This window comes from Emys orbicularis, chromosome 7, assembly GCF_028017835.1.
Source record: "Emys orbicularis isolate rEmyOrb1 chromosome 7, rEmyOrb1.hap1, whole genome shotgun sequence".
Lineage (NCBI taxonomy): Eukaryota > Metazoa > Chordata > Testudines > Emydidae > Emys > Emys orbicularis.
Genome location: NC_088689.1, coordinates 126,519,409 through 126,807,766, shown reverse-complemented (window position 1 = coordinate 126,807,766; position 288,358 = coordinate 126,519,409). Strand labels below are relative to the sequence as shown.

Genomic DNA, 288,358 nt, shown 5'->3' with positions numbered 1-288,358 from the left:
GGTGGGCAAACTACAGCCCGCGGGCCACATCCGGCCCACGGGACCGTCCTGCCGGGCCCCCGAGCTCCTGGCCCAGGAGGCTAGCCCCCGGCCCCTCCCCCCCTGTCCCCTTCCCCCGCAGCCTCAGCTCGCTCCGCCGCTGGCGCAGTGCTCTGGGCGGCGGGGCTGTGAGCTCCTGGGGCAGCGCAGCTGCAGAGCCCGGCCTGACCTGGTCTCTGTGCTGCGCGGTGGAGTTGGCATCATTGTGGCCCGGCTCCAGCTGGGTGGCGTGGCTGCCTGTCCTGGTGCTCTGGGCGGCGCGGCTGTAGCACCACCAGCCACTCCAGGCAGCGCAGTAAGGGGGGCAGGGAGCAGGGGGGCTGGATAGATGGTAGGGGAGTTCGGGGTGGTGGTCAGGGGGCAGGAGTGTGGATAGGGGTCAGGGCGGTCGGGGAGAACAGGGGGTTGAATGGGGGCATCCTGGGGGGAGGCAGATAGGAGGTGGGGACCGGGCCACGACCCCCTCCCCTAACCAGCCCTCCATACAATTTACAAAACCCGATGCAGCCCTCAGGCCAAAAAGTTTGCCCACCCTGGGATTAAGGGCATCTCTACACTGCCCCACAGTTCAGGGAGGGGGGGTAAATAGCAGTGCACATCAATGTGCTGCACTGTAACTCCCCCGTGTGGATGCTGCGGATGCAAACAAAAAGGTCCTTAGAGCATGCCGGCAACATCCACGAGGCGGCGGGGGGGGGGGGGGGGCAGAAAAGCGACTGGGTGAGCACTACTTTTCACACTCCGGTAGTCTGAACTGCAGGGCAGTGTTGACGTGCCCTAAGGCACAGAGACACATAGCAGCTAGGGTGACCAGATGTCCCGATTTTATAGGGACAGTCCCGATATTTCGGGCTTTGTCTTATATAGGTGCCTATTACCCCCCACCCCCGTCCTGATTTTTCACACTTGCTGTCTGGTCACCCTACTAGCAGCTGGTATCAGTATCTTGGAAGAAGCAGCAGCAGTCAATGAAAAGAAGTCTCGCTGGAAATTAGACAGTGCTGTTTTGCTGGAGTGCTAAAAGCGTGGCCACCGCTTTAAGTTGTAAGCTTCAGCCTGCTTTTAATCAGAAATAGCCTCGGTCGCATGTGCATATAACCCGCAACAAATTACACTAGAAATGCTGCCTCCATGGTTGGATCCACTCATTTCTTTCCCATCAAGGAAATGATACATTCCAGTGCACAGATCCTCAATTACAACCATGAAGGACATTTTGCAGCGCAGTGGCTTTGAATCATCAGTAGCCTGGTGGTCCTGTGGCATAACCTAGAGCAGCCCACAGGTTTCAGCATCAATGACTAATTGACACTTTGGCTAAAGGTTAACCTTTGTTAAAGACCCAAGGGCAGGGTGCTTCCTGGTTCTATACTAGCGTGACAGAAATGGAGCTGATCTGTAATAACATTATGAATACTGAGGTGTAACGATTTTATGAATGCTTTATATGACTAGCCAGTGAGGGAAAGTTACTGGATATTGGGTTATAAGATTTCCTGTGTGACCGTATTGATCTAACTTATTTTGTAGGCTGTGGGAAAACCCAACAAGGAAGCAACACAATGGCTTTCTGTGATGGGAGGTACCTGGCTCTTCGTGGCCCCCTGCTGGAGGCCTTACTACACCTCACCCCAGAAAGGAGCAGCGAAGGTGGTTCCTCCAGACTTGCCTAGAGAGGCCTCATTGAAGCAGCCAATCAGAGCTCAGCAGGCTCATGTAAAAGGAGTAGCAGGGCCTGAGCAGGTCAGTCCCTGGCTGGGACCAGAATAGTGGGGCACTTCACTCCACAACTGGCTGCATTTAGTGGACCTGGGGGAGAAAGGACCTCAGAACTGTAACCCTAAAGTAATGGGTGGAGGTAAAGAGACCAGGTGGGAAGAGGCCCAGGGAAGCAGCAACAACTAATTAAAGGAAATGCACATGACTGCTGTCAATAAGGTCCCTGGGTTGGGACCCGGAGTAGTGGACGGGCCCAGGTTCCCCCACTGATGAAGTAGCCAAAGCCCTGAGAAGGGGAAAAGGCTTGTTTGTAAGTCCAAGAAAAGGGCTGGATTTAAAGGGCTTGAAGACAGGGCTGAAGACCCTGGTGAGGGCAGTTTGTTGAACTCTTTGCTACCCCGGAAGGGGTCCATTTTTGACTGTGACTTGGCCAAAGGGCTGAGCCACTGAAGACCCACCTAACGAAGTTTGAAACCTACAGGGGGCACCAGGAGCAGGAAAGAGAATGCCCCCTGGCAGCTGGGTGTGGGAGTGCAATCAAGTGGTGAATGTCCCCAGTTACATTTCCCAGAAGAGAACACCCAAACACACGTTTGAAAGACAACAAGCAAAACAATCCACTTCAAGGACCTCTCTTCCTGTCTCCAAGGAAGATGCAAATTTGTTCTGTGAGGCTGGAAACATGGAGCTCAAAGGATACTAAACAGTCAAAAGCCCTCTGAGAAGAAGAGGGAGGTGTCACTTGTCACACACTGTCTAGGGACACAGGCTGATGCAGAGAGTGAGGTTTAGAGCAGGGAGTCTAAAGTAATTGGGCCCTCCCAGGTCCAGGGACTGGAAAGCCTTAGGGAAGAGCTAGCTACGTGTGCAGTCTCTTTGATTGTTTTTAGACATGTTTTTTCTGAAATGCTTTTGGTCTAAATAAATGACCAAATGGCCTCCTAAAAGCAAAATATTATTCATTACCACGGCAGGAACAGAACTGGCCCTAAGTCAGACCTGTTGAGGTAAATCTCGGTTAGTACCAAGGGCCTACAAGCCAAGGCCCTGTCTGAGAGTGGGAGAATCATGAGGTTTCACCCTGAGGGACAAGAGAGAGCAAGAGGCCTGAGACTTAAAGGGGGTGCACTTGGAGAGACCAGAAGGGGCCAGAGGTTCAGTTCACCTGGCGACTGTGACAGTTAGAATCATGTTGTTGTTGTTTTAAATATATTTACTTATGATCTGGAAAAGAAGGTGAGCAGTGATGTGGCAAGATTTGCACAGGGTGAAATTATTTGTCAGTGAAACCCAGAGAAGACTGGCCAATTGCAGAGGGCCCTCACCAGGCTAGGGGGAATGGGCATGACTGATGGCAGATTGAGTATAATCTTGATAAATGCATAGTTATGCACCCTGGAGGGAAAAATTTGAATTACTCTGACAATTTACAGAGTTCTAGATTAACAGTGTCCATTTAGGAAAAGGACCTGGGCAGCACCAGTGATGGCTCAATTAAGACCTCTGCTCAGTGAGCAGCTGTGCTTAAAGAAAGCAAACAAGAGATTAGGATAGCTAAAGAATGGGGTGGAGAACACAGGAAGTATTACAATGCTATCATATAGCTCTATAATTCACTCTGATCTGAAATACTGTGTGCACTGGTCACCTCATCTCAAGAAGACTATTGCAGAATCAGAAGGGGTTCAGAGAAGGGTGAAAAGAATGTGTAGGAGGCCTGGGCGGGGGCGGGGGGGAAATCACAAATGAAGAGAGACTGGGATTGCTCACTTTAGAAAGATGAATGTGAGGCAATGTGGTGAACTCGACAAAGTAATTAATGGTCCAGAGAATGGAGGTCAGGACTCTTCTCCATGTCTTGTAACAAACCAGTGACACATTCAATGAACTGGAAGGTGGCAAGGTTTGAAGAGGGATTGGACTATTTTATAGGTAACTTTTAATTCTGGATAATCTGGCTAATGTAGACATAGTTTTAGAATAGATACAAACCCTCATGCTTCAGGAATGACACCAACTGTACCAATTAGGGATTAGGATGAGCCTTGCATAGAGGGGAGGTTATCTTACACCTGTCTACTGTGGGACTTCTAGCAACTTCCATTGAAACATCTGGTGCTGGCCAGTGTCAGCTGAACAATGAACCTGATTGAGTTTGACAATTCCTATGTATGTCTCCAGTTAAGGTGATAGAGTTCATAGTCAACATCAGGGACCGCCCAGAGATCCTCCAGCAAAGTCAGGGTAGACTTGTCTTGATATTCCTAATGAAAGAAACAAGCCGAAAAAAATTGTGTGGCCAAAAAAAAAAAAAAAAAAAAAATCTACCCAGGCCTTCTTTATCCATCAAAAAAGAAGGGCACAAAGCCATTAAAAAAATCTTTGCAGGTCACCTTTAATTAATTAATTATTTTAATGAGTACAGAGTGTGTTTTAGAAACACTAAGGGGAACCTTTCCAAACCTTAAAAAGTATATCCTGCTTATTGTTTAATTTGTCGTGAAGGAGACAGGAAGTTCTCCTTTAGCTAATTCAGCCTTTTCCAGCAGTCATTACAGGGCTCAGCTAGGATTCGGCGCCACCTGCTGTATTCGGTTATCTGTAACACTGCTAATATTGGATTTCACATCTTGCAAATGAGTGTAAGACATTCATTAGCACATGCATTGCCATCAAGGCGGATGCAGTTGTAGGGATTCTAAGCCTTTTCGATGTAACTCACTCATTTTCACCTCCTACATTTCATAATGCTGCTATACACATTGCAGACCACTTCTGCTTCCTCACTGATTGCTTGAGAGTGGAACTCTGAGCAGCCATGAGGAAAGGAAACTGCCTTTTTAAAAAATGACAATAAAGCAGAATTCTTCAAATACTGTTTGACAAGCAGGGTCCAACCACCCCAAGGGAAGAACAGGGGCCTCGAACCCCAAAGAATAAACATGTATCAAAGGGGTAGCCGTGTTAGTCTGGATCTGTAAAAGCAGCAGAGTCCTGTGGCACCTTATAGACTAACAGACGTATTGGAGCATGAGCTTTCATGGATGAATACCCACTTCGACGTCTGTTAGTCTATAAGGTGCCACAGGACTCTTTGCTGCTTTTAAAGAATAAACAGTTTGAGTTAACTAACTGTGTACAATGTTTTGCTCTGAAATCTTGAGTAAGGTCTTTTATGAATGTTTGTAATGTTCTACATTTAATAAGCATTATGAGCTATGTGTACAGACTGTGGTTATGAATCCGTGTCTTTGTGTATATAGAAAACTGTGCTCAAACTTCTGCTCCACCTCACAGCAAGACAGCGAGCGATCAGACATGGAGAGGCACCTCCGGAGCCAAGTGTTTCCACAAAACCAGACTGAAGTAAGGCTCCCTTGTACAACTCAGGAAAAGACAAGGATGGGCCATTAAAGTTAATGGAAAGCCACTGATGGGCAACCCTGATTACATTGGCCTCATTACCACTACAAACGTGATTTTTCCTCCCTTGGTATTCTACTGTTGAGAATAGCCCACTTCCACTTTAATTGAATTGTCTCGTTAGCACTGACCCCCCCCCCACTTGGTAAGGCAACTCCCATCTTTTCATGTACTGTGTATATATACCTGCTACTGTATTTTTCACTCCATGCATCTGATGAAGTGGGTTTTTGCCCATGAAAGCTTATGCCCAAATAAATTTGTTAGTCTCTAAGGTGCCACAAGGACTCCTCGTTGTTTTTGCTGAGACTACTGGGGATTTCCCCACTTTCAATGCAAGCCCTGTTAAAATGGAAAGGGTTTGGATGAAAGGCAGGGGGAAACTGAGGGACAGCGTCTAGGCAGGAAGCTGTCCCTGAAACGCTGGATCCCCCTCTACAGCTAGGGATCATGATGGGTAGGGTTACCATACGTCCGGTTTTTCCCGGACATGTCCGGCTTTTTGGTAATCAAACCCCCGTCTGGGGGGAATTGCCAAAAAGCCGAACATGTCCAGGAAAAATACTGGCCGGGCACTTCCCCTCCCGGGCTCCAACTGCTCTGCTCCTCCCCTGACTCTTCAGCTCTGTTTAAGAGCCGAACTGCCCGAGCGCTACCGGCTTCGGGCAGCCCCCTTGCCTCCGGAACCCGAGCCACCGGCCGGGCACTTCCCCTCCCGGGCTCCGGGGGCGCAGGGTCCGGAGGCAAGGGGGCTGCCCGAAGCCGGTAGCGCTTGGGCATCTTGGCTCTTAAACAGAGCTGAAGAGTCAGGGGAGGAGCACAGCAGCCGGAGCCCGGGAGGGGAAGTGCCCGGCCGGGGGCGCAGGGTCCGGAGGCATGGGGGCTGCCCGAAGCCCGAGCGCTACCGGCTTCACGGTTTGCCGGGCAGCCTCCAGACCCTGCGCCCCCGGCTGGGCGCTTCCCCTCCCGGGCTCCAGCTGCGCTGGGGAAGCGCCGGCCGGGGGCGCAGGGTCTGGAGGCTGCCCCGCAAACCGTGAAGCCGGTAGCACTCGGGCAGCCCTTTTCGCGTGGCTGGGAGGGAGGAGGGAGAGTTAGGGCGGGGACTTTGGGGAAGGGGCGGAGTTGGGGCGGGGCTGGAGGTGGGAAAGGGGCGGGGCCAGGGCCCCGTGGAGTGTCCTCTTTTTTTATTTTTTAAATATGGTAACCCTAATGATGGGAAACGGTCCAAAGGCAATAGGTAACTTGTATTAAAAATGGGATTTTATGTAATATGGAAGTGTGAATCTGAGGTTGTCTCTCTGTTGGTTTTCTGTGTAACCTGTAAATGTTTGTTCCCTTACTATTTAATCATGGCATCTGTGCTTTTTCTATTAAATAAACCTTGTTTATTTTTACCCAAGCAGGTCTCTGCTGTGCAAACTGTATGGAGTGTGCATGCCAAAGCGAACTGATAACTGGGGGCTGGTTTCATGCCTTCAGAGATGACAGACCAGAGGGGAACAGTCCGAGTGTCTGGCAGTTGAGACTTTGTGGAGGATGGATTTGGGGAAACTTGGGACTGGAAGGGCTGTTGGTGTCACCCTGTTAGCAGGAACTAGGCTGGTGGAAGCCAGGGTGAGGACATTGCACTCGTGGGCTGGCTACCGGTATCAGGGATCTGGAACCATAGCAGCACAACATAAAGGCACCCCAAGATTACAGGGCAGGCCGTGACAGAACCCCTTACTGGTCTGTGTGAACCCCAGAATGTCACAGCTTGCTACCCCTGAAACATTTCTAAAAATTCAGTAGAAGCTTCTGTTCACACCAGCAGCAAACTGTGCCATCCAAAATAGCTTCAGGGAATAACAACAAGTGCAAAATACAACAACATTCCTAAAAATACATTATTATTGTTTTCTAATGGAAGAACTGCTCCACTGGGAGACTTAGCAACACATCTCAAAAAAATCCAAACTAAACTTGAAATGCTTTCCACAATGCACTGCCTCTCAAGTCAGGCTTACCCACATTCAGCTTCTAAGGAGTGACAGTCAGCCTCCTCTGACAAACACTTGAAAAGATATAACTACCATTTTCATATCAGCTTCATCTGGGATGATACAGAACTGTGAATACCAGGCTTGCTTTATGCAATATTTATTGCAGGTATCATCGCGTATCAATTGCCTCCGCTGTGGTATTGTGGAATTTGCATAGCTGTCGCCTACCTCTTTGGTTATAGAATTTTCACATCTAAAATTGGATAGTGTCTAATGAAAACAAATAGATTGAGGAGGCCTCTGACTAAGGATATAGGGAATGACTCACGAGAACTCTTGAGGTCCCACAATCCATGGGTAGATGAGAATTTTGGGGCAAATTCTGCCTTCCTTACTTGTATAAGCAGTGTACAGATGAGAAAGGATTTGACTTCATAGAAGGTGTAGATGTTATTAGCTTCATATAGGAACTAGTCAGTGAAATTCTATGGTTTATGCAGGAGATTAGACTAGATGATCATAATGGTCTCTTCTGTCTTTATAATCTATTAAAATAATCTGTGAAAATCTCTCCCTCTCTTCCTCATGAACTGTGTGAAGCTTGAAAGTTGTCCCTTCCACCAACAGCAGTTGGGCCAATAATAGATATTACCTCACTCTCCCACCTTGTCTCTCTCATATCCTGGGACCGACACAGCTACAACAATACTACAAGCAAAATATTAAATGAGTGGTCCTGTAAGAGTAATATTTAAACTTATAGATAAAATATAGCAACGTCTTGTCTGTAGAGCATACAGAAAAGACCCCCTCTACTGGAATGTGAAATATAGCTTCAGCTAATGGATAAGCTCTGAGTTTAGTAACAATCCCAATTTCTTGAGATACAGCAAATAGTCTAAAATATCTGGGACAGTTATTTACACTGGTGATAAATTCCTCTGTGCAGCCCATGCAGAAAATGTTTTATATTTCTCAACATAGGACTTCCTATTAAAATGCTTCTGGTTATGTCCTGCACCTCCTGAGAGAAGATCTGGTTTCTGATTATGGATGTATGAGGCACCAGTATCTTATGTTTATACAGTTTCTTTCATCTTTTACCCACATAACTTTGCAAAGAGGGAGGAGAACCAAAAAGGGGTTACCTCAGTGAAGAAGATGCTCTTTCCCTCAGCAAAGTTGGATGGGGCTTAGAGACAGACTCCATCTTGGCTAGTACTCTGGGGACTGAACAGAGACTGAAAGTGAGAGTCTCTACAGCTTGAACTACAGAACCAGGGTCTGCAACTGGGCTTGGAACAGACTTGCATCCTCTGTGGACTGGGGACAGCACACACTGACCACTGGGTTACAACGTTGATTGGTGCATAGGCCCTTTATTACCAGGGATTAAGGGGCAAATCAAGCTTGACTTTGGGATTCAAGGCTGAATTTACTGGGCTTGCAGCCTCAGGGTTTTTTTTGGGGGGGGGGGGAAGGGGGGAGAAGCATATCTTTACTTGTAAGTGAGAAAATTGGATATGGAAATTGAGACACAAGAAACATGGAACCCCACAATGCTATTATTTGTAGTCACTTTTCAGAACAGATGTTCATTTTAGGGGTGCTACTTTGGATATACTGATCAATTCTTTTGGAATGAATTGCTGTATTCTATAGCACTATATCTGTTTGATTATGAAAGTTACTTTATCTGCTCACGTCTCATTTGCTTTATATGTTTCTGTAACTGCCCTGACTCAGGTTTTATCAGAATCCCCATACAATTGTTAAAACAGAACAGACTTTCAGTGAATCCTTTTTATTCTTTCGTTCTTTGCTGAACCGCAGTGACTTCATCTTGTTCCACTGATGGCTCAGTACTGTTCCCAGAAACATGCAGCCATCTTCACTCAATTCAGAATTCATATTCACATAATTGAAAAGATGATTAAACTCCTCAGTCACCAGTGTCCTTTTACAAGAATCCTTTAGCTGCCTACCTTTCCTGCCCACTCTTCCTGTTAGGCAAAGTTGTTATCCTTCCTGAGCACTTTGTACCATTTATTTTAGCATGAATCAAAGTTAGCTCAGTTCAGATTGTCTCTATGACACTGTAGCTCTCAGTGTATTTCAATAGCCACCCAGGCAACTCTTTGGACACTAGACTCCTACCTTCCAGATACTAGTGTGCATGCATCCTCTTTCCAAACCTCTATTCTGTGCTCTATAAGGCCTTATCCTGCACTTATCACCATAGTTTCTGAGTGCCTTCCAGTCTTGTGTTAAGCAGTGTGACTAATGTCTGTCATGCGGTATTTGTTCTCTCTCTCTTCCCAAGGGGGAGAAATGTGTGTGGTAGAGTGTTGTGATTTGGATTTTTTTTTAAATATACGTATTACACATAAGTTGCTATAAGTTTCTGTTAGAGAAGGCAGGTCAAAGAAGTGTACCTGGTCCTGGTATTTGAGTGGAAGGTTTGTGATAGTTCCTGGGAGAGTTCATTCCACAGTCTCAAACTGGCCCCAGAGAAAGCTGTCTCCTGCACAGATGAGCTTTCATCTTATTGTAGAAAGTTTCATTATGACTGGGTGAAATTGTTGACCAGAATCTTCATCCTAGAGCCTTAGGTGATCATTAAAAATACCCTGGATCCAGGTCATGGAGCAACCTTGCAGATAAGGACTGAGACCTTGAACTGGGTAGGGAGCAGAGGACAGGTTTGATGTTCCTCTGTAGCCTGTGGTGTTGAGGAGATGTGCTGCAGTGTTCTGCACTAGTTGGAGTTTAAGTGCTGGAGACTTCATGACTGGGTATATTGTGTTGCTGTAGTCCAGCTGCGAGGTGACAAAGACATGAATAACTGAGGCCAGGTGGTCATTTGTCAAGATGGAACAGCATCCTCCACCCAGCCAGAGAAAGCAGAAAGTGTTTCTCTTGGAGGCTGCTATGTGATTTGCTTAGCGTCTGTGAGGAACTGAGGAGCACTTCTAAATTATGGACTGAATTGATTAATTCACAAGTCTTGGCTCAAGACTCCCTCAGGGTGTCCAGAACGTCTTGATGAATGAACTCTGAACTTTGGGAATGCAGATGGGCTTGATCCAGGTTGTTTGGGAAGCCTTCATGAATGTACTTGGTTCTGAAGCAGGCTGGAGGCACTCAGGAGCCATGAAGCGGTTTACCACTCTGGATTGCTCCTTAGGGATGGATGTTGGCTGCTGCAGTGCAGGCTGAAAGGAAGGCTCTCATGGCCTGTAATGCAGCCTTAGCATAGGCTTGGCAAAATTCATTATGTTTCATCCTGTATGTATCAGCCTTTGTTCTCTTCCATCAGCTCCGGGGTTTCCACCACCCCACGCTTCCTCCTGTTCCTCTGCTGCAAGATGTCACAAAACAAGATCTGTGTAGAGCAATGGGGAAGGAGGGCTGATTTGGGCGCCAGTTTGTTGATGGTCAAAGCTAGCGTAGAATGATAACGATTCACCAGGTCCTTGACTCTTACCCTGCGGATGGAGAGCTGCAGCTCGTTAGCATGCCTTGGAATTTGGTGGAATCCATGAGTCCTCGTGGTCAGATCAGGATTATGGAAGTCTCTTGCTACTGGGAGCTGTACATTTCCTTTAAAGGCCTGGCCTTCAGGACTCTGGTTTCTTTTACATCTTTGCTTTTATTTCATTTTATACCTGCTCTTAATCTCTAGGTTCTTCATCTTCTAAGTGCTCCCTTAGTCTTCTTCACACACTCCCAGCTTTCTTATCCCACACCAGAGTTATCCTTGGACCATCCTCCCAGTTTCCATTAGCCACCAGGCCCCTTTTTTACTATCCTTCTCAAACACATTTCTTTCTGATGTGCTTCGCCTTAGCAGGAAACACACCCACTGTTTGTGTCTGAACTGTCCTCCCCTTCATTTGGTCGATGTGAATTGAGCTTTTAAAGACAGGAACCTTTTAAAATGTGTTGTGAAGCAGAACATACTAAAATTATGTAATGAGTAACAAACTATTCTTTGTCATCATCATGCCTGTGTTCTACTTCCTGCTTTCTTCATTGCTCCAATATCATTTATCTGCACTCATTTCATTAGACTCTTTTCCCTGAGTGTCCCCAGCAAGGCCCCTTCCCATTTCACACATGATGCTGCCAATCTCTATGTAACAGTAAATACAATCATGCAGTGAGGAGGAAGGCACAAGTGCAAGCTACCTGCCAATCTTTCCCTCGGCTGTATGTTTCCACATTGGCTATAGCTCCACTCTTACTCCACTTGGATTCGTTCCCTAGATGATAAACTGGTAACTGTGCAGAAACTCAATTTATCTGGGCAACAAATCTTGCCATTGACTAGCATGCTTAATTGCTGACTGCTGTAGGCATTCTTCTGGCTGTATCCTCTCTTTTTCACCTTTCAGGATATTTATCACTTTCTTGGACATTCACTCTACCACTCTGGCCACCCTCTTTCCATCCCTAGTATCTTTGTTTTTGAATTTTCTCCTTTGGTTTTCTCATTGTCTTTCAATACATCTTCCTAAGTTTCTTCCTCTAAATAGTCTCCTCTTGCTGTCATGTCTTGCACGGCTGGTGCCGATTGTGTTTCATGTGTAATTCTCTACTCATTTCTCTTCCTGAATCCCTGTATTTCCTCCTGCTACGCTCACTCACCGTTACTCCTAAGATTTCTTGTTCTCATTAATCTCGGACTGCACGTGCAAAGTTTTCTTCATGCAGAATTTGTGTTGTTGAAAACTACACCGATTGGGTGGTACAATAGCTCTTTAAAAGGTCACCAGTCATTGCCCCTTTAATTCAGGCCGCAAAGAGGAGGGGGGAAAATTCTAGTGTCAGCTAGAAAGAAACTGAAGCATCATGGGGCAGGTCCAAATAAACAAAACCAATACAGGGTGTCATGCTATCTGGAGTGGCTCATGATCATGAGTCCCAACCTCAGGGCAGACTGTTAAGAAGCTGGGCACAAGCCCCGAATTGGTTGTGAGTTCTACACTTAGATTTCGCCAACCAATTATCAAGTGCTCCTCAAGCACTACAACAGCCTTACCATGGAGTCACAGACAGTCCACTCGGGTGCTCCAGTCTATCTTGCCACCCAGACAAGCTTGCCATTGTGACAGATGGTCCCTTACACCAAACATCACAACAATATTCAGGTCATTCCCAGTCCCAGAAGACCAGTCACTTACCCCAGTCAGTTGCACCTCAGATCTCACACCAAAGACAGGGCTTGTAGCCAATTGTATTGTAGTGCCCCCTCTCCACCTGGTTACCTTCTTTAATGCCAATCTGCTTACAGGTTTTGATGGACAGGTCTGGGTTCTTCTGGATCCCGCCACCCACTCAGCAGGGTGTATCTTGCCTCCCACCCCCCTCGCTCCTTCCTGGTAGGGTCACCAGGGCAGCTTGGGAGGAAAAGTTTAACCACAGGGTAACCCCCACTTACTTGCCAGAGAGTTGGAGACTCCCAAAAAATAACACAAACGCATACAATATATTCAACACAGTAATTATATTAAACAGGAGACAAATATAACATAACGAGGTAAAATACTATTTTTAGGGTCACCGGTGCCCACTCTGATAATACCCATGACTTTCCCCAGTTACGTGACCTGATGTAGCAAATGTAAAATCAGTGTCCCATCGGTACGCGTACTTTGTTGGGGCCCTTGATGACCTATGACCACGATCTCTTCTCTGCAGTGGTTTAGCAGTGTGGCTGACTGGGCTCAGTACAGCCCAAAGGACTCACAAGTGGGAGGAGGTGGTAAGTCCCTCCACAGGTTTAATACACAGCCGGTTATAAAATCCTCAAACCCTCACTCCCTGGCTTGAGGACACAGTTCAGGGAGTAGGGGGTCCCCAAAACAAGTTCCCTGACTGACTAACTAAAAGATGGTGCACTCAAACTCCATGAATGATCCTCAGGTTCAGAGCTGACTCTGGACTCCTCGGTCACTGCAGAGGGGCTGAGCTCTGCTGGCCGGGATCCTCCTCAGGCAGGAGTCAGGCTGCGTCGGTCCCAGGATTTCCCCTCATCACAAAGGGGTGCAGGGCTCAAGGTGCAGGTTACACAACTACACTAAAATCCAAACTAATCTTCTACCCCAGCGTCCACACACACACACAGCAGGCAGCAGCCCTGGACTAGCAGCCAGAGCAGAGCTGACCCTGTGAGGACTGGTCTCACCTAGGGAGCTGGAGGGCGAACTCAGCCTGGCTGGGGAAGTTTCCCAGCAAAACTCTACAAACTGGGAGTCATCAGTGGAGAAGGAAAAGCCCAGCTGAGGGATCTTGCTGTCAGGTCCCTAGAGGCCAGTTCTCAGGGGGAACCCTGCATGCAGGCCTGGGACTCACCAGCTCCCCACACACCCAGTCCTGCCCTTGCCCTGGCTGGCTCCAGACTGACTCAAAAAATGGCTTCTCCCCTTTCCTGAGCACCCTGGGAAGAGCATCTCACTCCCTATTGGTTGCCGGGCAGACTCGGAGTCTGCCTTGGCTCCCCCTCCCTACCAGGGACATTGCCTCCCCCTGAGCTGCCAGCAGACAGAGCCCCAGGAATCTAGGTCATCTCCTCGGGGGTTACGCTATAATAAACTGACTAAAGATTTATTAACTAGGAAAAAGAAATGTTATTTACAAGATTAAAGCAGGTAAACATACACTCACAAATGAGTTATGGTCTTAGGTTGCCAAAAGTAATAGAAGCTGCTAATGTGCAAGCTCTGTATGTCCTTTAGGGCTAACCCAAGCGAAACAGCTGGGCATCCCTTGCTTATGCTTACAAGTGTTGCCCTCTCCCTGAAGTCCAAGTAGCACAGGGATAACAATTTCTTCTCGACACGGATTATTATTCCCTTCCCCCCAAGCTCAACCGGCTGGGACAAGTGTTTGTGCAGGTCTCCTCTAGCATTTCCCACTTGGTAATGCTTCTCCCCTGGCTGATCTCAAACTGTAACACCCCCTTTCCCCCTCCCCCCAAAAAAACCCCAACACATTTTTATTGTTACAGAGCAATCACTTAATATTAACCGTATAGTATGGGACACAGGTATTATAAGTGAGATTGATGCAACTCACAAGCATTTCATAAAGTCGAAACACTTTTATAACTCTAATGCCTATAGAACAAAAATGCGAACATACAGATGAGCCAGACTGGTTTCCAGCTCTGCAATTTGTCAGTGTTCAGTGAGGCCGAGGGGCCTTGGCATGAGCTGACACCTGGTCTGCCAGCATCACACAGGCCAGTTTACTTCCACCTAGTCTAGGAGTCTACAAAATGGAAGGCTCCGCTTCCTTCAGCCAAGAGTCTAGCTGGAGCACACAAGCAAAATTGTGGTCACGGTCCCTAGGCCTCCTCAGTGCAAGCCAGGGGAATTACTCTCCAATTCTGCCTTTCCCCTAACTAGGATCTGGCTTGGGAGTCTCCTGTTTCGGCTACGACACCCATGTTTCTTTTTATGGCTTCCCACTATTAGGAGACATCTGTCAGTAGCTTAACAAGCCACAACAGCTGACGTTTACCTCCAGGCCTGTTAACTCAGGTAATCTTTAAAGGCTAGCTTCCTCCTTCAGTGACCAAAATGGAGCTCCACTGAAGGAAGGGGTCACAACAGGATCGGGGCCTTAGTTTGCAAGATCGTCAGGGCAGGGATTGTCTTTCTTTGTGTCTGTACAGCGCCTGGCATAATGGGGTCTGGAGTCTATGGTGCGCTATTTGTATTATAAACATTAAATAATTCAGTGAAGAAAAAAAAAATCTATAAATAAAGGAGAATACATTTCAAACCTGAATGGGTACAGGAGTTTATTACGCAGTTTTACAACTGTTCAGTATGTTCCTGTCTCTCTCTCTCTTCCCCTCTCCCCCCCCCCTCTTTCTGTTGAAGTGATCTGCAATTAAAATGACCTTGGAGCATGTTGTTCTCACTCTAGAGCATCAACCCTGCATACAGATAAACAAGCAGCCCTGAGCAGGAGACTCCATTATTCCTTGAAATGGAGCAGAACCCACTGAAGACTCTGTCAGTGGAAGACTCTGGCCAGTGGAGTTTGAGATACTGCTTTGACAGCACAAGGCTTATCACAGGGATGATAGCTTAGCTAGCTCATTCCATTGATCTGTCTATGGGAGGCGGGGGCAAGTTATTTCCAGGATGCGCACTACAGGAAAGACAATGACTACACTGACGTATTTATGGGTAACCACCATCTTAAAGAAATATATGGGCAAAGCTGACTGTGGAGATTTTGTCTGTGTGGGGATTATGGGACTGGCCCACCGTATTAGCCTCTTCTGAAAGGCTGCGGCCAATTAATGGGACCGTGGCTACTCTGAAAATTTGTCCTTTCATTCTTCTGTTGTGCCAGCCTCCTGGATCTCAGGTGACCCATGCTCTGTACACCAGTTACAGCCAGGTTGTCTTGTTATTTAGGTGATCAGCAGATGGTGGTATATCACATGCTCAATGCACAAAAACAGCTCTGGCAGGTCACACATTCCCCTCCTTTGGGCTGACTTGGGCTGAGATGCGAGGAAGTTTTAAGATTTCAGTTCCCATTCAAATCCAGCGTGGAGTGGGAGTGACAGCATCCAAGTGTCAGTGTGCAGAACCTGAAGGCTTTCTTTTTCCGCTGCTTGCCACCTTACGACCCCAAAAGGCACTAATTCACTGTTTGTTTTTCCTTCCAGCCAGTCAGTTGCTGGAACTGTGTTGCTTTGCTAGTCGGCTTCAATCAATTCCCTAGCAAGTAGCACTCAGTTTATTCAGTCCCCACTCAGATCCTCGTTTTCATGTGAAAAATCAGTAAAATTCCTTTGGCATTTTAAGATTTCAGCACAAGCCCACCTGGAATTTACCTAAATGTCTTCCTGCTCTCCATCGATTTTCTTCTGTAATGTGTGCCTGAGGCTAAGAGCCCATAAGTTGATTGCCTGTGTTATATGAGAGTGCTAATTCTTCCCTGGAGAGGGGTTTTTAATTGGGATTCATCTTGGTGACCCCTGTAACCTTGCAGTTTTAAGCCATAAAACCATCCACTTCTCAAAGGCAACCTTCTGAACAAGAAATGATTCCTTTCATTTCAGAAATTAGAAATCTGTTAAATCTCAAGTTATTTTGGGATTAGAGGAGAGGGTGTACAGTGGTGACAGTGATATGGTATTCAGAGGTCTGATGGTGAAAATAAAAAAACAAATCTAATGGCTGAACTAAACATTCTGACTGTATTCTAGTCCAAGTTACACATCACGTTAAACAGTACCAGTGTTTCAATGGAGATCAAATAGTTAGTGCTACTTAAAGTGGACCTCAAATGTATAAAACTAGATCAGAGGAAATCCATAGAAAATCGGAATTTCTCAAGATGTCGTCTATGGTGTTCCATTGCTTTGGTATTTTTGAAATAGTTGAGTGTGTGTGTGTTTTAGCAAAGAGTTCCGTCAAAAATCTCAGGTTATAGTACTTGGGCTGGTGGGATTTGAATTAGCCAAAGGGAATTTGGAGACAGAAAGCTAAATTTCTAGTAGGCTTCTAAAAACGCATGCACGATTAGAGATGGATGAAGATTTTTGGATGAATAGTTTATCCACTGAAAAACGCAGTTTTGGGTCGACCAAAACTATTCACAAACTCAGGTCAAATTTGGCAAATCATTTCAGAAAAAAAAAATTAAGGTTGAAACAAAACATTGTAACTTTGCATTTCAAAATGACATTTCATTTTGAAATTTAGCTAGTTGATTTTTTTTTTTTAAAGAACTAAATGAAATGACCCCTTCCCCCTTCAAAAATCCATTTTGGGTTCAATGAAACATTTCATATGACCCAAAACAAAAACTTTTAGAGAAAACCCCAAAACAGAATGTTTGGGGTGACCCAAAATAACAAATATATATATAATTATTTTTCCGGTTAGGGCCTGTGACGGGGTTGGAAGGGGTTAAAATGGCCAGGCAGGCCAATTAACTCCCCAGGCTACACCTGGAGGAGGAGCCAGCAGGGCTGGCTCTAGGCACCAGCAAAACAAGCTGGTGCTTGGGGCGGCACATTTTTAGGGGCGGCATGGCCGGCGCCAGAATGCCGCCCCTAAAAATGTGCCCCGGCCGCCCTAGCTCACCTCCGCTGCTGCTGCCGCTCATGCGCCGCTACTCGCCTCCCTCCCAGGCTCTCAAACCTGGGAGGGAGGGGGAGATTCCGAGCGGCCGCGGCGCGCGAAACAGCTGTTTCGCGCGCCGCTGCTCCCCCTCCCTCCCAGGCTTGAGAGCCTGGGGGGAGGAGGCAGGGCTGGGGATTTGGGGAAGGGGCGGAGTTGAGGCGGGGCCGGGGGTGGGGTAATTAAAAAACGGGGGGGGGTGGCCAAAATTGTTTTTGCCTTGGGCGGCAAAAATCCTAGAGCCGGCCCTGGGAGCCAGGAAGCTGGGTACAGACAGGAGGCTTCAGGAAGACAGGGAAGTAGGCTGCAGCCACTCCCAGAAAGGGGGGAAGCCAAATAGGTAGGAAGAAGCCCAAGGAAACAGCAGCAAGGGGTAGGATGGCACAGAGACCTTGGCTGTTTGTTATAGGGTCACTGGGCTGGAACCCAGTGTAGAGGGTGGGCCTGGGTTCCCCCATCAGCCACTGGGTAGTGGCACAGGGCATTGGAGACGCCAGCCAGACAGCGGGTCTGGAAAGACTTAGAATTCCCCGGAATGGGAGGACCTTAGTGACCTGGCTGAAGGGCCAAGCCACAAAGAGGAGACTGCAGTCCCTGGAGTGAGAGGGGTTGCAGGGTGAGACAGCATGGGGGAAGACACCATCGGAGGGGTAGCACAATGCCTGGCAGAGCTAATCCCCAGGATGGCCAGCGGGAGGTGCTGCTAGCAGTGAGTGTACCCAGTGACTTGCCTCTGGGCTGAAAAAAAAAAAAATCAGGTTTTCGCTCAGTTCTACGCACAGTATTGGCAGCTGCTTCTGCCCGAGCACCTCACAAGCCTGTATGTGTGTGCAGAAACCTGGTAAATGTCCCCATGGATGGCTAGCCCAGCGTGCTAGTGCCTTGTGTGCTCAAATGGATGTGCTGGCTGGCAGAGAAGTCGACTGCTCTAGCTGGGCAACAGGAGAAAAGTCCTGAGGTCGTAGGGTGATTCCCCCTCAAGGTGCAACATTCCATGTGGGATAAGCACTTCCTGGGGCTGAAGGTGGTTTAGAGGAATGTGCTCCACAGAATTGCAGCTGAGCAGTGAGAAAACAGGTTGCATTTTGATATGCCTCTAGCAGTACTATGTGGGCCACTGCCCTGATTCAGAAAAGCACTTAAGTATCTGCCTAACTTTAAGCACATATGTGACGTTGTGCAGTCTATATGGTTTTATAAAAACATGACAATAAGTGAATATAATGCAACTGGGGTATGCTTTGTGCAAAAGGTCTCTTGTAAGGTATCATTACAAAGCTCATAATCTACTGAGTGTGATCATCCGATTTGTATAAATGTACCACTCTTGTATCTAAAACTAGAAATATAAAACATAACTCTGAGGGCCTATTGTAATTATGTAAAGTGTGGGCCATTAATGATGGTTTGGAATCTTGATGACTCCCATTAACAAGGACCATTGTCTGCAGATGACTGGGTTTACCTGTGAGTCTTCCTGTATATGTGTGTGCTGGCAAGTGAGTAATGAAGTCTTGCAGTGACATGTGATCATGTCACCTGAACTGGAATCCATCTTTAACCTGGTGCTTTTCCAGTGAGGGGGGGGTGGAAACCCAGACGGACGAAGGGTTCCCGCCTTATGCAAAAGATATATAAAGGGGTGGAACAGAAGAGAGAGGGAGAGGAGCAATCATGAAGAAGCCCCTAGCTATCACCTGAGCTGGAACAAGAGCTGTACCAGGGGAAAGAATTGTGCCCAGGCCTGGAAGGTGTCCAGTCTGAGAAAAACTTACTGAAGCATCTCTGAGGGTGAGATTATCTGTATTCAGTTTGGTTAGACATAGATTTGCGCATTTTATTTTATTTTGCTTGGTGACTTACTTTGTTCTGTCTGTTACTACTTGGAACCACTTAAATCCTACTGTCTGTATTTAATAAAATCACTTTTTATTTAATAATTTACTCAGAGTATGTATTAATACCTGGGGGAGCAAACAACTGTGCATATCTCTCTATCAGTGTTATAGAGGGCGAACAATTTATGAGTTTGCCCTGCATAAGCTTTATGCAGGGTAAAACGGATTTATCTGGGTTTAGACCCCATTGGGAGTTGGGCATCTGAGTGCTAAAGACAAGCACACTACTGTGAGCTGTTTTCAGGTAAACTTGCAGCTTTGGGACAAGTGATTCAGACCCTGGGTCTGTGTCTGGAGCCAGACGGGAGTGTCTGATTCAGCAAGACAGGGTGCTGGAGTCCTGAGCTGGCAGGGAAAACAGAAGCAGGGGTAGTCTTGGCACATCGGGTGGCAGCTCCCAAGGGGGTTTCTGTGATCCAACCCGTCGCAACATACTTAAGTCCTAGTGACTTCAGTGGGTCTTAAGCAAGTGCTTTGCTGACTTGGAGGCCTAAATGCCATTGTCAATCCTTGGGGTGAAATCTATCCCTCAGGCCTCCGTTCAGCAAGTACTTACGCACCTGCGTAACCCCATTAACTTCAATGGGACTAATTCACATGCTTAAAGTTAGGCAGTTCTCCAGTGGCTCACTTTGCCAACCCCTGTCTCAGAAACTGTTCCTTCAGAGCCACACTATATAAAAAATCTGTGTCAATAATTCAGAGCCTTTTATTTAACCCACAGAAATGATGGTGGGTTCACACTATGATATTTTTCATGGCTTCCAGTCCTGCAGATCTCAGTCATTCTAACATGAGTGAGGGCTGGGATTTTTAAGGACATCCCTGCCAGTCACCTCATTCACTTATAACGTCCACGGAAAGCTCCCACAAAGGGAGCATGAACGCAATCAGAGCAAATTCATTTACATTTCTTGGGTATTTCGGCAGCGTTCACCCAGCTCCCAATGAATTCTGCCTCACAACACGTCCATCAAGGAGGTAAGTGGAGAAAAATGCAGGCACCTTGACAAAGGGAAAATTATCTGTTCAGTGCCCAGAGTGAGTAACCTGGCTGGCCACTGGTGGTTGTTCACTGCTCAATAACCTGTCCAAGGCCCGAGGGGGCCCATGGCAGAGCTAAGCTTAGAATCCACAGCTGCTGATTACCAGTCCAATGCGTTCACCATCCATTACGTTCCAAGTGGGATTTCAGGGCCTGACCCAAAGCCAATTGAAGGTAATGCAAAGACACTTATTGATTTCCCTGGGTTTTGGACCAGACCTTGAATGCAGCGAATGAGATTTTTCAAAAGCACTCAATGCTGGCATAAATCTTCTCCCACTGATTTTCAATGGGAGCTTTGCCATGGCTTTCAATGGGAGCAGACTTCAGCCCATGCTGACCATTTTTTAAAATCCCACCCAGTTCCTTTTAAAATGTAAGGCTGATCCTTCATCTGCTAGGCTACAAAGGCTTTGCTACTGGAGTCTTAAGCCTGGACTGTTGATACACTATATGAATACCCGAATCAACTGTATTGCTCATACACTGGTTACTGCAAATACTTTGTCAGATGCAGATATTTTAATGGAATAACTAATACAGAATCAGTGGAAGCATGGATATAATAAAGTTATAATATAAAGTATGGGCCAAGTCTTCTCCCATTGAGTCAGTGGGAAAACAACATTGTAAACAACAGAAAACTTCTAAAATACACAACAGCTATCCTTATCATGATAAACATGTCTTAAAAGACATTCATCATTATACAAATCATTAGCACAGGGACAGCCCAAGAAGATCCCATTATCAAGCTGACAGTTATTCAGTAATTGGCACCAGGCTTACGCTGCTGTTCTGCAAAGGTTTGGCACGATGCCTTTCCCATCGTTTGGCACAGGCAAATGTGTGTCCCAGTGACTTTGATCACAATTATTTTCTCCTTGACAGTGGCACCAACTCTGTGCAGGCTGAGTTACACATCTTGCGAGTCATTTTGAGGGTTTGCTTTCCCATGCTGCCATTTTCTTCACCTGGGGGGGAGCTGAACAAAATGGTGCCTGGTTCATATGTGTAAGATGGGTTTTTTTTCCCCTTTGTAGAACACTGAAGTTTAGGGGTAAGAAGAACAGAGAAGGTCTGAGTGCCTCACATTAATCACGGTCCTTTGGATCATCAGCAGATTTGTGGGTGCTACTCTCCTTTTATTTGACTGCACTGCTGCCAAGCAGTTTTCCTCTAACATTTCATTTCTCGAAATTTCTCAGCTGATCAGTCTTTCTCCAAGTACTCATATGGGGGAATAGCAATATATGATGCATCTTATTACACTATGAAAAAAAAAAAAAAAAAAAAAAACTTGGCTCAGAAGATAAGTATCAATTGTATACCCATTGTAAGTAAGTTAACAGAAAAATCCATATGTTTGGGGTCATTATGTTGCAAGCTGGCCCTATATGGAGCAATATTTTATAAATATGAAAAAAACTGCTGCAAAGCATGCATGGACAATCCGGAGATTCCTGCAAATGTGGTCACTTTTTTCTGCCATAACATGAAGGAGGCTTGATGTGATGGCAGGTGTTCTCTCTTCAGATGATGATCTAATACAACTGACTTGCTGTCTGGGTGAAGTTTGCAGCTTGGTCGGTATTTTACTTGAAAGTAGAACAATTATAACAGGGAGAAAAATTGTGTGGCAAATTTGGTGGTGCTTTATTCTGTCCCCATATGCTAGCGTTGTTTGTTGTGTACGGTAAAGCGATGCCTTGGTTTTTGTAACTGGACTTTAAGTGAAAGAATAGACTGCTTTCTGAGTGTCAGATACTCGGGGCTTTACATTATGCAGACCTGTAAACCAGCTGCGCACTAGGCCAACTGACAATGAGCTAGGTGCTGGGCCGGCTCTAACTTTTTTGCCGCCCCAAGCAAAAAAAAAAAAAAAAGCAGCGCCGCTCCGCCGAAACAAACCTCCCCCCCACGAGCGCTGCCCTGCCCCGCTAAAACAAACAACCCCGAGCGCCGCCCCGCCACCCAAAGATTGGCCACCCCTTACAAGGTGCCGCCCCAAGCACATGCTTGGTCGGCTGGTGCCTGGAGCCGGCCCTGGCTAGGTTTGTTCGGTTTCAGGGAGTTAGAGATCTGTACATGGACGCGAGTTGGGCAGCTGCTTAGCGAGGAGCTGGGGGCGGCGAAAAACAGGCCCAAAGGGACTAACGGGCAAATCTTGAACACATTTGGGGCATGTAAACGGCCCCTTTGATTCTTCCTGCCCCCAAACAATTTTTCTGGTCCCCTCTCCCATCCACTGATGCTGCAGTAACCTTCAGGCAGAAAAAAAGGACCAGGAATGCTGAGGAACAGAGCAAGTCGCCATACCTGCAAACACTTATGAATGTGGCCAGTCCCACTAACTTCAATGGGGCTACTCATGCTGAAAGTTAAGCACATGCATAAGTGTTTGCCGGATCAGGGCCGTAACCCACTAAAAAGCAGTAATGGCTCGCTAGTGAGGTTGTTTTTTGTCATTAAGGCTCAGGCCTGATAGTCATGGAACGCTGAGCTATACTTCCGGTTCTATCACAGACTTCCTGCGTGACCTTGTTATTTATTGTTTGTGTTACTGGAGCAGCCACAAGCTAGGGCCCTGTTGTGCTGGGTGCAAAGAACCTGCAAGCTAAGCATGAGTGTGTAGACAACAGGTGGATGCTGCAGACAGAGCACAAGGGAACAATGAGACAGTACAGGTCAGCACAATAAACAGTGTTCTCAACACACCAACTGCCTAACCACTGTCAAGATATACGTAGGCATTAAGGCAGAGGAGGGTTTGAAGGAGGACATGAGGTGGTTTCGCAGGTGCCTACGGGCAGCTCCTCCCATGCATGTGGCAGACCCTGGGAGAAAGCACAAAGTTGCTTGTTGGAAAACTGAAACATTTCTGTGCTTCCATGTGCACCTGATTAAAACAGGGATAATAACCTGCCTCTCTCACAAATGCTTGTGAAGCACTTTGGGATCTCCCGATGGATTTTATTATTAAAGCCTCCCTAGCGGGCATAGCTTTCAGCAGGGCCGGCTCTAGGATTTTTGCCGCCCAAGGCAAAACCAATTTTGGCCGCCTCCCCCCCCCCCCCCCATTTTTTAAATTACCCCACCCCTGGCCCCGCCTCAACTCCGCCCCTTCCCTGCCTCCTCCCCCCAGGCTCTCAAGCCTAGGAGGGAGGGGGAGAAGCAGCGCCCACGCCGCGGCCACTCGAAGTCTCCCCCTCCCTCCCAGGCTCTCAAGCCTGGGAGGGAGGGCGAGTAGCGGCGCGTGAGTGGCAGCAGCAGCGGAGGTGAGCTAGGGCGGCCGGGGCACATTTTTAGGGGCAGCATTCTGGCGCCAGCCATGCTGCCCCTAAAAATGTGCCGCCCCAAGCACCAGCTTGTTTTGCTGGTGCCTATTGCTGGCCCTGGCTTTCAGTCTGGATGCACACTCCCCAAATCATTATGAACCCCTTTGGGATCTGTGACATGTTCAGTCACTCCTCATGCATCAGCCACTTCCCAGAATAACGTTGCCAGGAACATTTACTCCTCTGATTAGCTTCATTCGTCATCCCCGGCTAGAAAATAAGAAAGCTGGGGGAGAGGGAAGGGAGAGATTCCCTTGTTTCTGAAATTTCTTAAGGACGAGAAAAGAGGGAAATGATTGTCGCTTTCTTCAAAGAGGAGCCCTTTGTTAGCTCTCCTGACACTCAGCAAATCAAAGTGATTTGGAATGAAATTAATATGGATGGATGGGGCTGCCGGGTGCTGATAAGAGCATCTTCAGCTCTCATGGCAGAACAGTTCACCCTCACGTTGTGGCTCTCCTCGCCCCAGCTGCTCACAGAACCCTCTTCTATCAGATAAGAGGCAGCCACAACTGTGCGAGAAGTGATAGGGAGGGAAGAAGCTCAGCAGAATCTGAAGGGTCTTGCTTTCCGATCCTTGAATGTGCTGTACCCGCTGCTTTTAAGATACAGAATGCTAGGGCCCTGCCAAATTCACATCTGTGAAAAACGTGTCACGGACCGTGAAATCAGATCTTCCCCATGAAATCTAGCTATCCTAAAGGGGGAGGGATGGGAAGGGCTGCAGTGCCCCAGCGGGAGCTCCTACTGTGCGCCAGGCTCCAGCTGCTAGTCCCGGTGGGGCAGGGGAGGGACAGGACTTCCTCTTTCCATGCATGGCCACTCTTGGGGAGAGATCAGACCCACCTCCGGGTACCTCTCCCAGCAGCAGGAAGCTCCGCGGCTGCTGCTTTCCAAGCCCAGCTCTGAAGGCAATGCAGAAGTGAGGGTGGCAATTCCACGACCCCCTTACAACAGTTTTGCGACCCCACATGACCCCCTTTTGGGTTGGGACCCCCACGATTACACCACCGGGAAATTTCAGATGTAAACATCTGAAACCACGAAATTGACAATTTTAAAAATCCTATGACCGTGAAATTGACCAAAATGGACCGTGAATTTGGCAGGGCCCTAGAGAAGGCAATACCCAAAGACTGAGAGCAGCATATTGCATCTGTGCTTAACCACTGCATCTAGAAGTTATTATTTTCAGCCTTGTGATTGGAAGGGACCTCTCTTTCCCTTGCAGGTGTAGGGCTGGGCAAATGTCCCTGGCATCTCCCGATCCCCTGTTCTGGTCTTTCTAAAGCAGGCTGCATTTCCAGCCCCAAGACAAAGGCACACATTTCCACGTCCGGAGCTTATACTGCAGATCTCCCCTTACTGACCCTGACAGTTAAACAGCCAAACCCTGCGCTCCTTTGTATGAACTCTGCCACTTCTTATTTATGCCAATTCTCTTAATTTTTCTCCTTAGCTTTGGCAATCTGCAGGAAAGATCGCGTTTGACTTTTAAGCTACACAGCTATTCTCTAACCTGAACATCTCATCTCCTAACCTTGGAGGCTAATGTTATTTGCTCCACCATGGAAAACCACAGGAGGCTCCTCCTCAACACCCCAGACAGTTCTGTTTGTTTAATCTTCTGTGTTGCTCGTCTTTGCCATTGGCAATCTGCTCCCGAGCCCACGTTAGAGCTATCCCTTATTCTGTTTAACCCATGTACATAAAGTCCAGTTATAATAAAGCCCCACTACTACCTTCATTGTTTTAGTCAATTCGTATTGCTCTCTTATCACATCATTCACATACAGAGCCCCGAATTTCTTTCCCCATCAGCACTGCGATTGAATATGAATGTGGGGTGCATGTCTAGAGTTTGCTTATTGCTATCCTTTCTCCTCCTGTTCTGAAATCTCGATGAAATTCCTTGTTGACTGCTGCAAGGTAATGAGTATGGGAGGAAATAATTGGAAGTGTCATGTTGTAGATGACCTGTTACCACATGGGGAAAAAGATTTAGGTGGATCCATTTGCAGAACTGGTGCCAAAGAATGCAAGCAGGGCAAAAGCAAGTTCATTTCTAAATGGGAGTGAGAGTCATAAATAATTTTGGCTGGTACTGGCTCAGTTTTAATGATCTCTCAAGTACCCGTAGGGTTGTGCATCACCCTTTGTCATAGAATATCAGGGTTGGAAGGGACCTTAGGAGGTCATCTAGTCCAACCCCCTGCTCAAAGCAGGACCAACACCAACTAAATCATCCCAGCCAGGGCCTTGTCAAGCCTGACCTTAAAAACCTCCAAGGAAGGAGATTCCACCATCTCCCTAGGTAACCCATTCCAGTGCTTCACCACCCTCCTACTGAAAAAGTTTTTCCTAATATCCAACCTAAACCTCCCCCACTGCAACTTGAGACCATTACTCCTTGTCCTGTCTATTGAGGGCAGAACTGTCACTTAGTGTATGTTGACACTGCAGTCAGAGCTGTGATGTGATTGCTGCTTGGGCAGGCAAACCAACTAACTTTAATCTGGCTACCTAAAAGCAGGACCACAGCGCTACACAAGCCATCTGGAAACCTGGGTCTGTATTTGTGCTGCTAGCTTGCACCACTGTCTGTGCCATGCCACCATGTCTTCACTGCTGTTGGTAGCCATGTGAGCTAAATTAACGCTAGTACGAGTATGCCAGCCGGAGCTGCATAGACACTCAGTGTCTGTATAGTGCTTAGTACATGGGGCCTCAATCTTGGCTGGCACTTATAGACAACCTTTAATTCAAGTCATAAACAACAACAACTAAAAACATTGTAGGGAATTCCACTCCAAGCTCAGAGGTGATGCTCTTTGACGAGAAATGCCTGCCTGAATTTGCAGCTTTCTTCATAGCTTTTAAGGCCAGTAGGGTCCATCAGATCATCTCGTATGACTTCCTGCATAACCCAGGCTATAGAATTTCATCCAGATACTCATGTATTGAACCCGATAACCAAAACACGCCTTCCGACAGCCAGCCAGATTTCAAGGGCTGGAGAATGCACCACTTCCCATGGTAGTTGGAAGAGAATGCCCATTGTCTCACACAGATTGGGCTCGATTTGAACCTGCGTCGGGGCCACTGCTGTACTGAGACCCAGTGTAGTGCGTCGGAGTGGCCTCACTCCAGTGCAGAGGGGGTTAACTCCCCCTGGTGGGTGCAGCTAAGCCCACCCCACCCCCTGGCTGGAATGCAAGGGTGGGACAGGAAGTAGAAGAGTACAGCTCCATTGTGGCCAGACCAGGGAAGGAGGCAGACGTCCCTCCCAGAGAGCTGAGCCCTGAGCAGGGTCCAGGACTGGCCTCGGAGAAGACCGGCAACCCACTGCCCCAGGAGATGGACGACAGTGGGAGGGATCAGAGGAAGGGCCACTCTGTTGGTATATATAATCCATATATCCATGTAAGACGTTATAGGCCATTTGAGGCCTAGTGTGGATGAAGTGTGCTTGACATGAGTTGTGTGTTAACAAAGAAAGCGAAAAATTTTAAGCAATAAAGAGTATTTTATACCAACACTGTCTGGTATTTGCCTGCTCCCCTATCCCATACGGAGACTCCTGTTGCACGTCTAACACTTGGTGGAGCATTGCGGGGGGGAGTGGAGAGACCTAATGCCAGGAAAAAACAAATGGCCGCAGTATAGCTGTTGTGGCAGGCAGTAAAAAGGGCAATTTTATAAAAGGGGGAAATATATGCTGGCTTACAGATGTTAAAAGAGAACTCTAAAACTTGCCAGGAAAATTTGGAGCAGGAAGTGAGGCAGGCACAGATAACACAAACCCAGCTAGAACAAATGGGGAACTGGAAAAGAAAATGATAGATTGGGAAAAGATTAAGGCAGATAAGGATAAATTAGAAAATCAAGTGGTAGCAATGAAGGAGTTAATTTGAGAACTGACTGTGTGCCAAGGGACAATGGAGACTGGGATTTCAGTGAAAAGTGGAATGGAGACATTTGGTATGGAGAGGATCCAGACGATCTTGACCCATGGGGGGGGGGGGTGTCAAAAGGAAAAGCCTCTAGAGGGGTTTTTTACTAAATTGAGGGAAGAAATAAGAAACTGGCCAGGAGAGAATAAGCCAGAAAAGTCTGTAGCAGTGATAGAAAGGAGATCAACCGTTAGGGATGCAGCGGGGGAGATACAGTCAGAATAGACACAAATAATTCCTGCCAGACTTACAGATGATGGCAAAGTCATTAGGCCCAGTGAATACGAAAAATCTAGCTACATGGCTAGTACAGTGGGCAGAGTTAGGAGGAACAGAGAATTTAAATATGAGTGAATCAGAGCACTGATTCTACCACTGGAGAGTTTAGACAGGCAGTAGATCGAGTGAAAAATGCTTTGGGCAGGCAGCCAGAAGTACACTGGCTGATACTGCGGTTTATTATGTTGTTAGGGAAAGAGAGAGGTCAAAGACCCATAAAGGTGCTATCCAGTGCAGATTACATAAAGCCTGGGATTACCTGTTATGGAGAATAACGTTGGGGTTATTGGCTGGAGAAATACAACCGGTGACTAACCTCAGGGTGGAGGTCACCAGACATATTATAACTGATTCTTTGATGGCAGGTGATTTGAATCAGAGGGAATTTTGGAATGATGTTTTTAAAGGATGGTCTCCCAGTGTTACACCTCTTCTAAAGCTAATGCTACATCCTATCGTTATATTATTCATATTAATGATTTTGCCTGGAACGGTTTGTAAACATCTTGGGCTATGGCAATTTGCCCAGAACTGTCTCTTTGAAATTGTGGGTGAAGGGCCCAAACAGCGGATGACGTGACAGAGTGGATTATTAAAAGGTGTTCGATACACTTGCAGTTTGGAGTCATTCGTGGATCCAGAGCCGTTTGAATCAAGATGTGGTAATGCTGGCTCCCTGAACCTTGACTGGCCATCGGGACTTCATTCCGACCTTTGGACTCTGGTATCATATGCTTGGAGCATGAATGTGGAGTGAGTGAGGTTTATAAATACTCTCTATTGTAAGCAACAAAGAGTATTTAGAGTATTATATACCAACACTGTGTCCGGTATCTGCCTTCTCCCCTATCCCATAGGGAGACTCCTGCTGCGGGTCTAACAGCCTGACCACGAGCCTGCGAGCCAGGGCCCGGTGATGATGGAGCAGCAACAAGCACATGTAGGAAGTAGTCTAGGGAAACCCAACATTGGTCCAGTCGTGCTATTGGGACATGAGGCAGTGACCTTACATTTCCCTGCTGACTCTGTGGCGGGATCACTCACCACTGCTAGGGCCTTGGGCTAGGACCCATTGGAGCAGGGTGGGCCCGGGTGCTCTGCCACCGGCCCCCTACACATGGGGCTGGCTGCATGTTCACCTTAGGCTAGAAGGCCTGAACCATAGACTATTGTTGTGTGCCCCAGTCAGAAGGCTGAGGGCTAAAGACTGTCTAATTGGTCCACCCACACAGAGGGCTGGAATCCGAAACTGTTGTTGCTTGTCCCAGCCAAGAGGCTGAAGGCTATAGATTGCCTAGCTGCTCCGACCTACCGAGAGGGCCGGAAGCAAAAGGCTTTTGCTGTTCACCGCAGCCAGAAGGCCGGGCTACCATCTCACTGGTGGTGTGCTGAGCACTCCCCCTGGAAACCTGAACTGCTATTTGGGCAAATATGCGGCCGCAAGTCATATTGGCAATGAGCTTCCGGTGGGCATATCAACTTCCTGACACTGCCAGAAGGGGGCGACCTGGCCCCAAGCGTGAAGAACACTACACCAGGCTATATAGCAAAGAGTCACAATTCAGGACAAATGACCGTGCTGAAATCATCTTGTGCAAAATGAATCCCCTTTAACCACAACTCCCACAGTATCATGTTTGCCTTTCCAAATGCATTTCTCGAGCCCCTGCAGTAGCTACCCATTCATTAATGTATCATATAACTTTTGTACACTTGCTAGTTCAACCAAGGAGACTGTAGGTTAGAACACTACCTAATGAAGTATTAGCTTTTTATTGAGTACCTTTGAGGCTCAGAGAGCTCTTCACACGATCAAACAGAATTATTTCCAAATGCTGTTACTTTTTCCTCGAGCCCCTGTTTGTCTCCTTCAGCAGAAAACAAAGGACTGAAAGTATTCAAGCTGTTTCTGAATTGGGGGAGGGAGAACTACTCAGACCTTCCTGACAGCAGCACTTCAGAGCCTATAATGGAATGCCCTGCTGAGATTGGCAGCTACATAAACATGCTAATGAGTGAGAGCATTTGAGTGACTGAGTTTTACTGGCATGAATGTTCATGGGAAGCACATTTCAAAGTCACAAGTACAAATACGAATTTTACAATCAGGGTTGAGAAATGCTTGAGAACGTGATTTTTCTAATTATCATTTCTCAGCACGAGTTCTACTTGTGGTCAATCCAGAGAGAGAAAAAGAATAATGGAATAATGTGGAACAATGAACACAATCAGGGAAATTGTGACATCCTTGTACATGATACATGAAATGTAGAGAAATGTTGTCTAGATGCAATTACTTATAAGGCGGGTAAGTGACTGGAAGACCATATTCAGAGAACAGTTATCAATGGTTCACTCTCATACTTGGATGGCTAGTCAACATTTTCATTAATGATTTGGATAACAATGGCGAGTATGCTTATAAAAAATCGGCAGAGGATACCAAGCTGGGAGGGGTTGCAGGCACTTTGCAGGGTAGGATTAGAATTAAAAATGACCTTGACAAATTGGAGAATTGGCCTGAAATCAACAAGATGAAATTCAATGAAGACAAGTGCGAAGTACTACATTTAGGAAGAAAAAGAAGAAAAAAAAAAATCAAATGCACAGCTACAAAATGGGGAATAACTGGCGAGGCGGTAGTGCTGCTGAAACTAGTCTGAGGGTTATAGTAGATCACAAACTGCATAGGAGATAATATGATGCAGTTGAAAAAAGGCTACAATCATTCTGGGATGTGTTAACAAGACTAGGGTATGTAAGACGCAGGAGCTAATTGTCTCACTCTACTTGGCAGTGGTGAGGCCTCAACTCAAGAGCTGTGTCCAGTTCTAGGAAAGATGTGGACAAACTGGAGAGTCCAGAGGAGAACAACAACAATGATCAAAGGTTTAGAAAACCTGACCTGTGAGGAAAGGTGAAAAAAACTGGGCATGTTCAGTCTTGAGAAAAGAAGACTGAGGGGGAACCGGATAATCTTCAAATACACCTCTACCTCGATATAATGCTGTCCTTGGGAGCCAAAAAATTGTACCGCGTTATAGGTGAAACCGTGTTATATTGAACTTGCTTTGATCCACCGGAGTGCGCAGCCCCACCCCCCCAGAGCACTGCTTTACCGCGTTATGTCCAAATTCGTGTTCTATCGGGTGGCGTTATATCGAGGTAGCGGTGTATGTTATAATGAGCATGGAGAACAATTGTTCTCTATGTCCATTGAAGGTAGGGCAAGAAGTAATCATCTTAGTCTGCAGCAAGAGAGGTGTAGGTTAGATATTAGGAAAAACTCTCTCGTTATAAGAGTAGTTAAGCACCGGCACAGGTTTCCAAGGGAGGCTGTGGAATCCCTGTCACTGGATGTTTTTAAAAACAGGTTGGACCAAAAACCTGTCAAGGATGACATAGGTTTCCTTGGGACTCCCTTAACAAGGGGGGCTGGCCTAGAGGAGCTCTTGAGCTCCTTCCAGCCCTACTTTTCTGTGATTCTAGCAGCAGAAATGGGGGCAAAATTCATTGACTAAATTATGTGTCTAACAATTTACTCAGCTCGGCTATATCTGGCCCAAATCAGCAGGCTGTCTCTATGTATCAGAGTATTTAAACTGCTCTCAATTTGCTAAATTGGGGCCTATGGAAAGCAAATTCCCATACATTGCTTAAGGGAGGGGGAATGTGTATTTTTGCATTCTCTGTGAGGTAACAGCCCTTTGGCCATCAAAACAGTGTTTCAGATTAGCTCAGACAGGGTCATCATAGTCCAGATTCCAACGTAATGTGTGGGATTGTCATGATGTAGGAAGAAGATAAAAACGAAAGAGGATGGGTCCAGAATTATATACCCAGAATAGAGTAAAATATTCAGTATGGACAGATTTTTTTGGCTAACAAACGAACTAATCTTTACCTTTCCTCCAAACCTTTCCAGCCAAAGCTGAACCTTCCTGCGGGACTCAAACAAGTTTAGACACCTTTGTTTAAAGCCTATTTTCCTTCTCCTTTGCTCCTCCTGATTTGTTGGGAATTGGAACTGAAATGCCAAACTACAGCGATTGATCTTGGACCATTATTATGATGGAATATTTATATTCTGGTACTGACACAAGGCCCCAGTCAGGAATGAGGCCCTATTGTGCCGGGTACTGTACAAACACAGAAGTGATCCCTGCTTTGAAGAGCTTACAATCTAAAGAAATCAGCTCCTCAGCTGGTGCTCCACTGATTTACCCCAACTGGGATCTAGCCCAGAATTGTTCTTGTGTTAATTCAGACAAAACACGGCCTGTTTTCATGTGATTCCTAGAGCAATATTACTCCTTCAAAGGGTTCAGACAAACACCCATGTCTCATTTCTTCTCCAACCCAAACCTGGGGAAGTTCAGCCATTGCTAATACTGGTGACAAATGACGCCCGGAACTTTAAAAACAATAGCACTTATTGGGGCTGATAGGCCTATGGGCCACTCAGTTTCCACGGATTCATTTTGCTTTTTAGGGAAAGATGAAATATGAGATGAAAAGTTTCCTTTCCAGAGATTCATAGAGTTGGAGGCCAGAAGGGAACATTACATCATCTAGTCTAGTCTGACCTCCAGTATGTCACAGACCATTACATTTCACCCAGCTGCCCCAGACTGAGGGTAATGTTTCCTGCAATACCCAGACACAGGAGAACTTGTGAAGGATGGGGTCAAGAGCTGGGCTGAGGGAATCTGTGACCCTAGGCACAGCATGACATGGCCCCCCTGCAGCTCTACTTCTGGGTCACCTGGAGCGATGGTGGCAGGGGGCCCCCTCCCTCAAAAGAGCAGCATGAGAGCCTCTTTTTCCCACCCAGAAGAGGCAGGAGGGACACTGACAGGGTGTCTACTCCACACATGGCCTGAAGCGGTGAGTTAGGCCAATTAACCTATAGGCTGTACCTGGAGGAAAGTCAAGGGGTGCTAAGGTCTAATTTGCCTATGAAGTCCAGCTTGGGAGGAGCTGGGCTGGGCTTATAAAGCCAGGAAGCTGGCTACAAGGTTCAGTATTGTGCAGTTACTCCCTGCGAGGAGGGAGTTGGAGCTGGTACACCTGGGGGGGGGGGGGAGGGGGAGGAGGAACCAGAAGCCATAGGAAGGAGTCCAGGGCAACCTTGGACTGGACTGGACCTCAGAATAGTGGGCAGGCCCGGGTTCCCCTACTGGCCACTGGGGAAGTGACACCATCAGGACCGGGCCAGAGAAGACTGCCTGAGACCAGTCATGTGGAAGGACTTTGGCACTCCAGAAGGGGGGTATGTGCTGAGTGACCTGGGCGGAGGGCTGGGTCACAAAGAGGAGGCAGCAGCTCCTGGAGCAAGACGGGCCACAGACAGTGAAAGAGACAGAGCGTGGCAGAGTGCAACCGCGGAAAGGGGCTTCGGTCGCACATAGCTAATCCCCATACTGGCCAGGAGGGGGCGCCACCTGCCGTGAGTCGAGTGCCCCGTCACAGACCCCCTCTCTCACTGGAGACAGCCCAGGTACCCTCTTGCCCCAGAAAGGCAGGGAATGGCAGTGGGGTACGTAGCCAGTTTGTAGCCCAGGAGTGTGTGTATCTGCTTGTGGGGGCCGAGCCCACTGATTTTTCCTCTCCCGCCACACACAGAGCAGTGAGTTTCACTTGCAGCCATTTCCCTCCTCCCCCAGACCTGTGTCCAGGCTCTGTGCAGACTAAGCGTCTTCACTGGGTCTTCACTGCAGAGTAAGTTTGAGTTATCGATACTCACATTAACTCCTCTCAAATCAGCCTCGCTCAGGTGAGAGCAGCCACCCTGCAGAACACCCCAGCAGCACAGAGACTGGATTAGCAACAGAGAGTAGCTGTGTCCCCACTATATCACTAGCTCCAGCACCAGGAGCTGTGGGGCTTCCCCATCTCTCCGACCCACTGGGCCAGCTGACTTGAGTTCAAAGCACCACCTGACTCAAGCTAGAGATTTTTGGGTGTGGACAGGAGTTGGGTTAGGGTCACCGTTCAGGTTCTACCACGAGCTAACACTGCAGTGAAGATAGGTTCTCAGGGACAGAGACTGTCTTTTTGACCTGACTTTGTACAGCGCCTAACACAATGGGGTCTCGGTCTGTGACTAAGTCTCCCAGGTGCTTGGTGTAGGAATATGGGTGAACTAGGATTTTAAACTGAATTTGAAGATGAGTGAGAGGCCTGAAGCATGTGACCAAAAAGAATGAGATCATGAGAAAGAGGAATTGTCTGTGTTAAACTTAGAGTGACCCTGGAAATACCAGTGTTATCTTATTTAAGTTTCAGGCTAAGCAACACCAATAAAGAAAACATGGTTAATTGGGCACCAGGTGCAGTAAATAAATGCTTAGTCCGGTAGTTGGGATATGAAGAAAACCTTGGAGAGCAGAGTGCAGCCCTACACTGCTTCAGATGGCTTTAGCACTGCTCCAATAACCAAGAACATCACTTGGTTATTAGTGTCTAAAAAGTGAAGCTTTCTATGGATCATGGTGAAATTATTTCCAACATGAGGGTAACACAATAATTAATATCACTGCATTAATGTGACCTACTTGGGTCACATTTCCAAGCTCTACTTCACAACTTCCAGGGCTAGAGTCTTCCTTAATTTTAACTTTAAATAAAACCTTGACTTCCAAATGTGATCACATGACTCAGAGAGCTGAGGCCCTAGGCATGGGCCCATAGCGCCTGCCTTCATCTGGCCTTACATGGGGTTTCACTTTAAACAGCTCTTAGGTATAAATTAGGCCATTTGTATTATTTTAACTGTGTTCCTTGTGCATGAATGCAGAATGAGTATATGTTGCAGGGAGTGTAGTTCTTTGAATTTGAGGATCCCTAAACTCATTTGTTTTCAAAATCCCCTGTAGGACAATCTGATTTCTCTTCTATCAGATTCTGCAAGGCAGCACGTGAAATAACATACATCTAAAAGGTACATTTCCTTCATTGAGCGTCACATTAACTTTCTCTCTCACAAAAGGAGAGTAGGACACTCGGCCCCATCAAGTGGTAGTTGAGTAAATTGCAAGGGAAGAGACAATCGGATTAGCAGTGATCTTACATTGAAAGAGACAAGAGGGATATTTAAATCATGTATTTAAGTTCCTTATATTACACACAGCACTTTAACAACTGGAGGATTGCCTTTGGCTTTCAAAAAATGCCTTTGAATGTTACACTGGGCATTTGACCAATTTAAGTTTTACACATAATATCTCTAAAACAAAAAGGTCTGACTTGGGAAGTGGTCACTTTTCACATAGTGAAACTGAGTCAGCAGGAATCAAAGAGGTGTAAGTATAAGTTTGCTGCTCTGTGTACCATTGTTTATAGGTGGTGGGCTGTTTAACATTAGAAGATTAAATATTTTTCTTGTCCAGGGCTTCGTTTCACACATACATTATTTATATGATGATGATGCCTAGAACCAACCAAGGTCAGGACACCGCTGTGCTGGCACTGCACAAACACACAGCCTGAGATTGCCCCTGCCCTGAATAGTGAACGAGCGGAAAGAGACAAGACAAAGGGGATGTGACTAGCCCATAGTTAGACAGCTGGACAGTTGCACAGCCTGCACTGGTGCCCAGGTCTGTTACCTCCCAGTCCAGGGCTCTGGCCTCTCAACCACACCAGCCCCTTACACACGGTTTGGAACGGTACCTAGCAGGGAGGATTCCATTCACAATCAAAGCAAGCAAAAGGCATGTTAAGACAGGAGCACGCCAGGTGAAATGCACCCCCATGCAGAGGTGAACATGCCAGCACAATGCCTATGAACCGCTTCACTCTTCCTTAGCCCCATTGTGAGAGCTTACGTGGTGCCTGGGTGACCCTGTATAAAACTCCTGGGGAAGAGGCTGACACTGGTTTATAAGTTCAGTCCACTCTACTAAACGGCCCAAGATCTGCTGGTTCTCTCCTCCTAGGGGCTCAGCCTCTCCCCCCAATGCAAGGTTTCAACCCCTCTCTGTGGAAGGAAGGATGCAGGGGAAATGTGAGAGGATTTGAAGTGGAGTTTCCCTTTTCTGTGGATTTTTCTGAGGGAAGGAAATATGGCTCTGACACAATGTAACTTAACACATCATGGCTCAAGCAATCCTGGGGGCTGTATTTAGACTGAACCAATGTGAATCTATTTATGATTAACAATATGATCAAAACCTTACTCTCAGTTAGGGATTTTCCCTGGCAAGTAGCTTTCAAAAGGTTGCTTCAGAGGCAACTCTGTCTAGCTGATTGAATCAGGTAATTATTTTCTCTCCTCTGCACCTTCTGTTACATTCCATTTCAGTCTAAAAATTACCTCTCCCATGCAAATGAATGCAGCAGCCCAAAGAAAAGAAGATCAGCTGACACGCAGCTGATTTGCTTCTGCCTTGGCATGAGACAGCCCAGAGGGAAAATCAGTTCTGCCGCAGAAAGTCAAGTCTTCCGTTTCTCAAATCCAGACTATGGGGGCCTCTTTAGTCTCTCCAGCTCTACCTGGTGACTTGTCCCGAGCCCCACGCTGGGGAACACACTGAACAGGGCAATCACAGAAATTGCCCACCTGTAAATGTGGCCCCATGTCACACACTGTCGGCAATGCTCACCACCTGGCATGCCAACCAGAGGTCACAAAACAAAAGGCAGCTCTACAATTGATGGGGGGACCACTAGCCCCTATAGGAAAGTCAGTTCACCTCCCATGAGGTGCTAGGGGCTCACTGAGTGAGGAGTGTAACAGCATCTCAACTCACCACCGCTGGTGCCTCCTGCTGGTTGCTCCAGGAATTAGCTCGTCAGCTGTGGATCGCCCTCTGCACGTGGTGTCTCACCTGTTGTCTGCTCTGCTGATTTAGGAACCACGTTGCTCCCCGCTTAGCGGTGTCCACTTCAGGACACGGCCCTCCGGCAGCGCCTACTACTCCTTTCTCACCCCCTTCCGAGGGGGGGGGGGGTAATGACAGTCCTTCGGCTTGCACCTGCCTCAGTGGCCAACCACAACCCCGAAGTCTAGCCCCTCACCTCAGGGGCAAGTTGCAGTCAGTCTCGGGCACACTCCTATGTGGCCAGTGCAGTGCAGGCGGGGGGGGGGGGGGGACACCCAGGCCCACCCGCTACTCTGGGTCCCAACCCAGGGACCCTCTAGAGGCAGCCTCTCTCTGCCCTCCTTCTCTCCCCTCTTGTCCACCTATCTTCCCTGGGCCACCTCCTCAACCCTTTTTAGCAGGGGCCGCAGCCTGCAGGTAACTGGGCTGGAGCTCTCCTCTGCTCCCCCGAGCCTGCCCAGCACTGCTCTGTCCAAGGTGCTACCTCCTTCCCTTAGGAGCCAGTCCTCCTCCCTTACTAGTCAGGGAGAGACTGCCCTCTCCTTTGCTAGGCAGCCTTTATATAGGGCCCAGCCCAGCCCTGATTGGCTGCCTCTTTCTTTGCCCTGATTGGCTCTCCACTGGCCTTTGATGATTGGCTGCTGGTCTGCGCAGCCTCTCTGGCCTGTTCCAGCCCTTTTTCTCATGGAGTGGGGCAGCTGCCCCACTACAAGGAGTAAAGTCAGTGTACAGTGGAGAGCAAGCCGAGGATACCTTTATTGGCGACGAGTTTGCATGCTCCAACAATTAACTTACCAAGTGAGGCCCTTTTCCCTGAAAGACAAACCTCAGGCTAGGAGCTCAGGCACTATCACTATTTTTAGTTCATTTTTGATATATAGAAGTTTTTGTTCCCCTGGGGCCACCCAGCTGGATGTTGGAAAGTGGAAATGAATGGCCACATCAGTCTAACATCAGAAGGATCATTCCAAGACATTGCCGATCTGTGTATTCATGTTCACTGGCTTTGGGGCAAATCACTCCTTTTTTAAAAATGTAAAGAATTACATATTTTTTCTTTTTTGCCCCATCATCCAGTGCAGGGCTCCAGCCCAAAGCCAATAGCACCACTTACATCCTATTTTGAGGCCCATAGTGGGACTTAAGTCAGAGTTAAACAGTGCATAGGCCTTGGGTGGACCACCCTCTACAAGGATGAATTTCAGCCTGTGGGATCTGTCCAGCAGAAAATTGCATCTTCAGGTATATAGCCCAGGAAGGCTCTGTTTCCATAGACCTCTCCCTCCTGCAAACAGTTCTCTCTCTTAGGAAGCAGCTGCCCAACGCTGCTATGTGATTACCTTCTACTGCTCCTTCTCCAGAGATGGAAGCACATGCTCTGCCCCACCCAATTGCAAACATTGAAAGGTGCCGGGGAAGCAGTGTTTTTTAGGGGTCTGTCTACACTCCAGTTGGCGGGGGGTGACGGCAGCACCTGCTTCAGTCACACCTCCAGAGTGGAGTGTGGACACCCCCAAAGTTGTACTACTTTAAGGGTATGTCTACACTACAGGATTAATCCGAATTTATATAATTCGAATTTAGGAAACCGATTTTATAAATTCGAATGTATTCGGCCACACTAGGCACCATTAATTCGGTGGTGTGCGTCCAAGCTACCGTAGTAGCATCGATTTCCAGAGCGTTGCATTGTGGGTAGCCAATAACATCTAATTGCCAATAACATCGAATTGCGGCCACACTAACCTTAATTCGGATTAACAATACCGATTTTGACGCTACTCCTCTCATCGAGGAGGAGTACAGAAATTGAATTAAAGGGCTCTTTAATTCGAATTAAATGGCTTCGTTGTGTGGACGGGTCAAGCGTTAATTCGAATTAAAGCAGCTAAATCCGAATTAAAGTCGTAGTGTAGACCAGGCCAAAGTATGTAGCAGCAGTTGTCCATCGCTGGCGATGACGATATTGTCGCAATTCTCATCTCTGGCTGCGCATAGGACTCCGAAGTCCGATCCCTGATGCACAGAGTTGGCCACACTGAGGCCATGGGAAGTCCGTATCCATGATGTTTGACAATGCCGCTCTGTGGCACCTTTCACGGGCAGCCTGGAGACGATTTTGTCAGTCCTGCTCGAACCTGTTGCATGGTGATCTTGTCAGAGAGCAACACTAAGTCCTGGGTTGAGCCGTTTGCCTGAGATTGATGCCAGCCCATTGGAGACTGATCTTCAGATTATTTTTGAGGCGCTTATGCGGACGACCCATCTTCCTTTTGCCCTGCCTCAGCTCCCCATACAGGATCTGGTAATGGGCAACACCAGCTGACACTGCTGGAGAACCAGCCCTCCATTTCATTTGCTGTGTAGCAGGTGACCTCTGCTCCTAAAACGCTAGTCACAACACAGGTAAAACATACACATTTTTCATGATCAGATGCTGAACCAATAAACCAATTTCAGTCTAAAAGGAGCATACTATGTGTGCTTAACATTTAGACAAGGGAAAACATGCAATTGCTTCTCTGCTTTAATATGTTCACTGCTATTCTTCATATTCCTAAGGATCTCAGGCAAGACTTCTGATCCACCACAATAAGCAGAGCATGAAAATTAGGTTTGGGCTTGAATTTTATCCATGACATTAACTCTGCCTCCTTCCTTCTCTTCTCCTGCAGGGTAAAATCCTAGTGATAAAGGAAAAGTCACTGCTAATACTTTGGATGTGGATTTTTTCTCCTTCCACTCAAACCTGTGCAAGGTGCATTTCAGAAATAGAAGAGATTTATAGTCCAGAGCTCCGATGCAATACTGCTTAACCCCATCAGTTCCCTTGCAACATTTAGGGCTAGATGGTCACTTTGCATTCTATCCTGAGTCACAATTCTCTTCTCTGGTTCCTGCCTCACTTGAGGGGAAAGTTATCTGCTACCAGCACTGTTCGTGGTTGTAGATAAAGCTAAAATATAGGATATGGCGCTTTCCCTAGTCAGTCTCTGTTTGACTGATTGTCCTACATTTGCCAGAATACCACATGGTATAAACAGATGCCGAGCAGCCAGCAAAACAAGTGTTGGGTAAGGAAAAAAAAAAAGAGTTGAACCTTTTTGTATACAGAGACTGGATTATGAGAAACATGACTTGAGTTTTTTTACTAGAATATTTTACTCCTGACCCCATTTGATAATAAGATGAAGAGTGGGATTTAATATCATTGACCTAAATTCAGTTTGTTTTTCTTTTTAACTAGATGAGTTCTAGTGGGGTTCAGTTTCTTATGATTTAATAATTAAAAATGATTTATTTATTTTTAAAAAGTCTAAGTCTGGAGACAGGGGCCCCAGAATTCCCTCCAAAGTCTTCTGTTGGAGGTGGCCTCTCCTCTCTCTCTCTCTCTCTCTCTCTCTCTCACACACACACACACACACACACACACACACACACACACACACACACACACACACACACACACACACACACACAGTGTTCAGCCCGCAAATCTCATAGGGTCACATGGAAATCATGTGCTTCCACACCAAGTCCAAGACTTCCTGAGGCTATCCCCCACTCCCTGGCAGCCAGTCTCCACTGGACTTAACTCAGAGGGCTGGGTCTTCTCTGCCAGCTGTCCACAAAACAATTTTAAAGGGTCAACATGTGTGAAATTGAAGTCTCTCAGCAAACAGCTCTGTTACTGGGAGTTTGCCCTCCCAATTCCCCCAAACCAAGAGCTGCAAGGGAGAATGGAACCTCTTCCCCAGTTAGAGGAACTGCACTTTCTACAACAATGAAGGCATCTCTGGGTCATCGCTGTCAGGAACCACTCCCTAGCACCCCTCTCCAGAGACAGCCTCCTTTGCTTCCGCACCACCACACGGGGTTTAAAAAAAACAGAGAAAATGGACTGTCTGGGACCTGCCTACCTCCCCTATGCACGAGGATAACCCCAGCCCTCAGGCAGGATCAGCTCCCACCCCAGGACAGGGAGATGACTGAGGACAGAGGGTTGCAAAGCACAGGAGTCCGGGAGCCTGATCACCTTTAAGAAATTCTGCAAAACCTTTCACTGTGATGAATCTCTTCCACCATAACCAGAATGACATTCACACCATCAGCCCTTTCTCCCCCACCCCTCACACCCCAAAGGAGACCCTAGTCCAAGCAGTGCTTTCCACAAACCAATGAGGGAGAAGAAACAAAGACTCCCTGAAGCTCAGAAGGGAATTTGCTGTTGCCAATCTATTTTCTGTGGAAACTGCCCAGGTGCTAGGTACAAAGCCCTTTGCTAGACTGGTTATTTACACAGCCTCTCAAGCAGCTCCACCATTCTCTACCATGCAGGCTGATTGGTTTTGTTGTTGTTCTTTTCATTTGGGGGGGGTGTTACAGAGTGGGTTGACTTGGTTTCTACACAGGCTGGATGGCTGTGTGGCTAACACCCGTTGCCCGTATGTCTCAGAATGACACGGGACAGAACGTAGGCGTTGGTGTCCACCTGGAGATCTTTTACTTTCTGAGCTTTCTGTAAGTGTCATCACAACACCCACAACCGTCATGCATTCTTGTTTTGCATTTTATCCCCAAGTCAGGGGAGGTGATTTTCCATATAATTGTCCAAAGCCCTAAGAACAGTTTCCTCCACTTTCCACCCCTCAGTCCTGGACGGTTATTCACACACTTACCACTGAGCTGGCTGAGGCCAGTACGCCTTGCAGAGACTGCTGATGCTTCTCCTTCATTCCTGCTGAGACACACAAAATCTTGCGATCTGAGCACGCCCATCGCCAATGACCTTCGCCCACTCAATGTGCAAGAGTCCCGCAATCTGACCTGATCTAATAAGATTCAGGATGCTGCCTCTGAGACATCAGGCTTGCCCTGTATTGCCTCTAGAGTCATTAAAAATGCCTTTAATAACGTTTTTCATTAAATAAAGAGATAATCGCTAAACAATTCCGCTTGAGCAGACACCTCCTTTGAAAGATAAGCTCTCGTAACCGCAAGAGCCCCATGACTGACTATATCAAATGGATGCCAAATGCTGCCAAGCCTTCCGCACCCCAGGCAGCTAATTAATTTCCCACATCAGCCCAGCAGGAGGCCATGCATGGCGCACTGGGCATGGAACATTTTGGATTTGGACACATGTGCGTGCAGCTCACACTGCCAATGATGGGAACTGAACCATGGCTACAAAGGAGAAACTTGGCACTCTACCATGAGCCATCTGACCTATTCAGCAGCTCAGATAATAGCTTCTTGTTCTTCCGTCATTTAACACCTCCTCCGAACAATATTTCGGAGTCTGCTTATATTGCTTTGTGGTTTTTACAATGTATCAAATGTAAGAAGTGCATGAGCTACAATAGTTACAATATGCAGACGAGTCTACATTTAATCTTTGCAGCAGCTAATTGCAAAATGTAGGGTCAGAAGAGCTCAGCTCCCATTGGCTTCCCCACTGATTTCAGTTGCACTTGTGGCTGCTAAAGCTACCCACCTTGGATAGCTTGTCTGCAGAAATAGAACCCAGGACCTCCAGAGCTAAAGGAATAGCTCGGGGGAGGACCAGAGTCATAAATCTCTTCCGTGATTTGATCACTAGAGGGGGACAAAACCCCAGCATGGTAGCATGAGATACATCAATTGTTAGTGGGAGCTACTGAGTGTTGAGGACATTAGACAATCAGGCCATTAACACGGTGGGGTCAGGGTTTCAGAATGGCTGGGCACCCACAACTAAGTGAAATCAGCAGGACCTTCAGGTGTTCAGCACCTCTGAAAACTCAGGCCTTTGGTGCCTTCTGAAATTAACAGTGACTCGGGATTGTGGGGATGGATGTGGCTTTTGGGGGAAGCAGATTATTCAGAGACCATATCAAACCAAAGCATATCAGGTATTCATGGGTGAAGCTTAAATCATACAGTGGTCGCTTCCGAAACATCAACCGTGGCAAGCAGTTACCACGTAATGGCTGTGTCTCAGATTTCCCATGGGTGGAGAACAGTGAATGATTAGGGACCCAATTGCCCCTTCCTGTGGGAAAATCCATAGGAGGGGGCCAAGAGGGAGGAAATCTCTGAAACATCCCCCCACGCATTGTATTAGTGTGTGCGTGGTTTGCCCCTCCCTGCCCAGAAGACTGTGGGACGTGCCCACACCCCACCCCAGGTCTGACAACCATAGAGATCAGCAGGGGGACATGGATGGATTATCCACACAGAGGCTCTGTGCCTCCACAGCAGTTGTGACCGTACTCCTTGGCAGCATGGACTCTCCTGATTTGTACCTGCCCCTGGAGTCCCACTACTGTAAGAGGAGGGTACAGAAAAGTGATTCAGCCTATTGCCTGGCCACTCCTCCCTGGACCCACCCCGTCCCCTCATCCTGATTACTTGATTGGCAGAACAGCTTCCACAGGAGAACTGATCCCCTTCCACAAGGGAACAGGAGACCAATGCAGTGTGCTCAGTATATGAATCTGAGGGGCGTGATTGGGCCTTGTAGTTTCTACCACTGACTGGGGGCTGGTAAATGTGGCTTGTTAATGTAATTCACCACGCAAACCATATGGGAAACAGCTCGCGCGGTTATGAGAGGAGTTGCTGAGACAAAGAGACACAATTTCTTTAAGCACTTCTACCATGAGCCAATGTACAAAACCAGAGATGATCGCAGCCCGATGGCATTTCAAAATCTATTGCTGTGTATACCAGACTAGCCATCTATTGTCTCCTAATCCAGGAGATGCGAATTAAAAATGCTAGTTAACATCAACTTTAAACAGCAGCAAAATATTGTCATCTATTAAATAGTGGTCAATTAACTGTGCATGAATAATAAAATACGTCCTGGCTTACGAGGAACATAAATGACTCAGACTTTTGGATAACTTCTTTTCAGAACTACACATGTAGCTGCTCCTTTTGCAATCAAAATAATTAAATTTCTTAGGCTTACAATGACATTTTCCTAACAATTAGTTTACAGCAGACTTGGTTCTCCTGATGAGCACATTACAACAGCGCCATAAACATCTATAAAAAGTCCCTAAATATGAATGTCTCCACTAGCCAGACCATATTGTCCCAGGAAAACATTTTGATTTTCTGTTTCCGTTTGCACATAGATTTACACACTCATCTGAGCCATTAGTATTATTTAGTTCAATAATACAGGGCCTGATTCTGGTCGCACCTTCATTGGTGTAAATCAGGAGTACCTACACGGATGTCAATGGAGTTAATCTGGTATGAAACGGAGGCAGGAGAATTGGGTGTTTTTAAGACTCTCTTGTTGTGTTGGATAGCCCAGATGCTTGACTGGAGCTCAGCAAGGGATTCCCAAAGATGGCTTTCAGGCACTTTTGAGCTCCTTTGGATCTTGGGCAGGGTGTGTGCCAGTCAAGTCCCATGACATAACTTAGAGAAACTTTAAGGCTGCTCTAACTTGCAACAGCAAACCACAGCCTCAAGGAGCCAATATAGCAGCCAACAACCCAAGATATAGGGCAGCTCTGACCACACCCTCTTTTCCCCCAGCTGTGCTCCACAAACACCTGCTTCTGAGGGGCTCAATCCTTTTTCTGTAACATTTGTGCTTCCTTGTCCCTGCCGTTTCTTAGTGTATGTGATATCCTCATGTGCCTGTCAAGTGCAGCGTGATGGTGGGCAGAGAAGTCAAATTCCCCTAAATCCCTGGGAAATTCTTCCAGAAGACACCAGGTGCTAGAGCCAGTTCCAAATTGCTTTGCCATGTGGAGGGGCCAGGCAGAATGCTGAGGTCTAGGTCATGGTCCTTACCCAGAAAGAAAGGCTTACATCAGAGCTTGATGCAGAGCGAAGAAGTCACTGCAAGATGTCTGAGTGAGTGGTGGAGATGTAGACAGTGACCACCCCGTGAGCCAGAGAAATCTTGGCACAACAATTAAAGTATTCTGAGCTTGCCTTTTATTTGGAGTACGAGGGTCTGGCAAGATCATCAGTGCAGTACGGCCTACCCCATGTTTTCAAAAATTGTGAGTCACACCTCCAAAAATCATGACATTTAAAAAAAACCTCACGATTTTTAAGCCAAAGAATAAATGTTGGGGTCCTTTTGATTTGCATTCTGATGTTTGAGCCCTTAGTGGGCCAGGCTATCAAGGTGGCACCACACCATCTTGTCTCAAATGACAAGTGCTTTCCCAGTCTATCTTCTTTTAGCTCTGAATGTCTTTAATGATGTGAATCATTTTGCCTTTCTTTTATTTTTCATCCTTTCAAACTGCGTGTGTGGCAAAACACTGCATCATGCACATGACCACTCACCACAACAGCTTACAACGAGACATTGATCATAAAGCACCTATTCCCAGCGAAGAGCGGTTACCCAGCCGAGAAAGAATAACGTCACTGCAGCAGGGCTTTGGAGCTGACTGGGAAAGGTGGTGGACATTGAAGCAGATGTTGGTGTGAAAGCATCCTCACTGAACACAAAGGAGTTAGCAAGGTGTAACATGCAAGCAGCAGTGATAAAGACACAACGATCTTCCTTGGGAATGAACGAGCGGCTCATGGAAATTGATGATCCAAGCCACAGTCAGCTGTTGATGAGGTCCAAGGAAATGTCATTTACCAAATTGGTGATGCGGGGGGAGGGGAATCTTTAAAGAAACCCACCCCTCCTGAGAGTTTCTAATTGTTTGCTTTTGTGCATGTGATTTCTAGAGAATCCTACCCAGTGCATTGGCAAGGGATGTCACACCTTCTTCTAGCAGGCTTCCGGTCAGGTCGCACTCGTATGCTGACCTGGCCAGGAGCTGGTACAGCTCTGCACCGTATCAATGGGGCTGTGCCATCGGTGGCAGGATCCGCTCTGAGCTCCCTAGCACGCAGGGCTGGGTGCTGCTTTCTACTGCCTGTATGTCCGGCCCCACCTCCTTTTGGTGACTCACAACATTCGGCCATCACAGCGCAGCTGCTGCACGGAGAGCTGAGGGGTAGGAGCTTCTTGTGACCTTCCCCTCGACTTTTATTTCCACTCCTGGAATAGCCAGGCACAATCGGGTCCCCTTTCTTGAATGATGCAATCCTGCAAAATCCACGCTGCATCAGCCACCTGGTGAGCCACTCAGCTACCTTACGGGAATGATGGCTAGGGAGCCGGTTCAATCCCAGGCCTCCATCACTAGAATAATGGCAAACCTAGGCTCCAATCCAGCCACCACTCCAGTAGCTCGTCTCCCATGACTCAGTCGGACTACTCAGGGGAGTCTGTGTTTGTAGCCTCAAGGCCTTAATCTGATTCAGTGGCACACCTGGTGCTGCGTGCAAGCCTGGTGCAGTGACTATAGTGGTGTGAACTGACGTTGGCAACCGTGACTGGGGCTCCGAGACGCTACGGTAATACAAAGAATTAATACTAAGTTTGCCTTTTGCTAGCTGCAAACTGGGTTGTGCACATTGCTGGTGGTGAACAAGTCATACACAATGGGTACGTCTTCACTTACATCCGGGTCCGGATGTAAGCAATCGATTTTCTGAGTTCGATTTATCGCGTCTGGTTAAGACGCGATAAATCGATCCCGGATCGATCCCGGAAGTGCCCCGGATCGATCCCGGAAGTGCTCGCCTTCGACGCTGGTACTCCAGCTCGGCGAGCGGAGTACGCAGCATCGACGGGGGAGCCTTCCTGCCGCGTCTGGACCGCGGTAACTTCGGACTAAGGTACTTCGAATTCAGCTACGTTATTAACGTAGCTGAATTTGCGTACCTTAGTCCGAAGTGGGGGGGTTAGTGTAGACCAGCCCAATAATACTTGGCTGTTAAATGACTGTGTTGCTTAAGTGATTGTCTAGAATGTTTTCCTGTTGTGTACTACGTTTATTTCCAGAGAAATTCAGGAAGTAAAGGCATCTTTTTACTAAATGAATTCGTGAGGATATAGTTAATGGGTGAGCTAGTGACGTTACAAGATCTAATGTAAAGGAAAGGAAGATACCCATAAAGTTACCGTTCTAGCTCATCTGCCAACTTCAGAGGGCTGTATTCAGATTCTCCGGAGGCCCCTTCCTTCCCAAGAGAGTCCATGAGTGGATTGTGAGTGTTGTAGAGTACACTGATTTGCTGCAGCAAGAGAGGACTTCCCACAGGTTCTCCCTACAAGGCAGAGAGAGATCTTTTAATGCCAAAGGCAGAAACACTCCCCTCTGTTGTTCTTAAATGTTGGGAGTTTTTTTCTGTTTAGCTTCTCATTCAAGATTGACCTGACCAGTAAACGTACAGCTTGAGTGTGAACCGCATCAGCATCCATCTTTCATGCAACGCATCCTTTCATTGTGATTAAAGCGCTATTCTGTAAAACATGCACTTCACTTATGGCTACACCATGTATTTGGGTTCGAGAATACAGATGCAGTCCTGTTCCAACTGCTATGCCTCGGAGCCAGCGACAGAATATAAAAATAGCTTTTGCTGTCAGCATGGCTTTTTCTTATTTGTATTCCAAGTATCATCACTTTGGCGGGCACAGGAAGCTCTTCTTGTTTGCATTTTATTTTGCCTGCAGAAAATTTATAGTTCAAATGACTTCTGTATGCTTCATCAGGCTAATTGGATGACAAATTGCTTGAACTACATAGCAGAGACCTCAGACAAACAGAAAATTGTAACAGAAGAAAAAAAAATTACATGTATGATTTTGGTCGGAGTGAAAGATTTTTGTTCGGTAGCTACCTTTAATTAATTATTTTGCCGGGCTTTGATGCAAAGAGTTGTGAAATGGAAATCAAGTTATTTATTCTGGTTACTGGGATCTATAGACTCAGAGGATGTGTCTCCTTCAGTGAGACAAAGCCTTAAAAATGTCACCCATCCTTAACCACGGGAAAACAACTACATGTTCTATTTTGAACTGCAACGTCCTACTTCCACTGTAGCCTCAGAAAGCACCAACGAAGAGCTTTATATCATGTTATCTTATTGATAGGGTTTGATGAAAACTGGGAGTTTAATAAACACTGCAAGAGTTGTCTGTATTTTTGGATGGAAGATAGCAGCAGTAGTTTTCGTCTTTCTTGTCGTGCTGGCTGACCTTGCCTGAAGCGATATAGAGCAAAGGCAATAATGATACATTGCCCCAGTTTGGAATGAGCCTTCCCACTGACTAAATGTTAGCATTTGGGCTTTCAGCTGCCTTTGGAAACACGTTTACTCTTAATTTCTATTTAATATGAATTTTCTGATATTTTCTACAACAAAGATTCCTTTTTTTGGTCTGCTATTTATGTTACAGACAGAATTGTGGCACCATCTTCTGGATGAGTCTTTAGACAATTAAAAAGAAAATCCCAACAAAAGATCTTTCTGTCTCATTCCTAACAATGAGAAGGGCTTGAATAGTCATTAAATGCACTCTCCTGATTACAGTAGACTTCAGATAATTTAATTATGCAGTCCATTCTGGAAACAGTGCTAAGAGCTATAGTCAAAACACTTGATTACCGAATGTTATCCCAAGGGAACAAAAGTGTTTTGCTTGTGAAAAGCTACTTTGAAACCTTTCACAACGCGGCTCATAGGAAGAACTTCTTAAATATTAAACAATGAGCCATTTTCTTCCTGGGATAATGTGATAGTGGCTCAGTAAAACATGTACTATCTTATCATGATACCAAAATGAATATTTGTATTGCTTTTTGGCTGACTATAGTTAACTCAAAAGTTTTTTTATTGTGGTGGACAAAACTTTAGCCACTAATAAAGACAGTACACCGAAGGCATCTGCATACATTGAAGTCAACAGAGTTACATCCAATTAGAACAGGGATAACAGATTCTTCTGTAAAATAACAGGAGTACTTGTGGCACCTTAGAGACTAACAAATTTATTGAAGTCAGTGGAGCTATGTTATCTAACACTAGTTGAAGCTACTTCCCTGTATTTGTCTGGTTAATAAGACAAGGCTGTATATGGACTGTCAGCTTTTGACTGAGGAGCGTGGTAGTAAGCGGTGTAAATAGCTAACTGATTGAATTAATAAACTGTGTGGATTGTTTGATATTTTGTACATAGGCTCAGTAGGACTGGTAAAAAAAAGTTAAAAAAAAATTCAATATTTTTTCCCCACAATATTGTGCTTGTTTTTTTAGTTTGGAAAAATTTCCTTTTTTTTTTTTTTTTTTTTTTTGTAAATCCAAAAAATTGCCACCAGAGCTATAGCTGCTTGAAAAAAATATTAAAAATTTCACCCCCAAATGTGACATTTGTAATTTCTTTGGAATTTTAAAATTTCAAAACATTTTGATGATTTCTTTTTTTTGAAAAATCAAAAAAATCACAAGCAATTTGGTTCCCAGAGGCCAAGGTGGTGGTGTTTATATATCCCATCAGAGATGCAAAAAATATAGAAATATAAATCAACTCATTCATATGTTTTAAAATGGCAATGGTTTCTGCCCTCTAAGATGCACACAGGCATCCTTCCTAAAGTAGGGGTTTGAATAGGCAGAATGTTGTGGTTTTGTTCATCTTTATGGTTTATATTAAAGCTCACAACATTACATAATGTAGCTACAAATAAACCTTCTTCGGAAATACAGAATCACATCTGTCCGAGGTACTTATCTGGCCCCTCATTAGCATAGTACCTGAGCACCTCAGAATCTTTAATGTATTTAAATTCATGACACCCCTGTGAGGTAGGGCAGTGCTATTACCCCATCATACACATGGGGAATTGAGGGACTAAGTGACTTGTCCAAGTTTGTACAGGAAGACTGTGGCAGAGCAAGAGGATTAAACCCAGGTCTCCTAAGGCCCCAGGCTAGTGCCCTAACCGCTAGACCAGCGGTTCTCAATCAGGGGTCCATGGCCTCCAGGAGGCCGCGAGCCGGTTTCAGAGGGCTGTGGGGCCTCGGAGCTAAAGCCCAGCACCACCACAGGGCTGAAACCAGGAGGCAGAGCTGCGGAGAGCCCCGAGCCTCAGTGCTCCCCACAGGGCTAATGTCTGGCACTCCAAGCCCTAATTCCCACCCCGGGACTGAAGCCCTGAGCCCTGGTGCCCCCGCGGGTCTAAAGCCTGGAGCCCCGGTGCCCCCACGGGGCAGAAGTCCTGAGGCCCTGCCCTTCACCCAGTGGCTGAAGTCTGGAGCTCCGAGCCTCTCCCACCTCCACAGCTGAAGCCCAGAGTCCCACAGAGCTAAAGCCCTGAGTGAGCCCCCCCCCCCCACCCGGTGACTGAAGCCAGGAGCCCTGAGGCCCCTCCGCTGGCTCTGGAGTTTTTATAGTATGTTGGGGGGGGGGGCTCAGAAAGAAAAAGACCCCCTGCACTAGACCATCATCGCTTGCTCCCTCATAAGGGCATTCCAAGCAGGTACTTTTCCTGTGTAAAATCAGCGTCCCACCCTTCTTGGCACTTAGCTTTGCTAACAAAGTCACCAACAAAAACATGGACGGCTTTCTCCCCGGGCTTGGTTCCTCCTAGAGCTCCTCACTCGTGACTGCTCAGCCCACACCTTGGAGAGCTACTGACACCTCCTTTATATTCAGGTTGGGTAAAGATGGCGCCATCTGCCTGAGCCAGCAGAACCCACTTAACATTCCCCAGTAATACCAGCTCCCGCTGACAGTGCAGAGTGGTGCACGCACGCACTGCCAGCTCGTTACGAACTGAAACCCAGTTCAAGGTGCAAAAGTGCAGGTGTCATCTGCGAATGCAATTACTCCATCTGCACAAGCAAAACTCAGGTATCTGAGCTCCCAAATGGCCAGTTACACATGTGATGATAACGTTCCACTAACACCATACTGTGCACATCTCAGCAGAGGCGAGAATATCCCCAAATATGGCTCACGTAATTCTGAAAAGACAATTCAGTGAAAGCAAACCTGCTCCAAAGCCCATTGCTGTTAATGGGAGTCTTCTCTAAGTGACAATCATAGTAACAATTTGTCTAGGAAATCCACAGGCAAATGACAATTTCTGCAGACTGGGCAAACTCCCAGAGAAGATACTGACCGGTAGGCCTGGGAATTAATTTGCATGGATGCAATCCAAAACAGATCCTACCCTACTCCAAAGGAAAAATTGTCAGCCTGGGGACAAGTATCATATCGCCTCTATATAAATCCGTGGTACGCCCACATCTCGAATACTGCATGCAGATGTGGTCGCCCCATCTCAAACAAGCTATATTAGAATTGGAAAAGCTTCAGAAAAAGGCAACAAAAATGATTAGGGGTAGAGAACGGCTTCCATATGAGGTGAGATTAATAAGACTGGGACTTTTCAGCTTGGAAAAGAGATGACTAAGGGGGGATATGATAGAGGTCTACAAAATCATGACTGGTGTGGAGAAAATAAATAAGGAAGTGTGATTTACTCCTTCTCATAACACAAGAACTAGGGGTCACCAAATGAAATTAATAGGCAGCAGATTTAAAACAAACAAAAGGGAGTATTTCTTCATACAATGCACAGTCAACCTATGGAACTCCTTGCCAGAGGGTGTTGTGAAAGCCAATACTATAACAGAGTTCAAAAAAGAGCTAGATAAATTCATGGAGGATAAGTCCCTTAATGGCTATTAGCCAGGATTGGCAGGGTCCATGTATTGTTAAGTAGCTCTTTGTTAAGTAGCTCTTTGTTAAGTAGCTGTTTCTATGATCATTCATGGCCTGGACATACAGGTGAGACCAGACTGACCAGCCAGCCAGGTGAAAAATCAGGACTCAAAGCCCTGTGCTGGGAGGTGGATCCACCTCCAGCTGCTGCCTGTGGGCTAGGACAGTAGCTGCCGCCCCTCCATGTCAGCTGTACAGGGCAATGTTGGCCACTGGAGGCACGTAAACTGAAATCCATCGTCTCTCCCCTGGCCTGCCTCCCGGTCATCCCTCCCACACCAACATGACCGCCCTGTGTGACCATTCAGTCATCTGACCCCCACAACCTCGTGCAGGCCCTAAACTTTGTGCTGACCCACCATGGGCAGATTTCTCTCTCCAAACGCCTGGACCTCCTTTGGCGAGGCTCAGAGATGGGATGGGCTATAGAACAGAGTAGGACTCTCCAGTGCCTTTTAGGTTACGGAGAGCAGGATATAGCAAAGGGAATTTAACCCTAGACCTGACAAACATAAGGCTCCCTCTCAGCTCTACCTCTCAGCCAGCGCTGCAGGCCTGTAATCTGGGCCCACCTTTCAATCTCTATTCCAAATTGGTAGCAGCCCTGGTGCCTTTGAGACTAAGAGCCCATTTAGGAATGGGGAGATGAATGGAAGCAGGATTGGACCCCAAGACTCCTCAGCCTAGTAGGTATCAAGTCTCTAAAAATACACCGTGGGATAAAGGATTGAACTTTTCTTATAGCCAGCAAGAGAACAAATGCAAACGTGCTCTGGGGCAAGGTTCAACTGCACTGAGCTTCCTTGATGGGTTAACAAAATACAGTTCTCAGTTCACTGCTTCTGCTCCTTCAGGGACTCCAGCCAGACAAACAGAGACCAAATTCCAGTTCATCCACCCCAGATGCCAAGGATTTATTAGTATCGCTCGGTCACAGTAGCCACCAATTTATCCTTGACAAGGTATTCTTGTATGTGTCTCGTTTCCATACTCTGAACAGAACTAGCCGCAACCTCTATCTTCTGATGGGTGCTGTTACAGACATAAGTTCTATGGTGAATTAAATCTAGGTTAGGAAATTGAAGCAGTTCCTCACCCGTCTTTCGGGCTGGATTGTTGGAGTTTGAAATAGGAAAATCCTCCTTTGAAGAGCTTGGCTTATCCTTAGACATAATTAAGCTCCTCAGCTCCAAGCGTTGTCAAAATGCCCAGTAATGAGAGCAAGTGCCATGAGACCATGTTGATAAGCAAAAAAGTTGGGAGGGGGAAAAAATCACTTCCAGATTAAATAAAACCAGTGACAAGTACAGGAATCTTTCATGATCTCTCTCACACTCCTGCCATAACAAATACTTCTACAGCCGTGCCTAGAAGACATCCCATTATGCTAGGCACTATACAGACACATAGGATGAGATAGAGCATTGTCCCCTTCACCCCATGTCCCGAAGAGGTTGTTTCAATAGACACGACAGACCAAGGGTGGGAGAAAGGGAGTATTTTCCCTGTTGGGGAGCTGAGGAACAGAAAGACTAAGTGACTTGCTCAAGATCACACAGGAAGTCTGTGACAGAGCTAGGAAACTAAAATGATATCTCCTGAATCCCAGTCCAGTGCCTTCACCACAAGATCTTCCTTTCTCATGTTGTGGACTGAAGCACCTGGTACTGTCCTATCTCTTTCACTTTAAAATGCTATTGTACTGTTCACAACAGCCTGCCTTGGTATAACAGAAGTAAAATCTTTGGTATAGAGCACTGATTCTCTGGCATTGTCTCCTGCTTTAAAAATAAACCTCTCCAGTTTTGCCTTGACATTTTACCAAGCAAAAGGCATTATACTGCAACAAAGTCAATCCTACCAAATGTCGTGTTTTAATTCACGCATATTTCCAGTAATTGAAAACATCAGGAATTAACAGTTGTGCAACAGATTGTGGAGAAATACTATGGTTAGACAATGTAAAGTCATGATTTTGGATTATGGTATACGGCTGAGGTATGTATCAGATATTTGCAGTCATCTTCTTTGTATTAATGGACACAGGCGAAGTGGGTGGTCTTTACTAACACAATTCCAAAAGGATGTTTTCAGATCTTAACTATACAATGTGTAATTAGATATTAGAAAAGCATGACTATGTATGGCATGATTGTGAGCATTGTCTGAAGAAAATCATTCGTGCTTCGTATAAAGAAAAATCATGAGTTCTTCATCCAGCCAGCGTTTGTTATACTTTTCCCTCTCTCATCAGATATAAATTTAGTTGATATATGACTTATTTTGCTCTTCAGAGTCTTCAGAGGATAAAAATCCAAAGGCTAGGTTGCTGACTTGTAGCTAGAACTGGGTGAATTGGGAGGAAATTAAGCGCACATACAAATTTGTGAAACCCAAACCGTGATCCGATCGATCCACGTTCAAACCTGCTTTTCCACAAAAATGTGTGCGACCGTTTTTTGTTGGTGCAAATGTTTAGAGAGGAGTTTTCACTTGTGCAGATGCGGGAATTCACTCACACGTGAGCATATTCCTGCAGAAACAAGTGTACTTGTGCCAGAGGTTCACATACTGCTGTTTTATCGGTCTGTCTTAGCACCATTACATGAAGGGAATGTGACAAGGCAAAAATTAAAGGTAAAATCAGCTAGACATCCAATAAATACTTAGTTTGCAACTCTATGAGGTAGTGTGATGGGATGTACGGCCCTTGGAGACCCCCTGCTAGAGGCATTGTGGTCCTACCACACCCCGCTCCAGAAAAGGAGCAGCGAAGGTGGATCCTCCAGGCCTGCCTAGAAAGGCTGCAGGGAAGCAGCCAATCAGAATGCAACAGGCTCAGTTAAAAGGAACTGCAGGGCCTGAGCAGTTCAGTTGCTGGCTGGGATCGGAAGGGTGAAGAAGGAATAAGGGGCTGTGAAACTCCACAGGTAAAGAGATTGGGAGAAACCCTGCTCAAGCAGGGACAGGACTGTTACAAGCTCTGCAGGCAAAAAGGCCTGAGAGAAGACCCCGAGAAATCAGGACAGAGACTAAGAAACTCTCCAGGCCAGGAGACCTGGAAGAGACCTGATCAAACAGGGAACAGACAGAGAACCCAAGAAGAGGAAGGGGCTACGTGGGAAGTGGCCCAGGGAGTAGCCGCAGCACCCATTCCAGGAAGCAGCACGTGATGGTTTTTTTATAGGGTCCCTGGTTCAGAACCCAGAGTAGTGGGCAGGCCCAGGTCCCCCCACTGGCAGGGTGGCCAAAGCCCCAAGAAGGGGATAAGGCTTGTTTAGAGGCCCAAGTGAAGGCCAGGTCTTAAAGGGACACCAGAGAATGGCTAAAGGACTTAGAGTCTCCAGGGAAAAAGCCCTGGGGGCACTGCTCTATACCAGTGCAGACACGGACGTAGAGCTAGCCCAGAAGGGGCTGAGAACTGAGCCCAGAGACAGGGCTGCAGATGTTACCAAGGGCGCAGGGACAGGCCCTGTTGGAACTTTTACCCAGGAAAGGGTTTGCTCGTTCATGCGTTTGACTGTGTGACTTAGCCAGAGGGCTGAGCCGCTGAAGACCTGCCTAACGAGGTTGACAGCTGACACCACAAGAAGAGAGAAAGAGAGTGCAGGTTCACACCCAACCAACAGGAGGTGCTCTTGAGGGCTGTCTGTCACCACAGGCAGGAACATTCTATGAACTCTGTTTTCACCCTTTTATCATGAGTCTCATGATATTTGATGTTTTTCTGAAAGCCCCAGATGCTGGAGTCAAGTGATTTCAATGAGAATCTCCACTTTCAGTTTCTAGCCCACAGGGATCCAAAGAAAACCTTAACCTGACCTCCAGTGCATCCTAAATGCTCCCAAACCAGAAGGCAAATTAAAAGAACCCCCGGTTTATTTTTATTTTTGCAACTCATTGTTCTTGAATACTTCGGGTTGGCAATACTGAAACTGGAAAACAAAATTACAAGGCTACTAGTCACAGCAGATGGCCCTGCAATGATCAGAATGGGAACTCATTCCAAAGCCCAGGCTTTTGCAGCAGGCCGGTGAGGAAAGAGAAGTCTGCTTTGCCCACAGGCAGCAGCATCCTCTAATAACGGAGCCACTGCCTGTTAGAGAAAAAGACAGCAGGCCTGGGACAATCTGCTTTCACTTGCACTGCTGTTATGCCAGTGAAATGCCATTAATCTCAGTGGAAATGCTCCTGATTTATACCCTTGTGGGATCAGAATCAGGCCTTGCTGCATTTGCCTCTTCTGCTTGGGGTTATGGTTCTGCACCCGTCAGCACAGCGGCAATGAGAGAATAAGGAGAGCAAGAGAACGGGCTAGAGAGAATGCTGACACGAGCAGACTCTCCCCAAGAGAAAGCAGGATTCAGTGTGCTATTGACTGGAGTCTCCTTAAGACTATGAATCCTCAAGGAAGAGCCAAAGTCTCTGCTCGTGCATCACAGCCCCATAGCAGAAGGGCATAAACTCTTGGTTTTGATGAGGATAACAGGGGGGCGTGGAGCTTGGGATGGAGGCGATTTTCTTACACGTCACAAATTACTAACAGCCCCAATCAGGGGCCATGAGGGAAACTGCTGTTTATTTTCAAAATGTGTGTGTGGGGGGGGTGGGGGGGGGGGTTGGTCTATTATTTGTAATCCAGATGTGCTTAGAAGCCCCAAACCAAGGTCAGGACCCCATTGTGTTCAATGTTGTCTAAATGTGCTGGAAGAGGCAGTCCCTGACCCTAATTGCTTAAAGTCTAAATACCTTACCCTGATGAATTTTGCGATTTCAACAATATGAATTAAAGGTCTGGGGCGGGGGTCAAATAGCGCCTGATCCAAAGCCCGCTGAAGTCAATGGGAGTCATTTAATTGGTTTCAATGCCTTTGCAGCAGGCCCCTGGTGCATTTGAATAGGTGAAGGCAATAGAGGGGGGGTTTACTGGTGAAATTGACATGATAGTGACAGAAGTGTATCTGGAAAGGCCTGAGATGTGTTTGCATCCAGATCTCCGTGTGCCTTCATCTACCCCTGGCAGTGACTAGAGCCAAAAGTGCCCTCCGGGAAATGTGATAGCAAATTGCGATCCTAATAGTCAGCCTAAAAACAGTGTTTGCAAAGCAATATCGTATCTGCTCAGAGGACACTGCTGCAAAGCGGTCCCTGCGTGACAGCCTCTCGGCCCCAGATTTCATTATCTCCAGCGTTAGGAAATACCAGCTCTTAATTTCCTCTTTGATACAGGTGTCGTCGTCCCCCCAACACACAGACCATTAGAAACCAAAGGTGAAAGGTGCATCTCTCCAACCCTGCAGTGTTTTTCTGAGCAACAGAGAAACAAGACCGATAATGATTATTTGTTGCCAGGCTTGTCAAGTCAATGTGATGTCAATTTAGAGGAAGTTCAACTAAAAATAGCCGCCATGACAAATTATACCAGTTCCAAACAGCAAATGAATATTTATAAATGCTTAGGCGTCCCTGATTTTCACTGTGCACACTGGATAGTTTTGCCAGCCCAGATTAACATGTAAATATGCATATAATCAGGCAATTATATGCAAAAATGACTCTCGTCACCGGGGAACAAGTAGTGTGTTTTCTTACTGCTACGCTTTGCTATAAGGGCTGATATACTAAGTTCCCTTTACACTGTTCTAGTAAAGGCCCCCTGCCAGAGTGGTGTAAAGGGACCTTAGCATAAACAAGACTCAGCCACAATAGCTGATTGCTAAAATGGAATTAGCATTTCATCTTCATTTTGGATTATTGTTAAAAGCCACAGACAGTAAAAAGCAACTCAGAATGCCCTGGGTATTGATTTGTCGAAAGCGCAAGATATTAAAACCTTGTTTTGATTATGGAAATGGACCAAATTTGTGTTGCAAAAAAACCCTCTGAAAACACATGGATTAATATCTGAAATATAAATATCTTAAATACAGCTCTTACAGTCTCCAGTAACACTATTTTTTTTTCCTAAAAAGAGCACATCTCTTGGATAAAGTGTTTTTTTCGTTTGTTTGTTTTGCATTCCACAATGTTTTTCTTTTTTAATCAGTTAATAAAATCATGGTCCTCTTCGACATTGGTTTAGCTGATCTGGGAGAATGAGATCCACAAGGTATTCAAACAAGAAAAAAATCCATAATATGTTCCTATTGATACCACGAACAGGATTTTCATCTTAGTCTGAGTAGAATTTTCTGAAAACGCTCCTTAAATGTCTTGATTTCTCTCTCACTGCATGCATGTAATTCCCATTATCGTTAACGAGTGTAACCAAAGAAACAATATACCCTTTAGAAACATTGAAGAAAAATAAAATCTCCTCCTCACTTAATAGCTTAGATTTATTAAAGTGCATGATAATTCTTAAAGACAGAGTTTATTAAAACAAAGCAAGCTGTCCTCTGTTATTTCAGATAAAGGAAAAATTAACATGTTTTGAAATAATTTTTAAAAGTGCTTTTAATTGCCTTAGCAATATCTTTCTAAATGAATCCAATTATTTAAATCAATAGAACATTTAATACAGCTACTATACATGACTCTCCTCTGTTCTCGGATAAGCAGCGCATAGTGCTGTGCGTTTAAACCAATAAATCATACCAAAAATGCACTTCCTGTCAACTTTTTCATGTCAGTTACCATGATCTCTAAGCTCTGGAGCTGAAGTAAGTCCTGTGGTCCAAGAGTCTGTATGTGGGGGAGTTTAAAAGCCCTGAGAATGAAGAGTAAAATGGAGTGGGAGCTGAAAACTCATTTGTACAAGTCCTTTCTCTGCTCTGTGGCTATGGCAAAGATCAGTATTTATTTATCTTTCCTTATGGACTTAAAGTAACATTTTACTTGTCATTGTTCCATCTATTATGGACACATATGCATCCATTTCCTTAATTTTGTTGCTGTTAATACCTTAGCTTGTTAAAACAAAGAATTTTAAAAATCTAATTTACGCTCATTTAACTTTTTCCATTTTGTTCAGTTACACAATGCAAATAGATTAGTCTGTTTGCAGTGGTCCTTTCTGAGGCTAGGTCTACACTACCCGCCTGAATCGGCGGGTAGAAATCGATCTCTTGGGGATCGACTTATCGCGTCTCGTCAGGACGCAACAATCGATCCCCGAATCGACGCGCTTACTCCACCAGCGGAGGTGGGAGTAAGCGCCGTCGACTGGGAGCCGCGGCAGTCGATTTTGCCGCCATCCTCACAACAGGGTAAGTCGGATCTGATACGTCGAATTCAGCTACGCTATTCGCGTAGCTGAATTTGCGTATCTTAAATCGACCCCCCCCTGTAGTGTAGATGTAGCCTGACTCTAAAATCTCTGACCATATGAATCTTTTGCACAGCAGGAGTGCTACAAAGGGGGTGGAATGAGAATCCTAGACCTGGCCCTATATATTTTCCCATACATAATTTTGGATTCAGAAGTACAAAGTGCTTTGTGCTAAACTCAGGGCCATATTAAGGGAATATAGAGCCATCAGGTCAGGAAATGTAGGACCCTCTAACATGATAATATAGTGTCCAATGTTTGTGACACTGTTATATTAATAATACTCAGAATTGCCAGCGGTAGCCAGAATTTGACACACACACCCTTGTAGATTGTACATACAGAGTTTCTGTCCATGGAAAGGTCACATGCTTTGGGTGTAAACACTAACAACTCAGTAAAACACAGTTAAAACCTCCTTGTGGTGAAATCATGAAACATTCTATGTTTCATCATATAATTTCAACTTGATGAAACTATAAATTGTCCTGCGGTCACTCATCTCCCTTCAATTTCCTTTAACCTGGACTGAGCTTCAAGTTTGTAACAAAACCCCAAACCAGGCAAGTTTTCCTTCAAGTGTGACTATTTTGCATGACTAGCCCACAATAACTATAGCAGGCTGCTGGACAGAGAGGAGGAGATTCATGTAAAAATCCATGTTGGAAAAAATAAAAAAACTCTACATATTGAAAGAGTCCCAAATCTAGATTCTTCCTAGAAGACTTTGCCATGATACTAACACACTGTTCTAAAGAGAGAATATACTGGGGAAGTGGAGAAGCTCCATTTATCTACAAGTAGAAAGAAAGCAGAACAAGGTAAAACTATTTCCCCATGCTTATTTTCCCCCCCTACAGGTCCTCACATCTCCTTGTCAATTGCTGGAAATGGGCCATTTTCATTACCACTACAAACAGTTCTTTTTCTCTCCTGCTGATAATAGCTCACCTTAACTGATCACTCTCCTTATAGTGTGTATGGTAACACCCATTGTTTCATGTTCTCTGTGTGTGTGTATATATATATATCTTCCTACTGTATTTTCCACTGCATGCATCCGATGAAGTGGGCTGTAGCCCACAAAAGCTTATGCTCAAATAAATTTGTTAGTCTCTAAGGTGACATAAGTACTCCTATTAATTTTTAGCTGAATTAATCTCATATGGACAAATTGTTTCTTTCAATGGCTTGTCACTACCAGCAGGTACTTGGTAGCACTGCATCTTTTTGCTCTAGCCTCTCCTCTCGGGAGATATTGGTTCAGGACTTAGGCTGTTCATACAGGTGAGCGTGGTGGTCTTATTTTAATCCTCCATGAGCAGTTGCACACTGTGCAGCTGGAGGCCTCAACTAAAGAGAAGAGCAGGAGTGTGGAAATCCCGGGAGCAGAATGTAGCCAGAAGTTCTGTGTCAAAATGTGGCACTCCCTTTGTAACTCTTGACATCAGCATCAACTACAAGGCTGTCCTACAGTTCTCTATACCTGCTGTGAGGCTCCTGCATATAGACTAGCAGAAATGATCTCTTATCCATAAAGAGCAGGCTGCCCTAGAAGGTTCTACCTCCTGCAAGGATTTGGAGTGTTGTGTTGCATCTTGCTGACAAGGGTCAGAGGAAGGGAATCCTTCTCTCCCTCACCTTCCTTTCTCTTGTCCCCTCAGGCCCACTAAATGCTGGTGTCTAAGCTAGATCTTCCCCACCTCCTGACTGAGATACTGTGATAACAGCATTAGCTACCAGCCTGAAAATCCTGAGGTGTTTTTGCAAGATTTCATGGGCTTTTAGAATCAGAATGCCCTTCCGCCAGCCTCCATCCAGAAGGTGAGGTGTTTTTCATTCCTCCCAACAAGCCAAGGCCCAGACATGGGAGGCAATGGGTGACAGACCCAGAATGAGACCAAAAAAATTCATGCAAAAATGCTGTGGGGTTCCCTCTAATAGTGTAAGTTAACTCTTTCTAGAGCCTCAGTTTTGTGATTCTTTATTTCTGAGGTAAATGATTTCTAGTGATACCAAATTTGTGGGAAATGGGTGTCACTGGGACTAAAATGAGAGACACTTGAGAGGTCCAGATGTATTTTGATTTGGTCCATTGTGTCTTCGCCTCTTTGACCTGCAGCCTATAGGTATAAGTATTTGCTAGGTGAGGCCTGGGGGTAAGTTAAGGCAGGAATATAATGAGCCTACAAGGCCTGTAAGACAATAGTTTAGCTAAACCAGGCATGAGGCCCAAAACTATTAGCATAAGCAGCTAACCAGAGGTAACCCTAAATCATAAGATATCACAAGATATAATGCTGTAATAACTAAACAGGATGCTAGTTTATATCAGCTTGAGATATTTTAAGTTAGGAACATCAGCAGATACCTGGCCACAAGAGTACCATGGTAACTAATTGACGTATAGGCTAATAAGGTAAGGTAAAAGGCCTAGTAACCTTATATCCAAACCAGTGTGCCTTGGGAAGATACCTGGATGGTGACCACTAGTGATAATGGTGAGGATGACTAACACTTCCAGTTCTTTTGGAAGGGATGATGTGAGTATATGGATCCTCAGACACACATTCCATATTGTCTCTTAACGTTGCTGGGTTGGAATGTTTGTAACTTTATTAATTGTGTCAATAAAACTATTGCAAAGGCAGAAGGCTTTTCCTGAGTGTGAGTGTTTCAATCATGCATATTGGGGGTTCCCAACTGAACAGAAATTCTAATAAGATCGGGCATGATCTTGGAAAAAGAACCTATTAAACCTGAGAGTGTTGAATGGGAAGTCCCAAGTAATCAATATACAATCAACAGACCATGAAACAGCCCCCTCCAAAATGACAGCTATGTGGATTCAGGGTACCTGTTCTGAAAACTAGCTTCTCCAAACCCACCCAGTAATTCCCCATTCTCCCCCACACCATACCAAACCAAAGGCTACCCTCCCCAGAAATCTATATATAGAGTCCCTAACTCTGCCCCTAATTGGCATGACCCTGCCTGTGGGTGGAGCTTCCTTTATAAAACTCCATCCTCCATTTTGAAGTTCTTCTGTATCTTTTAATGGTGGCTGCACCTACAATCCCTAGGCTGGGCCTTTCTCCTGATTCTAGTCTCCCTTCCCTCTACTGGTACTTTCCTCGTCTCTGATCACTTTGCCTCCTTGTTTTCACTTCACTAGTCTCTCCTCTCACCTTTAGGCCTTGTACTATTATCTCTTGCTTCATTTAACCATCCTTCTCATTGTGGCTTTCACTTCAGCTTCTCCTCTACTCAGGGGTGTGCACAAGGGGGCCACATGGCCCCCCCAATAATCATTAGGGGCACAGAACTTCTCCAGCCCCAGGCCTGCAGGGGAGGGGGAAGTGATCTCCTGCTGCAGCCGGGGGTGGGGAGGGAAGAGTGAACTCTTGCTGGGACTGGGAGGCACAGAACACCCTCCCCCCCCCCCCCCCTGCCCAAAAGGCATCAAAGTTAAATTTCTGCACACGCCTCTGCCTCTACTCTAAAAAACCACCCTGGCTCCCCCCAGCAACTAGATGGGATCCCAGGTAAGATCCTTTTTTCTTCAAAGTCAGGGAATGGGGCCATTCAAAATAAATCATAGAAGCCATTTTCAGTCTGGTTAAACAAATGCCTGTCTACTGATGAGCTCCACCAATAGGAAATGGCTTTTGGAAACTGTTTTGAATCATGTAGCTGAATTTTCCATCTAGCTGAATTCCAGTTGGGGTGTTTTGTATGACAATCTTGTGGTGTATGCTTGATTAATTAATTAATCACCCTCTCAATGAACCTGCTACAAATATCTGGCTATAATTTGACAAGTAAAAGTGATAAATTGGCTTGTTCTCCTTATGTTTTTTTTTTAAACGTCTATGAGCATCCATTAGATCCCAGCCTCAAAGCCTTACTGACTTAGCTTAATGGAATCAAGAAACTAATTCTGAGTAAGGCCTTCCTCATACCAGGCTCCTGTTTCAGAGAGGAAGCACAGCTTTGTGGGGGCCAGGCGTTCACTTGGGATGTGAGAGAGCTGGGTTAATTTCCTGCCTGTGACCTTGGGTTACCTTGTGTGAAATAGGAGTGATAATGATTCCATTTTCCCACTTTTTGTATTGTCTATTTCACTTATGAACTCTGAAGGGGAGGGACTGTCTTGCTGTGCATGTACAACACCTAGCACCTCTAGTTGCCACAATAACAGAAATAATAATGCTGACAGGGGCAGGTTTGGTGGAAGATGAGGGGCTCTCAGCTGCCTCCCCTCCCCCCACACTGGAGCCCCACTGCTGGCACAAAGAGCTTCCAGCAAGTTGAAAGAAGTGATGGTGGCTCAAATTTCCTCCCTTTGATACAGCTTGGGTGAAAGGTACAGAGGTTTTCCTCTTCTTTTGGCCCCTTTGTAAGTAGATAAATTGGAGGGGACTATTTGGCCCTTTATCTTTCAAGGCTTACTGAGCCGGTGTGCCACGAATCCCCTTCGTAGAGTAATTCAGGCGTTGCCTCTCACTCTTTCACACCTAAACGTTTTCCCAACTTATCTTCCATTCTCGTTTCCTTGGTTACGACCGTGGCACCATGTGGAACAAGGACTGGGCATGCTGCGTTTGGGAACCCGTGCACCAGCTGCAAGGCTTTAATGTTGCTGTGGCAAAGCACAAATACTGGTTCAGGGCCGTGTTGGATCACACTATCGCAAACACATCCTACTGCAGACAGTCCTCAAGCATCTAGCTTAGGCTGAATTTAGATCATTAAGTAGGCGTGAGGCAAAGTTTGACCCTCTCCTCTCCCTCCATCCATAAGCTCTCTGAAGTTTGTGCTAAGAGCACTAACTAGATCTATATTAGATCAATCTTTCTTTGTTTACATCTTTTTTTATCTTAGTAAGAGCCTCACCTTCATTTAAAACCACTAACATGGCAAATCATGCTAGTTTTCTACCCCTTTTTCTACAGTTTGCAAAAATGTTTTGTCGGGCAATTGAGGATTCCTTGTTCACCCTCATGCACTTAAAATGACGTGCAAAGATAATGCAAGCTGTCTCTCTTCCCTGCTACCATGGACTAGTTTTCATGTGTGCTACCTCTTGCCATATCTTGCTACTGCTGTTCTACAGGAATTCTCAGAGCTGATGGTTCTTTTCTTCAGAAACCTATTGCTCCCCATGATACAAATGACAAACCCATGTGCATGCCTTTCAAAGGTATTATTTATCAGAATTCCAGTAGCACCTACAGTAGCTGAGGTGAGGCCCCAGTGTGCTAAGCTCTGTGCAAATATTATAAGAGACAGTCTCTGCCCCAGAGAGTCTACAAGTTAAAGCAAGACAGATTATGTGATGAAACAAAGTAGTGTTATCCCTATTTTTACCAATGGGGAAAGGCAGGGACAGGCAAAGTGATTTATCAAAGGTCACACAGTCAGTAGCAAATCCAGGACCCCGAACCCAGAGTGCCATTCCAGTGCCTTATCCACAAGACTCTCCTTCCTCTGTTGTTTTTTTTGCCAAACTCCAGTTTAAAAAAAGCACAATGTAAATACATGACGTGTGTTCCTGTCTCCTGTAGCTGAGTGGAGTATAGCGTTAGCCACAGTGAAGGGGTGAGCAGTTCAGAGAGAATGAAATGTCACGTTAATTCATATGAAAAGGAATGTCTCTTGTGTTATTTTTTTAGCAGCTGTCCATTGGTTAAGTAATTTCCCCCATGATAGATAATAAGTCTTCAATTCTGAGGCACTGCTGATCATCTGACCTCTAGATGAATTGGCAAATAATTCAGCTTGTGAGCAGAATCTGAAGTGAAATCAAGCAGAGCTACTTACCAATACCTGAAGACATACAGCAGTTAGTTGCGCCATGAAACCAAAGGCTTAGTTGTGAATGCAGCGGGGAAACTGTAGCTGATGCATGAGAAATAGAAGCATTGTCTCATAACAAATTAATTGCGTACAGTTAAGGCAGCAGTGGTGGAGTGCCTACCATGCCTGTCAAGTTTTTTGAAACCTTACTTCTCAAAATCCATGATTTTTCCCTTTTGCAGTCCATTTTCTGTGCTGCCCCATGCCACTTGAAAAGAAGCTAATTGCTGTATTTGAGAATTACTGGGTACTGGGGACAACATAACTCAGCAACAACAGCCACATTCTTTCTACCTGCCTATCTTAAATACTGCTCTGGCCTTCATTATTGTAGTATCCAAGCACCTCACAAGCTATCTTCACAACAGGTAGGGAAATACTGTTACCCACATTTTGCAGATGTGGAACTGAGGCATGAAGGCCCAAATCCTGAAAGCACTTAGGCTCCTAACTTCCAGTGAAATAATGGATGTTAGATGTTAAACACCTTTGATGATCTGAGCCTAAGTAACTTGCTCAAGTTAATGCAGGAAATCTGTTGAGGAGCAGGGAATTAAATCGGGTCTCCCAAGTGCCAGGCTAAGCACTGGGCCATCAATTTTGCTGTTACACTAGTGGAATCACACTGGACTCAGGATCGCATGAGTGTAACAGAGAGCTGAATGTTGACCACAGGTGTCTGCCTGTGTGAAGAGTGAAGATCAGTTTCCTATACAATAACTCCTTGCTAGGTGCCTTGTGCTCTCCACGCTGCACTCCAGAGAATAAGCAACGGTTTGGAAAATAGTTTAACCAAAAGGCCTCCCAGCGATTTGTGACTCTTCTCACTCCGTTGCTACAACTGGAAGGTTTAAAAGTACCCTTGTCCGGATCTTGGGGCTAGACCTTGGCTTTAAACCACAGACGGGAGGGGTGGCAGAGGCAGATTACCCTGGTCACAGCTTGGGACATCAGACATATCCTCTTGAGGTGCGGCGGGGAGGGTGTGCAGCTTTATCTGCATCTGATTCTTTTAACAAGTCCACAGCAGTGGCTGTTGCTGTGCCCTTTGATAGAGCTGGGAGCAAAGGGTGAGGCTATGGCCCTGCTCCAGTGTTAGTCAGTCCTACTCCCAACGTTAAATTCAGCCCTGTGCAAAGGACCACCACCACCTAAACCCAAATCCCGTGTTGATGACGTATGAGTGCAACTCCCACTGTGCAGAACTCTCTGCAGGATCACAGTCTCAAGGCTAAAGTAATGCAAAGGCCTTACGCTGGCTTCCTGCACAAGGTTGTGTTTCGTTTTCAGTGAGCAAGGACTGAGGGGAAATGCTTGGTCTCTGCATGACTGCAAGGGAAGCCAAGTTCTTTGCACTCTCCATCCTCTTGTTCATTTGCACAGAATTCAAAGGGCCAGGCACACTACTTTGCTCCCTTGCATGCACCAGCAGATCTGCTGCTAGTCTGCTGAAACTCATTTCCTTTCTTTAAAGAAAACATAGCATTTAAACTTTTGCTTTCGCTAAGAGATTAAACAAAAAAAGTAGGTCACATTTGAGGCTACCAACCTTGACAGAGTCCCTTTGAGAATTCAGAGAAACATTTTGGAATGAAAGAGAATATGACTGTCTGTGTTACTGGAGTTTACGTTCATGGGTTGCTTGCCCAAACACGCTGCTCTTGTTTTTTGTATTCTGATATGAAAGACCTAACACAACTTAAATATGGCTGGTGGTCAATTATATTCTAGTGCCTTTAATGAAGGCATTTGATTAACAGTAATACATTGTGTTTGCGGCATCTGGCTTTACTAAGTGATAATTATACAGTGGTATTGTGATTGCGTATTTTGAAATTTAGCCTGATTTTACTAAAAAGAAATAGTAGCATTAATTTTTGCTTTGAAGTAGCAGAGGGATATTTCTTTAGCTAAATTAGCTGAAATTTACTAATTACAGAATGCTCTTGTTTAAAGTACTGGAATAATATAATCTGGAAGCTAATATCTAAAAAGATGTGATTGATCTAGACAAGGGATTGGATTTTTAATAGGTAAGAGGAAATAGATTGAATTAAAAGAATAAAACTGGCTTCAATCTTTGTCCAAAATTGAACTTCAAGCAAGCCTTCTTTGGATTTTGAAAAATGATTTATTGGGTCACTTTCCACTTAATTTCACCTGAACCGTATATTGAGTTACCAAAGAAAAACTGATATGGCGAGTCTAGGGCTAGGTCTACACTGCAGCGGGGGTCCGACCTAAGATACGCAACTTCAGCTACGTGAATACCGTAGCTGAAGTTGCGTATTTTAGGTCGGCTTACCTAGCGGTGAGGACGCGGGAAAGTCGACCGCTGCCGCGCTGCCGCCGACTCCGCTGCCGCCTCCTGCCGAGGTGGATTTCCGGAGTCGACGGCAGAGCGATCAGGGATCGATTTTACCGCGTCTTCACTAGACGCGGTAAGTCGATCCCCGATAGACCGATTGCTACCCGCCGGATCGGCGGGTAGTGAAGACAAAGCTAGGTTTTCCTATGCAGCTGGAAGAAGAAAAAATCTTGAGACTATTTGTCACACTGGCAGGCCAAAGACCAGCTCTTGGCCAGGCTGCAGGCATTAGCTAAGAACAGACACACTTCTAGTTGGAGACCAGACCAGTTCACCTGTATGTTAGTTTTGCTCAAAATAGGTATTAGTCTTATAAGAATATATTTAGTGTTTACACTCTATGAAATGCTGGTAAATTGCTGCCTGCATTAATCTCACTTGCAATGTCTGTTTTCCATGCTATAAGGAAATATGTAAGTTTTGTTGTATAACTTTTTTGAAAATGTTGGCTCTGAACTTGTGCACTCGGGTATGGTTCAAATGCTGATTTTCTATTTATAATATTGTAGTGCCTAGAGTCCCAGTTATGGACCGCTGCTAGGTGCTGTACAAACACAGAACAAAAAGACAGTCTCTGCCCCAAAGAGCTTACAATCAACTCCTTGTTAACCCAAATACCTTGGTATCCTGAAGGCGAATAGCAAGCCACGGCATCTGCCCCCAATTTTACAAATGCTTTGGGTATCCTCTGAGACTCTTGTAACAATGATGTTTGCCTGTAAATACATCATGAAACAAAGAGGCATCATGTGAAATCTGACTGCCTTGTAATGTTACTTAAAAGCAGCTATACTGATTATAATGATGAAAATTAAATGCTTTAGTTTCTGCCAGAGGTGCCAGAATGGCAAATGCCACACACTAAAGATGACTTTTCCTCCTCTGCTCCAAAACAATTGTCATTTAATCTATTTGAATTCTAACCACTGATTCATTAAATAACTGTTTGTCCTTTTTTCCAAGCGGTTTTACTCCAAAGCCAACATTTGTCCCTGTGTTCCGTTTCTAGTTCTAAGTTGTAGCTGTTATGTTGCAATACTTTGGGGTTTCTTACGTCACTGGACACCTTTCCACTTGAAGGCAGTAAATGTCTCCACTTGACCCCATTTTATATGCATAAAGCATTTTATTGGAAAACAACACTTTACTGAGAATTATTTAAATTCAGAGATACGTGACTATGTCTGAGGAACAAACAATGGTTTGCTACCAGATCTGTATTGCTGGTGGTCTTTTGGCTTTGTTTTTTGCTTGTTTTTGTTTTTTGTAGAGGTATGTTGGCAAATCTGCATCTTCCTATTTCAGTATTTGCAGGATGTCTGTTGGTATTAGTAAATTTTGTATTGCAGATTGTCTCCATGATAGTTAGACACCTTCTATTTTACAAGGGTATTTGCTGCGTTACACATATTGAATAAAAATTTATAACTATTGACAGCTCCTCACATAATTTTCCAAAACGTTACTTAGAATGACCAAGAGTTGTTGCCAAAAGCACATCCAATTTTGTAAGGAGGGGCTTGTATTTGGCCTTAGCAATCATGGCCTCAAGAGAAAACTCTCTGAAGCTGTTCTGGAGTCATTGTATTTCTACTGAAAGACGCTTGAAACAAATACTGGAGTAGCTATTCCTACTTCGTATGGTCATAGGTGTTAAGCCCAGGAGAGACATTATGGTCATTAAATCTGACCTGCTTAACACAGGTTAAAAACTCAGCCAGCAAGCCCAATAACTTCTGGTTGAGCTAGAGCGTATATTCATACTATGGGCAACTGTACCCTGTTACCTTTCCTCGCACAGCATTAAGAGGGTCATTCATGAAGAAAGGCTGCAGAATAGAACCTCCACCAGCTATGAGTGCCACTTCTATGATATAACCAGCTCCCACCAGGTCAAAGTCTCTTCACATGAGTTTTTCTTGGATTGCAGTGAGAGGGCTAGAATCACCCAGGGTGGTGTGGGGGTGGCAGGAGACCACCAGAGCAGAGGCCACTGAAGTCTCTACCCAACCTCTTGTGCAGCACGCCAAGTGCCCTGTTTGGTTACTGGAGATGGAATTCCTTTTGCCCCAAAAGTGAATGTTTGTGTGGGGCTGCAGTAGCTTTGGGACTGGACTTGTCATTCAGACAAAACACAGCCATAGAAACGATCCACAAAGACAGTCAGAGGGGTGAGTGAGCTAACAGGCCTTTTCCTGGGAATTAGTTGGGGAAAGTTTTATGCCCTGTATCATACAGGGGGTCAAACTAGAGCAGGGGTTCTCCAACTGGGGGTCAGGACCCCTCAGGGGGTTGTGAGGTTATTACATGGAGGGTTGCGAGCTGCCAGCCTCCACCCCAAACCCTGCTTTGCCTCCAGCATTTATAATGGTGTTAAATACATTAAAAGTGTTTTTAATTTATAAGGGGGGGTCGCACTCAGAGGCTTGCTATGTGAAAGGGGTCACCAGTACGAAAGTTTGAGAACCACTGGACTAGACAATTACAATGTTCCCTGCTGGCTTTGCAATCTATGAATCAATCTCTAACTTCCATGGCTCAAACGGGGTCCAAATGTATGTGTTCGTTGCTGGGACATGAAGTGAAAGATCGGACACGCTCATTGCTAAAGTAGAACATGTCACAGAGAAATATTTTCATCTAATCCCTTCTGATAGCTACTAGATGTATAGCTTTAAAAAAACAAAAATCCTCCTTTCCCTCTTGGGCATCTGCCAAGAGGTAATATATGGTGAACAAATTTGATGACTGAGGTCCACAAAGGGCAAAATGATCCTCATCAGTATGGACCTGAAAAGAGTGACAAGGGAGAGTGTGAGACTTAATCCTAGTCTACACTAGAACCATCTGGTGTACTAAGCTCCATACGGTTCCCCTAATGTGTGTGTAAGACCTCAGACCCACACACAACTGCCCCCAACACAACACCGACGTTACATCGACCAGTCAGCTTAAACTTGCTACAAACCATCTGGTCTTCCGGTGGCGATCGTTGATGTATTTGCCCTGTCACATAGCAATCAAGTCATAGATTCAATATTGGAAATACGAAAATACAAGAATACTGGAAAGGCAAAAAAAAAAAAAAAAGTGGGGGGCAGAAAAGACCTCAGGATTATGTAAAGCATAGAGGAAAAATATACATTCGCTACTTTAATGTTAGGTCCAAAAATAGTGTTTTAATGTTACCAAAATTCCCTTTGGAACTTCAAAACAATATAGATTCCCAGGTAAAGTAAATTAGAATAAGTCTTTGTCCAGATTAAAGGAAATCTTTCCCAGCTGATGCAGCTCTCTGCCCTGTGTCCAGGCTGAATACAGCCTTTTAAGCTTGGAAGAGGCCTCTGCCTAGGCCAGGATCTGAAGCTAACTTCAGTTCCAGGCTAAGTCTTTTAAAGCTGGAGCAGGCCTCTGCCAAAGTTTGGGTCCCAACCCAGACCCAGCTCTGAAAGACTTTAGCAGGCTTCTAATCAAGCTCCCACTAAATGCCGGCCAATTGGTTAACCCTCTCAGTGAAGGACCATTCTGTCTCAAGCCCCAAATAATCCTCCCAATACCATCACACACTGATAACTGCTTAGGTGGCCTCTCTGATCTGCTTTCTGCACTTCACTGCACTGGGGTCAAGAATAGGGTGACCAGATCACAAGAGTAAAATATTGGGACATATGGGGGGAGGGGGGCAGCCTCAGGCTCACAGCCCCCACTGGAGCCATGGGTCGGGGATGCACGGCCTCAGCTCTGGCCCCCCGCCATGGGTCGGGGGCGCAAGGCCCTGGCTCCGGCCCCTGCTGCAAGGGGGGTGTCTCAGGGCTGCAGCAGGGGTTGGGGTGCAGGAGGGGGGTTGGGGTGCTGACTCTGGGAGGGAGTTTGGGTGTGGGAGGGGGCTCAGGGCTGGGGCGGGGGGTTGGGAATGTGGGAGGGGGTGCGGGCTCTGGCAACATCTTCCTCTGGGTCCTAGGCAGAGGCGTGGCCAGGCAGCTCTGTGTGCTGCCTTGCTCACAGGCACTGCCCCGCAGCTCCCATTGGCCATGGTTCCCGGCCAATGGGAGCTGCAGAGCCGGCACTCATGGCGGGGGCAGCACGCAGAGCTCTCCTGGCCCTCCCTGCACCTAGGACCCAGAGGGAGATGTTGCCACTTCTGGGGAGTTGTGTGGAGCCGCATAGGGAGCCTGCCAGCCCCACGCCAACCGGATGCCTGGCAACCCTACATTATCGAGACAAATGGCGTCCCGTGGTTCTTAAGTTGGTATGTTTAACTCTTAAACCTCTAATATTAGCAATTCTGCTATTTTAATTTAGCCTTGATTTCTTACTCAAAGAAAGAACAGAGATAAGAAAACAATAATGACCTGATTGTGATTTTTCACACCCAGGATAACTGCGAGCTGGCATTGACAGTTTTCTTACTACCCTTTCCTGTGAAGGAGTGAACAAGCGTATTGGCTGGATGAGAAAGGTGGAGCGGGAGAATTTTTGTCCCTGTATTGTGAATGTAATCTTTGAGAAGTGCGCTCTGTGGTTTTGATGACCCGGTGAAAGAGGTTTCATCCCTCTTAAACATTATTTTAACTTCTTTAGTCTCTCTGTCATTCATCACAAAGATTTATAATTGCACCTCTTCTGCATTTCTTTTGGGCAATGCTTACCAAGCACAGTCATACAGGTGTGAAGACACAGTGGAATATAATTTAGCACAAACCTAATTTTACTCTCTAGATTCTTACTCTACCCTTCAGAGTTTCCAATTGCAGACCTAGCACATTTGCTTGTTTGAACACAGGTTTGAGAATTTTTTTTTATGTAGTATCAAAAGACTTGGGTCTTTGTTTCTTGAATTTGAGATGTCATTAGTAGAGTAAGATTTAGATTGGGAGCTTCAAAGCCAGTGAGACATTTCTACTGCTAAGATGTCTAAGGTTTTGTGTGCAAAGAGAGCAGCTGTGAAAGCCAAAAAAAGCATTTGTGTTTCAACGTGACAGAATGTGCCAACAGCCATCTGGAAGACTCAATAAAGGGTAGAGCAGATATTGATCCAAAACCAGACTGGTCCATTGGTGCCATGTTCATCTGAGGATTTCCATTCAAAGAGAGATCTGACCATGAACAGGCTCCGTGCTGAAATAGCATCAAATGATCATGAACCACAAATGCCATTAGGTCATAAGGGAAGAAAATTAAAAAAAAAAGAAAAAGACAAAGGCACTTGCATATGTAAATCAAAACGCAAGCATAAAAAATTAAAAAGCAGGAAGCAAAATAATCCTTTGTTTCTTCAAGATGGCCCAGCTTTTTTTCAATGTGCCTTGTACAATCTGAAAACTGTAGCCAAGTGTATTGCTAATAATTTACAGGAGTGTCTGTTAAGGATGGGATTTGCAAGAGGCTAAGGAAGGTAGGTGTCTGAATCCCACTGATAGTCGATGGGAGTTGGCCACTTAACTCCCTCCTTTGAAAATCCCAGCCTAAATTACCCAGGTCAAATTGTGATTGTGAGAAATGATCTTTCCGTATCCATCACAGGTTTATCCTGATTTTCAATTGTTTCTCTGTTAAACATTTCAGTATTATTTTTATCCTTCATTTTTGGAATTACATGAACCTAAATCGATTCAACAAATCTCCAATTTAAAAACTACTCTCTATGAAAACTACTCTATTAAAGGAAAGGTACCATGAAAGCTACTCTAAAGAGTAAGTAATTAGAATGGAAATCTAAGAACTAGCAGTCTGGCAGTCATTTATATTAGTGCAAACTAAGTACAAATCTTCAGATGACATCTGAGGTATTATCTAGATGGTCCCAGGATGGAATTGGAAACCTCTACAGGAAGAAGGACAACATGCTAACTCTTTACATACAAGTGGCCCTATTTCTTTGTCAGGTCTGTGGCAAGGCTCCTCACGTTAATTTGCCAAAGCACCTCCACACTGTCCTGGAGAGACAATGGCTAGGAGTCAGAGAATAACTTGCATCTCTTTGCGCATTCATTCCTTCGCAGCTATCCTGAGACTACCAACAAAGAATGTCGCGTGGTGATGGTGCATTTTGGTTTAAGACCACTAATTCATTTCACCTATGCCACCAAACAGCCATCATATGATGTCTGATCACTAGAGCCAGTCAAAAATGCTATATATTTTTCATTAAAATTTTTGAATGAAAAAAAATTCTGTGGATTTTTCAGTTTTGTTATTAAAAGAAAACTAAAATCTTTTTCAGTTTTTAACCTCTCACACTCATGCACTCTCTCCCCCTTTTATCCCCTAGGAAAGAAGAGATGTGTGTGTGTATATATATATATATATATTTTTTTTTTTTCTTTAAAAATTTTATTTGGGTAAAAGTTATTTTGCATTCGAAAAAAAAAATGTTTTGATGAATTATTTTTTCCACCTCTGTTGCATGCTACAGATCTGGATCAGATATAAATTGATGACCTTTGGATGAAAGACTCTGTGTAAAATTACCATTAAGCTCTGAGCAATTCAGTTCCCCCTAAACTGTTCTTGATTCCTAGACTTTCCAAAACCATATTTTTAATGCAGTTTCTGTTTTTTTTTTTTTTACAGCTCTAGACTGAAAAAGGCTAACCAAATTACTGATTTAAACTTTTGTATATGATTCGTTCCTTATGTGGAGTAACAGCTTCAGGTATTTAAAAACATGAAAATGTTTGGAAATGTACTTAAGGCCCAGATGGAGCAAACACTGAATGTGCTTAACTCTACTATCATTTGTACTGGGACAATTTGTGGTAGTAAAATAAAGCATGTGCATAAATGTTTGCTGGATTGGGGCCTAACCCTGGAAATTCTAGCTGCGGAGCATGTGCAGTTGTTATGTAACAGGAAGCTTCGCCCCCCACCCCGTCTTCTCTTTATCCTTCACTTCAGCATGACATAATTCCATCACAAAGTTCCCATTGTGATGTTCTCATGTCGAAAGAAAATGAAACTCTGTCAGTGTGAGAGGATGATGTAAACGAGGAAAGACAAACGGGAAATGCTCTCAATGTGAGGCTATGGCAATGATATATTATTACGAATATGTCAGGAAATGATGCCCAACCCATTGTTCTGCTGCCAAGGATATGTTACAAAAATGCCAATGTGGGTCTCTGAAACTGGTAGGATGGCATAACAATTCTGTTGCCACATAAAATTATGTTTCACAGGGTCTAATGTAGAATGTATTATGGGGTGGGGAATTATCTTGCGTCTTACTTTTTAAATGTCAGATTGTGCGTTACGGGAGCAGGTTGGTTGCAGATTTTTAACACCGATGGATAGAACTAGTGGAACGATGCGAAGATCTGGAAACATTTTTTCTTGAAAATTTTCCACGCAAAGAAATAATTTTCAGACTTTCTGACAAAACTCACAGAGAGTGGTTGTTTTCACTTTGCTTTTTCTCTTCCTTTCCCCTTCCTCCCGCTCCTCCTTTTACCTTCCCCTTTTCTCCTTTTGCAAGTAAAAATGCATGTCCAGTGATGGGGAGGACTGAAGGAGGAGAAAAACAATTGAAGAAACAAATTTTAAAAATGGGAGGGTTGTTCTGACTAACCAAAAAAACAAAAAACTGGACAGTTAAATTAATCCCTGGAGTATAGCGGGTTGAAAAGGAGCCTCACGAAGGTATCAAAGCTACAGAGCCCTGTCAGCATCAAGGCAGCTTCCCCCTGGGTCCCCTTGAATGTGGCTGCACCTCACCATCTGGTTGGAACTCCCCGGTTCAGAGCCACCAGCACTTTCGCCTGCTTCCCAACTCCAGTGTCAGCAGGGCAGCGAGTTGTATGGGCTCATGGTGCCCGTGCTCCAGGAATATTCAGGGCCCGAGGGCCCGGCTCCACCAATGCTCGGGGCTGGGTCTCTCCCCTGGCCCTGCCTGCCGTCCCTGCGCACCTCCCCCAGAGCATCTCAGAGCATCTCCCTGCCCTCACTCTGTGTGGCGCGCCACTCCCGGAAGCGGCCGGCACATCCCTGCTCCCAGAGCCTGCACCCCAAACCCCCTCCCGCACCCAAACTCCCTCCCAGAGCCTGACCCTCACCCCCTCCTGCACTCAAACTCCCTCCCAGAGCCCGCACCCAAACTCTCTCCCAGAGTCTGCAGCCCAAACCCACTCCCAAACTCCTTCCCAGAGCCTGACCCTCACCCCCTCCTGCACCCAAACTCCCTCCCAGAGCCCACACCCCAACAACTGGCCCCAGCCCAAAGCCCGCACCCCGCACCCAAACTCCATCCCAAAGCCCGCACCCACTCCTGCACACCTGCCCCAGCCCAGAGCCTGCACCCAGCACCCAAACTCCCTCCCAGAGCCTGCACTCTTCCTGCACCCAAACTTCCTCCCAGAGCCGTAGGCAGGTGTGTGTGTGGGGGGGCATAGACTACCAAAAATTATACAAACCTGTCATCCCTGAATGGCAGCTGGTCCCCTGCACCCCATCCCCTCATGCCCGCATCGCTCATGCTCCCCTTAGCCACCCTCAGCCCTGCAGGGGCCTTTCCCTCCACCCTGCAGCAGGCTATATAACACAACACCTTCCCACCCCAAACTCACATCCCCACCCCAGCTTCCTTGCGCCTCAGCTCATCTCCTTCACCCTCACCCCCATGTCCACTGAAACCCCCCCATCTCAGGTCCTGGCTGCCCCTGCTCCTCCCAAGCTCAGTTCCTCACCCCTTGACCTCCTCATCTCAGCTCCCGGGTCCCCCTGCTTCCACAATCTCTGCTCCTCACTCCCTGACCCCCCATTTCACCTCCTGGGTCCCCCTGCTTCTTACCCCCCATTTCACCTCCTGGGTCCCCCGGCTTCTTACCCCCCATCTCAGCTCCCGGGTCCCCCTGCTTCCCCAATCTCTGCTCCTCACACCCTGACCCCCCATTTCACCTCCTGGGTCTCCCTGCTTCTTACCCCCCATCTCAGCTCCTGGGTCCCCCTGCTTCCCCAATCTCTGCTCCTCACTCCCTGACCCCCCATTTCACCTCCTGGGTCCCCCAGCTTCTTACCTCCCATCTCAGCTCCCGGGTCCCCCTGCTTCCCCAATCTCTGCTCCTCACACCCTGACCCCCCATTTCACCTCCTGGGTCCCCCTGCTTCTTACCCCCCATCTCAGCTCCCGGGTCCCCCTGCTTCCCCAATCTCTGCTCCTCACTCCCTGACCCCCCATTTCACCTCCTGGGTCCCCCTGCTTCTTACCCCCCATCTCAGCTCCCCGGTCCCCTTGCTTCCCCAATCTCTGCTCCTCACTTCCTGACCCCCCATTTCACCTCCTGGGTCCCCCTGCTTCTCTCTGCTCCTCACCCACCAACTCAGCTCCTAGGTCCCCTCCTCAGCCTCTCCCTTTCAGCGCCCCCACTTAGCTGCTCGCCTCCCCAGCAGCTCCCCGCGCTGGCCCCGGGGCGCGCCCTGGCCTCTCCAGCGCTGTGCGCCCAGGGGCGCGGGCAGCGCGCACATGCCCGGGAAGGCGGGGCAGAGGCGCCCGGCCAGCCCCTCCCTTGCCTCCGCCCAACGCTCTCGGCTCGCGTGTGCCACAGCCCGGCGTGTCTGTGTGGAGGGAGCGCAGCGCCCAGCTCCAGTCCCGGCTCCTGGGTGGCTTCTCCGGGCGCGCAGCGGCGCAGGCACCGCGTCTCCAAGCGGCCTCTGCGCGCAGCGGCGCCTGGCGCTTTGACGCGCTAGCCGGGGAGGGCAGTAAACTTTGGGGGTCGGGGGCAGAGGCGTCGGAGCAGCGATGGAGGCGGTAAACCAGGTACGGGGGGAGGGGGCTTGGGGCAGGGGCCCGGGCCGGGGCTGGCTCTCGGTCTGCTCCATGATCCCGTCTTGTGTTTGCTTTCTCCCTAGCTCACCTCCACGGGCACTTTCCGGGCGGTGAAGGAGCCGCTGGCTTTCCTGCGGGTGCTGGAATGGGTAAGTTGGAGGAGCGGGCTGGGGCTCGCTGCGCAGGGCGGAGGATGCGCCCTGGCTGGGCGAGGGGCTGGCAATGGGGCTGGGGGCTGCAGCTGGCTCCCAAGTGCATCGAGAGGTCTGGAGGGGGCGAGGCGTTTGCTGGCACTGGTGCCTGTGGGTGTGCTGGGGTCCACCGGGGGACGGTCCCCTGCGGGAGAAGCCCCTGCCGCGGGCGCAGTCCCCCTGTTTCCCCAGGGCGTGGGGAGGGAGAGACGTGCCCTGGTAGTGGGCTTGGTGATCCTGGCGCTTCGAGTGCTGTTGTGGTCTTCCAATTCCTGGTGGACTCCTGGCCATGTTGAAGGCGCAGTGGTCCGGGTGTATGCGCCGAAGCCCTTCTGTCTCTGGGGGGCACAGCCTGGATCGCCTCCCCCAGCCATGCTGGAGTGGGAGGGTGGAGGCAGAGACTTCCCAAAAGTGTAAACACAGAACAGGCGGCTGCGGGCACATGTTCCCGCTCGCAGGGAGCTAAAGAAACGGGTAACAATGCACAAGGGAGGATGGAAAGGAGACCTGGAAATGGGGGAGAGACAGCAAGGGGGAAAGGAAATAGGGCCTGGGCTGGGGTAGCTCCCACCATCCCAGCTAGCTTCTCTCTGCCACCCTAGCTGCAAAGTTCTTTGGATTTCTAGCACTCTCCCGTTTGGTTGGCTCCCCTCTTTGGCTGGTTTCCCCCCATCAGATCCTTGTGCACAAATAGGAGGGGAGGGAGAATTGTGTTGTTTTTTTCCATTCTCCATTTAAAAAAAATCCTTTATTATGCATTTAGCAAATTTGTCTCTGGGCTGAGCTGCAAAGGAGGCAAATAATGGGTTAGCGGCCACTGTTTCTCTGATCGTTATTCAGAGTGAAATCTGCAGGTCAAATGACACCCATTGCCAGTAGGTCTGAAGGAGGAGGAGAGACTGTCTGAAGGGAAAGTTCAGAGCATGTCATATAGGATTAATCACATTCTCCTAACGCTGAGTGGCTGGTAAATGATGTCAGATACATATATGTTTGTGTGTTTATACATGTGTGTGTAGATTAACAGGTAGTGGGACATATTGATCTCGTTTGAAGAGGTATATTTTGCTGTTTCATGCATTTTTATATTCAAATTGAAAATTCGATGGAGTGTTTCTGAGCCCAGCATTTTAATGTGTTGTGAGAATATGTATTCACATTGCTCTGTGCTGCTTGGAGGCATTCTCTGCGATGATTCTCCAGAGGCGCTCTACTCTTGTATGTTTGTGTCTGTAACAGCCATGCTGGGCATTAGTGTCCCTGGAATTCTGGGGCACTTTGAACATCAGATTTTGTATGGCAGGGTCAGGGAGTCCTGCCTGCATCAGTTTGTTAGCAGGGGCTGGGTACTGGTGAAATTTTTAAGGCGAGGGTGTTTTCTCTTGCCGAATGGATATTAAATGTAATGGGCGGTTGTGTGTCCCTGTTATAATGTCACTCCTGCCCCCGTTTTTTATATGGATAATTTAGGCCAGCCAGGGGATAAACAATGGGAAGCTTTTGGTGCTTTCAACTATTACGACCTATTTTAAAAGCTTATTGTAGTTGTGAACTGGCAACTTTGGTAGCTAAGCTATTTGTAAAACTTATAGCTTCCCTGGTGGTATTGACCAAAATGACCCTCCTCTGATGGCTCTAGGGTGACCAGATAGCAACTGTGAAAAAATGGGATGGGGTTGGGGGTAATAGGTGCCTATATAGGAAAAAGTCCCCCAAAAATGGGTCTGTCCCTTTAAAAACGGGACATCTGGTCACCCTAGATGGCTGTCTAGGGCCTGTGGGCAATGAGTTGGGGCTCTTAGTCCAGTTCCTTTTGGACAAGTTCCACATCATAAAACCTGCCCCCCTTTCTTGGCTGTCTCGGTAAAGATCTCAAGCAAGGACCAACTCGGCCTAGAAACTGGGCCTCCCCGCTTCACGAGGTGGTTCCTCTCAGTCCATTAGGTTCTTTGGGCAGTGAGTGGAAGCCTGCACTGCTGCTTTCAGTGCTGTATTTTGTGCTATGACTAAAGAGTGGACTTCATTCTGTAGGGCAAACCAGCCAGCACTAACATATGACAGCAAGCTCTTGTGGTCACGGGTGACATGCAAAACAAGGGTGTGGAACTCTTTGCCTAGTACCCTGTATACTTGCCAGCATATGAGTGTTCTAGAGAGACATCTCTTGACTCTATTGAAGTACATTGGATTAAGGGAGCTTTATGCATTGAGAGAGTGGGCAAACTGTAACTATTTTGCTACCATGTTAGAGGGATTGGGAAATAACCGTTCATTCTAAATAGATGTTTGTGAAACTAAAAGTGCTGTTCAGTATCTGATGTCTAAAAGAGTGTGGAAGATTTTAAAAACCTTTCAGATGACCCATTTTTCTGCTTTTCCCAGTTTGCCTTTTTTCTCCCCTAATCTTTTTCCTCCTCTCTTCATCTCCCCTTGCAGTCCTTTCTCCCTGCTCTCCTAGTGCATCTGCCTTCTCTTTTTTTCTCCCCCTCTTCTGAACGTTCATTTGTTCAGCACTTTCATTTTTTTAAAAACCAAGCACTCCTGCAGATTCTGTGGCAGCTCTCAAATTCCACAGCGGCTAGGCAGCCTTTGGTGCACTTGATCAGAACAGTCAAATTACAGCGCTAATTGCTGGATTTACAGCTGTTTCATTTTGGGTGTTAAATGGCGTGTGAGTGATTTTTGTTTTATGCAAAAAGTGCTGACCACAAAGGAATTCATCAAAGCGGCTCACGTTGGTAGTGATGAGTTTTTCCGGTCTTTAGAGTCAGAACCTATAAGGAGACTTATCCAGTGTTGCGTGTTGGAGATTTGATAGCGGAATTGTAAGGCAATAAATTGAACTTTAAAGTTTTTTTTTTTTTTAAGATTTCAAAAGAAAATTTAAAGAATTTTCTGGTGCCTTCTTTTTGCTCCTTTATGACGTATAAAGTAGGCCTAAACTTTTTCTCAGCAACCACAAAACTCAGCTTTTTCCTGGTTGTGTTTTTTTTTTTTTTTAACCTTAGCAATGTTAGGAAATGTTAAGTCTGTTCTTTCCTGGTTTTGCTAAATCAGAGGTCTCAAAAGCGTGAGCTGCGCTTTCTCACCATTGAACTGAACAGGCACTTGGAATCTTAGCCACAAACCTCCTTTTCTCCCAAAATGTTGCTCAGACTAGCCAAGTAGGTATGTTTTTATTTAAAGAAATATTCTGAAAATAGAATTTTAAGCAGGCTGACTAGCAAATCACTCCCCTTGTCATTTGTTCCTCTTTTGTGATGTCATCATCCCACTAGTTTTCTAGTCACAAGGAGTGTTCCAGAAGAGACAACATGAAAAAGTAGTAGGAAAAATACCGAGGTGGGGAAAAGTTCTTTATACATCATAAAGAAGCAAAAAACGGTACCAAACTCCCTTTCCCCCCCCCTTTCCTCCTAAATATGTCCCACTCGAGTCAGAAATTGCATTTGTGCATATGATTTTTCTTAGCAGAAATGGTGTTCTTCACTTCCTGCTCTGAGTGGTTGTATGGTGTTACTGTGGGATATTAAGCAGCTGCCATGTTTCATCTCAGAAGCGTCTGCATCCTGGGGAAGGGATTGGATTATTACAGCGAAGATGATAAAGAAATGAATAATGTACTGAAATAGGAAGTCAATCCAGACTATCTGTTCATAAAAAGCTTTGACAATCCTTCAGCATCGACAGTTCTGTAGAAACACCAGGTGTTATGTTTATTTACTGGGATGACTTTGTCTTGAGCTTACGGCAGACAGAGGGAATTAAACACACTTGATGTTTAGAAACAGGCCTCTCTGTTTTACCGTCTGAGGTATGGCAGTCAAAAGTTCAGATGAGCAAATTTTGAACATAGTCCAGTCTCACCGTTTGCAGTCACACATTTTCATACCTGTCAGTTAAGCCCCTAGAGCAGGGATCTCAAACTCAAATCACCAGGAGGGCCACATGAGGACCAGTACATTGGCCCAAGGGTTGCATTCCATGAGGCCCCGCCCCTGTCCCGCCTCTTCCCACTCCTTCCCTGCCCCCATTCCAACCCCTTCCCCAAAATCCCCACCCCAACTCCACCCCTCCCTGCCCCTATTCCAACCCCTTCCCCAAATCCCTGCCCCACCTCTTCTCCGCCTCCTCCGCTGAGTGCGCGGCTCCCCACTCCTCCCCCCCCTCCTGGAAAGAGCTAAGTGCTGCCAAACAGCTGTTTGGCGGCGGGAAGCACCTGGAGGTAAGCAGAGGAGTGAGGATGCGGCGCGCTGGGGGGGAGGGGAGCTTGGCGGCTGCAGGAAATAACTCCAGCCGTTTGTTTGAGACACCTGCCCTAGAGAGAATGGCTCATAGGCTAACTCATGATAATCAGTAACTATATTTATTATAAATACTGATTGCAACAGAGCTTTTGGAAGGGCTAGCAAACCTACAGACCCATCACCACTCGAGAAGTAAGCACAAATATTTGTAAATCTAGGTCATCGGTGGAATGGGTTTAGAGTCACAACCGTGAAACTATGTTCACATCAAAAAAACACCACACAGCTGGGCAAAATTCAGCTTACATGCCAGTCTTTTCTAAGGAGAGGACACAGATCTTGAAAAGCAGGGCATTAGCAGACTGCTGCAGGAGAAACTTACCCAAAGTGTACTGATGCATGGTTTCTCTCTGTTTTCCAGTATCATCTTTTGATCACCACCAAGCATCTAAGGAGATAGTGCTGTAAAAAGAAGCATTTTAAAAAGGGCTGATTTCTCTGGATAACCATGCAAGTCTGTGTGTAATATATTTTTATTTATGTTTCTCATGTGAATCATCAGTGCTGCTTTGTAATCTCATTTCAAGCAAAATTATGGATTCAAGGGATTTAGAGACTAAATTAATTTAGGTCCAATAAAACAAAGATGAGAAAAGAGGTTTGCAAGAGTCTTTAACTATTAAGCAATGGAGGTGGATATTACTGCAAATACAGAACACTAAGATTATAACAGATAACATTTACAGATCTATAATTCTTTGTGTAGTAAGACAATTAGAGTTGCACTGTCTGGATTTTATATATTTCATTTTTTTGAGTCAGTGTCACCATGTTGGAAAGACTTATCTAAAGGCAGTTCTGTCTGCTATCCTTTTTTCCCTTTGTTGTTATTAGAAACATTTGCATGAAAAGAGGATATTTGTTTCTTAAGGATTCATCCGTTTCTGCTGCTTATTTCTCTCATTGCAAGCCTCAGCAGCCAGTTGGGATGTCACAAACAGAGCATTGCAATTTCAGCTGAGAAATGGCTATCATACCTGTATTTCTGCCAATAACAAACAAGTTAGGAGGCAAGGGAAAGCAGAATTCTCTCTAGAGATAGATATAGACACACATATGCTCACACCCCTATATATGGGGCATGTGTATATACACAAAAATATATGGCATTATTGTAGACAGAATTATTTGTAAATACAAGGTTTTTTTTAAAGTGCTTCTTAATGTTAGCCAAGTCTTGATGGATTTCTGCTTTTTCTCTGCCATTTGCTACAACACATGCAAAAGCTCACCCTCAAATGTGAAGTAACTTCTTGACATTTTCATACTTCGATTCATACTTTTTTGTGATAGATAGAACTATCATTTTTAATATCTACACCCAAACAGTGAAATTGCTGCAGGTTTAGGAGCCCAGGGTGCTATGGTTGCCTTGGTCATCACATTTATATTGTTTTTGTTGTTTTTAAAGCCTATGTAGTAAACTCAAGTCTGGAGGATCAAGTGTCATGTTGGCCTTGTCTACACTAGGCTTATATCTGAGTTTTCCCCCCAGTTCAGCTTCCCCAGTAAGGCCTGGTCTATACTGGGGGGGAGGATCAATCTAAGGCTAGGTCTACACTACCCGCCTGAATCGGCGGGTAGAAATCGACCTCTCGGGGATCGAATTATCGCGTCTCGTCGGGACGCGACAATCGATCCCCGAATCGACGCTCTTACTCCACCAGCGGAGGTGGGAGTAAGCGCCGTCGACGGGAAGCCGCGGAGGTCGATTTTGCCGCCGTCCTTACAGCGGGGTAAGTCGTCTGCGATACGTCGAATTCAGCTACGCTATTCGCGTAGCTGAATTTGCGTATCTTAAATCGACCCCCCCCCCCCCTGTAGTGAAGACCTGCCCTAAGATACGCAACTTCAGCTACGAGAATAGCGTAGCTGAAGTCGACATATCTTAGATAGAATTAAAATTACTTACTTCGCGTTCTCGTGGTGCTGGATCGATGGCCGTGGCTCCCCCGTCGACTTTGCTTCCACCTCTCGCCGAGCTGGAGTTCAGCAGTTGATGGGAGAGCGATCGGGGATCGATTTATTGTGTCTACAGTACACGCAATAAATCGATCCCTGATCGATCGATCGCTACCCGCCGATCCGGCGGGTAGTGTAGACGTACCCTAAGAGCCCTAGTGTAGAGAAGGTGCTAAGTACCTTCCTGATCTGAACAGGATATAGACAGCACCTGGCTACCTGGAGCCCTTTCTACACTCATGTGGTGGCAACAGTGGGGCCATTTGGGGCAAAAAAAAACCAAAACAGCCTAGTGTAGATACTCTCCTAGTGTAAGCAGGTGCTGTTTTTACCAGGGAGTGATTACATCATTTACATAAATCATAAGGCCAGATTTTCAAAAGTGCTCAGCATGTAAGCCCACCTCCCAACATTGTCACTGATGGGGTTCCATCGATGGTGAATGAATCGGTATTTTTACAGCCTGTTAATTAGTGACAGAAAAGCCTGCAGTGTAAATCAGAATGGGTATGTATTTGTGACTTTAATCTGCCTGCACTGTAATGTTCTGAAAAATGATCACTAGGTGTTTTGGACGAGGCAATAGGCATTTGGACATTAAAATGCTTAGTGAACCTGAGATCTTTAAAATAAAGTACAGGATTTATGAGTTCAGATAATCGTTATATATGAGCATCTTTATTATATGTGGCTGAGATTTCCAAAGCTGCAAAGGGCAATTGGGCATCCAATCTGCCCAACTTCTCGTGGGAATTGTGCATTCCAATTCCCAAGTCATCATCAGCACTCCATAGGTCAGCTGACTGGTCAGCATGCAGAGCCGGGGCAAAGCCGCTTCTAGCAGTCTGTCACGAGTCACATTTGCCTTGACTTTGTAGTCTTTTGACTATGCCTTGCAAACATAGATCTATGATACAAAGTCAAAGCTCTTGACGGACTGGTAGCAACAGCCTTGCTTTTGCCTCAGTGACAGAGCGTAAATTCAGCTGGAGCTGTCCAGAACGGAGTGCCGGTAAATATTTTCAACCCCTGTGGAGTTTTTATAGCATGCTGGGGGCAGGGGGGTTGCGGGGGTCCCCGGGAAATACTCTGAGAATTTAAGCCCTGCTCAATGCTGTTAGTCAGCTGACCCATAGAGTGCCTTAGTCAGATTGTTTTGCTTGATCTATGAAAGGACATCGGAGCTGAATGCTACCAAGTGTGTCCTGAAAAACCATCAGGAGAGATGGGCCTAGAAAAACATGTCACCCTGGATACTTTGGGTCATGACGGTGAAGGTTAGCATCTGCTTTAATTAAGACATTTCTGGATAGCAAGTTATTCTACAGACTGTATTACAGACCCATCATTTTTAAAGCAGCCTCAAGCCATCCTTTACATTTCCCTGTGCGAGTTTGATTTCTGCCCTCCAATAAGGCAGATATCCAACCACCTGATCTGGGCAAAAGGGGAACTTACAAATGGAGGGCCTGTAATGGGAACTGTGTCAGACGGACCGCAGCACAGCATTGTTGAGGTCAGCAGGGCTACACATGGATGCAGGGATTTGCCAGGGTTGATCCAAGTGCAAGGTTGGGGGCAGGGCCGGCCCTAGATCTAATGGCGTCCCAAGCAAGGAGCATCGTCAGCACCCACTGCTCCATATGTTAAACTTCTGAATACCTTATTTTTTTATTGCATTTGTAGCCCATTTCACGACTTTGCATGATTTAAATGCATGATTTATCCATGTCATATAAGACCATACATTTGCATGCTAGGATCTGTTAATCTGTATTTATTCATGCCAAGAAGTAATGGTATTTCTTTTATAGTGTTGCATAGATAGGGGTTTGATAGATATCTCTGGCGTCTCATTAAATATGTCCTTTATTAGCAGCTACTCACACTCTTCAAGTCTTAAAACACAAGTACACTTTCACAATTACACAATAAAACAAGGTTCATAATATCTCAGCTGGGCTTTCACGTCACTTCGTTCTTATATCTCACTGACTGACTGGTGATGCCCTTTGCCTTATATACCCGGGAGGGCGTGGCTGACAACATTCTAGGAGGCTCAAGGAAAATGTAGTTCTCAAAGTCTGGAAGGTTTCACAAGATTTCTACAAAGGTCCAGAACATTCTAGGAGGTTGGTGACAAACGAATCTGCATACGGAATACCGGAAACCTGTTACTTCCAACATTCTATTTTCCCTTTTGTCGCTAACAACAAAAATTGCAGTCAGAGCCCAGCACCCCCCAAGTCTGGCACCCAGGCAGTCGTCTGCCCCTAAATCCGTCCCTAGTGAAGGCCAGAAGAGGGATATTTGACGCTCATGCATTTAGAGCAGAGGTTTTAACGTAGCCTTGTTGTCTGCCTGGTGATGCTTACGCTACGCTAGCAGCCAGATACTCCATTATGAATTAGGCCCTGACTAAAGGTTGTGAAGCTGTGGCCCCTGCCCCACAGATCTGACACAGGCAGGGTCAGGGAGAGGGATGGAATAAAACATGTGTCAAGCTGTCCTTTAGTGGCTCAAAAGCGTGAGTACCAACCTCAGGGTAGACCGTTAAGAAGCAGGGCATAAACACTAAACTGGTGGTGAGTTCTACACTTAGATTTCACCAACCAATTATCAAGTGTAAATCCCTCACACACTATAACAGCCTTAATGTGGAGTCACAGACAGTCCCCTGGGGTACTCCGGTCTATTTTGTTACCCAGGTAAGCTTGTCTCTCTGAGAGCTGGTCCCTTTCACCAAAAGTCACAATACTATTCAGGGTGCTCCGAGTCCCAAAGGACCAGTCACTTACCCAGGTCAATTGCACCTTAGACCTCACACCGAAGATGATGCTTGTAGCCAATCCTATCATCATCTATCTAAAGATCTATTAACCAGGAAAAGGAAGTAAGAGTTTTTTAAAGGTTAAAGCAGGTAAACATGCACACAGAAATGAGTTACAGTCTTAAGTTTCAAAAGGTAATAGAAGCTTGTATAATAAGCAAACTCTATGTCCTAGGGCTACCCCAGGCTTAACACTGAGGATCTCTTGCTTATGCCTAGAAAATCTTGCCCTTGAGAGTCCATGCAGCATAGAGATACAGTTCCTCCTTGTTAGGGCTTTTTATTCCTTCCCCCCTTCAGTCTCACATTGCAAACTTAGGTGATGGGAAGAATTCACTTGCACCTCTCCTCTTCCTGGGGCCGGGGGCACCCAGGGGGGAAGAGCAATCAACAATGGCTTTTGCCCTCTGATGTTCAGCAATAGTTCATCTGGTGTCAATGGGTCTTCTGTGTTGGGCAGGACCTAATGCCTTTTGTTGGAAGCCAGCATTTCACACTAATTCATGCCCCTTTCCGGTCTGGTGATTTACACAGTTATGGAGGCTTACAATGCAAATGCTCAGCTATTACCTTGTAACATGGGATACAGATGTCATAAGTGAGATTAATGCGGGCGGCAACTTACAAAGCATTCAATCAAGTCTAAACAATGAGCACATTTTTATAATTCTAATACCTGTTTTAACAATACTTATACCCGGGTGAGCCAGACGCATTCCAGCTATGTGTTTGTCAGTATCCAGGTGAGGCATGGGGACCATGGCATAAGCTGGCACCTGGTTTGCCAGTGTTACAATATGCAGTTTTAAAAGTGAATATGAAACCATGTACAGTATTTTAATAGAATTATGTAAGTGTCACATGAGTTGCTCTGACCTCTAAGCATCATTAACTGGTTGATTTCTTATAGGCAGCATGGCATAATGTCATGTTGACTGTAAAACATTAAAAAATGTATTAAGGGTTCTCTCATAGCGTGCTTAAATGACTTGACAAAGGTCACACGGTGAGTCACTGGTAGAGCTGTGAACTGAGCCCGATTGTTCTAGTAGCCACCTGCTGTTGCTATTTAGACAGCACTGTCACCCTTTGCTATGGAAGCACCCTAAAATCATTAGTTATTTTACAGAAGCTTTATATATTAATTTATGGAGATATCCTATCTCCTAGAACTGGAAGGGACCTTGAAAGGTCATCAAGTCCAGCCCCCTGCCTTCACTAGCAGGACCAAGTACTGATTTTGTCCTAGATCCCCAAGTGGCCCCCTCAAGGATTGAACTCACAACCCTGGGTTTAGTGGGCCAATGCTCAAACCACTGAGCTATCCCTCCCCCCAATTTAAAGGTGAGAGAAACCTCAAATCCCATTAACTTCAATAGGTTTTAAGCACACTGAATGTCTTGAACCACACACTCAGCCTCTTGCGGCACGAGGCTCTAAGGACAGACTTAGTCCTGATAATTGGCACTGTGACTCTTGTGTACAGCTTCACCCGAAGCTCAAATCAGGATCCCAGGGGCCTGCGGGTAGAAACTCTACCACATGTATTATTTTTATTATTTGAGAGGGGCTAGTAGCTGGATTCTCCATTTAGAATCAGGTCCCTATTATGCTAGGTGGTGTCAAAGTACATAAAAAGACAATCTATACCACGAAGAGCTCATAATCTCATTTAAGACAAGGTGGAACAAGTTGCTGTTACAGTCCATAGATAGGATTGGGGTAAAGGAGGTAAAAGCAATAAGAACACATGCAGGGTTGCCAACTCTCTGGATATTTAGTGCTTTTCTTAAAGCCTCAGCTCCAGGAGTCATGTGATTACATGAGACTCTCAGCTTTCACTTTAAAAAATACACCTCTATCTCAATATAACGCTGTCCTTGGGAGCCAAAAAATCTTACCGCATTATAGGTGCAACCGTGTTATATTGAACTTGCTTTGATCCACCAGAGTGCGCAGCCCCGCCCCCCCGGAGCACTGCTTTACCGTGTTATATCCAAATTCGTGTTATATCGGGTGGCGTTATATCGAGGTAGCGGTGTAGTAAATTTCTTGCCTTCATGGTGGCAGAGAAAAACTTGAAGACGTGAACTCTCAAGGCTCAAACACCAGAAGACAAATAAATGAACTTCAAATTCATTAGTGATATAATCTCTTTTCTATGATAATCTCATGATGTTTGACTGTATGGGGCTGGCTGTACTGCACATGTTGACATAGTCTAACTCTGTGTATCAACTTGAAGGAAGAAGTTGGACTTTACTCAGACCTTGCCAGTAAGAGCTGTGCTATTTTTTTCTCATCTGAAAGTTAGTGTTACAAAGTGAGCCTGGACAAACTAGGTTTTATGGATTTCAAAGGGTTTTTTTGTTTTTGTTTTTTGATGATGACTTGAACATAAATTGGAGGCATGTGATTTCTGGTCTGAATGGTTGTCTTGTGTTTAGTGTTTAATTAATTAAAAAAGTATGGTTGACAAGAGACAGTGGGATCAGTATTGATTTAATTCCTTCAGTAACTTTAAAATTAAAGATGTCTGGGTACAAATGCCTTTTCCCTTCAGTATTTGCTATATTATTTCATCTGTCTTGAGATGGGAACTCAAAGTGCTTTCACCAGTGGAGAACATAGTTGTTTACTGTACTTCTCTCTGTCTTGAGATACAAAGTATTTGGAACTGTTTTTGACAGTGTTCATCAGAGAGTCAACAGAAAAACGTATAATGGGAGGACCGAGACAAACAGTCTGCTAGAGTTAGCTACATTCCTCTTTGCTTTTGTGGCTATAACCTGTAGGCAGCAACCATACCTAAGGAAATATTCAATCGAATAAAGACTAGGGAAGATCATCCTTTACTGGTGATATGCTCTGCATCTAAAAAGATATGCATCGCAGCTGATAATAAGCATTTCTTTGAATAGCTAACTCCCTGCCTTGAATGACAGAACTAGCCAGACCATCTATAATAATGCCCCTTGTGACTCCTAATAACTTTATATAGAGAGCTGGTTGTGAATTTTTTGAGGGGGCCTATCAGGTTTGATGAATCTTCCATTAGGAAGGTTTCTCAGGTCCAGGATGAAGTCTATTTGGGGGAGAGGGGAAGAGGGTTAGAACACTCATCTGAGTCTCCCACATCTCAGTAAGTGCCATAACCACAGAGCCAAGAAACACGGCTGCACAAAATAGGAAACTCTTTGGAGTTATGTGGTCCCTGTTTGCTTCAGTAGGAGTTTGTCATTGAAACTGGTGAGATCTGTTTTTGGTGAGGCTCCTTTTTGATGGAAGAAAAGCTGGTATTATCACCGTGTGTGTGAACGTTCTAAGCATTCAAAATAGGGGCTGGGGAGAGAGGCTGATTAATGCTAAATGTTTATTATATATGCAAGTCAAGAGTCTGTGAAGGGAAGAGCAAAAATGATTTGACTTTCAATGAAGAGGCATGGGGACAGAGAACTGTGTCATTAGACACACTACAGTAATATGTATCAGAAGTATTCTTGCCAATTTGTATCAGGGAGATGCTTCAGCCATTTCTTTCCTTGCAAATTGACATCTGTGGGTGCAGATCCTGCACAAAGGGCTGGGGACGGCTGGGAAGTAAGAGCAAGCTGCTACTGTTATGATTTGAAACCCGACTTGAAGGCCCTAGTAACTCTGGTTACGTTAACATGTTTTGTGCAGCGAGTCGCCTCGCAATCCAAAGAGAGGGCATCAATCCCCCCAGCCTCTGTATGTACATCTGTCAGAGAGAAAGGAACCCTCTAGTCACTTTTTGCTGAAGCAATCACGTGGTAGTACAGAAAGCATGTGATACTGTCCCAGGTACAGTACTGTGGGAATCGTAACATTCAGTTCCACACACATGCAAATTCAGTCTTTCCCCTTTTGCATCAGAGGCAGTTAAATGTCGTAACAGGACTGTAAAACAATACATAAGATAGTGCGCAGTCACCTTTCTATTTGGTCAGTCACATAACTTCTAAACAAGGGTGCATATAACTCGTTTATTTTAATCTTCCGATAGCGTCTAAAATTACTGTAAAAAGTACAAAAGGTCCCACAATATGCTGTGTGGATGTGCTGCTTTTAAGGTGTCTTGTTAAGAATGGCATATGTACCACAAATGTGACATAGTTGCTAAGGTGACGGCATGTTTTTATTTGGCAGAAACAAGAGTACTGAACATAGGCAAACTGTAAGTTGTTGCTTCATTTAATCTGCATTATTTACTCTTATGGCCATTGTGGGCACCATTTCATTAGCAGAAGCTTTTTCACATTCAAAAGATTTTATTTTCTTAATCAGAATGACCGGCACCTTCCCCCCCTCACCCTCTTTAAGCAGGTGCTTATAATGCGCATAATTATGGATTTTTCAGTGGCTCTAATTGTGATGCAAAATATTGTATTGTAGTAAGTTTGGCAATAGGATACTTTCAACTAAGGACGTTTTTCCAGAGAAGTACCACACAGTGTAAATAAAGAACTATAAGCTGTTCTTCATTAGCAGACCATGGGTATCTGTGCATATACAACTGAGTGTCTGATTTGTGTGCATGTATAACTTTCCTAATCCTAGCTGGGTGTGTAATCTTTGGGTGAGCTAGAGTTCACTTCATTGCCCCCAAACCCCAACTCCCATAGAAAAGTAGCTGGAGACCCAGAGTTCAGTCTCTAAGGATTTTCAGCAAGGATTGCACAGGGTCAACCTCCCCACATTCAAGTCCCAAAAGGAACTAAAGAAATGAATTCAATTAAATAACTTTATAAAATCTTATGATAAAGAAACAGATAATCTCATTTTCATAGCATGACATGGCTATTTTATAATCCACACACATTATCTTCACAAGCAGCAAAGAGTGGTGGCACCTTATAGACTAACAGACGTATAGGAGCATGAGCTTTCGTGGGTGCATCCGAAGAAGTGGGTATTCACCCACGAAAGCTCATGCTCCTATACGTCTGTTAGTCTATAAGGTGCCACAGGACTCTTTGCTGCTTTTACAGATCCAGACTAACACAGCTACCCCTTTGATATTATCTTCACAGTTATACATAAACATAAAGAAAACAAATTAAAATCTGAACAGTTCAGTCCCCACAGAAACACAGTGAGAAGAAACTGAGAGTTCCCCAAAGCTTCAGTTTAGTTCATCTAAGTCTCAGTTAGCATCTTTGATCACCAAATCTGTACAGTCTGCTGAGTCTAAAACAACATCTTCCCTCCACTTGCTTGTAGGAATCTTCAGCTGGAATCCAGGCAGACTCTTCCTCTGCTGAAATCACTGCTAGCCAGTCAGCGAACTGATTAACCAACCACTCAGTGAAGTGTATAGATTTAAAGAAAACCCTGCTGCAAAATGCTTCAGAGTTAGGGACATCTGCCGGCTTCCTGCTCCTGGACTCAGCTTCTCCCAATTCACACAGGGCACATGGCCCCCTGCAAAGCAGCTGCCCTGACCGCTTGCCCTCATGGAGTCTGACCCCAGCAACAGGGAACCTATTGGAGCAAACCCAAAACTACCACACCCAAATCCAGAAGCTTCTGGATGTGGAGTGCTTAATCTGCCTAGCAACAGTAAAAAAAACAAACAAAAAAACCCAATGACCTAGACACAACTCACTCCTCACAATGGGTCTCTTAAGAGATATCTCCCTATTAGGCACCTGGGTTACAGATGCCTGTGCAAAGCCCAGTTTGAGCATGCGCTTGGAGGTTCATGCACACTAATGCACATAGATTTCCAAGACAGAGTTAAATAGTTGCATGCTTACATTGCTCAGAGTCCGTGCTGTGCATATTAAACAAATGGAAGTATAGCAAGGGGCTTATGGTATACAGATGTAAGTCAGTGGTGTAATGTCCGGTGTATGTGAAAGGGGAATCAGGCCCCATATCTCTAGAATGACATGGTGTTTAACCTGGAGCATTAGACCAAGATGTGGGAGCAGAAATCTGTGGAACACAAAGCTCTCACTAGGTTCACGCACAGTTTCAGAAGACAGGACGTGTACACATCCAGAACCAGTGTTCGAAATAAATCAGATATGATTGCCTGGCGAAACTGCTGGCCTGTCAACTTGATCTTTATTCCATGAGAAATACCAGAAAGTGCTGCAGACATTCAAGCAGAATATTCATTTAGAAATACATGAAAGCTAAGTATTGAGGGAGAAAATTTCCCCAAAATTCCACAAAGAGAGGAATCCTGTCTAAAATCCTTGAGATCTTTTATACCCGGGAGGAAGATCTACAGTGGCACTTCAGTGGAGTTTTGATTTTTAAAAAAAAATATTGGTTATATTGTACTGGCGTTTTAGCAGGGCTGGCTCCAGGGTTTTGGCCGCCCCAAGCAGCCAAACAAACAAACAAAAAAAGCCGCGATCGCGATCTGCGGCGGCAATTTGGCGGGAGGTCCTTCGCTCCGAACAGGAGTGAGGGACCATCCGCCGAATTACCGCCGAACAGCTGGACGTGCCGCCCCAAGCACCTGCTTGCCAGGCTGGTGCCTGGAGCCGGCCCTGCGTTTTAGCCTCCTTTTCTGCTAATGTTAATGCTTTGCCTTAATGTGAAATTCCTTGGCTGATGCAAATCCACCATTTCTGTGGTTTGAAATGATAAAATGCAGCTCAGATCTTATCCGGCTGTGCAGCAATTGGATATCTGAATGGGACCCAGTATTTGGCTGTATGTATTTGTTACATAGTGATTGTTTCCATCATCTCTTTTTATTGCCATAAGGAGTTAATCAAGCATGTAGTTCCTGAGTCACAGCCCGGATGTAGGAGAGTTCATGGGAGCAGCATCTCTGAGCTGGGATGCAGCAGGAATTGCCTTGCACTATGGAAAGCTAGTTGGGAAACGTGCTGGATCAGAAGCTTTGCCAGACGCCTTCACCTTGTCTTTTCCTTTCTGGGCTCAGTCAGCTTTGTGCCAGGTATTAACAACTATATGTAAAAAGCTGCTCACTGGGTGTTCTGGAGTGCCTTTTGCTGGCACCTCATCTATTGCCTAACTATTGACATCTATACAGGTATCTCTTTTTGTTGTGCACTCTCGTAATGCCCGGGAGGATAGAAGGGGTGAGTAACCTGTGCCACTGCATTCCTGGCTTGAGGTGGGCTTTGAGGAGTCTGCATCTTGACAGAATCAAGGCCCATAGAATGTAGCTCGCTGCAACTCAAAATAAATAGCATAGAAGTGTATTAAGCTTCCTTGCCAATCCACTAGTTAATTAGCTTGTGTTATGCCTCCTGAAAAACCAATAAGGCAATCTTCATCGCAGGTATTTTCTTGTGATTGTAGGTGGCTCATGGCTGACAGATGGCACCTATTATTGCCCCGCTAATGATGCTACTGGGCTCAGAGTCCAAGTTGTAATACTCCAGGAAACGGCTTGTGCTTGATGTTCCTATACGGCCAACAAACTTAGTGTTTCCAGGAACGCTGGACTCCAAGCACAGCCCCTCCTGGTCTGACATTTGTCAGTGGTAGCGGAACTGCATGTGGAGCGTGGAATAAAAGTCGGATGGTAAGAAGTAGCAGTTGTTCTAGCGGCAGGCACTAAATATTGTGCTTTTTTTACCCCCCTGCATGAGACAGGTTTACAACTCCTTGGCAGAAAGGTGAACAGCAAATGAACATTTTTAGTATGCTCTTTTCTGCTCCTTTACAGTGCATAAAGTTGGACTCAAAAGTTTTTCCCCAAAGTTTATTCCCCCTTTTTTTTAACCTTAGAACTATCTGCAATATTAAGTCCCGACTTCCTTGTTTTCACTAGAGAAGAAAAGAAATGGAGTGGGGTGGTTTGATCTATCTGGATTGAAACTGGAGGAGCCACTGCTCTCTCTGCCCCAAAATGAGCCTGGGGGATTCTGAATCTTTCAGAGAGAGTTTTCCTCCCAACTGTTTGGGAATTGGAGGTGACGAGGTTTCTAATTAAAATACACATTCAAAACAATGGGCTCCAAACAGTCTGACTAAACAACTTCTCCGTTCTCAGAGGTGGACTGGGGAAGTTGGGGCTCAGGCTTCAGTCTGTGGTGTCATATTGTGGTGTTGCACTAAAAGAATGTGGGGTTCTTTCTGTCCCCTCTATTGGCTAGTTCACATCAGAGGTCTATGAATCTGCTAGTGCTTCTACTGCAGGGAGTTTGTTCTTTAGCTCAAGTGGTAGGGGCTCATACTTCTGGTTCTGAAGGTGCTGGGTTCAACCTCCCCTGTCAGTTTGGGTTCAGAGTAGCAGCTGTGTTAGTCTGTATCCGCAAAAAGAACAGGAGTACTTGTGGCACTTTAGAGACTAACAAATTTATTTGAGCATAAGCTTTCGTGGGCTACACGAAAGCTTATGCTCAAATAAATTTGTTAGTCTCTAAGGTGCCACAAGTACTCCTGTTCTTTTTGTCAGTTTGGACAAAAAAAGTTGAGGTTTGTGTGTGACAGACTCCTTGTTATCCGTGCCCAGGGATTGACCCAGGGCCCTCTGCAGCAACACGCATCAGCCTCTACAGCTAGAGTTTAAGAAGCAGGCTCTGTATGTGGGGGTTATAACACGCACATCTGTGCGTTGGGCACTGAAGGGGTATGTGACTCACTTTGACTTGTTGGTTACAAGTGCTTTTATACAGTGCTTTATTCATCCGTAGGTTTTTAAAACGCTTCACAAAGGGCAGAAGGTATCATTATCCCCATTATTGTCTGCAGTGCTGCGGTAGCCGTATTGGTCCCAGAATAATAGAGAGACAAAGGTGGGTGAGGTTTTATCTTTTACTAGATCAACTTCTGTTGGTGAGAGACACAAGCTTTCGAGCTTGTCTGAAGAAGAGCTGTTTGTAAGCTCGAAAACTTGTCTCATCAACAGAAGTTGGTCCAGTAAAAGATATTACCTCCCCCACCTTATCTCTCTATTGTCCCCATTATTATACAGTTGGGGAAACTGAATGATAGAGACACAATTGACTAGCCCAAGATCAGACAGTAGGTCAGTGGCAGAGTGGGGAAGTGTCTAGTGGACCCTACATCATAAATAAACACAAAAAGAGCACAAACGCACTTTTTTTTTTTTGCTTTGTAGTTCATCTTCAGCCAGTTGTAGCCATTAGATGTAGTTTGCGTCTGCCATAAATCCATGACTCTCCACCAACGTTTATTCTCCTCTTCACCAGCAGCACAATGGCTACAGTTGATTCGTGCTGTTTGTTCTTTTGCCTTTGTCTTAGTGTTCACTTTAATGAAACTCTGCACTGGACTTAGGGTGGTCTCTCGAACACAGACAAAATTCTGGATAAGGCTCTGATGTGACAGTAATGGCTGTGCCGGGCCAGGGCTGTAATGTGTGAAAGTGATTTTATCACGGTTATTCAAACTTCTAAGTGAAGAAATGCTTCCGCAGGGCATTGCTTCCTTCACCAACAGCTGGCATAACACGCCCGGGGTGCAAGCAAGAGCAACTTGTGAAGGGAACCTTGACACTCCGGTCCCCCCCTCCCCCACACACACACTGTAAGCAAGAGCAACTTGTGAAGGGAACCTTGACCGCACACACGCCCCCAGTCTGTACTGGGGGCTTGTTCGTGGATGGCTCCGAGCACTTCTTTGAGTGCTGAGTGGGTGCCCACAATGGGGCTCACCCCAAAACCAGTGAGTCCTTTGATTCTTGTAGGATGGGGCCCTAGGTGATGAGGAATTATTCAGCTGAGGACACATCTTCTGAGTTGGGCAAAAGGGGAGAAATAACCCAGGCTCAGTCCTGCCTTGAGGGATAACATTTCCTGCATTTAGCTGGGTGTTTAGGTAGAGATTAAAAGAAAAAAAAATCACTTGTTTACTCTGGCAGTGAACTAGTGTTGAATCTGAACAGGTATTCAACCACCACACTCCACCCCAGAGCAAGAGTGGTATGTGGTTAGAAGTTTGGACTGTACCGAACCACCAGGGGAGGATGTTCATATCAAGGACAGATGGGGGCGGGGGCAATCCTGAGGGAACTACATCTGAGATTGTGGGGGAGAGTTAGATTCAGTGGGTCACAGCCCCATGTTTGAGACTGCAAACGCTCTGCAGCAGGGACTGCCTCTGTGTTTGTACAGCACCTTGCACAATGGGGCCTTGATCTTCCTTGGAGGCTTTGGCTGCTGCTACCATATAAATGTTTATTAATGAATGAAAAGTGTTTGAAAATTGGGCAGTTTCTACACTCATTAAATGGGGCCTGTAATTTGAATATATCCCTCCAAAATCAAAGGCAAATGTGTGTTTTTTAAATCCAGCTTCTGATAAATCCAGCAAAACTCTCATGATTATCATCTACAAGGAGGGCAAGAGCATATGAGTCGAATTTCGATCCCCATTTCAAATAAGATGCCTGCCAACAGATTAAACAATAGGCGCCTTCCTGCTTAATTTTAACATTTTTAATTAAATTCTTTGCTGCTGTGTCTCTTTGATCTCAGCGAGCTGATAAATGCAGTGTCACTTAGTGTGTTAGAACAGTATTTTATGCTAATCTTGCATAAAGAAGCAGGGATGCATTTGAGTGTGAATGGTTCTTAAGGTGCAGAAGATACACTTTTCCAAGCGTTGAATGTAGCACAAAATGACCTTTCAAACTGATGACTAGAGATGGGTGCATACAGAGAAACTATTCATGAATGTTTTGGAGACTTCTAAAGCTACGTCTACACTATGGTCTTATATCGACCTATGTTAGGTCGACTTACAGCCGCCACATTAATTACTGCAGTGGCTGATGTCCACACTACTCTCCTGTCGGTGGTGTGCGTCCTCATCAGGAGCGCTTCCACCGAGTGAAGAGGGGCAGTGTGGGGGACTGAGAGTCCCCTCAGTTCAATGCAGTTCCCCACCAGGAGCCCAGCTGCCCCCCACCTCGGCTTCTCGCGTTCCTGCTCCCAGCTGGAGGTTGGAGGGGGAGGGAGGGAAGCCGCCCAGGGCGTCTTGTTTCCCGCAGAGAGATCCGTGCCCAGAGTCTGGTCAGCTGCCGTGCTCCCAGCCAGGAGTGGAGAGCCAGGACCCCAGGGGGCAGTATGGCTCCCAGCGGGGAGCAGGGAGTGTGGGCACCAGCCCAAGCCGGGAACCTGGGTGGCAGCCCAGATTGGAGCGGAGACCCGGCAGCAGCCCGGCTGGGGAGCTGGGAGCCGGCTTTCTTGTCAAGTTCATGGCTCCGTGTTTCAATGTGTACACCTCCACTGTTTTGTCGATGAAAGCTGACTTGTTGACAAACCTGTAGACAAGGCCTTAGTAGAAATTTGCTTTGACCACATTTGCTCCTCTTTTTGTGAGTGTTGCTGAAAGAAAACGTTCTGTTTATACTATTATTTGTGAAAAGATTTCAGGCCCAGAGCCGAGATTGGTTTATTTGTGAAACAAAATTCATTTCCTATAAATTTAGGTCATCCAACGGGGGAACAGAAACAACATCATGTGACTTTGATGACCAGCTTGTCTATTGAATACTCTCAGTGGACAGTTTGAGGGTATTCCACAGGCTGGAATTTGTTTGCACAGAAAAATTAATCTGGCTACTTCAAATTGTGAGCCAATTAGTAAAAACCTTAATCTCTTTGGAGATGATGTGTACATGGGCAAAAAAGGGCTAAATTCACCAAGTGACAAGTTGGTACCCTGCATCCTCAGCTCCATTGATGAGCAGGCTTTGCAAATAAAGGAAGAGAAATAAGCCATCCAGTAATGTGTTAAACTTTAATAGCAAAGAACTGTATTATAATGGGCTTCCCAGTTTCCATGCAGGTGGCTGGGGTTTGAGAGAGGCAGGGGAGTGGAGAATGTGGAAACTGAAAGAAAGTTCTTAGGAGTGGGGTAGGGTAAGGTGGGGGTGATTTAGCCTGTAACTAGCTCTTAGGGGAACAGACACCGTTGCATGAAGGCTCCAGCTGGATTAAAAAGGGATGTTGGTAAATGTTTTCTCTCTCCCATCCCCCACCGGGAAAATTTTAAACAAACTGAAAAATAATTAATTTTTTGTCTAGATTTTCCATGGAAAACTTCAGGTTTTTTTGGCGTACCAAAATATTTCCACTGGAACAGAATATTTCAGCCAAAACTGAAATATTTTACTTTGGGAATGCGGCTGCGGTGGGACTCATAGTTTGAGTGTGTCATACTCCCATTCTCTGTGGGCTGCCTGGTTGGACTACATCTCCCATGATGCAACATGGTTTCCTTTCTTGGAGAGGGGAGGTGGTATATCATGGGAATCCCTGGCCATGGTGCATCATGGGAGATGTAGTCTGGGTAGGGACACCTGCCTATAGGGGAGAATGAGGCTCCTGAATTGCATTCAGATGCTTTAGATCTTCGACTGTAATATGTGCCCAACCTTTACATGGTCAGAGCAGGTGTTTTTCAGAGCATTATGGATCCAGCATAATTCAAAGTCAATAGAAGGGAATCGCTTGTGTTATGCACTACTTGGCCTGCTACCTCAGTTCACTGGGTTTTCTACGTTCCCACTGCTCCAGTGTTAGGCTCTCATTCACGGCAGTTCGCTCTACAATAAGAGCACCTGATCCAGCACAGAATCTGTGTTTCCAAATTGGTCTCGCCATGAAAGACAATAGATGCTGGCTTCAGGGCGGGCCAACGTATGCGGGGAAAGCTCAGCTTGCCACATAACGAGAATCCTGCTGCTTCAGAGAGAGTCACAGAGCTTCCTATGGAGAGGAGATGTTATGTAAATGAGCCCCCTGTCTGCAGTCTGCTAGTGCCTGTTCTAGGACAAGCATACTCCGCACTGGGGGAACTGCATGGGCTATTTGTTGATTTTTTTTTTTTTTTTTTAAACCATGCTACACTCAGTGGAGCTACTAAAAACAAGACAGTGGAATCGGGAGAATCCTCCTATCCTGCAGCTGCCCACACAATATTCATAGATTACAGGCCAGAAGACACCATTGTGATCAGGTAGAACATAGATCATAGAACTTCCCTAACATAATTCCTAAGGCAGATATTTTAGAAAAACATCCAATCTTGATTTAAAAATTGTCAGTGATGGAGAATCCACCAGGGCCCTTGGTAAATTGTTCCGCTGGTTAATTTGTCTCCTGTGTGCTGTCTCCTGTCTCCCACAGCCCAATTGTCACCAGCTTTACACAAGGGCACAAAGATGGAGGGGAAGTCCAGTGTGACCAACCCCAATTGTTAAAAACCATGAGATTGGCTTTAAAATCTTGAGATTAAAAACAAAAAATCCATTTTATATTCTCTTTATTTGCCTTCGGGTTTGACTCTTCAGAATGTGTTTGGGTTCTGTTTCCAAGCATTCCTTCTCAGCCAGGAGGGCTGGAAGAGCATGCATGTAAAAGAGAGCTGGAATTCTCACCTAATAATATGCCTCTAGGAGCTGGGGCGTTAAGAAACACGCCAGCCATTGTGTGACTCATGATAGAATTGTGAGAGATGGCAGCCTTGGAAGTCTGAAGCTTTTGTTACAAAGCTGCACGCCATAGTCAGAGCTGCTGTATGTTAGAATTAAGATAAAAGTCAAATGCGTTTAGGGTGAAATTCACTCCTCGTACAGATACCCAGGTATTCCGGCTCTTTGCGGATGGAGAAGGGAGGGGCAGGGACACAGGTTTTCTGCCCCCACAACCCACAGCTGTTGAACAGGATTTACACATTCCCCAGTTGCTACCATTTCTGACAAACCACCGCCCAGCTGAATTGGTGGGATCTGGTGTTGGAGCTACTGGATCTGTGTAAATGTGAATGTTGTGGCCTGTCCCTTGACTTCCTTCCATCTCAGCCTTCTTCCAGGATCTGTGAGGGGCTGATAACTTTCTACAGTAAATTTTCCCTTTATTTATTTATTTTGGTCTCTGCTGCTTCTTGATTGGGTCTTCTGGTTCCAAATGACATGTGTGGTTGACAAGTCAGTTTGTAACTCTGGTGTTCATAACTCTGAGGCTCTGCTGTAAGAGGGATGAAACTAAAGAGACAGCAACATGTCCTAGTCCAGCAGGTGTATAACTTCAATTGTCGTATTCTCCAGTGCTATGGCCCTTGCTAGTCTGGTGTAGGGCAGGAGGACCATATATCTTCACTGCCAATAGGTAGAGCAAAATACACGATATAACTCTGAACTGCATTTAATTCATTTTGTGGCCACAGGTCAGTGACTTTATATATGCTCCCTAGTGTGTTACATGGTTTTAAATGATATTTTCTGTTAGCAGCAATAAAATATTGTATAGTATCCAATAACACGTTCATCTCATTTGGAAGCAGAACTACAAGCTGCAGGAGTCCATTGGTATGTTGCTTGACATAAAAGAATATTCTAATAGTCTCAAGGTAGCAGCAAATCACAATGAGGTGTATTAGTATCTGGGAAGGAGTTAGATAAAGATAGGTAAGTTATAGCTAGTTACACAACAGAAGATGGCCTGTGACGGAACCTTCTTATCACTCCTACATCTGGCCATCAGAACCAGGGCCGGCTCCAGGCACCAGCGCAGCAAGCAGGTGCTTGGGGCGGCCAACGGTAAGGGGCTGCACATCTGGCTCTTCGGCTGCAATTCGGCGGCGGGTCCCTCAGTCCTTCTTGGAGGGAAGGACCTACCGCCGAATTGCCGCCGAAGAATGAAGCGGCAGCCAGGGCCGGTGCTTCCACTAGGCGACCCTAGGCGGTCGCCTAGGGCGGCAGGATTTGGGGGGTGGCATTTTGCTGCCCTCGGCGGAAATTCGGCGGCGGGGGATCCTTCCGCTCAGGGTCTTCGGCGGAAATTCGGCAGCGGGTCCTTCACTCGCTCCGGGACCCGTCGCCGAAGTGCCCCGAAGACGCGGAGCGGAAGGACCCCCACCGCCGAAGACCCCAGGCTCCCTGAATGCTCAGAGGAGGAGCACTGCCGCCTAGGGCAGCAAAAACCCTGGCGCTGCTCCTACTGCCGCCGATTGCGGCTTTTTTTTTTTCCCCTCCCCGCCGCTTGGGGCGGCAAAAACGCTGGAGCCAGCTGTGATCAGAACTGACATGAAAATGGTCCTTGATGTGCCAGACCAGCTCTGGTTAGCAACATGGGGGTAGCCTGAGGGCTGCTCTAAGCTGAGCAGGCTGCAACAGCCTGCAAAGGGCCGTTCCAGGAGCTAGGGATTGCTGGAGTGCAGAGCTCCTTCGGCCATGCCTTCTAGAGCTAAGCAGGGATTGAGAAGGAGGGGGCACAGAGCTGCTACACCAGCGGTTCTCAAACTTTTGTACTGGTGACCCCTTTCACAGAGCTAGCCTCTGAGTGTGACCCCCCCCTTATAAATTAAAAACACTTTTAAATATATTTAACACCATTATAAATGCTGGAGGCAAAGCGGGATTTGGGGTGGAGGCTGACAGCTCGCGACCCCCCATGTAATAACCTCATGACCCCCTGAGGGGTCCCGATCCCCAGTTTGAGAACCCACGTGCTACACTGGCTATACAGCACCTAACAGAGGGGCTCTGGTCTGTTTCCTAAGATCGCTCATACGCAAAACAGCTGATTCCATGGCAAGGCTGGAGTTGGATTCTCTTTAGGCACATAAACGTAGCTATGAGCGTATTGTATATTTAGGCTGTGTTAATCAACACTTGGAGTTAAGCATCTAAGTTCAAGTGGTCGGGGAGTTTATGAACTTAAACAAGTTAAGGCTTAAAACATGCAAAAAAACCTCTTGGTGGTTCCCACAGTTGCTCTATCAATTGGCACTGATGCCAAAATTAGATCAGTCACAGAGAGAATACTTCCATTCACACTTGCTTTACTTTTCTGGAAATTGCTGCCTTATAAGCTTACGAGGGCTCTGTCCCAGAGAGTATTAAAGTCACCGAAAGCCTCCACAGGCTTTACCAGCAAAAAGTTTGATGAAATTAAAGCCAAGCAAAAGAAATGTGGTTGTACCTACACGTCCCTTTGCTTTATTGCCCACCATTCTCTAAGTAAACCACTGGAGAAAACCCCAAACCACCTACTCTAAAGCATTGGTTCTGCTTTGGGCATAAGAGTATTCGGCTTAGTTTGAAAGAGATTCTAGCGATTTTCACATCCCACCAAGCACTTTGGGATGTTTTCAACCTTCTCTGCTGAATAGTGCTCCAGATGAAGGAAATAAATTATCATAAATTAGAATAGATTACACTCTTCAGCATCATTACATCTGTCATTGTTTCTCTAACAGTGCCATTTATTTAACATTTATACACACTTTGACAGCAGTTACTCGTGTGTATGTTATAAATATTGGCTAAGTAGCAGATAGCAATCCAGTTCTAGGTAAATGTTAGATTCCATTTACTGTTACAAATTTGTATGATGATGTGCGGAGGAGAAGTATTAAAGGCATCACTTACAGTATTGCTCTAGTACTATATTTGCTAGACACTGGCATGCCGATATGTTACTTGGGAATGGTGTTTGTGAAAAGTACATATGGCCTCAAAGATAAAATGCCTGTTATCTCTTCAGTTCTTTAGTTGCCTTCCATTTTGAGACTGTTCCTGACTCTTTGTTACATTTAGATCAACAGCTAGCAAATAACTTTTTCTAGAATTTTAGCACATCATATTCAATTGGCTGCATTCCCCCCCCCCCCCGAAAAGAAGGTAGTGAAAGTTTGACCACAGAAGCAATGGTTGTGTGCAGGGTACATAACACCAGGAGAGAGTCAAGCAAGGAAGGAATCTCCTGCAGCTCCTCCCTTAGAGACTAGAGCAGGGGTAGGCAACGTGAGCTGATTTTCAGTGGCACTCACCCTGCCCAGGTCCTGGCCACCAGTCCGGGGGGCTCTGCATTTTAATTTAATTTTAAATGAAGCTTCTTATACATTTTAAAAACCTTATTTACATTACATACAGCAATAGCTTAGTTATATATTATAGACTTATGGAAAGAGACCTTCTAAAAACATTAAAATGTATGACTGGCACGTGAAACCTTAAATCAGAGTGAATAAATGAAGACTCGGCACCCCACTGCTGAAAGGTTGCCGACCCCTGCCCTAGAGTGTTGTCAGAAAGAGACAAGGGAGACTGGCTGTCTAAATTCACCCTACACTGACAGCTATTGCTAACTCTGAAACAAGTGGCTATTGAGACACACTGACAGCCTTTGATAGCTCTGTTTTTAGAGTGGGAGGGTGGATTCAAACCAATTGCCAGATGTGTCTGTGGTTAACATTACTTGGGAGCTTTGCACAGCAAACTGGCTTAAGCCACAGTGAAATCTCTGTGAAGTGACCACTTTTAGGAATAACATCAACGAATAACAGAGAGTGGAAATATGCTGTGTACACGTTGAGATATGTTGGGGTGGTGTGAGAGGGCACAGTCTCACAACAGTAGAGAGCAGGCCAATGAGTTTTCATGGGTGCAGCCAGCACTAACAAGACATACCTGCAAGGATCACTCTGTCTGGAGAGAGGAAGCTTAAAAAGGGAAAGCCTGCTGCAGGAAGATGTGGTGAGTGGGGGGAAGACTACTGGCTCCAGGGACAGGTCAGCGAAGAGAGAGACATTTGCAGACCCTACTGCCCATGAGATTGTATGGACCGGGTATAAAGGAGGGGCTGGAGGCAGACCCTAACTCTGATCAGGGACACTAGAGCCTGCAGATAAGCCAAACCCTGAAGGGGTGACAAAAAGACTGCCTAGGAGGCTGACCACCTTTGTCTTTTTCTCTGATCCCCCCTCTCCCAGGTAAGGGGGGGACGGTGGGACGTGTTTGGTTTTGTTTGGAGAATCCCTTGTGGGAAGGACTGGGGAAGGACTCTGTAAGCTGCCCACATTGGGGTGGGGTGGAGTGAGGCTCCCTCCCTCCTACCCACCCACTACAGGTGGTCTCAAGACAGAAGCTTGCCTAATAAGGGTAGCGCTTTGTACCGATTTCACTGCACTTGTGTTTGTCAACTGCAGCCTCTTGGCTACTTGAGTCTGTCCAAGGCAGGACTTTCTCAGGTGCTGGTATTTCTCGGGCTTCCCAGCTATGGGCTGGTGGTGCAGCACCACCTGCATTTGTCCCAGAGACTGGCCATTTGGGGGCAGCTGTCGAAGCAAAGTGCTTAGCCCATCTGAAGCACCTAATTCAGAACTTTGGTGCCTTCCCTGAAGCAACTTTTCCTACTGCAACAGTAGAAGGCTTTCGATTCTATGGATGCTTAATTTGCCACTGTATAATGCAACATAAAGTAACCTTGATGTCTGAGCTGACGCAAAGCCTGGCATGTGAAGGGGACGTGCTCTTCAAACTGTAAATTGCTAATGGTCTCTATGATGCCTGTATATTGAAAGCTGGGAAGAAATATCCTACAGTAGTGTAATTTCAAGACAACTCTCTTGAAAGCTGCTGAGGGAAAACAGATAGGAATATCCAAATGGAAACTGATTTACATTTGATATCTTGCATAGCTCTTGGTTATTGCAAGGAAAACCGCGTGCAGTGCGTGTTTCCTTTTTCTTCAGAGCTGGAGAGGTTTTGTTTAGGGCAAATTTGTTCTCATGCTATTTGCTGATGGGCCTCGTTGTGTTGAAGTGCTGTGCTGAGGGAAATAAATACTGGACTGTGGAAAGAGGCTTTCAAAGGACCTTTTTATTATGTAACTTGGCTGAATGGGAAAATGAACTAAAATAATCCAGTTCGGTGCTGGCTAAGGGTGCTGCTGCAGTTCTCTCTGCCAACTTAGGTCAGCTCAGTCTGGAGGCTTCTGGGGCTACGGGTCTGTCCTCTGTGCCTTCAAACCCAAGTCACTTTCATGGGGAACTCTAGGCACTCCATGGATCCATCCAGGCCCCACTGACTTAAAAGGAGCTGGATCAGGGCCTTATAATCTAGGGAGCTGTCAGAATTTAACCTCTCATAACTGAACAATCACCCTTAATCTGACTTTTGAAATCAAAGGCAGAAAATAATCAAAACTCTCCCTTTTGTGTTTACAAGGCTAAAATGGGCAGATCCAGAAGGACAATAAGCCCATCCATGCTCCTTCCCAGCACCCATGCCAGCAATGGCAAGACTGCTTCTCTTGCCAGGATGGCACCAGCCCAGTCCCCATCCTTGCCCAGCACTCATGCCCTGTCCAATGGTGTGGAAGCTGCAGAGGGAGAGTACACTACTGCCTAGTTTTTGCAGTATGTTAAGATATGGGAAGGGAGCATGCTGCTTAGTGACTGCTATTTCCTCTCCCCTCCCCGCCCCCGTGCTCAAGGCATCCCGGCCACCCTTTGTGTTACAGAGTGGCCGTGTTGAGTTAGAGGTATGGGGGGACAGGAAGCAGGTAAGCTCTGAGGAGGTGCTTACGTGCAGTTGTACAGAGGGGGGGAAACTGCTGTCCCAATGCAATTTTGTTCCTTATCTACAACCATGGGAGAGTGCTAAGGCCCATCAACAATAAATTGCCAGTACGTGTTTGGTAGTTGACGAGAGAAGAGTGACTGTGGGTGGGTGCCTGACTAACCTACTGGTCAGCAATCCACAGAGAATTACTCTGCCCAATCCACAGAGGATGTTGGAGACCAGCTACAGCGCCTGGCACTCTAGCTCAAGCTGTAGTGACCTGTGTTTTTGGCACTGGGGGTCCTTCATTCAGTCCCTACTGTGTTGGCCAATTGTTGGCCATAACACATGTGCAGGCTTTTGTTTGTTAAGCTGACACACAGGCTTGCTAATGAACTTTGGAATGGATTGGTTGCAAGAAGAAACACAAGGTTACAGTCCAGACAGTGGCTGCTGTCAAGAGGGATTAAGTCTATGGCCCAACAAACTTTTTGAATTGCTTATTCTTGTTAAAATGCATAATCCTGTTAGGAGGTTTAAGTTGGTCCTGAGTAGAGCTGTGCCAATAACTGACTTTGTGGCAGCTAGGTCAACTGAAAAATTAAAGGAATTTGGGGTTGACCGAGAAGCTTTGTTCAATCCAATATGTTTAGTTTTTTGTTTTAACCTTTTTAAAAATTAAAATGGATCTAGAATTTGACACAAACTTATGAAATGAAATCTCAATGTTTTTTCTGACCCCACACCCCCCGTAACAATTTGGCATATTTGCCACAAATTAGTAAATATTTATATCAACCTGGATTGGTATTTTTCAATGAAAAAAATCTGTCTGACAAATTTTGCCCAGTACTAGTCCTAAATTTCTGAGAAGATAGGATTTTAATTTTGATTACCGTTTGTTTTTATAGGACAAATTCTCTAGTGTGTTGTGTTGTTGCTTGAAACATATCATTTATTTTCCTGGGGAAGGTGCCTATATATTCTATTTGTGTAAACCTGCTAAATTTTCACTTTCCCACACTCCTGCAGCTATGTAATAAGGGGATATGGTAGGTGTTTATAAATCTTAGTTCCTTTTATAAGTACCTAGAATTCCCCCTCCCTAACCCTCCACCTCTCTGAGTAAACTTTGAGGAATGGCATTACCCACCGATTGCTCCTTTAAATTACAGGGTGTGCTTTCTCTTTTCATATCAAAAGACCTTAGTATACTGTAGTCTCTTGATAGGATGGGAGGCCCACATGCTTTCTGGACTTAGATCAATGCTAAATCTCAGGATTTAAAAATATTGCAAGTGAAAAGTGTGCGTGTGACTCATACAAACCAACTCCATATCCCTGTCATTCTAAGGAGAATATGAAGATCACAGACATTCATTCCTCAGATGTCTGTTCCTCCCAAGAGGTGGACACATCTAAGGTTTCAGTTCAAAGTATTTAATCATAAATGTCAGTCCCTATTGTCAGATACACCATGAGATCTAACATATGGACTACTAAATGTCACTAGTTAATAGACTATGTAGAAATAAGTAAATGGTAATGGGCTGATTTTCCTCTGTAAAAGGAAAAAGAAATTCACTGAAGGCTAAAATTTAGTTGTGTGTGTCCGGGTGCTCCACTGATTGCAATCTGTAGCAAATGGTCCTCTTTTTAGAAAGGATATGCCTCATTTTAGACCTAAACACCCATATATTTCATGAATCTGGTGCTGTAAATTGTTTCTCTCAAATGCAGAATCATGGAACAATCTGCTAAAGAAATGGATTATATGTAGTGTTCATAATTTTTGCAATGTTCTCTTGCTCTTTGCTTTGGGTTCTTATCTCCTTTGCCCCTCAGCAGGTAGAAAATTATGCTTTTGGGTCAGCGAGGCTGAATGATGGATACTTACATTCATCTTCTAATTCTTAAAGCAAGTGCACATTAAAATGTATAAGCATCACAGTTTCCCTGTGTTTATACAAGATTAATATTTTAAAAGGGACTTTTACTACATAAGTGCTAAAAATTATTTAAATCTGGCCCATGCTGCAGAGATCAGAGCATTGTGATAAACTGGAGAATTAATAAAATCCCATTAGGGGATGCTCTTCAATTTTAAATGACTAAAAGGTTTTTCTGAGAGATAATTTTGCCCACATTTTTCATGTCTTCATTCACCCCTTTAAAACAATTAAATATTATGCTTTGGCTGCTGAGAGATCTCCATATTGCTCATAATGCAGGGTAACCTATCGATTCTATGCATATGTAACCCACTGGTGAGTGTGTGTGTTACAGGCCCCTCTCTGTGCCTGATCTCCAGAGGATATGGCTCTTTTGCTCAAGCTGTAGCAGCTCACGCTTTTAGCACTGGAGATGTCAGCCAAGATGGCTACATTCAGGCCCTGATTCTGGAATCTGATCCATTTGGGCACCTGTGAGGAGTCTCATTGGCTTCAGTGGAACTCTGCTTGGGAGTACGGTCCTGCCTGGGCAGAGCCGGAGACAGGACTGGGCCCTTCATGTACAATTTTACATTTCTGTTGAAACCTTTGGTCGTCTTCCTAAATAAAAGGACACAAATCACGGTTGCCCTTTTACAGTGCTCTAGAATAGAGTTTAGTACTGTGTTGCTGCAATATCATCCATGAATTCTAAATGGGAGGCTCTTAATCAGAAATAATGCCTCATCTAACAAATATTTTTCATGCATGGCCTTTAGGATGCCTAAAAGCCTGTGCAACGTGACGTGAATTACAATTGTGCCTTAGTTGTTCTTAACTTTTAGAAGCATTCATCTCTCCACAATCGCCCTTTGAAGCACACCTGACATGAAAGCCTAATAAAGGAATTAATATACCAGGCCCAGCAAATATTTCTCATGTATGTTGCTTTTAAAAATTGTGATTGGCAGAGGATGAAGTGGAAACAGTGCCAGCTTCTTACAGCCAGAAGTTCCTGTTTGATGAATTGCTTAGATAAATATGAAAAACGGTGCGTATGTGTGTATATGTTTGCTTAAAACTGTATCTGGGTTTCAGCTGGAACATATTTGATGAAACAACGCAAAATTAGCTTTTTAAAAATATTTTGTTGACGTTTTCTTAATTATTTCATTAGAATGGTAAGAAACAAAGTGGAAGAATCGGTCTGCTCAATTATTACATCTAAATGCAGAGAAATTAGTCAGTCTCTCACTTCTCCGAGGCGGATTAATCTTCCTGTGCTCTATTTCCAATGTCTCCTAGAAAAAATGAAAGGCTTATCATCTAGCAAACATATGGTCTTAATCGCACAGGTCTGGCACGTTCGTGGATTTATAGGCAGTGAGTGGACTCTTACTTAGCTGGTCTTTTGTCGCACAAAAATAGACTGTTTCATTTATTTTTAACCACTTCATCTTGGTTTTGCAGTTGGAAACCTTGAGCCACAAATGTTGACGGCTACAGATGGCTCCAAGAACTGGTAATGAGATAGTTTTGCTGAATTCTGAAGGCAGTTCCCTGCATGTAGGCTTGAAGGGCATGTGGTCTAGTGGACGTAGCACTGGACAGATATGCAGAAGATGAGTTCTCTTTCTGGCTCTGCCACCAGTCTGTTGGGTGACCTTGGGCAAGTCACTTTGCCTCTTCGTGCCTCAGTTTCCCCTCCCATAGTTTGTGTTGTCTGTTTAGATTGTAAGCTCTCTGGGGCAGGTCTTTAGCTCAGTGTGACTCCGAGGGCACTACTGCAATACAAATAATTCAAAAAGAGCAATAAATGGGCCAATCTGGGGAGACCTGCACTGCCACTGACCACCTTCTGTGGATAACCAGAGGACATGGGTCCTCCAGGCTCTCACCTGTATAAGTGAGGTCAGAATCAGTTCTTTGGGGATCCATTTGTATGGCACATAGAAAAACGCTAAATTACTTTTATATCATGATAGTGTGATGTCCAGCCCTTCTCACTCGATCACCCCTGAGTCCTGAAGGAACCTGAGGCATCAGTTCAGTGAGAAGCTTAAATTGGTGTGCAACTTTAAGCATGTGCATATGGTGGTGTGAGTGGAATCGATTTCTCACTGGTACGTCCCTCCCCGGGGTCACATGACCTCCTCATGTGACCCTCCACAGGACTCCTCCCGACCCCCAGCCCAGGGCTCCCACACTCTCACCAGCCCCTCCTATTGATCCACCCCCCTTGCCTGGGGGGGGGGGGGGGGGGCTCTGTCCAGGGGTGAAAGTAACTTACAGGACATACCGGTACTGCCGGAGTCCTGAGGGGGCGTGGCCTCATTCGGAAAAGGCATGGCCTCAACCGGAAGAGGCGGGGCCTCACAAGATTTAAAGGGCTCTGGGCTCTCCGCAGCGGTGGGGAGCTCCGAGCCCTTTAAATCCCGGCCCCAGACCTGCCGCCAGAGCTGCGGGCGGGATTTAAAGGGCTCGGAGCTCCCCGCCGCTGTGGGGAGCCCAGAGCCCTTTTAATCCCAGCTGCGGAAGACGGTGCGGTCCGGCACGGCGTACTGGCTCTTGCCGGTACGCCGGACCGGACCAAACCGGCTTACTTTCACCTCTGGCTCTGTCTGTCCTCCTCCCGGCGCGGCTGCCCTTCCACCACCACAGCCCTTCCACGCAGGGTCTCCTCCATCTGTACTGCAGCCAGCCATGCCGGAGGAGAGGGCTGGGAGTGGACAGCTGTCGGCATGGGGCTGCCTGGTGGCCCCATGTTCTGCTCCTTTCCCCGCTGTGGTTCCCAGGAGAGCCCTGAACCTATGTGCTTAAAGGTACAGCTGTTCCTAAGTACCTTTCTGAAGCAGGGCCTTCTAGCAGCATTTACTTCAGAACCGTGGCTAATTGTTTTGGTGACGCACCTGGAGGCGTAGGTCCGAGTCCCTTTGTGCACGTGGAATACAAGGAGGCACAGTACATGGGTGCCAGGGGCCCACTGGCACCTGCACAATATTCTTTTTCATATCGGTTCTTAGACTGCACTCATCAGTGCAGTCTCTGAGCACCTTTCTTTAGCACATTAAGCATAGTGACTAGACATCTGTCACGTGTTTGTTCACTCATCCTCTCCTCACAGGAAGAAGAACCAAGAAAACAGGGTGGGGTTTTCACGTCCCAGATGGCGCAGGTTGAGAATCACCATCTTTCTATGATTCGGCACAAATCATTGCCCTTCTATTCAAAATTCTCTTCCCACAAATATTCTGTCATTTCCGTAAACATTCCAGCTAGCCGCACTTTTCTGTTAGAATATTGACAGAAGGGGATTTGTGGAAACACTGGGAAAAACTTGTGGCCTTTTCATTTTCAGGGTTCTCCCAGCCCAGTTATATTAATTTCTTGTATCACCAATTACCCTCTGTAATTCACTTGGGTTAGAGCTCAACATTTTAAATATTATGCTCATTACTGGCTGATCATTAGTAAATATATTGCTCAGGGCCGGCTCTAACTTTTTTGCCGCCCCAAGCAAAAAACAAGAGCGTCGTCCCACCGAAACACCCCCCCCCCAGCGTGCTGCCGAAACACCCCCCCCAGTGCTGCGCCACGCCACCGAAACAAAAACAACCCCCCCCCAAGCGCCACCCAGCTGAAACGAAAACAATAACAACAAAAAACCTCAAGTGCCGCCCCGCCGAACCAAAAAAAAAAAAAAAAAAAAAAACCAAGTGCCCCCCCGCCACCCCAAGATTGGCCGCCCCTTACAAGGTGCTGCCCCAAGCACGTGCTTGGTTGGCTGGTGCCTGGAGCCGGCCCTGGTATTCCTCTATATAAATTACATTCAAATATTCAAATTTGAACATCTGCTTTAAGGAGCTGATCCAAATCCCACTGAAATCTTTTTATTGATTTCAACTGGGTTTTGGATCAGACCTTAGAGCTAAGTTTTGGTCTTTCAACTGCCAAAATGTACAATTTAAGGCCAGTCGCTTAGTGACAGAATTCAAGGGAGCATTTCAAAATGCCAGAGTTCCTTTTCCAGCGACAAACCGGACTTGCATTTTTTTGTGCTCACAGTTCACTGCATGAATGCATGTCTACTTGAGCACTGGAGCAAAAATCAGATGCTCTCGCCCCTTAACATTTGTATGTGTCATTCCCTAAAAATATCAGCATGCTTTTGCAGATGCAGATTGCATCTATGAGCTGCAGGGTTGGGCCACACCTTCACTGAAAGCCCACCCCTCAGTGTATAATAAACGCACCAGATAAAACATGAAGCCCAGATAAGGAAGGGCTCTTCTCAAGGGGAAATCAGCCTTGAGTTTTGCAAAACAGAGTGACAGCTAGCTAAGGGGGAGTGTTTGATTCCATCAATTATTTTGCATTATTTGGATTGCATTACTCACGGTAGTTTATTAATTAGTTGTTGTTTTATACTTTATCTCAAAAATAAAGCAACCCCATAAAACTCATTCTGTATCATTCAGTTCCAAAAAAGCGTTGCTCAAATTATGGTCCGTTCATGTCCCCTTTGGCTATCCATCTTTTTATCCTTGGCAACCATAACTGGAGGGCATGGCATGGGCTACTGATGAATCACCTGATTATGTGGCCAAAGAAAACCCTGAGGTAAAACCTCTGTTATCAGAATAAATTGGGATTTTCTGCCAACTAATGGTTGGTGAAGCCTGCAGTAATGTTAGTTTCTGCTAGATGATGCATTATGGAAGCCAATTAGCCTTTGCTGTGATAAAGTAAGCTTTGATTAAGCAGATTCAGGTGCTCTCATTGCAAGTAACATGTATTACTCATTGGACGTGCAAGCATGTCTGTTGTGTGTAATTATAAAATATTTTATAGGCGTGACCTATTTAAAACAGGATTTTTGTTCACTACTATTCCTCAGTTGCTCCAGCAAATGCAGTTGCAACGTCTAATTCAGCAAACGTAATTGACTGGCTTTAGGAGTTAAAATATCTCCTGAAATATTTTATGCTTCAGATGCTGAATATAATGAAGCCCCCTGTGGTGGGTATGGAAGCTATTTGAAAATGCGAGGTACTCTGTAGCAATACCATGATCCAAAGCTTGAATCAACTGGAGAGTGATCCTGATCTGATAACAAACTGTGCCAGTGAGTTATTTCTCTGTTGCCCGGGGCAGAGAACTCTTATCCTGCTGAATGTGCAACTCATACCACTTGAAAGGAATTCGTTTATTGATCCAATCAGTTCCCATACTGTTTTCAATGTGATCGTGGATGGAACAATGTAATTAAAATTATGACTATGTCAAGGCTTTAATCCCTTGACACTCATGATTTGGATTTCATGGCATGCCTTGCACAATAATGGGTCATGATGATACCAAGAAGTTTTACCCTCTTTTAAGAAGACATTTTGTTTATTGCTAAGTTGTCTTGCTTTCTCAAATACCTAGCTTATTGGAAGTTAGTTCAGATACAGTGTTTCCGAATAGCTAATCTATACTATACTAGTTCTGATTACTTTACATCAACCTACAATGGGCTTGATGAAAGGACTTTGAAAAATGGTTAAGCAAAGAAAATTTGCTTACAAGTAGCAATTCCTAGATGTAACCAATATGTGGATCTGGCTGTAGGAGAACTTGTGTGATGCTTTTTGCACAGGTCAACAGCTGAAAATATGGGGCAGACTTCCGGCTTACAATCCCACGAGCACTCTCTCTGGGGCCCAAGTTCAACAAAGCCCTTAAGCATGTGTGTAACTTTAAGCATGCGATTACGCAGGAGAGTGGGTCTCGCTGACTTCAGTGGTATTTAAGTTACACATTTGCTTAAGGGCTGTACTGATCAGGGCTTGAAGCCCTGAACTGGGTATGCTCTTGGTTAACTAACATGGCAAAATCCACAGATCAGACTGGGAGGAGGCAGGCAGGTGGGTAGGGATATACCATGTTGTCCTGTTTGTATACTCCATTCCCCACTGCTTAGCCTGCAGGGCTGTGAGGTGAATAGGAGCCTTAACCCTACTTGGAAGCAGAAGTAAGTCTGTTACGGAAACAGATGCTGCAGCCAGGGCTGGGTCCGTTTCCTCCTAGACACACACTCTCCTCCCCAAACAGGCTCCCTTGTCGTGGTAGCATCTTCGGGATGCATGGCGGAAAGGTAGCACACTAGGTGGCACCCCCTTCTGATGACTGGTCCATTGGCAGGTGAAGGAGTGTGCTACAGCTGTGATCCAACACCCATGGAAGTTAGTGGCAAAACTCCCTTTCCCTTCAATGGGCTTCCCATCAGGCCTGTAGCTCATGACCATAGCAAGAGAGGTCCTGGGTTCAATTTCTGCTGATGACTGCCATGGGGTCATGTGCAGGATGTGCGTGTTTGGGCGTTTTGCAACATCAGGCCCTGAGGTTGGAGTATGTGTGTGGTTTTTACTACTTCAGTGCTAGGAGCAACTAACCTTTGAATGAGCAGTTGGGTAACTCATTAATGAGACTTTAGGAGCCTAAACCTTTTCCTAGTCTAGGTGACAGCATAGCATGTCTACAGTGGAATAGTAGCCCCCTGTGTAGCTTAATGCTCAGGAAGAGGTAGGTAGAAGCAGGACAGAAACATCTGCATTGGGTGATAGAGAATTGTTGGTGTTGTATGGGATTGTGCAAGCAGGAGGTTCCTGCAGGTGACATTTTCTTTAGCATCTGATGGACTGAGTGATTGTAGGGGTTTTCCAGGGCTTTCTTCCCAACCTCAGTCCCATGCAACCTTTCAAGTTAACCAGGAACTGATCCATCCTTCAGTGTCCTGTGCAGGACCCGTTCTAGGGCCAGGTAAGCAGGGTGGATGCCCTGGTGCCAATTTCTAGGGTCGCTGTACCGCTTAGCCAATTTTTTTTTTTTCAGCTGCTCTTGGAGGTGCCCAAAAACATCTTTCTGCTCTGGCTGGCAAAATGCTTAGGGCTGCTCCTGATTCTATGTTCTTGAATCTGCAGAGCAAGGGAGAGTTCGTATCATGAGTGTGTACAGAGACTACAAGCCAGGACACAAAAATTTGATCAAGATATTTAACTTTGTATTGGGCAAAGAAAAAAGATAGATTAGGTTATAACAAGGCTGATTACCCTCTTTCTTCTACATTCTATTATAGATCCATATGCAATCCTAAAAAAAATTGTATAGGGCCAAAATTAAGGTACATAAAGAGCACAAATGCTCGCTTAATCATAGCAAATTAGTAGAAAAGGTGTAAATTAAGCAAATTGTGACTTGTGACTCATAAACTGATAAAGTATGTATTTGAAAGCCAATCACAAATTGCATTTTGAGTCTTGTAACACATTCACTTGCCTTGGTCAAATAAGGATGATGCAGTTATTTATTCTGCATGTTTCATAATGAGCAACTAGGGTACCAAAAAAATCACTATGCATCACATCTGGTATTTTGGCTGACTGTAGTGGGACGGGTATAGAAGTTAAGCTGTTATTTATTACATTTTGAGATAAGTGAATTCCTTATTTTGGGCCAAATTCTGCAAAACTCCCCTTGACTCATTACTATAAATATCTACCATCCTAGCATTTGGTAGGTAAGGTTTTTAGCCAAACAACTAGGTGTTTGGTGACAAAACAAGAGCTGAAATCTTAATTACATAGGGTTTGTCATGCACACTTTGGGACTCATAAGTTTGCATATTGGAAATTTTGCTTTTTATTTGAGACCAGGCTCACATTTTGACAAGTGCACGTGCCAATGTGTGCTCACTTCTGTGCATGTACTGCCTGATGTGTACATCCATCTTGGTCTACATTGAATTCAATGCTTTGCGAAACAATGGATTTCACCTGATTATAAAGGTTTTAAAGTGAAATACAGTTTTGCTAAATATAACAGTGTCTTGTAGGTCACTGTCCGAGATTTAAATGTAACACAACTTGAATTTTGTGTTGGAGCACAATTAAAGATTCTGGGAAACATTTCCTTATCAGAAGAGAGACTGTCCTTTTGGCTCTGGGCACAAGGCTGTGTGGTGTGCTGTAGTGAAACGGCAGCAGAGAAGTTTGTTCTTTGTAGTCTCTCTTTTACTTCTGCTGTCAATAGCGACCAATGATTAGAGTAGTACAATAACTATTTCTCCGGATAATGTTTGACTGTTTTGTCTCTAAAGCTTAGCTTTTGCACCCACAAGTTTATAGGGGCTGGATGATTGGAAAAAATCTCTTCGCTTCAGTAGCATAAAAGTGTTTTCTGCCATTCTTTTGGCTCATAGTAGCTTGGATCAAAATCATTCATGTGCAGCTTTGGCATATAATGGTGGTGTAATATATATGATGTTACGCACTGAACCATGGAACACCCTAGTTCTTAGGCGGTTTGAAGATTTGGAAAAGGGCAGATGTTTTGAGAGCCAAGGGCCATTCATATAATGTAAGGATCAACTGGGTTACTTTTACTTGTAACACAGCATAAAACCCGATTAGCTCCTCAAGCCTTGAAAGTGTTTGTTGTTGTTCAGTGTTGTATATTTTTAATGGGTAGTTTTTTATCCTGAGCAGGTGGACCGCAGGAAAAAATGATGCACTCAAAGAATGCTTCAACTAGATTTTGCAGAATCTAGTACTGAACTGCAGACAGAATAAGCTCCCCATATAGGGCCTGTTTGTGAGTCCCTTATTGATGCTGAATTGTATCCTAAGGCCTGGTCTACACTACGACTTTAGGTCGAATTTAGCAGCATTACCTCGATTTAACACGACGAAGCCCTTTTTTTTTACTTAAAGGGCTCTTTAAATCCATTTCTTTACTCCACCTCCGACGAGGGGATTAGCGCTGAAATCGGCCTTGCCGGGTCGAATTTGGGGTAGTGTGGATGTAATTCGACAGTATTGGCCTCTGGGAGCTATCCCAGAGTGCTCCAAGGTGACCACTCTGGACAGTGCTCTCAACTCAGATGCACTGGCCAGGTAGACAGGAAAAGGCCCGCGAACTTTTGAATTTCATTTCCTGTTTGGCCAGCGTGGCGAGCTGATCAGCACAGGTGACCATGCAGAGCTCATCAGCATGATGTGCACATTGCCGGGGCACATTGCCCGGCCTGTACTTTGTGAGAAGTCTATGACCATGTCTATGTCCTCATCGCTCTCGTCACCGCGCTGCCGTCGCCGCCTCATCTGGTTTTGCGCAAAACAATCGTTTGCCGTTGCTCTGACGGAGGGAAGGGCGACTGATGACATGGCTTACAGGGAATTAAAATCAACAAAAGGGGTGGCTTTGCATCAAGGAGAAACACAAACAACTGTCACACAGAATGGCCCCCTCAAGGATTGAACTCAAAACCCTGGGTTTAGCAGGCTGTTGATTTCACAAAACAAATCGGGTCAATTTCTTGTTTTGATCCACTCCATCTATCTTTTACATCTTAGGCTGGCAGCAGACGGTGCAGTATGACTGCTAGCCATCGTCATCTCCTGAGTGCTTGGCAGAAGATGGGAATGACCTGGCTGAGTCACTCCCATGTCTGCCCATGCGCCCCTGACCGACCTCACCGAGGTTGGCTAAAAGAGCACCCAGGAATACGACGACGATGGCTACCAATAATGCACCGTCTGCTGCCAAAAGGCAATGAGCTGCTGCTGTGTAGCAATGCAGTCCCACATCTGCCAGGACCCAGGAGACGTACGGTGATGGTGAGCTGAGCGGGCTCCATGCTTGCCGTGGTATGGCATCTGCTCAGGTAACCCAGGAAAAAAGGCGTGAAATGATTGTCTGCCGTTGCTTTCACGGAGGGTGGGTGGGAGAGGGGGGCCTGACGACATGTACCCAGAACCACCCGCGACACTGTTTTTGCCCCATCAGGCATTGGGATCTCAACCCAGAATTCCAATGGGCAGCTGAGACTGCGGGAGCTGTGGGATAGCTACCCACAGTGCAATGCTCCAGAAGTCGACGCTAGCCTCGGTACTGTGGATGCACTCCGCCGACTTAATGTACTTAAAGCATTTTGTGTGGGGACACACACAATCGACTGTATAAAAACGATTTCTAAAAAACTGACTTCTATAAATTCGACCTAATTTCGTAGTGTAGACATACCCTTAGTCTGCAATTAGTTCCATATCATTCAATGGGAATGAAGTATTAGTCAGTGTCCTCTCATTACTTTGGGGGCAGAATTCTGTTTTTAAAGCATTTTCAGTGTTTATGAAATTGATCATCTCTGCTTACCACCTTTCACCCTCATTTGCCCTCATAGAATCCCAGAACTGGAAGGGACCTCAAGAGGTCATCTAGTCCAGTCCCCTGCACGTGTGGCAGGACTAATTATCTCTAGACCATCCCTGATAGGTGTTTGTCTAACCTGCTCTTAAAAATCTCCAATGATGGAGATTCCACAACCTCTGTAGGCAATTTATTCCAGTGCTTAACCACCCTGACAGTTAGGAAGTTTTTCCTAATGTCCAACCTAAACCTCCCTTGCTGCAATTTTAGCCCATTGCTTCTTGTCCTATCCTCAGAGGTTAAGAAAAAAAATTTCTTCTTCCTCCTTGTAACAACCTTTTACATACTTGAAAACTGTTATCATGTCCCCTCTCTCTTCTCTTTTCCAGATTAAACAAACCCAATTTTTTCAATCTTCCCTCATAGGTCATGTTTTCTAGACCTTTAATTATTTTTGTTGCTCTTCTCTGGACTCCCTCCAGTTTGTCAACATCTTTTATGAAATGTGATGTCCAGAACACAATACTCCAGATGAGGCCTAATCAGAGCAGAGCGAAAGAATTACTTCTCATGTCTTGCTTACAACACTCCTGCTAATACATCCCAGAATGATGTTTGCGCCTTTTTTTTTTTTTTTGCAATAGTGTTACACTGTTGACTCATATTTAGCTTGTGGTCCACTATGACCTGCAGATCCCTTTCTGCAGTACTCCTTCCTATGCATATCAATTACACTTTCCCTCCTGTTCTCATTTTCAAGATGAGAACAGTCTTGGTAAAATTCCTGCCTGGTTGTTGACTTGGGGATGTGTATGTCTGCTCATCTCTCTACATGGGGATTTCAGATGTTGTATTCAAAAGATGTATTCAAGTGGACACATTTTATTCTCTAATTTGCTGATGGAAAAAATAATGTTCTCCAGTCATCATTGGATGTTACAGGGATCAGGGGAAATTGGTATTCATTTAGAGATTGCAATTAAAATTGCATTGCTCCCTCATCTAAAAGGTCTTAAAAGCAGCATGTTTGTTATACTTTTATGCATGTATATACATAATACAAAGTAGAAAAGAACTATATCATTTTGACGGCAGTGATTGTCCTAGAGCTGTTTTGTTAGTGGGTCTTTTAACCACATTTCTATACCATTTTGAATCTTTTAAAAAATCCACTCTGACATATCTTGTGTTTTCTTCTACGCTAGATTAAATGCTAACCTGTCATCTAATTGTTTTTTGGCTCATGGCAAACGCTTGGAAGTTAAATGATAAATTCATGGTAGCTTAGAAATGCAGGATTATTTAAGCCTTTCTTGACATTGTTCTGTGCTGAAAATATTCTCGTCTTTCCATTAGGGAAAAATTACTGATCTGCACAGACAATACTTTACCTCCCTGCAACTATATAATTAATAATTATAACATTTTATAATTTTATCATGCTGGATTTGGGTTTTCTTTGCTTTCGGGAGTCAACTATGAGTCTTCTATGTTGTCAATGTTAGCGGGCTGATGCCCATTTCAGCAGCACCCACTATATATAACACTTCCTGATTATTAGGTTTAAAATGCCAGATTCTTTCACTCAGTATGTGGATAGATGCATTTTGGAATTTTGTTGCATATAGCATTCTGAACAGTCTTACAAAAGTAGTGTATCACTTCACCTGAAGAAGGTTCACAGTTAAATATTGGAAAAGGCCACATACAAAATGTGGATTAATTTAATACCCACTACTAGACATCAGGATCCTAGAGTAGGGCATGGAGTGGTTGTCGTTTTTAAAAAGTTACCATTATAGAGTAGATACTATAAAAAGCTATCTTAGATTGCCACCGTTTTTTCCTCTTTTCTTAAAGACAGTTCTGTAGTAACGGTGTAGTAATGTTTGGTAAATGTTGACTTTTTAATGGCTGCCAGTGTGCCATAAAGTGAAGTTCCATACTTTACGCACTGCCTGCGTGTGAATGTATATGTCTATATTACAAAAAGTGTCTGCTTGGCAGGTAGCTGTCATGTGAGTGAACTTGGCTCCGGAGGATCAACCTGTTTATGAACTAGCAGCTGCTGGGATCGTTGCAATGCTGATGCTGGTAGTTTTGCCTCTAGGGAAGGATGATCAGTTGGTATGGAATTGGGGGCTCCTTTTAGCAGTTGCTGGTCTATTTTGTGTGCAAGCAGAAGTATGTTGACGGAGGAGAACATAAGAACAGACACACTGGTTCAGACCAATGGTCCAGCTAGCCCAGTGACAGTGGCCAATGCCAGATGCTTCAGAGAGAATGAACAGAAAAGGGCAATGTATCAAGTGATACCCCCCTGTCATCCAGTCCCAGCTTCTGGCAGTCAGAGGCTTAGGGGTTTCCGAGCATGGAGTTGCACCCCTGACCATCTTGGCTAACAGCTATTGATGGACCTACCCTGCATGAACTCATCTAATTCTTTGTTGAACCCAGTTATACTTTCCGCCTTCACTACATTCCATGACAACAAGTTCCACAGGTTGATTGTGTGTTGTGTGAAGAAGTACTACTTTGTGTGTGTGTGTGTGTGTGTGTGTGTGTTTGTGTTTTTTTTTTTTTTTTTTTTTTTAACATGCTGTCCATTAATTTCATCATGTCACCTCTAGTTCTTGTTGTATGTGAAGTAGAGGTAAATAACACTTACTTCCCTATTCACTGTCTCCACACCATTCATGATTGTATAGACCTCTATAGTATCCCCCCTTAGCTGTTTCTCTTTTCTAAGCTGAACAGTCCTAGAAGAATTCAAATGGAGGAAAAAGTACGTTTTTCAAAAAGCCTCAAGCTGAAAAACATAAGCATGTGTGAATCAACCCAATCTCCTGTCTCAGGGAGCTAACAGGCCCTTTGCCATAGTCTGCTGGGAGAGGGAAACCTCATGCTCGGATACTTTGCATCTAACACAACAAACATCTGTAGGGAAACCTGGTTGTATGGTTTACTGAGCAATTATTGTGCCCATTTTTCAATAATCCATACTTTAACATTATAGTCCCTGAAACTCGGATACCCCTGAGACTGAGTGGGCATTCTACAATCCTGTACAGGTAGGAAGACAATGCGGTCATATAGGTATGCTTGCTGATATTTGTGTTGCTCCTAGAGGTCCCAGTCAGGGATCGAGGCCCCATTATTCTAGGCACACAATACAAATAGAGATGGACACAGTCCCTGCCCTCAAAGAGGTTGCTCAAAGCAGATACACCATATAAACATCTGGCAATTGGAAGGAGCATTTCTGGCTTCACTAATTATTCGTTGTTGGTTTTTTTGGGGGGGGGGGTATTAAAAGTGACAACGTGAAATCTCATTAACTTGTACAGAAATCTAGAGCTGAAGGGAAAGAGAAGCCAGGAATACTAAAAAGAGAGAGACCTCGCTGAAAAATGCTGGCCAAGCAGCTGTTCCTGTCTCCTATTTAGTGTGAATGGAAAACGTGGCTCTGAGTGCAGCTGCTACCTAGCATTTTGTAGCAGCCTGCTCTGAGGATTACCAGATGGTTAGCTGTGATTAACTTGTCTCCATGGAGCATGAGGGGAGAGAGATGAAATATATTAAATGTGATGAACATGCTAGGTACGCAGTTGTGGTTTTTTTATAATGAACGTGCCAGATTTGTTTACATGCTTTTCAAATAAAATATGGCTGCTAGTTTGACTTAAGACAGACATCTTTACTAAATACTCTGTTGCAAAACCTTGCTCTTTTGATTGTAGGTGTGACTAATTGTTTCAAATGCTGTGATACATTATAAAATTGGTTGACAGAATGTTGATTCTGCAGTGCCGAAATGAATTGCACAGATGGGAGTCAAAGTGTCGCCTTTTCTTCGGCTAACAGCATTGCCAAGGTTATGTAGAAGTTAAAATTGAACTTGGAATCCCTGTATTTCTTTAGCTGCTATGAAGTAATAAAAATGGACACCGGGGAAAAAGGAATATAGATTGAAACATGATGGCCATATGCTCCCTGTAGATTTGACAGCAAAAGGTACAGCCGCTTATTACAAATTCAAATGTCTGTGTTTTTTGCAAAATCTCTCCTCCTTATTCTGCTAGCAAGTGGAGCCGATGTACGCTGAGGAAATGTAGGAAAACTTGGGGTCGAGCCAAAATACTATTGCACTGACGGTTTGGCACTGAGCTGGACTTTTGCCAGGAGGACCCAAGATTGGGGTGAGCGAAGGGAGGTTCAAATAGGGTCACCAGATGTCCTGATGTCAGAGGGACAGTCCTGGTATATTCAGGGCTTTGTCTTATATAGGCGCCTATTACCCCCCGATTTTTCACACTTGTTATCTGGTCACCCTGGGTTTTAACCACACAGCTCAGGATCTGGGCCTATGTTTGTAACCCTGGGGAAGAGAACCAACAACTTCCATCTTACAGGAAAGAGCAGGAGTTGTTGAAAGACCCCTCTGAGACATACCAGGGCACAATCCAGAGCAGTGAGTAGGTGTCACCCGGGCCCTGTAACTGGGGTGCTTTTGACAATGCCTTGCTGCTGTAGCCTCCAGCCGGGACTGCTCACAAACAGCCTCCAGCATGTAAGTCACTCCCAGCTATGTCTGTGTGTGCTGCAGCCAGCCAGCCAGCCAGCCGCACCTTGGCTCTTACCAGCCTGGGTTACGCTGCAGGGTGTCCCCAACACACTCCGAGTCCCAGTTCTTCCCCCAGAACAGTGTGTCCCGTATGGCTGAGCCTCTACTGGACAGTACAAATAGGATAAGTCCCTTATTCCTTCAAAGGAATAATATACACACAACTTGTTACCGCAAACAGAGGTACCCAGACACTTCAACTTGAACACACTGGATTAGATCAAACAATAAAAGAAGTATATTGACTAGAAAGAGATTTTTAAGTGAGTACAAGCAGTGAGGTGTAAAAGTCAGAAATAGTCGCAAGGAAAAGAAAGATGAAAATGCTGACTGGTGCCTAACTTAACAAACTAGATTGGATTCAAAGCAAAGTTTTCTCACCATATGCTGTCAGCAGTCTGACTGACCACTCCTTAGGTTAGGACCCCTTCCCCAGAGTCCAAAGGCTGCTTCAGGTGCAGTGAATGCAGTGGGTGGTGGGGGTAGGGAGTGTGAGTGCCTTAGGGTGTTTTCCCCTCCTTTTTATAACTTCAGTTCCCCTCTTGAAAAACACTTCCAGCTGGGACCCAGGAGAGAGAGTCTATGTGGAAAGATATTCTCTGTTTGTTTGTTTTTCACCTGTTTTGAACTTCCTTACCTGCATGATGACTCTGTTTACCATTTAAATGCAAATTAAGCAGAGCACATCTTCCTTTGATTAGGACAGAACTATTTGTCAACTTCTGTTTGGACTGGGCTGTAGGATTTGGAACATGTGGTGTTAACATGGCATACAAAGTTGCCACACATTTTACCAGGACAAGGCATCCCTGTGACTTCTGACCTTGGGCTACGCAGCCAGGGAGACAGCTGCCAGTTAAGGCATACTTACCTCTCAAAATTGGGAGCAATGTGATACTACTCTAGGTATCTCACGGCTGCCTATGGTCACTACCTTCCCTGGGGCAATCTCTACAACTCTGATCAGCCCAACTACCTTGTTTGACAGGAGTAAAGCAAAAATATAAACTCTCCCAATCTGGGGGAAAGTTCTCATTTGGATTTAAAACTGACTTCAGACCCTTGGTATTTTTATAAGGCTGGGTAGCTCTTTGTCTAACTTTTTCTGTTAGCTGTTTCCATCAATTATTGGGTTACATTTTAATAAACTCTCAACTCCAATGGAAGTGCTGGGTTAGTGTTGTGCTGTTCAAAGATTCTGCCAGATCATTCCACAGCATTCAATGAAAATACTTTTATGTTGGAAGAGGAATAAAATCTGAATAGCATCTGAGTCAGTGGGGTTGATGGGTTTTAAGATGTGATGAGGTTGCTACTGTAGCAATTTAACTGCCAACCAGTTATTTAACAGCTAAGGAGTTAAGGGGGAGGAACCTGAATGCTGGTAAATAGTTCAGAACTGGATTTAAGGTCCAAGAGGTTCAACCGGTGGCTAAGGTACAGGCAAATAGTGTGGACCACAAGAAGAATCTGTGGCAACCAGCTAGAGAGATTAAACACAGAGCGCTTCCTGATTAGGACCACGTTTTTCTCAGTGAAGTATAGCAGACCTACATTAATGTGTTGGGACAGCTTAGTGGCCTAATCACAGCATATGGGGAAATTTGACTTCCTAGAAACTGGTTCAGATCTCAGTAGCATCAGTTCATCCATTTCTCTTCCAAGACAGATAAATTGAAGACCATTCAGCTTCCTATGTAGGGTACTTTCAGCTGGAAAAGCAACCAACGTTCCTGTCTGCTTTCTGGATATTCCCTACTCTGGCCCTTTTCTTAAAGGTAAACGTGTGCCCTCGTATGCTGGCCAGATTTTCAGTCCTGTCTACGTTGGGCCTTTTACCTATTTATAGACAAGCATGTCGGCTCTACTTAACTATGGTTCCAGACAGAGTTTTCTAACCTGGCTTTGTCAGCCAGTGTGGATGCAGCGGGGCCGGGGTGGGGAGGAGCCATTGCAATAATGCGTCGTACAAAGGTCCCATCCCCACTGAGGGTAAGTAGATGACCTGTTTGATTGTTTGTGATGCTTGAGAGAGAGCTCTGTACAAAGCCTTTAGTTTCACTTCTGCCAGCAGGCGTTGGTCAAGAGAATATTTACACACCCCGTCAAGCTCTCTTATGTGCACATGGAAGTGGGTTGGTGGCATTGGCTAGTAGATAGGACATGAGACTGGAAACACACTACTCATCTCTGCTGTTGACCAGCTGGGCGACCAAGGAAAGGTCACTTCAACTCTACCTCTGTTTCTCTTCCCACCCTCTGTCTTGCCAATGTAGACGTTTAGGACAGGGGCTGTCTCTTAACATATGTAGGCCTGAGACCTGATCAACTCCTCCCCGTCCCCATCCCCCCTCTACCTGCATTAATCAGCCTTGGGTGAAACTCAGGGAGTTCACCCCTAAAATTGAAAAAAGGAATGTTCTGCTGCTGATCACGTGCCCCCACCTCAGGAATGTCCCTAGCGAGAGTTGTAACCACCCAGGTGGTAAAGATGCGGGGAAATTAGGGGGGATACAGAAAGAGACTCAACAAATGGTAAAATAAGCTCTGACCAGTGTTTTTATGCTGACCATCTGCACAAATAGAGAAGGTCACAATTAAGTTACAGTTTGGACATGAAAGATAAAATGTAAAGAACTTGGGCAGGAAGGAAGACACAGAGATGCCAGTGTGTAATTGGTTCCAATGTTTGTTATTTAGGGGTGTGGGATAATGTGATTGGTTTAGTAAATTTGAAGGAGGGAGCTAGTTTTACCCATCTAATGTAAATGAAAAACAATGCTTACCGGGAACCATTTCCGGACTGCAGTTCAACATCAAGCTGCTGGAACTCTGACCCCTTTGAATGACCGTGACGTGCAGAGGCATCGCCGGGAACCCCCCGATGACTGGATCTTGACCGGCCAGTGGGTGAAATTTGTCTGTATATTGGGAGTGGTGAGCATAAGAGATTTGCTTGGTATCTGTATTCCATGTGTGTTGCTAATAAATAGCTGTTCAGAGCACAGCTGTGTAAGGCTCTTTCACTGAGAAAAGCTTCCGCAGACCCGTAGAGCCTGAGCCCCGAAGAAAAGGGCGGGGTACGTAAATTGACCAGGTTTCTTCCTGAGCCCCATGGGTAAGGATGGGTGCCTTACATCCTGAGCCCTTGGAAGGGAAAGGGTGGGGGGACCTAAATTGATGGGTCTCGCCTTGAGCCCTTGGTAAGGTATAGGTGGGGTGCCCTAAATTGAGCGGGTAACAGTATAGTGCCCAGCATAACGAGACCCCAGTCTCAGTATGGGCTTCTAGCTGCTCCTTTAATACAAATAATAAATAGCGCCTGTGGCCTACCTTGGCTTCCATTACTCTCAGTAACGTACAAGAGGATCGGTGCTAGAAGACAACTGCAGGTAACTAAGAAAAGAAGCTGCTAATTCTGAAAATAATACCGTGCTGGGGCTTCAGAAAAACAGAAGTAACTTTGAATAATTTAGAAACCTGAAGATAAATATTGTATTTGAGGCAATGTAATGCCTCCAGCTGGGGTTAGTGAGAGCAATTAACTGTGGTCTTTCTCAGAATTGAACATTTATTTTATAATGTCTTTGTATTTATTTGTGAAGTGAATTACAAATATGTCAAAATGATTGAATTGTCAATAACGCTAACCCAGCTCCATATATTTGACTATGAATCAAATTATATGGTACAGATTTATGGCCATACTTGCAGTTTCCTAGAAAACATTACTGTTGCATTTGAGAAGCTAACCTATGACATTCAGCTTTGGTTAATCTTATACAGTCACTATAAGAGTGCTGACTCAGGCTTGCAGCATTTGCAAGGAAATTATTTATTTTGCCTATTTTTTTTATTTTTATTTTTAGTATTCATGTACTGGGTACCACAGAACAGCCAGTGCAGTTGTTGTACAGTCGAGCCAGCTGAATGTTCTCAACATTCGAAAAGTACAGGTATCAAAACAGGCTGCAAATTCTTCATGTGTAAGTAAGGTGCAGATGAGAACTCTGCAGTAAGGGTTAATATTAATATTTTGCAGTTCTTTTAGCACCTTCCATCCAACAGGTTTGAAGCACTTTGCAAACAAAATAAGCTTCACAGCACACCTATGTGATAGGTCCCTATTAGTCCTATTTCACAGATGGGAAAATTGAGGCACAGAGATTTTGACTTACACAGTTAATGTAGGAGAGAGCTGAGAATAAGGCCTGTGTCTCCTGACTCCAGCTAAGGTTCCCAATGTGAATGATAGTACTGACAAATGTTTGGTTATAGATTTTCTTGTGCTCCTGTGATGGCAGTCCGCTAGAATTAACCAAAGGCTAGCAACACTTGTGTAAGTATTTCAGGGTAATTATGAAACCTTAAAGTTCAAATATAAATGCAAGAGTCTGAGTTTGTGCTGCACTGGTGAGAATGCAGGCGGCCGTTTGAACTCTTACTCCGCCTCTGAACTCTGGGGGGCTGCAGTGCATTTCAAGTTTGAGCCAGGCTAGTCGGAATAGAGAATGTAAAGCAAGTTGGATGGTATTTCCCTTATCCCTGACTGTCTGAACTTTCTTTCCCCCTATGATCAGGAGGAGCAATTAAGCTTTACCTAGTAGAGTCGAATGAGAGGCATCATTGTAATTGTGCTCTCTGATGGAAAAATCAATGGTGGAAATCTGTTTTCTATTCGCTCATGAGCCTGTCTCATGGTCGAATAGCAAGGGTTTTTAGAAGAAGAATCCTTTGTTCCCTCTTTAAAGGGGAGGGAACCCAGACCACTTTTTCCATCTTCTTTAAACTTTACAGTATTTACATGAACTTAACATTCATTTGAAAGTTGTTGACATTAGAGGTCTAGTTTCTCATTTCATGTGTCTTGTGCTATCCACGTTACTTTCAGTACAGCACAGCACAATCACTGTAAAGAAATCAACAAAACACCTTTTGCCCTCAACATACTTCTCCAGACAGATTTACACTTGCAGATCCACTCCTAGATTGAGTATGAAGACCAGGTAAAGCAATAGCTGAAAAATTGAAGGAACAACTAAAAGGATAAGAAATGACCTGAATGTGGCCAGAGGCATCCATATTAAAAAAATATGAATTGTAACTGAATGCTATTGATGAGGTGTCTGAAAAGAGTCTCAGAATATTTCTTACAACTTGTGAGGATACTGTCCAAGATTAGAGACTGCAAAGAAGAAAAATGTCTGCCATTTCCTCAGACAAAAAAAGAAACCATGGAAGATGAGAACTTCTCAGGTGCAGTAATTCTAAATGTCCTAGGTATGGCTGTTCAGCACTATTTAAACAATATTGAGAAAGAAATTGCCTAATACAGCCCTACAGCCTATTGTGGAAGTTTAAAAAAAAATTCTTCCACAGCCAACCATCAATCAGCCTCTTATTTGGTTGATTTGAAGGAGGATTGAGGGCCCAGCATTGCGGTAACACTTGGTAGAATTCTCAGGAAATTGTCTCTCCACATCTGCATCCAATTAGCATAAGAATGTTTAAATTTGCACTAAGCAGGAGGAGGACTGATCAAAACATAGCATGTGTCTTACACAAAAAGAGACTGCAGTGAGGCACTAAATTTACAAAAGCAACTTGAGGGAATTGACAGATTATGGGCTGATGACACTATTGTCACAGTCTTCGTGGAATAAATGTCTTGATCTGCTTAAAAGCAAAGAACTATGGAACCATGTAAGGACAAAATCAAAAAATGGTTCAGAGAAACTATGTGTGGCAGGTTCCCCCCAGGATGCCACTTGGAACTGGGGTACCACTGAGCTCGCCTGACCCACCAGCCTGGGTTCCCTTTATACTGTGCTAGGCTCTCAAGCCCCCTTCTGGCACACACACAGGTAGGGACATACCCAGTTGCAATTTCACACAGATGCTGAGATCAGCTCTGCATGGGAAAGCTCAGCACTCAAATGCACACCCCCTCTGGAGTGCAAACCCAAAATTGTATCATCTTGCACTGCACAGAGAACTGTAGAGAGTAAGCTCCTAACATTTGCTCCCTCCCTCACTGTGGACGAATAGGCAACAAATTTAAAACAAACAAAAGGAAGTGGGTTTTTTTTCTTCTTCACACTGCACAGTCAACCTGTAGAACTCCTTGCCAGGGGATGTTGTGAAGGCCAAGACTATAACAGGGTTCAAAAAAGAACTAGATAAGTTCATGGAGGGATAGGTCCATCAATGGCAATTGGCCAGGATGGACAGGGATGGTGTCCCTAGCCTCTGTTTGCCAGAAGCTGGGAATGGGCAACAGGGGATGGATCACTTGATGATTACCTGTTCTGTTCATTCCCTCTGGGGCACCTGGCATTGGCCACTGTTAGAAGACAGGATATTGGGCTAGATGGACCTTTGGTTTGACACAGTATGGCTGTTCTTATGAAGGATATGCACAGGAATTCCACAAACTGGTTTTAGAGAAAACAAAAGCAAGTTTATTAATTACCAAAGATAGATTCTAAGTAATTATAAGGGTTAGCAAACAGATCAAAGCAGATTACCCAGCAAATAAAACAAAAACACAATATCATCTTAAAATACTACAGAAACTGGTTACAAGTAATAATTTCTCACCTGAAATGATGTTTTAGGTAGATTGCAGAGGTTCTTGAAGGCAAGCATCTCTTGCTTGCAGCTTAAAACTCCAGTTATTTCTTTCACAGACACCTTCCCAGCCTGGGCTCAGTCCTTCTCCCTCCGTTGGTCTTGGTTTCTTAGATGTTCACAGCAGTCATCCTGGGCAGGGATTCAGTGAAGAACGACCTCTGATTATGTCCCACCCCTGCTTTAAAGTGGTTTTACAGAGGGCGGGAACCCTTTGTTTTCCAGGGTGGTCCCCCCCGACCCTCGGTGGAAAAATACATGGTACTGGACTCCATGATAGAATACCACATGACCCTGCAATGTCAAAGTAGCCATGAGTCAGAGGTTGTTTGAAGCGTCCCAGGAAGATGGGAGATTAGCATCTTCAAAGACCTATTCTCCCTAATGGTCCATTGACTTGTTCCAAGATCGCCAGCCAGACTGATTGCATTCTGTATGGTGGGCGTTCCCCTGGTGCAAACACTTTTGTAGTACAGATATATAGTCAATATTTCTAACTTTAGATAAAAAAAGATAGATGCATACAAATGGGATAATCATGTTCAGTAAATCATAACCTTTCCAATAATACCTCACATGACCTATCTTGCATAAAGTATGCTATGATTATGACACAATCATATATGGCGTGGATTGTACCCTCAGCAGATGACACTAAACTGTGAAGAGTGGTAGATACGCTAGAGGTTAGGGATAGGATACAGAGGAACCTAGACAAATTAGAGGATTGGGCCAAAAGAAATCTGAGGTTCAACAAGGACAAGTGCAGAGTCCTGCACTTAGGACCGAAGAATCCCATGCACTGCTACAGACTAGGGACCGAGTGGCTAGGCAGCAGTTCTGCAGAAAAGGACCTAGGGGTTACAATGGACGAGAAGCTGGATATGAGTCAACAGTGTGCCCTTGTTGCCAAGAAGGCTAATGGCATTTTGGGCTGTATAAGTAGGAACATTGCCAGCAGATTGAGGGATGTGATCATTCCCCTCTATTCGGCATTGGTGAGGCCTCATCTGGAGTAGTGTGTCCAGTTTTGGGCCCCACACTACAAGAAGGATGTGGAAAAATTGGAGTTCAGCGGAGGGCAACAAAAATGATTAGGGGGCTGGAGCACATGACTTACGAGCAGGGCTGACGAGAGCGGGGGGAAGCCGGTACAAATTACCGGGGCCCGGTGGTCTGGAAGGGGGCCCGGGGCCCGGCTTCCCCAGCTTCGTTGGCCCTGTTTAGCTGGTCCGCCCTTGCTGGGGGGCCTGAAAAAAAATTTTCACCGGGGCCCGAACCCGCTCTTGGCGGTCCTGCTTACGAGGAGAGGCTGAGGGAACTGGAATTATTTAGTCTGCAGAAGAGAAGAATGAAGGGGAATTTGATAGCAGCCTTCAACTACCTGAAAGGGCGTTCCAAAGAGGATGGATCTAGACTGTTCTCAGTGGTAGCAGATGACAGAGCAAGGAACAATGGTCTCAAGTTGCAGTGAGAGAGGTTTAGGTTGGATAGTAGGAAAAACTTTTTCACTAGGAGGGTGGTGAAGCATTGGAATGGGCTACCTAGGGAGGTGATGGAATCTCCTTCTGTCATAACTATAAAGGGAAGGGTAACAGCTCTCCTGTGTACAGTACTATAAAATCCCTCCTGGCCAGAGACTCCAAAATCCTTTTACCGGTAAAGGGTTAAGAAGCTCGGGTAACCTGGCTGACACCTGACCCAAAGGACCAATAAGGGGACAAGATACTTTCAAATCTTGGGGGGGGAAAGGCTTTTGTGTGTGCTCTTTGTTTAAGGGGTTGTTCGCTCTTGGGACTGAGAGGGACCAGACATCAATCCAGGTTCTCCCCATCTTTCTAAACAAGTCTCTCATATTTCAAACTTGTAAGTAAAAAGCCAGGCAAGGCGTCTTAGTTTTACTTTGTTTTCTCAACTTGTAAATGTACCTTTTACTAGAGTGTTTATCTTTGTTTGCTATACTTTGAACCTGGGCTAGAGGGGGGTCCTCTGAGCTCTTTTAGTTTGATTACCCTGTAAAGTTATTTTCCATACTGATTTTACAGAGATGTTTTTTACCTTTTTCTTTAATTAAAAGCCTTCTTTTTAAGAACCTGATTGATTTTTCCTTGTTTTTAGATCCAAGGGAGTTGGATCTGTATTCACCTGGAGTTGGTGAAAGGAAGGAGGGGGGAAGGGTCAATTTCTCCTTGTTTTAAGATCCAAGGGGTTTGGATCTGTGTTCACCAGGAGTTGGTGAAAGGAAGGAGGGGGGAAGGGTCAATTTCTCCTTGTTTTAAGATCCAAGGGGTTTGGATCTGTGTTCACCAGGAGTTGGTGAAAGGAAGGAGGGGGGAAGGGTCAATTTCTCCTTGTTTTAAGATCCAAGGGATTTGGATCTGTATTCACCAGGGAATTGGTGAAAGATTTCTCAAAGCTTCCCAGGGAAGGGAATGGTGGCAGCGGACCAGAACTAAGCTGGTAGTTAAGCTTAGAAGTCCTCATGCAGGCCCCCACACTTGTACCCTAAAGTTCAAAGTGGGGATACAGCCTTGACATGCACACTGGAATGGGCTACCTAGGGAGGTGATGGAATCTCCTTCCTTAGAGGTTTTTGAGGCTTGACAAAGCCCTGGCTGGGATGATTTAGTTGGGGATTGGTCCTGCTTTGAGCAGGGGGTTGGACTAGATGACCTCCTGAGGTCCCTTCCAACCCTGATATTCTATGATTCTAATATTACTATGAAAAATATGTGAAGCAGTGTCCCACTATGGAACCTTTCCTTTCATAGATTCATAGATTCTAGGACTGGAAGGGACCTCGAGAGGTCATCGAGTCTAGTCCCCTGCCCGCATGGCAGGACCAAATACTGTCTAGACCATCCCTGATAGACATTTATCTAACCTACTCTTAAATATCTCCAGAGATGGAGATTCCACAACCTCCCTAGGCAATTTATTCCAGTGTTTAACCACCCTGACAGTTAGGAACTTTTTCCTAATGTCCAACCTAGACCTCCCTTGCTGCAGTTTAAGCCCATTGCTTCTTGTTCTATCCTCAGAGGCTAAGGTGAACAAGTTTTCTCCCTCCTCCTTATGACACCCTTTTAGATACCTGAAAACTGCTATCATGTCCCCTCTCAGTCTTCTCTTTTCCAAACTAAACAAACCCAATTCTTTCAGCCTTCCTTCATAGGTCATGTTCTCAAGACCTTTAATCATTCTTGTTGCTCTTCTCTGGACCCTTTCCAATTTCTCCACATCTTTCTTGAAATGCGGTGCCCAGAACTGGACACAATACTCCAGCTGAGGCCTAACCAGAGCAGAGTAGAGCGGAAGAATGACTTCTCGTGTCTTGCTCACAACACACCTGTTAATACATCCCAGAATCACGTTTGCTTTTTTTGCAACAGCATCACACTGTTGACTCATATTTAGCTTGTGGTCCACTATAACCCCTAGATCCCTTTCTGCCGTACTCCTTCCTAGACAGTCTCTTCCCATTCTGTATGTGTGAAACTGATTTTTTTCTTCCTAAGTGGAGCACTTTGCATTTGTCTTTGTTAAACTTCATCCTGTTTAACTCAGACCATTTCTCCAATTTGTCCAGATCATTTTGAATTATGACCCTGTCCTCCAAAGCAGTTGCAATCCCTCCCAGTTTGGTATCATCCGCAAACTTAATAAGCGTACTTTCTATGCCAATATCTAAGTCGTTAATGAAGATATTGAACAGAGCAGGTCCCAAAACAGACCCCTGCGGAACCCCACTCGTTATGCCTTTCCAGCAGGATTGGGAACCATTAATAACAACTCTCTGAGTACGGTTATCCAGCCAGTTATGCACCCACTTTATAGTAGCCCCATCTAAATTGTATTTGCCTAGTTTGTCGATAAGAATATCATGCGAGACCGTATCAAATGCCTTACTAAAGTCTAGGTATACCACATCCACAGCTTCTCCCTTATCCACAAGACTCGTTATCCTATCAAAGAAAGCTTTCAGATTGGTTTGACATGATTTGTTCTTTACAAATCCATGCTGGCTGTTCCCTATCACCTTACCACCTTCCAAGTGTTTGCAGATGATTTCCTTAATTACTTGCTCCATTATCTTCCCTGGCACAGAAGTTAAACTAACTGGTCTGTAGTTTCCTGGGTTGTTTTTATTTCCCTTTTTATAGATGGGCACTATATTTGCCCTTTTCCAGTCTTCTGGAATCTCTCCCGTCTCCCATGATTTTCCAAAGATAATAGCTAGAGGCTCAGATACCTCCTCTATTAGCTCCTTGAGTATTCTAGGATGCATTTCATCAGGCCCTGGTGACTTGCAGGCATCTAACTTTTCTAAGTGATTTTTAACTTGTTCTTTTTTTATTTTATCTGCTAAACCTACCCCCTTCCCATTAGCATTCACTATGTTAGGCATTCCTTCAGACTTCTCGGTGAAGACCGAAACAAAGAAGTCATTAAGCATCTCTGCCATTTCCAAGTTTCCTGTTACTGTTTCTCCCTCTTCACTAAGCAGTGGGCCTACCCTGTCTTTGGTCTTCCTCTTCCTTCTAATGTATTGATAAAAAGTCTTCTTGTTCCCCTTTATTCCCGTAGCTAGTTTGAGCTCATTTTGTGCCTTTGCCTTTCTAATCTTGCCCCTGCATTCCTGTGTTGTTTGCCTATATTCATCCTTTGTAATCTGTCCTAGTTTCCATTTTTTGTATGACTCCTTTTTATTTTTTAGATCATGCAAGATCTCGTGGTTAAGCCAAGGTGGTCTTTTGCCACATTTTCTATCTTTCCTAACCAGCGGAATAGCTTGCTTTTGGGCCCTTAATAGTGTCCCTTTGAAAAACTGCCAACTCTCCTCAGTTGTTTTTCCCCTCAGTCTTGATTCCCATGGGACCTTACCTATCAGCTCTCTGAGCTTACCAAAATCCGCCTTCCTGAAATCCATTGTCTCTATTTTGCTGTTCTCCCTTCTACCCTTCCTTAGAATTGCAAACTCTATGATTTCATGATCACTTTCACCCAAGCTGCCTTCTACTTTCAAATTCTCAACGAGTTCCTCCCTATTTGTTAAAATCAAGTCTAGAACAGCTTCCCCCCAGTAGCTTTTTCAACCTTCTGAAATAAAAAGTTGTCTGCAATGCAGTCCAAGAATTTGTTGGATAGTCTGTGCCCCGCTGTGTTATTTTCCCAACATATATCCGGATAGTTGAAGTCCCCCATCACCACCAAATCTTGGGCTTTGGATGATTTTGTTAGTTGTTTAAAAAAAGCCTCATCCACCTCTTCCACCTGGTTAGGTGGCCTGTAGTAGACTCCTAGCATGACATCACACTTGTTTTTTACCCCTTTTAGCCTAACCCAGAGACTCTCAACACTTCCATCTCCTATGTCCATCTCTACCTCAGTCCAAGTGTGTACATTTTTAATATATAAGGCAACACCTCCTCCCTTTTCCCCCTGTCTATCCTTCCTGAGCAGGCTGTATCCATCCACACCAACATTCCAATCATGTGTATTATCCCACCAAGTTTCAGTGATGCCAACAATGTCATAGTTTCCTTAGCCTGCATGACTGTTCCCAAATATAAAGGGTCGCAAGTTGAGCCCGGAATAAGGAGAGGTTGAAACTTGTCTGGGCTGACTTTTAATTTCAGTCTCTCATGCTAACACTGCTTTTAATTTAGCACAAAATGAACGCTGGGGAAATCGGGTTAACTGGATCCTGAATCTTTTGTAACTTCAGGGCCTGACACCACCCTTGTGATCATGTTCTGAACACACATGGATTTGCGAACAGTTCTCGGAAGGGTTGGCAGTGCTTCAGGGTGTGACTTTACAAAAGCGCTCAGCATTTAGCTTTTTCCTGTTTAAATCAAAGGGAGTTTCGGTAGTATTCTTGGTTGGTCCTTAGACACTAGTGGAATAGACATGATTAATAATAATGGAAGCAGAGTTAGCTCGACGCTTTTAAAAATCCTGCTTTAGGTAGTTAATATTCCCAGCTCATAAATAGCACCTCAGGTTCCCCACTTTCATAGTAAACCACCCATATATAGCACTATTATAATATTAGTTTTGTAATTGAATTTTTATAAATCAGGTGGTATGAGTAGCAATTAGTAGAGCTACAACTCTGTCACAGGTAATTTTCACTCCATGCATCTGAAGAAGTGAGGTTTTTACCCATGAAAGCTTATGCCCAAATAAATCTGTTAGTCTTTAAGGTGCCACCGGACTCCTTGTTGTTTTTGTGGATACAGACTAACACGGCTACCCCCTGATCCTTAACTCTGTCACAGTGGTCACAGAAATCATGAATTAGAATAAAATCAGGGAAATCTTGGAAATGGCTGTGAAAAGCCACATTAGATTAGGCCACCAAACTGAGGGGCATTGAAATTTGGTGCATGGGTCCACAGCGCCACTCAGGTTTGGTGCATCTACACCTCTTCTGTGACCCTGTGCTCCAGATTGCAACACCTTCAGCAGGGAGCTGGGCATGACCCTGTGGGACAGGAGCCACCAGTGCAGGGGAGGGGGGAATGTGTGGCAGGCTCGCTTTTCAACCTCCTCCCTCCCCTAGGTGACTTTTCCATGTCTTTTATTTCCCCACACCCATGTCAGGCAATTTAGTAAAAGTTTCTGTGCCAAAATCTTACCTTTAGCCCTTAGAGGACACTGTCTTAAGCTGTCAGAATCCATGCAAACGTGGATAGGTTGCTGTACTCTTATCAGCACGGCTGTTACTTATGTGTCTCATGTTTGGTTTTAAATCGTACAGCAAATCCATGTTAATAAAATACCACTGAATCTGCTCTTGAAGGTAAGTTTCTGTGAGTATGGTTTTCATGTCATTTGCTATTGAACATTGTAAATACCAGCAGAAATGACGAGATTTATGGCTTGTTTCTTCTGTGCTTTACTCCAACAGATCTAATGTTAAGATGGGCTTGTACAGTGCTTGAGATTTAATTTCTCTTTAACATCACATGTTGTATAAATTTCAAATACTGATCTCTATATTACTGAAAGCTTAACAAAAAAAAATTAGCGTGGTCTACGTAGAAAGCAGATAAATGTGACTTTTTATTTACTGAGCTGCATCCTTTGAAAAGACAGCAGCGTCCAACATTTTTAAAATATTTTTTTTTATTTAACTTTGTTACTAGCAGCATTAAAAATCCATCAGCTCCATGTCATTTCATCACGGGCAGTTCATTGCATGACATTTTGCTTGCAATGCTTCGGAGCAGAGGTTTTGTTCTCCCGGCACCATCAGCAGCGTGGAAATGGATTTTATGCTTTCTTAGCTCAAGGCCCAGTGCAGTATTGAGGATAACAGTTCACCATAAATAGCAGCTGTATGGCAAAATGTCATGTGACTAGGGTGTTCAGAATTCTGAACCCCTACATTGGTCTCCGAAAGCATGCGATGAATTAAAGTATTCCAGCAAACACTGATAAATGGGTATTTCTTAGTAGCAGGGTGTCTTATCAGTAGCAAAACATGTAACTAGTCAGAAAATGGAAATCCAAACTACCACCGGTTTATTCATCCTGGCTGAATGAAGGTTTGGCTTAAGAAAATAACATCAGGCTTTGTTCATATTCAGAGCTACACCAGTTGAATTCAAAATTTGCTTAAAAGGTTAACATCTGGTGCAAAGAGTGTGGACGCTCTTAGTTTGATTTACCTCATCTCTTTCAACTTGAAAGCGCTCAAGTGACTTGGAATCAAAAAATGCTTTTGACAATTCCACCCTGTGTTTCTAAGTAGTTCACACTGATTTCATGGTCCTGCCCTGGCATTTTTCTATGTCAAAATTTAAGCAGAACAAATCAGAAGCTTTGCAGAAAGCAATCAACTTGTGTGGTGGCAGGCCTTTGTCCTAACGTTAGTAATAATGGTGACTGGATCAATTTAAATCCAAGATTTTCTTGATCTATACTGTAAAGGTGGGCCAGAATGGGGGTTTCAGTAGGAACACCCCTTGTTGTTGGTTTTTAAACTAGGCAGACGTAGCACAATTCCTGAAGGTCTAGCATTTCAACAGAAAATCCTATTGGAGTTGCGGTTGGTAAATAACGTCTAGGGCTGCCTTTTGGAGCAAATTATTCAGCATTTTGATCTGTAATGCTCAAAAACATTAATATGTTTTGACATCTCTGGCCTTTACAGTGAAGCTTTGTGAATAGCCAATGCTCTACTAAGATGCATCATTTCAGGTCATAGTATAATGCTTTTCCCAACCAATACAGTTTAGGCGCTGACTTAGGATGCCTAGACCATTGGAAAACTTAGAGCAGCTTTTTGGCACTGATACGAATTGCCTTCGGGGAAGGGATCCAGATCACATTGCTTAACCAGTCTGCTCAAGCAACGGCATTGACGCCAAAGGGACCTATGAATTCAAACTGTTGCCAAGCTATCTAAATTAGCAGCCTAAGCAAGAAGGGAAAGGTATGTTGGATGGAATATGGCAAACCCTAAGGGTGGGATTTTCAAAAACATCTCTGTGGGTTTGGTGCCCAGCTCTCCCTGAAAGCCTGGGGGTGTTAGGCCCTTAACTCCTTTAGCTGACTTTGAAACTTTCATTGCAGATTCTGTGCTGTGGACCATCTAGTATTGGAGACCTCACCCCTAATCATAGGCCTGTGTTTTTCCCCCAGTTACAGTGGTGTGGTATGGAAGCTGATCCAGCCTGTTCTGAGCTTGGACCACACTTTCTTCTTCCAAGCTCTGTAGTCCTTTCTGCATGCAATATTCCCACTGATGTACAGCTTGGTTTTTTACCTCCCCCAGCCCTTTATGTCAAATATCTTCTGCAGTTTTACAATCATGCTCCTGTTTAACATTGCAAAACACGGTATTGTTCAGTATAGTTATATGTAGTATATGTGGCCTAATTTGCAGACCGGGGTGCGTACACCGTATTTAACCACATCCGTAAAAGTGGGCTGACTGACTCTGAGAGATGCCGAGTGCCCATTGACTTTTTACATGGCTTCAGATGCCCAGCCGTAGGCACCCAAACTTAAACATTTCAGCTTTGGGTTTCAAAGCCTGTGTGGAATTGCCCCCCTGGAGCGCCATTGCTCCACTGTGGCTTCGTTGTAGAGCTGCCAGCCTGACTTCGATAGAGTGTGAACAACTTGGACTTTGCTAACTACTGGCTACATTAAATCCCAGCTTAGTTCAGTAACAAGATAAAAGATTCTTTGTTTTCCCATGTGTGTTCTACCCTTAAGGGTAAGCCTACAGCTTCCAGCTGGAAGAAACATTGTGGAGACCGGAGATAAAGAGAAACTATAATCACCCAGTTCAAAGACCTCAGTGTTGTGACAACCCTGTGTTTTGAGCTGATTTTTAAGCTTTGTTAGGAGATGTGCATGTGTAAGTCTTGCCATACAGCACTCTATTGATGTGGGGTACACAAGGCCAGATGTTCAAAATCACAGGGCAACGCAGGCACCGGATAATGAGCAAGAGGTGTTATTCATCCAGTTGGCAGCATGCACTTTTGCAAACATCCCCAACAGCAGCCTCCTGTGCAGTCTGACATGTATTTTGCAGATGTCATTTGGGTGCATGGTTTAAAAATGTTCCTCGGTGTGTTAAACCATTTAAGACTTGCTGGCGTTTTCACATGTGGAAAAGTGCTTCGGGACCCTGCCGCAGAGATGCAGCTTCTCTTCCTGTGGCGTCCGCTATATTAATACAGCGTGAAAAATCTCATCGTACGGATTAGAGGGTTTCGTTTTGCATTGTATAGTCAGGCTGGCTAAGCTGTGCTCAATTTATCCACAAGCCTGAGTATTTGAAAGGGTTCGTGAGTACCTAGCCTAGGAGTGTGGGATGTTCCACTCACTGGCTATGGATCAAATTAAAAAAAAATCGGAAGTAATGGAGCTGAGCAATTGATCTGGATTAATCAGAATCAACACTATTAGTCTAATACAAAATTAATCTGATTCCAAATTGTTAACATATTAAAGCTGCTTTATTGTCGTCGTCTGTTAGATTGACACAATAACATTGTAATGCTGTTTGATTTAGGGGCATATTATCACAGTGCTTGGCTTGACATGACACAGCACCAATAAAACAACATCCTATCCTATCTCCTAGAACTGGAAGGGACCTTGAAAGGTCATTGAGTCCAGCCCCCTGCCTTCACTAGCAGGACCAAGTACTGATTTTGCCTCAGATTCCTAAGTAGCCCCCTCAAGGATTGAGTTTACAACCCTGGGTTTAGCAGGCTAATGCTCAAACCACTGAGCTATCCCTCCCCATATGATTTAGGAGTTGATAGGAATGGGTTACCTAGGGAGGTGGTGGAATCTCCATCTTTAGAGGTTTTTAAGGTTTGGTTTGACAAAGCCCTGGCTGGGATGATTTAGTTGGGGATTGGTCCTGCTTTGAGCAGGGGGTTGGACTAAATGACCTCCTGAGGTCTCTTCCAACCCTAATATTCTATGATCTATATTTGTATTCCAGTAGGATCAAGAGGCCCCAATTGAGATGAAACCCCTATTTCCTTGTTTTATGCATGTAGAACACGCTGAGATGTGAATCTGGAGAAGAAATTTGCTCTGAGCAGATTGTTTAATAATTTATATGCTTGGTGTGCACCAAGGCCCCAATCCTGTAATTGTTTGCATGCAGGCCCAGCAGTGCTCCCACACACAAACAGTTCCAGGACTGGGGCAGAATCTGGGAGATTCTCGCCTCATCCACACGTGTTGACACAGCCAAAGTCAGGGTGCCAGCTAGTCCCTGGCACCAGGGGAGTGGTGTTTGCTGTGGAATCCGCATCTTGCTACAGACTTGGTGCAGCAGAGTCTCACGTTTCATTACAATAAATGTTTCTAGCCCTTTATGGGTTTGTGAGAGAATCTTCCAAGTGTAAAAGTAGCCTAAGTACATTCCCGAGTCGGCAGGTCGACTGAAACAAGTGTAACTGCGCGCTTTTGTCTGACCGCACACTCCAACACCTAATGATAGATTAACTGAAACCGTTGATATCTGTATCACTACCATACCACTGCTACCATTCAGCTAACGCGCTTCTCCTACCTTCACAAACCACCGTCTATGACTTTCTGGCTGTCGGAAAGTCTGGTATTCAGGAACCCGAGGCTCCAGGTACCCCGCCCCCACCCAACGTTTTCTACAATTCAGCTACGTTTGTATTACAAATGCCGATAGCATGTTTCATGTTTTGAGCCTGCATAACATCTTCACAATGAATACGGAGCAAGTTTTTATTGCTTGCACAGACTGAATTACTCATTTCCATATTTAATTCAACACAAATCTCCAGAAGTTTTTATATGTACATACAGCTATTGCAGAAATGTTCAAGACTCTTTGTGTAGAATTTAGTTTGTGTTTAGTTTGTAGTGTGGTTTGTAGCATGGGTGGGGGGAAGGGATAGCTCAGTGGTTTGAGCATTGGCCTGCTAAACCCAGGGTTGTGAGTTTAATCTTTGTAGGGGCCACTTAGGGATCTGGGGCAAAATCAGTACTTGGTCCTGCTAGTGAAGGCAGGGGGCTGGACTCAATGACCAGGTCCCTGCCAGCTCTAGGAGATAGGATATCTCTATTAATTTATTTTATTTAAGCTTGTCACAGAGGGCTTGGGAATGCTGGTGAAGTTTGCTTCTCAAAAGGGAAGCATTTCTGTAGGCAGTGACCCCTAGTTAGGTTATTTCTGGTTTCATATCTGTTTCAGTAATTCACTGTCTACATTAGGGTTACCATCCGTCCGTATTTCCCCGGACATGTCCGGCTTTTGTGTCTTTAAATAGCCATCTGGGAGGAATTGGTAACAAGGTTAAAAGGTCTGGGATTTTTACCCCTTCCCTCCCCTCCCTTCCATGCAGAGTGCGGCGTGGTGATTGGGCGGCTGGGCCTGATTGCATCGCTCCCATTAGCCTCCAGCAGCCAGAGCCCCTCCCCTGCTCCCCCCCCCCCCCCCCGCTGCCTGCCACCCGGTGTAACAACACACAGCCCCACCTGCAGCGTGTTTTGCCTACACGTGGAGCCGGCATGGGTATGGTAAGGGGAGTCCCGGGGGGCAGTCAGGGAGCAGGGGGACGGTTGGATGGGCCTGTCTGGGGTGGGGGTGTGAATATGGGGTGGGGGGACGGCGGGTTATATTCTTTTGTGGTGCCCGAGCTCCAGCAATATCCAGGGCTGGGGGCCCTGCTCCAGCAATATTTGGAGCTGGGTCTCTCCCCCAGCCCTGCCTGGAGTGGGCCCCGGCCTCCACCTGCCAACTCCCCTCCATGCGTCCGCCCCCCGCGGGTCCCCCCCCCCAGTCCCTGGCTGAAAGAAAGCAGCGGGCCCCTCTCCCCTGCCTGCTTGTGCACATTCCTACCCTGCTCCATGCAGCAACTGCTGTCTGCTGCCCCAGGGTCCTAATGCCCCCCATCCACTAATGGCAAGGCAGGCTGCCCTTACCCTGCCCTTCCACCCTAGCCCTGAGCCTCTCCAACGCCCCAAACCCCTCATTCCCAACCCTCATCCCCCCGCACCCTAATCCTCTGCCCCATCCATGAGCCCCCTCCTGCATCATGAACCCCTCATCCTCAGACCCACAGCCCTCACCCCTGCACCCTCTCCTATCCCCAAACTCCGTCCCAAACCCCCTCCCCCTTCCCACACACCCTTCCTGCCCTCAAACTCCCTCCCAAAGCCTGCACCCCCTCCCTTTGCACCGCCTCCCACCCCCAAACTCCATCCCAGAGCCTGCACTCCTCACCCCCTCCTGCACACCCACTCCCTGCCCCAGCCCGGAGCCTGCACCCAGCACCCAAACTCTATCCCAGAGCCTGCACCCTGCACCCCTCCTGCACCCTAATCCCCAGTCCAGGACCTGCATCCCAGACCTCCTCCCCCCACCCAACCCCCCTCCCAGAGCCTTAGGCAGGTGCGGGGGGGCGGGTTCTGGGCACCACCAAAATTTCTACAACCCTGCCACCCATGCGAGTGGATAAGGGTCGGGGCAGTCAGGGGACAGGTAGGGTCCTAGGGGGGCAGTTAGGGTGGGGGGTTCTCAGCAGGGGGCAGTCAGGGGACAAGAAGCGGGGGGGGGTTGGCGGTTCTGAGGGGGGCAGTCAGGGGGTGGGAAGTGGGAGGGAGTGGATGGGGGCGGGGTGGGGCTAGGACGGGGCTCCCCCCCCGTGTCCTCTTTTTTGATCGTGGAAATATGGTAACCCTAATCTACGTGCTAGGTCTGCAAAAATGTCCAGTATCCATGGGTGTGCCTTCTAAAGTGGGGTGGGCAGAACTGCTCCTGACCTTACCAGTGCCTTTCACCAGTAATGCAGCTTCGTATGTTACGTAAACAATAGCAAAGAATATGGCTAGGCTTGGCAGAGTTTGATTTTTATTTTATAATTTTCATGGATCATGTATGTGAAGCATTTTTTTTTTTTATAAATGTAAATGTCACAGTGGTGCAAAATTGATGGTGGGGGTTTAAAACAAAGGGGAGGTGAGACAATGATTTAACAACTGTAGATGCTGAGAGTCAAAAAGTTAAAGTTTTTTATAACGTAATATACAAATTGTCAACATCACATGTCAAAATTATACAACGTCAATATCCATAAATCAAACTCCAGTGAGTTCAACAAGCAGCATTTTTCTTTTGCCTATCAGTAAATTTCTATGGGTGGAAATATTTTGTCTGTTTGTGTACAGTGAAATTGAGTTTTACTGATCTTTACTGATAAAAATCTAATCCTTCTAAGCCTAAATATGGCAGTATTAGCCAAAGCAAGAAGTTTACTCTCGCTCAAGAGATGAGTGACAAGCCTATTTTCTTTGAGGCTGACAGGATTTCTATTCAAAGAAAAAAAAATAGCATATTCCAGTGTCCCAGGTTTGTCCTAGCACAAACTGTTCTGCAAGTTTTCACTCCCTCCAGCAAGGGAACCTAGGGATTATTGACCAGGAAAGAAGTTACAGTCCCAGATAAACTTTTTTTTATCCATGGTAGCTTGGATCGGAACTTAACAAACAAATAGTTCTGAGCCCCTACAGGGAGCATCTTTCATCTGACAAGACAGAGCCAGGATACTGCAAAAATGTTTCCTCACTGATCATCTTCAAAATAGTCTCCGTGTGGCTGTCTCTTTAGGCATTTAGTGCTATGGCAGCATGCCCAGAATTAGTGCCATGGGGCTAGGGCCGGCTCCAGGGTTTTGGCCGCCCCAAGCAGCCAAAAAAAAAAAAAGCTGCGATTGTGATCTGCGGCAGCAATTCGGCGGAAGGTCCTTCGCTCCGAGCGGGAGTGAGGGACCGTCCGCCAAATTGCCGCCGAATAGCTGGACGTGCCGCCCCTCTCCGGAGTGGCCGCCCCAAGCACCTGCTTGGCAAGCTGGTGCCTGGAGCCGGCCCTGCATGGGGCCTCTTTCATGTATGACACCCCTTCGTCTTTTCTCCCCGTGCTAGTACAGACTGGAAAATTTTACCTCCTCTGCTACTGCCTTCTTTGCAGGTTACCCCTGAGGCTAATAATACCCTCTCGTCAGTTGATGTTGTGGCTTGGTTTTTAGAAAGGTCACATGTGGACTAATATCGAAGAATATCCAATAGATACTTTTTCTTTTCCGGTCATTGCTTTTCCTGGTATTCAGCAATCCCATCTGTTGCTGTCTTGACTCTTTGTGTTTGAAGCTTGGTTTGTACTGGAAGTAGCAATGACCATGCACACAGTGTAGATTTGAGGTCACTTGACAACACATTTTTCTGAAGTGCCCCTTAACTTTGTGGGTGAGGGTCTTCTGCCTGGCTTTAGACACTTAGGACCCAACTTTCACAACTGGGGCTGTAGGTGTTCTGCACCTCTGAAAAATCTTCTAAAAGTGGGCACCCAAAATGAGGCCCTTTGGAAATCTGAACCGTAACCTCTCTGCCTCAGTTTCCCCCGTAACGCAGGGCTAATAATTCTTGCCTATCTCACAGGAGGGTTTTGAGGCAAGCCAGATAAAAAGTATGGTTGAAGAAAGAGGTTAGCGTGTTCACATCTTGGGGGGAGGGCATGCCTTGACAACAAGAACAAAAATACTTGGAAATAGGCAATGAGTGCATGGGGAAACTTTGGGGACACTAACTCCAGTCAGAACCATGAAACTTGGGCTCTGTTTTCCATTACGCTTACGTAGAACCTGTGACATAGTGAGTTCCAACAATTAGCTGAGCTTCCTCAGGCCCCTGGGAGGTAACTAAAACAAATGCATTGGTTCTTTTATTCTTTTTATAAATGGTGAAAAATCAGAGTAATGGGGCATGAACAAAATAAACAGCCAATAAAGTAACTTTCTGGACACTCAAATAATGAAAACTATTTAAAAGAAACCCCAACAACTTCTTAAATTAGATACGTTTCTTTTATTGCTTGCTATTTGTCTGTGTGGCAAATAAGAACCTGACATATTGGCTCCTGTAAAGACACACTGGAAAACTTGGATCTATATTATTCAAGAATTTGGTGACACCTGGTGGAAGACTATATAATGCCCTGTAATAGTTATCTTTCAGAAAAACATGTATACTTTTTGGTTGACCCAGTTTCGCTAATGGATCCCTTTGCATTCACTTCCACAAAATGTATTATTGTTTACTGGTGAGGATCAAATGAAGTAAATGATATTTCTGTCTAGTGTTTTGCAGAAGCAAAACCTGGTGTGTTTTGAGAGCTAGGTAATGGTAGGTAGCAGTAACAGAATATTGACTTCTGCATGATTATTTATAATGTGTGCATAGGAAAGATTATGTATCTGAGATTGCCCATGCGTGTTCCTAGTTGTTTGAATTCAGATGAGCACTCCAGTTGCTCATTGAGTGTCTTTCCTGTAAAAGAAGACATGTGAGGAAGAATTACACAGGGTTGAATCTAACCTCAGATATGTTAACACCAGAGGTATACTGGCATAGATAAATCGCACTTATATTTACCTCAGTGGTGAATTATGAATTCTACTGGGGGAGATATTGGGGTATTAGCTCTCTTAAAAATAATAGCATGCTCATCCACTAAGATCGGCTACACTTGTCAGTGTCTAACCCCTCAGGGACTGTCCTTGTGCTGCAATACAAAGGCTCTGTAGCTATGTCTCTGCAAACTGATACCAAAAGCAGTGACAGGGCCCTGAAGTCTAATATCTCAATATGAAGACACTAATGTCAGATTTTGCATGGATCGAATATATGGGAGACTTCCCCCCCCTCCCCCAGCTATGCTTATGTACATAGGGTGACCAGATGTCCCGACCTTAGGGGCTTTGTCTTAGAGACACAACTATCTCCCTCCCCCAAAAAAGTGTCCTGATTTTTCACACTTGGTATCTGGTCACCCTAAATAGACACGAGGGAGGGGTTTAATAATGAAGCTATAAAAACACAACCTATGCAGAGATTAGAGCTGAGTGCATAATTTGAAACAAATTACTTACTGGGAGAATGTTTCTAATGTCTCCCATTTCCCCCCAGACCCTCACACACCCTGTTCATGTGGGGCTGTCACAAACTCACACACACACACACACACAACGGACCCACCCACCCACCCACCAATGAATGGAGAATACTGGGTTGAAGTACTTAGTGGCAGAACATTAACATTCTATATTTATCTCTGTGTGTGATTGTGGATGTACAGACGCTCATATTGGTAAAATTCAGTTGCTCGTATTTTTGTGGGGAGTACACACAAAGAACTGGAAAAAAATCTCATTTTGTGCTATTCACACCCTTGTATAGGCCCTGCTGAGGTGTCTAGACACCTCAAAACTATTGACAGACGATTGGATTCCCCCTACAATCAAGTCTGTTTTCAAAGCACATACAACCATGCACGCATGTGATGAAATTCAGCCCTATGTAGATGGGGCCACATCCTGTCCCACTTAGGTGCCTGTGGTCCCAAGTGGGATTTAAATGGTCCATAGGCCTTGTGGTAGTCCACTGCCCAGCGGTGAAATTCACCCTATCAGAATCTGATATGTAAAGTGGATTGATGTGTATTGCATGTGCACAGCAGAGCTGGATTATGCTAATGAGACTAGCACTCAGTCGTTAAGAATATTCAATGTGAAAATCCTGTCTACAAACATTTTGTATTTATGTAAAAAACATGCAAAAGCAAATGTTTGTATAATGAATATTTATTGCCTTATGTAACCTTTTGAAGATGCTTACATTTTTCTAGCCACAAAGGAAAGAAAATTGGGAAGGGAGTGGGGAGTCTATAGATGTTTGTAGCTGCCTGGAGGTGAAAAGAGACAGTCAAGAAGAGTAGGCCTTGAATTTGACTTGTCTTAGTATTCGTACTCTGATAGACTCTCTTGGGGATTTTTATGCTGTCAGTAATCAAACCCACCCGGCTTGTACAGAATCTTTTTTTAAAGGAGAATACAATAGGGAAGAATTGTGGCAATCTGTAAAATATTTTTGCTCTCCTAATGCACAGCCAGATGAGGACAGTTTTTTTTAGCACTTTTGAACAGGCCTGTGGAAAAACAAGTTGCCCGATCAACCATTCACCACAATATAAACAATTCCTGTCCATCCACTATCCCAGAGCTGCCCTGAGAGCTTGGGGGAAGGTTAGTGAGATGATTCTTTGGGACAACCCCAAAGTTTAACAGACTCAGTTGATGCTAAAAGTGTTGGCTTGAGGGGGGGACTCAGAAGGGGAACGCTCATTTTGTTCATGGTTTCTTACGTATGAAGGTTATATTTCCACACTGCACACTTCAAAGGCATTACAGTGCGGAACCCAGGTAGTGCATTTTTTCTTTAAATACACGAGGGTCGTTGTTAAAAATTCTGACCATGTGCCTTGTTTCAATCTGACCTGGTTTGTAATGGAATGCAGATGGAAATGGCAACAGGACATTTCAGTTACATTGGAGATGGGCTGACATTCCCATTCCCCTTGCTTAAAGTGCCTGTAACGTATGAGTAAAAGTGGCTCTTTGTTGTCAAAAGCAACAGAGAGCCCTGTGGCACCTTTAAGACTAACAGATGTATTGGAGCATAAGCTTTCGTGGGTGAATGCCCACTTCGTCGGATGCATGGGCATTCACCCACGAAAGCTTATGCTCCAATACATCTGTTAGTCTTAAAGGTGCCACAGGACTCTCTGTTGCTTTTTACAGATCCAGACTAACACGGCTACCCCTCTGATCTTTGTTGTCAGTGTCCTGCTAATCTCCTAAAATGGTAATGTCCATGACACACATGGTCAATGTAAGCGACAATAGAATGTAGACGTAATTGGATTAGATTGTCAGCACAAGTCGTTTCCTGCACTTGTACAGCACCTAGCGTAAGGAGGGCCTGATCCTGATAGGTGCTAGCAAGCCTGGCCACAATACAAATAATAATGACCAATAATGCCCATTTGTAGGGCCTCCTGCTCCCCTCCTGTACATGGTGGGGAGAGATCCAACGTGTGGCAGACACCGCCATGAACAAGCGGAAGGGAGGAAGCAATGTCTTCTCATGACTCCAAATCCTTTGATTTTGGGGCTCTGTGGGTCTGGGGAAGCATAGGGCCAGAACTGGGGAGCAGCAGCTCTTGGTGGCAGGCTTTTCTTGGTAATGAGTTATTTCTCCTCAGAAATCTGGTGCTTGCGGAGCAAGCTGGGGGCAGGCATACACTAGCAGCTGATGGCTCCACAACTCCTAAGGGAATCAGGCATCTGCTGCACATACTAGTGATTCTGAGTTTGAAACTTGCTATCTACACTATTCAGTTAATATTCGCTGTTTCCACCATTGCGCCTGCTGGTAAACTGATTAATTGAGATATGCACCCAAAGTGAATATGAAAAGGGTGTTGGGTATTTTTCTGCCAAGTTCTGGTGGAGGGGAGGACCGCTTGCAGCATGCTTTTAACATGCAGTTTGGCTATGGCGTGGCTGCTCTCTGACATGGAGAATGTGTTTAGCGTTTTTTATTCAATTGCCCCCCTCCGTTCCCCTATAGCCATAGGTTCCGATCCCAGCCCTGCAGAGGGCGGATAAATTTACAGTGAATGATGAATTCTGTTATCCACTCATAAACTGAGTTATTGGCCACATTAAAAAGTATATGCATTCCCTAGGCTGGGCTACACATGCTAACAGATTGTCGTATATTACCTGAAAATACCTGAGCTATCATTATTATCTGTGCAACATCTCTTTAAAGCAATTGCAAACTGCTAAGAGCATCTTCTAACCTGCGATATAGACATCCATCATGCAAAGCCTACTGTTGTCCATAACTGTAAATTTGAAAGATATATAGAAAATATTACAAATCTGAGGCCTGAATCAGTCTCCAAGGACCAGAATTTCAAATATTTGGCACCCAGAAAACAGGGCCAGATTTTTAAAGAGTTCCGTTTCCATTGTGACAATGTGCTGGAGTTTTCTGAAAATCTATCCATTTTTGGGGGGAGGAAGGGCTAAGTGGGAGCTGAGATATTTTAAAAATCTGGTCCCATATATCTCCGCAAACTCACCCATCCAGGTCCCTTAGGAGTGCTATTGCTGCTCGGATGCGGAGTTTGGATATGTAATATTTATTCTGTAGTGTTTTTTGAAGTAATAGTGAGATCTGTTTAGTCAGACAGAGGACATTATTCTCAGTGCTTGGGGATAACAAATGCACAGTTTAATACGTTACAGATGTCTGTAATGGTGAATCAGGACCCTGGAAAGCTTCCAAAGAAAGAAACCTTTGCTTCTGAAAACCATGTGCTATAGGCTGGTGCTGAAATCAGCTAAGTCATAATTGCATACTTTGCCATGATGTAAATGGATCCAAACTCAAAGTCTTAATTTGAGGGGTGTTTCACAGATGTCGGCCATTAGGAGGTTTATCTGTTTCTCTGACATTCTGTTTGCTCTTGCTTCATTTGCAATCACTTTAAACAGTGAAGGAACATATGAATAATGTAAGTCTCTCAGTTTGGAATATGTTTTTTTTCCCCCCTAAATAATTTTGATGTCATCAATGGGATGAATTGACTGCATTGTGAATGTGAGCCTCTCATCATAAAAGAGCTGACCAAGTATGTAACCAAAGCAGCATTTGTGTGCATCAATCAGTGCATAAAACCCCACTTACAATGAACTTGAATATGGAGAAACGCAATGTGGTGTGAAGTGTAATGCCCCCCCATTACAAAATCAGATTGCCGTCCTCTGCACTTACCACACAGCAGCATCTGAGAACCTCAGGTTTTTCCTGTATGCAGGCTAGGAGATACTCCTGCAGACTTTGAAGTAATGTTGATGTTTTAATGGATTTTAATACAGTACAAAAAGACCCCACTTTCTGCATTGCAAGATGCATGTTGCAAGTGATGCTTATAGTGAAGATGTCTTTGCTATTGGACAAATCTCATTCTGTGTACCAACGCCATAGCCCATGGGGTACATTGAAGGTGTGAAGAAGATAGGAAACCCCCACATTTACTGCATTTTCCTATTGCAGCACCCATCAGAGAGCCATCAATTCTTTCCCCCCTCCTCTCGCTCATCTATTCCCCAAGCTCCCCACCAAGCTGCATTGAAGGAACAGACCAGGAAGAAAAAAACTGAAACAAAGTGCTTGTAAAGGAACAGACATTTCTTTTGAAGAGCAGTGGAGCTAACTCTTCCCAAAAGTTTCTCTGCGCTGGTAAATTAGCATGGCCAAAATGGATAAGCCATTCTGAGCAGTTTCATGTTGCATCACTAAGTGTTGATAACAAGTACATTTCCTACTTGAGATGTACTGGGATTTTCTCTGTCCAGCGCCCAGCACAATGGGACTCCAAACTTGTTGGGAGCCAATGGGTGCGAACGTAATACTAATACACCATGAGAGATGAGGTCTAACTGCACACCAGGAGCGTATGTGAGACATTTGAGGAACCTCGGCAACTCAGACAGAATATTAGTGTAATGAGACTGAACATGAAAATCTCAAGGAATACAAGGAAGAGAGCCTGACCTACTCTGTCAGAAGACAATTGGTACAGGTAACTTTAAACAAAAAAACAAAAAACTGTGCTGAGGTGATAACCTACCCCAATATTCCACAAGGAGGACTGTGTGTCATATGTTTGGAGTATTCCCACAGAAGGTTGTCTTAATTTTGTGCTTTTAGAAAACAAATTAGGGAAGAGAAATGTACTGCAGACCTCGTGTCCAACCAAAGTAGCCCAGATTTGGAATATTATATGTTCTCAGCATGCTCATGAACAGGTTACAGGCCAAGTATAATTTGCTGGACTCATCATTCTGCCCGTAATTTAGAACGGTGAGTATATTGGAGAAGGTCACAATCCTATTTATGAACAGAAAGACTTGAAATTTGTTGGTCAAATTGATTGTTTATCCAAATCAGTCACTGGACATATAGAATAATTCATGATAGACAATAAAGGGTTGATCTATTATGACCATGTGATGAGTCTATGTGATGAGTCTATCTTGGAATATACCAAGTTAATATGCCCTTCCACGTGGTGGCATGTGGGAGAACACATACTGTGGATGGAGGATTGGTGAATAACCTTGTTTTATATATCAGAGAAGAACTATATGAAGGTAAGAAACTTCCCAATAGCTTTGCTCTCTATCTTTTTGCTCTGCTGAAGGTGTCTGTCCATACCAAAACCCTCCTGGTCCTAAGACATGAGTGGATGGAGGTGCTTTAAGCAGGGCTCTTTAAATTCCCTCTCTGATGTTTATAGTCATCGCTGCATCATGCCACACGCTGCCAGACTTCTCGGAGGTCATCAGATGTCTCTATTTTCTATACTCCGGCAGTGAGGTGCTTATAAGCTGATCCCAGACGCTGAGGCTGGAACTTTCAGAAGGACTCTGTGGCCCTACTTGCTCTTTCCAAAGAATTCAGCACTCAGCAGCTTCCAAAATTGGGCTGCCTTTTAGGTGCCTAAATGGCAGCTGAGTTCTTCTGAAAATCAGGCCCTAGTTCTAGGTGCCGAGCACTTGTGAAAATCTAATCCTGAGCATGTGACGTCTGCAATCCCCTCTCCCTCATGTCAACCATATGTATGAGAGCTTGAAGTTCCCTTTCAGGGTGGCTATCCCAAACAGCAGGGAACACATGACATCAGCTAGGTCACTAAGCCAAGCTAGATGTTATTTTTTCATTATGAAGTGCAAGAATTAAGTGAAGAATAATATACAACATAAAAAGAATATGAGAGCATGGACTGATCTACAGTTCTCATTGACATTCTAAGTACACTCCAGATTCACTTAGGAGACTCACTTCTGCTATAGCAGAATATCCTTTCTGTTGGAGGGCAAGTCTCTTTGCTCTCTGACTCCTTAAACCACCCCGTATTCCTAAGGTTGTATTATAATTACATCTCTTAGCTGTAATGTAGGGCCTACTTCCCAAGGTGCTGCTGATGAAATCAGGGTGGCACATCTGGCTGGCAAGCCACCTTTGAATTGTTTTCACTGTTTTGGAATATACCAAGTTATTTTATTTAGGAGTCTCTACACACATGCATTAAAGGCATCTCACCATAGGTGGTCCTTGATGGTTATTAAGTGTGTGTGTGTGTGTATGTGTGTGTGTGTGTGTGTGTGTATAAGCATAAACTAGACCACTCCTTTAAAAACCCTTTGCTCATTAGCCACAGCAGCCAACAATGATCCACCATTTTTAAGATCTCCCACCAGAGCCTTCCCGTTCCCTCACAGCCAAAGAAAGCAAATGGGCCTTGTAGGGTACCGTGAAGGGAAATAAATTAAGGCCATTTTGGACCAAGGAGGGAGTGAGCTGAAGGCTGCTGGGATCTTGCAGAGCCAGCTGCCCTCGATCTTCTAAAAGTGGGGCTCTAGTGTACGCAGCTGTGGCAGTGTGCCACAGGGTGTGAGCTGGGCTTTCAGCTAATCACGTACCAAGCCATTAGGTCGATTGTGTTAAATAAACGCAGGCCTCCTCTTAGATCTGCTCCCTCTAGGCAGTCAGAAAGGAGGCTGTTGTCAGGACCCCAGTATTGAGCTCAGGCCTGCTAAGTCGGCAGGTGCTGCACCAGGGTGGTGCACTGAATTGCTGCCCTTAACCAACAGCCTTTATGCTAAAGGCCTCTGGGCCCACAGCAGCCACATCCCAGGCCCCTGATTGGATGGACAGGCAGTGCTCTCACTGCATGCCTCGCCGATATAAAGACTGAAGCAGGAAGAGGAAGCTGTCTGAGCAACATACCAGTGCTTGCTGCCTAGATCGCCTGCTGCATCACCTGACCCTGTCTTGTCACCTCCCCTCCCCAGCCCACTGAACCTGGCCCCTTGGAATAGATCTTCCAGCTACTGACCCCTGTGCAAAATCCAACCGTTGCCCTGGGCTGCCTCTGGTAAGGGTTAACCGGCTGGCTACCCGACCACCTGTGCACACTTGACTGCTGCTCGGGACTGCCCCCTAGCCTGCCTCGGCCCCTGGGCTCTACAGAAGTACATGGTGTGGAACTGATCGGTGCTGTGTGACCAGGTGTACAGGTACTCCTTGAGTCCCAGTGGGTAAGGGGTTACCAGGAAAGTCTAAGTTCCCTCCTATCACATGGCTGATCTGGTTCAGCGCCTGCCTCTCCACCCTAGCGCCTCCCACCCACTGGAGGCCCTGCCGATCAGCTCCTCCCCCTCCCTCCCAGCGTCCCCCACCTGCCATTATCAGCTGTTCCATGGTGTGCAGGAGGTGCTGGGGGGAAGGGGCAGGAAGAGGCTGGGGAGGGGGTGGGAAGATGCAGGGTGGGAGCTTGGGGGACGGGGTGGAGTGGGGGCGGGGCCTGGGGAGGGGCGGGGGTGGGAAGATGCAGGGTGGGGTGGGGGCTTGGGGGAAGGGGTGGAGTGGGGGCGGGGCCTGGGGAGGGGGTGGGAGCTTGGGGGAAAGGGTGGAGTGGGGGTGGGGTCTGGGGAGGGGCGGGGGTGGGAAGATGCAGGGTGGGGTGGGGGCTTGGGGGAAGGGGTGGAGTGGGGGTGGGAAGAGGCAGGGTGGGGGGTTGGGGGAAGGAGAGGAGTGGGAGTGGGGGTAGGGCCCGGGGCAGAGTTGGGGTCGAGCATTCCCTGGGAACAGATGAAGTCGGTGCCTGTGGTCTCTAGTGTTGTCATTTACCAAGTGTTCTGAGTTGCTTTGCTCTTACGCTGGATTCCTAGTGGGTTAAAGCCAGCGCTGAAAAAAGTGTCTCAAACTGAACTGTAGCTTGGGGTACAGCTGTCTTTCATGTGTGGATTTCTTATTCAAATACCCAATTTTTTTGGCCAAAATCCTAAATATTTTGATTCTGAAGTGCTGCTGCAGTGCATCCTGGGAGTAGTACCTGGGATGTCTCCAGCTGTCATTCTCTACAGACCAGTATCTCTGGTTAGACTGTACCTCTCATAGAGAGAGGGAGTAGCAAATTGCAGGAGATATGGTTTGGCCAAGGCGCTCTCCCCTTGAGGAAAACGGAAGCATGAGGCACCGCAATGGAACTAGTTTGGGTTTTGCCCAAACCGTTTTGTTTTGAGCATTTTCAATTTTTCGTGTTTAAAAAAAATTCTGCAGAGAGTTCATTCCAGCAAAATCCCAAATCGATGCTTCTAAAAAAGGACATTTGATGGAAAACTCTCATCCAGTCCTACTCTGAAAATTTATTTTAACTTCTCTGGCTGGAGTATCATTCTTGTCCCTTACACCTAAGCACATCACATGTTGAATGTAATGTTGTGAATTTTGTACGTTGACGTTTAGTTTGGCTCCTTTGCTGTGAAGCCTACAAAAGAACTCCACGAGTGTTACGTTGCTGGTGTGCAGCGTCCACTGCCTACCATTCTCATTTCTTGTTTCCTTGTACTCCCCCATCTGTCTGTATCCATCTTTTGTCTCATACTTAAATTGTAAGCTCTTTGGGACCTTTTTGTTATTTGTTTGTGCAGTGCCTAGCACAATAGGATCCTGGTCCATGACTGGGCTCCTTCACAATATAATGACACAAATGATAATCTACCTTCACTTCATTGCACTCTGGCACTGTAACTATTTGAAAAAATCTAGATGGAATGACTTTCAAAAGTAACTGCCGTGTGTTTTAATCGGTTGTGGCGAAATATTTTTTTCATTTGAAAGTTGCAGTTTTCCCACATTCCAGCAGAGGTCATAGATGCCTTTCAGATGCAGTACATGCAGGTGTCTTAATCAAAAATGTTGTGTGCCATATGGGCAGCTATTAACTCCTGGCTTATCAGAAAAACACTCAAAACACAATTTTCATAGCCTCTAAAACCATTTTATGTTAAGAGCCACATAAAATGTGTTTTGTACTAACAACATTTGACTGGTGGGTTATCAAAGTGGTATCTTGGGGAGTTCTACCCCGATATCCAGCTAACATGAACAGGACACTTGTAATTTACACACATACAGAGTGGGAAGAGACTGTCTAGGAAGGAGTACGGCAGAAAGGGATCTAGGGGTTATAGTGGACCACAAGCTAAATATGAGTCAACAGTGTGATGCTGTTGCAAAAAAAGCAAACATGATTCTGGGATGTATTAACAGGTGTGTTGTGAGCAAGACACGAGAAGTCATTCTTCCGCTCTACTCTGCTCTGGTTAGGCCTCAGCTGGAGTATTGTGTCCAGTTCTGGGCACCGCATTTCAAAAAAGATGTGGAGAAATTGGAGAGAGTCCAGAGAAGAGCAACAAGAATGATTAAAGGTCTTGAGAACATGACCTATGAAGGAAGGCTGAAAGAATTGGGTTTGTTTAGTTTGGAAAAGAGAAGACTGAGAGGGGACATGATAGCAGTTTTCAGGTATCTAAAAGGGTGTCATAAGGAGGAGGGAGAAAACTTGTTCACCTTAGTCTCTAAGGATAGAACAAGAAGCAATGGGCTTAAACTGCAGCAAGGGAGGTCTAGGTTGGACATTAGGAAAAAGTTCCTAACTGTCAGGGTGGTTAAACACTGGAATAAATTGCCTAGGGAGGTTGTGGAATCTCCATCTCTGGAGATATTTAAGAGTAGGTTAGATAAATGTCTATCAGGGATGGTCTAGACAGTATTTGGACCTGCCATGCGGGCAGGGGACTGGACTCGATGACCTCTCGAGGTCCCTTCCAGTTCTTGAATCTATGAATTTCCCACTTGATGCTTTGAAAATTCACTTATGAATATTCAGGTGACAAGTGAGCTTCAGAGAATGATAAACTACAATAATGTTGCCACTTAGGCCTGGGCTACAGTAGCGGGGGGGTTCGAACTAAGATACGCAACTTCAGCTACGCTATTTGCATAGCTGAAGTCGAAGTATCTGAGTTCGACTTACCTGGCCGTCCTCACGGCAACAAGTCGACTGCCATGGCTCCCCCGTCGACTCCACTTACTCTTCCTGCCGAGGTGGAGTACGAGCGTCGATCAGCGGATCGATTTATCGTGTCCAGACGAGACGCGATAAATCGAACACTACCCGCCGATCCGGCGGGTAGTATAGACGTACCCTTAGTTTCTGGCATTTTACTATGTATGTATACATGTGGTCTTGTTAGCTATTGTTGGTACTCTTGTCAAAACTGGGGTAGTTTTAATTTTGATTTTTTTTAAAGCCAATGAACATGATGTATTTCCTTACGACCTGACTTATAATTAATGAAAGATTTCTGGTTTCTGTGTTATTTTCTTGACCTTCATTTGGAGAAATATAAGGCCAACCAAGGAGTTGCTTGATTCTGTCCATCAAGTCCTCAGTAGCTTTCTCTGCTTTCTTGTGGGTCATGAGGTTTGCTTGTAGGCCAAGACTGACAACATTTGTTTCCATTTAGTTTATTTTAATATCACATTATGAAGCATGTAGGATTTTCACTTAAAAATAGAGGTCTGCTTGGCCTAATTATTAGACCTGACCCACCCAGACCCAAACTTGAGAGGGTCCAGTTGTTTTCCAACCCAACCCCGACCTGAGTCAGCACTGCCACCTCCTGCCCATGGGGTTGGCATTGCAGTGGCTACATACCCTGTTCCTGCTATCTACTGCCCCCTGCTGTGCTGTGTGTGCTACAGAGCAGAGGTGTTGCAACTCACCTCAGTGTGTGTACACACAGCACAGAGGTGGCAGGAGCAGGGTATACAGTCTTAGTGCCAGCCCCAAGGACAGGAGACAGCCATACCGGACTGAACGCCCCCGATCCCGTCCGATCTCGGAAGGTAAACCGTCCCGGGCCTGGCTAGTACTTGGATGGGTGACTGCCTGGGAATCCCAGGTGCCGTAGGCAGCTTTAAGCACACAAAAGACCAAGGACAGGAGGAGAAATGATCCAAACCCGAGTGGATCTGGTTGTTTTCCTATCCTACCATACCCAGACCTGACACATTTAATCTGGTTCCATCAGGGTTGGGTTGAAGTTCTCGACATATAGAAGGTTTTAAACATTTCTGCATAGTGTGCACAGATGTCATGAGGCTTGGAAAGATTAGATTATCAGTAAATGTTTGATTTCACTGTACACACACAAACCGACACAAATATTTCCACTGATAATCAAAATGTACTAGTAGGCAAAGTAAGAAAAATGCTGTTTGAACGTATTGGAGTTTGATTTAAGGACATTTACTTTGTATATTTTTGACATGTGATGCTGACAATTTGTGTTAACAGTTATAAAGTTTAAACTTCTTGAATCTCAGCATCTACTGTCATTAAAAGATTGTCTGCCCCCTATTGTCTAAGTGCCCCACCGTAATTTTGGTCAACTGGGAAAATTTAAATTAATAAAAATAGGAAAAAATGCTTAAACATAAACTGATATCCATTGAAAGTATATTTTTTAAAAATCAATTTCTGCCAAGCCTGGTCATAATTAACAATACATCATGTGCATGTATAGTACATTTTAACTTTCAGTTAAAACCACAACTACTTAACAACACAACTGCAACGGTTACTGTAGTTCTTTGGTATAGGAGTTTGCAGATGATACAGAAAAGGAACGCTCAACTTTCATAGCACAAACGTGAGACATTGCTGTAACTTGATCTGTAATAGCAGTGCTGCCAATTCCTCTGTAATCCTTGAATGCAAAAAAATTGTTTCTTGTTCAGAGGAGTTTGCTGAAAAGTTCCCTAACCATCATTCTGGTTTTCCATTCAGGGAGATTGTATGAAATTGCCATTTGGTACTGCAGTTTGCACAAAGCTACTGAGAAGCTGAAGTCCATACCACTCTCCACACCTTTGCAGACCTTGAAAGGAGGTGATGTTTGTTTATCTGTATTAAAATGAAATATACATGGCAACAAATCTGGCAAGATTCACATCAACATGCATTTGTGGATACCACAAATATTTGAAAGCAGTTTTAAAACTTGCTGGGTTTAATTTTCTCCTCAGAATCCCTTTGCTGGAGCTGTTATCCTTCTGTGGCTCCCTCTCTTGAGAGGAAGGATGGTTTTGCAGTTAAGGTACTGAGCTTGCACTCAGGACATCTGGGTACAATTCTTGGGCAAGTAACTGCTTCTCTCTTTGCCTCAGTTCCCCATCTGTAAAACAGAGGATGATAAATCCTCCTTTTCTTCTACCCTTTGTCTTGTCTATTTAGATTGTAAGCTCGTTAGGGCAGGAACTTTCTCCACAGTTGTGAGGAAATACACTCCAGTGTTCACATCCTGCAGGCTATTGTAATGATCTTTGAACAATGTACGCCTTGAGACTAAAGGTAGGTGATAATAGCTTTTATTGGTCAGAAGTTGGTCCAATATTTCCTCACTCACCTGGTCTCTCTAATGTCCTGGGACTGATATGGCAACAACTACACTGCAGAAGATGCCTTGTATCATTTGAAAACTCATCATTTGCTTTTTTCAGTATTGTCCTGGTAATGTGTGGCAACATTGTATGTGAAGTGATAAGATTTCCCTGTATGACGTGTTTAACACATGTTCCAAACCCCACTGCCCTGCTCAGGCAGAAGTCAGGTGTGTCCTAAATGCAGGAAGGAATGTGTGCTTACCTTAATTTGCATTTAAGCAATAAACACAGTCATCAAGCAGGGAGGGAAACAAAGGAAGTTCAAACAGGTGAGAAGAAAAAAAACCCAGCAGGGAATATCCTTCTACAGAGAAAAAAGAACAGGAGTACTTGTGGCACCTTAGAGACTAACAAATTTATTAGAGCATAAGCTTTCGTGGGCTACAGCCCACTTCTTCGGATGCACCTGAAGAAGTGGGCTGTAGCCCACGGAAGCTTATGCTCTAATAAATTTGTTAGTCTCTAAGGTCCCACAAGTACTCCTGTTCTTTTTGCGGATACAGACTAACACGGCTGCTACTCTGAAACCTTCTACAGAGACTGTCTCCTGAGTCTCAGACGGAAATGTTTTTCAAGAGAGGGACAAACCAAGGGGCCCCCCCTCCTCCTCTCCCTGCCCATCTCATTCTCCACACCTGAGAAGACTAAAGGAACCAGCCCTTGGATTCTGGTGGAGGGGTCCTGACCTGAAAGTTTGGTCAGTAATCTGCTGGAGCATGTGGTGAGTTTGCTTTGCAACTAAGAGAGTTTCTTAAGTAAATACTAAAACATTTATCTTTATTTTCTTATAACCATTTGTGACTCTTAAGCCTTATTATATGTACTCACTTAAAATCTATCCTTGTAGTTAATAAACTTGTTTTACTGTTTTATCTAATCCAATGTGTTTAAGTTGAAGTGTCTGGGTAACTCTGTTTAAGGTAATAAACTGGCATATTATTCCCTTAAAGGAGAGAGGCTGCAGCTACACACAGACACGCATCGGTGTGGCTTGTTTGCGAGCGGCCCAGGTGGGAGCTACTCCAGCAAGGCATTATGAGGCACCCAAGGCTGTACGGCGGGGGTGACACAGGCCCCCTCTAGTACAGGGCCGGCTCCAGGTTTTGTGCCGCCCCAAGCAGCGCAAAAAAAAAAAAAAAAGCCGCGGCAGCGCGATCGCACCACTCCACTCTTCGGCGGCAGGTCCTTCGCTCCGAGAGGGACTGAGGGACCCGCCGCCGAAGACCCAGACATGCCGCCCCAATAGTGGCCGGAGTGCCGCCCCTTGGTATTGGCTGCCCCAAGCACCTGCTTCTTTAGCTGGTGCCTGGAGCTGGCCCTGCTCTAGTATGGATTGTGCCCCAGTATATTCACAACAGTACCTAGCACAATGGAGCCCTGATCTTGGTCTAGGACCCCCAGCGTTGCCAGGATATAAATAATTAGTAGTAATCAATATATTTCTGTGTATTGAATAAGTCTGATATAGCTCTGAAAAGTTTATCTATGTATTTTTATTGTCACACATTATCCCCCCGTATCTCAAAATCCTTTGTCCAACCGGGCAAGAAGTAACAAACACGCCCTGCAACATTTCAGTGAGTCTACTTCTGTGAGCCTTTCAAATCCGAGTAAGGTGAAGGGAGGATCTATTGCAAGTGCCACATATTGTACTCATGATGCCTTTTTTTGTTTGAGAAGCAACCTTGGTCATTTAAAATAATATTGAAGGCTGTGCTCAGTTCATAAATATTTTCATTAAATAATTACGTCAACAAAAGAGCTGGAAGGCTGAGTCATGACGAATCCATTTGATTTTCTGTGGAAGCAGAAACATTTTAATTGGCCTTACCTCTAGTGCTCCTTAACCTGTATACAGTCAATGCTTGCATGTTGAGTTCAAGGAGAAACCAAATCCTGAAAAATATTGAGAAAAAGAGCTTGCAAAAACGCCTACTTCTTGTGACAGATTTCTCAAGACAGACTATTTCGGCTTTTTACTGAAAGAGAGCCTTCCGCTTCTTTGATGCATTAATTCAGCTCAGCCAGCGTCTTTACAAGAATGGGTCGTAACATGCAAACTGACATACGGTGCTGAGTTGAGACTCCATTTTGTTTGAAGGATTAGTTAATTGCAAAAAAATGTGTGTGTATATATATATATATATATATATATATAATACGCTTATTTTATTACCTTCTGCATGCTCTGCTGAGTGCACGCTCACTCTCCCATTGAGTCAATGGCAAAGCTCCCATTGACTTCATTAGTACAGGATCGAACCCAATGTGTAGTAACTTGAAGCTCCAACTCAGACAGCAAAGCTGTATGTCCACATACCCAGCATCCTATAGACAGGCTGAGTGCGTGCTCCTCCCCGTGCTGATGTGCCAAAGAGGAGGGGCGGTAGCAGGAAACTTCATCCCCATATTCATGCCGTATGGGAGGATCTTGCAGTAAGTCAAGAAACTGCCTGGAGATTGGTTAATGTCCTCTTGCACAGCATATCCCCAAGATGGGACAGGCTATGGATTGGATGACAAGTCTGTCCCCTCACCCAGCACGTATACTGTGCTCTATAGCTAGTGCTGAGTGTTGATGGGCTTAGCTGCTGCTCAGAGGAGCAGCAAAGTGGTCTTTACAGCTTGGTCCTCGTATGGAAATCGGTCCAGACCAGCAGGTGTCCAGGAAGAAATGAGTCCGAGAATTCCGAAAGGCTAACTGACTAAAGAATTACTAAGGGTGTTCTATTGCCTGTGGATGGAATCTGAATTCTTCATTTAACAGGCTTTTAGGTGAACTGGTATTTTGTGCTCCAGTTTCCCCCATGCTGTGCAGTGTTAATGTGTGAACTTGCTGTGCAATATTAAATAGCCTGAAGCTCTTATACATGTGTTGAAAATGTTACTCACTGAATATCCTTTTTGTTTCCATTTTATGTTTAAATAGAAAAACATCTGCATCTAATTTTATAGTATCGTGTGTATTGCTAATTGGCCGGTTCTTATCATATGTCTCGTAATTGCTGGTATATTCTTTCCTCCTCGCCCAAGACTTGCTGTATGTCATAATGAAGACATAATACGACACTTGGTTTTTATGTTAACTACTTTTGTTCATAAAGGGTGAAATTCCCCCTTTATGTGCAGAAGGCAGCAAAGGCCTTTGCACCCCTTGTTGTTTAGCAAGATTCATTTAAGTCACTAGGGCCTTGTTTTTGTTCTCTGCATCTGAGTGAATTTGACCTACTATTTGGAATGCAACACTATTAATGCTAGAGATGGCTGAAAACAAACTCTAGACTCAAACTCGCCTGAACTGGGAAGGGGATGACCTTTGGAATCTGGAACTGTATCAGAATTTCACTACCAGCTGCTAGTTCTATAATGGAGTGGGAGGGAATCTACTACGGGAGACAAAATATGGATCCAGGGTTTTTTTCACTTGGGCCCATCTCTTGTGAGCACATCTAGTACTGCTGCTTGATAACTGTGACAGGGAGGGACTTACCACTGCAGCGCCTCCTGCTGGCTGTCCTGGGGATTAGCGCTGCTAGCCAGTGCGCCCTCTTCTGGTGGTGTCTCACTGCTGTCACTTCTGCATCCCAGGACCGTGGCATCTTCTTCAGGACACAGCCCTCCGTCTGTGTCATGCTCTGTTCTCCCTGCAGTCCGCTGTCCAGTCACTTCCCTCAGTGGCAACTGCAGCCCATTGTCTGGCCACTTCCTCAGTGGCAAGGGGGGCCTGGGCCCGCCCACTACTCCAAGTCCCAGCCCAGGGACCCTGTAGATGGCTGCCATTTGCTGCGTCCCCTCTGACTCCTCAGTTCATTTCCCTGGGCCACTTCCCCATGGCCCCCAGCACCTTCTTCATCCTTACCTCAGGGCTTCAGCCTGCCAGTTTTAGCAGCTAGCCAGGAGCTCTCGCTAGCTTCCCCGGTCCCTGCTGGCAGCACTGCTCTGTCCAGGGTGCTGGCACTCCTTCCTCCTGCTAGGAGCCTAACCTTCCCTCCTCGAGCTCCAGGCAGCTACTCAAGCTGCTTTGCCCTGCAGCTCTTCTTCTATGGGCCTGCTGGGCCCTGACTGGCTGCTCCTCTCAGCCCTTCTCTGATTGGCTGCCTCGTGTGCACACTCCCTAGGGACTTCTCTTAACCCCTTAGAGCCCAGTCTGGGGCAGACGCTCCATCACAATAACCTTCTACTATTATAATATATTATCAAACTTTGTGGTATTATAAATTTCTTGTGTGATTGAGTTATGTTCTGAGCCAGTGATTTGTATTTAAAAACAATAATAAGAGCATTTAAAGAAAAGACCAAATGAATGTGAACTACATGACTCAATGAAATGTTAAGCATTGCCAAGATTTTTCTATTGTCCTTTTTGCTAAAAGCTTCTTTTTTTTTTTTGTACAGAAAGGTATACACAATAGTTCAGAGTAGTTGATACTGAAAGTAAGTGTCATCTATTCTAAGTGCAATGGTTGACTCCAAACATACCTCAAAATCCCTTGAATTGTCTGATACACAACACTAAGATGATGCAACTAAGTTTTATGCTGGAAAGTCATTTCTGGTTCTTACCTGAAAGTCCTTCTTACAACTGTAATTATCAGTTGTAAGTGAAACTGACAGCCTAGAAACTTGAAGTTCTTTCCTACAGTAAAATATCTTCAGGCAATGGTAGAACTTTGGAGAGCTATGCAAAACCTATCATCTCCAATTGAAATCACTTCCTTTGATCTAATGCCTCATTTTAGCTTTCTCTGAAATCAAATGAAAATAGGGAAAAAGATGTAAATAAGAACATGACAAGGCAGTTGCAGGATATTGTGTAACAGTAGAAGCCTAAGAAGTTGGAAATTTTAAAGGTCTTTACTAGACCATGTTTAAAGTCATTGTCTGGCAAAAACCAACCAACAAGCCATTCTAGCTGTTATAAAAGATGTTTGAGATGTGACTTTACCTTTATTTATTAGTTGGAAAACTAAATGTTTGGGATTACTAAATATTTTCTCATTCTCTGTGGAAATGGGACATTTCATTTGCAGAGCATAAAGCGAGATATATTGGAAGATCAGAAAGTGCAGGAATGAGAACAGGACTCTGAAAATGGCACCTTCTTATAGCCTAGATCTGCACCTTATGCATATTTAGGGTTTTTTTTTTTTTTTTTTACTACTCCACATTCTTGTTAGCATTACTCTATAGTCTTAACTTCACCCACCAGCACCCTTGTTGTGCCTGGAGACTTCATAGGCATTCAGGCGGTTGGTGATTTTAAAGTTGCATTACATGCCACCTTGCAACATGCTTCAGCACCTAGGCTGACAGGGTAGTTTTAAGAATGAAGTGTCCATCTCCATTTTAAAATGCAAATGTTCAGCTGAGGCTTCTAAACTCCGTGCTCAAAAGTTCCCCATACAAATCTTGCATTTGTGATTCCTAATGGGAATTTGCATGTGCAAAGTAAGTATTTAGGCACATGGCTACGTGATGTGTTCATCCAAGTACGCAAGAGCAGAGTTTGCATGTTCTTTTGGGTTGTTCCTATGAATTGTTGTGTGTTCAAATATGTAGGGCAGTTTGGGGCCAGCTGAAAACTTGGTATTTAATGCTGCTGTTTTCATTGGTTTGTTACATTCTTTGTTGTTTAGGCCTTATCTTTGTTAAATAGTTATACACTGAATACTAGCATTATGATTTCTCCTTTGGTTAGAATTAATCTTTGGCAGGTGATCACATATTTGGATTATTTTTTACATTTATTACTTACCCACACACCCCTCCATCATCTGAGACTCATTGTTTTCTTAGCATTGATTTTTTTTTTTTTTGAGAGTGACAGAGATTTACCAGCTCCAGTGATGAAATTAGTTCTCTTCTAAATGATCAGATGACTTTGCTGGCTTCACGTAACTTTTTATGCATTTTCTCCATCAGCCTGTTACCATGGCCCAACCCCAAGTGACATGTAACCTTGACAGCTGTTACAGCAGTCAGAGTAATCTACCAGCTGGTCAAATAAATGAATCTAATCTCAGTGCAATAGCTGATTCTCTCAAAAGAAAATTAGTTTGGAACTAGATGCGACATCAGACTTAATGTTCTGCCAACCAGCGTGGAAGGGTGGGCCCTTGTGCCACACTTTATAAACATTTCACTCATTTATTTACAATTTTAGTTGCAAACCTAAAACTTGCACAAGATTTGTTTGCAAAAAAGTTGACTAAGCTTTGCAAGCCCCTTGGTGAACCGAAGCCAGGTGCAAAGCAAACCTGTTCTGATTTATGAGTGCAAGAGAACCTAGTCACGTGCTTGATGGCTTTAGCTCAGTTTTGCTGTGAGTTTTGGGGTTTCTAAGAACCGGACGCTCGAAGTGTCAACACGCCTAGGCCACAGCGGAAGCTTCATGGAGCTGTATTGCTATTGCATTCAATCAGGAAGAGGCAAGGGGAAGACGCAGACCATGGGACTAAATTCAGCCCCGGCTTAAACAGGTGCGACTTGTCTTCCACAGGAGACAAACGTAGCAGTGAAGGGGAGCTACATCCACATGTATCAGCGGTTCTATACTTTCTTAGTAAGGCGACCCGCTAGTGGCTCTTGTGAACCTGGTACATGGGTCGCACTGCCACTCAGACGTGTTTGTTTGCCTAGAGCCCTGTGACCCATCTAGAACCTTCCCATGACCCACTGGGGGGTCGGCACCCCCCATTTGGGAAATGTTGACTCGCATCACAACTGAGTTTGGTCCCTAGTTCCTTATCCCATTGACACATGCGAGCAAACAGTTTTCAATCCAGGGATTTTCACGGTAGGCCAGAGAGTGCATGAAACCCGCCATGGTAGCTGTATCGCTAGGGGAAGCCTTTCCAAGCTATGAGCCAGGAATCTGAAATGAAACGATGACCAGGACAATTGGATCTGAGTTTGCAGAACACTTCGTTTGATGCTCCTGTGAGGGCAGGTGTCTCCATCTTTCAGGGCCTGATCCAATCCCAGTTGAAGTCAATGGGAGTACATCTGTTGATTTCATTGGGCGTTGGCTTAGACCTCCTATGCTTTGCCTTGTTGCTTCCCTGAACGACTCCTGCCACGAGCCGTGCTGTGCCATCTCCTGTAGAGCTCCCCATGCCAGGAATATCCCCCAGGCACCTTTGTGCCATATGAGTGGTGGTCTCCCTGTGCCCTCTCCTCTAGACCCACTTCCTTGGCCTAGGGCTGACCTAAACTACATCTCCCCAAGAAATAACTAAAAGATGGACACAGGGTCTCACGATTGTGGGACTCTCGACTTTTCTGCTCTCCTGTGATTAGTCGACTGTCATCCCGGGCTTATTATCTAGTCTTTGTAGTCTGGTAGCACCCATTGCGTTGCTCTCCAACCACACAGGATGACTCCATCCCAAGCCCTGAAGAGCTTGCAAGGCTAGGTCTGAATTAGACTAGAAGCTCCTCAACATTTCTCTGAAGTGCCACGCCACGGGCTCTATATTCTGTATTCCTATTCTGCAATCTAGTCGCACGTTTTACAGCGTCCAGCGGAATGATGCCCTGATCCTGATGCAGTGGCACCTGATGCTCTGAAATGTGCCACCATTGTGCTAGATACTTTAAATCACATAGGACGACACCGCACATATAGGCAAGCAATTTGGCCCAGATTTTTAAAGGTATTTAGCCACTGCTGTACTCAATGCCAGCAACAAAGAGTCCCGTGGCACCTTATAGACTAACAAAAGTATTGGAGCATGAGCTTTCGAAAGCTTATGCTCCAATACATCTGTTAGTCTACAAGGTGCCACAGGACTCTTTGTTGCTGTTTATAGATCCAGACTAACACAGCTATCCCTCTGATACTTGACTCAATGCCAGCGTCTGTCTCATTTTCAAAATTTAGGCACTTCGATGGTCAATGGGATTTAGGCTCCTACGTGTCTAAATCTTCTTTTAAAATGAGATTTGGGCTCTTAAATCAGGTAGGTGTTGCAACTTTGAGCCCAGCAGTGCCGAAATACCTTTTAAAAATCTAGGACTTATTGTCTCACAAGCCGTCCCATTGCAGCTCACCCATGTAAGAATTGCACATTAGCCCATAGCATGGGACCGGCTTTGCCCCAGAGAGAGTACAGGCTAAAAACACAAGCAACAGAGAAAGGATGTGGGGAAATGGAACTAGTCAGATATATACAATTATTTACCATTTTTTAAAGTGGGTATAACTAGATAAAGGAAGAGTGCTGTCTCCAAATCTCACTCAACCTAGCATTCATTAATTGGCTGGTTTCTTGTTGAGGTGGCTTGAGGAGGGATTTTAATCATAATTAGACTATTCTGCAAAACATTCCTTTTGGGGCAGAGGAAACGCGAAGAAATGTGGGATGAACAAATTGTGCGAGGGGCAAAAATAGAGAGAGCTGCAGCACAATAGAAAGCACCATTCGTTCGTTTCCTCCTCTGTACTCAAGCTGATGAGTTTTTATCCAGCGTGGAAAATCCACTGCTCAAACATTCTAGCACAAACCACTAACGTGCTGTGCTCTGAGTTAGGCTTTGGAGTCATCTTCTTTTCTCTCTCGCAGAAGGGATCGTCTCAAAGAACCATCAGACCAAGCTATGTGGGGCCAAGTGTTTATTGCACAGTGCAGTATGCTGTTTCTGAAAGAGTTGGATAGATTCTGCTACAGTTACTTTTCTACATCAGTCGTCTTTCCTCTACTTCTCATAGTTAGCCAGACTTCCACAATAAGCTAATAATAAGATAAAGCACACTGTTTGCACTGGGAAGACAATACGGGAGTTTTGAATGATAGGAGTGGGATTTGAAGCTGGGGAGGGGGCCAGATTAGCACAGCTCCGTTAGCCGCAGATCTGACCCCTAACTGCTGATGATGCTGAACAAGGAGCACATCATGAAGTTGCAATAAAAATGTTACACACCCGCTAGCTGCGGGAGCCCAGGCTTTTGTACATGATGACAGATGAGGAGCTAAACAGCAGAAGCAGAAACCTGCAAGGTTTGTAAACTGCAGTCAGTCCAAGTCATCAAGGGTTCCATTATCCCATCAGATCTGCCCACATGACTTCCATTGTAGCTAATGGGAGTTCCATGGACTCCCCAGGAGGGGAGCCCCCCGTGGTGCTGAGTGTCTGTTTAGAAGTGAAGAGATCGACATGGCACATTTGTCCATTTGGAAATGAACTTTTGCAGCTGGTGAGATGTTTAGCTACAAGCGCAGGCAGCGGAGTACCAGCTTGGTTAGCCGTCTCAAGCCTCCACATTCAGCACACCCTCCTGCTTTGCCTCTGTCCTAATCATTCAAGGGCTTTGCATCTGCCCCATGTGCAAAGATTGGGTGGAGTTGTCAGCTCGACTTATTGCTTCTATGAGTGATGCTTGTGCAGAGTGAAGCTGCCAGACTATTAAAAATAACCAGGTTTAGTATCCCAGATGCTGTGTAATTGTGTCAGTTCCTTCCCCCTTTGTTCTTGTACACTCACAATATTGATCACCAGTCGTGTAAAGTATTAACATACTGACAATGTGTGTGGCATCTCTGCATGTAGGATCTACTCATGCTGGGCTAGATCCTTGGATGCAGGGCTCCATTGACATCGACGAGGCTATGCCAGCGTCTACCAGCTAAGGATCTGGCCTACTCCACTTGCCTATTTCTAACTGCCATCAAGCACAAGAAACCAGGTCTTCCTTCCCACTCCCAGGTCCAACCCCCAGTACAGACTCCCATAATGCCATTGATTGCCATTGATTTCTGCGGGTGATCCACTGGTCCTGCGCCTTGGTGTACCCGCCACCGAATTGCCGCCGAAGCCGTGGGGCTGGCGGACCTCCCACCGGCACGCCGCCGAAGGCTGCCTGACTGCCGCCCTCACGGTGACTGGCACACCACCGCAGGCATGAGCTTGCTGCGCTGGTGCCTGGAGCCGCCCCTGTCTGCAGCAGAGCACACAAGAGCATTCCAAGTGCAGACGGCAAGGAGATGTGGTGACTGGCCTTCTGCCTTTTCCATTCAAAGAAGCGCATCAACTCATGGCAATCAACGGCATTATGGGAGTCTGTACTGGGGGTTGGACCTGGGAGTGGGAAGGAAGACCTGGTTTCTTGTGCTTGATGGCAGTTAGAAATAGGCAAGTGGAGTAGGCCAGATCCTTAGCTGGTAGACGTTGGCATAGCCTCGTTGATGTCAATGGAGCCCTGCATCCGAGGATCTAGCCCAGCATGAGTAGATCCTACACGCAGAGCTGCCACATTCTAGCTGGAGGCTGGAAAGGGAATTGGGTTTTGTTTCTCCCACTTTGCTCCTATGTGTCTCCCCAGTTTGTCATCTCTTCCTACCTCCCTTTCCACCAGCTGGATGATCCACATAAGCACAGTAATGCCTGTTCTCTGACCCCAGTTAAACACTGTGGGCTTGTCTATACTTACGCGCTTGTTCAGCGGCAGGCAATCGAACTTCTGGGTTCGATTTATCGCGTCTTGTCTGGACGCGATAAATCGAACCCAGAAGTGCTCGCCGTCGACGCCGGTAATCCTGCTCGGCGCGAGGAGTACGCGGAGTCGACGGGGGAGCCTGCCTGCCGCGTCTGGACCGCGGTAAGTTCGAACTAAGGTACGTCGACTTCAGCTACGTTATTCACGTAGCTGAAGTTGCATACCTTAGTTCGAATTTGGGGGTTAGTGTAGACCAGGCCTGTGAGTCTTATCAGAGTAGTTGGGACCCTTTAAATACTACCAAATCATGCTACAGGCCTCTAACCTCCAACTGGGTTTATTAATGCAATCAAAACAGGCAGGACCCAACAGTTCCCTGATGGGTGGATCCTTTGAGCTATTTTCCACTAATACCAGAGATATACCTTGTAAGCTGAAAACAAATGAATGTTTGCTGGTCCATTTTACATACGGGTACCACCCAGGCACAGTCTATGTCCTTGTTCCTGTCTCCGTCTTCGCAGTTCAGTATGCACCAATGTCCCAAAGACCGAAATCCTCATCCCCTAAACAAAGCCTGTGTTCAAAAGGCCTTGCCCATAAGAGCGACACGTGGTTGGAAGAAAAAGACCTCGGACCCAGGCAGCCCACCAGCCCGCTGCTGCTACAGTCCAGGGGAGGGGTTGTGGACATGCTACTGACCATACAAGTGCTATGGGTATCGTATCTTCCATCTTGCTCTAATAATGAGGCAGCCATTAGTGGAGTCCCTCTACCTCTAGGAGCCCATTGATTTAGGGGAGTTCTCAGTATAATGAAAACGAAGGCAGGGGCCGGACCTGGCTCAGTCTGTATCTTTTCTTAGGGTACGTTTACACTGCAGTTAAAAACCTGCAGCTGGCCTGTGCCAGCTGACTCAGGCTCCCGGGCTCGGGCTACAGGGCTGTGTAATTGCGGTGTAGACGTTCAGGCTCAGCCTGGAGCCCAGGCTCTAGGACCCTGTGAGATAGGAGAGTCCCAGAGCTCAGGCGAACATCTACACTGCAATTAAACAGCCCCTTAGCCTGAGTCCTGCGAGCCGGACTCAGCTGGCCCGGGCCAGCCGTGGGTGTCTAATTGCAGTGTAGCCGTACCCTTAGAGAGACGTGCGCGGGAGTTATTCCAGCATTGGGGCCAGAGGAACTGTGCTGTGCTAAATGAGTGTGTTTAGAATGTGAAGCGGTTATACATATTTACCTTCTGTTCTCCCTCCATGTGCAGCATTGCAACTCCCAGTACAGTGCTCTTCTGCCCCCCCCCCCCACCATCCTTCCCCCCCGTTGTCTTCCAGCTAGACTGACCTTTCTCCTGGATGTATTCACCCCTGTACTCCGCACTCTCTGCAGCCCAGAAGGCCGTATTTTGCAGTCTGCTGAATCAAGCCCTGAATATTGAAGAAGGCAGTGGGCAATTCAGTGTAAGCACATCTGTTTACTTTTTCAGAGGCCTGGTCAAGGGAACTAATATAACAAGCAGCTGTATAATTAGTGGAAATTGCTATCAGTGCTCACAGTTGTTGTATAATCCGTTTCAGTCGGAAATCTTATAGCACGTACGGGGGAGGGGAGGGGAGGGGGTCGACTCATTCTGGATCATTGTCTTTAACAATAACAGGCCTAAAAGTGGCAATTCTTCAACAAAACAGACTCCAGCGTGAAGCTGCAGAACTGGATACCATCAGATTAGGCCTGAATAAAGATGGGAGTGGTTTTTCCCCAATACTAATTTCTCCCTACTGTTACTCACACCTTGTCAACTGTCTCTAATGGGCCACTCTCTTACCACTTCAAAAGTTATTTTTCCTCCCTTGGTATCCTGCTGTTAATTGATTTATCTCGTTAGACTGACCTCACACTTGGTAAAGCAACCCCCATCCTTTCATGTATTTATACCTGCTCCTGTATTTTTCACTCCATGCATCTGGTGAAGTGGGTTCTAGCCCACGAAAGCTTATGCCCAAATAAATTTGTTAGTCTCTAAGGTGCCACAAGGACTTCTTGTTGTTTGTGCTGATACAGACTAACACGGGTACCACTCTGAAACCTATCATTGTCTTTGTTGCTTGCCAAGTTAAAACTTATGCTAAGTTGGACACAGGTGGGCTGCTAAGTGTGGCGAGAAATAATAGAGACTATTAGTTTTAGCCTGAAATAAATGGGTTGTCCAGCTGTAGTTGCTGTAGAGAGGAAGTTGAATGTTAATTAGATGCCAGCAGTAATTATAGTGATTATGTACTTTTTGAGTCGCTGTTGGGAATAGCTCGATTTACATCCAAAGAGTAATGTGAACGACATGCTAATCGCTTTAAGGGGAAAAGGAAGGTACTCTGTTTTAGTAAAGAAATTGTAGTGAAACAAAGCTACAGTGGGCTAAAAAGAGCTGCAAAAGTGGCTCAATGTAATTACTGAGTAGCTGCAAGAATAGCTGCATATTGGAGAAAGTAGGGGACAATGCTTTGGTGTTGGTGAAATATTTTCTGCTTTACTCCATTCCTTAGTTACCATCCGATGTCTTATGGAAAGGTGTCCATTTCTGCACAGTTTTTCGATAATATGGCATGGGTTCAGCTTTGATAAGCATTGGAGGATCCATTGGAGGATCCATGACCATTGTGTCTTCATGACTTCCAGATCTCACACGCACGGTTAACAAGTGAAAAGCACCCTTCCAATATCCAGCCCTGCGAACATTCAGCCTGGGATCTGAAAGAGCCCAGCTTCAGGCTTTTTGACTCATGCACAACATCATTAAAGATTCTGCACTTGGGACTTGATTAACTGTTCTGTGCATAGCACACAAAGCAGAAAAGGATCCAGGCTGGTCTCTGTTCTATAGTCCTGCTGGGAGTAAAACTTTAATTTTAGGGCCTAATTCTGAAATCTTGTACATGACTGACTTTACTCAGGTGACCAGTTGCACTGACTTCAACAGTACTACTTGCCCAAGTAAAGTCATTCACGTACCTAAGGGTATGTCTTCACTACCCACCGGATCGGCAGGCAGCAATCGATCCAGTGGGGATCGATTTATCGCGTCTAGTCTAGATGTGATCAATCGACCCTTGAGCACTCTCCCATCGACTCTTGTACTCTACCGCCACAAGAGGCGCAGGCAGAGTCGACGGGGGAGCAGCAGCAGTTGACTCACCGCAGTGAAGACACTACAGTAAGTCGATCTAAGTACGTCGAGTTCAGCTATGTTATTCACGTAACTGAAGTTGCATAACTTAGATCGATTTCTCCCCCCCCCCCCAGTGTAGACCAAAGCTGAGTGTTTGTAAGATTGTGAATTTTCTCAGGGTCCCTATCTTCATGAAATAATAGGAAACTCTTGAATATTCTACCTCCCAACATGTGCACAAGTCTAACACCAATGAAATGATTTCCACAGAAAATCTATGATGGTTGAACTTGGACAAACCCACGGCTTTGTAGGAAAAAGACCCTCCAGGAAATGTTCTCCCTTATGAACTTGTACCACCGCTAACTCACAAACATAAAAAAATACATCATTCCCCTTCATTCACAGGGGACATACAGGTCTCCTGCATCTGATCCTACTGTTAATACTACTTGAGAGGCTTATGCTGTTGGTGACCAGGTATATCCTTTCTTTTCTTTTGACCAGGTCACATTGTTCTGTCTTCAGGAGATCATTGGGTTTCTCATATGTCAGCACTGTACAAGATTCCTCCCTATGAGATTAGCACACACCCTTGCATTTCATGATAATAAAATATATAGGGCAGTGATGTCATGCATAGAATTGAAATAGATATCGAACTCATTTTTGTGTCCAGGTCCTGCATCCACCTCAGGTCTTTCATGGTTTTTCAATGCCACACTCCCATCTGTCTGCTTCCTAGAAAGATCGAGCCTTTAGCTGAATGTCCTAGCCATTACCTCACTCCTACTTCCCTTCCTCCTTCAGGCAAGAACCCAGTTTCTCTAGGGTGCTCAATGGTAAAGGTTTCCTGCCCAGCTGCAAACACAACATTTCCTAATTCCTTCCATCCAGGAAAGATGACAGTCTCCTAGATCAGTGGTTCTCAAACTAGGGCCACTGCTTGTTCAGGGAAAGCCCCTGGCAGGCCGGGCCGGTTTGTTTACCTGCCGCGTCCACAGGTTCGGCTGATCGCGGCTTCCACTGGCCCGCGGTTCGCTGCTCCAGGCCACTGGGGGCTGCGGGAAGTGGTGGCCAGCACATCCCTCGGCCCGTGCCGCTTCCCGCAGCCCCCATTGGCCCAGAGCAGCGAACTGCAGCCAGTGGGAGCTGCGATCGGCCGAACCTGTGGACTCGGCAGGTAAACAAACTGGCCCGGCCCGCCAGGGGCTCTCCCTGAACAAGCGACGGCCCGGCTTTGAGAACCACTGTCTTCGATGGCTTCTTTTATTGCTTCTGAAAGGTTGAATGAAAAGCATGTGGCAAGATAAATGGTTTGCTTTCATGTTCATAATCCCTGTTCGAACCAGATTTAATCTTAACATGAACTGTTTTTCGTTTAACATGTCAACTGAAACAATATCTTACACAGTTGCATGCAGTGGTGTTGTAGCCATGTCAGTCCCAGGACATTAGAGAGACGAGGTGGGGGAGTCCAATATATCTTTTATTGGACTAACTTCTGGTGGGGAGACAAGCTTTTTTGTCTCTCTCACTGACAGAAGCTGGTCCAATAAAAGATATTACCTCCCCCACCTTGTCTCTCTAATTGAAACATTTTCACCATTTCATTTGCAAGACTTAATTCTTGGGATAGGTAAAGTCAGACCAACCCAAACTTTCATACAAGCTCAAGCCCTTACAAAGAAGTTTGAAGGGTTAGGATCAGAGGCGCCGACTTTCTAATTTCCCCGGGGGTGCTCAAACACCCCCCCCCTCTGCCTCAGGCCCTGCCCCATTCCACCCCTTCCCCCAAGACGCCCCCCCCGCAGCCTCTTCCTGCCCCATTCCTCCTTCCCTCCCCCCCCCAGTGCCTCCTGCACGCTGCTGAACAGCTGATCACTAGCAGGCGGGAGGCGCTGGGGAGGAGGGGGAGGAGCTGATTGGAGGGGCCGCGGTTGGGTGCTGAGCACACACTATTTTTTTTCTGTGGGTGCTTCAGCCCTGGAGCACCCATGGAGTTGATGCCTGTGGTTAGAGTGACTGATTTATTCTGGTGGTTACAGATATTGTGTTTTCCCTTTTCAGGCTCCTCTTTAAGGATCTGCTGCTGAATGCCAGGGAGTTCCTGAAACACATGATGCCACAACAGGAAGAGCACCAAGGGATAGCCGGGGACTTTTATTTCTTACCTAGATAGCAGACAAGCACCCTAGGTACTCCACAGAAGAACATGAAGATGAGTTTCCCATCTGCATGGACACAGTGCAAACCCCAAGGCCTGTGGGAGGTGGGAGGAATCAGGAACTCTCAAGAAGTGCTCACCACCTCCAGCCCCAAGGCGTATGCAGTTCATACCTTAAGGCCAGCGTTTTCCAACACTGGTTGTGTGTCCAGCTTGAGGGTTAGCCTGGGCAAAAACGGAGCATGCAGCATCAGTGACCCCTTTAGAAAAGGCTGGTCCAAATCATCGAGCATTACGTGGGTTTTGTTGGCTAGTTTTTACAGCCCAGCCACTCTTGTTGCCATCCAGGTGCCCTGGCTGCTCCAGTTTTCCCTTTCCTCCCCAACAATCCTCTCCTCCTCCTTTTCTCCCCACCCGACACTCTGACCTGGGAGAGAATCAAAGGATCCCAACAAATGTCCAAAGAATGTCCCTATGGCTCACAGCCAGTGATCCCTGCTTGTCTTCGTGGCAACCCTCCTTCTTCCTTCCCCCTTGCAGGATAGTGGTGGTGTCAGTGTGGGGAGGCCAGGTGGTCTGGCCGGGCCTGCCCCTGGCGGCTCAATGGCCGAGTTGTTTGGAAAGGTAAGTGTGAGGCTTTGAACTCCTGGTGAGGAAGATCCATGGGCCACATCCGTTAATGTTCATTTTGTTAGTTACGTGATGAAGCGCTGAAGTTTAAATACCCCCAAACTTACCTTTACAGAAAACCCATACAGGCAGAGAAGCATGCGGTGCTCTTCCTGCAGACTTGCTGGGTGTTTCGGCTCCATCCTGACGCTCAGCAGCCAGTCCTTCCTGAGGAACCTGTAAGTAACGATCTCTGAGGTGCAAGTGTCTGGAAATAGGGAGCGGGGAGGGGGCCAGGATCCTGATCCTAACGCAGCCTGCAAGGGTTAAATGCCCTTTTAAACCATTTTGGGTTTTCTTGGGGCGGAGGTTGAGAACGCCTGTCCTGGTAGGGATCTTGGTCAGTTGTGTAAGGACATATTTAGGCCTTAACATGTGGGTTCGTTAACCCGCACTGCTAGGGTCTGTGATAAAATCCTGGCTGCTGAAAGCTTTGGGCCGGGCCCACGAGTGACATTCTGTTAGACCAGAGATCGCAGCTTCCTACCCTGCTGTCCTGAGCAGGGGGGAGGCAGGAGGTATCACACCCTTCCCCAGAGACAGATGGTGTGTGGGCTCACTGTCTCTAGGCGATATATAGCCCCAGCTAAGACAAGACTGCAGGCCCCGTCGGCTCAATCAGAGGACTCCTCTTGTTTGGTTCAGCTGGTGGAGCATCTGTCCAGGGGCTGCCCTGTCACAGGTTAGGGCAACTGCATTGGTATTCCTCCTCTGTGGTCTCTCGAGGGTACACATGCCAGGCTTCTCAACTGTCCCCTCTGTTGGGCTGAGATCTGTCTCTCTCTCCCTCCTCACCGGGGTCTTTCCAGGCTGCACAATTCCCTGTCCACACTCGGTTATTCCCCAGCAGGCCGAACTGCCTGTACTTTGCTTTCTCGCTGAAGGCTGTGAACAGCTGTGAGTGCCAGCAGCCACAAGCTACCATGCAGCCCTTCCGAAGCAAGCACGTTTATTCTTAAGGTAAAAGCGTTACTGAGTAAACACATAAAATAACACACAAGAAACTACACGTGTGCTAATAACCTTACCAGAGATCACCCCCAGCTTCACCAGGGCTCTGCTAGGAGGCAGTCCTTCAAATCCCACAGAATGTTTTTGCTGTGGTGACCAGTTCACAACAGCCTTGGCTCAGAACTAGCAGTCCATGAATATTCAGTCTTTCCTTTATACAACTTGGGCCTTTGATCGTCATCTCTGGGAACAGATAATCAGTGGCCAGTGACCCTCTCCTCAGGGTGTAGCTTCCAAAGCTGGGTTTTTGCGTAACCAGAGGTGGGTAATTTGCGTTCACCTCCCCCTAAAGATTCCCCAAGCAAACTATGTGACACTGTTTGTCCCAAAAGTCCATTCTTGTCTGGCCCATTGTTCAGTACAGTCCTTTGATGTTGTTAACACGTCCCAGGGTTCACATCCCATCCTCCCCCAGAGAAGTGACATGCAATCCAGGCCCCCCATAATACAGAACCTTTGCGTTTAATACAATGGACTCCAAAGAGATTGAAATTTAATTCACTAAGAGTTTCAAGGATCTAGCAGGAAATAGCCATACCTGTCCCAGGCCTCATTTCAGCTATGTGCATGTGCACGGGGCGCTTGACCACTGGAGAGAAGGCTTTGCTGACTGTACGTGTCCATGGTACTGAGACAAATTTCACCTGTGCAGTCCCAGTTGTAGCCATTGTGAATTGCCTGGGTGTACCTGAGGGCAGCCCTTTGCCTGTCCCACTGACATCAGGCGGACATGGAGAGTGGAATTCTTTTAGCAAAGGATAAAATAAGAAGTTGTGGGGTCTGGGAAGGGGAAGAAATAACTCAGTGAAAGAAAAAGAGCTGGAACCAGCGTGTGTGTAATATGAGAGTGAAGCTAAGAGCGAGTAAGGTGCCAAGCCTGCAAAGGCTTGTGTGTGTGCAAACAAGTGCGTGTTTAACTTTATACACCGAGAATCATCCTGTTGGCTACACTAAGGCTACTCACAGTGCACACAGTTAAGTGTGTGGAGAACCCTTTGCATGATGGGAACCTAACCCAGCGTCCTTTAGAATAGCTCAGTCTCACTCATGAATCAGTTGCTCTTTTAATGCTGCCAAGGCATGTACCCCGTTGTGGTGCGGCCATTCAAGAGCTGGTCACTCAGCACAAGGGGCTTTGGCTTAAACTTTTTAACAAGCTGGGCGAAGTTCTTCTAAATGTTGCCCCTGCAAAATGATGCAAGATGCCTCGTTTCTGTGCGGGGATGGGCTCTGTCACTCCTGCCCCACTCAGAGTAAGCCAAATCAAAGTGACTTAACCTCTATCCCGGTTCCACGCGTCATTCAAAGCTCTTTATTTGACAGCATAGCACTGCCATCTTCCAGATGAAGGATCTCTGCAGGGCAGTTGCTCCAGCACACCGGCCACTAGGGGGCTCCAGGCCAGGTGACTACTGTTCATTCAACCATCCATCACCCACGCAAAGAACAAGGGCTCCTTTTAACGGGGATGGGCCGGGATGGGGAAGTTCCTGCCCATGCTCGCAGTTCCTCTTTTCTTGCCCTGCCAGTGGAAAAATGCAGATCTCATTTCTTTGAACCTCCGCTGTGAGTCGGGGGATATGCCTCTCCTCTCCCCACATTGGAGGTCAGGGATGCGTGGGGCTCATTATTCATACCAGGAAATTCCGAGAGGCGCTGGCTTGACACAGTGAACTGCTCTCTTCCAGCTCGTCCTGATCTCACGCAAGGGTTGATAAACTGGCCCCCTCACCTGGGAGAAATGCCTGGTGGCTGGATAAATGCCTGGTGGCCCGGGCCAGGTCTGCCCTTTGCCTATTGTGGCCCCACAGATAAATCAGACAATGATCATGTCCTAGTTCTCCCTCTGTTGCTATGAGCCTTCCAGTTTCATGAAGCAATGTGTGCACTGGCTATGCCAGTGTCTCTCTCGAGCTCAGGCCTTTGACCTTCCGCCCTGCTCGGTGACTCGACGTGCTTTCGCGGCAGGTGACGCCGATCTGCCGGAGATTCTGCCTTCTCTTCCTCCTTCATGATTTGTTTGTAATTTCCTTCTGTGCCACCAGAGAGCAACACCAGTACAGGGTTGTTGTCTGAATCGAAGCAGTGTGCAGGCAATTGGAACGCTGACTCAGTCAGATTACCTGATGGCATAGCTGGGAGGCGGAACAGATAAAAGCAGCATCGGATGGAAGATGTGGATTTGGTTATAGGACCAAGACTCTGACTCTCTGTGTTCTCCTATCACCCCAGCAAATGGAGAGAACTCTTATTTTCCAGTATCAGAGGGGTAGCCGTGTTAGTCTGGATCTGTAAAAAGCAACAGAGAGTCCTGTGGCACCTTTAAGATGCATGCGTCTGACGAAGTGGGCATTCACCCACGAAAGCTTATGCTTCAATACATCTGTTAGTCTTAAAGGTGCCACAGGACTCTCTGTTGCTCTTATTTTCCAATAAGTAATGACTCCAAAAACTGCCTTCTACACATGGGGGGCACTCAGGTGGAATGCTGTCGTATCTCTCTGGAGAGCCACAACCCAGCCCAATCCGTGTCACCTGTTTTGCAGTGAGAGTTTTGGGCATGCAAGAAATGAAGGGTCAGGGTCGGGGTGAAGGATATATAATATTGTCCACAGGGAGGTAAGACTTCCTGGCTTTCAGCAGCAAAACCTCCTCCTGCTGGAAGGGAGCTGTAGGCCTGAGATCTAGCAGCGGGAGAAAGGCTGGCTTAAAAGGTAAGATGCAGGCATGACACTAAACAAAGGCCACAACTTTCAAACTGGGACGTGTAAAGAGCTAATGCACCATGAAGGCACCTAATAAGTGGCCTGTTTTCCAGGAATGCCGAGCGCACACAGTTCCCGTTGATTTCAGGCCAGTTATTTGGATTCAGATGCCTAAGCATAGTTTTGTATGTGAGATACTATTCTAATCGGGGGGAATAACACCCTCCTTTTTTTTTTTTCCGTAAGCCCTGATTCAGCAAAGCCCGTGCTTAAAATGAAGTCCAGTTGGAGTCAGTAGGACTTCAGCACAGTCGTAAGTGCATTGCTGAGCTGGGGTGCTAGTGGTTGTATAAAAGGCGAGACTGAGCCCCAATAGCATGGGGGGAGAGGGGAGAAGAGACACAGTTTCTAGCTAGTTATTTTTTTCTGGCATCATCTGGTGGAATCTGATTGACAGGCTCTGTTATGAAGCCAATACTGTGAGATTTTAGCTGTGAGTAAAGTAATGCTGCTCATGTGGGAAGCAGAGTACAAGAGGCAATTATACAGTAGTTTTAATAACAGCTTTCTGATGGCTACATCGCTGAAAACTTAAAGTACAGTTGACAGTAATTAGATTTTTTACTTTTAAATACCTTCAGGAAAATACAATAGAAATGGATCTGATTAATTCTTATTCCACATGGTTTTCATCCGCCCTCTGCATGTTTGGCCTCCAGGTTGTTTTTTAAAATGCCAAATGTTTAAGACTTAAAGGGACTTAATTATGGGAATGGGATAGGCAAACTTTTGGAGCAAAACAATAATAATGAGGTGTCAGTGGCACTGTTTTGAACTTCAGAAATACAGTGGATGTTCAGATTGACATGGATAGGTTTTCAAATCTACTTACACTGATTACCTGCTAGATTTTGATGGGAATGTGCCACAAAAATAATTCCAAGTCCATTAAAATAAGTGGAGAGATTAGCCATGCTCCTAAATGTTATTTTCTGGGACTCCTTAAAAATCCTCCTAAATACACTTTTTTTTTTTTTGGCCAGGAGTTAGCACACAAGTTCCCCCTACAGTCCTGTCATAGAATCATAGAATATCAGGGTTGGAAGGGACCTCAGGAGGTCATCTAGTCCAACCCCCTGCTCAAAGCAGGACCAATCCCCAACTAAATCATCCCAGCCAGGGCTTTGTCAAGCCGGGCCTTAAAAACCTTTAAGGAAGGAGATTCCACCACCTCCCTAGGTAACCCATTCCAGTGCTTCACCACCCTCCTAGTGAAAACGTTTTTCCTAATATCCAACCTAAACCTCTCCCACTGTAACTTGAGACCATTACTCCTTGTTCTGTCATCTGCTACCACTGAGAACAGTCTAGATCCATCCTCTTTGGAACCCCCTTTCAGGTAGTTGAAAGCAGCTGTCAAATCCCCCCTCATTCTTCTCTTCTGCAGACTAAACAATCCCAGTTCCCTCAGCCTCTCCTCATAAGTCATGTGCTCCAGCCCCCTAATCATTTTTATTACCCTCTGGTGGACTCTTTCCAATTTTTCAACATCCTTCTTGTAGTGTGGGCCCCAAAACTGGACACAGTACTCCAGATGAGGCCTCACCAATGTTGAATAGAGGGGAATGATCACGTCCCTCGATCTGCTGACAATGCCCCTCCTTATACAGACCAAAATGCCACTAGCCTTCTTGGCAACAAGGGCACACTGTTGACTCATATCCAGCTTCTCTTCCACTGTAACCCCTAGGTCCTTTTCTGCAGAACTGCTGCCTAGCCACTCGGTCCCTAGTCTGTAGCAGTGCATGGGATTCTTCTGTCCTAAGTGCAGAACTCTGCACTTGTCCTTGTTGAACCTCATCAGATTTCTTTTGGCCCAATCCTCTAATTTGTCTAGGTCCCTCTGTATCCTATCCCTACCCTCCAGCGTATCTATCAATCCTCCCAGTTTAGTGTCATCTGCAAACTTGCTGAGAGTGCAGTCCACGCCATCCTCCAGATCATTAATGAAGATATTGAACAAAACCGGCCCCAGGACCGACCCTTGGGGCACTCTGCTTGATACCAGCTGCCAACTAGACATGGAGCCATTGACGATCTATAATGGCTATCCACTTTATAATCCATTCATCCAGCCCATAATTCTTTAACTTGCCGGCAAGAATACGACTTTGCTAAAGTCAAGGAATAACACATCCACTGCTTTCCCCATTCTGCAGAGCCAGTTATCTCGTTATAGAAGGCAATTAGGTTAGTCAGGCATGACTGTCCTCTGTTCAAGAATTTGTAGGCTGCAAGTTAGCTCCCTTCCTTGCAAATATCCCATGTCAATTAAATTCAGTGCACTAATGGAACTGGATGATTTTTTCCTGTTTAGAGGGGCAGTGGATTTAATGCTGTTGAAAGGTACCCGATTGACGGCTCAGGAGACGGCAGTCTGCACAGAACAGCATGAGCAGATGCAGGCGGCACAGGTGTCGTTGAACTTGCCCATAAATGAGCCTCTCTCTGATCCTGGCGGCGCTCCCTGTAAGCGGAGGTCCAGTCTCCATCTACTTTAACCACGGATGAAGATGTTCTCCGCACACCATCCAAGCAGGTGTGGGAGAAGTTGGGGAACGCACCTCCCCTCAGCAAGGGAGAGGAATAGGAGCTCTTCCTCTGCTTGTAGGAGACAAGAAAAGTGCCACGCTCCACACCATTGCCTCGTACTTTAAGCCCAGTCAAGCCTCAATGCCAGGTCACTCCTTGACCTCTTCCCCGAGACTGTCCACAAAGATACCAGTGGTGAGGATGGTTTACACTGGTATAAACGTCCGCCCAAGAGAAGCTGGACTCATACCAGTCCAGCATTAGCATCCCCAGGAATATCTGCAATAGTGCTAGGGCTGCTGCCTTACCTTTCTAACCCTATCCAAACAACTGCTGCTTTCTTGCAGAGATTGAATTTTGTGGTGATTGCATTGCAGAATATGCAGTCTATGTAGGCGTCTCCTCTTCCTGTGATTTTTCTGTCCCAAGTGACGCCTGTACTTTGGCTGCTCTCCTTGTTACTGAAGGGTTCTCTCTTAATATTTTGTGACTCGACATTAAATTCTCTCTTGTACCAGTAGCAGTATTAAAACTATGAATTATTTTAACAGTTGCGTAGTTTGGAACTTAGAGCAGAATTTGATGAGCCAGTAAATGTGTGCCATTTCAGCGGCTTATAACTTGAAAGCACTAAGCAGCATAAAGGGAAGGGACCGGAAGAAGGCTTGCTATCAAGATGTAAAGCTCATGATAAGATGGCTGGCTTGAGGCTGAAAGTATTTTTCCCGTCTTTGCTGAATAACACAAAAGAACCAGGTGTGATGAATGATTTTTTGGTACTCGACATTGCAATAGGATGCTTACAGGATCAACTGCCAGGTCTCATTTTGAGTGGTTCCTGATGGGATTTTTGACACATGCAGCCAATATTCTGATCAAGATGCACTCTCCCAGTTTCAATGGTATCCATGAGTGTGACAATGTAGCACAAGTGATTTATATATATATATATATATATATAATATATATTCTTTTCCATTTCATAAGCTTCAGGTTTCAACTTTAAATCAGTGTTTTAATCCTAAATCTGCAAGTCACTCTGGAGTCGCTCTGAATCAGAGGTATGAGGAAGGGTACATGCAGGTATACATTTACACCTACTTTTTTATATTGGTTGGCAAGAATATACCATTTTTTGGCCACAGTAAATGGTTTGGATGGTGCAAATGAGAGATTTGATTTTAACCCCCTTTGCTTCCATTAAATCCAGTTCAACTCAAGTAGGTCCTTTTTGATGCACATTGATTTTAATTCACTTTCCTGCCCCTAGCTCTGGATCAAGGGGCAAATCTCAAAATAAATGTTCCCACCCCGGGTCCTCTTTGTAACCCCAATGAACTGCTGCATTCACATCCCCTCAGAGCAATTTCTCATTCTACCACCAAGTCCTTTTGGCGGGATTTTTGGTGGCAGACTCTAAGGGGACGTCTAGGCTGTTTGTTTGTTTTTAAAAAAAAAAAATCCAACAAAACCAAACCTGTGGCAACGAGTCTCGGCGCTTGAGTCCACAGACTCGCGCTTGCGGGGCTCGCGCTACCCTGCTAAAAATAGCCTTGCTGATGTTTCAGCTCGAGCCTGAGCTGGAACATCTACCTGGCTATCTTTAGCACCATAGCTCAAGCCCAGAGCTGTAGAGCCAGGCTCCGCGGCTCACTGCTGGGGTTTAGTTTGGATTTGGTTTTGTTTGCAGTATAGAAGTACCCTAAAGGGTTCTGTAAAATTGTATGTGATCCACTAGATCAGGGGTCAGCAACCTGTGGCACTGATTTTTAGTGGCACTCTGCTGCCAGCCTCGCTCAGCCCTCTCCCTGCCTGGATTAATGGAACCCCAGGCCGGCAGCGCTGCTGGTCTGGGGTTGCATCTGCCGGCCCCTGCCAGCCGGGGTCCCGGCTGCTGACCCCGCTCAGCCCGCTGCCAGTCTGGGGTTCCGTCTGCGGGCCCCTGTAAATGTAAAATGTATTACTGGCATGCGAAACCTTAAATTAACGAAGACTTGGCACACCGCTTCTCAAAGGTTGCTGACCCCTGCACTAGATTGTCACCAAAAACTTCTCCAAGCACCGTCTATAACGAAAGTATGGCCACTTCTCAGATTTCCCCTGCACTGCTGTTTTGAATTTAGGGCTTGACTCTTCTCTTTCACTTGTGTAAATCAGGAGTAACTCCACTCAAGTCAACTGAATCGGTGCCCCTAGTGCTCACGCAACATGCTCCTTTACAAATGCTTTTCAAGTGAATGCGGGAGGGTGTCTGTGTTTACATCTGGCATGCCAAGAATCTCCACCGCAGACTCCAGCTTACATAATATGTCGAAATTGGTTTTCTCATTAGCATTGCAAACTTCTGAAACAAGCTAGAGATTGATCAGCTCTCTGTGATATTTGCATATAGAAACGATTGGGGGAATGTTCCTTAAGAAAGATCCCATTTCCAACAGAAAGGCAAATGATTTCCAGTTGTATCTCAGACATAATTAATTTTAACGTCTTTGCAAAATTTAAATAAAAATCGAAATGGAAATATGGAAATGCATCCCACCATGATGAGAATCTGCTTTAATATTCTGTAGGCTCACAAGTTATTTGCAACAGCGATTCTCCGTGAACATATACTTTCGTCCCATTATTTTAGTGGCTGAGGCTGAGACATCAGCCCATTCTCTTAGCAGGCTGCAACCTCCTTTAACCCTATGAGGAAGATGGCTCGGTGTTTGTATATATTTCAGGCATGGTATCTCAGACTTTCACACAGTGGATCCAGAAAGTCAAGGAGATCGTGTGATATTTTGAAGTAATAGCCGAGCATCTACAGTGTGCTAGGTGCTGCACAGGCTAGGAATGAGGCAAGGGGTGTTATCCCAGTTGCATTGAACTCGGTGACAAAGCTCCCAGTGACTTTAAGAGGAGCATTTTTACGTTTATGGTAACTGACCCAAGGAACCTACAATCAAAGGCTCCCCATCCTGAAGTGGGAGTTTCAGTGGGACTCTGCTTGGATGCTAGGGTCCATGCTAGCAGATTCCCTGGAAGGATTGTGGTCTAAATAAGGAGCTTACAGTCCAAATAAACTTTCTCCCCCAAGAATTTCCCTGTGCTAATACTGATCTGTATCTTGTGAAACAACCTAGAGCAGGGGAACCTTTCAGCCCAGGGAAAACTGACGCTGAGTTGGGATCATGTTACAAGAATGGGTCTGAGCTTTTTCAGGCTTGAAGTTTCAAATGTAATGGAGTTTCATGGGTCCCCCCACCCCAGTTTAACTTAAAATTGGGCAAAAGGAAGCCATTGAAAAATGCCTCCTTAACAGTATGTGTGTGTGTGTGTGTTTCCTGGGGCATCTGTCCTGAACATAACGTTACCTGGAGACAGGGCCGTACCTAGGGGGGTGCGGGGCCTGGGGCAAATCAGCCTCTATAGGGCCCCCCTTAACATTTTTTATACAGGCAAAATCTGGTTACAGTTAACTTCAAGGGCAGCTCCTGGCCACAGGTTAAATATTGATAGTGCCCAGCTGTATCATTATAATGTTGTTATATTGTATTGTAGTTCTTTTTTATAATTATAATGGAGTTCATATAATTAAAAAAAACAACTCACCAATCACGATTAGTGTCGCGTCGCTTAGATTCTGAAATCCACCTTCCTGGACTTCCTTGCAGCAAACTCCCTTCCCAGATGCATATGGTCTCACTACCCTCAGTGGAATTTTTTTAAATATAATTACACATTTGCAACACTGAGAGCCCATGTCTCAGGAACTGGGTGGCTCTTGGAGGGCCTATATGTGCCCAGCATGGAGGAGGGGCTCTAAGATCTGTTTTCTCTGGGGGCTGGGGGAGGGGGGGAGAAGGTGAAAAAGCAGATGATGAAGGACCCCAGTCCTGGTGGGAGGTGGAGAGAGCAGAGTTGTGGGACCCCAGGTCCTGGTACTGCGGGAAGGGGGACCCCAAGGCTGGAGGACTGAAAGGCAAGGAGGATCCTGAGGCAGGGGGGTGCTAAGGGCTGGCTCTGGCCTGGAGGTGGCATTGGAGGACCCACCCAATGCTGGGAGAGGGGAGAAGGGGCAGTGGAAGGGGCAGGTGTGGGGCACTGAGGGGACACCAGTGTTGGGTGATGGGTGAGGGACAATGGAGACTACTGGCTGGCACTCACCTGTGCTAGGAGCAAGGGGGCCCCCTGTGCTGGTGGAGAGTCCCGCCGGAAAAGGGAAGGGTCCATCCGAGGCGGAAGGGCAGGGTCAGGGTCAGCCTGTCCTGGCACTAGTGATTGGCGGGGGAGGGCTAGGACCCTGCAGCGACCGGCAACACCGGGAGCCAGCAGAGCAGAAGTGGGCTAGGGCCGGGTCGCTCGCTGCTGCTGCCACAGAGACTGAGCCCGAGCCCGGCGGGCTGCGGGCAAGAAAAGAAATAAACGCCCGGGTCGATGAGGGCGGTTACCCCGCTCCCTCCCAGCTCTGTCTGGAGAAGTCATGTAAAGAGGAGCATTCTCACACTATTTCCAGCTGAGTTTGTCTTTGATGGGCTATTGAGAAGGAATACAATGCCAACCACTAACTGGCAGGGGCTGGAAGGCCTTTCCCTAGAAACAGCTCATTCCATAACTGTCTATTATGAGGTTTCTTACGCCTTTCCATGAAGCAATGGAGTCGAGCTGTAATATGTACCAAAGCATTTTAAAATGCAACCAGTTTTCACACGAGCGAGAAAACGGAGTTGCTCATGATCATAGTGGAAAAGAACATGTACACAAGCAAGAGATCTCAGCTGGGAGCTCAATTAACCCAAGAGACTGGGTATCTGCCAAAAGCCTTGAACAACTGTGTCTGAGGCGGAGTGGTGGAGAGATCCTTATAAATAGCAATGGAAGGACATGGATTATTCCCCAGTCAGTTACAGTGGGGATTTTGGATGGTAAGTTTTGTGTGTTCCTGGGTCAGCTTTTCACATCCTATTGAATATCCCTGTGTTGCACTGTTGTTACTGTGCTGTTCATATTGCAGGGAAGCCGCTTCATTTTCAGTCCATCTCGAATGCCATGTACGATGCCATTCATGTATTGTCCAGTGTGCATTCGTTCGTTGATACAGTGCATTGGCACTGCGCCGCCATGCGGTTACGTTACTACAAAATGGGTCATATAGAATTTCTCCTCCCCGCTCTCTTTTCCCCCTTGCCATCTCTGAAACAGAGAGACGTGATAAAGCCCCAAACTCCTATGGGTGGAGGGGAAAGGAAAGAACATCCACTACTCTCATGTCCTAAAATGATCGCTTGTCTAGTTAAGTAAGAACGCACTTTCTGTGTTTGCATTGTGTAGGTCCTTGTCAGAAACGGTATTCACTCAGTATGTAATGCGTTGCTCCAGATTAGAAAGCTGTTCAGTGAGCTGAGTGAAGATGCAGTGGAATTTGAGTGCTCCCAAGTGCTGCAGATCACAGGAGTTGAGATTGCTGTTTAATCTGGATGCCTGGGACGCCAATTGCCACCCTACATTGCATTGGTCACATACTTCACTTACCTTTTAAATACACCAAGCACTGGAGCTGCATTGTAAAGTCTCTCGCAAGAGAACTCTCTGCACACTCTATTTCCCATAAATAATAATGTAATTGGCCAACCTGAAAGCCAATTATGCTATACCCCCTGGAAGCGCTTCATGGGCCCTGCTCTCCGAAAAGGCAACATCACAGAGCACAGCATCACTCACATTTACATGGAAGTGTGTGGTAGGCAAAATACCTACCTTACAACAAACTTTTGGGTATCCACTGTGTGTGGAGTTGACTTAAGATCAGGCCTGTGAGAGAGTGCCTGGCTGGAGCAGCTTAAATCTAATCATCCAACTAGGGCAACCTCCTTCATTTTTGTCCTCTAGAATGTCCCAATAACGAGAAGGCCCGCTTCTCTTCTCATTCCTACCAGTGTAGATCCGAACCCACCCTGGGAAGTTAGTGGGGTTATACTGATGGAAAATCAATGGCCAAAGTATGGTAGCTCGAATTCTGCTCTCAGTGCCGTCAGGAGTCAAGTTGCACTGGTGGAACACAACAGAATCTGGCCCAGTACCTCCCCTGTGCTGGAACTTTCTCCTGTCCAGCTTTTGAAAGCAAATGGGTTTCAATCTAGCTTTGCAGACTTGTCGTCACACCATTGACATTTCTGTGTGGAATATAACAATGCATCTCTTGTCCTCCAATAAAAGTGTCTGTTTTCTTGTATTAATTTGCCTTGTTTTTCTGTAAAGTCACAGGAGCGTGTGTCAGCATATGTTTATTGCAGCGTACAGTGAAGACTTCAGATACGAAGTGATAGGCCCATGTGCGAGATGGGGGAGAAGCATGCAGAAAGGACCGTTCACTATTGGAGTCGGTGCAAAATGCCACTGTTGTGATCTGCGAGCGCTTTACACCCACTATGCACTGGTATAAATGATAACACCAGGTGAACGGTTGAAGAATCACCCCCACAGATTAAGCAATGAACCAAGACTTTTGCCCAAAAAGACAAGATACACGGGCGCTTTATACTTAGCCTGTCAAAGGTTAACCAGCAAGGGACAAAATAAAATGCTCAGTGTAGGAAAGTTAAGCTGATATGGGCTGGTTTTCTTTTTTGCCCCTTGTTGAACTGCGGAGAGGGAACAAATGTGAGGAATTGATGTTTAGGCCAAAGAATGGGAAGCTGTGCTGCAAGGCATGGGGAACTATGGGTACGTCTACATTGCAATAAAAAACCTGTGGCACCAGGTCTCAGAGCCCAGGTCAATTGACTCAGGTTCACGGCTCAGGCTGCAGGGCTAAAAGTAGCAGTGTAGACGTTCGGGCGTGGCTGGAGCCTGGGCTCTCAGACCCACCCTCATTGCAGGGTTTTGGAGCCTGGGCTTCTGCCCAAGCCCAAATGTCTAGACTGCTATTTTTAGCTCCACAGGCCGAGCTCGAGTCAGCTGACCCGGGCCAGCCGCAGTTCTGTCATAGGTATTTTATTGCAGTGTAGATGTACATCGTGTTCCTCTTTCCGAGAGAATTCCACGGAAGTGCTATAAAAATCCCATGTATCCAACCTGTGAGCTGGTCTCTATGTGTTTGTCAGATGTAATTATTATACAATCTTGCTAGCTTCCCCCTTTATCTGGTTGGTGCAGGAACAGGATTGATATTTCTGGTTTTGGATAATTAATTGACTAGAACTTTTTCCTACTTTTCTTATACCAAGGAAAAGCCGCCAAGAAAAAATAAGTTCTATCAATCCTGTAACATACTGGACAACCTCAACGCCCATTAAAGCCCAGGGGGATTGGAGGCGCTCAGCACTTTCACAACTGGGCTTCTCTATGAATTTAATGTACACGAGAATCCGTGCAGATCAACAGAATACAGATCTGTCTCCATACAGTAAATACCCAAAGATGAGCATTGCCCCATTAACAGCAGCTTGACTCCTACCAAGTGCTCTTTTTAAAATGTCATTGATCTGAATCAATCTTTAGGCGTAACCCAAACCCAGTACAGAAGAGAGAAGGCTTCTTTCCTATAGCGTGCTCATAAAAAAAAAGGCAATCCTGCATTTACTATGTTGAGTAATGAGCTACATTTTATAGCACACCATAGTGGTAACTACACCACAACAAAGCATTCTTCTTCTCACCAAGGGGAAAGTATTTGATTTCTTTACTTAGCCTGTGTGTAGTCATTGTCTAATAATATGACCATTTTGCCATCCCTCTGCAAATAAGGTTGAGGCTGCTGCCTGATTGGTATATCATCTCACTTTCTCTCAGCATTGATTTTCTTGCTCTCCTTATTTGCTTCATAAAAAGAGAGACAAGGAGCTGGTGCTCTCTCTGCTGAGAAGCTTTTTGGGAGCCTTTATTTTTAGTATGAGACAACCTTTGCTTTATTTCAGGAGAGGGAAGTTGGATTATAAATCCTTTTGTAAATGTGTATGGTGATATTTGCTCCGGTAAGTTATATAAATGTGTGTGTGTAACTGTACTGTTTTGGGGGGTGGTTAGATGATTTTGAAATCTCCAGTTATATCAGGTGTGGTTTCTTTTCATTCACATTCTGACCCCCACTGATCTGTGTTTCTCTTGAAATTCATGTACATGAAGATATTTCCATTTATATTTTACTTCTCATAGTGGGGAAAACTATGTTGGAAAACTTATTCTGCACTTCATTATAATGTGGAGGGAGTGAGCTTGTAATAGGGAAGAGATTGTGATTGATCCTTTTACTTTTGGCATTTCAAATCAAAGAGTCTAAAAAATAGTGCAGCGGTGCTTGAGGGTTTGTTTGTTTTTTAAACCATTGGAAACTGTTTAATACTGATTGAACTGAAGCATGTGAATACCCGACTGTACTTTTATGAAGATGTAAGAAAAATATTGTTGATTAGCAGGGAGGTGTTGCTGGTTTTACAAAGCTATTAATGAAAACGGAGGTAATCTTTAAAGGAAATAGCCAGACAGCTGCCTTCTTGCAGGGTGTAAGGTCATTACACAAGTTGGTATACTGTTGCTTTCCCTGCTCCAGCTTGCTTGTGTAGATCAATGATCACCTCATTCCTTAGCTTTCTGTCTTATTCATATACCTCTTTGGTCACCTGTAAATAAGAAGACATTGTCTATTTATTTGTCTGTAAAGTGCCATGCACTTGGATGGTGCAGTATAAACAGTGATGATACCCATGTACCTAAGCAAGGCAAAAAAATGTTCACCATTATTGGATTGATGAGGTTGCATGGTAAACTTCTGAATTTGTAGCATTAAATTAATTCATGCATTGGTCCCATGACTCTTTCATATTAGAATTAGTTAAATATGAGTCATTCTTCATTTGATGCTTAGTGTCTCAAAAGTCTTGAAAAAGTCCTGATAATTGTTATACAGCTACAGGCTGATTGCTGTCATAAGAACATGTATGAAGAAATACATGCTTGTAATATCAAAATATTAGTTCTAGTATAAGCTCATTACTATCACGATATCAGTCATGAGGGGGGATTCTGGGAATGGAAATGAAAGCACAGTTCGATGGGATGTCAGAAAAACATAGGTGAGATTATCTATTTCTAGTGAAAGTTTGATACTGTGTCTATTAGTCTCAGGTGAGCTCTGTCAGAAAGGAAATTCAATTAGGCAATAAATGCTTTGCAATCTCAAAATCTGTTTTTGAAGCTATTTAAATGTTTTTCAGGATGGATTAGTTACTCATTCCTTCTTCCCCTGTATACGCAGAAATCAATATTCATTTCTTAAGGTTGCCACTGTGCAACTTGTACTCAGAGCTGTAGGGTTTGCTTATTGATTGGTGTAACATTGATTTGGAATAAAGCAGCTGTAAGGACCCATTACTTTACATTTAACAAGAGAAATGATGTAGTGTATAGGACATTGAAAAACACAAGCAAAAGCTGGGCAAATCCAATCAGATTTGATTCCTTTTGAAAATGGTCCAATATATACCATTCTTAGTAACTTTTGAATATTTAGCCTGTTAGCATTTTATAAATACTGTGTACGTTACTACCTGCTGCCCATTTTCCCATAACTGTACTCTTTCTGTACAAGACTCATTTCTTAAGGTTGTAGAAGATGGTGTATATCAAAATAAATATCCAGTCACTTTTTTCAGAATGATTGTTTCTTCTGCTAGGGAAGGGTCAGTAGCACAAATTAAGTACAAGCTGCAGAAAGCCAGGTGAACCAAAAAGGCAATATTCAAAGAGGACATTTGGTGGCAATCGGGGGGGAAAGTCTTGGTGATGTGAAACATCAGACATGGTCGGCACTTTGAATACCCTCAGAAGCAAGGATATCTAGAGCTTAGGATCGAGTGTCTAATATCTAATCACAGCGGGGGTTCTCAGCTTATCCTTTACTTTGACTATAAGGCTCATGAAACATACCCGATTGAGAGCCCTGGACTCTGAGGATCTCTGTACATAGAACAGCAGTAGTGGTGGTAGCATTAGAGTAAGCTCCGCGAATTCGGTGCAGCCCTGTCCTCCAGTCTGTGAAGCCGTGCTAAGCTAGTGTTTCTATAAGATACGTGGCGTATCCTGAATAATGAAGGAGTCCTATCGAGATATTATTGGCCTGCTTTCGGGCGGCTTGCACAGCTCGCTCAGGGCTTGGTCAGTCACCACATTCTTTACCATCCAAATTCATCCTTTAAAACCTGTACAGCACTCCACACCATCATGTACTCGCTCACACATGCTTCTGGTCATCTGTAGAATTAGAGAGCGAGAGAGATGGCGATCTAGACATTTCTGTATAATGCTGGGTGTGCATACATAACCATATGTGTGTGTATCCATTCTTCCAGCACAGTGGCTGATTTTAATGAGATTGTAGTTTTGCTAACAGCTCAGCCGCTTTGCTCTTCCCTTCTTTCAGCACTCTTGGATACATAATATCCAGTTCTACTGACCTGTTGCTCAGCCTTTAATTTATCTGTGTGGCCCAGCACATTTCATTCTTGCCACTGTAATCTCTGACAGTGCTTCATCTTTATCTACTGGCAAACAGTTGGGGGGCTGGGTCTGCTTCCCGCTAATCTAGCCCCGCTGTGAATGCTTCTCATTTTTCAAGCTTCTGAGTGGTTTTTAGCAGCTGCCAGGAAAAATATTACTTTCTTTCCCCCAAAATTCCCCTGGGCTGAAGTGCAGATCAGGATTCAGTCCTAGATCAGGGCCAGCTTAACAGCTCAATACTTCAGTCCATCCAGGATAGAAATGTGAATTTTATGCCACTGGGATTGTAGGAGTCACACTTTCTCTCGCTGATAGGTGAAGAGGTACCATTGCATGGGGGAGGAGGGGAACTATTTGGCCAATACACCTCTACCCCGATATAACACGACTTCGGATATAATGCGGTAAAGCAGCACTTGGGGGGGGGGGGGGGGCTGCGCACTCCGGCAGATCAAAGCAAGTTCGATATAACACGGTTTCACCTATAACGCAGTAAGATTTTTTTGGCTCCCGAGGACAGCGTTATATCGGGGTAGAGGTGTATGTGGAGGTTTCTAAAGTTTAGTTAGGTTTTTCTGTTCCTCTGATCCCTGTCCAGCTGGCTGCGTGGTAACTAAAGGTGCCTGGAGAGATGCAAACAATACCAATAGCAAAACATTCAACTCTAAAATTCCTCAGATAATTGTTGCCTACAGTATGAGGCATACACAGCAGACAGGGCCTTATCCTGGAAACATTTAGGTAGGTGAGTGATGTGACTCTTGTGCATTAGTCCCATTGAAATTGGTAGTACTACTGTATTGAGTAAGTTATTTGCGTGCTTAAGTGTTTGGAGGATTGGGCCCTTAGGCCCCGATCCTGCATGGTTTCCACGTGAACGGGCCCTGCACCCACATGGAGTTCTCATTACAGGATCAAGGCCTTGGTTTGGGACCTCAGGTTGGGAACTGTCTCTCACTATGTGTTTGTTCAGCACCCAGCACAACAGAGCCCCCGATCTCTGGCTGGGCCCTCTAATTGCTTCCACAACACAAATAAGAAATGCAATTAAGGTTTCATGGGCCCCTATATGGGAGCAGGAGCATAATTCACTCCTGGCTCCATTACTCCTGAGTAATGCAGCTGTCACAGATGCATGCAGATAAAACGTTTATCTGGCAACACCCCATCATGTGCATTCTCACCCCGGCCATACACGACACACATGCTATAGACAGCCTGGGGAAGACAGTGGCAAATATCTCCTGCCCCATATGTTGGTGTGAGGGGGAGTAGCATTGGCCCTGCAGGATCTCCCCTGTGTTGTGTGTATGATATACACACATATGGTGTGTATACACATACCTACCTAGACTAGTAGAACTGTTCAGTACTTGCTTATTTTTATACATTGTTTTCATGTTTTGTTTCGATTTTCTTTCTAACACCCTCTTGAGCTCCATTTGCTAAGGTGGACAGTGCGCGTCCCATGGGATGTAATTCAGTCCTTAAGTCCCTCCTGAACTCCTCTTGACGTCAATAAGTGGGAGTGCAGGATCGGGCCCACAGAGACTGCAGGGTGCTACAAAAGTCCTCTCCCTTCCGCGTTCCCCTCTCATCATGTTCAACTTCCCAGTTTTGCAAAAAAGCCATGGGCCAAACTGCACTGTGCAAAAACAAGATGGGGGGGGGGGGTTGCGGATTGCGCACGTGCCCTCCTCCACAGTTTGCTTTCTCCGTGGTGTGTTTTGCCAAGCTCTGTCCTTTCTCCCCAGCCTTTTGACAGTGTTTCATGATGCGCTGCAATAGACTCACAAGCCTTTAACATCTGGGCACCAACAACTCATTAACTGACTGATTTTGTCCAAGGGAGTTTGAAGATTAGGGTAAAATGTATTTTAATTAAAAAGGAGATCACACTTGCGTAGAGTCGATGTGTAGGAAAGATCTTTGTTGGCATCAGCGGGAGTGTCACCTGAGTGTTGAATGGTACTGTCAGTATATACATTTTGTGCCCAGATCCTGGGGTTCTGGCTTTTATGCACCCAGTCTAGCTAGGTGGCTTTAACCCTATCTCTGTGCTTCCTGATCATGGGACCATCAGGCTAGCTACTCCGCATTAGATAGATAACTCAGCCCTCTGTTAAAAGCAACAGAGGGTCCTGTGGCACCTTTAAGACTAACAGAAGTATTGGGAGCAGGACCCTCTGTTGCTTTTTACAGATTCAGACTAACACGGCTACCCCTCTGATACTCAGCCCTCTGTTGTGGCATTAACAAACCAGAAACTGATGGAGGAAAAACCATGTATTTGCACATTTCACTTAAAATGTGTCAATTTCATAGTAATATCTTTTAGTATGTACAGTGCCTAGAACAATGGATCCCTGATCAGGGCCTCTAGATGGTACCATAAGGCAGATAATAAGTGCTAATAAGTGTCTCACTGGCTATCAACATCTCTTCCTGAGAACCACTGTAATTAGCTCTTATCTGTTTCTGAATTTACAGCATGCTCAATTGCAGACAAGCCCATATTGATGCATTATTGGTTTTAAACAAGTTCTTGCTCTTTCCTGTATCTGGCAAGAGTTGAAGCCTATCGGGAAGCAGCAAAGAAAATGCACGACCGTTAGCAGTAAGAATAAATAAAAGGAAGTCTGATTATTTGAGATTGCAAATATTTCAAAACAAAAAGTAAAAATTATAATAGAATTAAGGAGAATTCAAGTAAGGGTGGGAGGTTTGCCATATTTCCCATGTTCACAAGCTACTGTAGCTGCAGAATTTTTCTTCCTCCCCCGACTTTAAATATTAAACCTGAATAAAAATCTGTGAAAAGAGAAAGAGACCAAGAAGATGTGTTAGGAGAAAAGTCATGAGGATGAAGCTGTAGAGGATATAGGGGTGACGTAAGCAGGCAGTATATAATGCCTCAAAAGCAGGGGATAAAAGGAACTTTTCCAATTTTTAAGAACCCCATTATTCTTAGTATCATTCTGCTTAAAAATTAGTCCAGTTTTGAGCTTTACAAGGCAATATTAAGAGTGAAAAGAATGAAAATCTCTTTGGGGAGTAGATGAAGGAGGGGCTGAGATATACAGGAGGGAAAAAGTTTCTTTGCTTGAAACATATTCTCTGTTGATTCCCAAAGCTTACAAAGAGCTATTTTTATTTTGGAAGCCATCATTTTTTGAATGCTTTGAATAAGCCAAGCTATTTCATTTTTTTTATTTATACCAGAAAATGTTGTTTTGAATTTGTGCGCCAAGATTCAGCATGAAGTAAATTCTTAAAGCCGTGTTATAAATAGAACTGACTGAATCCTTCCAAGTTCAGTTCTAAACAGGGTCTGGAATTGGCTCTGACAATGGGTTTTGGGCAGATTCACAGGCCCTTACATTGGAGCTTCCCATTTGAAGGACAGTCGTATGCACAACGTGCCTCAGGTGGCTCATGACCAGGATTCATCACCGAATTTGGTCCTCAGGTTGGATCATTAGCTTCCCTGGGCCGGGCCGGGTACCGACAAAGAGTGCACTGTAAACGCTGATCCATGCCCCCGAAGGGGCTGTGATAAAAGTATACAGAATGATGAATGATTTAAAGGAAGTAGCTCAAGACTCTCTCTCTTCACCCAAGAGCAAGGGGACAGTCAATGAAATTGAAAGGTGGCAAAATCAAAACAAAACAGACAAATGTAACTTTGAAATAAGGCACAAATTTTTTAACAGTGAGGGTTACTAACCATCATAACAAACTACCAAGGGAATTGGTGGATTCTTCAAGTCAAGACCAGATGCCTTCCTGGAAGATGTGCTTTAGCCAAAGCTCAAGTTATTGGGCTCGATATTGGAGTAAATGGGTGAAATTCAATGGCCTGTGATATACAGGAGATCAGACAGATGATCTGGTGGTCCCTTCTGACCGTAAACTCTGTGAAAACTGCTAAAAGGGAAGGGTTTTTTTTTTTCACATATGCACAATTAACCTATGGAAGTCATTGCCAGAAATCAGTGCATTTGGGGCTTTAAAAATAAAAGAATGAGATAAGGCTAAAATAGGTTCCCCTAATTGAAGGTATTAATAATGATGCACTGAGTTGCTGTCTCAAGCCACAAGCTTCTCCTCCCTGTTGCTCTGTTTTATCGGTATACAAAGCCAGGAGCCAGGGAAGCTTTGCCTGTAAAACCTAGGGAAAACTCCCCAAAATCTGGCACTCCTTTGCTAGCGTTGCTTGGTGCCAGCATGATGGGAGGGCTGGAGTCACATTCCATGAAAGTGCTTAACAGGTTCTACTGATGATTCTCAATGTCAGGAGAGGGGAGGAATCATGCAACAGGCATGCGCTAGCCCAGGGGTCGGCAACCTTTCAGAAGTGGTGTGCCGAGTCTTCATTTATTCACTCTGATTTAAGGGTTCGCGTGCCAGTCATACATTTTAACATTTTTAGAAGGTCTCTTTCTAGAAGTCTATAATATATAACTAAACTATTGTTGTATGTAAAGTAAATAAGGTTTTTAAAATGTTTAAGAAGCTTCATTTAAAATTAAATTAAAATGCAGAGCCCCCCCGGACTGGTGGCCAGGACCCAGGCAGCGTGAGTGCCACTGAAAGTCAGCTTGCGTGGCACCTTTGGCACGTGTGTCATAGGTTGCCTACCCCTGCGCTAGACACTTCTGCGTCATGACCGATGTGGAGCAGATGGAATACAGGCAGAGCCGGCTTTAGGCCGATTCCCCCGATTCCCCGGAATCGGGCCCCGTGGGTAAGAGGGCCCCATGCTTTAGGCTCACCTGGTGGCATTTCGGCAGCGGGGGGTCCTTCAGTGCTGCGGAAGACGCGGAGCGGACCCCCCGCCGCCGAAGACCCGGACCGTGGAATCAGGCCCCGCAGGTCCTAAAGCCGGCCATGAATACAGGGGTGTTCCAAGCATACTCATCCTGTGCCCTCTACCCAGCACTGAAGACTGCTGTCTTGGGGCTAGTCACTATCTCTGTGTTGGAGCAGCAGGACTTTCACCAGCACGATGCCACCTGCTCTTGGCTTTGGTCCTGTGTGCTGAAGAGAGTGGGGGGCATTTGATCCCCACTTTGGGCAAACTCTTGAGGCAGGTTTTAAAAGACTTGGTCCCAGATTGTCACTTTGCATGGCTCGGGCCATTGCTGGCCAGCAGGGAGTTCCCGTGTTGTAGGAGGTTGTTCTATGCTAAGCACAGTGTGGAGAAACCAAGCCTTTATAGCATCCTGTGATTGCAACTGCTTTGGAGGACAGGGTCATAATTCAAAATGATCTGGACAAATTGGAGAAATGGTCTGAGTTAAACAGGATGAAGTTTAACAAAGACAAATGCAAAGTGCTCCACTTAGGAAGAAAAAATCAGTTTCACACATACAGAATGGGAAGAGACTGTCTAGGAAGGAGTACGGCAGAAAGGGATCTAGGGGTTATAGTGGACCACAAGCTAAATATGAGTCAACAGTGTGATGCTGTTGCAAAAAAAGCAAACATGATTCTGGGATGTATTAACAGGTGTGTTGTGAGCAAGACACGAGAAGTCATTCTTCCGCTCTACTCTGCGCTGGTTAGGCCTCAACTGGAGTATTGTGTCCAGTTCTGGGCACCGCATTTCAAGAAAGATGTGGAGAAATTGGAGAGGGTCCAGAGAAGAGCAACAAGAATGATTAAAGGTCTTGAGAATATGACCTATGAAGGAAGGCTGAAAGAATTGGGTTTGTTTAGTTTGAAAAAGAGAAGACTGAGAGGGGACATGATAGCAGTTTTCAGGTATCTAAAAGGGTGTCATGAGGAGGAGGGAGAAAACTTGTTCACCTTAGCCTCTAAGGATAGAACAAGAAGCAATGGGCTTAAACTGCAGCAAGGGAGGTTTAGGTTGGACATTAGGAAAAAGTTCCTAACTGTCAGGGTGGTTAAACACTGGAATAAATTGCCTAGGGAGGTTGTGGAATCTCCATCTCTGGAAATATTTAAGAGTAGGTTAGATAAATGTCTATCAGGGATGGTCTAGACAGTATTTGGACCTGCCATGAGGGCAGGGGACTGGACTCGATGACCTCTTGAGGTCCCTTCCAGTCCTAGAATCTATGAATCTATGAATTAACAGGTTTCAGTTCTGTCCTTCCCCGCACCCAACACAGGGCTGTTGTGAATATTGACCCTGCAGCTCACCTGCCCTGGAGGGCCATGTGCTAGACTCAGAACGGAGAGCTGCTCCTTATGTCATGGGAACGCTGGTGCAGCATGGACACTGCCAGAGCGCTCTCTGTGGTATACGTGCGTTCACTAGCCAATGGAGTTAATAATACCAGGCCACGGGTAGACGCATATGCCAAGCTCTCTGCTGCTGATTTTCTATGCATGGCCTGTGCCCTGCAAAATGGTTTCCGTTTTGAGTGAGCTGGTTGCGGAGATTTTGCCAAAGGCAAAAAACAAAACAGCACGTCACTCTTTGCCCTTTCCCCCTCTCTCTCCGTCCTTCACCAGCACACACAGCCATTCTTGTCAGTGTGATCATTTACCCATTCTGTTTTAACCTGTTCACGTCCTTATTTTCAATTGGATCAGAGAGATCAGCTAAACCCAGCCTTTCTGTGACCGAGACTGTCACATGGCTTGCACTGAGCACCTGGGGCCAGGCTCAGCTCTCCAGAGTTAAGGGAAATGGCCATATCTAAGGCAACTTTCTGGACTCTGCCACATCACTGCCCACGAGCAGCCAGCCTCAGAACATTTGCAGACAGAACAAAGACGTATGCAGCTTCGCTGAGATGCTTCCGGGCCGGGCACACTGCTGAGTTGAGGTCTTACTTGGAATCAAGCTGATCTTGAGTGAATGCAAGGTTCATGTTGGATGTTTTGCACCCCTCTAGATTTAACCTTTCTGGCTTAATAATGGGCATGGTGGCAATAATCTTACAGTGAGTGCCATTCAAACCAACCACACGGGGAGATCCATTCATGAGGGTGGTCTGCACGGTAGGCATGGTTTTGAGTTGTATTTCGGATTGGAGAGGAACACTTTGTCCTGAGAGGTGTTCTTCTGTAGAGAGCTAAAGGAATGTCAGGGAGTGATGAGACCCTTCTCACAAAGATCTAGGGTCCCGGAAAAGGAGTCCGTGAGTTAGACCCATTGTGTTCACTATGTGTGGGAGCACTTGGGCCTGCTGTTTGAAATCCTTAACCCTTGTTTGAAAATAGAAGTCCTCAAAATAATGGCGGCATCTGCTTATTTGGCTTTGTACTTAGGGTTTGCTTCAGGGTGTTTATGCATTTACAATCCTATCCTTTTTCTGCACATATACCATCCGTTGACATCAATGGGATATCCATTGATGGCAGCACATTGTCCTTGAGGAGCAATGAACTTGGCTATCAGTTCGAGCAAGAAGAGTATTCTGTTACTCCCTCACTGCCCTTGGACACTTGAAATAACTTCATTGACTGTTCCCAGTCTGGTTTCAGACAGTCAGGGAGTCTCCTGCATCTCATGTTATTCAGCTATAGGGTGGAATTCAGCTGATCGTAATCGTCTGCTAGAGAACCGCTCTAATTATAGTGGTGGGGGAGTGCTACTATAGTTAAGGTTGCATCACGACATCTCTTTAAGGTCAACCTTTATAAGTCCTCTAATAAAATCAACATTCTTAGTTGGAGTTCCTTGAAATTTGGTGTGCCTCGGGAGGGCTCAGGGTAGGGTTAGTGACCCAAACTTGGAGTCATTTGACTGAAGGGTTCTGGAGATATAACCATTTTAAAAAAAGTTTCTAGTTGTCTTCCCCTCCCCCATTGAGCGAGAGATCAAACTACTGATGAGCTGTGGGACAAATGGTCGGAGTCTGAGTTTTACCCAAGGTAGTGCATGGCACTCACTAAATCTTTGGGGGACCCAAACTGAAAACTACATTTAATCAAATGTACCTTTTTACACGGTGTATTCACCAATACAGAAAAATGGCGAGAGGGTTTCCATTCCTGCCATTTTATATGCTTTAAACTAAAGCTTGACTCTTAAGTGCTCTAAAATCTGAACGGTTAATCAGATTGCTTTGAAATTTGGAGTATGTCATGGAGGTGTGGGGTAGTGTTTGTGACCCAAAGGTGGGTCATTTCACCCAGGTTTTCTGAGTTAGAGCCTCCCACCCCACCAAATTTACTTTTGCTGCCTGAGACTGTCTACCCTAAAAGGCTGCAACCTGTGCCATTGTAGCACGTCAATGTAGACGCTCACTGCAAGCAATGAGAGGGGTTCTCCCGTCGCTGTAGTTAATCCACCTCCCCAAGAGGGGGTAGCTAGGTTGACAGAAGAATTATTTTGGTAAGCTCATGCTGTCCCACTGGGAGGAGTTAGATCTGTATTGCTGTCTCTCTCGGGGGTGTGGATTTTTCACACGCCTGAGCAGCATAGCTGGGTTGATCTAATTTTCTAGTGTAGACCAGCCGTTATACTGTTAAAAGAGAGGTACTAATGACTGGATGAATCACAGACTTCTTGGCTGTTGTAAACTCACCCTCCCGTTAACATCTAAAGGCTGTTCTTTGCTGGAAACGTCCATCAGCATAGCTACACCCAAAATCCACACCCTTTAGTGACATAGTTGTGCCAGCCTAATCCCTGGTGTAGACAGCACTAGATGGATGGAAGAATTCTTCTGTTGATGTAGCCGCCGCCTCTTGGGGAGGGGGATTAACTTTGGCAATGGGAGAACCCCTCCTGTCCCTGTAGCGAGAGGCTACCCTCAAGTGCTGTGCTGCGGTAACACCTTAAGTGTAGACGTAGCCTATGGGCAAATTAGTCATAAGTCCCCACCTGACAAGACAAAAGGTGTTTTGAACTGAGTAACTTGAGTTGCTACAATTCGTGAGTTATGGGCGGCAATTTTAGTTTCTTTTTTTGGGGGGGGGATATAATCAAAATATTTTGGCGGGGAAAACTAGTCATGTGAATGCTTCCTGGGAAGAGAAGAGTAATATGGGGTGGGGGAACATAGGGAGGGGGATGTGGGCTGTATGAGGGGTGCACAAGGCCCAGAGACCTGCTGCTGGAGGCTTCAGAGTCCTGCCAGACCCATCCCAGGAAAGGAGCAGTGAAGCTAAGTCCTTGAAGTGCCCTAGAGAGACTGCACAGGAAGCAGCCAATCTGGGGGGTGGGAGAGGCTGCAAGGGGCTAACCAATCAGAGGGTTGCAGGTTAATATAAAAGGAATCATAGAAGATTAGGGTTGGAAGAGACCTCAGGAGGTCATCTAGTCCAACTCCCCTGCTCAAAGCAGGACCAACCCCAACTAAATCATCCCAGCCAAGGGTTTGTCAAGCCGGGCCTTAAAAAGGGAGCTGCAGTGCAGACCAGACTCAGTACCTTGCTGAAGCCAAAGGAGTGCAGTTGGTGCTCCTGGCTGGCCAAAGGGAACTGCAGCACCATGGACAGCTCAGTGCTGGCAAGGACCAGGGGTGTGAGAAAGCGCTCCTGGCTAGCTTCTGGGCCTAAACACAGAAGAGCTCTGAGGTAAGGGTGAGGCACTGGTGAAGGCTGGGGCTGCAGGGACGTGGCCCAGGGAACTGAAAGCACTTTAGTTAAAGGGACACGGCAGCATGTACTGCTATTGTTAGGGTCCCTGGGCTGGGACCCAGAGTCGTGGGCAGGCCTGGGTACCCCCATAAGCCTCTGGGGAAGTGACCTACAACTGGACAGCGATAAACCTACAGAAGGGAATCTGAAATGTTAAGATGCCCAGCTGGAGCCAGAAGAGACCAGAGTTGGCAAAGAGTTTCTAGGGAGGAAGCCCTGGGGGCACGGCCCCTTACCGCATGGCCACCTACCAGGGCAAGGAGCACTTAAAGACATTGTTGGACTAATACCCCGAAAGGGATCTGTTTTGAATTATGTTCTGTACAGACTGTGAGTGACTCGGCGGGAAGGCTGAGTCCCTAGAAACTGCCAGAATGGGTCACAATAAACTGAGAGAAGTGCAGATACACCCGACCAGAAGGGGGCACTCATGAGAGGTGGGTGCCACACCATTACAGACTGCACTGAGGTGAGGAAGGTAGTTGGGATGGGTGGTAAGGGAGAGATTGGGTGCTCAGATGAGGGAGGTGCAGAGTATCCCACAGCTCTGCCAGGGCACCCCAATTCCCCTGCACCCCTCAGAGTCCTTTGGGGGGGGGGGAATTAGACATGTGAATGCTTCCTGGGAGGGGAGGGATAATTAGGGGGTGGCAAGATGGCAAAACACTCCATGAATGCAGGGTTAAGATTGCTTTGGTGGTATGTCATCCTCTTGTAGAATAAAACTTAAACTTCTGAAAACCAGGACATGAAAGTTAAGATTGCACAGGCAGTCTTAACTCTGCCCTCTTTCAGCAGTGTCCCAGCACACCCTGTTAATACACATCCCTTTACTCAGCCAGCCCTGCAGCTATCGTAAGACTCATGAAAACATTGCCAGAGTTGGTGACTGGGCTGTCACTAGAGGATGAGTGTCACTTGTCAAATTCAGACTGGAAACACAGTGTAAATTTCTAACCATGGCAGTCATTAACTGTAGGAACAATTGACCAAAGATTGGGGTGGATTTTCCATCACTGGTTTTAAATTGAGGCTGGATGCTTTTCTACAAGTTCTAGGAATTTGGGGGACGTTTTCTGACCTGTGTGATACAGGGAGTCACACTAGATGATCACAACAGTCCCTTCTCACCTTGAAATCTATGAATCTTGGTAGGTATGTCAGGGCTGTTTGTAAGCCTAATTGTTTTAATGATTGTAGAGCATTTTGAGATCTTCAGATGAAAGGGGCTGTACCTACAGTACTATTTTATTAACACAAAGCTATTTACACCGAGGTCATCTTCTGCATTTTTATCTAGTTCTAGATTCCTTGACCCCATATATGTAATTTACATACATTGTCGTAAGCTTCCTTGGTACATGGAAAAAATGTTAAACAATACATTTCTTGATAAATGGGGAAAAAATGGAAAAAAGCAAACAACACCAAGCCACTAAGCTCTCTGACTCAGTCATGCTAACAGCTAAAAGGAAGATATTAGTGGCTTCTAATATGCACTGCCATGGTGGTCTGACAGGACAATAATGAAGTTAATTTCCTCTCACTCATCCAGAAACATCTTTGCTGAAGTATAATTTAAGGTTGCCAATAAGCAATAATTAGATCATAAATAATACGCTGTGATTGAAGGACAGTGGCCTTTCCTGTCATCATCATTTTTTAGTCCATTGGGACTCTGGGAGTGTTTTTCTTTCTTTCACCCATGGGATGTCTTATAGTCATCAGAGATTAGTAGCGTTTCATTTTCTAGTTAATGTAACACTGCCCATCATTTCTGCCCTGTACATTTGCTGGTATAAAATTTTAACAAAACTACAAGGTAATGCTGGGCAAGATGAAAAGAAGCTAATGGAGAGAACAAAGAAAAACAGATAATGAAGTGATTCCAGCACCCATTAGGTTCCATTCCCTGGGGACATTATCTGGCTGGAAATGCCTACCAGACTTTCCAAAAGCACAGTATAACACTAAAGAAACCCACACCGTTGCTGTATTCCCAAAGCTTGGTAGAGCGGCTGTGCCCTCAACCCCCCATTTCTGCCACCCAGATCAGATGCCCAAATTGGGAACTACCTGCATAACTCCCCGTCTTCAAGTGCAGATGCCAGTTTGTGCACAAAAATGTAGGGTTTGGTGGATGGAACTGGCATGCACTCATTTCTGCAGGTGCAACTGCTGCAACCTTGTTTTGGAAACATGGCTCTAGATATGGGGCAAAGCTGATAGGGCAAGTTGTGAGTCTAACTTCACTCTGCACTATTTAGCACTCTCCTTCCTGGATATTAACAAGTGCTTTAGTTAGGGTATTTTGGTCCATTCCCAGTAATGGAGCTTCCAGAACTGTTCTTGGTAGATGTAGTCACATTCTTAAGATAGTAACAAGAAAATATTTTATTCCATTCTACATTGCCAGATAAGGTTTGTGAGCAATTTGATACCATTACTCCTCATCCTTTCTTGTGGCATCCTGCACAGTGCTTGGTGCCTCTCCAGCGTTTACAACTTTCAGATATTTACAAACTGCTGTCACATCCAGCTGCCATGCAAGGGATTTGGATTTATGCAAGAAAGGGACATGGATCTATTTGGTTTTCATTCAGCCCTTAGCGTTGTGCTAGCCATCCACAATCATCATCCTTTACCCTTCTATCGGACTTTTCATTCCAAAGCACCCATGGAGTTTCACAAGCTGTGGATTCAATTCTGCCATAATGTGAGATCCCTACGAACACCCCAGAAGGAGAAAACTCTATGCACTAGAAGTAACTTGGATCGCATGCAGCACGGGTCTGTATCTCGTTTTACGTTGTGCTCTATAGATAAAAAGCAATCCTTTAAAAAAAGAGAGAGAGAGAGATCTCCATTTGCAGTTCTGGCTCCAGGAGGTTTGTGACTGGCTGTGAGTGGCCTAGGAGACTTTGCATGTGGTGCATGGGAGGCTAATATCTGGCTAATGTATATGCAGAAGGATGGTGCTACCCATTCAGAGGCCTTTTACCTTTGGCTGCCTACTTGGACAGTTTAAAGTCGTGAATGTGCATGTAAAATACAACAACAGAAGGTCAGAAGTAACTGCAAATGGGCAAATCTTGCTACTTGAGGGTTGCACTAAAACACCCCCCAAAAAATGGCCACGTTGCAGCAGGTTTGGTGGGGTAGAAGGTGCAATATTTCAGACTTAGCCCTAACACAGACTCCAGCAATGTACATTTATTTTTTTCTTTTGGGTGACTGGTCTAGTACTAGTGCTTGGAAAAGTTTTCAGCTTACAGAATAATTTTACTGCTCCACCAGAGCTTTCCTACTCTTGGTGTGCATCAAGACCTCGGGTATTCAGCAGCTAACTGTGCAAATCGCCAATGTTTAACCCTTGCTTTCATCTTTTTTAAAAGAACAGTACACAAGGATGTGCTTGTAATGATTACATGGGAAGAGCTGTAACTTCCACCGTGCTTCATGTCTTGGGGGGGAAAAGAACTTCATTCTTTGAACACTTCAATTCCAACACATTGTGGAATACCCCAGCATAGTTACCAAGTGGAATCACTGTATATGTGGTAGTTATCTCATGTACTCATAAATGTATCTACAATGTGTGTCAATAGATTTGGGTTTTTTGGAAGACTGTGTCTTGGTGTCTGGGTAGAAAGTCACTAATGCAGGAAAGGGAAGGAAATGGAGCACAGAAAATCGTGTAGCTTGTACAAGTCTTCGGGTAACCTGAGCATTTTATGTATGTTATGGAGAGGACTGAAACAGCTTATCGCTTTATACATATTGTGTAATTTAACTCGGTTTGTTTTATGACAGCCTTTAATTTCACTAAGACCAAGAAGCTGTTCTTAGGATATGTTCTAAGTGTGCCTTTATTGTCTGCATATTAACTCTTCTGTGTATACTGCCACCTTAGCATTAGCATTCAATTTTGTGGCTGGCCCATCAAATACAGAATGATGAAATATATCTCATTAGCTTACATTACATTTTGTACTTAATAGGAAAAGCAGTACAGAAAGTTCTGTCTGGCCATCTGAAGGAACAATATTCTTTACCTCAAAGGCTGCATATCTAATCTTCTAGTGTACAGCTGGGTTTTATTCTATTAAAATATAATGAGACAGGACTAGTATATCATTCTGTGGGGGAGCTAAATGGGTTTTTTTAGAATAATCAATGAAAGATGATTAGGAAAGATGGTTTTCTTCAAAGGAAAAGAGAAAATTCTCTCCTTGGGATTAAAGTATAGTAAAGCTAAATTATTGTAACATCTTTCCTCACTTAGACCATCCCCAACTTCAGTCCCATAATCCTTCCATTAAGAACTGAATTAAATATTTTTTTCATTTTAAAACGTAAGGGCTGCAGTAAGGGGCAGCCCGTCACTTGCTCAGAGACAGTATTGTAGTTCCATGCACTGGGGGTGCATTAAGATTACAAAATGGTCCCTCGCCTCAACGGGGATGTAATCTGCACCAGTCCTAATACATCTGTGCTGACTTAGTAGTGCGGGCCTGTGTGTTGAGGGAGGGAGGGGTTAAGGCTTTACTATATGGGAGGGAGAGAAATAGCCCTGCAGAAATTGTGCTGTCCCCTACACTGCCGCCTGCAATACAGGTAGCCTGCATGGATGAATAAGTGGGCACTTTTCTCTCCTCTTTGGGCATGAAACATGACTCACTGTTTTGACATAAGGGGCCTTTGACAATGACCATCAGCAGGGTTTGCAGCTGGCAAGTTCTCCCAGCCTTGTGGGGTATCTAGAAGGAAGGGCCTCTGCCCTGTTGCACAGCTCCACTGCCCCCCTAGAGGTCATGGCTTCTATTAGCTAGGTCCCCCAGCTAGGGAGAGGACCAAGGACATGGGCTACATGTTCACTTGAAGCTAGGGTGTGAGTCCCAGCCCATGTAGACATACTTGTGCTAGCTTGCTAAAAATAGGATAGCCACAGTAGTACAGACAGCAACGAGCCATGGCCCGAGCTAGCCACTCCGAGTATGTATCCATAGGGTCCAGGCAGGCTTCTACCTGCGATGGCTGGTCTTGGCAAGCTACCGCGGCTGCACTCCTATATTTAGTGCACTCGTTCAATGAGAACTAGTGCGAGTATGGCCATGCGAGCAGGGAATCCCACCCCGAGCTCCAAGGGTAGAGGTAACCTAGTTAGTACAGCTCCAAGTTGTATTGAGTTCAGTAGGCTGGCAGGGTTTGCTGCCCTGCTCGGATCCTTGTTGCCCACAGAGCTGCTCCCTCACAAGTGGGGAACCTCGGTTGGACCCCAGGCAGAGGGGGAAGAACGTGCAATGGAGTCAGCTCTTGGAGCACAAAAGGAGTTGAGTTGGGGAGATGTTCCACTAGAGTAGCGCCCACACCAAGCTAAGAGGTATAGGAGACAATCCAGCCCAGTATGGACCTTTTTGTAAGTTCTTGAGCATCTCCTTTGAGATTCGGAGCGCACTCACTTCCCAATGACCTGGGACTGGGATCTAATGGGAGCTGAGGATACTCAGGATCTGGGCCCATATCATTATCTTGGAATTATGTACTCAAGGCCACTTTAACACGCCCTGGCAGTGTAGAGGGGCCTCAGCATGTGTGAATTGTAACTTGTTAGTGTGAGAATCAGAATCTGTTTAAATGTACCCTGATGAAACATGACCTTGCTTATCCCACCCTGGGTTAGTATGTGAGAACGACTTACTGAGAGTCCTGGGTCTACAGGAGACTGTGTTACTCTATAGAAAGCACTTCTGTTCTAAAGCCATTGTCCAAGATTCTCAAAAATGACTGATTTCTCGTGCCTCCATTTCTGGATGCTTGTTTTTTTCAGAGGTTGGGTGTCTCACTTTTGGAAAGTCTTAGCCTTTTATTTTAAACCTAACCTAACACATGTTCTAGAGTGGTTTACTATAGTGGTTTTAATGCAGTTCACGCAATAGAATGATCGTAGAAATATAAGAATTGCCAGATGGGATCTGCTAACTGGACAATCTAATCCAGTATCCTCTCTCTAACAATGGGCAGCACCAGCATTTTCAGAGGAGGGTTCTTGAAACTCTGAAATGGGTCATTAGAAATAAAACAATTGTTTTAGATTTGTGAAGCCCCTGATATTGCAAATTCCCATTAGCATTGGTCTGAGTAACTCTCAACTATCACCAAAACAATTGTTGTCCATAATGTTGCTGTTTGTTTAAAGATGGCATGCTAAATCCAGGCATTTAGTCGACGGTCGCTGTAACTCTTTATTTCTCACTAGGATAAAAATTATCTCAGCAATCTATGTGGATAACAGGGGGAGGAAGAAAATTCTTACCAATCATCCCCTTCCCAGCACTGAACAAATGTGATCATGTTAGCTAGCTCTAATTTATCAACCAGTCAAGTTTATATAATTAGGAATCCCAAAGTCAATAATCTGATCATCTGCTCTGCTTGTGGGATAAGTGATTCCAGGAAGCACACATCTCAGATTGGCATGGGAAAAGTGCCAGCGTTTAAAAAAAGGAACAGGCAGAGATTTAGATCAGAAGGCGCTCCTTAATCTTTCAACAGTGACGTTTTGGGAGGTCAGTTCTGCTTTAAATGTTTCACCATATATTTGTTCAGTGCTTTTGAATCTTCACATTACTAACTTCAGTTGAATTGTCTTTATATTTACTTTAAACAAATCATAACTTAATCAAGATACACTGTGTGTTATACTGTGTCCTCTGAAAGCCGTGCGGTAGAGCTAAGTGTTTCCAATGCACAAAAGGCAACTTTTTGACCCATATACTCTTCTGACTTATTCTCATGTAGCCCTATTGGAAGGTGTTAGGCAGTACAAAATTTGCCAAACATTTTGCAATCTCTTTATTATAGAGAATTGGGAAAAGGAAATATTTATTTGATCATCATGCCAGAAAGTGTGTTTGTTGTAATACACTTTAAATAGATAAAAATCGCTAATTAAAAAATGCAAATATTTAATATGTTGCTATTAAAAATGGCCTGTAGCCCCTCTTGCTTTCCAGTTTTAAGAAAAGGGGAATCGTGTTGGAAGGTCTTTCATTCAATTTTAGCTCCTTTAGCACAAAGTAAAAGTTTTAAAGGCCAGTCTTGTTATGGTGAAAGTGGTGCCAAAGCTGTACCAGTGTGATCAGAGTGTGTGTGTGTGTGGGAACAGCACTTGATGGTTCTCATGACTGTTATTGTAATATATGCATCCGAAGAAGTGGGTTGTAGCCCACGAAAGCTTATGCTCTAATAAATTTGTTAGTCTCTAAGGTGCCACAAGTACTCCTGTTATTTTTGCGGATACAGACTAACACGGCTGCTACTCTGAAATTGTAATCTCTGTTTTTCATTTAATTTCAAACTCTGAAGAAGTAAGTACCTCTCGGCATAGCTTGATGTGGACCTCATCCAGTTCAGATTAGAGTTCTCAGACAGTGATCTATGAACCCCTGATCTTAGCAGAGCTCCTCAGAGTAGGAATCCACAGCTTGAAACATTTTGAGAGGCAAGTTATGATCGACTGAAGCGTTGGGAAAGAAGGGTGGTCTAGGAACATGCTGTCTAATGAAGAAGAAGGCACTGAATGAAGATGCCAGGGAGCCATTCCTCTCGTCTAGATGAAGCTAAACAACCTTAAGGTCGAATATGAGAGTTTTAGCTTTCCTGGGATAGCAGGAAGGCAAGATTAGCAGATAAAGCTGGAATCTTACCTTTCCACTTGGGAGGAATTTGGGTGTATACAGAGGCCTGCTTTCCTCTTCACATTTAATGTGGGCAGGGCTCCATCACTAGACAGTGTACCTCACAGAACTGATAAGACCAGTCAAAGTTAGAGCTATCACACGGACTTTTGCATAAAATAAACCTATGTGTGCAAAAAGCCAGTGGTTTATATAAATGTTTCATCAATTTTTAAATGGCAGTTAGCGTCCTAATAGGATGTTTTAGCTGCCACATGCTCTACATAAGCCTTTTAACTTGAGACACATCAGACATTTTTACATCTTCTAATGGTTCAATGAAAAAAAAAAACCCATATAATTCAGCAGACCTTGAAGAAAATTATTTTGAAGCAGGGTAATATATTCCCTCCCCCTCTTTTTTTTAAAACATGGGATGGCAGGATGAGTGAAGGTTGTGTGTGTGGGGAGGGGGTGTGTTACGTGATAGGGAAATGCTAACTTTCTTACATACTGCTAGGACGTCAGACCTAAATTTTCAATATCTGCCCTCTCTTGCTGTGAATCAAATATTTGAAATTCTGAACTTTCAGAAAGTTTAACTGATTTGCAACTACAAATGTTTGTGTCCCCGAATCAGACTGATCACCATCTGGTATCTGTCATTGCACTGGCAAATCATATTTCTGAGTATTATGTAAACCTGAGTGCAGTGGATCGCAGGAGCAAAATTAGAGGCTGGATTGTCCTCCTGTTAAAGATATGGTCTGATCTCAGAATAGAAGAAAACTCTAAGTGCTTCCAATTGATCCAAGTAAATCAGCTGTTGAACCCTGGCATCTCCTATGCTTGGCCTAATACAACTGTTAGAAGTCAATGGTCTGTTGTGTGGTTTTCCCCCCACAGCAATTAGTAACAAATGGATCTTTAAAAGATGGAGTAAAATGAGTTCTGGAAGTGTATTGTGCATTACAGACTATTCACTAGGCACCAGATATTTATTCGTTTTACATAGTGTCATAACACTTTCCAGGGATAACATAAGATAGTCACTACCTGGAGATTTTTACAATGGATTTACACAGGTGAAGGCCTCAGATTGTGGAGGGAGTGAGGGGGTGACAAAGGAAAGGGGAGGCTCATAAAAGAGCATGTTCTAACCACCACCTCGCTGAGTGTCAGAGATGTGCTGCCTTTTGAAAGAGGCAAGCAGTATGGTCTTGTGGTTAAGACACTGAACTGGGATTTGGCGGCTCCAGGGTCAGTTGTAGCTCTGCCACAGACTTCCTGCATGACCTTGGGCAAATCACTCCATCTTTCTGTGCCTTGGTTCTCCATCTGTGAAATGGGGATAATATGTGCAGTGCCTTGCACAGTAAGGCCCTGATCTCATTTAGGGTTCATGAATGCGACTGTAATACAAATGGAAGAAGTGGGCTAGTGGTGTGTGGCATGGCATATTATACTTACAGACACTGAGGAGTGTGGGAAATACCACCCATCGAAGCCATGCTCTCTGTGGCATGCAATAACTGAGTTTCCTAAGGGCTTTAGTCTAATTCTGGTTGCTGAGCTTGGTGCGTGGGTGCTGGGTGGTGTTTGGTGGCCTGTGAGATAGTGGAGGTGATCTGGTGGCCGCTTCTGGCCTTAAACTCTAGGACACAGTCGATGTACATGGTCTCCCATTCGGTCAACGGTGCTCTGGCACCCTCCCCAGCAGTGGCAGCATGGCTGAACGAGGCCAGGCTCCCTCTCAGTCTGATGCCCAGGCCCCCTCCAGGGCAGCTCCTGCTCACTTGTGCTGTCCCGAGAAGGGAACATTTTTGACACAGGGCAGCTGTTCACCTGACTGCTCCTCCCTCCTGCTGCTCATGGCTTCTTCAGCCACAAGGAGCTAAAGCGGTCACGTAAGAGAATGTGACTCTCCCTAATATGGCCAAGCGGGAAACTTAAGGCAATGACCTCCCCACCAGTGTGGCCATGGGCCAGGCCCTGTGTGGCGCAGCATTCTGGCTGCTCCTTCACACACAGCAACTGGGGAGGAGGCGGAGAGCTGCCAGAAATGGGTGGAGCCTCATCTCTGCCTCATCTCTCCCTTGCATCAACCACTGGACGGAGTGGGCACAAACTGAGCAGTAAGCCACCCCCTTTGTACTCAGTGATTAGATGGTGTGTGACCCTCCGAGTCACTATTTCTCCTGGAGCAGTGCTGCTCCCCCATCGCTTCTTGCTCAGGGCTGGGCCTACGGACCCAGTCTAGTCCCTAGTGGCTCATGGCAGCTGTGTAGTCGGAAGAAGATTTATTTAATTTTAAGAGGAAATATGGTGTGCATTCATGGCACAGATGGGGACATCGGTACGTGTGGATTTATGGGTAGGAAGTAAACAGGAGCATAATGAAACATGACTTTTGACAATAAACTTTTCAATTTCAGAGGGGCCAGGTTCAATAAAATTATTTTCCAGATGGAGTTTTTATTGAATCTGGCCCATCAAGTTCCCATTGCGGGGTTTCCAGCTGCAGTTTACACAAATCTACCTATAATAAAATACAGTATCCTTGCAAAATTACAGCACAGGCAAAACCAATTGACAGTATAAAGCAGTGAAAGCAAAAAGGGAGCCTGGACAAAGAAGCATTGCTTGAACAAAAAGAAAACAATGCTTACAAGTTTGCCATGAAACCCAGGCGGAAATATCCATTGTTGACAGCCTCTGTTCTTCCCGTCTGCCATGTGACATGTAGAGCTTCTCCCAAAAGGTGCTGTTTGTGTATTTCCTGCTGCTGCCACCAGACCAGCTGTGCTTTTGTTAGCTTCTGTCAATTCAAAGTGTTAGCTATTGATGACCCTCCCACAGCAAGAGACAAAGCAATAGGCGGTGTCAGGACAAGCCCCAGCTTTTGTGGAGCCTTCTGTAAAGTCAGACATGCAGAGCCCTTTCCAGCCATCTTTTCACCTGTAGCCAGGAGCCCACATCCATATCCTCCCCCAGGCTTCTGAGAAAGCCCAGAAGGCTGCTGGATGTGACAAACAGACATGGGAACTGGCCTGCAGTGTTGTTAGGCTGTGGCATTGGACCATGGCTGGAAAAGGAATTTAAAGAGGCTGCACAAATTCAGGGGTAGCCTAGACTGACTCGCCCACTGAAGAGAAGCTGTCAAAACAGGAGAGGAGAGAGCGTAGAGGAAAAGGAAAGTTACTGCTCCCTCCTGAGTAGTGATAACTGTGGTTGTGGCAAATTCTTTATGAAGAGATGGATAGTTTTGTAGCTCCCAAGGCCAGAAGGAACCATTGTGATCATCTAGTCAGACCTCCTGTAGAACACAGGCCATAGAACTTCCCCAAAATGATTCCTTTAGAAAAACATCCAATTGTGACTTAAAAATGGTCAGTGACCTTGGTAAAGTGTTCCAATGGTTAATTACGCTCCCTGTTAAAAATGTACACCTTATTTCCAGTCTGAATATGTCTAGCTTGACCTTCCAGCCATTGGATTGTGTTAGACCTTTTGTCTGTTGGACTGAAGAGCCCATTATTAAGTATTTGCTCCCCCTGTAGATACTTACAGGCTGTCATCAAGTCGCCCCTGGATTAAAAGTTTAAGTTGAGTTTAAATGGCATAGGTGCATACTATCTTATAAAGCTTTAGCAAAACAGAAGTACCTTCAATGTGTACATTTCTTTGAACACCGTGCCCCAAATACAGAGCAGCCCAGCTGCCAGGGAAATGGAGGAGATGCTACTGTGTATTTATAGCAGGGCTATCTCTTCCTGCACGCCTTTAGCTCCCTCTTTATTTATTATGGTCTATTAATCTTTGTGGCCCCCTGCATATCTGCAAAATAGTTGCATTTGCAACTCCATTAATTAGGCCAGAAAGCTGCTCAGCTCCGGTATTTCCCATTCTCCTTAAATAGATTGTTTTCTGACTTTGCCTTTACAAATTAAAACAGAATGATTAATACCAATTTTCATTGCGATTCTGTATGGAATTCAATTAGTTCCAAGTGCAGAATAACTCCTATTTACAAAGGAAATGTTTGAGCTTCATTTACTATCAAGGCCTATTATTCCAGTTACGGTAGCAACATTTATAGTTTCGGGATAAATATTTAACAAGCTAAAACACAGCAAATCTCAGCTTTTACCTGCTTAGGTTTTTAGCCAGCCTGACATTTAAAAAGTGATTGAATAAATGTTGTATTACTCCTTTCTATTACTGTTGTTCATTATTCAGAACATAGTGGCAGCTGGAGGCCACTATCAGGGCTCCATTAGACTAGGTGCTTTACAGGCCTTTAACGAAAAAGACTGTTCCTGCCCCAAAACATTTATAATATTGCTTCAAGAGATAGGAGGGGGGTAAGAGAACTGCAGGGGGGATGGCAAGGTAATGGCGGCATATGCTAATGTTGTACAGTAAACAGGCTAGTGATGAACAACTACTATCTGCAGTCAGCTGGCGGGGTTCTGTAGGCATCGTAGCAGAGGTAAATTTCTAAAGACTCTGCCCAAAAGGACGTGGATTGATAATATTGTTTTAAAATTATCTTCTTATCTACGGCATTTATATGGTCCCATTAGCTTAGTGTCTGAACGTCCCATAATCTTTCTAATGTATTTATCTTCACAGCAACCCTGTAAGGCAGGGAAATGTCATTATCCCCCTTTTATAGATGGGGAGCCAAGACAGAGGAGCCAAGGGCCAGATTTTTAAATTCCGGCGCCTGAAGATGTAGGTAGATGTTTAGTGGGATTTTCAAAAGTGCCTAGGCATCTAACTCCCACTGATTTCAAGCTTTCTGAATAGGGCCTGTCTGTCCTTTGTGTCTTGTACCGGCAGGGCCAAGGACACTGCTGGCATGTAACAAGTACTTAATAATGCTGTGGGGAAAGGGAAGAACATAGTGTATGCTAGCATTGGGATACCTGTGAATGAGTGTTACGGGTTCCCCTCTGTGCACAGTCCACCGAAGATAGGAGCCTGCTACAAGCCCAGCTAGGGAGCCCTGGCTCTTCAGCTCAAACTAGTGCAGCTCGTGGTTTTAGTTCTGGAGGCCCCTTGTTCAGTCCCTGTTGTGGTGGCCAAGATGGTGGCCATCACACTGGCATGAAGAGAATGTCTCATCCCCCTTCACTATTGGGACTCCATTCTAACAGTGGTCATTGCAAATTTACTGGAAGGCCACCTGCTATAGCTGGGGATTTTTATGTTTTGATTTGGCTTTAAACTCTTTCTCTGGATTTTAATTATCATTGCCCCTTATAGATTTTCCTTTCAGCTCCCACCCATTGCTGACTGAAATCCCACTAGGATTTAAGTAGAAGTGTGTTGTATAGATGCTGTCATGTGGGGAGTCATGCCTTATTTATTATTTCTATTGGGATAGCGCCTAAAGACTACAATCAGGGCTAGGGACACCCAGAGCATGGGGTTGCGTCCTTGACCATCTTGGCTAATAGCCATCGATGGACCTGTCCTCCATGAAAACATACTCCGATTATATAAATAACATTGAATCAAACTCAAATGGCCACAATTTGGCCAGAATTTTTTTTCTTATGGGATGGGCTTGTGGCCCTCTGGCTAACTGCCCCCGCTTCTACATGGAGCCTGCAGCTAGACAGTCTTGTCCCTCTCCCTCCTGTAGGCCTGGTTCTACATGAGTTGGGCTGACTCCATGGATGGGGGGCCCACATGTCACACACAACACTTCAGGGGAACGTGACGGGTCAGGTTCCTGTCAATCATTTGGAGAGACTGAAGTGGCTGCGTCGTTCCTAACAGGGATCTCCAAAGTGGAACTGGAGTCTACTCCTGTCTCCATGGTGATGAGGGCGGGGAACGAGCGGAAATTCACAGGCCCTCTGCAGTCCCCTCCCCCAGCCATGCCTAGGTGCCATTGCTCATTTTGTTTTTATTAGATTGGGGCCGCAGTGCCCACCCTCCTCTTTCTTCCCACAGCTGCCCTAGAACGGCGTAGCCTGGCTTCAGTGGAGAAAGGAGAGGGGAGAGCAAGATCCATAGAGGGCTGCTGGGGGAATGGGTCACGATCCCCATCTGCCATCGCACCCCTAAGTCTCCTACAGTGCAGTGTTAGTCAGTCCATCCATCCGTCCAGTGTAGGTCTGACATATCTGACTGCAAGGAGTTACCTGGCTCTTACTGCCACGTCACAAAGACCTAGGATTGGGCCCTACATATCTTCCCGCCATTAAGCACAAAGTATTACTTATGTGGGAAAAGGCCAGAATATCCAACTGTCTAGCAGCCAGTCTTTCCCATTGTCACTGACCTCGTACTTCTGCGTTGTTCCTCTCCACTTGCTGTTCCTCTCGTGTTGAGTGCTTCCTTCCCATACAATCTCAAGTGCCCGTACAAACGCTGTGGCCTGGCTTTGTTCTGGATCACCCCCAGCAAATCATCTTGCGCCAGCAAAAAGCTTTTTCCGTTCCAAATGCTCAGGAACAGGCCAGGTAACCTGGCAACAGCTGGCAAAAATATACATGTATATTAAGGAAACCTGAAGACAGAGGAGGATAATGCATCTCCCAGTTTGGCTGTGATTGTGCCATGAAGTGGAGTGGTTGGTGGGGTGAAGGTGTACAGCTGTTATTGACAGCACTTATTAGGGTCTTGTGCCATGGATGGGGTTACAGTATGCTCTAGTTTTCTGTTTCCTGTCTCTCCGTCTTTAATACAGCAGTTCTTTCATTCTGCCTCAAATTTACTGTTCATGTTGCTGCTCACATCTGTCCCTTCAGTGCTTCAGGACAGGCTCTGCTTTACTTGACATGTGTGTGCTATGCTTGTATTCCTCCTTCGTCACTGACCCATCATTTATTTCATTGTTAATATGAACATGACATAATCTAGACAGCCAGATTCCACTCTCATTGACAGTAGTGTAGATCTGGAGTAATTCCATTAAAATGACTGGAATTACTCCAGATTTATACTGGTGCGAGTCAGAACAAAATTTGGCCCAGTGTATGATTTTAAAAAAAAATGTTTATAGAAGTTACAAAAATAGAATCAAGTGCCTGACCCATGTCCATGTCAAGTTTTGTTTTTGCAAAGCATCTTAAATGGACAACTGCAAAACCAATGCCAGCTTTGTCCTCCTGTTTTTAAAACAGAGATAGAGCAAAAAAGAAAAACAATAGCACTACCACCTCTGCGTCTTTGGGAATTAAGATGAAGTTGAACCTGGATTTGAACCACCTTAATTTTTGCCCATGCCTAGTTGGACGGTTGAATTTATTCTGTAACTTGCTTTGCTTTCCTTTGACTTTAGTATTGATTTATTGCATCTGCTCATCTGTCTAAGATTACAATCATGATTCCAAAAACTAATGAATAGTGTTAGTCTTTTATTCAAAGTCATATGTGGCCTCATTAAAATCTAATGAAGGATAATGTGATAACATATTTTGCATGTTGTGTCAATATATCTACATGAACCATGTGTCTGCCTTTGTGTCACTCCTTCGAAATCCCTATACTGGCTCCTTATAACATTTTGCAGTGATTTTACTTGCATTTAAAGATTTCAAATGGTTCATTGTACTTGGTCAATCTTCACTCTTTCTCCATATGTTCCTAGTCTAAACTAAGGTCTAAATTGCCTGGTTGTAATTTTTGGCACTGAGAGCAAGAGCAGCTTATAATTATGCCTCTTAATTATGGAATTCACTTCCTATTACTATTCAGAATAACCAGTCTGTTTGTATTAAAACCCAGCTCGAAGTAGTAACTGTTCTTGACCACTCTGCATTATTGATAATGTGAGGGAGTTACTTGGGCAGCGACCTCTGACTCAGTCAAGAAAACTGCTATATAGATACATTTGTTCTTGTCACTGATGTAAAATTAAAATGTCATTTGTTTTTGACAGCTTTTTGCAATCTTTGCATTTGCAACATGCGGTGGTTATTCTGGAGGCCTGCGGCTCAGCGTGGACTGTGCAAACAAGTCAGAGAGCGACCTCAGCATTGACATAGCCTTTGCCTATCCTTTCAGGTAATCCATTTTGGTTCTTGACCGTTCATATTCAGGGATGCAGCTCACCTGGGGCCTGATCTGAATCCCACCCTCGACAGTGGGAAGACTCTCATTGAGACTTTCAAGTTGCAGTGCGGGAGGTCGAGGTTGGTTGTTAGGAAACACTATTTCACTAGGAGGGTGGTGAAGCACTGGAATGGGTTACCTAGGGAGGTGGTGGAATCACCATCCTTAGAGGTTTTTAAGGCCCGGCTTGACAAAGCTCTGACTGGGATGATTTAGTTGAGGATTGGTCCTGCTTTGAGCAGGGGATTGGACTAGGTGACCTCCTGAGGTCTCTTCCAACCCTAATATTCTATGATTCTATGATTACAATGGGCTTTGGATCGGGCACCTCTTTCAGAAAGTTTTGGACAATAAGGGTAGCATTTTCAGAAGCACTTAAGTGACTGAACTTAAGAGCCTTAAGACTCGCTGAAAAATCAATGTGGCTTAAGCTCCAAAGGGCCACATTTTCAAAGGTATTTAGGTGCCTAAATGCAATTTACAAAAGCACTTAAACAGGTTATTCTAATGGAAGTTAGGTGCTTGGGTACTTCTGACAACCCCATTAGGCATCTAATGCATCTTTAGGCATCTAAAATCTGGCCCTAAATCCCTTTTGAAAATGTGATTTAGGCTCCCTGATCACTTTTATATTTAGGGCAAGATTTTAAAAAATATCTGAGGAAGAAGGTGGGTGAGAGAATCTTTTTATTGGACCAGAAGAGACAGAGACAAGCTTTTGAGCTACACTGAGCTGAAGAAGACCTTTGTGTAGCTTGAAAGCTTGTCTCTGCCTTTGCCACCAACAGAAATTGGTCCAGTAAAATATCTCACCCACATTCTTCCTCTTATATCCTGGGACCAACACAGCTACAATAACACTGCAAACTCTAAGCAGAAGAAAGACATAGTGGGGCAAAAAAAGTTTAAAATTGAAAAAATGTGCTTGCTGCTAAGGATTCTAATTCTATACAACTTTGAGTGAAAATGACACCCCCAACATCACTTTTAAAATATGAATGAGGTCCACTCTAGGAACCTGTACTGCATTTCTGTACAACTATACTCTTCAAGAAATCTTGAGATGACAAAAGAACAATGAAGAATGTGTAGCCCAGTCTCAAATTAAGTACACCATGACCCTATATGAAATTGTTATATTGCTTCTAGAAATCATATGCTGTTTTGCTTATGATTTCATTATGCATAGACCAGAAAGAATGTGTTTGCCTTTACAGCACTAAATGAAATATAACGTCTTCCAAACTATGCACACTGCTGGTGATTTTTTGAATTGCTGTTAATTTATGGTATATTTATATTACTTTAAAGAATCATATTTCCTTTATACAAATGGGTTTTTTTATTTTACTATTCTGCACAGCCTTTAACGTCTCTTTAGTATGCATGAGATGGACTTTGCAAATTGAGTTATGTGAATTTATAATAGGAGTACTTGTGGCACCTTAGAGACTAACAAATTTATTAGAGCATAAGCTTTCGTGGGCTACAACCCACTTCTTCGGATGCATCCGAAGAAGTGGGTTGTAGCCCACGAAAGCTTATGCTCTAATAAATTTGTTAGTCTCTAAGGTGCCACAAGTACTCCTGTTCTTTTTGCGGATACAGACTAACACGGCTGCTACTCTGAAACCTGAATTTATAATGTGATTCGCTTGCAAATAGGTCATTTCACCAGCATTTATTATAGAAGTATCTGTAGTAAAGAGCTTTTAATTTAAATTATTATAAAACATTATTTTATTTTAAAAGTTGTTAACACTAAATGGTCATTAAGTATTGATTGGCACTATACAAGGAATGCAGAGTATTGCTTTGGGAAGAAAACAACCAGGTATACGGTATTTTTGTTCATTAGGAAATGGCAACTAATTTGCAAATAACTACTGAGTAATTTCTAACAAATATGAAGGACAACTTGTCTATAGGATGCCGCTGAAGCAAGGAAATCTAACAGAATTACTTAAATTATAGGACTTACAAGTGTATAGTTCCACATCAGAAGGGAGATATTATTTATCAAAGGAGAATCTTAGGACAGATACTGAAGATGCTCAAAGTGTTTTTGCAAATAAGACACTTGTGTGCAAAGATCAAGTATTTGCATGCATAAATTAGGTACTCAGAAACGTACGCACACAGTTTCATCTACTAACTTTGAAAATCTGTCCCTGTGCTTCCACTGGAAGTCAGTTATGTTTCACTTAACTAGTTTTCCTGTTATGCCTGTTATTCACAAGTGTTTCCTTTCTCTTTAATGCTCATGTCAAGCGATGAGATAAGGTGCCTTTGTACAGGCTGGCTAATGCAACTCTTGAAGCAATGGCAAGCAATCTGCTATCTGAGCTCTCACTTATTTTCAAGGCTCTTTCTTCCATTCTCTGGCAAACCTGATTCTCCAGTTTGATCTACACAGGCAGAACTCTGACCACTAACTTCTGTGGGACTCAGTAGGGGTCCACCCATTCAGATCTTATTTCGGGATCCCTAACCTGCACCCCAAACAACGTGGGCTTTGTGCAAGCAGAGTGAATTTCCCACTGTTTGTAAGTCTATATTCACACAGCAGTTTTTATCAAGCTGCCTTCTGATTTCTGATCATTGGCTGAAAACTGAAGGAGGTGTGGGTGAAAATCAGAAATCAGAGAAGCCGCACAGATTCTGGCTATGCTTGTAGTTGTCATGGCTGTCAACTGTAGCACTGGAGCATTTGAATAGGGGAGAGCTGTCTTTTTAAAAACTTAACTCGAAGCAATAGAAACATGCAGAGGGTTTAGCAGATGCTTTCCTTCCTATTGCTATGGGCACTGCAGGATTTCTCACTCTTTTTCTCGGAAGTTACAGCAACCAGGCTTAGACTGTTGAGTTTTTAATGGGTAAATGTGAACAGCTTTAAACAAACTTTAAAAATTGAGACTCCTTGCCCAAGAAAGGCAAGCAGGATTTGGCTTTGCAAGCGTCTGCTGGCCAGCTTCTCATTGGAAAAGAGGAGATTTCAAAGTAAGCAGCATAACAAGTTTTGTAAATGTATTAAAGTGGTTTGGAAATTTTATCCTCTTATCAACTTCAAAATGCCCAATTGATTTAGGGACCTGTCTGATTTTCAGAAGTGATTTAGGCACTAAGGGTGCTGCGCTCAGCGTGATAACACCTAGCTGACTTAGGAGCCTAAATCTCATTTTGTCAGGGATTTAGGCCCCTAGGAGCCAAAATCCCATTGTCAGTTTATGGGATTTAGAATAAGTGCCTAAATCACTTTTGAAAACGAGACTCTCCTAAATCAGCTGGTGTTGCAATGTTTAGTGCAGCAAGGGCTAAATACCCTTAAAAATCTGTGCCTTTGCTGCCTAAATATGCAGATAGACGCCTAGTGGGATGTTCAAAACCACCTATGAGGTGCCTAGCTACATCCTTAGAGGCCAAAATACCTTTTTAAAGTATGGCCCTTAGGCCCCTTGGATGAGATTTTGGCTCTTAAGCCACTTAGATGCTTTTGAAACTTTTTCCCAACATGCTCACACTAGAGCAGGTTCAGAAGATTTTCAGAGAAGCAAAAGAGAGTTGGGTACCCAAATGCACTGGAAGTTATGCATCTAACTCCCCTTTCTGCCTCTGAACCACTCCCCTCCAGTGAGTAGGAAGTTTAGGAGTAAGTATGGAACCCAGGCTTGTCGTCTGGGGATTAGCTCCATTCAGGTCTGACGCTCCCCTTCTGATGGTTGGTCACGCCACGTTCCTCCTGGCTCTCCAGGACTCGCAGTGCTTCCTCTTCATGACTCAACCCTCCAACCAGATCACTGTAGTCCTCTCCTTCCATGGTTTCAAAGTCCTACTGGCTCAGCTGTCCACATGCCAATCCAGACAGTCTTCCGCTCCTGTGCCACTTTCCCAGCAGCTGGTAGGGGAATCCGGGCCAACCCGCTACTCCGGGTGCCAGCCCAGGGACCCGATGTCCAGCAACTACAGTCTGCTTGTTCCCAGACCCTGTCACTATTTCCCTAGACTCTTTCCGACTCCCTTCTCTATCTTCTGCCCCCAGTTCACAGGCCAAACTCCCTCCTCCCATGGAGTAACTGAAGACGACTTCCCCTCTTTGACTCCTTGCCAGACTCTTTAGCTGTTAAGAGCTATGCAATGAATTGGGGACCCTATCAACACACAGTTGATTTCTGTTCGCCATGTTACGTATTACAATAAACTAATTTGTTGGAGTCTAATTTTCAAACCAGGACATGAAATATAGAAACTACATTAACTGCATCTCCTTCGCACCTGAATTACCCCCAGAGGTTCACATCTGTGCATTTCAAGAGATTTAAAAACTCATTTCTGAAAAAGAATTTGCATACAATGCCATGCTACACAAGGTACAATAGTACTGTATAGGTATAACTAACACTAGGTACACTTTTCAGTACAGATTCTTATCATTTTGACATCCCTACCAGGACCTCTTCCCTGGTATTTACAAACCACCTACTCAGAATTATTTCTACTAGTCTAAGCAGCTGATTATCATTCCAGTTTTGATTTATCTAATTATCCTGGTGCCTGGAAACATAGTTCTCTGCAGCTAAGAACCTGCCAAGGTTACCATTTTGTAATGCATTTTGCTATTCATCAGGGTCACTTTGAAATCTGGTGTTTGAATAAAAAGCCTTGACAGGCAGATATTTACTACTGATGTTCTTGGTTTTAGAGTGCATTTGAGCTATGACAGATGAAGCCCCTTCAAAGTTGCTACACCCATTGTCACCCACATAAGATATTTCTGAATTACTGCCTTTGTGCTGAACACTGTTATTTCATAACTGTTCACATAAAATGTATTTAACGTGTTTTTCTTGTAAGTGGCAAAGTCGCATTGAAATGATCAGGCTTTCTCAGCTGTTGATTTCAATAAAACTTTTCTCATAGCAAAAATGCTATGCAATAATGTGTATTGCACTAAAATGGCATTATCTCAACCAATCAGAGTACAGGGATGCTAGGGGTTAATAACCCATAACCGTATGATTATCTCTCACTTATGCAAATCCCAGCACTGTGGCTGATGGGGAACTGATCTGAATAATAACTGGTTATATCTCAATAAACATATAATATGCAAATCTCAGTGCTCTGGCTGGCTAAAGGTCATTAGCCAATCAGCATGCAGAAATATGCATAATAATTGCATAGCTGTTTCATGCAAAATGATTGGCTATTGAACCAAAACTCCACATTCCTGTGTGCACAACAAATATGGGTGCCTCTCCTTCCTACCTGCCCTGTTATGACACCCACCTCTGCTCCTCTCAGGAGCCCACCCTCACCCCATCTGCTGCTCTTCGGAGGGAGCTGCTGCTCCGGGGGCTAAGTCTTTTTTAATTTAAATCCTGTTTATTTGAAAAGCTCTCTCCAGCCCCCAATATTAGCTGCTCTGACAGAGGAAGAGTCTTTTACCCTTCCCTAGTCAGTGTTTTTAAAATAAAACTTTGAAATAGGAAAAAAACCCACTCTTTATCAGAAGGCACAAAGGAAAAGCAGGAGAGGAGTATAATGTGTTATGTAATGAAACATATTGCAAATCATCCTTGTGGGAGTGGGGGGTGCTCCTCCCTAAGGAGGAGGGAGGATACGTTTCAATATGATACCAATATGATACCTTAAAGGTACTGCCTGTTAGCCCTTGAGTCAGATCCTGGACCTATAAACCTTTTTGTTTTCCTCTATAGGATTGCAGTAGCCCAACCCTTGTAATCCAGCGACACCCTCGAGTTAAGTAGAAATTTATTTTAGCACCTGCTGGTTGCACTATGGATTCGATCCTGCAAGGTATTGAAAATATTGGTCCAGCAGAGCACATGCTTAAATTTCAACATGAGTCGTCGTCTTAGCATATGCGCAACATACCTTATGTGGCACGTGATCAGGATTCATCACCGGATTTAGTCCGCTGATTGGATCGTTCGCGTCCCTGGGCTGAGCCGGGTCCTGACGGGGAGTGCGACGGGAACGCTGATCCATGTAGCCCCACTGAAGTCAAGGTTAAAGCTCAGCACGTGCATAAGTGCGTGCAGGGTCGGGCCATACTTACTAGAGAGATGGAGATGTTGATTGTCACCCGGCTGTTGTGGAAGGCCCAGAAACCTGATGAAAGGGGAATATGATGTTTTTTCCATTACCGTTTCTGTGCATCACAGCAGTGAACAAAACAAGCATTAATGTTTGTCCTCACCACTTCAATATCTTTTCAGTGAAATATTCAGTGCCTCTCCAAATAATCCTGTGTCAGTTTATGAAGTCAAAGAACAGAAAGCTCTGTCTGACTGGACTTTTTCATTCATTCTCTCTGAGTATCTCATTTGAATAAAAAATTCCCTGCTGAGCACCCTTTAAAGTTTGCTTGTTTGCTTGCTTAAAGTTAAAGCTTGTCGGCACATAAAGGCTGGACTAATATTTCTATTGAACCCAGGCCTGATTGCCAGATCAGAAGCCACAGATTATCATTAGGGAAACCATGGCTAAACCAATGCATTTTTAAACAATCTTCTTTTCAAAAATCCTGTTTCTGTCCCAGAATGAACCTTTTTTTTTTTTAGGTTTCTCTTCTTCCAAATCAAGTCCCTTTTATAAAAGTTTTTTTTTCTTACCTTTTCAGAATTTATTTTCAGTATTCACCAGAAAGCATTGTTTTGTCCCAACTCTGACATTTTTATTGATGCTTTTGAATTTGACAGATTATTAGGGAATCATTTGTTCTGCTAATCTGTGGGCATCTAGAAGACCGGCATAAAGGCCTTGATGATTTTGACCTACTAAATTATTATTTTTAAAATTAAGAGGTGTCTCTCTTTGCAGAGAATTATTTCTGAGTGTATGATCATGGCCACCAAGAGAATAGTTGCAGAAATGTCACTTCAGAAGCATGTTTGCAGTGTTGTTGTACCTGTGTTGGTCCCAGGATATGAGAAGAACAAGGAGGATGAGGTAATATCTTTTATTGGACCAACTTCTACTGGTCTCTTCGAAGAGCTCTGTGAAGCTCAAAAGCGTGTCTCTCTCACCAACAGAAGTTGGTCCAATAAAAGATATTACCTCACCCACCTTGTCTGTCTCAATTTAGAACCATGACAAATGAATGAAACAAGTGCAAAACCTTTATACAGATACTGCGGGGCTGTCAGGTGCTGTGAGGTCACACCTGATAACTCCCAGCTCTGTGAGAAAAGTCTAGGAAGAACATGTAGAACCATATTTATTATTTGTATTATTGGAGCCCCTAGGAGTCATAATCATGGACCATGGTGCTAGGCACAGTACAATCACAACAAAGAGACTGTCTGTGCCCCCAAAGAGCTTACAACCCATGTGGTAGCTTGCACATTCTGTTAATTAGGATGTTATGTCTTTAAGGGAGTGAAGTTATCCAGTGAACAGAAGTAGCCCGGGCGGGAGAATATGAAGGAATAAATTGTTCTCATTATTTCAGCTTCCTGCCTAGGACCTGCTCATTACACTCAGCATCTTCCAATCATAGTTCGCTTTTGAGGGCACATGGAATGGGATGGGAGAGCAGCTCTCTTGAGTGGTATAGCAAATAGCGTGGGCACATGGTACACTAACCATATCACAGATGTTCCCTCATTTTTCAGACTATCCCTAATTTCGACTGGGGATGGTTCTGGGCCAAATTTCAGTGGAACCAATGTCTAATTTAGCTTCAGTCTACTTTTTTCTTCTTCTTCACATTCCAGCCCCAATTATATAACCGGGATGAGAGTCAGACATTACAATGCCAGTCTAGGAAGCCAGTTGGAAATCTTGCATTTCTGTCAGTTTGCCAGTCAACCAGGTGTAATGCGAATGGGACGTTAGTGTAGAATAGAGATCCCATTGGTGTCACACTCTCTGGAACCTTTCCTTTGAATCACAGTGAGTTTACACTTTGAGCTCCCAGGTTTGTTTTCTGCCTCTTTAACAAGATCTTGCAAGGTATTTCATTTTGGGAAGCTGGCCAACCCTGTAACTACAGTATCTAACTAGCTGTTGACTAAACAATTCTCTCTTATTTTATATAGCATTTTTCACACAAAGGGTGCCCTAAAATGTCCTATAGAATTAAGTGCAAAGTGGTGAGGGCTGCATGGTATAAATGACAGAAAACAATGATATTAACGCACTGGGACCAGTCCTTGGGTCTGGCCCAGCTCTGCTCAGCATGTTCCCAGAGCAGACGTGCAAATTTGGCTGTGTCTCATCTTTTCACTCCCCCACTTCTAGGACTGACTGGGATTTGCTTTGCTCAACACCAGCCATTCCACACTGGGGAATCCTAAGGTGTCTGCTTAAGGCAGTTTGGTGGCATTGCTGAAGTAGCAGAAAGGACCAGCCATAGCATGGGCCAGGACCTGGCCCATTGCCCAGTGAATAAATTAAAGCAGTGGAGGCAAGTGAGGGTGGAGTCAGTGAAGATTTAATAGTGTTTGAAGATGTTCCTCTTGCTGATGAGAAGCAGTTCTGCCTTTGAGGCATTTTAGCTGAAGGCATTTGAGATGAAGCCACAGGTTTGGTTGGCCAGGATGAGCAGTTTGGGTGAATGTGGACGGTTATTGAAGAGGTTAAAGTATATCCTGACGTACAGCTGAGCCTCCTCAACATTAAAGTGGTAGTTAGGGCTGAGGGCAGAAATAAGATGACTCCGATGAAAAGGCTGAGGAAACCAAACGCTGCACCCACCATGACTCCAAAGAGGGGAGTGGTTTGTAGTGGTAACTGGAACGGTGAGAAATGGCTGTTTCTTAAACCACTTGGCTGAGCAGTGAAGATTTGGGGATTAGGATGGGGGGCAGGGAGAGGGGAAGGGATGGATAGTGGCAGAGTTTAGAGAACGGAGCAGTGTAAAGGAACAGTTAGCCATAATGGTGATATCATGGGTAGAGATGAGGGAGTTGGGTGAAAATTTTTGGCAAATAGTCAATTAATCAAAAACGCATTTTGGGGGGTACACTGAAACTATTTGTGCGTTTGGGCTGAATTTGGCAAATTTCAGCAGGAAAAAGAATTTGGAAATGTCTAGACATTTCATTCTGATATTTTGAAAACAAACTATTGCAGCGTTTCACTTTGAATTTTTTTTTAACAAAATGTTGTTGTTTTCCCCCCCAGAAAATTCAATTATTTGCTTAGATCTATTAATAAGCAAAAGAGGAAGTTGATTTTTTTAAGTGACTAAATTCTACCAGCAAGAAGCATGCAGGATAATGGTGAAAGAAGAAGAGGGGTTAGGGTAATATTTTCCCCTACATCTCTATAAAATAGATCTTCCATTTATTAGTAAAATACTTTAGAATCACAGAATCAAAGAATATCAGACTTGGGAGGGACCTCAGGAGGTCATCTAGTCCAACCCCCTGCTCAAAGCAGGACCAATTCCCAACTAAATCATCCCAGCCACGGCTTTGTCAAGCCTGACCTTAAAAACCTCTAAGGAAGGAGATTCCACCACCTCCCTAGGTAACCCATTCCAGTGCTTCACCACCCTCCTAGTGAAAAAGTGTTTCCTAATATCCAACCTAAACCTCTCCCACTGCAACTTGAGACCATTGCTCCTTGTTCTGTCATTTGCCACCACTGAGAACAGCCGAGCTCCATCCTCTTTGGAGCCCCCTTTCAGGTAGTTGAAAGCAACTATCAAATCCCCCCTCATTCTTCTCTTCTGCAGACTAAACAATCCCAGTTCCCTCAGCCTCTCCTCATAAGTCATGTGCTCCAGCCCCCTAATAATTTTTGTTGCCCTTCACTGGACTCTTTCCAATTTTTCCACATCCTTCTTGTAGTGTGGGGCCCAAAACTGGACACAGTACTCCAGATGAGGCCTCACCCATGTCAAATAGAGGGGAATGATCATGTCCCTGGATCTGCTGGCAATGCCCCTCCTTGTACAGCCCAAAATGCCGTTAGCCTTCTTGGCAACAAGGGCACACTGTTGACTCATATCCAGCTTCTCGTCCATTGTAACCCCTAGGTCCTTTTCTGCAGAACTGCTGCCTAGCCACTCGGTCCCTAGTCTGTAGCAGTGCATGGAATTCTTCCATCCTAAGTGCAGGACTCTGCACTTGTCCTTGTTGAACCTCATCAGGTTTCTTTTGGCCCAATCCTCTAATTTGTCTAGATCCCTCTGTATCCTATCCCTACCCTCCAGCGTATCTACCACTCCTCCCAGTTTAGTGTCATCTGCAAACTTGCTGAGAGTGCAGTCCACGCCATCCTCCAGATCATTAATGAAGAAATTGAACAAAACTGGCCCCAGGACTGACCCTTGGGGCACTCCACTTGATACTAGCTGCCAACTCGACATGAAGCCATTGACCACTACCCGTTGATCCCGACAATCTTGCCAGCTTTCTGTCCACCTTGTAGTCCGTTCATCCAGCCCATACTTCTTTAACTTGCTTGTATGACCCATATGGGATTAGATGTAGCCACTGTACTGGGATTTAAAAGAGCACATTTCTGTTAAGGCGATTTCCGCCTCCGCTTGTAAAATGTATTTTTCTGACTGTTGACAAACTTAAAGGCTGCAGTAACTCGACCTCCTTTGGACATGATCAACGTTGCTTTTTGTATCACGGTGGTACCCCCTTCTGTAAGTAATGATATAAGCAGGTATCCTAGTGAGAGCAGTGTCAATTAGTAATGGTGAAAGACAGAATGTGTAAGTTACATGTCTAACTAGTGTAATTTACAGGATGAAGGACCATAAGAGAGAGTTGTAGCAGTAGAAAAATTAGCAGTGTCCATTCAAGTAGGCCACCCACTGCTTTGACTCACACTCTTCCTGCTACCTTTGGGTTTCCTTCTCATTTGCCTGGCACTTTGTGCAGTCATTATACCAAATCAGAATGGTGACCTTTGTCATCCACTTTGCACAGGTTTTAAGTGATTGTTCAAGGCAGGGGAGAATTAGGCCTTTTGTGCTAAGGCCCTGTGTTTGAGGGGTGGCGGGGTAGGGGGATGAGAGGGGTTTACACTGGGAGAGCAGTACCAGTGTATGGTGGGGCTTCCATCGGTGTGGCTTACCCAGGGCCGGCTCCAGGCACCAGCTTGGCAAGCAGGTGCTTGGGGCGGCCACTTCAGAGAGGGGCGGCAGGTCCAGCTATTCGGCGGCAATTCGGTGGACGGTCCCTCACTCCCGCTCAGAGCGAAGGACCTTCCGCTGAATTGCCGCTGCAGATCGCGATTGCGATCACGGCTTTTTTTTTTTTGGCTGCTTGGGGCGGCCAAAACCCTGTAGCCGGCCCTGGGCTTACCCCAGTAGTTGACCGGCGCAGTGGGTCTACGGTAGGTGTCATGTTACACCAGTGCACATTGTCCTAGTCTAGACAAGCCTCAACACAAATTCAGACTAGAAATAAATTGCATTTTTTTTAACAGGGAGGGTAATTAACCATTAGAGCAACTTACCAATGGACGTGGTGGATTCTCTGTCACTTGAAGTCTTTAAATGAAGGTGGGATCTCTTTCTAAAAGATATGCCGTAGCACAAACACAAGTTATTGGGCTGGATGTAGGAACTTCACAGGGTGAAGCTCTCTGGCCTGCGCTATGCTGGAGGTCAGACTAGATGATCATAATGGTTCCTTCTAGCCTCTATCAATCTGTAAAAGTCTCCTTTAAACCTGCTTACCAAGGTGTGACCTCCTTACCTATCACCTCTGAACTATGCCCATGGACAGGGTTAATAGCCAATCCTTTAAGGCTTTGTGTTCAATAATAGATCAGTAAAGCTGGAGCTCTTGAGCTCTATTGCGTAATTATATACAGTTAGTATAGGCACTTAGGAATAGGTCACTGCTTTTATTATCTTTATCCACCATGCCGCTTCATATCCTGCTCTCAGCAATGCCTTTTATGCCTAATTTTGGCCCTCTGTGGATAGATTTGCCTAACCGGGCCTTTTTTTTAATAGCTGTAGTACAAACTGGAAGTGAAATGAACGAAGACCATAATGTGGCCTCCAACTGCGCCAAGTTCAGGCGGAGAATCCTTCTGGGTGCCTGCTGCTCTAATTGGGACATTTTAACCATTCCCTTTTCGTTTTAATGTGGCCTAAGAATACAAAGCTAACTTGAGTCTTCAGCATCTTGGGTTCCCACAAGACGACATCAGTATTAGTTTATGCTTCTTTTCATTTAACTCGGATTCACATACTTTGGTTCTGTATGGTATTATTGGAAAGAGGGAAAGGTTTTATTTTTTTTAATAGGGCATTTAAAAGTGCTGACATGTTTTTCCATGTGTGGTTACAGCCAAACAATAATAATAACCTGGGCGTCAGATTCACAACTCGTGTAAATCAACATAGCTCTCTTGAAGTCAATTTCAACATTCATCGACTTCAATGACGCTACACTGATTTCCACCAGCTATACAATGTATAAATTCTGTTGGATGTGCAATTGCTGTATCATTGAATGCCTCAGTGTGTGTGGAAACCACCATTTGCTGTCAAGACTGTAGAGTGTATCTCCCAGACCAAGGAAAATGGAGTGTCATTAACCCTTGATGGCTCAGGTGGAAGCAGCTCAGGAGAATGGATGGCTGATGCCTAGAGAAACCAGTCCGACCAAGTTAGCTGGAAGGGGAAGGGGTTTAGAGCAGAGAGGCTCCGAGGGACTCACAGACACAGGAGGCTTGGCCAGGAAGGAGGAAGAGAGGGGCATACTGTCATAGCAGAAGCGTCCTTTTGAACTGCAGGACCAGGTGCAGAGGGAGAAGACTGGCTGCCCAGGAGAGAGAGAGTCTCCATGATTCGGAGGAGAAGCCATGCACAGGATCCTGGACTCCTTGAGGACTCTGACTTCAGCCCAAAGAACCCTCCAGAGCATGAGGAAACTGAGGCAGGCAAATACATATGGCTGGCTAATTGTTCAGTCTAGATCTGCATATTTCTCGTGCTACGTAAAGTAGAGTGATTGGTTTTGGGGAACCCTTACAAAGCCCATGTGTCTCTTTGCTTTCACTGTCAAGTTTCCCTGAAGAGGTCAGCCATAAACTCAGTGCAACAACAAGGTTGGAGCTCTGAGAAAGGGAATGTTTAAACTACTGGAGGCTGAAGTGTAACATCAGGGTAGTTTCAAGCTAAGCATATGCTTAAGAGCTAAGCACGTGGGTTGAGTGCTTTGCTGAAGGGCTGTCTATGCTTTACAGATCTCTAAGGCTCATCAGTAACTGTCTTGCTACTAAATTTGAAGAGCAGCCTGCCCTATCCCAATGAAGGATATCACTTGATTTACATATGTAACACTGACAGACCCTAGTCATTGGCGGGCGGGATTGAACCTGGGACCTCAGGTGCTTAATACATGATCCTCTACTTGTTAACTAAGGCTGTAGAGCAAACTCATTAATCTCTCTCTCTCTCTAAGTGGTCTTGGTGCCACTTCCCCTAGCTGAGGAAGCACGTCCCAAGCTTCAGAGACGTCCCAGTTGAAATCCCGGATGAGTCCCCACTTGTAACCCAGACGGGCCACCAGCCACATGGCTTTTAGCTCATGCAGTGAAGGTTCATGTGCTAAGCTCCAGAGATCCCTAGTTCAATCCCTCCTGGCAACAACCGGAGTCTGTTGGTGTTAAACATATATGCTCAGGACACATAACTGGCTCTGAAGTGAATGGGCAGGGAAGTGAGAGCAACATTCTCCAGGTAGTGTTGTGTTGCAAAGGAAGGAACATTTGGATTCTTAAATCAGCACTAAATTGTAGGCTCCTCTATTGTGGCACTCGCAGCAATTGCGTTTTTGATGAATTGGGACACTGTTGTTCCACGCAGCCTTCTTTCTCTTAATAGACATGGTATTTTATGCTTCTTTACGCTGTTTTGGAGCCAGAGGAATCTTCACTAATGCTTTAGACGTAGTTGATTCTTAAAGTGTAAGTAATCCTTGGATTTATTAATGTATTCAGCTCTTTCCCCATTTCTATTTTAATATATATTCATGCAGGGTCTCTGTGGCATTCTGCATGCCGTGGTGTTTTATCTAAGCCTGTCATGAGGACTTTTTTCTGAAAGCAAGACTTTTTTTCAAAGTTACTTCTCTTGCAGATTTTTTTCCACTTTGTAATGCTACTCTTTTCTAGAATATTTTTGAACATTTCAAGCCCTGACTTCAATGCCAGAACATAGGCAGCCAATGCAAAAAACATTCCTACCTGCTTTACTTTGGTTGCTATTTGACTGAATTCCCACTGAGGTGATGTAGTGTCAATGTAGTGAGTAATTGAACAAATTCTCCCCCTTTTCCATCTTCCTTCAAAATACATGTTCACAGTGCTTCTCTAGAATACCAATTCCAAATCTAGATGAGTCTACGGACCCCTTTGTAAAGCTTTCACAAGATTTTTTTGGTCTGTTCTGCTGTTACCCATGGCTCAGGCTTGAACTGATTTGCCTATGGTTTAGTGAAATATATCACTATTGCTATCCACAGTTAACAGATTACTGGGAGTGTATGTATGATCTTTGCTAATATGGCCACATTCTTTTATGGAATCTAGCACTGCTCCTGGATTCCTAGGTAATTGTTGTGGCACTTCGGGCCAGACCCTTAAAGGTAAATACCTTTGAGGATCTAAGCCTTAATGCCTTCTTCCAGCAGTGCTTGACTTCAACTATTCTGACCGCAATTTATCAATGTGCTACCTGTAGACAAAACAAAAGACCAAAAAGTCCTGTCTTTGGCATCGACAGTGTCCTATGCTCACCCCGCTCATCTCTTACCTAAGAAGAAATATGAAAGTTTGTTTGGAACAAAATTAACTTTTATTGGGATTCCTTTAAACCCGTGCAAGGGCCTAAAACCAATTGCTTAAAGTTCTAAGGAACTTTTTAGTTTTTGTTTTTTAAATCACAATGTTTCAGGATAGAACGTTGCTGTGTTTTAATTAATTTCATGCTCATCTGAGCTGCTCTTGGTGCTAAGATTTCTGTTTTCAAAACCTAGGCCAAATTCCAAGTGAACTCCTCCTTTCTCCCATAGGTTCTGGCAAAGGATTTTGGGTGGAAACGTGGCTCTGGCTGAGCACAGTGGTTAGGGCTGAGTTTCACTTCCAGGTTTTTTTGGCTCATTCAGATCTGAAACGTAAGGCAAGACTCGGGTGGTGCAAAGCTTTGTATGCGAAAACAGCAGTGTCAAAAGTGTCGGCTGGACTCACTGCAAACATGAAGTGTGATGTATTGCACAAGATGTTGACCCCACCCGCCCAAGAAACAGAATGTTCGACTCAACTGCTTTTCTGATGACTTCATTTGTTATATTCATCATTATCTGCAGCGTCCTTTCCAAAGCCTGGTCATTTATTTTCCTTACAATTGTAGCATTTGCTGTTTGGCGAAGGTTTTTTGATTGGTTGGTTGGTTTTGGTGGTACTGGAGCTCTGATTATTTCCTAGTTGGAACCAACTTCACCGGTGAAGACAGGAGGAGGAAAGCTGGGCTTGTGCTAAATCATGGGACTGGGATTTGGGAGACCTGAGATGAAACTCCTGGCTCTGCTACAGTCAGGGGCGGCTCTATGTATTTTGCCACCCCAAGTACGGCAGTCAGGCGGCTTTCGGCGGCATGCCTGTGGGAGGTCCGCTGGTCATGCAGATTCGGCGGCATGCCTGTGGGAGGTCCGCTGGTCATGCAGATTCGGCAGCATGCCTGTGGGAGGCCCGCCAGTCCCGCGCCATCGGTGTACCCGCCGCCGAATTACCGCCGAAACCGCGGGGCCAGCGGACCTCCCGCAGGCATGCAGCCGAAGGCAGCCTGACTGCCACCCTCACGGCGACCGGCAGGCCGCCCCCCCCCACGGCTTGCCGCCCCAGGCACGCGCTTGCTGCGCTGGTGTCTGGAGCCGCCCCTGGCTACAGTTATAGAATCATAGAATCACATAAGTCGCTTAGGCCCAGATTTTTAGTAGTATTTAGGTGTTGCTACACCCAGCACTGCAACAACTAACTGATTTAGGAGCCTCCATCTCCTTTTCAAAAGGGACTTTGGACGGTGGGATTAGGTACCTAAGTGCCTAAGTCCCTTTTGAAAAGGAGATGGAGGCATTTAAATCATTTAGGCATTTTAATGCGGAGCCCAGCAATGCCTAAATACGTTTGAAAGTTTGGGCCTTAGAGTCTCTGTTCCAAAGTTCTCCATTTTACAAATGGGAACAACAACACTTCCCTACCACACAGGGGTATTTATAGGATAAATTCATTAATGTGTATTTGGCACTCAGATGACGTGTAAGGTGAAATCAGTGATGCGAAGTCTGGATATTTTCTTAATGTAAATTATTGGGGTTACGCTATATGCAGAGGGGGTCTAACTGCATGTAGGCAAACTCCTCGTTCAGAAATCTCAGCCCAGACACCAAAACCTGGTTCTTGGGAAGCAGAGATGAATGCAGAGAGCAAACTCCTGTGCTCTTTGCAACAGTTCCCCCACACAAAATGTGTGTAACAAAACTAACAGTGACACAGCAGGTCCTGTGTTCAAGGGCAGCATACGGCTCCCATGCTAGGAAAAAGAACCTGACAGTCTCCGTGCCATCTCATAACTGTCACCATAATAAAATCAGGATAATTTGGGGATTGGGTTTTGCTCTGCTGGGTCGACCACCACGAAACTCAATCTTGCCTAGGCCACGTGTAATGACTGATGGTGTTTTGCTATGGGCATCAGTGCTAGATTTTGAGATAATATAGACATTGAGATTGGGAGGGGGGACAGACACTAAAACATAGCCAGTGTTTTTCTTCCTCCTTGATGTCTGAGAGAGAGTGCTCTGTGAATTTACACTCAAAGTCCTGAACTACTCTGTTCTCTGGAGGCTGATCTGACCACAGTGGGACCGCACTTGCATAAGGGGATCCACAGTGACCATACAACAGCCTGCACCATTCCCTTCCCTGCAGTTGAGTGGCCAAGGTGGCCGAGACCTGCCAATTCCAGGAGCTGGACTGGCCCTTTGGGACTGTCGCTGGAGGCACAATTTAGAGCTGCCTTCAAGCTGCTGTAATTTGCACCAGAGGAAAGTCCTTGCACCAGTGGCTCAAGGATCAGGGAAGCATGAAAGAGAGTTAAAGGCATCTGTGCATTGCACTGAGGCCTGGTGAGCATTCATTGGCCATGGGTGAGGACCTGGCCCTCATTTAATAGAGAACAATCAAGTAATGTTACAAATTCCACTAGGTGCTTATATGGGTGATTTTAAGCATTGGGGATAGTGTGTCTGTTGCTCTTTAGGTAACAAACATAATATGAGGAAGCCAAATGGGCACAGTTGGATCCCAAATAAGCAAGTGTCACGTGGTGACTGGTCCCTTTACGGGGTGATGGGGCCAGCTACACCTGTGCTGTAATTAATTAGTTGCTTCCCAGCCTGAGGGGGCAAAGTCTAAGGAGGACCAGGTGACAGCTTAATGGACATTTGGGCCTTATAAAATGGTTGAGAAAGATCGGTCTGAAGAATGGAACCGCAGATGGCTGGCTGGCTTCTGTGGAAAGCCCTGAGCCAGGGTCTGCAGAATAGTATTCCATGGGGATCGGCCTCAGGACCCAGTGCTCTATACCGGAGCAGCAAAGGATGCAAAGAACACAGCCCAGCAGGGGCTGAGAATGGTACTCCAGGGGAACCAGCCTGGGGGCCCAGTGCTCTCTCCCAGAGCCAGAAAGACTCTCTCAAGTAGCCCAGAAAGGGACTGGGAATAGGGCCCGGAGGGCAGACTGCAGAGAAGCCCCTGAAGGGCAGAAGAACCTTTTTGTTTGTCTGGATGTTTAATTGGACTTTTGCTACTCCAGAAGGGGTCAAGTTTTGTTTGTGAGTTGACTTGGGGGCTAATCCACATCTGCAGCACAAACTGGTGTGTACAGAGCTATGGAGACCCCACCTCAGGGAAGGACACTGAGGCAGGAAGTACCTGTAATTCCACACTCAGCCAGGGGGCTATAGGACAGCCATATGCCATGAAATGTATTTGCTAAATATATACTCACACAGAAACCCATCAAAGAGGATCTCAACCTCCCTCCATCAGTTGAGGAAGTTATGAAAGCCATCAAACAACTCAACTCTGGCAAAGCCTCCAGAAAGGATGGTATTCCAGCAGAATTGTATTAAGTTGCAGGCCCAAAGGCTATTGAAGTGTTTCATGACATCTTGAGTCGCATTTGGAAGGAAAAAGAAATGCCACAGGACTTCAGAGATGCTATTATTGTATCACTGTTCAAAAACAAAGGCAGCAAAGCTGACTGCGGAAATTACAGAGGCATTGCTCTCCTCTGTGCAGCAGGGAAAATACTAGCTTGCATCCTACTGAACAGACTCATTGAAAACATATCTGAGGAGACTCTGCCAGAAGTGCAGTGTGGTTTCAGACCCGGTCATAGCACTATGGACATGATCTTTGTTGTAAGGCAGGTCCAGGGAAAATGTTTAGAGCAGAAAATGGATCTCTATGTAGTTTTCATTGATTTGATCAAAGCTTTTGATATGGTCAACAGAGAGGGTCTGTGGGCTATTTTACATAAACTGGGCTTCCTAAGAAGGTTCATACAAATCATTTGTCTGTTCCATGACCACATGATAGTGCAAGTGCTCGCCAGTGGTGACATTTTCTGATGCATTCAAAATCTCGAATGGAGTGAAGCAAGGCTGCGTATTTGCTCCAGTGCTGTTCAACTTGTTCTTTGCCTGTGTCCTCAGCCATGCCACAAGGGACTTGGATCAGGGGATATACATCTGCTACTGACTTGATGGCTACCTCTTTGACCTTCGAAGACTCAAAACTAAGACCATGGGGCTGGAGAGACTTCTTGTTGAGGCACTTTTTGCAGATGACTGCACCTTGATGGCCCATAGACCTGACGACCTTCATGTCATCATTGATAGATTTTTCTGAAGCATCCCAGCTCTTTGGTCTCACCATCAGTATCGGGAAGACTGAGGTCTTGTTTCAACCAGCATCTCATTCCAATGCCCCAGTGCCAGCCATCATCATCCAAGGCACACAGTTGATAAGGAAATTTCCTCCAGAATTAGTAAAGCCAGCCAGGCCCTTGGCCGACTCCAAACAAAAGTCCTTAACCAACACAACATTCTCTCCACCAAATGGAAGATCTATAGTGCAGTGGTTCTAACATCTCTCCTGTATGGAGCTGACACGTGGACTCTCTATACATGTCACATTAAATAGCCTGAGCAATTTCACACGTGCTCCCTCTACTCAATAATGAGCATTCGCTGGCAGAACAGAGTGACCGATATTAAGATCCTTGAGAGAGCAAACACAACCAGCATTGAGGAAATGCTTCTGAGAGCACAACTTAAGTGGACCGAACATGTCATCAGAATGGAAGACCACTGCCTCCCAAAACAGATCCTGTCTGAGGAATGGAGTCAGGGCAAAAGAAAGAAGGGTCGTCCGCATAAGCGCTTCAAAGATAATCTGAAGAGCAGTATCCAGTGGGCAGGCATCAATCGCAAAGACCTTGAGCAAACGGCTCAGAACCGGACTTAGTTGTGCTCTCTGACAAGATCAGCATGTAACAGGTTCGATCAGGACTGACAAAATCATCTCTGGGCTGCATGTGAAAGGCTCCACAGAGCTACATCGTCAAACATCATAGATAAGGACTTTCCTTGGCCTCAGGGTGGCTGATTCTGTGCCTCAGGGTTTGGACTTCGGAGTCATATGCGCAGCCATAGATGAGAACTGCGACAATATCGTCATCCGCAGTGGACTACCAACAGCACTCACGTGGAAGAAGTAGGTACATACACACTGCAGCTCTGGCCGGTTTCTGACGGCTTCTAAAACACAGATCACAGTGAGCACCACTTGAGGGCTCTCACACTTCTCCTCTCCCCAGAGGGAGAAGCGTGTGGAGTGGAGTGTCTTGTTTTGGTAGGGTTTAGTGGAAATATTCCTTGCACTTGGAGTGGAAAGTGGTGAGGGTTTGTGATAGTCCTTGATTCCCTGTCCTTGTTCCTGTACACTACAGAAGGGCTGATTCTCCAGTGCCAGCCCCTTTCCCCCTGCCACTAGTCATACACACAGGGCCGGTGCAACCATTTAGGCAAACTAGGCGACCGCCTAGGGTGCCTAGTGGTTGGGGGCGCCTAAAAGCCCGTTCAGGCGAGGAGGTGGAGTGGAAGTGAGCTGGGGCGCGTGGAGGGCCGCCCGCAGTAATAGGGGGGCGCACAGGGGAACCGCTCCCCGCCCCAGATCACCTCCACTCTGCCTCCTCCGCTGAGCACGCAGCCCCCGCTCTAAGTCTCCTCCAATCAGCGCCGCAAGCCTGGGAGGGGAGGAGAATTAGAGCGGCGCCAGCGTGCTCAGCGGAGGAGGCGGACCTGAGGTGAGCTGGGGCGGGATCCCCAGGCGGGGTTAGCTGCCGCGGGGGGGGGGGGGGGTCTCCCCAGGCGGGGTTAGCTGCTGTGGAGGCGGGCTCCCCGGGCGGGGTTAGCTGCAGGGGGGGGGAGTGGCGGGCTCCCCGGGTGGGGGGGGCTGGGTTAGCTGCCGCGGGGGGGCGAGGTTAGCTGGGTGTGGGGGGGTGCAAGGTGGAAGTTTCGCCTAGGGCGCGAAACTTCCTTGCACTGGCCCCGCATACACACATGTGCAAAGTGTGTGCAGCGTGTATATACAGTGCTGCCGCCCCTGGAAGTGAGAGGAGAACTTTGACCGGCTAGAGTTTTAGACCCCATTGTAAAGGACTGCCCAGGGAGCAGAACAGCATCTCCTTGTTGCCTTTTATGTTGTTTCAGGCTCCATTTCCGATGGAACTGAGATCCTGCAAAAATACCAACAGTGACTAAAGGCTTTATGCAGACTGGTAGAAATAAATCGTTTCCTTCCATGCAATTAGAATTGATTGTAATTGCTGTTATTTTGCGTAGCTGTGGCACCTACAGGTCCCAGTCAGTGACTGAGGCCCCACTGTACTAGCACGGTTTTTGCCGCAAAGAACTTAGCATACGATGAGAGACAAGAGGTGGAGAAGGCAGAGGGGACAAGATAGAGGACATGCCAGCAGTGAAACAGTGGTGTTTAGTGTCAAAAGCAGCGGTCCCAGTCTGCCCACTGCTTAATCATTGATTTTATACAGAAATAAGCAGTTTATCCCACAGCGGCATATACAGCGCAGAACATGTGACTAACAGATTGTCTCATTAAAAACAGAACTTCAACAAAAATTGCCTTGATCAAATGTTTGCACAATTGCCATGTGCAAGTGCTGGGACACTAACGAGTCAGGAAACTGAAAACATGGGAGAGAGGAAAATATTTTCCCGTATTCTGACTGGAAATCACCCAACAGAGAATACACTTTTAGTAAAGCTTTTCCAGATAAATTGCCAGTGGCATATTACATTTTTTTATATAATGTCTGTTGTGGAATTACACCCACAGGTGCGTTCTGACAGCATTCTAGGGAAGTGGAACCCTTTTAAATCCCTGAAGCCAGCTGTAATAAGAATGAGATTTTTAGGATCCTGGCCCTACAAACATTTCAGCAGGTGTGTGTTGCATATGTGCAAGTATGTAGTGAAGCTGATGTCTGAAGCAGGGCTGCTTCTGATTTTGCGTATCCCTAGGAAGACCTTAGTGAAAGTTATGAAAGGATTTTAAAAGTGAACATCTCTTGGACAGCGAACAGTTTAAAAAAATACAAGGGGCCAAATCTGTAGCAACTGACACTGGATTTTTTGTGTGTATCTAGTTCTTAAGTGATACTTGATTTTTTTTTTTTTTTTTTTGTCCTGTATTCACAAGAGGCATTGGGCCAGTTTTAGCAGTGATGTGTACATGGCATAAATTAGATTAGGGTTGCCAACTTTCTACTCACACAAAGCCAAACACTCTTGCCCCGCCCCCTGCCCCACCCCTCCTCTGAGGCCCCATCCCTTCTACGAGGCCCTGCCCCGCTCACTTCATCCCCTCCCCCCCCATCGCTCACTCTCCCTACCCTCACTCACTTGCTCATTTTCACCGGGCTGGCGCAGGGGGTTGGGGTATGGGAGGGAGTGCAGGCTCTGGTGTGGGGCTGAAGATGAGGGATTTGGGATGCGGGAGGGGGATCAGGGCTGGGGCAAGGGGTTGGGGCACTGGAGGTTGGGGGGAGGGCTCTGGCTGTGGGTGCAGGCTCTGGGGTGGGGCTGGGGATGAGTGGGTTTGGGGTGCAGGAGGGTGCTCCAGGCTGGGAGTGAGGGGTTCGGAGGGCAGGAGAGGGATGGGGGTTGGGGCACAGGGGGGTGAGGGCTCTGGCTGCGGATGCAGGCTCTGGGGTGGAGCTGGGGATGAGAGGTTTGGGGTGCAGGAGGGTGCTCCAGGCTGGAATCTAGGGATTCAGAGGGAGGGAGGGGGATCAGGGCTGGGCTAGGGGGTTGGGGCACGGGGAGAGGCAAAGGATCTGGCTGCTGCTTACCTCAAGAAGCTCCCGGAAGCAGCAGCATATTTCCCCTCCGGCTCCTACGCGGAGGCGCAGCCAGGCAGCTCCCCACACTGCAGGCGCCACCCCTGTAGCTCCCATTGGCCGTGCTTCCTAGCCAATGGGAGCTGCAGAGCCAGCGCTTGAGGTGGGAGCCACAGCAGGCACCCTGTCTTAGCTCCACTGCACCGTGGATTCGACTTTTGACCCTTTCGACCTTTTCGAAAACCAGACACCTGGCCACCTGAGTTAGAGTCCCTTACACTCAGTTAGACTCCCTTAGACTCACGTACAAGAGAACCTCTGTTGGTTTGTACCTGCGGTGGAGATGGAAGAAGGGGTAAGTCAATGAAAGGAGTTGAGTGCTGGGCATCTCTGAAAATCAGGCCTAATGTCTCAAGATGAGTCCCCTATAACACAGGTCCCCAGAATTGCTTGGACACTTGTGAAAGTGTAAACCATACTGAATAAATAAATAAACGCTCCACGCCTACAGGTGAAGAAATATATCTGCAAATAGTGCTGTGAAGGGCGGTCTTATCCATATCAAATTGGAGTAAGGTAGGCAAAGATGGGGGAGAGGAACATTCAAGCAAATGTTAGTAATTGTTTTATCTGGAAAAAAATAGCAGAAGATACACAGGAGAACAGGTTTCAGAGTAGCAGCCGTGTTAGTCTGTATCCGCAAAAAGAACAGGAGTACTTGTGGCACCTTAGAGACTAACAAATTTATTTGAGCATAAGCTTTCGTGGGCTACAGCCCACTTCTTCGGATGCACAGAATGGAACATATATTGAGGAGATATATATACACATACAGAGAGCATGAAAAGGTGGGAGTTGTCTTACCAACTCTGAGAGGCCAATTAAGTAAGAGAAAAAAACTTTTGAAGTGATAATCAAGATAGCCCAGTACAGACAGGTTGATAAGAAGTGTGAGAATACTTACATGGGAAGATAGATTCAACGTTTGTAATGGCTCAGCCATTCCCAGTTTCTATTCAAGCCTAAGTTGACTGTATCTAATTTGCATATCAATTCAAGCTCAGCAGTTTCTCGTTGGAGTCTGTTTCTGAAGCTTTTCTGTTGCAGAATTGCCACCCGCAGGTCTGTCATTGAGTGACCAGACAGGTTAAAGTGCTCTCCTACTGGTTTTTGAATGTTATGATTCCTGATGTCAGATTTGTGTCCATTAATTCTTTTGCGTAGAGACTGTCCGGTTTGGCCAATGTACATGGCAGAGGGGCATTGCTGGCACATTGCTGGAGAACAGGGTTAGAGGTGGCAGCGTAAAATTGTTTCATAGCTTAATTAGCACATTTGGAGAGACGTTTTCTTCCTTTCCAAGAACCTCCCAAAGCGGATATTTCTGAGAAGGGGATGAAATGAGTGTTGGAGGAGGAAATGCAAAATGGTGTATCCTTTGAAATCACCTGTAGGTCACTTTTTATCTTTCATCTGTCTACTTAACCATACCACACCTTCACAGAATCCCCTGCTCCATCTTATAATTGTAGATGTTTGACCCTGAAAGGGCAAAGAGAACTTTAACTCTGAAAGACTTTGAAAAGATCACATGCAGTCTTAAGATATCATCTTTCTTTGAAAATAGATCCTACCTGACAGCTTCTTGATCCTGAGAAGTAAGTGGTGTGAGTGGAAGTCACTGGATAAAGGTTAGAATTGGTGGGAAGTGGACATAGAATGGTAGGAACAATGGAATAGTCCATACTTTGTAGTAACGCTCCATTTGCAAGTGTCCACATTATTTAAGAGTACCTTCTGGAAGCTCTTATTACTGCTTCAGTTCTGCAATTAAAGATTTCCCCCATTGTAAGGAATCCCTCTTCAAAGGCTAAACTTTAGAGCAGGAGTGAGGTGTATGCTAGGGATTCCAGTCATAGCCATCAAAAGCTCTCAGCTTCGTTGCTGTTCAAATGTTACTCTTCCACAAAAGAGGAAAGCTGAGCCTAATATGGCTAATTGCAGGAACCAACAGGGTTAATAAAAACTCCAGATAATAATCGCAATAAATACAGCGGAGACAAATAAGTCACAGTACTGATGGACCTGACTTCTTATCAGTGGCTACTAGCCGGCTCCATCTACCCTCCTGATTCCTATAACAGAACCTGCTGCTTGGGTTGCTGTTATCGGATGGCCTTTCAGATGTTAAGGATTTAATCATTAAATAAGCAGAGACGCCAAGCACCGGAAGAACACACTTTCCTGCTTGGTTAAGAACTACTCTCCTTTGTTTTCCTTTTGGAGAACCATGCTATGGGAAATGTTGGTGTTTCAGAAGATGTTGGCTATGGAAAAGAATACATTCTTGGGGATTTCAGAAGAGTGGAGACCATTCCTTCCCAGACAGATCTTCCCTTCTAGCTAAGGATCCTGGAACACATTTAAAGCATCAGAGGGGTAGCCGTGTTAGTCTGAATCTGTAAAAAGCAACAGAGGGTCCTGTGGCACCTTTAAGACTAACAGAAGTATTGGAGCGTCTAATGAAGTGGGCACTCACCCACGAAAGCTTATGCTCCAATACTTCTGTTAGTCTTAAAGGTGCCACAGGACCCTCTGTTACATTTAAAGTATTTTTCCTTCATCAAAGTAGTATCTATAAGACACTGCTTCTGGGAACATGATTTAGTCCATTAGAGGAACGGATAACAGATGTAAAGTCAGCATATGCCCACATCTGTAAATGTTCTTCAAATGGAGTTGATGAAAGATTTAATATTCAGCACCTTTGTAAGATGCACTGCTCCTCTATATGCACAATTTCCCAGAGAAAGAATGGCTGAAGTCCATTGTCTGCAGAACAAATCAGCATGCTCAGGAGGAACTGCTGGGAACTTAATTATTTCCTAATGTATCTAAAAGAAGTTTCCTTACTTTGTTCCTTTGTTCACTAGAAAAACATAGACCATTAAAAATGTGTTGTGTTTTTTTTTTGGTCTCTTATCTCACCAGGGCCTGGGAGCTGTATGGATTCTATTCATTTCAGGAGATGACTTTTGTATTTCAGAACAGTACCTCCCCTTTTTAGAGATTACCAGCCTAAAGGAAACATTTCACCACATGTTCCTACAAGAATTGCTACTGCAATAACTAGTTTCCAGGACTCTCTCTCTTTTTCTGGTGGTTGTTCTGGTGGCATTGCTGTTAATACTTTCTTTTGTTTAAAATGGCAACGAGAATTGACAATGGATGTAGCAGATAGAAACAAAAAATGGGGGGAAATAAAGCACAAAGGCAAGGAAGAAAATGTAATATTGTTTTTCCATGGGGATTTTTGGACCAGAGCAAGAACAATATGTGGGTGTGTGATGGGGTAGTCTGCCCCTTCAGAGCAGTACAGCCTACTGGTCAGTCTTACCCATGGCATGGCTCTTCAAGAGTTTGGGTGGTCTGATACACACAGCCTGAGGAAATATGGGGAGAGGGGAAAGGAGTCCGCAAAGACCTGGCATTCAGAAGGAATCGCCAGGGCCTGGGCCCGGGAGCCTTGCAGCGGGTGTGGTGCCGGGCTCTCTTCTCACTCAGCTAATGAGGAAGGAGCTAGGAAGAGGATCCGATATAAATGCTGCCTCCTCCTTTATGGCAGGGCCGATGCCTGCAGACACTGACGGGAGTAAGAAGGCTCCTGCAGCACCTGTGTTAGCAGCCGAAGGCGCCAACCTTTCCGAGCCTGAGCACTAAGTGGGGCTAGCAGAGGTTGATAAATTGCCGCCCAGCTCCGGGAGGAGAGCTTGTGCTTCTGCGTGAGGAGAGATTTAAAGGCAGAGAAAAGGGACTGGGAATAGAGCTTAGAGAGCTGGCCTGGGAGGATCCCTGAAAGCCAGAAGTACCTTTTGTTATTTGGGACTCTTCGTTATGGCCCTTTTTTCGTAGGAGGTTTTGTAATAAACAAGGAGGATATTCTTGAATCAAGCATCCAGAGTACCTCAGCTGGAATTATTGGCTTCCTGAGAAGGGACACCGAGGCAGGAAGTATGTGCAGCACCACACTGACTCAGCAGGAGGCGCTACAGCGCAGGCACTCCCTTCGGCAGGGTGTCACATTGAGTGTGTGGATGTCGCGTGTCATGTGTTCGCCGGTTTGTAAGCTGTTATTTTAAGAAAATAGGACAACTTACCAAAGTATATAGTGTTTGTATTGAAGTGTCTGCTTTTCTGCTCATTTCCAGTAATGAAATGGAGAAATACCCCCATTCAGAATTTCCCATGCAGAAAAAGGTTCACATTTTTTCTTTTTACCAGGAACAGACCATTGCCCTGACTCGGGAAAGCACTTAAGATTCTTCTGTATTCAGCAAAAACCCCTAAACACATGCTTAACTTTAAGCACATGCTGCAGTGCCTTCAACATCAAAGTTAAGCCCATGGTTAGATGCTTAGCTGAACAGGGATGTTTCCTGAATCAGGTCCCATGTGTGTATCAGTGATAAGAGGAGATCAGTAACAGTGAATGTCAAAGAGCTGCTCAATCATAAGCAGGGGACAACTCACCTTAACACAGCCTCCAATTAGATAAGGAATGGGGTCCCTTTGATGCTGCCACTTTCCCCACTGAAGGTCTCTTGAAACCTCACCATGCAAAGGCAACTTGAAAGGGGGTATTCAAATGGAAAGAGCTCACAAGCTTCCCACAAACCACGTGCAGCAGTGCTAACCCTTATTCTGTTCTCCTACCTCCAAACTCTTGTTTCCTAGGGACATACAGTGAGTGTCTGAAAAGACAGCAGTGCTTTAGTATTGCGGCACAAGGCAGAAGCCAAAAAACCCAAGGGGCCCTTTTATGATATTGTCAAGTTCGACAATATAGCTGTCTTGTCATCACATTTTTCATGACAACTTAGTTTGCAAAGCTGTAGGGAAAAGAGATCAAAGGTAGGGTCTGAGTGTCTGATCTCACACAAGGTGTACCTGTATTGCTGTCAGTGGGCTTGTTAGAAATTTACACTCATATAAAAGAAATCAGAATGAGAAACCTTGGCTTGTAATAGCTACCATTGCTAGCTAGTGGTCAAGAGAGATCAGTTGTTTGCTGTTCTTGAGGGTGTTATGCTGTTACAACAATAAACCATAAGGTTCATCTCGCTCTGCTGTGCGTTTTACAGGATATAAAGTCAGGTTCTCGTTCATCATTATTAATGTTTATTTTTTAAGCAGCAACAATGTGTTTGGTGCTGTGAGAGAGACAAAATACAGACAGTCCCTACCTTGAAGAGCATTCACTTTAATTTGGGGGGGAAAGGAAGTTCCTGGCATCTTTAGTGAATCACTTTTTTCCCAGTTAAGAGCTTTTATTTCTGACGTGGCCAATACTTTGTACTTGAGCTACCCAGCAATCAGTGAGAATCAGGCTTGCTAACACAGACCAGCGATGTGCTGACAAACTCACTAAGCAGTGCAGCGTACCCGATTTTATTCAGTGCTGAGTTTAATGAAGACACTGCGAAGAATAGTTACCGGGGCCGTGAATACTTTCAAATTGCAGTCTCCTTCTGTCCCTCCTGGTGCTGGAGAGCTCTCTGTCTGAAAGGGAGCCCACGTGCACACGCGAGAGATGAACCTCAAATTATCATGACGTTTAAAATGAACTAAAAGCTGTGGCGCTGAACAGTGACAGAGTGATTAAACTGTGAAAGAGCCAGGTCGGTGTGGCGTCAGGATCGACAGTCTGAAATTTGTCATTGCTTCATCATAGGCAGGCTTTGAACCTGGGTTTTTTCTGGTTCTCTTACTCCACACGGCACACTTAAGGGCGTGATCCTCTGGGCAAGACAGCTGGAGATTTTCCTGCATTGGGACTGCAGGGGAGGACACTTAGCATCCGCTGGAAAGAAAGATGGGTCCAAGCCTCAAAGTTTCAGGAGTGGTTGGAGCTGGGCTTTCAGGTCAGTGCATTTAGAAATGAAGCCTGGATGCTAAGTCCAGGTACAAATCGGAACTTCACCAATGTTTAGGGGTGTTTGGACCTGGGGTTTCAGTTCAGACCCATCCTCTGCCTAAAAACAATTGCTCACGTGAATTTGCAACATTGGGTGGAAGGAATTTATTGGGACGTTGCTGGGACTTTGCAAGACAGAACGGGGGATGTGTCTTTTATCGGCATCTCTACTTTTATTGAGTTTGATGTGTGTGGAGCGTTGGTGTTTCATTGGACTTTGCTAGCACTGCCGGAGCAGAAAGAAGAAATAAATTACAGAAATTAAGGACTCAGAGGATAGAAAGAGAAGAGGAGAAATGTTGCTGTGCCATTCTTTTTCCCTACAGCCTCCCTCAGCCATCTCCTTTTCCCATCCAGTGTTATTCTATAGGTGTATGAGCAACAATTCACATGCAGTGAAGTTTTCCCTGTCGGACATATATTTACCAGCAGTCAACAAACACAAATATGTCATAGAAAGATAGAGGGCTCTTCACAGGTGCTTATACTAATGTCTGCAAGTAAAATTCATGCCAGGTTGAACTTGACTTTGTGGCCTTGGCACATTGACTTACTAGGACAGGTAGCACTGAACGTTGCCGGTGCTGCTAGTGAGCCGTTTCTTGTACTTAGGAGATGGGACAAGAAAGTTACAAGAGAGGGTAAGGTGCAAGAGATGGTTGTAAAAAGCAGAAAGGGGCAGTTGAGTGGAGGAAGAACTGAGGGAGAAGACCAATGAAAAGAGGGAGAGGTGGGCTGGGTAGAGAGACCGGAGATCAGAAGCAACGGGGGATGAATAGAAAACAGAAGGGCGGGCAGAGATGCAGCAAAAGCGAAAGGAAGAGATGGAGAAAATGTCTTTGTGAGTCACTGAGAAGCAATGTTATCCCCAGAAAAGCTGAATCAGGCATCCAGCAGTGGTAGGACATTAGAGAAGAGTTTGGAGCTCCCAGCCTAACACAAGAAAATGTCATTAAAGGGTGGGTAGAGGGTGATCCTAGTTGATAACCCCGACTCTTCATTTTTCACCTGGGACCTGTCCCAATTTAACAAACATAGAATTATAGACTCAGAGAACTGGAAGGGACCTCAAGAGGTCATCTAGTCCCGTGTCCTGCACTTGTGGGAGGACTAAGTATTATCTAGACCATTCCTGACAGGTGTTTGTCTAACCTGCTCTTAAAAATCTCCAATGATGGAGATTCCACAACCTCCCTAGGCAATTTATTCCAGTGCTTAATCACCCTGACAGGAAGTTTTTCCTAATGTCCAACCTAAATCTCCCTTGCTGCAATTTAAACCCATTGCTTCTTGTCCTATCCTCAGAGTTTAAGAAAAACATTTTTCTTCCTCCTCCTTGTAACAATCTTTTACATACCTGAAAACTGTTATCATATCCCCTCTCAGTCTTCTCTTTTCCAGATTAAACAAACCCAATTTTTTCAATCTCCCCTCATAGGTCATGTTTTCTAGACCTTTAATCATCTTTGTTGCTCTTCTCTGGACTCTCTCAAATTTGTCCACATTCTTCCTGAAATGTGGTGCCCAGAACTGGACACAATACTCTAATTGAGGCCTAATCAGACCGGAATAGAGTGGAAGAATTACTTCTCGTGCCTTGCTTACAACACTCCTGCTAATACATCCCAGAATGATGTTCGCTTTTTTTGCAACAGCGTTACACTGTTGACTCATATTTAGCTTGTGGTCCACTATGACCCCCAGATCCCTTTCTGCAGTACTCTTTCCTAAGCAGTCATTTCCCATTTTGTATGTGTGCAGCTGATTGTTCTGTCCTAAGTGGAGTACTTTGCATTTGTCCTCATTGAATTTCATCCTATTTACTTCAGACCATTTCTCCAGTTTGTCCAGATCATTTTGAATTTTAATCCTATCCTCCAAAGCACTTGCAACCACTCCCAGCTTGGTGTCGTCCGCAAATGTTATAAGTGTACTCTGTATGCCATTATCTAAATCATTTATGAAGATATTGAACAGAACCGGACTTAGAATTGATCCCTGCGAGATCCCACTCGTTATACCCTTCCAGCATGACTGTGAACCACTGATAACTACTCTCTGGGAACAGTTTTCCAGCCAGTGTTGCACCCACCTTATAGTTGCATTTCCCTAGTTTGTTTATGAGAAGGCCATGCGAGACAGTATCAAAAGCTTTACTAAAGTCAAGATATACCATGTCTACCGCTTCCCCCCTATCCACAAGGCTTGTTACCCTGTCAAAGAAAGCTATCAGGTTGGTTTGACACAATTTGTTTTTGACAAATCCATGCTCACTGTTACTTATCACCTTATTATCTTCTAGATGTTTGCAAATTGATTGCTTAATTATTTGTTCCATTATCTTTCCGGGTACAGAAGTTGAGCTGACTGGTCTATAATTCCCTGGGTTGTCCTTATTTCTCTTTTTATAGATTGGCACTATGTTTGCCCTTTTCCAGTCATCTGGAATCTCTCCCATCTTCCATGACTTTTCAAAGATAATCGCTAATGGCTCAGATATCTCCTCAGTCAGCTCCTTGAGTATTCTAGGATGCATTTCATCAGGCCCTGGTGACTTGAAGACATCTAACTTGTCCAAGTAATTTTTAACTTGTTCTTTCACTATTTTAGCCTCTTCTGATCCTACCTCATTTTCACTGGCATTCACTACGTTAGACATCCAATCACCACCAACCTTCTTGGTGAAAACCAAAACAAAGAAGTCCTTAAGCACCTCTGCCATTTCTACATTTTCTGTTATTAGTTTCCCCCCCTTATTGAGTAACAGGCCTGCCCTGTCCTTGGTCTTCCTCTTGCTTCTAATGTATTTGTAGAATGTTTCCTTGTTACCCTTTATGTCTTTAGCTAGTTTGATCTCGTTTTGTGCCTTGGCCTTTCTAATTTTGTCCCTACATGCTTGTGTTAATTGCTTATATTCATACTTTGTAATTTGATCTAGTTTCCATTTTTTGTAGGACTCTTTTTTGATTTTGAACATCCAGAACAAATCCTGCAATGGTAATAATCCTGCCTAACCACCTGTATGTGAGCATCATCTATCTTCCTCCTGCTAGGGCTGAGTCATGGTCTATTTTTGAGCCCTTCTGCACAGCTGATCTATAGATTGTTTGGGCTGAGGTGAGGTGGCCACAAGTGGCACCAACTACTGCAGGCTCTCTTAGGGGCTGGAAAAATCTAAACATAGAAGCTCATGAGTAAAAATAATGTAATGAAAGAAGGCTGGTGTGATCACAGTGTATCCAGTATCCCTGTAAGACACTTGGCCAGGAAGGTACTGCCAGAGAGTTCCAGGGGTTAGAAATTTAAAACAAAAACTTCAGGCCTATCATGGGTCAGAGCAAAGGACACAGTAAGGGTGAATGGAGGGTAGAAAAGAGAAACGATATCAATTAGTTTTCAAATATCCCATCAAGCTTGCAAAAATCATTTTGAGAGACTCAGGGCCAGATCGTCAGACTTCAATGACATGAAGTCGATTTGCACCAGCTGAGGATCAGGCACCCAGCTTGAGATGCATTGGAGGAAACTTTGCAGGACTGACCCTTAAATGTGGTGAGAATCATGTCCTTTAGTTACTTTACCTTTGGTCAGCTGCTTGCTACTCAGGTTAATTGCCTCAAAATGTTATTTCAGGACTGCAAGAGGAAAAGAAAGGGCTAGAAACAGATTTTAAAATGATAAAATGTGGGCAAACTCCTAATATTACCTCTTTATTCTTTCTTTTTCTACCTCATTGCTTTTATGGTTTAACTAAGCACAGTTCCATGATACTTAAAAAGCTAATGCTGGGCCTAAAGTGAAATTTACAAGTCATGGTCTTGTGTCTTTGCAAGTCTGTTTAACAGGTGTTAACATAAAAACTGCCCAGATGGCTCCGATCCTCAGAGCAAAGCCAGTCTCTTAATAATTTCATTCTTCCCCATTAGAGGACAAAGCCTTCGCTCTGCCCAGCTGGTAAATATATGCATCAAACTCCCACAGTGGTTGCCATTAAAACATCACCACAGTTGCCTCAGAGTCATATTTGAGCAATAACAATATTTCCTGCAGTATTTCAGACCCATAAATTCCTAGAGAAGCATTCAGTAAACTGAGCTTAGATAAATAACTGGCAACTTTGCTGTCAGGTTCAGAGGGGCTGAGGACCAAATGGGCATTGGAGACCGAACCATTCCTAGTGGTGGTTCTCCCCGGATAGATCAGAATTAAGATACATTGGCAAAATACCATCAAGGAAGCTTGGAGAGCAGCTAACTGTGATGTCCCTGTTCTATGTAGTGATCAGTAATGTAATTAACCTGCTTGTGGAATCAGAGGATGGTCATGCTTAATAACTGATCCAGAGCCCACTGAGATCAATGCAAAGATTCCCGTTGATTCGAATGGGCTTTGAATCAAGTCCAGTAAATAAGCAAAGGTGTGCAAGGGAAGTGTTTCTTGCTAGTTGCTGGCTGGAGATTATTTTTCTGTCCATGGCCAGGCCACCTTAAACACTCTAACCCTGATTATGTTTAAAAAAAAACACCTTTTGTCTCCAGGACTTGCAAAATCCCAGAGACAGGCACTAGGAGATATTTTCTTTTTCCATGGGAAGATAATAAGCCTTGATGAAAAATGTTTGCATAATAGAGACCGGAAGCTTTAAAACCAAGTCAGATAACTGTCTGAATATATGTTCAGTATCTCTCTCATATGTTCAGTTTTAATCAGACTTTGTTGGCTGATGGGGGACAAGAGTGTCTGTTACTGTACATCTCCAGAACGCTGCAATCTAAGGCGACAAATGAATTATTTTAGCCATACCAAGGTTATAGCAGCAGGAGCTCAGTGAAGAATATGTCTGCAGCAAGTAAATATCTTTATGCATCAGCCAATGAGAGAGTTCCTTCTGTGCATTTAGTTAGGTTCTGTTTGGCTTAGAAGAAGAAAAAGCCATGCAATCCACCGACGTCCATTAATCTACCTTGTGAGATTTCTACTGTGGATATCTTGTTTTCCTCTAAGGGCCTAATTCTCTTTAGTTAGAAATATATTCATGACTGCTGTTACCTTTGGCACTCAGTTCCACACATTAATTACCCTCTGTGCTAAGGAATGTCTCCCCTAAGGCTCAGCCCTTTCTTAGCTTCAGATCATAACCGCTTTTGGAAATTGCTGCTACCTCTCCAATAGCTGTGTCACCTCCACCTTTCCTAGACCCTCAGCATTGTATCTGCACCTCTGTCATGCCCTCCTTAATCTGCTCCTCAATTGTGTCATTAGATTAGCTTTCCTAACCGCCCAATATCTATCACCCCAGAACCCCCTTTGTTCCTGGTATTTATAAATGTAACAGACTAGGGCTTACAGACATGGTTGTGCCCACTCCTCGTGCAGCACCACTTCTGCCTGGTGCTCGGTTCCTGCATTCTAATGCTGTTTGATTTCCGAGTTACTATCAGACACTGAGTTAACGGGATTAGGTTTCTGTCTAGACCAGGGGTCGGCAACCTTTGGCACGCAGCTCGCCAGGGTAAGCCCCCTGGCGGGCCGGGCCGGTTTGTTTACCTGCAGCATCTGCAGGTTCGGCCGATCGCAGCTCCCACTGGCCGCGGTTCGCCGCTCCAGGCCAATGGGGGCTGCGAGAAGTGGCGCGGGCCAAGGGATGTGCTGGCCACCGCTTCCCGCCACCCCCATTGGCCTGGAGCAGCGAACCGCAGCCAGTGGGAGCCACGATCAGCCGAACCTGCGGACGCTGCAGGTAAACAAACCGGCCCAGCCCGCCAGGGTGCTTACCCCAGCGAGCCCCATGCCAAAGGTTGCCGACCCCTGGTCTAGACCCAGTTGTTGTTGTAGTGTGGGACCATTTAAGTCAAGGCCTCTCTTACCATTTCTCTTTACATTGGGCTACATTCCATTCCGTGGGCTACTCATACCATAGTGCCTCGTTAGTCTGGTTCTGCCTTGCAATTGGCTAGCCCTATGTGTAGAGTTCTTTGGGGAAGAGTATTCTGGAGTATGTCATATCACAGGGTCACCTTCTCATGCTGCAAGAAAAGGGGCTCTTTGGCTTTCCTGAGGCAGGCTGGGAAAGCTAGAAGTCTGTCTGATGCTACCTGTCTCACTGTGCATTCAGTACCGCCCCGGTCAGCCAGTCGGAGCTGCCCCTGCACAGAGGCGTCCATGCCTGGATTTTCTGCTTAATGGAATCTCTTCAGATACTTGGTACCCGAGTTCTTGCCAGGGGCGGTAATGGGAATAGTGCTTCAGCTACATAAGTGTCCGGAGTCGAGTGCCAGTAGACACTTTTCAGCGCTCTGGATCGGCTATGAGACACATGATATTGGAGCAGAATGGCAAGGGGAGATTGATTGGCTGCCCAAACCATGGGGCGATCTTTTAACTGGCATTTGTTGGGAAGTATTAATATTAAAAATAACCCCCCCACACACACAGTCCCAATCTTAACCTCTGTTCATGCCAGTGGTGGATAACAGAACCCAATGCATCAAGCCAGGGGGAGTGTTGGCTCACAATGTGCTTCTTCCCTGGCTTGCAAACATCTTTCCATGGCATGATTCGGGGAAGTTGGTGTTGGTTGAACAGAGGGGACAACCTCTGCATGGGAAATGCTGGTGCAATTTAGAGCTGAGTCAGCAGTGACTGGTTCGTGCACTCTCACACACACACAGATTTTCTGCTGCAACCACATTTCGAAAGCCTTTTATGTTAAAGTGCCACATACCACACAGTCATGAGTTAAAGATCCACTGGAAGCCAGGCACTATGCAATTTACAGAACTGAACTCAAGACCTGAGCTTGCTTTAATGATTTATTAAACCAGCAAATTGCACGGTCTTTGTCTTTCATTCTGGATTAGATTGCAAGCAATTTTGTGCTGAATTAATTCTTCTCAAGAAATCAAGAGTCACCCGGTTTTGTAATGTTTCCTCCCCTTAATTATTGCAAAAGTGAAAAATCTGAGGTTTTTTTGCTTAGATGAACAAGAGTAAATTTTACTTTTCCCTACAGGACTTCACCGTTATCTCAGATGTTTGTGCAAAAATGTTGAAATGGTCTTACTTAAAGCTAATATTTGTTTATGATGCAGTTGATTTAAAGGCTTTCATTTAGGATATTATGTTCCCAATCCTGCAAACACTTGCACATATGAGTAACCTTAAGCATGTGACTAGCTCCATTGAACTCAGTCAACGGGACTGCTCACACACACAAGTGTTTATAGGATTGAGACCTACATATGTCAGCATTTAAAGCAATGAGAACACAGCTCGGATGTAACCATATCACTAGTAGGTAACAAATCCCTAGGCCTTTTCAACTCACCTCTCCTGTCTTGGATTTTTTAGGTTGCATCAGGTGAATTTTGATGCTCCCACCTGCGAAGGCAAACGACGAGAAACGCTCTCGCTAATAGGGGACTTCTCTTCTTCTGCGGAATTCTTCGTCACTATCGCGGTCTTTGCCTTCCTCTATTCCTTGGCAGCCACCGTTGTTTACATTTTCTTCCAGAACAAATATCGTGAAAACAACAGGGGGCCTTTAATTGTAAGTGGGAATTTTCAGTGTCCTCAAATCTGTGTCTTTTTCCTATTGAATTTTTGGTGCTTGTGTTTGTTGTCTTGTTGGAGAATTGATGAGTGTCCCACTTCCTTACGCAGCTCTTGACTCTGATACTTCCATGCTTTAATGTTGATTTAATCATTTAGGACCATTTAGGAAACCACATGGCCTATATAAATATAATTACTCCTGTGAGTACGTGTGGTACATTATGCCCATTGACTTCAATGAGACTTTTCAATTGTGTTGTAAGTGTTTTCAGGATTGGGTCCTTACTGGTGAAGCTACTGGTGGAATGTGGGGAAGTGGTGAATGGATGGTCTGGGAAGGAGAGAGTGCTGAGGCCGGGAAGAAGTAGGCAGGTGGAAAAGCAGGGAGAGAAGAGAAATCTCTAGGAGCAATAAGATCTTAGAGTGACCCTAACAGGCCACTAAAATGATGCGTTGGCGCCCAAGCTTAACCCTGAAGACAGCTTGTTTGTTGATTTAGCAGCTACATCCACATCTAAATGTTAGACCATTATCTGCTGTAGATTTGTTGAGAATGCCACAGGGGCCTAAGCTACTGTGAAGTCAGCTAGAAATATTTTGCTCCCTGAGATGGGGTTTTGTCACATTATTTGTGGAATGTTTCTGGGGCTGGTTCTGCAGCATCCCACTGTCCTCCATGCTGAGTTCCCCGTGGGTGCCCAGTTCCACACTGGGTATTCATTTATCCCACTATTTAAGCTAACAGCATTGTGCAGCTCCCGCTTCAGTGCACGGTAGCTGTGGTTGTTTCTCTACAAAGATTGATTCTTGCGAGGTCAGAATAAAAATCAATGGCTATTAAATAGCCACTTTATTAGAAATCAGTCTTTTAGGGTCCTTTTCTTCCTGGGTTCCATTCGCACTTGAATGCATCATGAATCGTGAGATGCCCTGTGGTCTGTTTATTCAGATAATCTCTGAGTGTTTGAGTCTCACGCTATACTCGTATTTAATTGGTTCTCTGAATGTGCAAGTTTTTACAGGAACCCACTTGTGTCTTGTCTCCTTATTCACATATTGAATTCTTCCCTCCAAAGATTGTAGAGGAGAAAAAGGATACACTAGGGTGAGTTGTGAAACATGAGGCTGTGGAGAACAATTCAATTAGAGAGGGGCTTAAGGGAAAAAATTCAGCTCTGGATTTCAAATACCCCAAAGTTCATTGAGGCGGCGGGGGAGGGTGTGATCCAGTCTATTTGGTTTAGAACTGTCTCTACAATGACTCATAGTTTTACATGTATAATAAAAACACAAGGTAAATAAAAGCAAAATACTATAAATTGCCAATATAGAAGGGATGTACCTATTAAAGGAAATGTCTAGAGTAAAAGTAATGAAAGAAGAAAAACAGGAAGGTTGCATAAATATCTTTTTAGTGCTGGCTGAAAAGTTTTTCTTTAAAAAATGTCTATTTTGAGCTATTCAACTTTTTTGCAACATTCAGAATTTCCAACATTTTGACAAATTGATTTAAAATAAAAAAATCAGTTTCAATTCCCATCTAATGAAATAAAAATGAAAATGTTTTGGGTTTGGGGTTTTTGTCTCCCTTTTCTCCCTTTTCACACTGGAGGGAAAAACATTTACTGGAAAAGGTGAGGGAGAAGGAGGGGAAATTCCTAAAAAAAGTGAAATACAAAAATGTTTTGCTTTGATTCCATTTGATTTAAATGAAGTAAATTTTTATTTCAAGTTGCTTAATCAGAAAATCTGAATATTCCACAGGAAAAAAGCTGAACAAAATGAAAAATTTTGGTTTCAATTGTTTTGTGGAAAATAATTCACATTTTTTGACCAACTGCAATCACTACAGAAAATAACTTACAACAAGGAGAGTGGAAAAATCATACTAAAATCTCAGAATACCATGTAGTTTGTTATTGCATGATATTTTACTGTTAAGAATATTACCGCCATATTGCTTCCAAAATTCATTCAAAATCCATGACGCAGTCTGTCACAGGTAACAGTGTAGTATTAATTCACTGTGTTCTATTTAACCAATTGTAATGGAGTCCAGGGGTTACATTTAATAGGCTTCTGTGGTTAATGTTGTTGTTCTCAGTTTTTCCGTCTGTAAAACAGGGATAATTTACATTACTCATAAGGGTGTTCTAAATATTAAGCCGTCCGTTTGCACAGTGTTTTAAAGCTGTAACCAGCTGTTGGTGCTGAATATTGTTATGAAGTGTCATTGTAGCATCACATCTTGCTCGGTATCTTAGTAATGAATACACATGAAAATTTCAGAGAAGTTCTAGTAACTTGCCGAGATTTTTTTTCTGTTGGAAATATCATTAAATGCAACTTTTAACTGGCCTGTCCATTTACACAGCATGGTTGGGAGCATAGTAACCATTACATCTTCTGCTGACAATTATGGACCCTCTTGGTTATCTCATTGAGTACTTGTACTCCCGTGTCTGTCTATATCCATCTGTCCAGCTCCTTGGGTCACAGACTGTCTTTACGTTCTGTGTTTGTGCCGTGCCTAGCACAGTGGGCTCTGGTCCAAGACCAGGGCTCCTAGACACTACCATAATATAAATAAATAATAAAATTAATCATTTGTACATGCAGTGAGATTCATTGGGAGCGTTTGGGTGCTGGCAATAGAGCGTTCTTGAAGCGGTTTCCTCAAAGAAAACAAACTTAATCTTCTCTTCAGGTTGGAGAGACCAATCTCTCTTACAGAGATAACATGGGTGGCACAAATCGACACTGAGTAGCCCTGCCCTTCCCATTTCAGCCAGAAATACGTCTCCTAGTCAATTGTGGAGAAACTGCCACCTCTCCAAGTGAGAGGAAGGAAATGGGAGTAAGGCCTCAGTCACTAAGCCCAGTGGAAAAGAGAAGTGATTATGAGACACAGTCATTTAAAACGTCTCTACCTGAAAGAGTCAGTGTAGCGGTGAGGCACAAAGAAGCAAAAAACGTCAGCAATCAAGTGGCCCGTCAGTCGCCGTACTTTTCACCTTCAGGCCTAGTTGCTCCCCCTAACCATCTATTGGTGCCAAAAGAAGGCAGACGTAGCAAGACAACAAGTGGAGGGAAGACCTAAAAAATCCTTGCTCTGTGCCATGGCAAAATATCATCAAAACAGAGAGACCAAGAGGCAGAACCTACAAAGGAAGAAAAAGCAGGTACAGCCAGACCTCATTCAGGGGCCTATATCATCTGAGTTTACTTCCCAATATGAAAATTAAAAGTGCAAACCAGCATCATGTATGGCACAAGTCCATGTAGCCCATGTAACGGTGAAATACTGGCAGTGAAAAGCCTGTAACACACCTTTCAGCTCCAGGTTGATGTTGCAGTTGAATGTAGTATCCAGGAAGATATATCCAATGTATGGCTATCTTTGATCCCTGAGACGCTGAACCTCCCAAAGAAAGTTATTCTACAACTCTAGAATGTTCTGTGCAGCGCTGAAGCAATCTAAGAGGCCTCCTGTTCACCTCACTAGAGATACATAGACCAATTGTCAGTTATTTCCTCTAATCACTGGGGACGGGCACTCCTAATGCCATTTCTATAATGCATTTTTTCCTGCTCCTCAGTGAATCATCAGGTAGAAGAAGATCACGATTTCAGTCTTCACTTTGTTTTTGCCCCTGATCCCAGGCTGACCTTGAACAAAAAACCCCACCCCTTTTAAACTTCACTCTCACTCTTCAATTAACATTTGTTCATTCTGTGATTACTCCCGCCTTTAAATTTCACGTTTCAGGGAGCTGCTTTTTGCTTTTTTCAGGATTTTTAAAATAAATTCTATAGGAAAAATGGGGGAAAAGCTGTGTCACTTGAAATTTAAAAAAAGGACAGAAACCCTGAAATAAACAATAGGAGCATTGCCAATGGATCAAATCGCATTGAGCCTAATTTAATGTGAAGTATAGTATCAATAAAACAAATTCAACATTTTAATTCCTTGCAGGAACAAGAAAATCATATAACATATATTTCGGTAATTAAAGGTTTTAAATAGTATGAAAAAGCAATATTTATTACCGTGACAACCCAGAAATCATTAGATAGTGTAACTTATTTGTACAAATATACACATTTGTGTGTTAAAGTTTTCAATGAACATCACTTTAATTGAAGCTTATATTTTCTTGAGAAGGAGAGAACAGTAAGAAATCAAACATTATTGTGATTAAATATTTCCAATAACGAAAGTTTTTAGTTCCCTCTGCTGCCAGTCTGATGATAATGCTAAAGACAGTGCAGGTAGTGATGCCTATCAGTAAAGTTTCCATTATAAGACCCTGTTTTTAGTTACTTATTACTCTACCTAATTTTAACCATTCAGGTTGAAATTTTCCATCTGCCTAAGGTTGAACTTTTTTGAAAAGTGTCAGCGCTAATGAATCATAGAATCATAGAATATCAGGGTTGGAAGGGACCTCAAGAGGTCATCTAGTCCAACCCCCTGCTGAAAGCAGGACCAATCCCCAACTAAATCATCCCAGCCAGGGCTTTGTCAAGCCTGACCTTAAAAACCTCTAAGGAAGGAGATTCCACCACCTCCCTAGGTAACCCATTCCAGTGCTTCACCACCATCCTAGTGAAAAAGTTTTTCCTAATATCCAACCTAAACCTCCCCCACTGAAACTTGAGACCATTGCTCCTTGTTCTGTCATCTGTCATCCATTACTCAGGGCAGGTAGCTAATCTGAGACTGATGGCCCTGTTTCTGAGCACATTACAGCGGAGTGACTCCATTATCTCCCGGGGAGTCGCTCCTGATTTACACTGGTCTGAGATCAGAATCAGACTGGATAACCTTAATGCATTCCAGCCTCATCTAGTTCAATAATGGGAGGGATTGCAACTGCTTTGGAGGACAGGGTCATAATTCAAAATGATCTGGACAAATTGGAGAAATGGTCTGAGTTAAACAGGATGAAGTTTAACAAAGACAAATGCAAAGTGCTCCACTTAGGAAGAAAAAATCAGTTTCACACATACAGAATGGGAAGAGACTGTCTAGGAAGGAGTACAGCAGAAAGGGATCTAGGGGTTATAGTGGACCACAAGCTAAATATGAGTCAACAGTGTGATGCTGTTGCAAAAAAAGCAAACATGATTCTGGGATGTATTAACAGGTGTGTTGTAAGCAAGACACGAGAAGTCATTCTTCCGCTCTACTCTGCTCTGGTTAGGCCTCAGCTGGAGTATTGTGTCCAGTTCTGGGCACCGCATTTCAAGAAAGATGTGGAGAAATTGGAAAGGGTCCAGAGAAGAGCAACAAGAATGATTAAAGGTCTTGAGAACATGACCTATGGAGGAAGGCTGAAAGGTTTGTTTAGTTTGGAAAAGAGAAGACTGAGAGGGGACATGATAGCAGTTTTCAGGCATCTAAAAGGGTGTCATAAGGAGGAGGGAGAAAACTTGTTCACCTTAGCCTCTAAGGATAGAACAAGAAGCAATGGGCTTAAACTGCAGCAAGGGAGGTCTAGGTTGGACATTAGGAAAAAGTTCCTAACTGTCAGGGTGGTTAAACACTGGAATAAATTGTCTAGGGAGGTTGTGGAATCTCCATCTCTGGAGATATTTAAGAGTAGGTTAGATAAATGTCTATCAGGGATGGTCTAGACAGTATTTGGTCCTGCCATGCGGGCAGGGGACTGGACTCGATGACCTCTCGAGGTCCCTTCCAGTCCTAGAATCTATGAATCTATGAATCATGTACTGAAAAGCTATATAGTCTGTCATTGGCAAGCAGATAGTAACCAATCCAATTAAGCCATACAAAGCTTTTGGGAATGTGGGGTAGGCAATGGGATATTTCCATGATGTCCTGAATGGGAAACTGTTTGGGAGAACATTCATAATCTGCGTCAGTCAGTACATATCACTCCATCGTCTTGTTTTTCTTCACAAGCTTCTCCATGTGTACACCACTTAGAATATGTAATGTGACAGCTACAATACATTGTGCCTTCATCTGCTTTTACTGTTTTCTGGGGGAGAGTTATAGGTCATCCTGAAAAATCACATACATTTAATTACATTGCAAACCTTTCAGTAGAGGTTGAAATTGTGCTTCCTTATTGAATCTAAGAACAATGAGAGAGAATGTGGAACGTCCATTCTAATTGTTTATAATTTAGAGCTGAGTGAAATCTTTTGTAAAGAGGAGCATCTCAAAGGGAAATGCTGGTAGGCATTATTATTTTTCATTCATTTGAATTACAGTGGTGCCCGGAGGGCCTCAACCATGATACCAAGATCAGGGCCCCTTTGTGCTAGGTGCTACACTTTTATTTCATAAGAAATTGCCCGTGCTTTGAAGAATTTAGTCTAAATACACAAGACATAGGCTGGGAGAAGGATAATACTATTATCCCCATTGTACCGAAGGAGAACTTTTACATGAACATGCTAATATAGAGATGACTTTGTCTTCAGATAAGGAGCACTTTGTATGGCTGAAGGAAAGTGCGTATTCTGGAAATGATTGGCTGTTCTTTTGAAGGAGGCAGAACAAAAGTTCAATGTCTTTGTTCAATCAGTCACCTGGGAGATGTTACAAAGAAATGGGGAATTAATGGTTTGTGGCTCATTAACGTTAATTTGGTTCGTAATTAAAAATGCACAATGATATATCCATGAAAACTAGCATTTTTTAATCTAAAATGTTCTGATGGGCCCCTTCAAATATTGTGGGGATTGAATTGGAAAAACAGCCACATATCTGGACCTGAATCTTCTCCAAATGTAGAGTTGTCCATACCCAGTCACACTGCTGGGTTACAAAAATTAGGAACTTGCCTCCAGCGGTAGCAAATACCTTATAGAAAGACCAGAGGAATCCCTATAATGCTCGTTGCCATTTTTTAATGCAGCTGAAGGGGAAGAGCTGCTGTGCTCTGCTAAAGGATGTTATGAAGGCCAAGACTATAACGTGGTTCAAAAAAGAACGAGATAAGTTCATGGAGGATAGATCCATCAATGGCTATTAGCCAGGATGGGCAGGGATGGTGTCCCTAGCCTGTTTGCCAAAAGCTGGGAATGGGCGACAGGGGATGGATCACTTGATGATTACCTGTTCTGTTCATTCCCTCTGGGGCACCTGGCATGGGCCACTGTCGGAAGACAGGATACTAGGCTAGATGGACCTTTGGTCTGACCCAGTATGGCCGTTCTTATGTTCTTATACATATGCTCTAAAGTCTGCCATGTGATTGTGCCTATCTAAACATACATAGGTACAAATGTTGCTATTGTTCATCAAAGTATCCCTCGATGCCATCTGACTTAGTGACCTCCCGCAACACTGAAGTGTGGAAGGTGGCAACACTCATGGCAAAGTAGCGTTTGTGAATTTGACTGCCGCAGGTTTGAGAGATGCTCTTGTTCTTGTATTTTGAGGGCAGTGGGGTGAATGCCATAGTCACTCGTCTGGCAGCTCATTTTAAAGCTTTATCCTCTAGTATATGCTGGCAACAAACTTCCACACCATTAACCAATAAACAGAGGCTGAGTTTTCATTGAGGTGTCCTAGGAATCAGGCCATCTCCACAATGATCATTGCACTGTGGGACAGGACCAGGAGGGCTGTTTGCACCACGTGTGCTCACACGATAGTGAGATACACCCACACGGAAAAGATTAAGGCTACAAAGGCCTGGTCTACACTGGGGGGGGGGGAATTGATCTAAGATACGCAACTTCAGCTATGAGAATAGCGTAGCTGAAGTCGACATATCTTAGATCGACTTAAATTGACTTACTTCGCATCCTTGAGGCGCGGGATCGACAGCCGCCGCTCCCCCGTCGACTCCGTTTTTGCCTCTTGCCCTGGTGGAGTTCCGGAGTCGACGGGGAGCGCGTTCGGGGATCGATGTATCGTGTCTAGCTGAGACGCGATACATCGATCCCCGATAGATCGATCATTAGACATACCCAAAGATTGAGCATCAATTGCTGCTCGTCCCTGGTGAAGCCTAGTCTATTTGGCATGATTGTAAACAGATTGGAGCCCTTGGGAGAGATCTACAACTGGTATAAATTGGTGTTGCTTCAATAGAGCCATGCTGATTGGCACCCGCTCAAGATGTGCTCCTGTGTGTGTGCGTACAAGTTGCACGCCAGTAGATTAACAGGGAGCAAATGGAATTTAGCATCTTAAACTTAAACAGGTGCTCCCTGGTGCATTGTAAATATTTACATATATTTTGTCAAACCAAGTGGAGTGGGCATTAATGAAGGGACATGCTAGAAAACAAGAGAGAGTTGCTGTCTCTGCAGTTAAGAGTGATGTTTTTTTCTTTGTGAGATGGAGAAAGGAGAGTTAAATGCATGTAATGAGCAGGTACTGAATTGCACATAAAACTTAACGACAAATTCGCTAGGGCTGGTACAACGGGTGGAGGATGTTCCACAGTTTTTTGTCGGTTCAATTTGTATGGTTTTTGCATCTCTCTCTAGCTGAAATGGTTCTAGTAAGTTCCAGTTTCAAGCTGAAATTTTGCATTTTCCAAATTTCACGAGGAAGTGCTATGGTAGCTCTCTGGCTATTTTGGGCCGGGGGGCGGCGGGGGGGAAGACCAATGGGAGAGCTTTTCTTGCTGTTGACTGTCTCAGAGCTCACCAAATGCAGACACTTCCTCTGAGAAAATCATTCACAGTAACGTCTCCTAACCCTCTTAGCCAGCAAGGGACCCAGAACCAAAACTGTGAGACTAACGTGATCCATCACAACAACAAGTGCAGCTTGAAATTTGAAAAACGGTAATGTGGCACGAGTCTGACACCAACAAAAGGTTTCTCAGTCATAATAGAAAAGAAAAATCATGTAAAATTTCATTGGAAAAAAAATAAAATGTCATAAAAGTGCTCCAATGAGGAATGTTTTTGCCAAACTCAAAAACAGACAACTATTTTGCTATGAATATTAAATGCAATTCTTAACATTACCCTCTTGGATCTGCACAGTATATTTCAAATCTAGATTTCTGCTTTCCCTGAAGAGCCCTGGCCTCTTTTCCAAAGGAAAAGAGCAGAGTGTGTGAGCTGAGATTTGAGAGAGAAACTTTGCAGTGAGGAGTGAGCGGTAACCATGCAACAATACAGGTTGCAGTGATCCGTAGACATCGTTGAGCGTTAGCTACTAAAAATGCTGATTTTGTTCGAAAGAAAAAAATTGCTCAGGGGATATTAAATATTCAAAATGTAAGATTTGTTTTAGAATGCAGAAACTCAGGCTTTCACTACCAAGGAGAAATCCTCATGCTAAACATTAAACCCCAGAATAATTTAGCTTGAAATTCTCTTTTATTTTCAGCACGTTGTTATCTTGTAGCTCTGCTCCTCCCAGAGCTGTGCAAACATTCAGCCAGAAGCCCAAACCCACTTGAAATCAGAGCGGGTTCAGGTTCTAGCCAAAGCCACAAAGGTCAGCCCAGACTGACAAACCTTTGGTAGACATAAGCTTGTTCTACTCACACAGTTGTTCCCTTCTACCCAGCTAGTCATGCCTTCAAAGTCTTGGGACCTTGCATCCTGGTCTCCAGGGACTCTGGGACCTGCCTCTCTTCTGTGGCCTGCTAAAGGTGCCAATTAAAACACATAGTGTATTACCCTCTTGGCCTGCAATTTTGGGCTGGTCTACACTAACCCCCCCACTTCGGACTAAGGTACGCAAATTCAGCTACGTTAATAACGTAGCTGAATTCGAAGTACCTTAGTCCGACGTTACCGCGGTCCAGACGCGGCAGGAAGGCTCCCCCGTCGATGCTGCGTACTCCGCTCGCCGAGCTGGAGTACCAGCGTCGAAGACGAGCACTTCCGGGATCGATCCGGGGCACTTCCGGGATCGATCCGGGATCGATTTATCGCGTCTTAACCAGACGCGATAAATCGAACTCAGAAAATCGATTGCTTACATCCGGACCCGGACGTAGACAATTGTTTGGCTTCTGGCATGTTCCACCTTCTCTGGTATTTAGAATGGGACAAGGGTTTTGATTCAGCACCCTGGTTCCCAGAGGCCCACCTTCTGACATTTCCCTTCTGGCTGGACACACATGTTGTGCCTGCCCTCCTGTACATTTTCTCCCCATGCTCTGTGCCCCAGTTTGGAGCGGCATTTTTCTGTATCCCTCTCCCTAGATCGGGGTCTCATTTGACAACCTCGGACTGCCTTACCATTTGTACCACCTCCTCTAGAGTGACGTTTGACCAAACCACTCTTAGCCTGCACCAGCTTGAAACCTGTTGGTGTTAATACATTCCCATCCCAACTGTAAACAGGGCCAAAGCATCTGTGCAGCTGCAGAACAATCACACAGGATTCAACAAACTGCAGCCCAGGGATCCAGCACATTTCAGCTGACTGTGTTGTCCGCTCTTGTTCCAAATGACGCCAGAGACAGGAAAGGGATTAGCCAACACACCTGATGGATAGTGAACGTTACATTAGCTCTGAAAAGTCTCCGGCTGGAGGCACCTGCATGAAGTGCTTTGCCAGTTGTTAAGCTTTCCTTTCTTAGCAAGCTTAATCTTCATTATCAAGTTACTTTCACTCAATTTGCTTCTACCCACCTCAAATTTCTACCCAATGTTATTAAAAAAAAAGCCTGGACTTCCTCAGCTTAATTTAATTTCCAAGGTATTAAAAGTCTGGCAGAATTAAGAAAAACAAATTATGCTTAATAAAAAAGGCTTGGATTGAAACCCATGTGACATTTTATGTGCAGCGTTGGTGTGCAATTAGATTACATGCCAGGCCCCGTAAGAGTGGACCTCAGTAAATAAAATGTGAATTGTGCTAAATGTCAATTTAGCAATTATCTCACCAGTTTCAGCCCCAGTTATGATTTTTCAGGAAGATATTCGCCTTTAAACTATACCCGTAGGAGCTAGGGTTTGGGTTTTTTTTTACTGCTAAGGCTTCAAAGAATAACATCCTTTGATTGGAGGTGCCCTTGAGACTAAATGAATTGCACTCAGGCCTAGCGTTTTTACCCACCATGAAGCCCTTGGGTGTTGATATATTTGTCATCAATTCCGTAACACAAACTTCAAGAGAATTCCTCTAGGTAGCAAGAAGCGAGGTCAGTGCAAATCAAAGCATCGTAGCATGGCCATTTAGCTGCTGCAGCCCTGTGTGTCAGGGAGGTTTGCCAGTAAGAAGAGTAGCTAGCTTTTGGCATTCTATTGAGGTGCAGTAAATTTAATCCTGTTTGTGAGGGTGAAGAAATCGCTTCCTCAATATTTCTTGTAAGGGTGGCTTATGGATTGAGTGGCTTCCAGCATCAAAAGGATGGGGGGGGAGGGGAACTGAGGACATGACCCTCCTCTAAATTTAAAACATCACTTATGCTTTGCATGTCAGCCCACCATACTGCACTTTGTACTGCATTCTTTCACTTCCAGTCATACCTCCCTTATATGTTAAGGGGGGGGGGGGAAGGGAGGGCAAGAGAGGGAAAGCAGCCTGCATGGGAGATGGTGGGATACCAAGACACAATCATGTAATGAGTGGCGCGTTAGACTTGCAACAAGTCAACCATCTGCTGCAGACTGACAGATGGGATGAAAAGTGACAGTAGAATGGCTCCTTAGTTTTAGCAGGACATAAAAAGCTTGAAAAATAACACTTTTTCCCCTCCCGAGACCCACACAGTAGCAATAGAGTTTGGTCACTTGTTCCTGTAAAAAGTGAGAGGTGTGTGTATGTGTGTAGGCATGTCTGTAACAGAAAACGGGCAACGCCGTTCAGAATAAATGCACTTTCGGTTGTTCGTTAGACTCATAAAGCCCTGACGTTCGTTCTCTCGTGGCTTCACATTGGTAGGAAGTAGGTAATGGTGCGTGGTACCTTGCAGAATCAAGCCCTTGAAATGTTTTTGTTTGGTTGGTTTGCTGCTCCTAGTAGTGAAGGACTAGTGAGTTTCAGATGGCACTCAGCTGAAATATTGATGCGCAGTGACAGCATTTTGCAAAGGAGCTCCTGAGCACACAGCATATGGTAACTGAGCTAAAATTAAGCATGTGTGGAACTGCTTGCATGGCCAGACTGTCAAGAGTTCAGCTCCTACCTAGACATCTAAGGGTACGTCTATACTTACCCGCTGGTTCGGCGGCAAGCAATCGATCTTCTGGGATCGATTTATCGTGTCTTGTCGAGATGCGATAAATCGATCCCATAATTGCTCGCCATCGACGCCGGTACTCCTGCTCCGCGAGAGGAGTACGCGGAGTCGACGGGGGAGCCTGCCTGCCACGTGTGGACCCACGGTAAGTACCTTTAAGTTCGAACTAAGATACTGTGTATCTTAGTTCGAACTGGGGGCTTAGTGTGGACCAGCCCTAAACAAGGGCCAGATTTACAAATTCACTCACCACCCAGCAGCCTGCTTTGTGCCACTGAGGGACAGATTTTGCAAGACAGTTCAGCGTCCAGCAGGCTGGATGGACTCTTCTGAAAATCTGGCCACTTACTTACAAACTTAAATCGAATCTGTGCTCATTTGAAAGTCTCTACCTAACGGGGGGCACTGAGCACTTTTGAACATTCTGGCTGTGTCTTAAAACCATCAGATTATTGCCAGGCAATACAAAGCTCTCTTTCTGTCCTATAATCTGAAGTTTGATTTTTTGATACATTTCCTCTGATGCGTCACTGCCCAGTAGACCCATCTATCCAATGCTTTTGTCTCATCTGGTTTTACAGGACTTCATCGTGACAGTGGTCTTCTCCTTCTTGTGGCTGGTGGGTTCGTCTGCTTGGGCAAAGGGACTGTCTGATGTAAAGATTGCTACTGATCCAGACGAAGTGCTATTACTGATGTCGGCTTGCAAACAGCAGTCTAACAAATGCATGCCTGTGCGCAGCCCCGTTATGTCAAGCTTAAACACTTCAGTTGTAAGTAGATCTGTTTATATTTTTTATTGTTAGGCAATGAAAGTGCGTGCACCTATTTTCAGCTCTCCGGACATACAGATTGGGCCACATCCTCAGCTGCTGTAAATCAATGTAGGTCCACTGACTTCTTTGGAAGTTCCTAAAAGGTTGCCAATGATTTGACTGAAAATGCTGCCTCACTGAGATAGTTACCATGGAGAAAAATTATAGAAACGGGTAGTTTCATTCAACCGTCAGTTCACTTTCAAAGTGAACATTGGGGACACACCTATAAAACAAGTGTGATTTTATGACTGTATCTCCCATAGGTATGATTCTCTAATGGGTGGAATATTTATGCCTTACCAATATTTATGCCTTTGGTCCCTGCACCAAAGATCTTACAGACCAAGGTTCCAATGCTTAGCTAAACTTTGAGCCGCCAACAAGCTATTTCCCTTCCTTTGACACTCCAGCTTTTGCTTATCTATCTGTAGAAGAGTGGACTCACCCCTGCGGCGCCTCCTGCTGGTGACTTCCGGGAATTAGCTCATTCCAGCTCCGGAGCGCCCTCTGCAGGCCGGTGGGCCACCTGTCCTCTGGCCCCTGTGTCCTGCCCTGGACCCCGGTGCCCTTTTACCTGGGGTGCTGCCCCCTGGCAGTAACCCCTCAGTCTTAGGGTCTCCCCTCCCCAGGGAACCCCCACCCACTATCCCCACCTCGCCTCAGTATACGGCTACTGCCAGTCATCGTCTAGCCCCACGCCCTGGAGCAGACTGCTGTATCAGCCTACTCATCATTGGCAAGGAGGGTTTGGCCCTGCTGCCTTGGCCTACCCCTGGGCTGCCCTCTGAAACCCCCAGTACCTTTTAGCCCAATGCTAGGCCGCAGCCTGGGGCTTTCCAGGCTGGAGCTCCCCAGCTCCTCTGCCTTTCCCCAGCCCTGCTCCACTCAGGTACCCTGCAGGTATCCCTGCAGCCAGGCCCTTCTCTCTCTGAACGCAGAGAGAGAGAGACTTCTTCTGGGCCTCTGGCTCACAGCCTTTTATAGGGACCAGCTGGGCCTGATTGGGGCATAGCCCAGCTGTGGCTACTTCCCCAATCAGCCTGGCTTTTCCCTGCCATAGCCCTCAACCTGGCTGTTTTAAGCCCTTCAGCGCAGGAGCGGGGTAACCACCCCTCTACACTATCCCTCTGGATGCTCATCCTCATCCATGCAGGATCTAAGCCAGACCGTCCATAAGAGCACCCTCCCATACACCCCACCTATAATTCAGTATTCTGCTTGTATATTGCCTTCTCCTCCAAATGCATTTTCTTCAGCGGCAATGAGCTCTGCAGTGGAACACCACAGCCCAACAAAGGGGGTCGCAGCGGCAGCATCAGAATGAGACCCACAAAAAACAGCATGAGTATTGTGCACACTCGCACTGCCTTTCCTGGGTGCAGCAACGGTTCTGTTTGCTTTCAGCTGGAATCTACCAGCACGTGTTGAAAAATAAACACTCTGTGTTTGTCTTAAGTAGAGCTGGGAGGAAAACACTCTTCCTGACCCGGCAAAAAATGTTCAAGATTTCGACATTTTTTTCTCACTCCACATCGAGCTGAAAAGTTGAAATCTCAAAAAGGTTTATGAACAGATAATCCAAACATATTCAGGTTGGGTCAACTGAAATTTTGTTTCAATTTTAACTTTAGTTTTTACGCTGAATTTCTAAGCCAAGTCATTTCAAAGCGAGAAGCAGAACTGTTCATTTAGAAAATGGCGGGGGGGGGAACATTTTGACAAATTAAAAAAGAATTGAAAGTTGTCAAACTGGCCCGTTCCCATGAAAAAGTTTAAGTTTCAGCAAATTGTGAGTGCCTCTAACACTAATTAATGTTACAAAGACAACAGCAAAACCTTCCACTGCCAACACAACAAAACAGTCAAGGCTTTCTCTGCCAACTCCCATCCCCTATAAACAACCATCCCCTTCAAACCCCAACTGGTTTAGCTACTTGGGCAAAAAGCTAGGCTTTGCAGCCGCTGTCCCTGACTATTTTGGGCTAGGCACAAACCCTTGTTTCACAGCTGAGCATGTAGCTTCCTGAGCCTTTTGGGAAGGGTTGGCTTTAAATAGCCTTGGCTCATTTCATTAAAAGAAATGTATTGGATAAAGCTGAACATACATATATATTAGACCACAAAAATCAGGCCTTTGTACTGATGAATTGCTTTGATTCTTGTTTAGGTCTTTGGATTCTTGAACTTTATTCTCTGGGCAGGAAATATTTGGTTTGTTTTTAAGGAGACTGGGTGGCATTCCTCAGGCCAGAGGCACCCTCCAGACACCATGGAGAAACAATCAAGCAGCTATAACCAAGGTGGTTATAATCAAGACAACTATGGCCCAACTGGAGGATATAACCAACCTGCAGGCTTTGACCAACAAGCTAACTATGGCCAGGTGGGTGAATATGGCCAGCAACAGAGCTATAGTCAGAGTGGGCCCACCTCATTTGCCAATCAAATTTAGCATTCACAGAGTTTGCATTCTTACACCCCTTATATGTAGACAGTGTAACAACACTAGGTTTCAGTGGCACCAGATTTGTAAAGAAAGTTTAAATAAATTAATACTCCATGAGAGTATGTAATGTAAATCAAAGATCTAATGGTACCTATTGAAGCAGATGGTGGTGGCTAGTTTGTTATTTTTGTCACTAGACAACTGATGATGATGTATTCATCACAGGTGGTGAACTGGAGTAAGTATTGTTGTATGTATTGTATAGATAACTTTATGGTAGTTTGTATGTGTACTAAAATGGTAGAAGCATTTTGTAGCCTCAAGTCTATAGTATGTAATATGCATAACATAATGAAGTAGAATGGAATTTTTCTTCTGCATTTTGGTGAAAAACAGAAGTGTTTTATTCTGATTTCTAAAGATTACTCAGTATATCATGATGCATGTAACATTGTTCCCAAATTTTCAAGACTGCCTGTTTGTGACGCTTTAGAGCATTTGTTTTTAGTATATTTTTTCCAGAGGATATTTTTAATTATTATTTTTATTAACCAATTCCCGTGTGACTTAGTGCATGGATAAGCAGTTTCACACCAACAGAATGTTTTGGACCCTGTATATGGAATTTTTCAATTTCTGCCACTACTTTTTTTGTTAAATGTATGTTTAAGAAAATGTATGTATATTTTATATATTTTGCAGAATTGGGTATATGGCTTACCCAAGTTCTGAATGCTTTGTAACTAAAATGTTTTCCTTGAAAGAGCATTCAGTAGCATAAACGGTACCTGACCAATGTTTATTCCCGTTAACTAAGCTAAGTATTCATTCTATAAATCACTATTTCTATTGATGTTTTGTGAAACTTTTAACGTGAGCTGTGAAATCTAAGGACCAAGTAACTGTGTTATATGTTTACAAAGGTATTTATTTAATTAGGATAACAGAGGTGCAGATATCAGTAACCAAAACCACATGAAAAATATGCCACGTGTCACATGTGTAATTTAACAAAACATGGCAAGGACATAGACTGTTGTTAGTCAACATTATAAAGTGTAATTATTCCTTTTTTCCGGATGGAAATATTTCCATCTATGCTATTTGAAAATCAGTAAATGACAGTTCTGTTCCATCATTATGGTGAATGCTGGTTTTGAATAACGGTTTTGGTGCTATCAGTAAATGTTAGGAAGCTGGCAAAACCTAAAAAAAATCATTTTAAAATATATAAAGGCCAAATTCCTAGCGGGTGTAAATTGGCATCGCTTCACTGAGGATTTGGACTTTGCTTCTTACAGTACATGGGATTCTGTGTAGCCAAAAGGGTCACCTTAAACTCTCTTTTCTTACTCAGTTTGAAGCCTGAAACACAGCATCATAATCGAAACTGATCATCTGCATTTCTAAATAAAAGTGTATCCGTCTATAATATTGTATGAGCTGTAATGTTAAAAGCATCTTAGCATAAAACAGCATAGTCTTATATGATTGTTGTAACCAATTTATGGCTACTCAGTGGATGGATCTATATTGTGATATCTATTTGACCCTAATAAAGTTATTGCATACAATGTACATTTGAAGAGTATGGTGATATTATAACCGTGTAAAATAAGCCTGCGCTAAACCAAAAAGTTGATAATATTTTAACAACTATGTTTTGACCTTATAATTCTCATTTTGAGTATTTTCCAAGATCTTTACAAGGATTGTACAGACACACATTTGGAGACATGATTCATTTCTGGTAAGTCAGTGTCACAACATAAAAATACCCAATTTTAACGTATACAGTCCAATTTCTGTGTGTTTGTCTCTCTCTCGCCAGGTATTAATACATCAGTACTGTGTTGTTTAATTGTCCAGAACAAAACAAAGAACTGCAGCAGGAGGGGGATCCTTATCTTCCAGCTTTGCCCCTTTCGTTTGGTGCCTCCTGGTTTCTTGAACTGGGGGAGAGACTTTCTCTAGGCACTTGTGACTTTCTGTCCTGACCTGCCTTAAATTTAAAGCATTCTTCTTTTACCTGGCCTTTTTTTTTCTCCACAGTACCAGGTCCCAACCCGGCACCCTTGCAGCCTGTGAGCCACAATGGGACTCCACCAGGATGCCAGCTCCAAGCATCCCAAAATCATGGGTCAGCATCCCAAAATCATGAGCTTGGCTTAAAATAGAGAGAGAGAGAGAGAGAGAGAGAGGTTATTTCTATTTGCCTTCTCTTTTCTGAGCCTTTCGGGGGCACTCAGATCATGTTTTCAAGCTTTTCTCCAAAACCATGAGGGTTAGAAACTTACTTTTGTAAATACAAGCTGAGTTTCTCCCATAAGCACGGCACGCCAGAAGCTGGGGCTTTCGTGACTCATGATAAAATTGCAAGTTGACACCACTGTCAGGGTCTGCATTCACAAATCCCAGTGTAGGATTTGGGTCTAAATGAATAACATAATCAACTCGTGTTTTGGACTAACTGTACTTAGATTTTCAGAAATCCTTTGACAAGGTCCCACACCAAAGGCTTTTAAGCAAAGTAAGCTGTCATGGGATAAGAGGGAAGGTCCTCTCCTGGATCAGTAACTGGTTAAACGATAGGAAACAAAGGGTAGGTATAAATGGTCAGTTTTCAGAATGAAGAGAGGTAAGTAGTGGTGTCCCCCAGGGGTATGTACTGGGCCCAGTCCTATTCAACATATTCATAAATGATCTGGAAAAAGGGGTAAACAGTGAGGTGGCAAAATTTACAGATGATACAAAATTGCTCAAGATAGTTAAGACCCAGGCAGACTGCGAAGAGCTACAAAAGGATCTCTCAAAACTGAGTGACTGGGCAACAAAATGGCAGATGAAATTCAATGTTGATAAATGCAAAGTAATGCACATTGGAAAACATAATCCCAACTATACATGTAAAATGATGGGGTCTAAATTGGCTGTTACCACTCAAGAAAGATCTTGGAGTCATTATGGAGAGTTCTCTGAAAACATCCACTCAATGTGCAACCGCAGTCAAAAAAGTGAACAGAACGTTGGGAATCATTAAGAAAGGGATAGATAATAAGACAGAAAATACCATATTGCCACTCTATAAATCCATGGTATGCCCACATATTGAATACTGTGTGCAGATGTTGTTGCCCCATCTCAAAAAAGATATATTGGAATTGGAAAAGGTTCAGAAAAGGGCAACAAAAATGATATGGGGTATGGAACGGCTTCCGTATAAGGAGAGATTAATAAAACTGGGACTTTCAGCTTGGAAAAGAGACGACTAAGGGGGGGGATATGCGCCTAGTCTGAGAGGTGGCCTTGAGAAAGGCACTTTCCCTCTCGGTGCCTCAGTTTGCCATCTGTAAAATAGGGATAATACTGACCTCTGTAACATGCTTTGAGATCTGTAGATGAAAGTGCTATGTAAGAGCTAGGCATAATTATTACATTATTAAGTTTCAAGTTTAAGCAAACATTTTCATCTGAAAAACAGAACTGAGGGAATGACTTAGTAATAGAACCAAGCAACATACCCATGCTCAAAAAAGAACGTATACAGTAATATATTCAAGGAAGGAGTAGGATATACAGGCTCTTTAGTAGTGTTTAGCAGTAATGAGCTGATTGGTATCTGATACAGCCTCTGCCTGGGGACTATAGTTTCACGGACAGGTATGTGGGTTGGAAGGTCCAATAAGTTTTTTTCCCTCTCTAACTTCGCTGATGAAGATAACATAGCAACTGCAAAAATGAAAACAAAAATCCATGCATGCGTTTGTATATGTAAAAGCTGGAGAATATGCAGGAATGTTCCCTTTATGTTAAAGTCACGGTACAGGGCTGATTACATCACAGGGGAGCATCAGGAGAAAAAGTACTGAGTTTGGTGTTTCCTGACGTAAGGCAAATAAAGGGCTCTGTAAACTCCAGCTTCCTCTCCAAAGTCCTCTGTGCCTGCTGCTGGCAGACGGCTTTCTTTCCCACTGCGTTATTAGTGGGTGGATCTGCTAGTTAGTTAATGCCAATGCCAATGCCCCTCTGCCATGTACATTGGCCAAACCAGACAGTCTCTACGCAAAAGAATTAATGGACACAAATCTGACATCAGGAATCATAATACTCAAAAACCAGTGGGAGAACACTTTAACCTGTCTGGTCATTCAATGACAGACCTGCGAGTGGCTATTTTACAACAGAAAAGCTTCAAAAACAGACTCCAACGAGAGACTGCTGAGCTGGAATTGATATGCAAACTAGATACAGTCAACTCAGGATTGAATAAGGATTGGGAATGGATGAGCCATTACAAACAAATTGAATCTATCTCCCCTTGTAAGTATTCTCACTTCTTATCAAACTGTCTGTACTGGGCTATCTTGATTATCACTTCAAAAGTTTTTTCTCTCTTACTTAATTGGCCTCTCAGAGTTGGTCAGACAACTCGCACCTGTTCATGCTCTCTGTATGTGTGTATATATCTCCTCAATATATGTTCCGTTCTATATGCATCCGAAGAAGTGGGCTGTAGCCCACGAAAGCTTATGCTCTAATAAATTTGTTAGTCTCTAAGGTGCCACAAGTACTCCTGTTCTTTTTGCGGATACAGACTAACATGGCTGCTACTCTGAAACCTTAAATAACTAGGTCAGCCTTGAAGCATATATGTCCCTTGATGTTCAGGGCAGTCCTTCCTGCTCATTTATAATCCTTCCCGTGTGTTTCTCTTTGTAGCCCATTTCTCCGCTATCCTAGCGATTAGACATGTTTGTATTACTAGGTATACAATCTGTGGAGGCTTTTATCCCCTTCCCCCCAGGTAGCAGGCAGTGATTGTGTCCTAAAGCCTCATGCACTCCTCAAAGCCACGTGTGTGTCTCAATACTTGCCCCTGAGCCCCCGTGCGGCCGTGCCCAGCTCCCTGCCTTCCAGAGCTGCTCCCTTCCCCCCACCACACATCCGCTTAAACGGCAGGTTATCCCAGCAAAATGAGAGCTGCAGAGAGTAACCCCAGGGTGCGTTAGCCCTCCATCTGGGTAGCGATGGGCATCTCCCCTGCTTCACCCTGGGCTGGCCCTATTTCCAGCCCTCATAGACAGCGAGAGCTGTGGGGCCTGGAGCATGGGGAGCAGAGACCCAGAGATTGCGGGTTTCTGGGGCTCTGTCTATGCCAGGATTTCAGCACAGACTTCGAGTGCAGGCCTGGTTTACACTGGAGCAGCAGGACGTGCAGCTCAAGAGTTGTAAAGAGCTAACATATAGACTGTGATCAAGTCACCCCTCGTAAGTATCTACATGGGGAACAAATATTTACTAATGAGCTCTTCAATCTAGCAGAGTCCAGCGGCTGGAAGGTAAAGCTAGACAATTCAGATTGGAAATAAGGCAGTGAGAGTAATTAACAACTGGAACAGCTTCTCAAGGGTCGTGGTGGATTCTCCAACACTGACCATTCTTAAATCAAGATGGGATGTTTTTTTCTAAACGATCTGCTCTAGGAATGACTTTGGGGCCAGGGCTGGCTCTACTGTTTTTGCTGCCCCAAGCAGCGCGCCGAATTGCCGCCGCAGACGGCGGGGGCAGTCCGTGTGCCGTTAGGGCGGCACACGCGTTTCCGCGGCGGCGGCAATTCGGGTGCAACTTCTGCCGAATTGCCGCCGCGGGCAGCTGAACATAGAAGCTGCCGTCGAATTGCCGCTGCCGTGGCAACGCGCGTGCCGCCCTAATGGCACATGGACTGCCCCCGCCGTCCGCGGCGGCAATTGGGCGCCCTGTTTGGGGCGGCAAAAACACCCAGACTGCCGCCCCTTGCAGATTGCCGCCCCAAGCTCCTGCTTGGAATGCTGGTGCCTGGAGCTGGCCCTGCTTGGGGCAGTTCTCTGGTCTGCGTTATACAGGAGGTCAGTCTAGATGATCACAATGGTCCCTTCTGGCCTTGGGATCTATGTATAAGGCCTGATTTTTGCTCTTCATTGTGATGGGTATAAATCCGCAGTAACTCCATTGAATCCGGGTGGCTTAAATCCCTGTCTGGACAAGGCCTGTCTTTCCCATGCAAATTCTCCAATATTCATATTGTCCACCAACTGTAAAGCTAAGCAAAGAGAGAACAAGGCTCCAATGGCCTTTTGCTGCCCTTTAGGGACACATTCTGTGGGTGGGTACATTGTACCACTGCTTCAGGGGCAGCAGGTTGTGCAAGCAGCAACATTCCCCTCCCTAGCACTGTTAGTCTGGAGGGAGGAGGGAGCAGAGCCTTGGCTCCACCCCCCTCCCATAGTATAGTGAGAACTGGCAGAGACATGGAATTTACTTCCCGGAGGAGTAAAAAAACCAGGAGGACGACTGTTCCTGTTGCATTCACAGGGCAGCCCATAAGCCTGGTTGGATATTTTCTTTCTTTCCATAAGTCTCTGCAGATCAGTGTTTATATCTTGTCTCCTGCTTGGCACGGAGTTGGCCTGTGATAAATCATAAAGGTTTGGTAACAAGCAATACGCAAGGAGATGCTGAGGTTCTGTGGCATGCATTCATCTTGTGAGCGTTTGACCCAAGTAGCCTAATTATTTCCAATTTGCATATCCTATGAATTAAAAAGAGTTGTTTAAAGCTGAGATCTATTTATGCCTGGCAAAGTCTCTGATGTATTGATGAAAGCAGCCGGTACATGCAACATTCATCGCATCTCTCTTCATTCTGCCACCTGCAGTACATCTAGAGCAGCACAGTTAATATTAGAGATTTAGAAAAACACTCCAAATAATAATAGTCATCTTAGTCTGTTTCATGCCTATCTCAAATATTTCCCTTTCATTGTACACCTATCTAGTGGTTCTACAGCCCACTGTGTCATAAGCCTTTAAGTCCTTCAGTCTACTTCTTTTAAACCAGATTGATTCAAAACTCTCTCTCTGGAACCGATGTGCTCCTTAACTTGTATGTTCCCCTAACATATATTTTATTCCTTCCTTCGAGGAAACACTGTAGCTTTTTCCTTCTGGAATCCATCCAACATCAGGAATAAACTACATTTCAATATTAATATCGACAGCAGCTTGACACATCATTCCTTATCTGAACTAGGCATCTAATGTAACGTTTTCAGTGCATCAACATTCACTTTTAGTGGTATGGGGAATACTTGTCATTGCCGTTAGCTGCCATTTTCTTTATTTACATTTTCACCCTTGTGTGTCTTTTTCTTTAACAGGAATTCACTCTTCTGATGGCTACTGGCACATGCCTAAGAACCACTTCGGTGATGTATTTCCAGTAAAGAGGGGTTTTTCCCCCAAAATTTCCTTTAATAAAATGCTTTGGGGGTGGGATTTTAACAGGTGAATTATGTAGCTGAATAATTGTACCCAAGAGTGGTGTGTGCATTTACACCTTACACCTGATATTTTCAAATGAGTCTAAGGGAGTTTGGTGCCTGAATTCATTAGAATTCTACACCGGCTCCATAGGTCAGAGCCCTCCACAACCATGGGTTATGGAGCAGAATTTGGTCCAAAGTGATATGCCATATTCGGAAATGTGTCTGGACTTGAAATGAGAAATGACTTTTCCCCGCAGACAGAGACTGATTCTAATAGCTTTTCAAAATGACATTTCACCTGCTTTGTCTTCTGCAGTGAGATTCATTAATATTTGAATCATTAATGACCACAGAGCTAAATTCCACTCTCAGAACTGCACATACATATTTCTGAAGAGCGAATTCCGGGAGGATGGTGTGGGGCAAAGGTGCTCAACTGATACACTGTGTGATTCTCCCCCAGTCCCAAACAGGCCTGATTCCTAATGCACAGCCCCACCGATTGTCTCAGGTGGCGCAATCATTTTATTGCCCTTTGGCGAAGTGGTCCCCATCACAAAGGTCATCAGAATACTTTCAGAAAAGGTAAATACTAGAGCACTGTTATGCTTGGGAAGTGAGAATAAGCTTGAAAGTTCTGTTTCTGGAACGTGGAACGAATGTGGAAGACCTGGAGTTAACCAGATTATAGAAGAGAACCAAAGAGCATCAGAAGAGTATTTCCGCCCACAGCAGACTTTGTCACTTCTAAGAGAGACGCATGCTCACCATGACTCCATCCTACCAGAATTTGACTGCCAAGTTTGAGTTGCTTGACTTCAGGAGGGGTGTGCTTCAATCAGAAGGGAAGATGGTTTATGCGGAAGAGTGATCATTGCAATGGAGATATATAATGTGTCTGTTCATGATGGATGGAAGAAAATGGCAAACCTTTCAACAATGCACTTGCTGTTCCCAAAATCAACTCAGAAACCACTTCCTTAGGCCACTACACACAACTACATTAATCAAGTCGTGAGACTTCAATCATTATTATCCAGGCTGTGGTAGCTAAGGTGAACGAATGCCCTGCAAAGAAAGGAGTCAGGCCCTGTTTCTGGGCTCTGGTCTACAGGGGGGGCGGGATCGACCTAAGATACGCAACTTAGGCTACGAGACTAGCGTAGCTGAAGTCGACGTAAGTCGTATTTAGACTAGTCGCAATAAATCGACCCCTGATAGATCGGTCGTTACCCGCCGCTCCGGCGGGTAGTGTAGACCTGCCCTGGGAGTTTTGCCAGTAGGAACAGGATGAAGCCTTCAACGATGAGCTAGAAAAGAGCAATTGCAGCGAAAAGGCAAATGTTCCTGAGCTGTCACTCTGGTTTGTTTGGGCTGAGGAACTCAGAACACAGGGGCGGAGAGGCCAAAAACGGTCTTGTGAGAAATAAACCCCTTACTGGAAAATTATTGTCCTGTGATTATTTTTGTACCCTGCGTATACCAGGGTAACTTTGCCCTCCTTCTGTCAGGACGCTCATTTATTTGTTTTAAAAAATGAAGTGACTTTCCTTTGCGTAGCAGTCCAACCGGAAATCCTCTCCGAACATTCCATGTAAACAGCTTCCTAGATGGGAAAATAATACAATGCCAACAGCATTTCTATAATATGCTCCGTCATACAAGCACTTTAACAATGTAAGGGCAATGCCTCAGTCGAGTCCTTCCAAGCCGACCCTATCAGTAAATGTTGGTAAACATCAGTTTCACCCTACCCACACACAAACCAATGAAAAAATATTTCCATTGATCATCAAAATTTATGGATAGGCCAAGTATGAAAAAGGCAGCTAGAGAACTTCCCAGAGTCTGATTTAAGGATATTTACTATGTATGTTTTGACATGTGAGGTTGATGCTTTGGGTTTTAACCATTATAAAGATTTAACTTTTTGAATCTCAGTGTCTAGTGTCATTAAATAATTGTCTGACCCAATAAAAATGTAAATAAACCTCGATAGCATCCATCAATATTGTAAAAATAAAATGCAGTCCCCAGCCTACAAATAGATGTGATAGTCCCCTTGAATTCAGTAGGACCACTCTCGTGCAAAGTAAGGTATGTATGTGTTTGCAGGATCTGGTTATTAAAAGGGTGTCCGTCCTCCTGCTGAATAGCTTTCATTGATGGCCGTGGGAATTTCACTGATGTCAGTAAAAATATCCCACATGCGTAGATTCCCTTTGAAATTAACTAGAATGTGCTGATCGAACGCATGTTAAAAATCCAGAGCAGATTCAGCTTCCAGCCAAGAACAGATCTCCATAGCCAGGGCTCAGACTATATCGGACCAAAGCTTAGACTCCAGTTGTTCTGTGCTTGATTCCAGGGGAAACCAGAAAGTCAGTGGATACAGACTTCAGTGAATTGCTGCCAAGCTGTAACTATGTACATATGGTCATCATCTAAATTACATGTATGCAGACTGGGGACAGGCCTCTGGATTGTTTGGTCTAGTAACATAGGGCTCAACCACATGGGCTAAAGGCAAATCACCATTAGTGCTCGCAGAATTGGGTACTGTGTCCTCTTTTTAGGCTAGTAAGCAGAACATGAGAAAATTCACAAATAATGTAGCAGGTCTGATTCCATTCACCAAAGGGGAGAGGTGGATGTACACACTGGTGAAGGGATTAAAGACATATACTGGACCATTGGGATAAGTGGAGCAGTTTTTATATAATGGGTGCACTTAAAGATCTACTTCTAATGGTTTCCAGTTTTAAGGATATGTAATGTATTTCTAAGTGTAGAGTAGTAGAAACATTAAGTGTACCTGCTCTGGTCAATATCACTTTCAGCTTCGCATGCTTTGGCTGCAATACTTGGGTTGCAAACCATGCAGGAGAATTTTGTTTTATCAAAACAGTTTCCACCAGAATTTTTTTTTAAATTCCATTAAAAAAAATCTGTTGATCAAATGTTTGGTAAATGTATAAAAAGAATGCTAAAGAAATAGGGTTGCCAACTTTCTAATCACACAAAACCGAACACCCTTGCCTCACCTCCTGCCCCACCCCTTCCCTGAGGCCCTGCCCCTGCTCCGCCCCTGCTCCGAGGCCCCGCCCCCACTCACTCCATCCCACCTCCCTCTGTCGCTTGCTCTCCCCCACCCTCACTCACTCGCTCATTTTCACCGGGCTGGGACAGGGAGTTAGGGTGCAGGAGGGAGTGAGGGCTCCGGCTAGGGGTGCAGACTCCGGGGTGGGGCCAGAAATGAGGGGTTCAGGGTGTGGGAGGGGGCTCTGGGCTGGAGCAGGGGGTTGGCATGTGAGGGGGAGTTCCCACCCAATGAGAGCTGCGGAACTGGCGCTCAGAGCGGGGGCAGCACGGGGCCCCCCCCCGGCAATGCCTCTGCCTAGGAGACACAGGGACATGTCACCATTTCCAGGGAGCTGCACAGAGCCAGGTAGGGAGCCTGACAGCCCCACGCCAACCAGACTTTTAATGGCCCGGTCAGCAGTGATGACCGGAGCCTCCAGGGTCCCTTTTCAAACTGGTGTTTCGGTCGAAAACTGGACACCTGGCCATCTGGCCACCCTATCTAGAAAACTACACAAACTTCACGAAGACTTGGACTTATATAAGAGACATCAACTTTGGCACCTGTAAATAAGTATTTACAAGCGTCAACCCAAGAGATGACCTAAGCAAAATAATGTTATATCCTTGTATTTACTTTAGTAGTGAAAGGAAGGAAGATTATTTTAAATAGCCACAACAATTCTTATTAAAATCAAACTACTCTTTACAATGATACATTTTTTAATAATTCATACTAATAGAATTCATTTGTTCATATGAAGATAAGATCCCAATGAGAATGAAATTCCCCTTACCAAAAAACCTAATATATTTATTACCTTCTTGGGTGCAATTTAGCAGCATTTCTGCTACCATAACACTACACAACAATGGTTTAATTGAAGAGATGTCAGGGCTAGAAAGGCTGAAGGCATTAGGGAAAGAGTAACTCTGCCAAATCCATTATTCTTGTTTGGGCTTTACATTTTAGTGGTAGCTGTAATGATATCTACTAAGCTGTTAGTCTTTACTCCTAACATAACCCCTCCCAAACCTGGGCATGCCCACGCATGTTTATGGGTACTGTTGAGTTCATCGCCATAGAACCCCGTAATCTCATGACACGGTACATATTGTATTAGAAATGTAAACCAACGTGAAGCTTCGGAATGCTTTAGTGTATAAAAAAGGAAACACCTTTGGGAGACTGCCAAGAAGAAACTTCATAGCCTGGTCTTTTGCAGCTGCAATTAATTTAAATGATTGCATGAATAATTTATGCAGTCATGTGTTTGTGCGTGCTTTATTGTGAAATCTGCTAAAACTTGTCCAGTCGATAATAATGAATGATTTGCACATTCTAGCTAGAAATCAAGATAGATATGTAAAACAGAATAATGTGTATATGGACACAAATATATTCTTACTTGTCCTATGGGTGTATGTATATATATCTGGGTTTAAAGCCTAAACAAAATTCTACACCAACAGAAAGTTGCTTAATAGTGTGAAATCTGATCATTTAAAAAAGATTTGTGTTTTCTCTTCACTATTTAAGTTTTCATATATATGTCCTTAACACAGAATCACAGACATGATAGATGGAAAAAAACCTGTTAGTTCATGCCCAGGTCACAGAGTCGCCCTCTTTCGGTTGTTTATCTGTGTGTTTCAACTATGTGTTTACAAAATGTCACCTATTTCTGGCTGAATTTTAAATAGAGGCGGAAAGTGCCATGAGCCCTACCAACATTTGCAGCTACTCTCTGCAAGCGACGAGTAATTAAATCTCATGCTGCAGAATAGGAATTGATTGCTTGCGGCATGCAGGAATGGACTTTTCACCCAAATACAACATGGCACGGTTGCTGCATGATAGAGATTTTTCAACTGACCAGCATTGGCTACCTCTAGAGACAGCATGGTAGAAGAGATGGACCAAATAGGTGGGAAAGGTGAGCTCAGAGGTTGGTGGCACATCATCCATTGTCAGATTGATACAGGGCCAATTTGGTCACGTGCAAGCCAGCGCGGTGTTGACTGGCCTATGTCAGGTGGCGGAGAAACCCTCCATTAACTGCGAGGCCAGCCCTCCCAGGCCAAATGAGGCAGCAGCTGTGGGTGGGTGCACGCCCCTCCCCCCTACACTTTACCTGAATTTGAGAGGGACTGTGATTATGGGGTAAAACAGAGTTCAGTGGGTGAATCAGTCTAGGGTTTGGGGTACAGTGGAAGTAGAAAGCAGCGTTTTGACACTGCACACTTGGGCCCTGCTTGCTCTGAGACAGAGGAAGATGAGTTAGGAGGAGAAGTAGAGGGAGAATCACAGGAGTTACTACATGCTTTTCTTTTTTGTTTTGTTTTGGTTTGCATGTGGCATGGTTTGCACTGGGTACATTGGGAGCATATGTCAATGCATGATCAGCCTATGGGAACAGTCCATTAGCATGTGCAAATATAGTAGAGGTCATGAAAAAACCTGTCATGAAGCCATGCAGGTCAGGGAATGAGTAGCAAGAAGTGGTGCATATCGGAGTTGTGTTCTGGGGGTCTGCTGTTGCACATCTGGGGTGAAATTCACCTCCAGGCAGGGGCTAGCCCTTTATATCCCACTTCAACTAGGATTGCCAGTTTTGGGTTGGACGTATTCCTAGAGGTTTTGTCACATGACCTAATCTTCAATTAAAGATTCATCTTTAATTCCTGGAGACTCCAGGACAATCCTGGAGGGTTGGCCACCCCAACTTCAACCCTGTTTTGAGGTGTTGCATAGGAGGTCTTGTGCACGGGGGAGAATTTCACCCTTTGTGCTACTCTGTCAGTTACACCCTAAGACTCCTGTTCAAAAGGTGCACATGCTTAGTGATACCTTCTACCCAGATAACGTAGCCCATGTCTGTTTCAACTCATTTCTCACCCAACAAGGAAGTCTGTCACTGCTGGAGTTCAGAACATGCTGAGGATTGGGGAGCCAAGGTAATAGACATGAGGGTCCTTGAAGTATGTATAGTCAAATCTACACATTACAAAAAGCTAGCATGCAGAGGGCTGCCTTTGCTTTCCAGACCTCTCAATGCTTGTTGCAGCTGAAATCCGCACCTCAAGTTTCCTGTTTCCATCCACATTTTTGCCCTGGACTCTAAGACCAAATGTTCTTAACTTCTTGTACATTAACCAAGCTGTAAAACATTTGATGCTTTGTTTTATGGTCCTAGAGAGGAAAAAGCAAATTATTGCTTCGCCATGAGAAAGGTTTTTTGGTTTTTGTTGTTTTTTGTAATTGATGGCAGATTACTAAACCCTAACTCTTGTTTAATTTTAGTGTGTTAATTGATGGGATAATGAGCATTGATTATATGTGTTTTGGCTGCGTCACTGCAATTACGGCTCTGTTTTATTCATGAGCCAATCCCGAAGAATGCACTGGAGAACTAAGACAGCTTAAACCTTTCAAAAGAGACTCGGAGTTGTCTGAGTAATGACACTCTTAGATGGAAAATTAGGGGTTCTCTTTTCCCAGGCTTTTTAAGATAATTAAAATCCAAGAACAGTAAGGTGGTGAACATCCTTAGTCATTAGCCTTCAGTAATTTAGCTTCTACTAAATGAGGAAAACATTTTAATTCTCTAGGCCATCTGTTGCAGTCTCCTTTGAATGTCCTGTTCCATAAAGTCTCATTCTGGGTAGTTTTGTCATTGGTATTGTACCCTTTAGCAGGAAAAGTGAGTTGGAAATTGTTGAAGCCATCCTATTCACTGTCCAGCCTTAGGGGGAAAGGGACCAATAGGACTTTCAGGTATAAGTCTATAGGGTCATAGGTAAAGCAGACAGAGCAATGCTAAAAGCAATTTTTAGAGAACGTTGACAAGAAATATGTAATGTGTGCCAGTGTATTTTCAAATATCAGCAGTCCTGCTGAGACACAACCGAGTTCCGAGGCGTTCTCAGAGTGGGGATTGAGCTGTCCTGTGGCTCTGGGATTTTTTGGAAGCGGAGACCGTCCGCCACAGTCAAAATGAAATACAGGATTACTCTTGGATGCTATTTTGCTGGAAGCCTAAGAAAAGACAGAACACCTTCTCCTACCACAGGGTGGAAAAAATGATTAGAAAGGCCGCATACTCTAGGGGATGACCACTGGCCTAGGAGGTGGTCTAATCCCGTGTATGACAATGATTCACTGAGTGCCCTTGGACAAGTTACTTAACCTCCCCAGCCTTGTCCACACTAGGAAAATTATCCAGTGTCCACAAGAAGTGCAGCTGACCAGTGCTGTGGCCTGGTTTCCTTGTTTGGGAAATGGAGGTAATGAAAGAGGTTCTCTGACCTATTCTGACTCCTGTACACAAAGGGACAGAGTCCGGCCCTAGTTCCCCTTCTGGGGGTGCCCTCAGTGTGGGGGGAGACCCTAGTGGGCACAGATGGAGAATTAATAGCATCTATTCCACTTGTCTCACAGTCCCTACCACAGGGGGCGTGTCAGGAAATGGGGAGGAAGCGTGGCAGTGTTCAGGGGCGCACGCTCCTTTAGATACTGTTGTCAGCTGGCACAAGTTGGAGCAGCCCCCAGGATGTTCTCACCTGCGCTGGGCCAGAGAACCCAGACGTCAGAACTGGTTCCATGTTGGTCCTCCTGCTGTGTGCTGTGCTCAGGGTCTGCTGCGGGCAGCAGAGCATCACGCCCATGATTCCTGCTTACTTGCCTCGCAGGTGTTGTTAGCACTGACCAGATAACATTTGCCCAGCCCTTTGAGAACACAAAGCACTGCATTCACATGAATACTGTGACTTTAAAAGGCTAAACCAGTCTGGCGCCAATTTATTCTGGAGAACAAGAGGACTTCAGGAACAAGTTTCAGTGGCACATGTGTGAGAAGGGAACGCTTTGTGGTAAATCGATGCCATCAAACCTGCACTCAGGATGTCAAGAGGAGCGTTGAGTAGATGGCAGGTGTGCTGACAACTGCCAAGTTGATTCCTTTTCATGCTAGCACAGTAACCATTGACGTGGTGTCTGTCATGCAGGATAGCTCCGGAGAGCTTGTTGGTCAGTTAGTTTCAGGTCACCTGGAAACTTTTTCCCGAAGAAGGAGGAGAGCTAAGAGCCTGATCATCCCTGGAGAGTGTGTGTGCGCTGAATCGCATGACTAGTCCTTGGCATGACAAGCGTCTACACACAAATTTGCTACAAGTGTTCTAAAGGCACCTGTAATAAGCAACAAAGAGTCCCGTGGCACCTTATAGACTAACAGAAGTATTGGAGCATGAGCTTTCGTGGGTGAATACTCACTTCGTCAGACGCATTCACCCACGAAAGCTTATGCTCCAATACATTTGTTAGTCTATAAGGTGCCACAGGACTCTTTGTTGCTTTTTACAGATCCAGACTAACACAGCTATCCCTCTGATACTTGTTACAAGGTGTTAACTAATACCTGATAAATCTCTAGTGTAGACAAAGCAGTATAGGTTAACACATGCTAAGCTGGTCTAATTGAAGCCTGGCATTTAACACTTAACGCTTGTCTACACAGTGCTGCAGACTAATCTACGGAGGTTGTGAATTGCAGAGCGCTCTAACTCCCCCAGATGGAGCCTGCTGGCACAAACTAAAAGGCATCTAGTTCATACTGATGTAGTCAGTACTAAAAGAGTGAATCAAAGGCCTTTAAAGTCCATGGGAAGATTCCCATGGTTCAGGCCCCCTTGAATCCAGTTCAGTTCCTCTTAGTCTTACATAAAATAAACAGCAACTTCTACCTTCTGATACCTCTCCATCATCTCAACCAGGCTGCTCCAGACTGATTTATTTAGCTATCTCCATGTTCACCAAGTGGCATTTACATTATTGATAGGGCGTGCTGAAGCCAGGCTGTGCTCTCTTTCCCTTTCACAGCAGGGAGTTTGAATTCATCTGTTTGCAATTACTTGAGTTGCTTAGAGATCATAAACAACAAGGCTCTTGTGAAGGATGTGTGGCTGCACTGCAAGCACTCAGAACTCAAAACTATATTCCGTAAATCAACCTGGTGCTGCTTCGACCCAAAACACAACTTCCGCTGCCGCAAACATGCCCAAACGGTAAGTGACAATTTTGTTCTTTACTCTTTAATAATCTGACATTTGTCTTAGAATTCATTATGCAGACAGATTTGTCTATATCCATCACAAGAGATGGATTCCACAGCATGTTGGCTCGTCTATAATTAGTTTCCAGCACTTTAGCAAAAGTAATCACGCTTTAAATTTTAATAGAATGTAGGAAGAGCCCTTCTCACCAAAATGACTTCTGGTAAAAATAAAAACCACATATGCTGCACTCCAGAAGTGGGAATGGTACAGAGTGGAAAATGCCTAGACCTGCTGTATTTCTCCAGGGTGCACTCAAAACCAAGTCTGAACATTTACAATTCCTGTAGTACTTTCATGCTTTGAAAATGTCATTAAACAAATGATATTAAATGAGCATCCATTGGTTCTCAAGCAGGGGTACGTGTTCCCTTGGGGGTACACAGACGTTTTCCAGGGGATACATCAACTCATCTATATATTTGCCTAGTTTTATAACAGGCTACCTAAAAAGCACTAGCAAAGTCAGTACAAACTAAAATTCCATACAGATAATGACTTCTTTATACTCTTCTAAATACTATACACTGAAATATAAGTACAATATTTATATTCCAATTGATGTATTTTATAATTATATGGTAAATAGGAGAATAAGCCATTTTTCAGTAACCGTGTGCTGTGACACTTGTATTTTTATGTCTGATTTTGTAAGCGAGTCGTTTTTAAGTCAGGTGAAAGGGGTACAGTAGTCTGGAAAGGTTGAGAGCCACTGCGTTACAGTTTGTTCCACTTATTTCATATTTCATACAAACTATGGGCCGGAAGCTGAGACTGAGAATCCGAATAAGTCCATTGTTGTTGGATTATTTTGTGATATAACTTGTAAAGAATATTGATCTTTCCACTGTGGAGAAAACTCATTCCTCTTCGAGGAGCCCTATGGAATATTTCTGTGGAATGGAATAAAATGAATAGAAATGAGTCAATTAGTTTATGAAGGAACTAGACACACAAGGCTCACCAGTATAACTGTATTTCTTCCCTCTTCTTACTAGCACACCTATATCCAAGCAGCTGGCTTCTGTGAAAGGTAAGGAGACCTACTCCACATGGTTTCGTAATCCTTTTGGGTTCTGATTTTCAAGGCAAAAACATCAACAGCAGGAAATAATGGAAATTTAGTGGAGACCCCAAAATTCCACTGCTCAGGCCACAGCCAATGGCACATAGAATGGGAAAGGCTGTGAGTGAGTCCTCTGCCCTTCACAGCCTGGGCTTCTGCAGACAGCAGCTTTCCCCAGGGACGCCCCTTTTAGAGGGATTAACGTTTAAATCTGTCAGCTTTTGAGCTAACAGACCCAGTGACCTAGACCTTGGTTATACCTGGCTCACTTTTTGTTAGTGCTTTTGTTTTATATTTATTCATAGCATACAATCTTAGTGGTAGGGTGCATTGGGTTTTTGGCAGGGCGTAGCATATAGTGCATGTGGGTACCTCGCTTGTAATAAATTCTGGGCCAGATCCTCAGAGGTGTATTAACTGTAATGGAGCTACACTGATTTACACCAGCCGGAGTCAGGCCTGCTGGTCAGAACCAGGAACCAGGGCCAAGGGTCAGAACCATAGTCAGAGTCCAAACACCAGAGCCCAGGGTTGAGACAGAGCTGGAGCCAGGAATCAGGGTCAGAACCAGATTACCTGGAGTCAGGGAAAGCAGGAGTGGAACAAGGCTGGGTGCAGGGCAGGAGCAGAACTTGGACTAAGGCAAACACAGGAAGGCAAAGACTCTACAGAGGTGTGCACTGAGCAGCCACTGGGCTTAAGAGCAAGCCACCTGACTGCCTTAGCCAATCAGGTCCATCAGCTGTGGCTTAGCGGCACTTGTGATTGGGCAGGCACAGCCGCAGGCTCTCATTCCTGACACTGGAGCTGTTTCTAGTACAATGTTTTCAATAATATTGCAAACCTTTGTATGCAACGTTTTCTTCCCGTAGCTCTAGGGAAAGGCTCAGACCTGGAGAAAGCATTTGCTACTGCGGCCTTGGTTTACAACAACTCTGCTGACCCCGAGGGCAAACTCAGCAAAGCTGAAACCAAAACCCTGCTGCAAACCCAGTTTATGAATTTCATACAGGTAAGAGCATGTAGAGCGGGGGTCGAGAGCCAAGACTTGTGCTAGTTCACCTCGAGGACGGGTCAACACCTTTTGTCATTGCAGCCCAAGACGTTTTCATTGTGCACTGTTCATGCAATCGCAGCAGTCTTTCTTGCATACTTGGAGGTATGAAACATGCATTGCACAGGCTGAACTATCCAACTCCCAAACTCCTTTCAGTGCAAACCCTTTGCCCCGTGTCTGCCTTTCACCTAATGACCAACCAAATTATTCCTCAGCCTGGGAAGGCATTTTGGAGGCTGCAGATACAACATACATATTGTCGCCTTGCAAATCCCCAGTGAGATTTTAATGACTATGTAAATAAATTCTTGATGGATTCCTTGTCTGTATTCCTAGCCACCTCCGTATGCAAGACAGGGCAAGAAATTGAGAAACCACTGTTAATGTATCTGCCTGCATTTCCACAATTACAAGGGCTCATACAAAGACTGGATACTGTGTATTTGTGGTGAAGAAATGCACACACGTTTAATGCTGAATCTGCCATTACATCATAAACACCTGACATGAGAATCAGATTTAGACCCCCAAGGCAGCTGAAGCCAGATAAATTGCAGAGGCATAAATGATATCTCTAGCAGACAAAGAGCTGAAAGCACCATGTTATCAGCACCTCTTTTTGAGAGTGTTAGTGACAGCTCTACAGGGGATCTTGTCATCCCAACCTTCCTAGCTCTGTCTGGAATATAAACACAGTATGAGAGAAGGAAAGGAATTCATTGGAGGTTGAAATAAGAGAAGAATATATTCTTTCATATGGGTTCTAAATAGATAGGGCCAGATTCCATGATGAACACAGCTTCCATTGAGTGCAGAAGAGAGGGGAGGCTGTTGGAGAGCCAGATACAGCTTCTTGATTCTCCATTTGGTGCCAGTATTGAGCACAGTTTAGAACAGCCTATTGGCTGCTCTAACATGCACTACTTAGGAATTATCCATGCTTAGGAAATAAAGATTGGATTTTCCCCAGCACTCCTGGCCAGCAAAGTTAAGGACGAAAAAAGGAATATTTTAAATATATTAGGAACAAAAGAATCCTAACAATGGTACTGGCACATCACTAGATAGAAATAGTAGAACTGTCAATAATAATGCAGAAGAGGCAGAAGTGTTCAATAAATATTTCTATCCTGTATTTAGGAATAGGCAGGTTGATGTATTCATATCCAATTATGATGATGAAATATTTTCAATTCTAACAGTAACTCAGGAATATGTTAAACAGCAGCTACTAAAGTCAGAAATGTTTAAATGAGCAGATCCAGTTAATTTGCATCCCAAAGTTTTAAAAGAGCTGGCCACAGAGCTCTTTGGACTGTTAATGTGAATTTTTCAAGGGATAATGGGAGCGTTCTAGAGGACCAGAAGAAAGCGAATGTGCCAATAGTTAAAAAGGGTAAAAAGGCGTGTCAGTCTGACATCAGTCCTGGCCAAAATGATAAAAAGGCTGATACACGACTTGATTAATAAAGAATTAAAGGAGAATAATATAATGAATGGCAATCAACACAGGTTTATGAAAAATAGATCATATCAAACTAACTTGATATATTTTTTGGATGAGATTACAAGTTTGGTTGATAAGAGTAATAGCTTTGATGTAATATACAGTAAAAGCTTTGGTATCTGGCATGTTGGGAGAATGGGGGGGTACCGGTAAGTAAAAAATTCCGGTTAACTAAGAAGGAGGGAGTTTGGGTGCAGGAGGGGGCTCAGGGCTGGGGGTTGGTGTGTGGGAGGGAGTGTGGGGCATGAGCTCTGGGAGGGAGTTTGGATGTGGGAGGGGGCTCTGGGCAGGGGGTTGGGGCACGGAAGGGGGTGTGGGGCTAGGGGCAGAGAGTTGGGGTGCAGGAGGGGTTTCAGGGTGCCAGATCCAGGTGGCGTTCACCTCGGGTGGCTCCCCACAAACGGCTACATGTCTCTGCTGATCTTAGGTGGAGACGCAGCAGGCAGCTGTGTACGCTGTCTCCTCCCAGAGGCACCACCCCTGCAGCTTCCATTGGCCGTGGTTCCCGGCCAATGGGAGCTGAGGAGCTGGCACTGGGGGGCGGGGGCAGCACGCAGAGCCACCTAGCCATGCCTCCATCCAGGAGCAGCAGGGACATGTCGCCGCTTGCAGGGAGCCACGTGAGGTGATGGATGGATGAACCCCAGATAGCCTGCCTCTCCATGACGTGCTCCGTCTCATCTCAGTTATTATGTGCTCATGAATGATAACCAAGTTTAAATCAATTGCTTTATGATCTGAAAATGACCATGCTAACAACTGCCCAAGAAGTGGATGGGGGAGGCCTTCTTTAAAAGGTTGTCTATTGAAACTGACACGAACCACGCAACTCTGTGCTTAATTAGGGCCAGAGCCTCAACATAAGGATGTTTCTATGCTGAGTCATACCAGCAGGAAAATGTATCAACATTTACATCACAAGTATTTTGCTATTTTTGAGAAGATGCTGGAAAAAGGGAATTTCATGTTAAAACTTTTTTATTAAAATTCTCCACAGGGCCAAGAAAGCAAACCAAAATACCAGGAAATCATTTCTGCCCTTGACGAGGATAAAGATGATAAAATTGATTT

The 288,358-nt window shown here is 45.0% G+C and overlaps 2 protein-coding genes and 1 pseudogene across 2 annotated transcripts in view; all 3 read left to right on the top strand.

Annotated features, from left to right (window-relative positions):
- The first annotated feature begins 76,349 nt into the window (after positions 1–76,349).
- SYNPR (synaptoporin) lies at positions 76,350–267,168 on the top strand. The gene is made up of 6 exons (XM_065408284.1): positions 76,350–76,508; positions 76,601–76,666; positions 215,614–215,738; positions 251,549–251,747; positions 264,480–264,671; positions 266,884–267,168. Exons 1-6 carry the CDS (start codon positions 76,491–76,493, stop codon positions 267,166–267,168), a joined length of 885 nt encoding a protein of 294 aa, XP_065264356.1. The 5' UTR covers positions 76,350–76,490.
- LOC135881994 (5S ribosomal RNA) lies at positions 155,604–155,722 on the top strand (annotated as a pseudogene).
- Positions 267,169–283,499: 16,331 nt separating the features above from the next.
- The window catches only part of SNTN (sentan, cilia apical structure protein), a 4,944-nt gene continuing 85 nt past the window's right edge, over positions 283,500–288,358 (top strand). The window contains exons 1-4 of the mRNA XM_065408760.1: positions 283,500–283,609; positions 284,656–284,690; positions 285,596–285,735; positions 288,285–288,358. The exon at positions 288,285–288,358 is cut by the window's right edge and continues 85 nt beyond it. Of these exons, the coding sequence (XP_065264832.1) occupies positions 283,500–283,609; positions 284,656–284,690; positions 285,596–285,735; positions 288,285–288,358 (359 nt within the window). The remainder of the gene's footprint in view (positions 283,610–284,655; positions 284,691–285,595; positions 285,736–288,284) is intronic.

Excerpts from the sequence above, each read along its gene's own strand:
- SYNPR (XM_065408284.1), top strand. Across the intron at positions 215,739-251,548 it reads GCCTTTGCCTATCCTTTCAG|GTTGCATCAGGTGAATTTTG; the intron begins GTAATCCATTTT and ends TGGATTTTTTAG. Across the intron at positions 264,672-266,883 it reads CAAGCTTAAACACTTCAGTT|GTCTTTGGATTCTTGAACTT; the intron begins GTAAGTAGATCT and ends ATTCTTGTTTAG.